Source organism: Anastrepha obliqua, chromosome 1 (assembly GCF_027943255.1).
Source record: "Anastrepha obliqua isolate idAnaObli1 chromosome 1, idAnaObli1_1.0, whole genome shotgun sequence".
In the NCBI taxonomy this organism is placed as follows: domain Eukaryota; kingdom Metazoa; phylum Arthropoda; class Insecta; order Diptera; family Tephritidae; genus Anastrepha; species Anastrepha obliqua.
In genome coordinates, this window is record NC_072892.1 from 106,842,423 (window position 1) to 107,130,780 (window position 288,358).

The 288,358-nt window shown below is 37.6% G+C and overlaps 8 protein-coding genes across 10 annotated transcripts; 6 read left to right on the forward strand and 2 right to left on the reverse strand.

Annotated features, from left to right (window-relative positions):
• The first annotated feature begins 57,605 nt into the window (after nucleotides 1-57,605).
• On the forward strand, nucleotides 57,606-58,592 carry LOC129250170 (uncharacterized). The gene has a single exon (XM_054889806.1). The coding sequence runs from the start codon at nucleotides 57,642-57,644 to the stop codon at nucleotides 58,452-58,454; it is 813 nt and encodes a 270-aa protein (XP_054745781.1). The 5' UTR covers nucleotides 57,606-57,641; the 3' UTR covers nucleotides 58,455-58,592.
• A 3,337-nt stretch (nucleotides 58,593-61,929) lies between these two features.
• On the forward strand, nucleotides 61,930-114,261 carry LOC129235395 (dynein beta chain, ciliary). Its single transcript, XM_054869210.1, has 25 exons — nucleotides 61,930-62,106; nucleotides 63,312-63,485; nucleotides 63,548-63,807; nucleotides 65,604-65,943; nucleotides 66,014-66,276; nucleotides 66,356-66,926; nucleotides 67,969-68,081; nucleotides 68,148-68,439; nucleotides 70,804-70,957; nucleotides 71,036-71,463; nucleotides 71,558-71,930; nucleotides 78,533-78,807; nucleotides 79,060-79,236; nucleotides 79,300-79,509; nucleotides 80,223-80,387; nucleotides 80,456-82,555; nucleotides 82,625-82,957; nucleotides 88,255-89,927; nucleotides 89,995-90,214; nucleotides 90,280-92,318; nucleotides 92,385-92,523; nucleotides 92,580-92,746; nucleotides 94,462-97,224; nucleotides 97,285-97,479; nucleotides 113,892-114,261. Exons 1-25 carry the CDS (start codon nucleotides 61,972-61,974, stop codon nucleotides 113,989-113,991), a joined length of 13,659 nt encoding a protein of 4,552 aa, XP_054725185.1. The 5' UTR covers nucleotides 61,930-61,971; the 3' UTR covers nucleotides 113,992-114,261.
• Nucleotides 114,262-118,731: 4,470 nt separating this feature from the next.
• On the forward strand, nucleotides 118,732-238,752 carry LOC129236423 (dynein beta chain, ciliary). Its single transcript, XM_054870813.1, is given in 36 exon segments — nucleotides 118,732-118,902; nucleotides 126,131-126,302; nucleotides 126,441-126,790; nucleotides 130,306-130,394; nucleotides 149,678-150,319; nucleotides 150,384-150,687; nucleotides 151,545-151,760; nucleotides 151,855-152,135; nucleotides 155,101-156,146; nucleotides 156,691-157,007; nucleotides 157,075-157,178; nucleotides 163,676-164,655; nucleotides 169,015-169,235; nucleotides 181,839-182,015; nucleotides 182,089-182,463; nucleotides 184,953-185,126; nucleotides 186,892-187,164; nucleotides 204,332-205,780; nucleotides 208,716-208,982; nucleotides 209,053-209,415; nucleotides 209,477-210,159; nucleotides 210,236-210,428; nucleotides 211,888-212,220; nucleotides 212,306-212,766; nucleotides 212,831-213,598; nucleotides 213,666-214,257; nucleotides 214,369-214,531; nucleotides 214,534-214,616; nucleotides 217,057-217,533; nucleotides 217,592-217,956; nucleotides 222,279-222,417; nucleotides 222,537-222,703; nucleotides 227,966-229,156; nucleotides 229,278-230,867; nucleotides 233,675-233,869; nucleotides 238,653-238,752. Coding segments are annotated over 36 exon segments (15,471 nt in total).
• Nucleotides 238,753-250,593: 11,841 nt separating this feature from the next.
• On the forward strand, nucleotides 250,594-251,277 carry LOC129235399 (uncharacterized). The gene has a single exon (XM_054869219.1). The coding sequence runs from the start codon at nucleotides 250,594-250,596 to the stop codon at nucleotides 250,870-250,872; it is 279 nt and encodes a 92-aa protein (XP_054725194.1). The 3' UTR covers nucleotides 250,873-251,277.
• LOC129235398 (adipocyte plasma membrane-associated protein Hemomucin) lies at nucleotides 251,242-255,316 on the reverse strand. The gene is made up of 4 exons (XM_054869218.1): nucleotides 255,058-255,316; nucleotides 254,787-254,992; nucleotides 254,422-254,722; nucleotides 251,242-253,324 (listed from the first exon to the last, which is right to left on the reverse strand). Exons 1-4 carry the CDS (start codon nucleotides 255,171-255,173, stop codon nucleotides 252,193-252,195), a joined length of 1,755 nt encoding a protein of 584 aa, XP_054725193.1. The 5' UTR covers nucleotides 255,174-255,316; the 3' UTR covers nucleotides 251,242-252,192.
• A 2,557-nt stretch (nucleotides 255,317-257,873) lies between these two features.
• Nucleotides 257,874-260,138, forward strand: LOC129235401 (max-like protein X). 2 transcript variants are annotated; one of them, XM_054869221.1, is made up of 4 exons: nucleotides 257,874-258,028; nucleotides 258,080-258,199; nucleotides 258,267-258,673; nucleotides 259,408-260,138. In XM_054869221.1, exons 1-4 carry the CDS (start codon nucleotides 257,992-257,994, stop codon nucleotides 259,618-259,620), a joined length of 777 nt encoding a protein of 258 aa, XP_054725196.1. In that variant the 5' UTR covers nucleotides 257,874-257,991; the 3' UTR covers nucleotides 259,621-260,138. The 2 variants fall into 2 exon arrangements, with proteins under 2 accessions (XP_054725196.1, XP_054725197.1); XM_054869222.1 differs by having other exon boundaries at nucleotides 257,890-258,023.
• An 80-nt stretch (nucleotides 260,139-260,218) lies between these two features.
• LOC129235400 (uncharacterized) lies at nucleotides 260,219-264,724 on the reverse strand. The gene is made up of 4 exons (XM_054869220.1): nucleotides 264,517-264,724; nucleotides 262,349-264,445; nucleotides 262,106-262,268; nucleotides 260,219-262,048 (listed from the first exon to the last, which is right to left on the reverse strand). The coding sequence occupies exons 1-4, from the start codon at nucleotides 264,601-264,603 to the stop codon at nucleotides 260,913-260,915; spliced, it is 3,483 nt and encodes a 1,160-aa protein (XP_054725195.1). The 5' UTR covers nucleotides 264,604-264,724; the 3' UTR covers nucleotides 260,219-260,912.
• Nucleotides 264,725-266,261: 1,537 nt separating this feature from the next.
• Nucleotides 266,262-272,694, forward strand: LOC129235402 (RING finger protein unkempt). Of its 2 annotated transcripts, none has more exons than XM_054869223.1 (9): nucleotides 266,262-266,355; nucleotides 266,463-266,672; nucleotides 267,571-267,990; nucleotides 268,071-268,273; nucleotides 270,057-270,185; nucleotides 270,256-270,493; nucleotides 270,551-270,767; nucleotides 271,037-271,177; nucleotides 271,245-272,694. In XM_054869223.1, the coding sequence occupies exons 1-9, from the start codon at nucleotides 266,294-266,296 to the stop codon at nucleotides 271,440-271,442; spliced, it is 1,818 nt and encodes a 605-aa protein (XP_054725198.1). In that variant the 5' UTR covers nucleotides 266,262-266,293; the 3' UTR covers nucleotides 271,443-272,694. The 2 variants fall into 2 exon arrangements, with proteins under 2 accessions (XP_054725198.1, XP_054725199.1); XM_054869224.1 differs by having other exon boundaries at nucleotides 270,057-270,179.
• Nucleotides 272,695-288,358: the final 15,664 nt, after the last annotated feature.

Consider the following 288,358-nt stretch of genomic DNA (forward strand, 5'->3'; position numbering starts at 1 on the left):
TGAAGGCGCTACAGAATACCAATGCAGAACTCCTTTGCGGAGTACATCTGCGTTTGTAGTATTTTCTGTAATGGTAAGCACTTTTCGTGTTCAATAACCGGCTTCATCTTCTCTTCATGTTTTCAATTGCTGACAGTGCACCTGAGATTTTAAGAAAATTATTGAATTCAGTGAGAGGCGCATTCATTTAATAGCAAAGGAAGATGATTTTCGAATCTCTTAACTACCGCAACTAATTTTCCAGATTACTATTGTAAATCACTCCATAAAAAGGCAGCGTTGGTATTTGCTCGCCCTACGACACTATATGTGAATATGGTTCAAAATTCGATTTTATATCCGAAAACTCTAATGCTCTGGTCCGGTGCTGCTATGGGCTTGCGCCTTCCTTGAATCATATCGTCTTTATATGGCAAGGGCAAAGAAGAAGATACCACTCCATCTTGCAAATAAAAGGTTTTCCAATAACAGGTGCTATTTTGAATAGAATTGCACTATCGAGAGATGATTAACGATTTTTATGACCGGAATTGGATGGTATTGATCTGGACAACGTTTATTTTCAACAATACGACCACACATGCAACGAAACCATTGATCTTTTACGGGAAAAGTTTCCGCACCGTGTTATCTCTCAAAGAGGTGATCACAATTGGCCACCGATATCTTGTGATTTAACACCTTGCGACTTTTTTCTTTGGGGCCACGTGAAAGAGAAGATCTACGCCAACAGCCCAGGGTCGATTCAAAACCTCGAAAATGGAACTCGTGAGGCTATCGAGGACATAGAGCAGCCACTTTACAATTCGGTTATGGAAAACTTCATGAAAAGGATAATGTCCTGTAAGAGTGGTCGTGATGGTCATTTGCCTGATGTTATCTTCCACTATTAACGGCATACCTTCCTCTTTATAATGAAATAAACATCCGATCATTTATATTTAAAAATAGTATTTTTCTTTGAATATCAAAATAACACCTCTGTTTGGAAACCCCTATATATGAAATGTAAATGTGTGAATTATTATTAGTATTATTTAATTATACAGTTATAACAAGAGCCAGATAGCAGCACTTGCATAAGGTCGATGCTGCGCGAGCTAGCAGATGCCGATATCTCTTGGGATTTGGCAAAAACAACAGCACCGTGTACGATGGAAGAGTCTTGTCGAGACCCTACGCTCCAGAGAGAAGTGAACAAGGAGAAAAAAAACAAGAGCTTTACATTTTTTGTTGACTTCTCGCCATATAATCGAAATTCTAAAACTTTTGTACAAATGTACAACAAACCATATTTGGGTGCAAGAAGAACTCTCTCCCTCACTTTTTGTAAATCAAGGAGTTAGACAAGGTTGTCTGTTAAGTTCGATCTCGTTTTCCTTGTATCATACTTATAAGTAAATGACTCAGACTCAAATGACTACCGGGTGGAATGAATGTGGCTAATCGTTGCATTAAGCTTCTTACGCTGACGACTTAGTGCTCTTTGCCGAGTATTTGACTGCCCTAAAAGATACGGTCGATGCAATACGAGATTATTAGAATTACATGATCGATAATATTTAATATTCTTAGAGCTCATCTGTATTCGGTTTTGCACTGTTTTTCTCTGCCCAAACGACAAACTTTCACATATCCTTGCCAAAAAGACTGTGCGCCTTGGTGGACACTGGTTTAAAAAATGGAAACATTTATCACAATCTTTGAGCATGGAGCCCCTAAAGGTCTTTTCTTCTACTTCCTTGAGGGCATATATTCTGCAGTTCATAGAAAAACTAAGCGGCAAAGAATTTTTGGTATTTTTAAGCATCAGCATCTCACGATTTCTATCCTGGTCTATCACTTACAAACATCAACTATTTCAGTGACGACTTGTCTGCTTATGCTATAAATTTGATCTCTCGTGGAAGGATAGGGCTCCCTAATCTAAATGCAAGGCCTAACTTCTACCGCTGTCCAGATTGTAACTTGGATGTTCCAGAAAATATTCAGTCATTAGTACCTATCCTGTCTATACAAATTTTCGTTGGTGAAAGGAAATAGGATCTTTTGAATATAAAAAATTTTATAGCAGGTGGCGACTACAATGCGAAACATCCTCAATGGGGCTCACGCTTAAAAACTCCAAGAGGGCGCGAACTTCTCAGAGCAATGCAGGCCAATAAATTGTTCCACGTCTCGACAGGACAACGCACTTACTGACCTAGTGACCTAAATAAAACACCGGATCTTTTAGATTTTTGCATAAGCAAAGGCGTTTCTAAAAATCAGGTCTCTATAGACAAATGTCTAGATCGCTAATCAGACCACTCGCCTTTACTGTTAGCAATAAACTCTTGTTTTCAAAAAAAGGAAATGGCACCAAAGCTGCACAATAAAATGACAAATTGGGAATACTTTAAAGAATTTGTCGAGGATTCACTGGGCCTAAATATTCCACTAAAATCCAAATCTGATCTGGACACGGCCGTTTAGCTGCGTGGACCGCTACGCCGGAATAAAAGCACACTCACGCTGAAGCACACATTAATGATCGCGTCAAAATATTAATATCAGAAAAACGCAATCTTCGGCGCATATGGCAAAGCACCAGAAACAAAAACGACAAAAAAAGCTAAATAAGCTCACAAAACAATTAAGAAACACTATAAGAAACGCAAAAAACCCAGAACTGCTACTGACTACTCACTCTGGAAAGCAATGAAAAAGATGTCACAACCAACGCAGCGATAAAAACGTGTAATGGAGATTAGGTAAAAACTGATAAACAAAAAGCAATAGAGTTTGCCAAACATCTATCAAATGTTGTCCAACCATTTCCGAGTCAAAGTGCGGAGGTAAACTCAGAAGTTAACGAATTTCTCTCAGTTCCGTTTCAAATGGATTCACCAGGAAAGAAATTAAATACGCAGCAACCAAAACTCCGATCTAATACTAGTTAGGTTTTAAAAGAACTGCCCATATGTGGATACAAATTCCTCAGCATTATATTTAACGCAATGATCAGATAAGAGCATTTCTCAACTCAGTGGAAAGTTACTGAATCCTTATACAAAACCCAGGGAAGACTCCGAGCGCGGTCGCCAATTACAGCTGCTTTAAAATAGGGTAAATCCAATAATTGCGCAAAGGAATCTCATACCAGCCCATCAATTTGGTTTTCGTAAGTATCACTCCTCCATAGAGCAAGTTAATTCTGTGTATGATTTCGCTAGACAAGCACTTGAGAGGAGGCAATACTGTAAAGCGGCATTTTTGGATATAACGCAAGCCTTCGAAAAAGCCTGGCATGAAGGCCTGCTATACAAGCTATAGCAGGGCTTACCGCACAATTGTTATATGCTTATAAAATCATACTTGCAAAATGAACATTTTCTTGGTAAAGTAAACAACGAAACCACTAACCTTCACCCAATTAGAGCAGGTGTACCACAAGGAAGTGTTCTAGGTCCCGTTTTGTACACTTTGTTCACGGCAGACCTGCCACTATCAAAGAATACATATACAGCCACGTATGCAGATGCTACTGTCGTCATGGCCAAGAGCACCCTTCCCTCAATTGCTTCTGATTACCTGCAAGAAAACCTTAACAGTGTTAGCGATTGGGTGAAAAAATGGCGCATAAAAGCTAACGCAAGCAATTCGGCGCAGATAACATTCACACTTCGAAATGGCGCATGTCCTGCCGTATCTCTTAACCGCGTTCCAATACCTCAAACAGAAAATGCCAAATATTTAGGTATTCTGTTAGACCGGCGCCTTACTTGGCGATCGCATATATTTTTAAAGCGAAAGCAACTTGGACTGCAATTGCGATCACTACACTGGTTAATCGGCTACAATTCAGCACTTACATTAGAAAATAAGGTGCATCCGAATACCTGAGCAAATAACCTTTCCAAGATAAGCTACTCTTCAAGATTAAAAAAATGTCAACCTAACGATTTAATGCAAAGATTTAAAACGTAATATACGTAAATGCAAAAGTTATAAAATTATATAATATATATTATATGTTATATGATGTTCATTATTAAGTAACGAGTTCCACTGGGATTTCTTATTCTAAGTTATTCTTTTTTAAATTGTAGGTAGTATTGTTATTGTTATGACAGATTGTATGAAATAAATGGAGATCTAAAAAAACAAAAAAAAATTCTTATCTTTCAGCCTCAGATGCAGAGAGCTTATTCTTAATGAATTCTTGTAATCTGCTTGTTATTTGTTGTGTACTGACAAATTTGTATTTTCATTTTAGGATCCGTTTTTGAATATGTAATGTTGAAGACCAAAAAAAAAAATTAAACGAAAAATATAATTAACAATGTGCCAAGGCAATCGTTTTATTTATTATACTCCCGACTTATACCTTATGTTATAGTCGTATGTTCTATTATTTATTATTATGCGATTGTAATTATTTGAATTAAATATGAAATAACCAAAAAAAAAACACGATTTTCAGCTTAAAATTCAATGGACTAAAACCGGCATACTCAAAATGTTTTCTTAAGATTCTGATTAAAAACTTTGAATTTAGATGAAAATGGTTTTTTTTTTAATTTGCCCAAAACTTGAAACATTGACAACTGATTCTTCAGTTTAGGTCATAACTTAAACAAGTGGGTCAGTGTAATGAAGTTGGGTGTCAGAGTTAGCAGAATGGCGTCAAACTTTTTACTGAAAATATCTTTTTCGCACTCCCATCCTCGGGTGAATGAATTTTTTATTATTATGTATGCGCAAAGCGCAGATAGACGAAATTCCATAATAAAAGATTTAACAGCGGAAACTAAACGGCCTCAATTAGTAATATAATATTTTCCCTATTTCGTTTAAATTTTGTTAAATATTGGTATTATATACAAGTACATAGTTATATTATATAAAAAGAGGGAGACAAAGATAGGCTGAAAATCTAATAATTTCTCAATATTCTTAAACAATATTTTCCGAAAATATTTTTATTGCAAGTATGAAACTAGGAAAAAAACTAGAAAAAAAACAATACTAATAGAGCAAAACTCTGCGGTGGATAGAATAAAGAATTTTAACTTTTAAGCCTTCACGATTTAGGCAGAAAATGCAAAAGCGAAGCTGCAGAATAACAAAATATCCGGGCTCCACTGTAGTGCAGTCGTTGTTAAAGAAATGGCGTGTAAAATTGAAAAGTTCCGAATTCATCCAAATGAATATATTTTTAAGAAAAAGAACTCATTAGCGAATATATTTATAACGACGCATGTAACTTATGCAAAGAAGAACGGGTACTTCAGAATACCTCCTTTGCCACTGCCCTGCTCTAAAAAGAACTCATTACAACTACCCGGGATAGGTATACTTTTCATCTCCGAAGGATACTGCTGACAACAGTTTAAACAGTTTATTAAAACTCGCCAATACATTTACTACGAACACTAGTAACACTACGGATCCTTGTGATCTGTGTGAGATCTATTCAGATCAGCCAGATATACTTAACCTAACTTAAGCTATACGATCGCACTGCTGCCAGCGAGCAGTCTCGCATGCTTATAGGCTTACCAGCGGTGTTCTCATTTTGTTTTTGTTTGACCAACTGTAACGATAACGGCGGTCAAATGCCACTGAACAAAGTGTGATCAAATTATAACGAATTTGTGAGACAAAGTTGGCAAAGTAATTTAAAAAAAACTGCAGTCAAATTAATTTTTTTTTTTTGCAATCTGTTTTAAATTCAAGCATTAAGCAATTTATGTAATATAACTTAAAATGGGACGATATTGAAGAGCGCGAAATAGGTGAAGTCCAAGTGCACCTAACGAATTTGCTCACCACAGGCTCTTGATGGAATTAACTTAATGTGCATGAAGTGCGAGCCGTGACATTTTGAGGCTGATTTTATATATATATTTTTTTTTTGTTTTTATGTTTTATGTTTTATATGGTTTGAAGAGATGCAACCCGTTCGAGGCACGGTACGTAGGTGTTTGGCTTAACGTTAAACTCATTCATTTAAGAAAATACCAGCTATAGCCAAAATTTACTCACAAGAAACTTCCTATAGCACCCACACAGTTGGGAGGGGCGACTAGAAATTTTGTGTAGACACTTTTAGAAAATATCTAATACGATTACGAGTGAAAAAAGATTTTGAAATTAAAGCTAACAACGGTGAAGTCGAAAGAGCTATACTCCACTGAACAGGAGCAATACAACCACAATGCACATGAGCACATAAATTTGCACAATAAAATACACTTATTTTCGTTTAGTCCTCTTTGAACAAGTTTGTGTGTGTGTGTGGGTGTGTGTACATATGTATGTGACAGCATTAAAGATTGAAAAATACAAAAAATTAAGCTTTTTTTCAATCACCATAAACTCTTAGCAAACTTTTTCAAACGCACTGAAGTTGACGCAATCGCCAACGCCCGCCACGCGTCGACCCCGCCCGTTCTCCCATCACGACACACTACACACAACTCTTTCAACCGAATATTGCAACGACTCTGCTGTCCACGAATATTCTATTGCAGTTTTACGCATTTCTTGTGTCACTTTGGCAAATCATCGAACCGCGACGCACAGCAGTTTGTTTTGATATTTATTGTTTTTTTTTCAATGGTGCACTTTTTATACTTTATATTTATTTCTCAACAAACAACTAGGCATTTGCTGCGCCACAGCTGTTGTGTTGTGTTGTTGAGAAAAAAATCCGACAACAGCAGCAACAACAAACAGAAGATATACAACATAAAATCACGCAGCACACTGCCCGCCCGCCACACTCACAGCGGGCACGCAGCAACAGCTGCTGCAAACCAACACATTTTCAAGTGAAATTTGCAATCTTTTATTGATGTCGCTTTCACCGACACCACCGCGCCGCCACCGCTTCCAGTTCGAGAGAAATGTAAAAACGTAGTAAAAATTCCTGTTTTGTGCTCGAAATATTTCTTTCAACTATTCGTTTAGCTGCAGAGAATTTCTACTACTACCACCAACATCAAAAGCCCACAACACAAAAGCCACAACAACAGCGAAAATTGTCTGCATGTATGCATGTGTTTGTGTACACAAGTCTCTATGTGCATGTCGACTTGCCGACTTGCCCCAACAACATTTGCAGGCAAACACTTCTTCGTACTTAGCTAGTTGCAATCAATGGCTCTGTGAGTTTATGGCTTTCAAATGGGTGTTAGAGTGCGCTTGTGTGCAAGTTCATGTAGGTATTATTGTAGTGGCCCATCGTAGCCATGACAATCAGTATGTGGTGTCCACGCACAAAGCTCCACACTATGCGCCCAATGCCCGCCAATATGAATCAACGCTCAGCATTTGACACCACCGAACCATGAGGCCGCCAACCCTAACACTCAGACCATCGCCACCACCGTCACCATATGGCTCACGGTCAGCGAGTAATGAGGAAATGAGTTAGCCAGTACCCATATTAGAGTGAATAGCTTTGTTGGCAGTTAGGAGGAAATTATTTTCCAGTGTGGAGTTTGGGCTTAACTTTTCGGTGGAATTAGTAATGAGGAAATGCTGCAGTTCATTTTATTAATACAATGAAAAACGAAAAAAAGCTGTACTGTGAGTAAACTGATTTTCTTAGCTGTCAAGTTCATAGACGCAGAAAGAATTCTTATCACAAAATCGATTTCTGAGAAATCATAACCTCACCATTCAATTATACAACCACTTGTGCATGCTTAACATACATACCGGTATTAGTAAATGCTTTCAAAAATACAGTAAATAATTTAATAATTATATATAAGTGTAGATATATATACATGGCGCTTACACCTTTTGTTTGGCTGGGTCGCTCCTACAATTTGTGTTGTGCGTTTTGATGTTGTTCCACAAGTGGAGGGGCCTACAGTTTACAGTTCTTTTTTATAAGAAGCTTTTCATGGTAGTAACATATTCGGGGGCTTGCCATGGGCTGCCGAGGGGTCACCTCAATTAGAAATATCATTTTGCGTTCACAGCGGATTTCGAACTCGAGCACTACCGAGTGAAAGTCACAGACCACTAAGAACACTGGCTTTCTGTAAGATAACCACTTAAGTGCAAATGTGCAAGTGTGACACAAAATCCTCCTCTTCGTTGTTGAGATTGTGAATGGCTTGATGCAACTGATAGTCAGCAGGTATTAACTTATGCACCGTCTGTACTTTGTATATTACATACAGGAACATGTAAAAGGCTTCCACTAAAATTAGCTGTCGAGTCCATCTGGTGATGCCTAACTGCGTGGCTCGTCGTCTGGTTGATGTTTCTTCATTCCCACCGGCATTGAGAGATACAGCCGTGACATTCTCAACACCAGGCCGGTGGCAACCGCGCCCTCCAAGTCCCATTGTTTCCAGTATATTCGCGTCGAGTAGCTAAGCGTCAGACTACTTGCGTAGTAGCGACACGATTAGGAAATCAACGTCAACATTCACGCTGCGCCAACACCACCAACCGATTATTGGTCTAAAAAATCGACACAATTATTCCACAACCTTACCGAGTGTAGCACTTCATTGCTTGTCTCTTTGTACTATAGTTCACAAGTTTAGCTGCCTAGTCCACAAGTATCAAATATGATTAACGTACGACGCCATTTGCAAAAATTCTGACATTCGATACGCTTTTTAGCTTTGCGCCACTTTATAGTACTCAGCGCACGTACGACATTCGTGTTTTCTATATGAAAGTAATAGATGCCGTTAGATAAGTTGCCCAGATGAGCTGTTGCCGATTGGCCTACAACTTCAGAAAATCTTACAATAAAAAGTTAGCGGGGTCAAATAACAGGATTTTGTTGACCTATTCCTTTAACCTGTGCGAGAGATAAACACACCCGCAAATCGTTTTTAATAAAATTTTATCATTTGTACCTGCTGCAGAAACGTGTAACTATGTAATCATTAACCGATTAAGAAACAATAGATTTAATAGATGCTGCCAAAACAACGCGACCGCCACAACCCGGCAACAATAACCTATCCCCATGAGAAAAGCCTACTTATGGCTCGCTGCTGTTAACGTCTGAGAAAGCAACCCTTGGAGTATTGGGAATAGAGCACCACAGAGAACTTTAGAGGCTTTAGAAAGGTCTCGGTTGAAAGTATTCAGCTTTTGGGTTGTGAAGTGGACGTATCCTCTGGACTGCTGAAGAACCTGCTAGCTCGAGTACGAAAATATGATTTAACGAGCATTTTTCTATTTTGCGTCTTCATATTCGGCATTTGGAATAGAATTGGTTCTTAGCTTTGGCGGAAAAATATCAAGCAACAGATAGTAGTGGAGTTTCATGAAACTTCCTGAGACACTACTGAAAATTCAAACAAAATTCATACAAACCTGTAAGTGACAAAAATAACAACAACTTCTACAAAACAATTTAGTTTATTCATGGAAAAAATAGCACAAAATTAATTATCCTCAATATCTTACATCTCAAAATTGTAAATATAGTAGGAAAAATTTTATGTTTATCCATAATTAAAGAGTTATTAAAAGGATGTGTCCTTTGCGTAAATTACACTTTTAAGTCGAATTTCCTCAGAAAACCCCAACTTTTTGTTTCATGTGAAGAAATATTTCGTTATTCTTCTTCAAGAATAGGCCTCAATTACTCCCTATTTATAGTTCAGTGTTTTCTGATTTTTTTCCTAAAACATTCCGCAAATGGTCGATAGGATTAATAAGATCCGGAGACTGAGATCCCCCACTTTTGGGGCACAGATCGACAATTGTAAAGCAAGTAAATTCGTATGAGCTCAGAATTAAATTTTTAGTCATCGTGTCGCACCTCCTTAAAATCCGACCCGAGACCCAATTTTTCGGTGCTTGGTTTTAAATTAGCTTTTAAAGTGGATAAATATTGAAATCTACCCATTGTATTTCCCTGATTTCCTACTCCGTTGTGTCTCAAACCATTATACTGCGCAGTATTCGCTTTTCTCTATACAAATCTTTTCCCATCTGATCCAAATATATTATATTTACTCTTATCCATAAATATCGCATCTTTCCAAAAGTCATCCGGCTTATCAACGTAGGTTTTCGCGTACTACAATCGCTTTGCTGCATTCTTGCCTGATATAAATGGCTCCTTCGTGAAATACATCCGTTGTATCCTCTTGATTTAGCTAATTTCTGATGGTTGTCGGGTTAAAAATTGCTTGTCCAGTTTCGTCAAGGCTTAAGTGCAGCAAGGATATAGAGAAAACTTTAGAGCATCTTCTGTGTTTTTGTCCAGCATTATCAAAAACGCCTTCGAAACGCCTTGGAGCCCCACAGTTTGAGGGTCTGGAGGGTATCTCAAAAATAGATACTCCTGCTAAAAGCGTGGACATCCTAGGTAATTTCTACTTTAAATCTTAATAAAGGTCAACCTCCATCTGGTATCGCTAGGGACCAAGAGGTCTATGCGTAGCTTAATGCCCCCTAACCTAACCTAAGCTTCCTCAAGGTTTGCTGCATTCTTCGGTGCTGCGATTTTTGGATCAGCTCTAACCAGTCCTTCGAATATTCCTCTCATTCATATATTTTTTTTTGTCCTCTACTTTTTGCCATTTGAAATGTTTCAATGCGTTTCATAAGTTTTCACGTGATTGTCTGTCAAAAACTGAAGATATTTCATTGTAACTCTTTCCTAATTAAACCTTTCCGTTTATAACCGTCGCCTTTATTCCTAGCCGCCTAACTTTCCATATCAAGGTCTTCACCTTTGAAAAGTAAAAAATGATATAAATAACAACGATGGGCACTTCAAACAAGTGTACGCCTGTCGCAATAATACCTATATGCCGTTATTCACCGAAACCAGCATTGAATGATTTCTGCGGAATATATTTGCTGTATGTAACGGGTGACCAATTTAGAGGTGTCGGATTTTCAATTCAAATAAAATAACGAAAGTTCAAATTGATTTGGCAATCTTTATTATTTTTGTGTAGAACCAATCATAAATATTATTTTTTATTTTTCAAATGTTGGCCGCAACTGCGCCGTAATTCGGCTATCCTTAGACACTAAATTTTACTGACACCAATTTTCGGCTTCTAATGCCTCAATCGAAGTGGATTTATCCACAAAATATTTGCACTCTATATACCTCCAGAAATGAAAGTTCAAAGGTGTGATATCACACAATCTCGATGCCAATCCGCTGGCCCGAAACAAGCGATAAATTGCTCACCGAAACGACGACACAGTAAATCCATTATTTCACAGGCTGTATGGCAAGTAGCGCCGTCTAGTTGGAACCAAGTCTTATGGATATCACGGGCTTCAATTTTCGGTATCAAAAAGTTGTTTATCATGGCGCAATATCGTTCATCATTCACTGTCACAGTGGCGCCAGCTTCGTCTTGGCAGAAATATGAACCGCTTATTCCTCCTACCCATAAACCGCACCAAACGGTTTTTTTCAATGGCTCTAATGGCTGTTCTTGAATGGCATCGGGTTTGCTTTTCAGCAATTTTGCTTATTGACATAGCCATTGACCCAAAAATGGGCCTCATTACTGAGCGCGCAATGAACACTTTTCACATAAAGTCGATATTCGTTACACAATTGTATGATTTGTAAACGTTGTTGAGGCGTTAGTCTTTCAATTAATACTAAAAAAATTATGTAATATATTAAGTTTGACAGTAGTCACTAGTAATTTGTCAAAAACCCCCTATTGGATAAAGTACCTCCAATCTGATCGCCCATTACAATTATTTGAGATTTATTTTAACCTAAGAAAAGTTTCACTCAAATGAAAAAGAAAACTGTTACAAAGCATCAAAGAATTGTTTTTTTTTTGCCATTTCATCCTGAAAGAATGGCTATTAATTGTGAAAAATTATTCTCGCTTGTATCCATTAATACCACTTTTAGCATACCTTCTATTCTGACGCAGGTACTGTTTTTATAATATTGTATACAGTTTATGTGAACTGACGCTCTAAGTATAGTACATAAGTATATATACAGTAAGATTTTTAGCTAAAACGAAAGACGTCATATCCAAACAAATTGTTTTTAGGTCGGCCATAAGCTCAGCGTCTCTCAATGTGAGCAAGTTTTTAATGGCAGCCTTTTTTTCTATAAAACCTATTTTATCCCAAAAAAGAGTTTAAATACTGGCATGTAAAGTGCACTCGCTACAAAGAACTGCATCTCCAGCTCCCTGGCCGAACTTCTGGCAGAGTTTACCACTTTTATGCTGTTAAGTGATTTTTGAAATTTCTCAAAGTGGACATCATTCAGAAACAGCATATTGTGTCCAATTTTTTGTTGTCGTTTCGATTTTTCCTGTGCCTCTGGCTTCGACAAAGCACCACCAACACACTTGGTCACTTGGCGAAAGTGGTATGCTTGCCGTAATAACAGCAACAGCAACAGCAACAGCAACAGCAACAGCATCAACACCAACCCTTCCTCCCGGTTGCCCCGTCGTCCGGCTGTCCGCTCAGCACTGGCTCTTCTATGATTACTGCTGTTGAACATGAATGTATTTGCATTGTGAAACTTGCAAGCCCTGCCAAACAAAGAGAGCGATGGCAGCAACTACAACAAATACAACAACAATAGCAATATCAGCAACTCACATTAACAGAACCATCAAAATGAACAAGTAGAAACACATTTTTCGGTTTTATGTGTTATTTAGCCTTGTTTGTTGCTGTCAAAATGTCAGCTCTAGTAGTAGACAGCAGTCAGTGTGCGGTTGTAAGGCGTTGTGTATATGTTGTTTGTATGTATGTGCGTGTTGCACTAGTTATATGGCAATGTGGCAGCAGACAAAGGCATACCTATAGCAGAGTAAAACCTGACATAGCGAGAGGTAAAAGCGGCTTCTCTTTTTAAATGCTCTGACAAGTGCACTTAGTGCAAGCTGCGCACACATCCACACCCACACCCATAACCATATCCAAATCCACACCCCTACCCATAGCCATACCCATACCCACACCTACAAACCCTGCTCACAAACGCAAACAAAGAGCAGCATAACGCCCGTCAACTGAGGGAAATTTTTGCTGAGTTCAACTTGACAGGCAAAATTGTTTATACGTGCAGTTTATTATTTTACGAGGCGTATGAGTGATACTTCGAAACTTAACTCTCCGCTCTTCTCTCTGCCACACGTTAGATAGTGGTCACACCTGCATACATACAGAGGACTTTTACTTATACGGGAATTCCACAAAGCAAAGTTTGCTTTTGACTACTACAAAGTAGCGAATTACGCATATCGCTCATCCTTGAGGCCTTCACTTGGGTAGATTCAGCATTAGAGGAGTATGTGCGTTAGACTTTGTTGCAAGAAACGAGCAAAACCCAGGTTGAATGCTGGCTTTTGACTGCGCACCAAATTTGATGATGACCCCCGACGAAGTATTAAAGCGATACACAACTAAGCTGTTGGACATACAAGAAATACTTTAGCTACAAAAAATATGAGAAAGTTCACTGCCAAGTCTTGGCACTCACTACAAAGGCAGGATGTACGGTTGACTTAAAGGTAGTAACAGTTTTTTAAACATAAAAAAAAAATACCAGTCTAACGGTTAGACGCGATAGAAGTGAAACCTTCCATAAAACAAACTGAGAGAGAATGAGACGAAAGCAGCATTAGGAGCGGGATAATTATAGGTTAATTATAATATTGCTATAAAGTTCATATTTTATTTTCTTCATTTTATTATTATTCATCCTCAATGTTTTCAATTTCAACAAATGGTACGAGTGGCTTATGATAGCTAAAATATGATACAAATGCTTTGGTTTCGATGTTGTCAACATATCTTTGAAATATCGCGTCAATTGTTGTTTTTGATCGTGTTGTCGATTCAGTGCGATTGCTACACATTTTTAAATTGAATGTTGTATTGAGAAAGTCAATTAAAGAAACCGCTGTGTGCAATGCAAAATTTACGTTAAAATCGCCACTTAAAATCATTGGAACTTTATCGTAATCTTTTCTAAGTATCCGCAATACTTCTGGTGTATACTTTATTAAATTTTCGTGAATGAATTCCGTGATGCTATTTATTGATTTTTTTTTGTGTCGATATTCACGACACTTTTCTGCATTATTTTTCGGCATAATTGCGGTAAATATTTAAAAATGAAAATATTTACGAATATAAAAATACGGACGCAATACAGCACACGCGGTTGATATTATGAGCGTCGTAACGCGTATATTACACAGACGTACTAACATATACACAAACATTCCTAGGACGCTTGGTCTAAGCAAGTATTAGGTAGTGTAGTATAGGTATACATAATGCCTTCTCGCTCACCGTGGCTCCGTAATACGCAGGCGCGCACACATACGTACTAGCATACATACAAACATACGTACGTATTACGCTTGAACTAAACACCGAAGCAAGTAAAAGGCAGTGTAGTATACATACCACAATACTCACTATACTAGCGTGGCTCAGCAGTATGCAGCCATACACATATACGTATATCAACATATAACGCTTCGTAGCCAAGAGTGTCGCTTTTTCGTTTCATCGAGTCTCAAATCACTCCTAACGATTCTAAAGAAGTTTTCACTTCAAAAAGTTCGATAGAAGTATTTCTTAAATTTTATTTCATATTTATGTTTATTATATTCTACCAAATTACCATACGAAAACTTACAGGGCACTTCACCTATTCATAGTGATGCGCAAAATAATCCACCTGAGCAGCTTATACGCAGTGAAAGGGATCAATTATAGCCAATATTGCGTATACTATGCGTACTGTAAGAAGCCTTTGCGGCTGTGGAAGCAAACACAAGCGAAGATCCCAAATTGCAAAACTGACGTCTTTACCATTAACTCGACCTAGCCCACTTAGTGAAAGATTTTGAGTAAAGATCTTCGCTTGCACTCATTTAAGATCCAGATGGTACAAAAAGTGAGATCATTGAACCAACGTTAGCATCGTAGGTACGCGGAATGATAAGAAAATAAACTATGAGCTTTAACTTGAAGTAATCATTAATCATTATCCGCTATTCTGGCCATAGTGCTAAGCAAAACTGTAGCGACCATTGCCGGTTGTCTGGTTTCTTTACCGATGTGTCCAAAAATGAAATAGGGTCTGGAGCCGTATGGTACTCAAACGATAGCAATAAGTATCACTATGCTATGGGAGAAACAGCACCTGTTTTCCAAACGGAAGTTTTTGTTCCTGAAAGTTGTTCCTGAGCTCACTTTTTAAAATAGTTATATACACTCTGTATAATGAGGATGGTAAGATAATTGACTTCGCTACGTTCGACAAATACCACAAAATTATGACGGATGCTCGTTTTTATTTCTTATTTCTTCTGGCTGTGCTGCGAATACATAAAGTTTTTAACAAAAACAAAAACTATTTATTAGTTAAACACACACCTGAAACTTTTTCGCCAAACTCATTTTAACTTCCTCCAAAGGCAGCTAAACGATTTAGTTTCTAGTCTTATAGCTTGGCTCAGTGAGACTCCATCAAGTTTTTTAATATCTTTCTTACAAACTAAACTATACTCGTATATGTAAGTATATTCATTCTTTAGAGTATGAGGATATGTGAAATGCGTGAATGTATCCACCTACATATGTGTGCGTATATGTATATGAACGCGGCGTTGCACACATTTGCAATCAAAAAAGTTGATACGTGTATTAGTATAGCAGTTTCAACTTTTGAATAGGGAGCGACACAAAGTGGAAATTTCAGCTGAACTCAGCAGAAATTGAACTAAATTAAACTGCATGTGGTGTTGCGCTACTACTGCGACTGTTACTGTTGCTGCTGCTGCAACTGACTGGCAATGCATTGAGGCATACAGCATACGGCGTACAGCGCAGTAGTAGCTGCACGCACCGAATGTGTTAAGCTGAAGTTCGATATAATGAAAACAACTTGGCATAGAAAAGCTTAAATAAAACTTTTTCCTTTGCTCTTTGCTACCGTCACTATGTGTTGCCCATGCGCTGCCAACGGCGAAAGAAAATTTCTTAAAAAGAAATGAAATTGAGCATGAAATAGAGAAAGTCTTTCTAATAGAAGTAGAGATGTAGAGTAAGAGATTCAAGAAACTTTTAAATAAATTAATTTATTGGCAGAAAGTGAAAAGTACACCTAGTTAACGGATGGTAACGGAAAGCTCTTTGCGTACTCGAACAAATGAAGCATTAGCCTTGAGGACACGAACATCCTTGACTCATTTCTACTTAAATACTGGTACTGGCGTATTTGTTTAATTGAAAGAGTACAAACTACTCTCTGGCCTAAATAAACTCAGTCAGGCATATAATTTCAACTTCCATCAAGATTTTGACCTCATTACACGATTTTGTATAGTGAGCATCAAAAGTTTTTGAATCCTGTACGAACTTATAACATCGCAGAGCCACAATTAATCTCTTTGAAGCAGAGAAAGCTGCATATTTCCGTCGCTATTGCTTTAATTAGTAGTGCTGTCCCGATGCGAATAAATATTTTTTACTTTATTAGGGTATTGAGTACTTTTTGTGCAAGTACTCAGGTGAATGCTCCCTCGGGGGAACCTGTTATCCCTAGGGTAATGCCTCTCAGGTATGGGTTGGAAGGAGAGACATGGAATATCTCCCGAGGATCACAGAGGTCAGAGATGTAAAATTCTTCATCATGTGAGATGCGGTCGAAAGTGAGAGTCTGTACTGGGAGCAATAAAAATTTGATATGATGGGCAGAACTGGAGGTCTCAAGATGTATTCACTAGTGCTTTCCCAACTGAAGTACGTGGGGTTATGCAACGTTGGTAGCCCAGTCGTAAAATCAAAACATCTAAGAAACGGAGAATCCGCCCTATATTCCGACTAGCAACGGTACTAAATTGTCAAGTAGAATAGACTATACGGCTAATGTATTACCTTACATTTTTCCACGCATTATTAATTTGAAAATATATAAACCATGCTCTTTGGGCTTGGCAATACTCGATCATCGGAGTTTGAGAAACGTTTCGACTAAGTAGAGTTCCTTATTCAGCTTCAAATAACCACAACTATGGGTTCTACCTTGAAACGTAATCACTTCAGCGACCCCGTTGCTTATTCAAAAGCAGACTAAAAGATTTAACGGTTTGTTAAGGCTGAAGCCCTCAATGTTTCAAGCTGTGGTTGGTCTAAAAATGGCACGGCGATGCATTAAAAAGAATCAATCAGAAGAAAGGGTAGAGCTTAAAGAAAAATTGTCAATCCTGTACAAAATGTTCATGTTGTTCCACAAATATTGGAATCTGCAGAAGAGCAGATGGTTTTGGATGGAAAAAGCTCATATTTCCCGGCAACGGCTCCCTAACCGAATAGATTGGTACGTTCCATTAGGGATTGCAGAAGTTTGAATCTCCGGCCATGAAATATAAAATGGCAAAGTTTGTCATTAAAACCATTTTCCGTTCGGAGGTGCGATAAAACTGTAGATCACCGCATTTGTGAAAGAACATTAAGACGCACACCACAAATAGGAGGATCTTGGCTAAACACTCAATATTGGGTATAAGTGTCTATTATTTAAGTATATACATATCTATGCATGCCAAAGATACATAAGTATGGTGAGAAATGTGTAGAATTAATTTATACTTCATACAGTTTGATGTAGAACCTCGCCGTGGATGACCTGAACTGTTGAGCCTCTCGGGCTAGATTAGATTCAAAATCAGCTCGTTCAATCTCAGATAACAATAAAATCTTCCAACATTGATACATTTTTTTTTATATTCTTTAATGCGATTTTTAAACGAATTTCTGGGTATGATTGATTTTCTGTGGTAGTTTTAGTATTGAATGGATTTAGAAATACTTAGTCCAACTAACTTCTCTTTGAAGGTTTAACAGAATATTATCGAACTAATGCGTGCAATATTCGAACCATATCCACTATTCATAGCCATCATAGCCAGCCAAATACAAGTATTGTGTATGGTAAGTTTCCGTCCTTTTTTAGCCAAATTTACAACTCATTTAAACAATTAAATAATACATGAAACTATTTGAAGTATGTGCCATTGGAAGCTACGTCTTTACTCCACCTTTCAGGCAGCATACGGCCCCCTGACGAAAAATTCGAGTTCTTTTAACTTGATCCGCTCATTGAGCCAGTTTGCGATGCTCTCGTAAAAAGTGAACCGCTCTCCAGCAAAGGCTGACTTCATTGTTCGGAACAGATGGTAATCCGAAGATGCATTATCTGGGGAATACGGCGGGTGGAGCAAGATTTTCCAATTCAGTCCCCTTAAATATTTCTGTACCGATTTAGCAACATGTAATCTGGCGTTGTCATGCAGCAAAATCAGTTTGTCATGTCTGCCGCCCCATTCCGGCCACTTTTCTTTGAGAGCTTGATTCAATCGCATTACCTGCGGGCGGTAAAGATCGCCAGTGATGGTTTCAACAGGTTTAAGGGTGACATAATAGATGACACCCTTCTGATCCCACCCAATGTACAACATAACCTTTGAAGTATGAATATTTTTTTCGCCGTTGATCACCTGCCAGGTTCATCTGACAGGCTTCAACATTTTCGACGCTTAGGGTTATCATAATAGATCCATTTTTCATCGCCAGTGACGATACGATGCAGAAAACCTTTTCTTTTCTGCCGTGCAAGAAGCATCTCACACGACACCAAACGTCTGTCGATATTTCTCTCCTTCAATTGATGTGGCTCCCAATTACCTGCTTTCTGGACCATTCCCATCGCGTATGGCCATTTACCGGCGGTTATCTGTCCACATCCAAATCTTTAGACATATACCTGTGGGCAAAAAGTAAGGTGAATTTGGTTGTAAAATGAAAAATCTTTATTTATTCTTGTAAATCAACTTCATCCCCTTCCAAATTATCCCCTCTCGATGAAATACACTTATGCCAACGATTTTTTCAATCCCCGAAACATGCCAAATAGTCCATTTCCGGTATAGCCATCAGCACCTTCTTCGATTCAGCTTTTATCTCCTCAATCGACTCGAAACGCGTTCCCCGGAGTGGTCTCTTGAGTTTTGGGAATAGCCAGAAGTCACACGGAGCCAAATCAGGCGAATACGGTGGTTGCGGAACGATATGCGTGGAATTTTTGGCGAAATGGTCACGAAGAACGAGTGCAGTGTGAGACGGTGCATTATCGTGATGCAAAAACCAAGAGTTGTTGGCCCATAATTCTGGTCTTTTTAGACGAATTGCTTCACGTAAACGACGCATAACGCTCAAATAATATTCCTTATTAACAGTTTGGCCAGGTGGAAGGAATTCATAGTGCACCACACCACGAAAATCGAAAAAAACTGTCAACCTGATCTTTATTTTTGAACTACTTTGACGTGCTCTTTTCGGTCTGGCCTCGCCTTTAGCACGATATTCGCTTAATTGGTCGGTTGTTTCAGGGTCGTAAGCATAAAGCCAAGTCTTATCTCCCGTAATGATGCATTTGAGCTTGTCCTGATAGTCTGAAAGCATTGTTTCACACACATCAACTCGACGACTTTTTTCCAAGAAATTGAGAGTTTTCGGTACTGAACGAGATTTGACTTTTCGTAGGCCCAAATGGTCTTTCAAAATAGTTTTCACAGATCCTTCTGATATTCCGATCATATCAGTAAGGTCTTTAACAGTCAACTGACGATTTTTGAGCACTAACTCCTTCACTTTATTGACGTGTTGGTCATCTGTTGACGTCGATGGTCGTCCGGAGCGCTCCAAGTCCTCAACACGTTCTCGACCCTCTTTCAAGTCTTTGTACCACTTATAAACATTTTTCTGCGACATGGTCGAATCACCAAATGCCTTCTGTAACATGCTAAACGTTTCCGCAGCCGAAATTTCATTCCGCAAACAAAATTTGGTAGCACTTCTCCGCTCAATCAAATCAGACATTGTAAAAATCGAAAAATGCAATCTTGGTCGTTTGGTAAACACAAGCGTAAATATATTACTGATTATGACATTCACATGAAAGTTGGCCCAGATGTTATTAACAGTGCTGACAACTCACGGAAAAAATAACTAGAGCGAAATTTTAATCCCGCGAAGTTTGACAAATAAATTCAACTTACTTTTTGCCCACATGCATCTTCTTCCAATAATTGTTATAGTTGAGTATCTTCGAATTTTTTTGCGTGCCTCTTCGCAATCCTTATCACTCACGTGGAAAGTGCCACTTTGGAAGCGTCGAAACCACTCTTTACCCGTTGTATTTGCTGAAGCGGGGTTGCCGTAAATGTTGATCAATATAAGACACATTTCAGCTGCACTTTTCTTTAGAAGGTTATAATGAAGCATGACTTTTAACCTTTTCAGGTTGCACCCCTCCAACAAGCTTCTTTCCTGACGTTATTTTCTTGTCGGGCACCAGTGTAGTTACTTAATTTAATTTTCTTCCTAGTCTCTCTTTGACTATATTTAGGTTCAACGCAAAGACTGCCGCTGCTCCCGTTAATGTTAATGCAGCGGTAAATTGAACTAGTCTAAATGCTTCTAACTTCACTTAAGGACCCAAAAGATGTAAATTTATATTTTACACTTCGTATATTATACAATTTTGCACACTCTCTTGATCGCCACACATTAAGTTCTAAAAAATAGATTATAATAGATAGAATAGACTATTTCGGACATACCAAATTCCACCGCTGACTACCGATGACCTGAAAGGCTCATATACAAGTGAAATGAACACAAGTGTTAGGTATAGATGTAAATGTATGTACGTAAATATTTGTACTGTTGCTAACATTAAATTATTTCACAACTGTTAACCAAATTGCACGCGCAGCAATACATTTAGCAACATATGGTAGGTATACTTATATGTGAACATACATACATATGTACACAAATTTCTATAATTCCTCAGCACACATTCAAACTCGTATAATTCAATTGACAATAATTCAATTTTGACAATTTATTTTGTTTCACATTTCATTTAAATAATTTTTTTATGAAAATATAAAGGGTGTTTTTTTAGAGGTTAGGTTTTCAAGATGAAATAAAACGTATATAATTTAATGTTATGGCCAGGAATTTAGCTTTATTATAAAGATAAGGGTTTGTCATTATGTTTTAAAAATGATTTCGGGCAAGTGGCCGCCGCGGCTGGCTCGAATAAATTCCAGCCGAGAGGCCCAATTTTCGACCACTTTTTGCAGCAATTGGGGCCGTATGTCAGCAATAACGCGCCGAATATTCTCTTCCAAGACGTCAATCGTCTCGAGCTTATCTGCGTAGACAAGCGACTTCACATAGCCCCACAAGAAATAGTTCAGCGGTGTTATATCGCACGATCTTGGAGGCCACGCCACAGGTCCACGGCGCGAGATAATGCGCTCACCAAAAGTTTCCTTCAATAAATCGATTGTTGCGTTGGCTGTATGGCATGTAGCGCCGTCTTGTTGGAACCAAAGGTCGTCCACGTCAACATCGTCCAATTCAGGCACGAAAAAGTCATTAATCATGGCTCTATAGCGCTCTCCATTGACTGTAACATTATGGCCGGCTTCATTTTTAAAGAAATATGGACCAATGATTCCCTCTGCCCATAGAGCACACCAAACAGTGACTTTTTGAGGATGTAACGGCGTCTCAGCAATGGCTTGTGGATTATGTTCACTCCAAATGCGACAATTTTGCTTATTGACATACCCATTCAACCAAAAGTGAGCTTCATCGCTGAACAAAATTTTCTTGTGATGCGTCGCGCGAACCGAACCATTATTTTCGTAATACATTTGCACGATTTGCAAACGTTGTTCAGGTGTAAGTCTATTCATTATGAAATGGCAAACCAAACTGAGCATAAATCAAGTGACAGCTGTCAAAAAGACCATCTACGAAAAAAGTAGTGCCAACTTGAAAACCTAACCTCTAAAAAAAAACACCCTTTAGTTCATTCTCCAACAAACATGTCAAGAGCTTTTTTTTTTAATTTCACACTTTTTAATCAGAATTTCAAGAAACATTCATGCATCTTTACAGCCCATTGAATATTGGTATAATAAAGTGCAACTTTCAAATGGCTGAAAGATCGCGTTTTTTGCTAACTGTGTTGCTTCCATTAAAAATACCTTTTTGGATAGTTAAAAGACATATTAGTTTTTAAAAATAATTTGGAGAATAGTGTGCATACAAAATTCGGTTTCTTATTGATAAGTATAAATTCTAAACTTTATCAAGCAGCCATTTTTAGTTGTCATCGCTTATATTAGTGAATTTGTGTACCCTTTAACTAAAAACATAAAAAAATGGGATTCGTGAACTAGCATTTAAAAAAAAGTGGGCGTAGAAGCACAAAACCATATATTGTATATGTACTTTTTTTAAGAATCTTTAAAAGCCAATATCTCGAAAACTGTTAAGTCTTGAACATTATTTTGAACATAAATTGTATACCATACATAACAGAGTAATCAGACATTATCTAAAGAATAATGCCCGTAAATGTCTCAAACGAGACACTTCAATTTGAAAATTATGTCAAATTGACACAAAACGCTTAAAAAATCGCCCATTGCTCTGTGAAAATCATATTCTAGGGATCAAAATAAGAAACTTTGCCGAAGGAACCATACCTCTAAAACGAATTCTGATGTCCCCCAATTTGGATCGAACTTTTAGTGTCTTTTGTGGGGAGGCAAAAAAATCGCCCATTGCTCTGTGAAAATCATATTCTAGGGATCAAAATAAGAAACTTTGCCGAAGGAACCATACCTCTAAAATGAATTCTGATGTCCTCCAATTTGGGTCGAACTTTTTAGTTTCTTTTCTCATGTAAAGGCCAAAAATGGTGATATTTTGAAATGATTGTGTGGGGAACCCCCCAGGGGAGTTCCAGGGGGAGTGCCACTGGCATGGCATGGCCGTCCAAAGTTAGTGGGGGTCGGTCATACATTTGGACTCGATTGGAGCAATCTAAATGAGTCAAAGTGGGATTTTTCGTTCGACCCAAATTGGGGGACATCAGAATTCGTTTTAGAGGTATGGTTCCTTCGGCAAAGTTTCTTATTTTGATCCCTAGAATACGATTTTCACAGAGCAATGAGCGATTTTTAAATCGACCCGGCCTTATATTCATAGTATTTGTTATCGCTATTAATTTAGCGTATTCCCTTTTTGTAACCTTTACGTATTGTTCAAAATGTATTCAGTTAAGTGAGAGCTTCCAGAGAAAATTGTGCACGAAAAGCAAGTAAATAGTCATTTGTCGCGTTATGCCAAAACTTTGATTTGCCCGAAAGTACGACAACTTAAGGGGTCCCTATGGTCTAGAGCTCGAAGAAATGGTGCTGAAGTTGACCCTCCCGAAAAATTGAACCTCGACGGTGTTGGCTGAAACACAAAAATCCCAAAAAATTATTAATCAGTTTGACTGTAGCTATATATTTCCCGTACTAGAATAAAAAAAAAAAATTTGACAAAATGACGCGGTTTTGAATTTGACTCTCTAAAAATCGAGTTTTTTTGATGTGGTGAACAACACATTAAGATTTAAGAGGATTCGGTTGAGTAGTTTTTCTTTTTTTTGACAGCACCAGGTCGAAAAAAGTCGTTTCGAGATAAATTAGTTCAAAGTTTGAGCTACAGGAGCGCGGACCGCTCTCCACAAAGTAGGCTGTAGAAGCTATAATATTGGGAATTTACGTACGAAAATTTCACAGTATATTTTTAAGATACTATACTTTCGAAATATCGAAAAAACAAAAAATCGATTTTTTGAAATTTCTATACCTGCGGGTCCCCTTAAATGTTAAAAAAATTGAATGAAACCTTGTCGGTTGAACGAAGGCCAGGCAGTGGAAGAAAAAAATGATTTGCGACCAAATAATGGTACCACTATTTCGAAGAAAGCTGACCTTTCTCTTCGAGATGCTAAAAAACAGCCCGAATGTCGGAAAGATACGTCTAAGAAATGTGTAAAAGTGAAGGCTTACGGTTATGTAAAAATATTGTAATACCCAATCAAAATGATAAACCAAATAAGAGTGATGAAACGCGGCGCGAAATTTATACAGCCTGGGTATTCTTAGTTATGACTGGGTGGCTATGGACGATGACACATACGTCAAGGCAGACCTTAAACAGATTCCGAATACTGAGTTTTATACTGCAACGAGCAGAAAAACATCTTGGGAATGAAATTGAAGAAATACTAAAATTTATTGAAGAAGTTGAGATCAGAGAAATATTCTGAATTCATGAAGAGGGAAAAATAGATTTGGTCGCAGTACTAAATGCCTACATAAGCGTTTTTTTTGCCTCCCCACAAATCGACCCGGCCTAATGAATATGTATGTATACTGTAAGGTTTCTTTTTACGCGGATTATTTTTATGCGATTTTGAAGTTGTGCGGTTTATATTTCAACCAAAAAATTCTTTCAAACACATATATAACCTTGTTTAGGAAGCCCATGTGACAGGCTCCAAAATTCGTGGAATGCTCAAAAGTCACATCCTTTTTTTCCAGTGACATATAAAGTTTATGGTTGTAAAGGAAAGTTAGATCTACCTTAACTCTTCACATCCAGATGTCAGTTATTTGTTCTTAGAGTGAGCTTTTGCGATTCGGGGAGTCCCCCTCATTACAAAACTATTTCGAGAAGGTCTTCAACTTGGCAGTAAATTAGAAAATTATTTTCTTATTAATTACCACAATTCTAAACGAACCTTTAAATTCGTACGTGAGAGTTGGATATCTGGATATAGTGAGCTACATAAGAAATAAGTAAATAGAATCAACATCGCAAAGTTTAATTACTGATTACAGTGTCAGAAAAGAAAAGAAAGAGCTACACAGAACGAGAATAAGATTTTTGAAAACCCATCGCCTTTACCGCAAACATCTATTGGAGAGACAGACTCTTCTGATGATAAAGCTGATTTGGAACCACTTCGCAAACGGTGCATACCATTACCAAATAGCGAAAATGATTAAAAAATCAACTAGCAAGAAAAAGTTCGGCACTAGACATAACAGAGGCGGAAGTGGTTGCTACCCCTTTTAACACAATAAAAACATATTATTTCACTCTACTATGCTTTAGCCGAAAGAAGTTGGAGGAAAATAAATACGTGAGGTGGTACAAGAAAAACATGGCCGTCGTAAAACATCCAGAGGACGAATTATCTGTTAGGATGCTCTCGGCCAAACATTTCACGTATAACTGCAACTCTTACAGGTCACTGAAAAGTAGGAAATCACGCCGCCAGACTTAACCTCCTTTTCAATCTCATCTGCGGAAGCTGTGAAGCGGAATTGGTGAAAGAAAGTATCTTCCACTATCTGTACGAAAGTCCACGCAAGACTTCGCTATTTCGGCAAGCCCTTCTTAATTAATGAAATCTCACACGTAGAGATAAAAAGTTTGCTGTTATACCTAGATCTAACGAAATGGATCTGACTTAAAACTTAAAAACTTAAACTTAACTTGACTAAATAAAAAAAACACAAGACATCATCACACGAGACCACGAATATTTCAGCAGGAATAAACCACTACAACAATAACCACAACTTTTCAATAAAATAAAATGAACTAAGTTTGAATGCAAGTTTATTTTAAGATTTTATATTTGAAAGCCGCGGCTGCTGCCTGTCTATCAATAAGGATTGCTTTGCATCTATTGTTGTAGTTACGCTTAAATGTTAATAGAAGCATATTTGTTTTGCATCGCACTCTAGTTGATTATATTGCAACTGGTACAGTTCTAGTCACTCTCTAACCAGTGTAACTTCGCGCATCAAATGCCAGTTCATGAACTAGAATTTTCGCTGAGTTTAGCTTTACACTGCAGAGTGCTTTCCTGCATAAAATGCTTATGTAACTTACGATGCACAAAATGCAGAGGTGTGGCGAACATCAGACCGTTAACCGGCTCTTAGCGATTTTGAATGAAACAGCTGATTTACTGACGTAGCCGGGGTTATAGTTAACATGAAATATAGCAATAAACTATGTTTTTAAGCGGTATGTTAAGTAGTATTATGCACCGTTATGTCCTGTTATGCAAAAAGAGACACACTGAGCCCTCAATTTCTTATATTATATGCACATGTGTTCCTCCATAGCAGCATGACCTGATTCAGCAACTCGGCGTTTATTTTCATGTCAAACAAATGCTTTAAGCTTGCCCCAAAATGGGCTCTCGCTATATAGTAACAAGTGGCGCTAAAGTAATCCTCCTATCAGAAAATGCTATAAATTTTGCGATTGGCCCCTAATGTCAGTTCTGTTTTGACAATGTGTAGTAAATACATGCGAAATACACGTTAATAAACAATGTTACGATACACTGCTCCAGAACGCGGAGTATTGCTGACTATTCATTTGACCAATAATCGGTCCGTGACTTTGGCACGACGTGAATTTCGTCGCAGATTTACTCGCCGTCCAACGCCTACTGGTGAAACACTGCGACGTTTAGCCGCTCGTCTCGAAGAGATTGGCACAACACGAGATACTGCCAGGCGTGGCAGACCCCGGAGTATCCGTTCTGCAGAGAATATTGCTCCTGTAGCCGAGGATGTCATGGAAGCGCCGTCGGCATCGACCAGACGACGTGCCACGCAAATGGGTATCACTCGATGGTCTTTACAGCGAATTTTGGTACAAGATTTGAAGATGTTTCCGTACAAAGTTCAGACGGTGCATCAGCTGTTAGCTGCTGACCGCCAATCGCGTCTAACATACGCTCAAGCCATCCTTAATCACCACCAAGAAGAAGATGATTTTTCATCAAAAATAATCATGTGTGGTGAGGCCCATTTCCATCTTAGCGGGTACGTAAATAAGCAAAATTTACGCTTCTGGGGCACTGGAAATCCTCGTGTAACCCACGAAGAGCCATTACACCCGCTCAAAGTCACTGTATGGTGTGCTGTTTTCGCTGGAGGAGTCATCGGACCTTTTTTCTTCGAAGAAGTCGCGGGCCAAACGGTTACTGTGAATGGTGAGCGCTACAGAGCAATGATCAACGAGTTCTTTTTGCCGCAACTTGATGAATTGGGATTGGAAAACATGTGGTTCCAACAGGACGGTGCAACGGCACACACTGCACGTGCCACAACCGATATGCTGAAGGATGTATTTCCTGGGCGCCTAATCTCTCGTTTTGGCGATTTGCTCTGGCCAGCAAGATCGCCTGATTTGACCGCTCCAGACTTCTTTTTGTGGGGCTTTTTGAAGTCGCGGGTTTATGTCAACAAGCCTCAGACTCTTGCAGCTCTTAAAGACAATATCCGTGAAGAATGTGAGGACCTATCGCCAAAAGTTTTGGCCAAAGTAATGGAAAATGCCATAAAAAGGGCTCAAATGGCAATCAACTGTGGCGGCGGCCATTTACATGACATCATATTCTCGACTTGATGTAAAAAAAATTAAATGACCAAATAAAAATAATCCACAAGAAGAGTCAAAGTTTTTCATTTTTTTTTTTTAAATTACAGCCAAAAAACATCGCACGGTTACTTTTGCGCCACCTTGTGTATCTATGTATTTACGCCCATTCTGTACGCTTATCTGAACGATAATTACAATGCGCTTTCAAAAGTTTTCTCCACATGTGTACTAAATACAACCAAACAAATAAAGAAGAAGCAACACCGTCAATCTGAAGCAAATGCCTTGATTAAATTGCTACCCCTTGAATTGACAACGCTAGCGCTGTGGGACCTTCAAGACCAATTAACATTTTAATTTTCCGACTTTTCCATACACTTCTTATTCGTTTCATTCCATTTGTGGAGAAAAATCAGAGAACGACTGAAGATAGTTCCTGCAATCAGCTCAGCTCAGCACTATTGCAATTATCGCCTTAATGCATTGAGGATAATTGATGGAAAGTGACTTAAATGGCGGATGGCGGATGGACAATGGCAGTTGAGTAAATCGGAGGAAGCTTGTGTTTTTATGTAAGTGCTCGAAAGAGGAATATGTACAACCGAGTTGCATTTAATATAAAAGCGTATATCCACACATGCAAAACCACGCATGCATATATGTGTGTATTATTAGTGTGGCAGTCACTTTTCCGTAGACAGAAATTATCAATATCAAAATTATAAAATTGCTTAAATAACACAGGCCGACAGCATCTTAGACCCAGAAACCAGACTATATATTTCCGAAGGTTTATGATGCGCTGAATCCAAATCTGGCCTCAGAATTACTCTATCAGCTCTAGTTTTCGAGATATCCTAACCTAAAAGTGCAAAAAACACCGTTGTTGCCCATATCTGACGTTATATAGCCTTGCAGTTGTTTTCTTTCACCAAAATTAAAGGATGGCATCTTTAAATACAAGCCTTCTTTTTTCAAATGGCGTTGAGCCTGATAGAGCAATTCTGAGGCCAGATTTGGATTCAGCGCATTATAAACCTTCGGAAATATATAGTCTGGTTTCTGGATCTGAATGTTGGTTAAATTTTGTCGGCCTGTGAAATTAAAAATCAAATTATTATTTTTTTTACAGCACCAGCACTCGTTCCATACTTTTTCAATTTGTTAATTTAATAATATATATTACACATATTCGCTTTTTTTAATATAAATTATGTTAGTTCAGCTCATTTTGCTGTCAGAGCTTTTTGCTCTACTTTGTAAACAGTCGAAATCGTTGTGGTTATAGCGATTTCACGCATAATATTTTTCATTGAATTATTATTTATATTTAATTATTACTAGATGTTACTGCCGGGTCCTTCCACAAAGATGTTTCCTTTCCATAACACAACCGGAGCCAAGTTTTTTTCGACCCAACAAAAAAACTTTATTCTGAGGGAGATAAGACATTTCCCGCATATGAATTAAATCCCATCTTAGGTACCCCCACAGAAAAAAGTACATAGAGATAAGATCGCGCGATCTGGGTGGCCAGAATTTGCCACCAAAACGGCTTATCAGTTTGTTAGGGAAGAAATCACGCAGTATCGCCACGTTCTCTCTGGACGTGTGCGGCATGGCGCCATCTTGCTGAAATCATTATTGGCAGAAAATAATCGTTGCGCCGATAACAGACGCAGACCACAAAAATTGCTTGCCCTCGAAGGTTTTCAAAACAATGTGGTCCTATTATTCCGCAGCCTGATAATGCACACCAAACCGTCCCTTTGGGACTATGAAGTGACTATTTATATTTCAATAGTTGGTTCTGTCCTTTATGTGACCAATAACGGAAATTTTGCTCTTTGCTGAAAATGGGCTTCGACACTCCAAATATGGTATTTACCGTACGAAATCACTACAGCATTGCCTCGCAGAAATTTTTACGCAAATTGTAATCGCTAGGGTTAAACGCTTCCATGATTTGAATTTTGAAGAGGTGAAGTCTTATATTCTTCCTCAATATTTCAGGTACAAAAGTTTTTGGCGGTGCCAAGGCAATCGCTCTCTTGCGCACAGATTTACGCGGATTATCGTGCACATTTGTAGTGACGAGTTCAATATTTTCTTTGCTCTGATGGCTCGGATGGGTTCCAGTCATGGGCTCCGATCTGATTGCCCGGAACCTTCGCAACAATGAACCAATCAAATTTTTACTTGGGACTTCACGTAAACGTCGAATATTGTAGCGTGAGGACGAACTCTACGACGAGCAGCTACACACGAATCATTGGCTCTAAAATACATACATTTCGATTGCGAATGCATGTCGTTCACCCATCTACAGTGACATCGTGACTAGGGCAAAACTCTGCTCATACGCTAGGGAAAAACTTGAAATTTAAAAACCAATTTTGCTACCGGACACCCTATACATCAGAAGCCATTAAAAAATAAAATTTAAACAATGATATCCAAGCAACGCAAATTTTCTTGAATATGATGTCATCAGTGTAGTAAGAAATCAACATTATCACCCACAGGGTTGTCACCTTAATAGCAGTATGTGCATATGTATGTGTGACAATTCACAAAGGATGCATAAAAATTGTATTTTAATAATTATCACAGGAAGAGGCTGATAGAAAGGATTTATTATTTTTTGACCGAAAATAATAATTAAATGAAAACGAAGCTGATGCATGTGCACATTCATTTTTCTTTTTCTTTTTCCAAAAATTATCATAGAAAAGCTATAGCTCATCTTACGATGACACCGAGAAGATGACACTTGCTCTTATAGGCTGAGAACCTGCGCAGAAAAGTGGCCACCGTCTCACTTCAGTCATACAGCTTCTATAGAAATATTGCAATTGTGGCGCATTTCCTGCTGGGCGGTCACACTCGCAATATCTTCAGCAAAAATTTAGTAAATTAATGAGGTCACATTCGGATTTCACAAATTTAGCTAATCAGTAGTTTATAGACATCAAATTGGCTGTTTGTTAAAAGTGGTAAAATTACATTTCCCGTATCACTTTCTCACTTGGGGCCTTCAAATAACGCACCTTAACTAATTCATTGGAGACCTCAATACCGAGAATGTGCTAATGTTCAACAACCCAGAATAAATCTTTCAATAGAATGTTGAACGTGTCATTTCATTGATTTGGCCGCTGAAGGTGCAACAGCGGCTTAACAGCAATCAACAATCTTTAAAAATAGGAGGAGGCTTAATTGTAAAAGCCTATTCTGGCTCTGAAGTAGAATGAGAAATATCTCCACAGTCCAGTTTAAAACTGCTAATGTTCGAATACAAGAAGAAGTTCATAACTTATAAAACTCAGATCATTTGAAGTTAAGGATCTGTGAAGTTGTATTTTCTATATACTTTCAGGTTTCTACTTCTCATTTTCAGAGCTCTAGGCAGGCACTGTTGTATGCAAGCCTTCATTGTCTACAAGGCTTCAATACGCACCTTTCTTATTAGTTACCTTTTCTACATCTATCTTCCAAATCAGCTAACAATTGAAAACGACAAATGCATTGTGTACGTAAATTGTTATAGAGCTCGACCATTTAACTTTGGTCTTTTCGCTGAAATTTCAATCTGTTAAGTTTTGTGTGGGTGTGGACTAAGAGTCAAAGCAAAATGATTGATGCAGTAGTTTAAAACTTCTACTCAATATGGGCAAAACATTAAATCTATCTGCGAAAATACTATGCCATTTTGGCCAATTTCAACTATTCTTTGTTTTCTTATTTCTAATTTTTTATTTAATATTTATATTTTTTAATTAGGATTTCCAGAAATATATTTGGAATGTAGTTTCATAGCTCATTATATTGTAGTACAATTAATAGTAAATTTGAAGCTGTTAAAAATACAGTATATTTTTTATAATTTTTGTCTTAAACGGTGTTGCACATTTTTATCATTTAACATATGAATGAGGATTTTTTTATCTGAGGAAAATACCCGACACCATCAGGAAAAGTTATCAAAATCAAAGAGAATTTTCGGTCACTTGAAACTTGAACTTTATTATACTATAATTTAATGAGCCGTTACACTGCGCACCTTCATTTTATGTAAATTCCGAATAAAAAATTTTAAATTTTATTTAAAGTTGGCTGAAATTCTGTAAATCTTATACACAGTTCGAGAGTATTGTTATCGAATTAACTGTGTTTTTATAAAAAACAAAGTGATGAAAATATTATTATTGGGGATGCCAGTCTGGTACTTCACACATTTCATTTTTATATATATAAAAAAAATTAATGAAATGGATAAATAAATTGTCAAAATTTGTAGGAATGCTGAGATGCTAGAGTCTTTTCGCGAGTCAGTTCGAGAGTATTGTTATCGAATTAACTGTGTTTTTATAAAAAACAAAGTGATGAAAATATTATTATTGGGGATGCCAGTCTGGTACTTCACACATTTCATTTTTATATATATAAAAAAAATTAATGAAATGGATAAATAAATTGCCAAAATTTGTAGGAATGCTGAGATGCTAGAGTCTTTTCGCGATTTGTATGTAAATACTCACATATACTTTTGTGTTATACTTTTGTGACTCAAAGACAACAAGGGTATCATTATTTAAAAAAAAAGCATACCTATGTAAATATATATGTGCACTATCTAGATCATCCGATGAAGGACCCCTAAAATATAAATATCGATTAATATAAAAGCTGATCAGATTGAAGGTTTCATTCCAATAGTTTTTTTTTTTTTTTGACAGATCACGCGTGACTACTGTCGAACTAAATACATCATTTTTTTAGTATTCATCGACATTTCATCATGGAAAGATTTACACCTCAACCGTTTACAAGTTATACAATTGTGTAACGAAAATCGATGCTCTGTGAACAATGTTCCTCACGCGCTCAAGCCAACTTATGGTGTATGACGATGAGGCCCATTTTTTGCTGAATGGATATGTCAATAAGCAAAATTGTCATATTAGAGCTGAAAACCAACCCGAAGCTATTGAAGAACAGCACTACATACACTAAAAACAAACGTTTGGTGCGGCTTATGGGCTGGAGGAATCATCGGCTCATACGTCTCCAACGACGAGGCAATGTAAGAATGAATGAAGTGAGAGCAGCGCCATGATAAACGACTTTTTGATGCTGAAGATTAAATCTCATGATCTCCCTAACATTTGATTCGTTTCGGTGAGCAATTCATCTCTCGTCTTGGGCCAACACGTTGGCCACCAAGATCGTGTGATATCACAACTTTGGACTTTTATTTGGAGGGTTACGTAAAGTCCAAATGCTTAGTGGAGAAACCACCTTAATCTGAGACATTTCAAGCCCACATTACTATAGTTATTCGCGAGATACCGCCCGAAGTCCTATAGCAAGTCATTTAAAATTGGTGGCCAAATTATGGCGCACTTGCGGCCAACATTTGAAAGAAGTTATCTTTCAAAAATAAATATCAACAATAGTTCACACAAAAATACTAAAAATTGCCCAATTAAATTGAGTTTCCGTTGTTTAATTTCAATTTAAAATCCGATACCTCAATTTAGAGGTATACATACATACACCTTTATACATATTTCGTTTTTTCTCTATATGAATATTGTTTCAAACAAAATTTATTAATACACTCCTGAATTCTTACAAGCAGAATTTTCATTTGGAAATATTCTTTTATCCAATATCTTACCATTACGTAGCAGGTGGGTCTGGTTATTCACCGAATACGCCCATTTGCAATAATAAACTATCTTAGTCAAAGAGTAATATGTGTACCAAGTTCCATTGAAATATATTAATTTTTGTACGGGTTATCGTGCACATGAATGGCATGCCTAAGCCGAATCATCTCAGCATTTGAAGTATTTTGGAGTGTATATTCATGTATCTATGCTTTACTAATATATATGACTTGTATGCTGTTAGATAAAACCGTTATACTTGTGTGAACAAAATTATAATACTGCATTTACATTGATAGAAGCTATCGAAAAGGAAATGTAGTTGCACCAAATGCACATACATACAATTTTTAATTTAAGGTACTTGACCACCTTATATATTAAGTTTCAAAAAATTAAATTTTTTTTTTTACATTTTTTCAATCCTTATACTTTTAAAAATCATCACCTGAAACTGTTTTTTTAAATTCGAATTCTAACAAAGTGAAATCAGTGAAAATGTGCAGGCGCATCCTGCACTCATTACTTGCTGACTCAGCGGAAAGAAAATAGCAAGTTTTAACTTTAAACGCGTTTTTCCAGAAATTACTTTTTTTCGAATGGCGGACACTTTATCTCCGAAACTGCTTAGCCGATTTTAATGATTTTGGTCTTGTTTTATTTGTTAAGATGTTTTGTATGCCAATTTACCACATTTTGCAAAAAAAAAGTTAATAAAGTATTGCTTTTTAAGCATAACATTGTGAAAAACAGGGGTGGTTTCTTAACTTTTTTTCAAACATCCGCCATTTTTTTATTATTTTTTTTTTGTCAGTTTGTGGTAAATTCTCACGCAAGGAACCTTCCTTTTGAAAATTTTGTTTCTCTCTTTTGTTTTAGAATTACCATTTCTAAGATTAACTGTCCGCCGCAAGACATGATTTTCTTCAGGCCTCGACTTTGGCGCCTCCTGGATATATGTTAAAAAAAGAAATTTTAATAAATCAATTTTTTTTTGTATTATATAAGCTCTAAATAAAAATTTAAAAAAAATTTATTTTAATATATTATACAGAACATGAAAAAAAAATTATTGAATATGTTGTACTTTTTAGCTTTCCAAGGTGGTCAAGTACCTTAATTCCATCCCTAATTCAAATTTTGCCAGCATTTTATATTAAAGCGAAGCTATGCGCAACTATAGCATTCCGAAAGTGCAATAATTAGCCATTGCAAATGCAGAAAAACCAACAAAGTTTCTGCATTAGCAGTGCTTACATACTGAAGAGAGTAACTTAGTTTTCCACCTTAGCATCCACTAATATTTTCATCAGCTTTGGCACTGAATACAATCAATTTTTTCACTGTTTACCACAGGCCCGTGCGCAGAAAATTTCCGAGGGGGTGGTTTTAACTCAAGTTACGTAATCAATGAAAAAAGAAAAAAAATTTTTTAGAGTACAGAAATTTTATTGTCAAAAGTAATAATTAGCTACATTTAGGTATGTAATAAATCAACTCTTCGAGGTTTTTTTTTTTACTGAAAAAAACTCTTTCAAAATTATTTGCGGATCGATTTTGACATCGCGATGTACATTGAGTGAGGCGATCTTCAGACATTGTTGATCTCAAATATGTTTTCAGTCGTCGCTGTTGTCACAGGCAAAACTGCCATCACGCGAAGCATCTGGTTAACATTTGGAAATGCATCTTCATTACAAATATCGAGTGCTTCAAGTGAGTTTTTTATTTCCTTTCCGGCAATGAGCTTCCGCCAAAGTTGTACTTCGTTCACCCAGATTTCACGGGAATCGTCGCGCAAAATTGAACAGTATGGTTGGAATAGTTGAGCGCAGGACTCTTCCTCGAAAATTTGCATTTTGTTGGAAAAAAGGCAAGCGAAATTTGAAAAAATATTGCGGTGATTTAAGAATCGAGATTGCAATTGTACCAAAAACGAATCAATATACGGTATGTAGATTGTTATGCGGAAATAATCTTCAGCTGAATCAGTTTGTACGTTGGAACGTTGGGTCTGTTTCGACGCAATCCTTGGCTCTCGCAATTCAATTTCATATTGTTCGCTAATTTCGCTCACGCTTTTGAATATTTGTCTAAACTCACCCTCAGCGTTTTCTCTTCTTTCCATCAAAATTTGTTTCGCTGCATCAGCCAAGCTTTCAATTCGGTTATTTAAGTGTGCGAAAGCGAGAGGAAATGCCTCATTGCGGTTTAGTTATAAGTAATAAGGCAAATTTAAACCGCTTTGCACTTACAAGTGAGTGCACGAACGTAAATGACAATTTGAATACATACACCCACCAAAAAATTCGATCCGCATCTAAGGCTGTAAAGAGTATCAGATGGAATGGAATTTGGCTATTTGAAATATAAATGTTTGCTGAAATCTCCCCCCTTGCGCACGGGCCTGGTTTACCATAAAAAAGGCAATTTAAAAGGTTAATATATTTTTGCCTATATCAAGAATAAATTATTTTAGAGAAGCAAATTTACTTTGTTTACATAATTTAAATCTTATCACATTTATGTCTTTATATAAACAAACAGGCAATGGAGCACCTAAAGTTAAAAAAAAGATGGCCATACACAAAATATATATATTTTTTTTTTTAATAAAAAAATTATTCAACTACAAAAGTGGTTGACTAACTTTGGGCCACCTTGTAAAACTACGTGCCTTTAACTTTATTGACTTTCGCATCTTTTGGCATACTTGACACTAAATTTCGTGCATAGGCATTTATGTATTTATATTTGTCCAATTCGCACTTATTTCCCCACTTGAGAAATTAGAAGCCTCTAATATATTCAAGCATGAATAAAGTAATGATTAACCCCACGCGCCTAAATCGAAAACAACGTCAAACTGCTCTATATTTGGCCTTTACATGATTCAATTACTTAAAAGCATTATTTTTCTCATTCTTTTTGTGCTTTTTGTTGACTTTCACTTGGGTAAGTTTGAATTGAATTCACCTTAGTTTTGGTTATTTGTTTTTTTACCATAACAAAAGTGATAAAACTGCCGGAACTGTCAAATGGCAAGAAAAGATATGAATGGCAATTCCCGATGGGCTTATGAATCTAATGACTGGCTTGTTGTACGCTTTTTATTCATGCGCACCTGGCCTCAGAATGGCAAGAAGAACAATTTTTCAAATTGAGGAATTCATAAACCCCCAAACCGATACGGTTTATTTGATTGACTGTTCATACGAGAATTTGAGTCATCGAATGGCCACCAGGAGGCAACACTCGCCACAGGTGATGGTTTGGGCCACTGTAACCGTAGATGAGGGCTCCCAAATCGTTTTCAGCGTGCCTGGCGTTAAGGTAAATGCGAAATATTATCGAGAAAGTATTCTGGAAGTGGCTTTGAAGCCGAGGGGGGACAAAGATTTCGGTGGCAGACCATGTGTGCAGCAAGTGCAGCACTCAGACATTAATTAAGTCCATTGTACTATACTTGGATTCCCTTTTAATTTTCTTTAAATCTACCCGATCTCCGAAGAAATCTGAGTAGATCTTGTGGTGCCAAGGAGCCAAGATGGTCGCTTCTTAACACATCAGTGCCAAAGACCTCAAACCTGATTCGAGCGAAGGCGGGGCAGACGCACAGAAAGTGGTCCGCCGTCTCATCCTCCTCTTCACAAGCTGGGCAGAGTACACTGTCTGAGACGCCCAACCTTTCCTTTTCGCCCACAAAAAGTGGCCCGTCATCAGTCCAACCAGCCGTCTGCACTCCCCTCTGCTTAATGACAGAAAGGTTTGCGACAGTCGATCGGACATGACAGGTCACATCAGTTTAGTCCATCTGCAGCCTCTCTCAGCCTGCCAAGCTCGTTTGTGGGTGGTAGTTACCCATTTGCTAACCGTGGCTGTGATGGCCGCAGAGGGGAGTGGCAAAACGGGCTCTGGGCCAAAGAAGTTGGCCTCAGACCCCATCATAGCTAAGGAGTCAGAGGTCTCGTTACCCGCGATACCCACGTGTCCCGGGACCCATGTATGCATCAGGCTATCATGTCTACCGACATAGTTCAGCGTGGATTTACAGGACTTGACTACCCCTGATGTGATTGGAGGGCTGTCTAAGGCCATAAGCACAGCTTGGCTGTCGCTGCAGACACATGCCTCTTCATCGCTTTTCCACAACAAAGTTCATCGCTTCTTGAACTGCATACACCTCCGCTTGAAACACAGATGCATGCATTCCAAGAGCAAAGTGCAGTTTTGTCTCGCTGGACTCCACGTAGACCCCAGAGCCATCCGTAAAAATGCGAAAACAGTGTTTGCCGGGCTCATTTTCTGAGTCTTCCCACAACTGAGCCTCTGGTAACACTACACTGTATCTCTTTTCAAGTACGACTCTTGATGGCATAAAGTCAAGGCGCATTGAGAGAATCGTTGGATCGACGTCCATGCCTTCTCTGTGTGCCAATGCCAGACAGGGGCCGTACCAGTTCCCATTGTGTTTCAACCTGCAGATGGCCTTCAAGGCCTCTCCTTGGATAAAAGCATCAAGTGGTGGTAAACCAAGAGTATCTAATACCGGGCCTGAAGTAGTCGGAAAAGCTCCGGTGCAACAGATGACCATAGTCAAGGCAAAAGGTGGTCATATTTGTAAATTTATTCTTAATTGTGGCCTTAAATTGAAAACTGGTACGCATATTACATTACTTACTTGCTTAATTCACAGGTCGAAATGGAAAATTCTATGAAGCAACAGGATTTTCGATCGTACGTCAAAAACGTCATTGGCGTTATTTTATGCTTTTCGATTCTTTTTTCTAACACTTTTTAGCTACACTCGATAGCATAAAAATTGTGTGACCGCGGTGGATTTCTAAGGTGGTTACAGTGTTAGTAGGGGTCAATAAGCAATTTTAATACGAAGTACGAGGAGTATTCCGGGCCACTAAACTATGAAACCACAAATTGTACAGCATCTAGACCAAATTTTGTCTACATTCAATATTTTTTTTAAATATTCGAATATAAATATATACAAAAATTTGTATGTCAATAAAAATCTTCTAATTTCCAAATAAATTTTAAACGGAACTAATTTTTACTCTAATCTTTATTTCTTTTCCGCCACACTTTTGTAGCGCCGTTTGTCTGAAAACATTTAATTTTTATTTATTGTACCACTGTAAGATAAATTTTTTTAATAATTTGGTACTCTTTTTTGCTTTGCTTCTTTTGTTATTATTATTACCGGAAATAAGGGGTATGCCCCCAGATTTATACAGCAATTAAGGGATGATTAAACAAATTATTGTATGACTTAACATGGAATTGTGGAGGAAATGTTTCGATTTTGACTATTGAGGTTACGAGGTTGCGTTATTCACACTGATTTTATACTTTTGGTATTCTGGTTTTCTGATGATTCGCTGCCAACTGATATTTCAATAATAGCTGTAAGACCCCGCGATTAGTGCATTTGGATACGTTTATTATTATTATGAGAAGATTTAGCACTGCACCTTGAAAAATCTATTGTGGAGACACAGTATGGTTCGAGCATTTCTTTCGCAGCTTCCTCAATAAATTTTAGCAGACCGTGGTTAAGATACTTTGAAACGATGGGAAAACATATATCCATCTATCAGGCAGATAAATATATAATAGGAATATGAGAATTCTAAATCGGCCGCAACTACTGGGACCAAAACATAGGATTCACCCTCATAAGTGGTGATGAAGTACTTTAGTAAATTAAATTTCTAAATTCTAAGCCAAATTCTACACTTGCCTTCATCTGGCACTTGGGTCAGATTTTACTGATCTTTGTACGCTAAAGTTACTATTTACCTCGCTTATAAGATCTAAGTTGGAATATGCTGTCCTATATGTCTATATCAATAGACATGAACAAATTCAAGGGAGGTTTTTTCGTTTCGCTCTCAAATCGCTTAATTTTTTTGATCAATTTCCTTTGTATGGTGCTTCAATAGATTTTAAGTTAAAACAACAAACCCTGCCTTTGCAGTTACCTCATCGAACGGGAGTATCATCACAGGTGATACGCTCCCTCCACACGCATCTGTATTTACGGCCTATGCTTTTACTATCCACAGTGCACTAGAATACGTCATTCATCAAAAGGGCAAATTCATTATATGTTCCGATAGTTTTTCTTGTTTAAACGCAGTTCGGCACATACGCAACAGCTCAACAATAATAGTAAGAATCCGTGACCTTTACATTAAATACAGGAAAAAATTGCTTTGCTCTGGGCACCTGACCGCATCGGCATTCCTACTAATGAACAAGCAGATAATGCAGCGAAATACTTTGGATTACAACCTACATTTCAATATGAGACACATGATTATAACGACACTCCCAACAAAAGAGACGCACAGAATGGAAAAATTACCAGTATCGATATTCCAACCTTAACCCGATTAGCGATCTACCTCAGCAATATCACTCCTCTACAAGCAACCACACGTTTAAAGATCGGGCTTCCGCAAATAACTCTTCTCACCAAAAGCATTTAGCTAAGAACACTATTATATTAAGTTGGGGAACAAGTTCTTAGCGTCTTTATATATTCTTTAATTTTAGAACTATTTGTTTACTGTTTGGCAAAGGGTAAGTATTCATTCGATAGAACTCTTTCTGGTCTACAAAACTATGTGAATTGAGTTTTTGAGTTATTTGATTTCTTATTAGTTTTGAGGCTTAAAAATGGAATACCTAGGAGGCAAAAATCAACACTTTCGACACCTGTGCTTCTTTGCTTCTCATCGACATGAAAAAGCTACTGAAGCAGCCCGGGACATTTGTGACCTATGGTATCATAGGCGACTCTAAAGCACGGAAATAGTTAGCAAAGTTCAAAATGGCAACTTTGACGTCGATGACACGTCCCACAGCGGAAAGCTTTCTGAATTCGATAAAGAACATCTCAAATCACATTTGAAGGAGAGCGGTCGTAAGTTGGCGAAAAAAATGAACTGCGATCATAAAACGATTCTCAATCACCTTCATTTAATGGGACTTACCAAAGAATTGGGAGTCTGGGTGCCTCACAAGCTCAACGAAAATAAACAAAGAAAGTCGCCTTCAAATTGCTTCTCAGCATCTCGCGCGCCATCGAGCAACACGCGGTCATAAACAGCGGTTTTTGTAGCGAATCATCACAGGAGATGAGAAATGGTGCCTATACATCAATATGAAGCAAAGAAAGGAGTGGGTGGCTCCAGAAGATACCTCTTGAATGATGCTATTCGACTAAAAAGAGCTGATCGATATGTTCAAAGCAGCCAAGAGCTCGAATGGAAGGTCATTCAGCATTCTTCGTATTCTTCGGACCTTGCATCTACCGATTACCATCTCTCCCACTCCCTGTCAAACCATACGAAGGGTCTTGCCTTCGATAACAAAGAGGTCCATAAAAACTGACTCAACAACTTCTTTGACATCAGACCAGACGATTTTTGGCGGAACGGCATCAAGAAATTTGCCGATAGGTGGGAAAAAGTTGTAAACAGCAACGGCGGATATATGATTGGTTAACTTATTAATATAATTATTGTTTTTTGTTTAAATAAAAGGATTCGATAAAAATGCTGCGAACTTATTCCCCAAACTAATATATAAATATTTTGAGAATTTATAATTTTTGCGTAACAAAATATAAAGTTTTAGTGTTATGAACTTATATTCGGAGTCGATGGCTAGCACACCTCTATGCAATTAGGTTTAATATCTATATATTTTTCCTAATAAATAATGTTAATAAAATTTGAAGTCCGTACAAAATACAAAAATTAGAAGGAGTAAATCGTAACTCTTCTTTCTCTTTGATATCACCAGTGGTGAGATTGACTGCCCTCTTCATTTAGAGCGCATTTATTTTTACATTCTATAAAAAACGCTGCGGTGTAATGATTTATTCTTTCTAGACCGGATTAGAATGGTTTTTGCCTCTTACACTTCGATACGTTGAAAGAATTTAACTTCAAGTCCAATAACATTACGAAATCACGTATTTCTAGATTTACTAATATAAAAAAGATTAAAAAAATAAATGCGTATGGCATAACTATATTAATAAAGTTTGAATTCTCCTGGTAGTGAGCACTGAAGCAAGTGGACTTAATGACAAGCTTTCAAAGAAGAGGCATGTATGGAAAGCAGCCAATGATGCAACCATTTCTCAATTTTTTCCTTTTTAGCACATAAAATTTATTGTAGATTTCCTCTTCAATCTATTCCAGGAAATGGGAGTGCTGTAATTGCTGTAATGAATTGGCTGCGATTGAAGTCTTATATTGTGCGATTCATGCTTTTTGATTTCTTCAGCTATTGTGGCAATTTCGAGATCATAGTGAGTTGAAGCATTTGTGATCATTCTGAGAGTTGTCAATTAAAAGATTTGGAGTATGACCCCAATTTGGGTCGAACGAAAAATCCCATCCCACTTTGACCCATTTAGAGTGCTCCAATCGAGTCCAAATGTATGGCCGACCCCCACTAACTTTGGACGGCCGATCCACCCATGCCAGTGGCACACCCCCTGGAACTCCCCTGGGGGGTTCCACATACAATAGTTTCAAAATATCACCATTTTTGGCCTTTACATGAGAAAAGAAACTAAAAAGTTCGACCCAAATTGGGGAACATCAGAATTCGTTTTAGAGGTATGGTTCCTTCGGCAAAGTTTCTTATTTTGATCCCTAGAATATGATTTTCACCGAGCAATGGGCGATTTTTTTGCCTCCCCACAAATCGACCCGGCCTAATGTCCATACTGGTTTTAAGGTAGCTGAGTACAGTGAGAGCTTATTTTCGTGGGAAATATGGGAATTGAGTTTTAACAGCCAATGAAGACTCCGAAGTTGGATTCCTAGTGCCTTGCCTTGCCTTGCCTTAATAAACGTATAAATATGGGTTTCCCATGTAAGAAAATCTTCCGATTCTGCGGGGCAGAGAAGAAAACTGCAGGTTATATAATTCAGCTTTACTCTGCAGTGATGCACAAATGCAAAAGATTTCTGGGTGTTTATCTAATAATCGACAACGAAATAAATTTGAAGGCTTTAAGGTCCTTTCTTTGAAGTGATTAGAATATATGTATCTTAAGATCACAATTCTCCGTTCCGAACAATATCAATAATAATAAAACACTCCGCACAGTGGTATGCGATCTGCCAATTGCTTTACAGATATCGCTAAGACTCTTGTTTGCGAAGTGTAGTTCAATGATCAACTTAGGCATGGCCAAAGTAACTCCGTCCTATCCACTTTGCTGTATTCAAACGCAAGACAACGCGCAACTGAAGTCATATCGATGATAAATCCTAAGTGAAAGCAACTCCAACTCTTTTTCAAATAACTTAGTCAAAATACAAACTCGATTGCTCTTAGGTTTACAACAACATCATAACCCATCAATATGAGTAATCTGAGTTCTCTCTATGGAACATTTGTGTGCCATTATTTCTACTTTTTTCTGATGTTTTGTTTTTTGGTGTTTGGGCAGCTCATACTGTTAAGCTAAAATAAATTGAAGTGAAGAGTTAAGCTAAAATAAATTGAAGTGATATCCAATTCTTGGAGTATAATTGCGATTAGTAGTAGTATAGTATAGGGTGTACGAATAAATTACGTAATCATTATACATTAATTAAAAAATTTCAATATTTCGGTTTTTCAGAACTCACCTTTCGTATGGCTTACAGTTTTATGCGAATCTTCCGACGCCGTTGACACACAAATTCCGCTGTTGAAATTAATGAAGAAAATATGTAGTAATTATGTTAGACACAAAACAGTGCTAATAACTTTCGGTAATATTTAATATTTTTATAAAATTTAATATTTTATTATGTCTATTACAAAATTTAGCTAAGCACACTCAGCCAAGAAACATTTAGCGCCTGCAAATCAAGACTAACCGAACCGCACAAAAGGCCTAAACTCAATGCCGTCACCGTATCACCGCAAACGTTTCGATAACACTCGCAATGTGGTGAAAGTCAAATCCAAAAAAAAAAACAGCAACAATACCCAACCTATTGCAGCCAGCGGCGAGTAGTCAAATAGCCAAAATTGCAAGTTGCGCGGACCACGCGGCGTATACGTAACGTGTCACACAAACTCCGCTGACAGACTGACCGCAAATCGTTCACACTTTCTAGCCGCAAAACGCGCTGCTAAAGCAAGGCTAAATGCTAAGTCAAAAGGTTCAAGCTGATTGCGGTCGAGCAAGTCAGTGGTAATATGAAATCAAACCAGCACAAAAATAACAACAACAAGTCGCTTAGCAAGACCAACAAGAAAGTAGGGTTATGCTAAATGGCTAACTTGAAGATTTATTGAAAAGGCGACGAGTGCACTAGCACACACTCACACACCCATCTTTATGCGTGTGTATGTGTTGACATATGTACATATATACCCCGTAGTCAAAACTACTACTTCTGAGGTACCTTACTACCAGTTTGCTTTACAGCTAAAATACATAACTCGTTAGATTTTGCATGGAAATTTCTTACGAAATGTCAGTTGCTAGCCTATGGATCAGCATTATACTAGTTAATGGACTAGTTCATAATGGACAAAAAAATATTTACTTTTGGTACGAAAATCACTAGTTTTCGACTAGTTTAAAAAATAAATAAAAATTATTACTGAAAGTTTGGGAAATATTTGAATATGAATTAAATCGTTACCGAAACTTGTTTATTTTCTCTAAATTTATTGTTCGCTTTAATCACTTTAGTTTTTCCAATTACACTATTCGAAATTTGTATAAAAAAAAAGATTAATATTGTAGTTAAAGTAGCTAAAGTATCATAGTTCATCTTCCATCTTTTTTACACCAGCTAATAAGCTGATTCATAATAATTAAAAAAAAAATTAGTCCACTTTTGAAACGAAAATCACTAGTTTTGGACTAGATGAAAAAGTAAATAAAAGTAATAAATGATAATTTCAATAATATTTGAATATGAATTAAATTTACAAATTGTTTCCTAATTTTTTGAAATAATTTTATTTTAAAAAATTACATATTTCGAAATTTATTCCACAAAACAAAATGTTTATTAGATATTGCAGTCAAACTTGCCACTACGGAACTACCTTACTACCAGGCGTAGCTCGTTTTCTATCTTTTTTATATCAGATAATGAACTGGTGCATACTAGACCAAAAAATCTAGGCCACATGTGGGACGAAAATCTCTAGTTTCAGATTAGTTGAAAAATTAAATGGTAAATGAAAGTCTCAAAAATATTTGAATATGAATTAAATTATTACCCAAAATAGTTTCTTATAACTACATTTTTTATTCGATTCGATATGATTTTATTTTTAAAAAGTACACATTTCGAAATTTGTTCTACTGAACTACCTCATTGTCAAGTTTCTTTACAGCTAAATTCGTTCGTCCTCCATCGTTTTTATGTATACCAGCTATTGAACTGGTTTATAATAGACAAAAAGTACCAACTCCACTTTTGGGACACAAATCACTAGTTTTGGACTAGTTGGAAAAATTAGTTATACGAGTTCAGGAATTAGAATCCTGGCTGAGTTCAATGGGTTTTAATACTTGATACTAATAAAACGTATATGTGTAAAGTTAATTTTATTTGCTGTCACTACATACTTCGTTTGCTCTGCTTTGATTTACTTTAAGCGCACTTTACCAAACTCACTTCTAGAAGTTGTTGCTGTTGCTTGCACACTTGGCGACCACAAAAGCACAAACAAACCCAAACACACACGCACACACAAGCAAGCATACGCTTGCAAAAACCACACAGAGTATCAGCTGGTCCCCAATGACCAAATCCGACCGCATTGACTCGCATACAGCCAGAAGCACCTTTGACCCCCGCCACACTTAGCGGTTAGGGTATGGCTAACGGCACTAACACCAATGGAAAATATTAAGTATGGCTTGAAGCCAAACTAAAAATAAAAAAAGGGAGAAAAAAACTAAACATAACAAAAATAGTTCTGTACAAAGACGAATTGGTTACGCCACTTTGGTTTGTTGGCCCAAGAGCTGCGAGCTGCGACTGCGGCTGCGGCTGCGGCTACGGCTCGAATTCGACGCAAACCGTCTTCACACAGCCAACACACACTAGAATGAGTACGAAACCGTCGCACCGCCTCAACAGGCATCCTAACAACACAGGCGAAGTGGAAGAAAAAGAATTAAATGAATGTAAATTTGACCTGCTTCAGTGTACTCAATTCTGGCCATTTCAATATGTGTTATAGTTAGGTGCATATGTAAATGCACATATACATACATATATATGTATATGTATATATGTGAGTGCCATCATGTAACCACAATCACTCGAGCGCTCCGTTGACTTACCTTTCCACCATCCGCTGCGCCTTCCCGAAATGTTTCCGTTTCCCGTCTTGGGCTGTTCCACATTTTGGCTCTGCACTTTTACTTTCTTTCCCTGTTTATTATTTTCACCTGCTGCTCACAACTAAGCAAGCGCTTAGCTTGCGTGTTAATGCCGATGCACCAAGTAAAAGGGGTTTGAGGTCAGTTGTGAAGGGTAAATGATATTGAAATTTCAGCAAAAGTGGACAAAAACAAATTCCAGCTACGCGTCGGCAACAAACGTATCAACAGAAAAGTTGTAAAAGTATGGCAAAACTTTTACTTTCGTTTCGACTTTTTTCTTTTTTAATATATACATGAAACGAAAATTTGTTCGCCACCAGCATTTTCTCTCTCTCTCTCTCCCTCTCTCACGCTTCTGCCTAGCTAAAGTCCTGCAGCCTCGGTTGAAAAGGTTCGGTCGAATTTCCTCACATTTTTTTCTCTGCTCTGTACTTTTCTCAAAGTATTTTCAATTTTCCAAGTGAATTTTTTTACACCTGTATTGAAGGCAAATTATGTGTTTGTGCCTGTGTGTGTTTATGATTGCATGCAAAAATATTACAAGCAGCTATAAAAAGGATAACTGTGCAAAAGCGTGCATTTTCTATAAACCAGCTATGTAAGGCAAGTTGTTACTAAGTTAGCCAGCATACTTTACTTTATGTGTCGAAGAAAATGAACATTATAGATTTAAACCAATTTGGAAGCTCTATCGTAAAATTGGTTTGCTCTTACTTGAATATCCTGGTTTAAAGCGAGTATGGAAAAATTTGATTTGCTTAGTTTGTTAAGATCGATGAGCTCAATATTATTGTTGGTGTTGTCGACTTAAATCAATTTCCTGCTAACTTCATTCTGTGTGCTATGTTTAGACATAGTTTGTACGTATATTTTCAGCTCAAGTAAGGACGACGATCCACGTGTGCACTTGTTTGTTTGTATGAGTGTTTTTGTTATATGTACAAATTGAAAGTTTCTCCGGTTATACCTGCTGCTTATACCGTGTATCCGATTGCAGTGAAAGCTTTAGCAGTTTGTGCAAGCTTTCAAACGTTTATGAAAGCTTTATTTGGATCCGCAAGATGGCACTGGAGCATATCTTCATATCTGTGATTTATATTTCCTAAGGCAGCCGTCGTGGGTGACTAACATTCTGTAGGGCCCGGGTTCAAAACTCACTGTGAACATGAATCATAAAACGATAGGAATGATTTTTTTATTTTTTTTTTGACACTATTATTTGCAGTCGGCCCATTTTTGAAGTGGAATGCAATAAAAAGTAATTCATAGAGGAAAATAACAGCCCAATGAAAAAGGACGTTGTCAAATCGGTGGAGATTTAACCGAATTGTCCACCAAGTTCGGGAGAACAGCCTCGAATGTTTCGCTGTGTACTTCGTATTAGGTGGCATTGACAGCAAATCATTCACTATGAGTTGCTTCCAACGGGTAATAATGAAAATTCAACCCGAGCCTCAACTGACAACAACTGACCAGATTGAAGGCGATCAATTAGAATTGGCGAATAAGCAGGGGTTTAAGTTTCATCGGAACAACGTCAAGAAATGCCAAAAGATCCGAAAGCATGAACGAGAAGTTATATCGCATCCGCTGTGTAGTCTAAACCATGCCCAACTGATTACTTTCTCAATAATTTTCTTCTTCCTGACCTCAATAGGGTTTTGTCAAATGAGGCTTAGATGTGAGAAAAAGATTAGTTTAAATGTCTTTAAATGCCGATTGGGTTGGTTTCTGCTAGGTCAAGATTGATAGAATACCAGGTTGCGCCATCCAAACTCGCTGTGTCGCCAGAGTCCATGAATAAACGAGCAAAAGGAAGCGGAATTACTTGTTTGTGAAGATAAACAATCGCATAAAAACACAAAAAAATTGCATTTGGCTGCATTCCGGCTTTCACAATTTAACGCGCGGCACTTCGTTTTTATTAGTTTGTTTAGTTAAAATGTCGCAAATAGAAATATTACCAAGCCATTCACTGAATATTCAAAAACATGTTCTTTCTACTTCTTTTGTTTGTTTTGTATTGCTACGGAACTTCAAGTGAGGCTCGTCAAAATCGCGAAAAAAGTAACCGTTTTGGAAAGACGTCACCTATGTATTAAATTCGCCTTGCTGCTAAGTCACAAAAGAACGCATGGTCCAAAGGTCACTCCAAATATCTGGCATAAAAGTACAAGTACAGTTGATGCTAGCTTCCTTTCGATTATTAATTGGGAAGTTTTTTTAGTTTTTTTTTTAATTCAAACTTAAAGTTCAGTTATAAAAAAATTAAGATAGGCTTATCTTTTTCGCAATACGCACTGTACAATTTGTTGATTTGGTGAGAAATTTAGAGACCGTAGATTGTTTTTACAGAATGAGCACGGCGTATGAAAAACGATTTGAAGCAGCTTCCTATGTACACACCCTAAACATTTAAAAATTTCACGTAGGTATATCTGCAGCAAAATATTCAAGATGTTCATAAATATAACGGTATACCGACATTAAATACCTTGATGACTTCCCCAGACGAAGCCCAAAAGAAATACCTCTCCAAAGCAAGGTCAAAAATCATTGACTTGCTTGTGACACAACCGCTTGCTTGTGACACAACTCAACGTTGCGTGAAGTTGGAGCAGTTTTAAGAAAAAATGGTGTTAATTTATGCGGGTGATAAAATAATAGACAATTTGTTTTAATCAATTGTTAAATCACATTAATCATTGGCAATCGAATTTTTGTTTGATTTATTATATTAATTTCTTACTTTAATTTTTTATCTTCCTTTAATCAGTTCAAATTATAACTTTATAACTACAATTGAGGGTAAAAAAAAACCGCACATCAACAGAACTTATTTATTTCAAAAGGAGGAAGGAGACGCCGTTATCGTCAAAGATCCTCAGTATAGAGTAATGTTAACCAACTTTCCAAAAGCTCAGCAACATCGATATATCCGAGCTGTGGTAGCAACGCAACAGCTCTGTAGGCCTTACAAGCGATACAATGCACTAAATTGTGAAGGGCAAATTTGATCAGTGGGCAATTACATGACGAGTCTTCATCATGGGACTTGACATCCATGCTCAAGGCCAACATTCAAGATGTGAATACTGAAATAACGTATCATACTCATATGGAACCGAATCACCGAAAATTGTATTCTGCCCAAATGGCACTTGATTGATGCGCTATTCCATTCATAATGGCATAAATGGGTTTAAACATAAAGCCAGATTCAGTTTGTTAAATCACACTGTTCTTATTTTATTCTTATCGATTCCTCTCCTTTCCTTTCCCCTTTAATATTTAAATTCTTTTTCCAGTATTTCCTTTCATTTTTATTTAAAGTTATTTTCCTTTCCTTTCATTGTTTTATTTAAATCTTTTTGTCTTTCCTTTGCTTTCTTTTTTATTTAATTTTTTTCCTTCCCTTTCTTTTCGATTTTTATTTACGTTTTCTTTTCTATCATTCTCTCAGTTTACCCAAAAAGAAATAAACGATGCCAGATACGCATGAACTATCCGGGACTAAAAGGTAGTTCGCTACCTCGCCGGTCGCGTTTACGTTATTATAGCGACAGGGATTAATATGCGGATAAGTACTGTTATCTAGGCAGTATTTCCGAAAAATACATATATAGTAATTGTTTATGCTATTACAAAATGAGCCAGAACGAACATCGAAATAACTCTAGTACCCAATAATCCAAGACCTGGAAAAAGGTAGATGAGCTATAAAGATTTTTTTTTTGCTCTTATTACAACCATGCCGAAACCTCGAACCACCAGAGCGAGCGCGTTAATAAAAAATAAAATGTTTAAAAAACCTCTGCACCACTTTAACGCCTTCATCGCGTTTTACTATTGCAGCTACTCTTTTCTTTCACTTATCGTCCATTTATTCGCTTTCAACTTGAACGCTCTCTAAGTCACTCAGTCCTTCACTCACCACCTACATATGTATGTACGTATGTTTTAATGCCAGCGAAGGCAGCGATGTGTTATCGCTTTGCGGCGGAGAAAATAATGAGTTTCTTTTGTAGGTCAGGCGGCAACAAATCAATGTGGGCCACCAAGCCGACAGGTTATCCTCAATGCATACATACACACAAACACATGCGCTGGCACATTGATGTGGTCAAGTAATGAAGCAGATAGTTGCATACATACATACACACATACATGCATTTGCTGCTCGAAAACAACTGCAGACATGAAAGTCAAGTAGCTTCTAACTTCTTGTCGAATTTCTAGTGAATAATTGACTCATCTAAAGGTTTATTTGATAGCTTTAAGACTTAGCTTCAACCTACTTTTCTGATTTTTTAATAAAAGCATTTGTTTTTACTGTTAGGTGCGCTAATGGTAAGACAAGTAGATGCCACTCAGCCAGCGCTGCTGATATTTCCAAATTGCTGAGCACAGACCGGAGTTTTCCTCGCATTATTGTGATTATATTTACATGTAAAGGTGTTTACCATGTCAAGGTTTTTGTGGAGAAGATGGTGAAAAAGTGAAAAAAACGAAACCTGTTTTTGTGTCTATCACATCTTTATATATTGTGTGTATATTCAGATGTAGTACGAGTGCAAGAAAATTTTTCTGTCCTGAATCTGACTAAAAATTACGTAAGGATGGGCTCTTAGGCGTGAAATTCTTTGTGAGTACTAATTTTGGAATTACAAGCCACACCTCAATGAAATTTTATATGAGGAGACCACTAAGTTAACTATACACAGTAGATGGTATGCGGATGAGTATAACCAAAGAGGCGTGGCACGGCTTCAATCACTCCAAATTGATATTTGATGTAGAAACATTACTTTGGTACATAAAAATAAAGTAAATAATTCGCACGCACACTTCAGTTAGGGGTTTGGCCCAGCTCATCCTCCTATTTGTGGTGTGTGTCTTGATGTTATTCTACAAATGGATGGACCTACTGTTTTAAGCGGACTCCAAACGACAAACGATTTTCATAAGGAGCTTTTTCAAAGCAGAAATACACTAGGAGATTTTCCATTGCCTGCAGAGGGACGACCGCTATTAGAAAAAACTTTTTCTAGTATTTGATGCTCGTGCACGGAAATTGGAACCTACGCACTTCCGAAAGGTAGTCACGCACCAACCCATTCAGAAACGGCGGCCGCTTTGGTGAGTGATTATAAGGTAAATGGAGACAAGTTTATACTTGTGTGAGCATATAGGATTTGATACTTTCAATGTGCTTTACGTACTTTAGAAGTATAAGCCACATCCCACTTTAATTCGGTTTTAGCAAATTAATCGATCTCACGTCGAGAATTGTAAAAAAACCATCGGATAAAAATATTCATCATTTAATACCATTTTTTTTTCGAGATTATTTTCAGATACACTGTAGACAACGCGGCTGCCGCAGCTGAATGCGTTGTCGGTGAAACACCACCATTAAGGAAAAGTATTTTCTAATAGCGGTCGCCCATTGGCAGGCAATGGCAACCCTCTGAGTGTATTTCTGACATGAAAAAGTTCCTCTTAAAAAATATTTACTATTCGGAGTCGGCTTAAAACTGTAGGTCCCTCCATTTGTCGAACAATATCAAGACGCACGCAATAAATAGGACAAGGAGCTCGTCCAAACACCCAAACATGGTGTACGCGCCAATTATATATATATTTACGCAATACGCGACAAGGGTCAACCCCCAGTCCATCCATCTTAAGTTGAATAAAGGAACTGGGTCGGGATGAGATACTGTGATGAGTAAAGCAACGCTAATATGGCTCACACATTAAAACGTTCTGAGTGTGTTCATGGTAAACTATGTTAAACTTTTTAATAAAAACTTCAGATGGCACCTGGCAGAGCTAGAAAGAGTCAGTTTATTTCTGCCTTCAAGAACGTATCTCAATACTCCTCCCCTTCAATTGATGTGGCACCCAGTTACCTGCTTTCTGCACCATTCCCATCACGTGCAAGCGTTTATCGACGGTTGATCTGTCACCATCCAACTCTTTAGCCACATCATCAAGGGTTCGACATGCCTCTTCATCCAATAATTGTTGTAGAAGAGTATCACCGCTCATCACTTTGGTTCATCCACTTTGGATCGTCGAAACCACTCTTTACAAGATGTATTTGATGAGGCGTAATTACCGCACATATTAATCAGTATAGGACACATTTCAGCTATATTTTTCTTTAAAAGGTAATAGTGAAGCATAACTTCCCGCAAAGACTGTTTTATTAGGACGAACGAAGTCATTTTTCAGATAAAAAAGGCTTCAAGAAAATGTCAACTACTACGATCGAGACCTCACACATACACCTTTAAATCACCAGTATATTACTAGAGCGAGCACAAAAAGAGTATCAGCAGCGGCACCTCTTTCACGAGGGCGGAAACTTTTTCCATACCCAATATTATTAGCACAAGGCTACACTTTTACTACTTCAAAAGAACTTCAGATCATTACAGGCACTCCTCAAGGTAGTTATGCCGAGAGGCGGGTTATGAAAATAATCGAACAATCATTGCGTTATCCGCTTTGAGCGGCTCCTCAGGTGGGCAATATATGAACCTGCTATATATCCTGAGGCGAAGGTTAGGTGATGATTTTACCTCATCCTCCAAACAGCTATTGGGAAAAGGACTCAAATTAATGACCGAGTTCATGCCCAATGGATAGTTTTCGGTAAGGATATACGCAAAATTCTAGAGCTAAAGCTTGATTAGTCTTTAAAGTTCCCTTGAACGGCTTCGCTTCATCCGTGGCCAGATCCTTCTGATTACAAGTTTGCGCTCTTATCCAATGTTCGCTGAGTTGACACGAAGCCCACTTGAGTAGTCAAGAGAGAGTAGTCAAGGCAGCCTCTCTCCCCTCATTACCACAAAAGATCACCTCTTTACCTAACTTATTTCTTGCAATGTATCTGTGGCTGGGTATCATATCAATTTAATTTCAACGTATTCCCATGGTGCTAAAAGAGAAATTAGACATTCACCGACTAGTTTCAGAATAAATGTTTACTTTCCTGACAGTTTTATCGCAAGTGATTTGATTACAGCTACCGCCGGTTAGAACACACAAATTTCGAGCCATTAGTGCCACCTCTGTAGTTAGCTTTACAAAGCAATTGTTGCCAGCCTAATAATCCGTTCATCCATCCACACGTTAGTTTTTGACAGAACAAGAAAAGGTACTCCACCGTAAATATCGTATACAGATCGTATGGATAATACCTTTTTTTTTTTGGCCACTCATTTAAATGTAACCAAAATTATTTATTTAACTACTAATTTCTGGAACTCAGAAGATCATTTATTACTAATTTCTATCTGCAACGAAACACGGTTGGAGGAGTCTCCGTTAATTGTCACATTTGAAACTCCCATTAACGCCTCTTCATTGCTCAATTATAAATAATTCACCAATGACATTTTCATTTTCAGGTGTGAATAAACAAGTAAAAGTAATAACTAGATTATGACATATGTGTTTATTTGTAGGTAAACATTCATACATGCAATTTAGCATATGGATGTGTACTCACTAATTTCACCGATACGGGCTAAGCCTATACAGAAACAGTGCCACTGAGTCATATTTGTATGAGTGCAAAATACTCATGAGGCATTTTTATTACTTAAAAAGCACTTACACCATATTTCTTTATTTATTTTTTCAATATTTAAAATCATGCAATTTTGTCACGCTACCGAAGGCGCGCCGTGCATACATGCATATATGTATGTATATGTGTGTGCACACCTGTGAACCTGTACTTATACCATAGATGTATGCAAACTTGAACTTGAACTTTGATGTAGAGGAATGGGGCATAGAACAAGTTATTTGCGGAATAAAGAATTTTAATTCAAATATTGCGATCAAGTTAAAAAATAAAAATTGTGTTTAATCAAAAATAAATTTTTAATTAAGAGAAACTGAAACATGGTATACAAAAGTAATCTACACGGTTTGATTGAAAAGTAATGAGCCTTCCCGAGCGGAGCGTCTGCCAAGCGATCAACCGAATGTTCGTTGGGCATTCCCCTTCCACTAGAAACTGGTCCCAGTTCGCTAGCTGCAGCGGTGCAGTCAACATCGCTCCACGCGTAAAAGCTGTTTTAAAAATGTGTTGGAATTTTGCAGTGGCGAAAATGCAGCGATCGTTGGAGCAACGTTACTAAATCAAATTTTGCGTAATACTAAACAAAACGAGTACCGAAACCATTGGGCTACTCAAGGAGGCTTACGGGGACCAATCTCTGTCCAGTGCCCAGGTAAAACGGTGGCACAAGTCGTTCAAGGAAGGCCGGGAGGACGTCGAAGACGAACAGCGATCTGGAAAGCCGTCGGCGATGCAAAGAGACGAAGATGTGAACCGGGTTCGTGAATTTTTGAACATTGATCGGCATTTTACAAAGAAGTGCTCCTTCGGCTGAAAAACCGCGTCGCCCGGGTTCGGCCCGACCTCGTCAACAATTGGACCCGTCATCATGACAATGCGCCGGCGCACACCGCCTTCCTCTGCACCTCTGCATTGGCCAAGATGGGGGTTCCGGTGCTTCCCCACCCTCCCTACAGCCCAGACCTGTCCCCTCTGGACTTCTTCTTATTCCCGCGCCTGGAAAGAAAGCTGAAGGGAAGGCGTTTCGACTCCATCGAGGCGATCCAAAAAACTGTGACAGCCGAATTGAAAGCGATTCCGGCGGATGAGTTTAAAAAACGATTCCTGCAGTGGAAGGACTGCTACCAGCAATGTATTGACGCTCAAGGGTCCTGTTTTGAAGAATATTAGTTGTATAAGCCAAAAGGTGTAATAAAACTGCTTAAAAAAAATAAGGCTCATTACTTTTCAATCAAACCCTGTACTGTGATAATTTACTCGTATTTTCAGGATTATAAATACGCTTTTGATTTGATATGAAATTCTGATGTAGTATTGAAAGGCACCTTCCTTTTCTGTGGCCTTTCTCTTCACATGCATGCATTCATAGATATTTTATGAGCTTTTTTCACAGGTACAAAAAAATGTCTGTGTTGACTAGTATAGTTTACCGAAAAGAAGGTGAATTTTCTAAAACCGGAGGTGACATACTCTCCTAAGTTAGCCTATAGGCAAGCTTAGTTCATTTCATGAAAACATATTTTTTTGTTGACTAGTGTAATTTATCAAAAAAGATTAATTTTTTTTCGAACGGGTTTAATATTTTCGTCCTAAGATAATTCATAAGTAGGCTAAGTTCATTAGTAAAAAAAAAAATGTTTGTTAACTAGTGTAGCTTACCAAAAAAAATTTGATTTTTTAAAACGATGAGATATCTTTCTCCTAATTCAGTTTATAGGTAAGCTTAGTTTATTTTATGAAAAAAAGTATTTGTTGACTAGTTAAATTTATCAAAAACAGTAATTTTTTAAAACGAAAGTCTCCTCGTACACCTGGATGAATATTTTCTAAGCTTAGCAAAAATGTATTTGTTTTTCAATAAGTGTAGTTTAACAAATGGAAGACGGATTTTTTAATGTATTTGATTTTTCTCCCCTAACTTAGCATTTCCCAAAAAAATATTTTTTTGTTAACCAAAAAAGGGTAGATTTTTTTAAAGCATGTGGTCTTTCTTCTCAGGTACCTTCATAGATATTTGTTCCTCTCATATGGTATGTAGCTAAAAAAATTTGTTAATGACTAGTCAATTTATCAAAAGGGAAGGTAATTTTTTTAAAAAGCATGTCATGCCGCCCTTCTACATTTGTTTAAATCAGTTCACAATGAAAAATATGGTTTACAGACTTCGCTTCGGCATCGAGTTATGTGGTATCCTCAGGCTGCCGCAGGAATGCTTATAGCATGATGAAAATTGCAAAGGGATTTCAAGACATAAAAATTAAATAGGCAGGTGTGAGTATGTATACATACATACACATATGTTGGTTATGGCACCAATCGAGCGAATTCCTGAATAATTTGTATATGAAACCTTTTTTTCTCTTTATACGCCAAAGTATGCCTCACAATTGATTTAATTGCTCATTACTTTATTTTGCATATACGAGTAATCAGTTCCAAACATTGACCTAAATTCTTTTCCAGTAAAGGTCAACCATGGCTAAAACTCTAATTTCTCCTCAAGTATATGGTGAAAGAATAAAGGGGAATATTTAAATATATAGGTATGCATTAATAAATACTTAATCACTTACGGCCGAACAAACTAATTGCGAGAATTAAGTTTCCGCGAAGGTAATCACTGCCTAATCGGTAATAAATATTACGAAATAAATGAGGTCAGCGTTTTTCTGACGCATAGTAGAATAAATTTTCATAGCAATTCAATCGCTTTTGTGAGGGTTAGTTGATAAATTTCCTTAATGAAGGTAGATTTTCACATTTATACATATTTATGTTAAGATACATAAGCCAGATTCCTAACGCCTTAAAAAATTCAGTGTGCATCGCTCTAAGGTAATCGACTTTCACTTAATCTTAATTTTTGAACGACTTTGAAGGGGTTTTGAGTTGCATCTTTTTTTTGGAGAGTAATTTTAAGATGCCTTTGGGGAGCTCGTATCTTTTGCGACATTTATTTAATGCTCAAATTGGAATGAATATTTGGTCCCAGACGGTATAGGCTATCTGGGTACCACATACCATCCCTTTACCATGTTAAATCTTATTACTATGATTTTTTTAAGGCTCTTATTAAGTAGGTATGATCAGATTAAATGCGTGCCCTTAAAATAAATGTTGAAATATATTTAAAATAGAATAAGCAAACATGTAATAATTTAATAGCAACAAACATACCTGCTTTAGTAGCATCAAGCATACGTGTGTATGCAGCATTAAGAATATGAATTATGTAAATAAAGCGAAGCTTGATCATTGCCAATGTAGACTTCAAACAAGAAAGACGTATCAATTTTTTTTCACTGTGAATACTTAGCAAGCAATAGCTTTTTATTAATAAATTTACCCTCTGGGACGATACATTTTTTGTATCTCCACACCTCCTATTGGAATTGTTACGTAAGCATCCAATAAGTTCGGAGGAGCTTATTAGCTTAGAGTTGATTTACCAATTCCTGCCTCAAATCCTTTAATTTTCACTTTCCTCGTTTCTGGGCACACCACTAGGTCTGGGATTTAGTATGGATTAGCGCTGTAAGACTGTAAGTGTCTTCGATATTCTTAGACACACTTCGAGTTAGCCTCTACCGACCTAAGGAAATTTATCGCAGCTGCACTATATACAGCGCAGGCAAATTTTGTAGAAGCGAGATATATTTAACACGTTTACCATCTTTACCGCCATGTCAATTGGCTGCAATAGTACGAACTTTTGTAAAATCTTAATAAAAATAAGAATTTTTGACAAAAAATGACAGATCCTACTCTAACGAGCATTGTAATCGTGTGTAGACTCTGATCCCGTTACTTAAAATGATATCCGACTCTCAGTCACTTCTAACCAAAGTCAATTTCCTTAATCCTTAATAGTCAGGGTGTTTATGTTCACCGCGGTTTAGACCGCGGCATGACGGACAAATCGTTTGCAGCTTATTAGTTTCCCTACGACACAGAGAACTATTGACACCAAAAGATTGTTGCTAATTCCGACAATTTTAGTTATGTATGATGATTTGGATACTGCCGGCCGCCGAGCCGAATGGGTGGGTTCGGGACTACCATTTGGTAGTACTCGGGCTCGACACTTCCAATACTGAAATTGTTTTCTCCAAAGCTGTCGCCTCTCGGAAAGCAATGGGTATTTCTGCCATGAAAAAACTCCTCGTAACAAACCATCTGCCATTCGGTGATGGCATGTAGCTGCAGGTCCCTCTGTTTGCGGAAAACAGTAAGACGCACACCCAATAAAAGGACGATCCCAGTCAAGTGACCCAACAAAGGATGTAGGCGCCAATTATTATTAGTATTATTTTTTTCTGATACTTTTTACATCGACACAATTAGAAAACCAAAGCACTGTTTAAGTTAAGTAAGCTGAGAAACTCATGAAACTAAGTCATTCATGGACTTATGGAAATATGACTCTCACTGCGGGGTATGAGTTTAATTTAAAGAACTTTCAGCTAGGTGTAATATCCTTTTTGTAACTACTTCATTTAAATGAATATATTTTAAAAGAATACCTCCAGCAAAAACGAATCCGATTCAGCTTTAAAACTCAAAATTGTCAGTAAACAATTAAAATTTTCGTAAAATTTTCATAATTGACATTAAAATGATTGAAAAAAATGCAAAAATTTCAGTACTACGAACTATGATCGGCTTAGGCGAAGAAATCGAGCCACATTTCATCGTACCGCAGAACTCCGTCTCAAATATACGCAAAAAAATGGGCCTCAGCGAGCAACAAAGTAGTAAACAAATGCCAGCACTTATACCGCTAGAAAACTCATTGCGAAGCACGCAACCAGCAACCGTAAAGTGTGCACATTGCGAAAATATGGCCAAGAATTTCCTCTATCTCGAGAGCCTCATACGCAACAACTACAATCCGAAGTCAAAGTGTGGCCTTTGCTACTCATCGCTCAAGTACCTGCAATATGTGAACAAGAGTATTATGCAAGTCTTCGGCAATTTTGAAACCATCGTGCAAGCCGGAAGGGCTTTCAACAGCGGCAAAGCGCGCTTATCCACATTTAATACTACTAATACACGCGCGCTTCTTGCCAAGTCACCAAACAAATCTAACAGCAAGAAAAACGTAGCCAGAAAGCGATTGAAAGGTGGCAAAGTCACGCGTCCGGTGATGCAAAAAACCGGAAAGAGTGTAAGTAATGTTCGCTTGGTCGGCGGTGGAAAATTAATCAAATCACGCAGCCGCCATGAGAAGATCAAGAGCAAGAATAAAAAAGCACCCATTGCACGCTTGACAGCCGGAGTCGCGGGCAAGCGAAAGAAGCCGGTGAATATAAAGCTAAATGGTGTCAAGCAAAAGAATGTGAAATCGAAACGTAAAAGGATGAGCGCAGTTCGGACTATCCATTATTGCGGAATCAGGCATGGGGAGGACAATGAAAGGAAGGACTAGAATATGAAACGGTTATGATTACTTAAGTTGGGACTAAATAGATGAGCAAAATTTTTTGTGATTTACGAATTTAAGGATATTTGGAGATCAAAACAAAATATGAAGTAGTATAATAAAGGAATTTTATGAAATTTAAAATGATGGTAGTTTTTTACATACCTCATACCAAGGCGAATCTATTAAAAGTGGTATCGGTGGACTAGCTGATTTGTTTTTTCTTGCCCCGCGTACATCCGGATGCCACAATAAAATGAAATAAAGAAAAGTCTTGTCATTCGCGCTATTGGCGAATGCTTCTACTTTATGACGGCTGTGCAACATAGGTCCTCTTTTCATTTTCTTTTCTATTTTCTATTGGTCGTTACATTTCTATGTAAGAAACGTTGTTGTTGGTCTAGAGCCACCACCTTTAATGAATGCTCCTTGCATTATATTTCAGACGGGTCTCTGGGTCAGGCGGGTGACCTTTTATCTGTATTTTTTTTTTTCATTTATGACACCTGCTTTGCTTCTATGAAAAGAAAAATTGGACTTATTCAAATCGAGCTTTCAGCAGAATCGGTCTTACTACATCATAGTCGAACCCATGAATCATGAGTCGAGCCATGCCGGGAAAAATCAAAAGCAACAGAATTATGGATAATAAAAGCTGTTTTCTTAGTTCATAGAAAATTCTTTATACCAAAATTTAACATGATTGGAAGACAAACCAAAGGAAGCAGTGAAATTTTTAGCTTATTCGCAGTACCTTTAAGAACTCATTCAAGAAGCGCCAAAACTTATTCGAAAAGTTGTTGAAACAAAGCCAGAAAAAAAGTAAATAATATCAAGTTAGAAATATTTTAAAGATAGAAAAAAAGTTCTCTCAAACAACTTCAAACGGACAATCTACAGTGGAGGTAAAACAAAATAAAAGTGATGAAAAAAATAATATATTTATTGCGCGCCTTAGAATTGTTTTGATATCTTTTTTTAACTATTTTATATTTTATTACATTATTTTAATAAATTACAATCGAAGGAAAACGTGCTAGTAACTGTAACATAATTCCCAATACAAATTTTTGAACTGGGAAAATGTCACACCAGACATACTAATATCAAAAAAAAATTAGTAAAGTATCAACAGCTGAAGGCGGATACATCCAAGCCTACAAAAATCTACAAAGACAGCTGGTTGTCATGCGAGAAAAGCGTCAACATCACATAACCCAAAATGAGAGCACTCATCGAGTTTCGAGTAAGGAAGCAGCCTCTCAAAAGACAGAGGCCTCCTCTGAGAGTTCCAAGGAGGTTCAGAACCAACCTCGTAAAACACAAAGTTTACAGAGATAGTGAAGAGCGTATAAGTATATCGCGGTACCAATAATTCTTGCAAATCTGGTATTAGAAGTAATGAAGGAGAATACCGGTACACCTTCCTTCTCTTTTGGTGTAGAATGACAACAGGGTAACATCAACTCACTACACGTCTTAAGAGGATTGGTGAAGGTACAAAACTAGAGGTATTTGAAGCTCGTGTACCCATTTCGCTACCCTGCGCCTGGCTACTTCCTGAGTTTTGCACTTATCTTATGATCTTATGTGACTCCAACTAATGTGTGAACTTAAAATATACAAATGTTGTAGCACTTTCCATAATAGGTTGTTTTTTTGGTATTTCAATATGATTGCAAAACAAAGTAATTGCGAAAAAAAACTTTATTGAATTTTTTTATTTTGCACTACACTTTTGAAGCAGCTAATTCCGAAAACTTAATAATATGTTTTGGTGCTGAAGGACCCCCAAACTTACAGTTATATCATTGCACTCATCTGACGCCGAGCCCAAGCGAAGAAAGCGCACGATTTAGTTTAATTGGATCTAAGGTTGTTCTGGCGCTTAAAGCAATGAATATCGTAAGCAAAACTGAAATTCCACGAGCCGCAGTCAGACTGAGAGGCACTTCATTATTCCTGGAAACTTTGAGTTCATCCCCCTGGTTGTTGATCATTTGGAGACAAGGCTTGGTAAGAAACAAACGGTTCGAAGTCGGACAGAAGGGTTAGTGGAGGAGTATTCTGCGAGGAGTTCATATCAAGCTCAAATTCAGCCTACCGGGCCACTATAGTACCAGTTGCGTACCTTTGCGATTATTGTACTAACTAAAGTTGTGTACCTTTGCGATTATTGGACTAACCAAGTAGCTGATGAGTTGGCCAGGTAGGAGACCCTCGAGGCACCGCTAAATGAGAGGATTGGGGTCCCCTTGAGAAGCTATGGTGTTTACCTGGAAAGGGGGCAGACGTGCAAAGTTGCGATATCGTTCTGGGCGCGGATGAATCGCAGCCGCCCCAGGGAACTTCTAAAGTTAAGCTTTAAAATTTAGTGGGTATCCTTGCCTTGTCTATTAGGTATCCCTGCGATAAGACTTGAGATTGATTCAGAAGCTTTCTGCAGGAGCTGTCTGGATGATGAGGCGGAATCTCAGCAATTTCCCCTCAGCTTCCTTGCTCTCGTCGCGCTAAGATTTAGTTGTTTGGGCTCTCAATTTTTTGTAACACCTGCGGATATAGCAGGTTTAACATTACACACCTGAATTTCATCAGTAGCTTGAGGCGGTTAACAAAATGTAATAAGTCGTTTGGTCGTAAACCTTCAATCCAAAGCTTCTGCTCCCTCCCTGTTCGGTTTTTATTTTATGTTCCCCCTTTTTTTTCTCTGTATGGCATCACAATGAACAATTTTGAATTTTTGTCCAAATCGGCCCCCGCTTAGGCAGCCGTTTATCCTAACCATAAAGCCTCAACTCTCACTTTTTTTCTACTCATCAGATAGATATATGTAGATTAGATATTACTCGGCTGATGAGTTCTCTCATTTGTCATTAACACAACCGTAAGAAGTCGTTTGGTTTAGTCTTTGGTTTGGACAATATGTTTTCAGCTTAGAGCTTATAGCTTTCGAAAAAGTGAAGACTTAAAATTTCTAACGCTTACAACGTAAAGTTTCTTTCATATAAGACCCTCATTGTTATAATAATAAAATTTCCTTCGAATTTAGTCTTTACCTGATACATTTTTTTCATAATCTGTGTAAAAAAAATAATCTTATTTGACTCATCATGACGAAAAACTTACTTAAACCGAATATTATTTCCTTTCACAAAATGCACCGTTTACAATAGAGCCGAATTTGACAAAACTTGAACAAACGCCAAAAAAAATCTGAACGAAAATTTTCAAACTGAAAAATTATTTCAAAAAGAACGGACGCAGATTTGCTCTATAAAAAAATATTTAAAAAATATTAAGACAATTCGCAAATAAGAAGAAAACACAAATACCACACAAAAGGTGGTAAATAACTTAACATTACCCGATAATCGTCCAGCGAGAAGAGGAAAATCAAAAGGGAGAATAAAGGCAACATTTATCGCAATTCCGCGGGCCCAAAAGAAAAAAGAGCAGAGCCAGCAAAGTCTCATTTAAGAGCAACTGATTCAAGGGGTGGTAAGCAGTTGAACAGCGAAGCAGGATGGCGGGGCCAGAAGAAAAAGAGAAAAAGGAGAAAATCGATGAGCGCTTCGAATATTTTAATAATTACGTAATGAAAACTTTACGACTAAAAAACGAAAAATGGGCCAAGCTAATGGGTATGCCTGAATCGAAGGTAAATGACAGAAATACATAAGGGATTGATTACAAAAAGTATGACAATATTTTAGGACTTGCCAAAACATTATTATTTCTTAAATATGGACTCATGACAGGCTTGGGGAAAATTTTTGTATGGCTTACTTTTGTATGCGATTTGTGGTCTTTCGAAGCTGAATAATCTGTGCTTCAAAAGCATTGGACGACTACGATATTAACTCAATACTCAATTAGCAACTAAGATAAATTTTACATATTATATTACCCTAGCTGGTTAGGTGGTGAGCCTCATCACCTCAGGCTAAAACTTTCCCTACATGTAGGCAAACTGTTTTCGTCATATTACTAACTGTTATCAACGATCCTTCCTTGGCTCTCGTTTTTAATGAATTTGAGTTGCAGGCGCTGTTAAATGTCAAGGATGTGAATTCAGGAATATCAGGCCATGAGGTCGGTTTTGTCTATAGAATCCAAGATCTAGCAAGTGATTGGAAAGACACCACTCTTGTGTTGAGTTGAGTAAATCTGATCTGTGTTTTTAGTTTCTTCGCCCTAGAAACACAAATTTCGGCCGTTATGATACTATTGAGAGAATAAAAGGAAAAAGATAGAAAAGAAAGTATAGAGGAGAGTGGCTTATGTTTGAGGGTTGTAGATAAGACTGAAACATATGTCAATTGATGATTTCGTTAACCGCTTCAAACTACTAAAATTTACCCAGTGTGTTATATCTGAGCCTGTTACTTCAGCAGGTGTAGCAAAAAAGTGAGGACCAAGGTGATTCCCATCTCACCCAGCAGACAGCTGCTGCCGAAAGAATACGAAGCAATATCAAGGTCACACCGCATGAATATCTAACGCGCAATGTTCGGAAAGGACACCTAAAAAATTCGTAAGCCCAGGTTTTGTTACCTCAGAAGTTCTCTAGAGTGCCTTCGCTCTACCCGAGGCCGAAGGGATCTCGCGACTTTGCATGCTTGTCGAACTCTCACTTGATTGCTATCTTTAGTTCAATAAGAATGGGGCTGACGTAGTTTTTTATGGAAAAATTACGACTTTATGAAATCTCCATTCGGCATTAATAAACTCTTATTGAAAACTTTATAGCCGAGCTATCGAATTTACTTCACAACTTATACACCGTTTCTCCGCTATTTGCTAGAAAGATTTTAATTTTATATCTCACTCGAATCCCTCTCTGCTTTTCTACATTTTAACTAGGAAATTATCCAAACTTTTCTAAACAATCCCAGTCAGCCGCGTTTGATTTTCTACCTGAATGTTGCCTCGTTGTTAACGCCCTCCTTTGACTTTCCTGCTAAGGCACGCAGTAAAATGGTTTACTTCATGCGCACCGAAATGCCATCCGACCTTACGTTGGAGGATATGGATAGTGTAAGTAGAACCCATAGTCTATTGCTTAACATTTCAATAAATACTGGTCAATAAACAAACAGAAACTAATGGTCGGTGATGTACTGCCAAATGCTTTGGAAAATCTGTCTACGCTCTGTGATGATGTCATTTTCCCCATGGTCACCAATCCAGCCAATCAAGATGGATGGACAGCAGTTATAGTTAATGATATGAAAACGGAATCTCAGGACTTGCGCACTGGCATAGCACTAATGAAAGGAAAGGTTATTAATCGCACAATTCTACCCTTGCCCATATGTATTGATGAAGTGATGGAAATCGCGCCACAAATTGCTGTCGGGTAAGAATTTATTTAACCCAAATATGAGTTCGAAATTCGCAATATAAGAAATATGGAGTTTTATTGGAGTAATTATGATCATGTGGTGTATGTGGTTGAGGTGAAGAATGTGATCTGTTAAAAGAGCACCGTAGCCATAATTGATTCTAGAAATTTAGTTATGATATTTATAACGAACTATAGGTATATCAGAGAATGTTAGAAGAGCAGCTTATTTGCATACCGTTATTGCAAACATTTTCAGTAAAAGCTTTTAGATAGGCATTTCTTTCTCGTGAATGCAGGCGGGGAATAAAGTACAATTGGTAAAAGATAGCTTGCAAAGCAATTCTACGGCAAGAATGATAGATTACAAGGTTTGACCAACGGAAATAAAATTGTGAGAGTACCTCCGGCCGTCACAACATCGGGGATTCGGCAATAAAATTCAGCCCGCTCATTTCACACGTATTCACACACTCGTCCCATCAGTCATTGTTCAGACGGCAAAGAAGCAACTTGAGCAGAGACTGCATTGATTGTTTCGTATATCATGAACATAGTCTCAATTTTTTCGTAAACAAACAGCCGTCATGACTCATGAGATGGCAGCCAATCAGCTAATTATTTCAAATTCGCTAAGAGCCTTTTAACGGACTGATATTGGTCACACCTCTGAAATCTTTTCACCTTGCATATTTGGCATATTAAAAAATACACACGCCCAGTAATATGAATAACTCTTTCACAAATCTGCACTGTAGTTAATATCATCCTCTGTGGAATGAATGGCTTCTATTTTCACGGCTTCGAAATTTTTTTGGGGTCAAGAAGAAACTAATTAGCGCCAACACTTTTTCCATCTCGGTGTACTTTACAGTCCATATATACTTGTATATAAGTATATATTTTTTCGGAACTAAAAGGTAGCCCACAAATACCTATTTTGAGACCGAAGCGGAGTGTTAAGAATCTTCACATTTAAAAGTAAAGAAAAAGTTCTGTGCAACGAAATTTTCTAAAGGTGTTGAGGAAAAATCAGAAACGACGCTTCACCTATACCAATATTTGTTGCTGTTATAGGAACAAGAACATTCCGCATCAATTTGTGGAAAATCCTGTTGCAGTGGCAATCCTTGGCCGTATTTAAGTCTGGGGCATTACAATAATGTAGAACCGACTACCGTGGGAGCATTGATATCGATGTAGAAATGTCTTGACAAATTTCGCACATAAAAACATCTGGATGGCTTGCTTTTGTAGGAGCCAACTTCAATTTTATTCCAAGAGCACCATTCATGGCAGTCATAACTGCCTTTGGGTCTGTCGGAGAACAAGTAGCCAAAACGGGCATCCCTCACAACACGCACTGTCACAGTTTTAAACAACCAGAGTAAAAAACAAGATTTTCCATTTCTTCTGTGAATGTCCAGCCTTATAGAAAGAGAGCATGTCAACCCTTGGCAAACCACTGTGAAAGGTCATAGAATAACTTTCTAGCTTAGACGTCAACAACCTAATAAGATATAGTCATGCAGTAATTACCCGTTAATCAAATTGGTAGCGAGGATGTGACAGCAAAATGATACGGAAGCGTTATTTGGATTCTGGCTGAATCACCACTTCAACCAATTAATCTCTCCTCACTCTACCTTCAATTGTTCTCATTTCAGTTGGCCCTCTATCCAACCAACACATGTATGTCTGCTAGAAAGCTTCTTATTCGTTTATTTCTCTGGAATTCGTCTAGTACCTTTACACTTTTTGTCGAGCATACAGCAGTTCTTTTTCCTTTTCACTCCATCTTTCTTATCCAGAGACCTCAGTAAATTCAACCACCTTCACAAGCCGGCCCTAGAAAATATGGTGGTAAAATGGCTCGACGCGATAGATGACATAATTAAGGTGAAACCACGTGATCACGTATATGAAAAAGAGACACATCCGAAACCCGATTTGCTCTTCAGCTTCTGGGAAACCCGCTTGGAGAACCTAGAAAATGTAGCCGATCAGTTAGGTGATAAACGTAATAAAACCATCGTTTTTGTTCTCGAAAAAATAGACTCCCAATTCGACGCCACTTTTCGAAAGGTCATGAGATTGCTGCTGCAGTCATTGGCAGAAACGCGTGATATTACGAAATTTTTGTCACCATTGGTAAGGAATTGAGAAAATAATTTCGAATACAATACGTTTTCAATTATTTATTCATTACAAAATTATTTAGCGCAAAATGGTGGACCAATTCGAGGCCAATCGAATGGATGAAAATCGGGCCCAACTGCGTCCGCTGCTCTTAACCGTGGGCCTAGTTTGGGGGCATTCAAAATATTTCCATACTTTGGACAACATGGTGCTACTCTTCGAACTGTTGCATAATTCAATTATTGAGAATGTCATCCTAACCATCGAACCAGAGAGCTGCTTTGGTGATGTTGACGAGGCCTACAAACGAGTTGTGACGAATATCGATCACTTAGAGTACTATAAGTGAGTGGGATTCAGGGGGCGGGGATGACGTGAAGCGCTTAGTCTGGTACACTTTAATTACGTTAACTTTTTATTGCAGGAAATCATATGAAAATTGTCGCGGCAGCCTAAAAAAATTCAAAATTGGCACAGAATTTAACTCACAAGACTGGACATGGCAGCCGAAGACAATCTTCGATCGTTTGGATCGTTTTATGGAACGGCTGCATGTGATGAAAATCATCTTCGATACGGGACGCGATTTTCTTAAACTCGAAAAAGTTGTCGTTGGTGGTTTGAAGGGGCGTCAAATATCAGCTGCTCTTAACAAAATTCTAGAGGAATTCAACAATAAATATCGCGACTGGATAGCCGGCATCGCATACAATATGCTCGATCCTGACGAATCGGTTGAACAATTTAAAAGCGACGTTGCAAAATTTCATGATTTCGCCGAGCAACTAGAGCGACGTATGGCATTTCAATTCGAATTGGCGCTGCTGGACTCGCATGATTTGATGCTCTGCGGCAGTCTGTTGCTGCGACCGATCGTTAAGAAACAGCTGGATCCGCATATGCACATACTCGTGGACGATTTAGTCGATGAGATACATGCAGTCAAGAGAGATTTCAATGATTTCGAAGCTATTTACAAGGAAAAGGGCGTGCAGGTGAGAATGCTTGTATAGGGTAGGTCATCAGTTGGTTTCTTTTTCAAAATGCTATAAGAAAACATCGCTCAACATTTTTAAAAGATTTTGGAAACAGTAAAATTTGCGACTAATTGTGAAAGATAGCCTCATTCGAATGGCTGTCACGGCGGGCCTATATTGTTGACCCAGTCTTTCTACCGTCTTTCTACCCAATCACGCTAGAAGAACATCTAAGTGTATCCAAGCAAGCTTGCTTCACTAGCGCGGTGACTTGAATGGCACGCACTACAACCAGAGCCAAATTCTTCAATGTGCAGCCAAAAAACAATGGTTGGCATGCTTCCGTAATGCTCTCTGTTGATCGTTAAATTGTTATACTTTTAATTTTCATAGGAAAATATACTGATAAATGTCACCACTACAAAAAGCAGACCAGGCAAGCACGAGCTAACGACTGTGTGTGGGTTGCTTGAGCCTAAAATACGTCAATCTTACTTTTTGACGTGGCCACCGAGATGAAAATGAGCCCCATTTGAAAAGATTTCTTAGATTTCGTAGAATCATTTTCTTGCAATTTCGTTCTGCATCAAAATCTATGCAGAGAAGCGACTTCGGAGCGGATGATTTATTGCCTTCAGTTTTTTAACAAACCAAGGTTTTTAATCGGAAGTCTCTCAAAGTTAACATTGAATAACTCAGAGTGGAGGCAATTTCTACAACATAGCCACACTGCATACCGTCTGGATAGTAGCTCTCTCTAGGAAATTTTTATTAGCAATGCCAATAAAACGCAGTGACCGAGTTACATAGTTGAAAACCATCAGATATTGCTATAGGAATACAATAATCTTTGATAGGGCCCGGCCGGTAGACAAAGGGTTCAGCGTTAGGTAATGCGTTTCGTACCGCGGAGGTGTTATACTAAGTTTTTTGGAAACTTTTTGGCGCAAAAAGCTCTGTATGCCAAAAACACATGTAATTTAAAAAGAAGCCAGCCAATGTTGCACCCTTTATTATTTTATTGACAAAAGTAATACACTACTTGCTCTTGACAATGCAGGCTCTGCCAACCGATGAGTGTTTCCCAAAAGTTTCTGGCGCTATTTCTTGGCTACTCAAATTACGGCATCGTATCACTTGGATCAAGTCGGATTATGAGCTCTACGAATTCCCGTAATAAATTACGAATTATATAATATAGTAGATTGAGAATAGCGATTTGAATTTTCACTTTCATAGTCTCTTCGATAATGAAATTGGCGAGCATACGCTGAGCATCTATCATCAAATGCTGGCGCAGATTGACGAACTGAAGCACGCTATACTGGAGGAGTGGTATACCACTGTACGCGAACACATCAATAATGGCATGGCGCAAATGCTATTGAAAAAGGATGAAAACGGAGTACTCTCTGTGAATTTTACGCAAGAACTGGTGGATGCTTTGAAGGATATCAAAGTTTTGCGCATCATGGAATGCGAAGTGCCTGAGGCGCTTATAGAGTTCTACCAGCGTGATGAGGCATTATGGGTATTTATTAACAAAATCATCAATTTTTTTTAAATCCAACGCATAAATGCAAACCGCGAAGTATTTTAGTTGAAAGGAAATCAGGTTTCTCTTGTAAATGATGAAGCTCTTATATCCATATTAAATTCACGCCGAAGCAAGCAGCCTTCATCTGGGCCACTCCAAATGCCATTATTTTGGCGGAACAACTAGACAAATCGCATTCTTCGATTCGAAGCTATATACATTTATTAGTGGATGCCATATATGGTAGCTCAGTAGCTCTAGTTTGGTCAAAAATTTAAGAGACTTTCTTATGATCATAGCCTTCCCAGCCGAACCAAATACAATAAGAGTGTAACGCATGCAAACTTGATAGGTATTTAGGGTATCCCAAACAAAAGCTTTTCATTATCGGCCTGCCATAGGTATAACGGTTGTTTTTTTGAACTCGAAGCCTTTTTTCGACGCACTCATACACCGTCATGTCGAACTCAGTATAATTCCAGTTCGTCTATATTTGAAGAAGCTGAAATGAGTGGTTTAAAAGACAAAGTATAGCGGTGTATAGATTTATTTTCGCTCCAAACTATCAGTTTGATGCTGCTGAACTCTATGAAGGGCGACTAAAGTTATGGCTATTGCCGGAGTTAAGGTAATCACGGTAATCGGAATGTTACCAGCCGCGATTGCTTTAAACTAGTTAGAGGTAATAGAAAAAAAGATTTTTTCAATATCGCAGCCCATACTACTGGCCAAGGTCTTAAATGTAAGGACCTAGAGGGATCCATAAATCCTCCGCAGAATCTCTCTCGCGAACACTCCAAAGTCTGTAGCATCAGATGTTGTCACCGTTCAAACTTCTGCGCCATATAAAAGGACGGGCATGATGAGGGACTTATATATAAAGTGTGATTTTTGTTCAACGAAGAAGGACTTTACTATTCAATTGCCTGCTTAACCCAAAGTAATACTACTTGACAAGAGATATTCTCCGTTGGATTCCCAGGTCGATAGTATTATCGATGTTGATGCAGGTTCCCAAATAGACGAAGTCCTTTCCAAATTTATAACTGCCAACATTAACGGGCTTGCTAAAGCGCGAATGCGTTGGCTTTTTGTGTGATAACAGGAGGTGCTTTGTTTTACCTTCGCTCACTTCCAGACCCACGGATCTCGCTTCTTTATCCGGGTTGGAAAGGCAGAATTAACAGCGTCGTTGTTAAGGCCACTGATGTTGATATCATTGACAAATGCCTGTAATTGTGCGCTTTGGTAAAAGGTTATGCCAGCTCAGTTTAGTTCTGCAGCTCGTTATATCTTCTCTAGCATTAGATTAAAGAAATCGTGCGACACAGAATCGTCCTGTTGCTCAACTTCATTTTGAATAGCCGTATTAATTTTGCACCAAATCCGTTCATCGCAGCCTGTAGGCAGCTCCCTTTAATGTTAACGAAGGCAGCTTTGAAATCGACAAAGAAATGGTTTATGTCGAGTCTCCTCTCGCAAGTATTTTCCAATATTTGGAGTACTGTGAATATTTCGTCATTGGTTGATTTACCAGGTCTGACACATACTGATGAGCTACAATCATTTCGTTGACGATGAGCTTTAGTATTTCACGCAATACGCTCGATAGAACCTTACACGCGATATTAAATTGTCGCATAATGCAGAATCACCCTTTTCGTTAATTTAAATGAGTAAAGGCGTGCATTCATATCACTAAATACTGCAAATCAGCAGGTGCATTCACTTTATCAAGTCTACGCCGCCTGAATAGCTCAACTGGTAGCCATCATAATATCGCTACTTGCACATCGCTAAGGTCGTTGTCTACGATGATGGATTCGGGTTTCTCATCTTCTCCGCAGTTATTTCCGCGGTTACTATTCAGTAATGCGTAGAAGTTGTCCCTCCATATCCTAAGAGTATTCGGGATATCGGTTATCCGTTCGTCGTCTTCGTTCTGATAGGAATTCGCCCCGCTCTTGAAACCTGTACACAAATCCGTAATTTATTTTATTGAAAATACATTCAATAAACTCTTTTGCTTGTCCCTTTTTTCGTTATATAAAAATAATCGATAACACAGAGTTGCACAGGAGAAGTTGCATAATTTAGGGTTTCTTAATCCCGGATTATCGAGGGTGAACATTTTTTTTTTTTGGTTTTGACTAATCCTCATTTTTAATAACGAATTAGCCATAATGAATTGAAAATGGAGATAAGCTCTAGTATGCGAACATTTACTTCTCTTTATATGCCTAAGTGGCTCTTTCTAGAATTGCCCCTATTACCTAACTTATGCGTCGGGTTTAAAAAGTTCTATTGCAGCCGAACGGAATTTGCTCGAACATACTATATAATCTCATATTATCACAGCAAGCGCGCCTCAAACTGCGGCGCATAGCTGACTGGTACAATGACGTGATCGCGCGGTCGCAGCCGAGTGAACTGAAGCTAATACGAGCAGAGTTGAGTGGAATTGAGCTTTTTATGGAACCGTTAATTACTGATATAGTCTGGATGTCGATTGGTGAGTATGGCGTATTTCCATTGTTAAAACGTCACATATACAAATGTGCTCCACTCATTTCCCTCCATTCACTTTCAGACCAAAAATTCATCACCAAAGTATTTTCAAAAATAAGTCATTTGCAAAAGCGTATTGAGAAATGTCAAGCAAATTTGGAAGCCATTAAAAAGAGCATAAACGAATGGGGAAAGGTACCGCTGTTCCAACGTAAGGATCTCAATCCGAAAGCGTTCCTGGATGTCGAACCACGTGCGGTCATTATTGAAAAACGGTTTAGACAGGCATCGGCCACTAAAGAACTCATTGACAAATTAATGTTCGAAAACGTTAAGCTATTTTTTGACATACCACATCGCTATGAAGTCGATGAGGAGAGTGTCGAAGATGTTGAAGAGGAGGAGGAGAATATAGCCACTAATAGGCGGGGTACAGCAACGACTGGCCATACATCTATAATTCCGCAGAACATAAATGAGATTGGAGAAGAATCATCATCGGAGGAAGAGGTACACACCCACACTTACATACCTAGAATACACTTTGTATACAATTTTAGTGAGCGATTTGTATTTAAATATAATATTTCACGTAATTTTCCAGTTGATAACGCCTCAGCATCGTTACGACTTGCTGCAGACACTCAGTGAGGAAGAGCGTGAACAATTTCGTGAGTATGAAAAGTATGTTGATGAACAAATAGCTTTGCAGCTATTGGACGCTGTCATTACAAGCATTACATATCTACGCATGGAAATTGAAAATCGTTATGAAAATGATGCGCCAATTTTTGAAATACTAATGGAACTGCAAGAGCCGCTTGTCGTGTACTTCCTAAATTTGGATCACAATTCAAAGAACGGCTTCACAATGCACATCGAATCTTTGATGGATGATATGTACGATATGATGAGGATGTTGCCGCGTGTGGCACAGGATCCCGTACCCCCAGATGTGGAACCTGCAAGTTTCATAGGTAGGTATTATAAGTAAATTCGGAGTTACATTTGACTAAAGGAAAAATTTCTTTATTGTTAACACCAATTTCACACTTTCCCATTGCTTACCTATAATTCTCAGCGTGCCTATAATTTTTTTGATATATCATAAAAAAAAGTTGTCGAATGACCAGCGAGAGGTGATCCCTTTGCGCTTGCAAAGAACGCACTGAAGAAAGTCGCACTCAAACTGATATACCCTTAGATCAAAAAGTACCGGAAATGTTTAATTTAAACGAACCGCGCACGTGGGAACCGGTCCATATTTTTATTTTTATATTAGTAGGACAGTCCCTTTTCAGTGCCATCGGATCATTAGTGTCTGCCTGCCCAACCGGAAATGTGGGCAAACAATTCTGGGATTTTGCATTATGATAACGCACCATCGCACCGAGCCCAAATTGTGCTGGATTATTTGACCAAAGACCGAGTAAATACCATCGTGCAAGCACTGTATTCACCTGATATGGCCCCGTGCAACCCTTTTTTGTTTACCAAGTTAAAGTTACCACTTCGTGGAAGGAGATTTCAGTCGATAGAGGAGATCAAAGATAATGTGACGAAGGAGCTGAAGGCCATCCCTGGCCTTAGTTAGGGTTGCCAGTAGAAATCTAATATTATTAAAATGAACAGTTCCAAATTTTGTAAGCTAATATTCAGCTATTCATAGGACACAGAAGAGGACAGAGAGTACTCCCTTAAGCTTCCGGCTTATAAGTGGCAGTACTCTAAGCCTTAAATAGGTTTACGTTCAATTCAAAAGTCCTTATAAATGTAGAAATGCACTCAACAAACTAGTAACTCTCAATCAGGTTTCCCTGATTTGGGTACCAGGACATAAGGGACACGAAGGAATTGTATGGCGAAAAAGGGGCGGAAAAGCCATTTATTAGACCAACATCATTTTTCGGCTTTAACAAAAAGCTACCCAGAGGATACTTGGGCTAATCCTGGAAGTTGTGAGCTGCTTGCGCTATATGTAGAAGAATCGTCCTGGCCACGCCCAAGTGAATGACGATTAGTAACTTTCCCCACTTACGTGGACTTCTACATATGGAACCATCCTCCCCAGAAGAGTCTATGGAACACTTAATCACCAACACAAAATTTTGGGCTCGTACCTACTAGAGGAGGAAGAAGTACAATTTTTCCCTCCTAAGGGGCTGGTTCGATTCCTCGGTATACCAAATAATTATAATTAATTACTTAGAGGTGCACAATAGATCAATCAGGTTGCAGTGGATAAAAGCCTCAGCCTAACCAAATACCAATAAGTGACCACCTCATAAGACATACAACTCTTGTAAGAACACTTCAAATGTTATGACCGGCTTATCCTCAATTCAATTTTATGTTTGGCTGTTGCGAAGCACTTGTTTCGTTGATCAAGGAACTTCTCCAAAAATTAAACTTTGGAATATATCTTTTTTTATCATGAAGACAAATAATTAATGGTATTGTAAAATGTCTAAATTTCACCCTGTGTCAGCCATCTTGAGCTACTTAATAAATCCGTGATGTCCTCTTGGAAAAGCTACATTTTATTTTAGAACAAATTCCAATGAAAAAGTACTTAAAAGCATAGGAATGAAAACTTTTGCTAAAAAAGTTCGCAGACTATACTCTTTTTATTGTGCCACAAAATATGGACAAAATATGGTGATAAGTTTGTCCATGTCTCAAAAGACAAAATGAAAAAAAAAGATGGGATAAGAACATGTGGCACTTCTTGGAAACCAGGCGAAAAAGTTTGCGTGCATCACTTTTCGGCACAGATTTCAAGATCGGACCAGATCGGACGAAGGCGAAGGTAGTGATGCTCTTTAAATGCATACCCCAATTTTGCATTGCTGGAATGAGCGCGAGATGGAACATCCTTCGGAATGACGTTTCTACGTAAACATAAAAAAAGGATTTACTTTTTATTTAAAAAGTTTAGTTTTATTTAAACGTATTTGGATATAGATTATAGTTATATAATATTTACCTGGAAAAAGAATTAGGCCTATCTTAAGGAACGAGACTCGTGAAACAGGATTAGTTCAAATCCAACGTCAGTCAAATACTTTCTGAGGGTAGATCAAAAAGTTGGGAGACCCAAGCAAAACAATTCATTGGGCTTGGAACGGTGTGCCACAGGCAAAATCCAAAATTTATACGTGGATTGGCATACATTGGTATTCAGAGAATGAAAACAAAATCTCTTTTGTGTGGGAAACTTATAGTTTTTAAGTATAGGTTGTCACAGCTTTTGTGAAACGCACCGAAAGTTGCAGAATTTGTTAAAATAGATGCTAACCACAAATACACGAGAATGTTTAAGCTAAAAATATAAATAATTAAGTACTATTCATAAAATAGATAGCATAAAATTATTGGTTTATTATGATTTACATCGACCTTCTTCCCTTTTCAGAAAGGGAATAAACTTATGCTACCTTTTCCCTTACTTCCAAATCACGTCAAAGGATTAAGTAGCAGCCAAAGTCAGTTATTAACCTTTATATAATATATATACCTATATATAATTGGTATATAATTGGCGCGTACACCCTTTTTGGTTGTTTGGCCGAGCTCCTCCTCCTATATTTGATGTGCGTTTTGATGTTGTTCCAAAAATGGCGGGACCTATAGTTTTAAGCCGGCAGATATTTTTTTTATGAGGAGCTTTTTCATGGCAGAAATACCCTCGGAGGTTTGCCATTGCGTGCCGAGGGGCGGCCGCTATTAGCAAAAAATATTTTCTTTTTTTGGTCTTTCACCGAGATTCGAACCTATGTTCTCTCTCTGAATTCCGAATGGTAGTCACGCACCAACCCATTCGGCTCGGGGGCCTAAAGGCTGTTAACCTTTACACATTCCTTAATTATTGAATCATGTCTTCTCATACCATTTTTACGTATTATCCAAAAATATGCGTTGATAAGCATACCGGCAAAAGTCAGCTCAGCAAAATTACGCCTAGGTGTCAGTAGTGAATAATTGCTAGGCGGTATTTTTTATGCCATCTTTGCTATTTGTCAAGAACACAAATGTACATACAGTTTCACACGATGGAACAACGGATGAAACTTATTTTGAAACTGGTCGATCTTTAAGAACAACATATCGCAAAATTTGTACTTTTTTTTGTTGAAAATAATAGTTCAAATGAGCCGACAATTCAAAAATTAGTGAAAAAATTTCAAGAAACTGGTTCTGGTAGAAAAGGATGGCCAGACGAAACGCTGAACGTTCAGTTCGTGTCAGATTTGACAACGCCTATTCATCATTGCAAAAAGCACGCGCGGGGGTACCTCAAGGAAGCATCCTAGGCCCTCTCTTGTACCTCTTGTATACGCATGACTTACCGGTTCACGAGCAACACGTTACCGCAACCTTTGCAGATGACACGGCTATCCTAGCAGTTGGAGAAATGATCGAGACTACAACGACCAAATTGCAATCAGCGGTGAGTTCTATTGCAACATGGGCAAAAAAATGGCGTATCAAATTAAATAATTCCAAATCAGTTCACATTGTATTCGGCCTGAAAAAAACAATCTACAAGCCAGTCTACATAAACAGCATAAATATACCGTACGTCAACGAGGCAAAATATCTTGGTATAACCCTTGATGCTAAACTGCGTTGGAAGGCGCACGTCAAGAAAAAGCGTGAAGAGCTGGAATTAAAAACAAAAAACCTTCTTTATCTTATTGGCAGACAATCTATTCTGTCAACGAACAACAAACTACTGCTATATAATCAAATACTCAAACCGGTCTGGACGTATGGCATTCAGATATGGGGATGCTCAACCGAATCTTGCATGACTATTATCCAACGATTCCAAAATAAAGTGTTGCGCAACATCGTCAATGCTCCATACTATGTGAGAAATGTCGACCTCCATCGTGATCTTGGTATCTTACCCATCACTGACGTGGCGAAAAAGTACGCCATGGCTCACAGACAACGTTTAAGTACACATGTCAACGCTGAAGCATTGGCTTTGCTTCAGTCAAATACTCATCGTCGGCGGCTCAAGCGTAAAACAGTTTTAGACCAGATGGGCACCCAGTAGCAGATGTACCTTATATATTTATACATTCATAATGAATTTATGAATATTGAGGCATCTTAGTTTTTTCCTTTTTTAATATATAAGTTCAATAAAAATTGCTCGTTAGTATCTTTATTTCGTTATACTAGTTGTAATTTCTAAACGTTATTCTGCTTATACTTTAAGATGCGTTAATAAAAAATAAAAAAAAAAGTTGAGAGTATACTGGTGTAGACCAAAGTGTTACTGAACATCATTCAACATCGATAGCTCGACTGTTTGGCGAATATCACAGAAGAATTTGAATTTGCTCCTTACAAGATTCAGTTAACACAAGAATTGAAGCCAACAGACCATTATCAAGGCAGAAATGGATGGGGTCGGCGTATTTCAAAATCTCAGTTTAGGATAATTTCGATTTGTTGATAGTTATTTCTGTGTCCATTTATATTCCATTGCAGAATTGACAACATTACAGTTTAGCAGTGAATTTTATGTATTGTAGATTCTTAATGTCTGTTTAGGTACTTAGTTATGTTATAGCTTTTGTTCATGTTAGGTAAGGGTGTTTTTGTAACGTTCGGGTGTGATCCGAATATATAGATCGAGCTATTTGGAAATTACATCAAGATATTGACTCGATGTCACTAATTGTGGGGGAGTCCGAAGAACTCGCTCTGCTGAAGAATTGATATTTGACGATGAAAGCGCTGCATTGGTCTTACGCGAAAGTTTTGGTGAGGAAGTAGTTGATCTGGAGTTACGTTTGGACGCTGATACTGTTTGGCTAACTTTTGTGGTTCTTTTACTACTTTCACATCACTTTTGAAGGACCCTTCATGTACACATATACATACATCTGTGTTCACTATAACTGCAATGTGACAAGGTATTATTTAATTTTTATACTAAAACAAAAACCACAGAATTTAACTTTGTACCCAGCTTAAAAAAACTCTAAAAATTTTCATCAAAATTTAGACATTCGTAATGAGAATTTTTTTTTAAATTTCGGCCATATTTATGCCTGTTGACTTTTTGCATAAAGTACAAGTTGAAGTTGCTAAAAAATCTCCTTGTATGTTGCCTATTTTCTCCATATAAAAAAATCGTGCATTTGCTATTTATATGGCGAAAATTAAAGAGAAAAAATATATAAAAAATCAACGAGATTTTCTAGCAACTTCAACCTTTACTTTATCAGAATACAATTTAACAAACTATAAGACGGTATACTAAAAATCTTGCAAAAATTTCGAATAAAAAAACGTGGAATTGAAATAGAAATGTTTCTAATTTTTGCATAAAATTGGAAATTGGATCTTTATGGGTTTTATGAGATAATGAGCTATATCGAAGATTAGGTAGTGTTGGCTAATCTGTAAAAAAAAGATCTCACTTAGAGCTCTAGGGCTCATTGTGTTACCAGTCCTATGTATTTGGAGTCGAATTATTATTATTTTATGTAATTCTTAATGCACTTATTGGTGAGTTTTAACAAGCCGTTTAGCCTTTTGTCTGCAATATTCTTCAAGGACGAAAACTATGTTGACCCTGGGCACAAAAAGAAAAAAAGTAAAAAAGTGTATTGATCCTGGGCACACTTTTTAAAATAACTGTCATCCATCATCCAAATTTAACTTTGGAATTACGTAGTCTGAACTTCTGTTTGAATCGAGAATGTTGTTTTTAACTGAAAGCTTCTGATAGAATTGTACTGACGTCTTCAATCTAAGAGCAGATCTTTTGGCTGAGTTTCTTACTACTAATTTGACTGTATGCTAGTTGAGAATTGTTTCCATTGGCGCTGTTGGAGTTGTGATTACAGCCCCGGTTCCACATATTCCTGCATTTCTTTGCACGCTTTCCAATCTTTTAACGTAAGTCACTTTATCGCACACCGCCCACCATACTAGTAAACCATAGAACATTATTGGTCTAATAACCGCAGTGTATATCCATTGTGTGGTCGAGTATATAAGCCCCAAGTCTTACCGAGCGTTCTCCTGCATGCGCATAAGGCACTAGGGGTTTTCTTTGCTCTTTCTATCACATTTAATCTCCATGACAATTTGCTGTCCACAACAATACCTAGGTAACACATGGGCTGAAAAATCCCGGGCATAAGAAAACATATTTTTTTTTTGTTCAGAATTAGCTTTGATTGACTTGTGGCACGGTGTTTTTGGCCAACAGTGAGCAAACGTGGCAAGTAACATATCGACTATAATTTGTTTAACACATCCTCAACATTACAAAAACTGCCCGTCAGTTTCCGACTAACTCATGACTCCGCCTCTCTTATGGCTCGTTTAACTCATTAATCCTTATTGCTCTACTCGCTCCTCCTTCTCCTGGCCGATTCCGGCAATTTGCATATTTGATACTTTTCTTTAATAGCTGGAATTTTCTTAAAAAGCAGGAACTTTCATGCAGAGTGAGAATAACTACAGCTGCTAGGGGTACAGATTCCATTAAAATATATCAAGCACCGCAAACATCTCAGTAAAAACTTTTTTCCATATTAATCCTTAGACGAATTAACTGATAAACCCGACCTTCAAAAGCAACGCCATGATATATCGGTTAAGGTAATATTTGCACTACAACAGATAAGATCCTACTCAAAGGCTTTTATGGACTACTCACATTTGTGGCTCTCTAACAAACAACAATATCTTGCCGATGTTAAGAAATATGGACGACCGTTGACGGTCGCCGAGCGCGATGCCGAACTTGAGGGTGAAGGCGAATCAGGTATAAAGCCATTGAAGGAAGACTATCCACCTTTAAGTGTCTACAAAGAACAGGTACGATTAATCAAATTTATCCAAGAAGAATGATTACTACATTTCAATGCCTACACTATCAGACTTTTTGACTAGAAAATTCAGAATCATTTAATTCAATTGCACTTGAAAAAGCGTAAGTTTTATGCTCAGCTCGAGCATAAATTTGTTTTCAAATAAGGATTACTTTTGGGCGAGGGCAAAAAACTTGCTCGCCGCTTTTCAGCTCCTGAGCTAATTTTTTCATATAACTTGCAATATTTTATATTTCAGTTGGACAAATTTATTGCAATGCAAGATGAAATCTCACAATGGGAAACCTACCATGACATTCATATCTGGTTGCGCTTAAATATGAAAGGTTTTAAAAACGCTGTGCTCAATCTAGTAGGCAAGTGGATAAGTCTCTTTAAGCAGGATCTCATCGATAGAGTAAAGAACTCATTACAGGTGATGTGGATTAAATTAAATGCAATAGTATGTTTTTAATATATTTCTCTTCATAACAAACAGGAACTCGAGGATTTCGTTGAAGAAGCAAATGAGGCACTTAAAATCGAACTCAACAAAGACGACTTTGAGGGTCTACTCAAAATTCTCTCTGTGCTCAGCACAATCAATGAGAAGCAATTCATCTACGATTACATGTTTGATCCATTGCGTGAGGTTGTGGATTTGCTGAAGCAGTACAATTACGACTTTAAGGATAGCGTATTGGCGCAGGTAAAATGTTCTGGGGAGAATCCAAATCGTCGGATTTAACACATAATTTTGGACGTCCAAACGCTTTGTTATACAGCGCTATTGGGCCTCTTTCTATTGCATGTTCTGCAGGTTGTCGCCGCTCCTGGCTAATCGCCAGGATCGGTCAGGCCAGGGCTCGGTCTGAAATTATTATTATTTTTTTAATAGTCTCACGTAACGGTCTAGAATACGTGTTTTTAGTTGTTCCGCAAATTATTGCTTATTCCATGCACCCACAATATATCAAATGCCAGGCAGTTGCTTGTGTTAGATTACTCTCTCCGTGAACTAAACTACAATACATACTCAACTAGACCACGAAGGAAGTTATTCACCACACAACACGACTGCTCCGGATGAAGCTAATGCACAAAGCTTCACAAAAACTCCACCCTTTCAAAACTTCTATAACACTCAAAATCTTTTGCATAACCTTCAACCAGCTTACAAAATCTAACAATACGTAAAATGTCCAATGTTCTTTAGGCAATCATAAACTTGAGTTCAAGCAGAAACATCGTCAGCATCGTCGCCAGCTTTTGGACTCTAAACAGCACGCTGGGTAACTGAGCAACCCCTAATGCAAATGAAGAGCTCTTGTCATCAGCTCATTACATCCGACAGCAGTTTATAGACTAATCGATATACACGGGCACAACAAAAACTAATTTCCCCTTTCTAATATTTTTTAGTTAAACGAATTACCCGATAAATGGATGAAAGTGAAAAAGAATGCTGCCGTCGTTAAACAAACTATTGCGCCCATACAGTCCTACCAAGTGGATCTGATTGAAAAACGAATCATACTTTGTGACACTATGGCTAGTCAATACCGTAAACGCTTCCTGCGCAAAAGGGTACACACCAATTTCTCATTCTAATGGCATATAGCTTATTGACATCACGTTTATATTTTTCCTATCAGTTCTTTTACGTTCCTTGCGATAATCCGTATGAGTTGATCGACGAAGCTGATTTGGAGATTAGCGCTTTGGAGGAGCGTCTGAAATCGCTCACGGAATCTGCTGTGCTTTTCGAACTGCAAGGCCCAGAGCCAAGCAAAATTGAACTCTGCCGACATGAACTACAGCTACAAAAGGTAATGTGGGACTTTGCAATAACGATTCAAACCACAATCGATGAATGGAAGAAGACTCCTTGGAAGAAAATCGACATTGAATCGATGGATCAAGAATGCAAGAAATTTGGCAAGGAGTTGCGTGGTTTGGGCAAAGATATGCGTTCATGGGAACCCTATATATATACTGAGAATCAAATAAAGAATCTAATGACTTCGCTACGCGCTGTAACTGAACTGCAAAACCCAGCGATTCGTGATCGTCACTGGGTTGAGTTGATGACAACAACAGGAGTCAAGTTCAGCATGGATGACTCAACTACGCTGAAGAACCTGATTGATTTGAACCTGCACGAATATGAGGAGGAAGTAAAAGGTATTGTGGACAAATCTGTCAAGGAACAAGCCATGGAAAAGATGCTGAAAGATCTTACTAACACGTGGGCTAACATGGAGTTCCAGAATGAAATACACGAACGCACTGGCCTCAAGCTACTCAAGGCTTCAGAAGAGATGATCGAAACCTTAGAGGACAACCAAGTACAATTGCAAAATATGGCTTCATCCAAATATGTTGGCTACTTTCAGCATGAAGTCACTGCTTGGCAACATAAATTATCCAATGCTGATCAAATAATCGGTTCATGGTTCGAGGTGCAACGCAAATGGCAATATCTCGAAAGTATTTTCATCGGTTCCGAAGATATTAGATCGCAACTGCCAGAAGACTCCAAACGTTTCGATTACATTGACCGTGAATTCAAGGCATTGTTAAATCAAATGAATCTCGATCGCAATGTGGTGCGCTCAACTAACAGACCTAACAGTAAACTCTACGACACACTCGAATCACTACTCAAACAACTCACGTTGTGCGAAAAAGCGCTTAATGACTATCTGGAGACGAAGCGACTTGCATATCCACGCTTCTACTTTGTATCGTCCGCCGACTTATTGGACATTCTATCCACCGGCAATAATCCCAAAATGGTTTGTCGCCATTTAACAAAACTCTACGACTCCATGGGTCTTCTAAATCTAATCGCAGGCACAAAGTTGGCCACTGGTATGATTGCTAAGGAACATGAAGAGTTTGTGCCGTTCTTAGAGAACTGCGACTGCAGCGGCAAAGTCGAAGGTTGGCTTAATCGTGTTACGGACAAAATGCGTGAAACACTGCGTGATCACTTTCGGCGCGCAGTTATCGCTTACGAAGACAAGCCGCGACATATATGGATTTTCGAATGGCCCGCTCAACCGGCTCTGGTGACCACACAAATCTGGTGGACAACCGAAACAAATGACGCCTTCACGAAAGTACAGCAGCGCTACGAGAACGCTATCAAGGACTACAATAAGAAGCAGGTGGCGCAACTTAACAATTTAATTAATATTTTGTTGACCGATCTAACGCCATCTGATCGTCAAAAAATCATGACCGTCTGCACCATAGACGTTCACAGTCGTGATGTTGTGGCGAAAATTATTGCGGCTAAAGTCGAGTTGGCAACAGCCTTTCAATGGCAGAGCCAGCTACGTCATCGTTGGGACTTGAAGTACGACGACTGCTTTGCGAATATCTGCGATGCACAATTTAAATACGACTATGAATATCTGGGCAATACGCCACGCTTGGTGATCACGCCGTTGACCGATCGCTGCTACATAACTCTAACGCAGTCGCTGCATTTGGTGATGGGAGGCGCACCTGCGGGACCGGCTGGCACGGGCAAGACAGAAACCACCAAAGATCTTGGACGTGCGCTAGGCATGATGGTGTACGTATTCAATTGCTCCGAGCAAATGGATTACAAATCTTGCGGCAATATACATAAGGGCTTGGCACAAACGGGCGCTTGGGGCTGTTTCGATGAATTCAATCGTATTTCTGTGGAAGTGCTCTCTGTGGTCGCTGTACAAGTAAAATGCATACAGGACGCCATTAAGGTGAGTACCTAATAGGTGCAAACTGCGTAGCTGCGTAAGACTAACTCGTTTTTTCCTTTCCAATTCAAGGCTAAGAAGGTAATGTTTAACTTTCTGGGCGAAATTATATCGCTACGTCCCACAGTCGGCATGTTTATCACTATGAATCCAGGTTATGCAGGGCGCGCCGAATTGCCCGAAAACTTGAAAGCGCTTTATCGTCCCTGCGCCATGGTCGTGCCGGACTTTGCGCTCATCAGCGAAATTATGATGGTGGCGGAAGGCTTCCAAGAAGCACGTCCGTTGGCGCAAAAATTCATCACACTCTATACGCTATGCAAAGAGCTGTTGTCAAAGCAGGATCACTACGATTGGGGCTTGCGTGCCATCAAGTCGGTGTTGGTTGTTGCCGGTTCACTGCGTGTAAGTGTGCATATTTCATTTTAATTACCACTAGCACACTAACAACTGCACAAATGACAGCGTATCCTTAGGGCCACAAATTTGTCAAACTTATCCAGAAGCTTAATCGCCTTTGGCACACAGCGCAAGAAGCACGGGCATCCGTTGTACATTGCCTCGCAAAAGGATATTTAGGCTACTAAATTTTAGAACTTTCTGTCACATTTTCCAACACGCAGCATACATACATTGCAGCGAATTGTATTGCTTTTGTAGCAGCAAAATTTCGAAACTGTCATTTGCCGCTCTGGTACATTTAAGACGATTTGCCGGTGTCATATCATGTTTTAGTTTATGGAGTTTGGTATTGTTATCTACACTTTTGTGTGTCCTTGATTGTTAGCGTCAGCACCTTTATGTCGGTTGCCACTTTATCGCCAAGTCCGCCAATTGAGTCCAACAATTCTCAATGCCATCTAATGTTATTAACAGTTGCCAAAGTTTCAGATGCACGTTGCGCTGATGTTGCGTAGTGCAAATATCTGTATGTATGCATGTCGAAGTGCAGCGTTTTAATTAAAAGTTTCGAGCGCACGGTAATGTGAAATGCACATTCGCTAAATTAGACCATCGCGCCATTGACAACATTCGACTCAGACTAAGTGTCATTAAGAGAAAGAGCGCTAATTTAGTTTCCCATAATATATGGGCTCTGAATAAAATAAGGCAATGGATTTCTGGGGAGGTGCGAGAAGTAGTAAGCAACACTTGATTGGGGGGAAACCAACACAAACACTAACTAGGCATGTTGGCCAATTTTACGGCACATTTTATGACTGAGCAATAGTCGAAGAAATAGTGCACCTGCCTATGTTGTGAGAGGTGAATCAAAGAAAAAATGTTTTTCAATAGGAGTAAAAGTTCTTAATTGCGGAAAGAGGAACCACTTGCTTATTTAACTTTTTTCCTATTTTTATTAATTCTTTTTTTAATTCTTTAGTCAAGTGAACTAGTTGTTCTTTATTGTTGTTCTTATTGACTATTTTACAAAGGTTTCTTTCAAACTTCTTCCTTTTCTTGATCGGCGCGATAACCGCTTATGCGATTTTGGCCGAGTTTAACAAAGCGCGCCAGTCGTGTCGTTCTCGTACTAACCGGTGCCAGTTGGACACACCGGGTGAAGCTAAGTCCTTCTCCACCTAATCTTTCCAACGCTGAGGTGGCCTTCCTCTTCCTCTGTTATCACCAGCTGGTACCCCATCTAATACCTTTTGATCCGTAGCGTTTGTATCCATTCGGAGCCAACAAAGCCGTTGCAATTTATTGCAGATCGTGTGAGTGACTTTCCATGTCTCTGAGCATACAGAAAAACTAATTTGATTCTTGTGTTGAATATCCTTAGTTACCTGTTTCGGGATATAAAATTGGAGTCACCGATTTTTTTGAGCTTGAACAGGGATGCGCGAGCTTTTTTAATGCGTGAGTCCACGTCCGTATCTGCTTCGTCATCCTGTACTATCACACTGCCCAGATAAGCGAACGGTTCAACATCATCAATTAGTTACTATAGTATCGGCTCCAATACGTAATAGCCTTCCTAAACGAGTTCGGCAGCCATACGAATCTCGAGAGAAATCGAACTACAACTCCTATGACGATTCCATATTAAGTGATTTGGAATTGGAGATTATTGTGGAGATTGTCGTAAATTTTTCTTAAAGTTTATTTATTTGTAGGCCAGAGAATAATAAAAGCAATGTGAATGAAACAACGTGTGTTAAGTACTGGATTGATTAAGTTAGAACGAATTTGTCGAAAGCTTGTAGACATTACCACAACCGATAAGCGGTTCAATAAAAATCTAACAAACTTTTAAGACATAATTTTTAATTTTCGTAGAGTGTTTGGCCGAGCTCCTCTTCCAATTTGTGCTCTGCATCTTGTCTTTTTCCCCAGAAATGGAGGGACCTAGAGTTTTAAGCCGCCCCCGAAAAGCAGACTGAGCATTTGCATGGCAGAAATACACTCGGAGGTTTGCCGTTGTCTGCCTTAGGGCGACCGCTTTTAGAAGAAACTTTTTTTATCAATTGATATTTCTTACCCAAGTTTTCGAATCTGGGCACTTTCGTATAGTACTCAGGCACCAGCCCATTCGGCTTCAATGACCTACAAGCAAATTGACCATCAAAGAAACCAAAGAAAAGATTTCTTAATGATAAGAAACAACAAAACAACAAAACAACCAGACTTAGTTACGTACTTAGGTAACAACTATAACCGATGGCCGGTCTTGGCCGCTACCAAACTGTTGTGCCAACCGCCTCTGCACTGTACGCATTGACCCGTGTTAGAAGCACTAGAAACACGATTAATTCGTCGTCGTAGATAAGGACGTCCGTTTTTGCAAGTTCCACCAGTATATTTCGAAAAGAGCGAGTATTGTCGCGTTGTTGTCCATTCGCTCAACGTGACCTAACCTAGTTGATATCGGCGTATAACTCGTAGTTTCACCTTTTTCGGTATGCAGAATTCACGCAAATTAGACCATTGATCTGGCGAAGAATTTTTCTTTCTAATGCTCCTAGTAACCGTACATCGGTGTTCGTCAATGTTCAGAACTCGTAAGACCATTCAGTAAGACCAGGAGAATGAGTGATTAATAGAGCGTTTTTCCCCTGCGCCGAGAGAAAGATGTGCTTTTCTATTGCAACCGAGCCCAAAGTGGCATCTTTTGGCAAAATTCATTTTTCGCTGGATCTCTGGAATGACGTTGTTGTTGGTGTTAATGCTGGATCCTGGGCAGACAAACTCCTTAACTACAACCTCCTATCCATAGCAAGACTAGACTCCTAAGCGACTCCAGCTGGAACATACAACAATCACCTCCCTCCACATCCTCCAAATCTTTCGAAGATACTCCTTCCGGAAAAACCAAACCTTTGATAATCTAAACCTAGAAGCGTTTTATCTAAGCCTGGTGAGATTTGATCCCTACGCAAACTTTATTCCCCCAAAGCCAAATTTCTAAAATGCACCAACTTATAGCACCAGATATAGTCCAAAAAAATTTGTTTATCCAAAGCCTTAAGTACCTAATAGTCTCTCGTAAAATATTATTTTATAAGAAAATCAACAAAAAAGAGATATACCCAAATATGCTCAAATAGCCTGAATGATTTATCTATGGTACCTTACGTCTTTCGTTATAAATGCCCTAGCCGCCCTGCCGACCTGATGAAAGTGAAATAGGGTTTTTATGTAATATTCTTTCTTGATTTCAATGTAGGTCATGTTACGCGATCTTCTTATTATTACGAGGGATTTAGTCATAGGTGGGCACTTTGCAGTAACAAATGCAGTAAATATAATATTTTACTGATATTGCAATTTAATTTTTATTACCAGTAAACTTTTACTGATTACTGAAAAAAATTTGCAGTAAAAATATGTTTTTACTGATTACTGAAAAAATTTGCAGTAAAACTATTTTTTTACTGATTACTGAAAAAAATTGCAGTAAAAATATTTTTTTACTGTTTACTGAAAAAAAATTTCAGTAAAAATATTTTTTTACTGATTACTGAAAAAAATTGCAGTAAAAATATTTTTTTACTGCTTACTGAAAAAAATTGCAGTAAAAATACTGTTAATATAATTTGAATTGCTATTAGCTATTAGCCTTTCTTAACACAAGCATTTCAAAATTTGCATCGCTGAGTTTTTGCCTTCTGGACCTTTTACAGGTGCAGATGACGGTAATGGGGTATTATATTTTAAAAATACGTTTTTAATAGTCTGATATTTATTTAGGCAACTTGTTGTTTCTTCTCGTTCGGCCAGGTATAAGAGCGTTTCTTGAAGATAATTTTCCGAGTCAATGGAACGACATTGTATGCTAATATCTATTTAAGTAAATATATGCGTAAAACAAATATTTAATTGAAAACCACGTGTAAAAAGTTTACCATTACTTCATCCCCGAAGTCAAACAATGTTTTTTGAGGGGGTTGAGGTAGAATACGAGTTTTGGCACAGGCTACTTTTCCATACTTGACCACATAAGTGTTCAACATTTTTTTAACTTCCTGTTTGCGTTTTAGCTGTTTCTAAAAGAGCTTTCACAAATCGCAACTTAATGTCAGGGACAGAAATAGCGGCATTAACAGCATCCCAAGCGTCAGGCTGAATCAGGAAGTACTTTTCAAATCTTTTAAGCAAAGCTTCATGCATACTTTTAGGCTCCAAACGACGCATTTTTATTCTTAAGGTCACTATAGTGGGTATGAAATAACCAAAATACATGGTCTTTTCACCCTGAAGGAAGTCGATTGCTTCTGCAATAGGTTTCATAAGCTTTACGTATTCCTCTAAGTACTCAAGCTCACCACTGAGAATGGTAGGAATTTTTAAACGGAAACACAATTCCGCTAAATTGGTTTTGTGCTCCAGTAACTTATTTACGGAATCATAAAGCGAGTTCCACCTTGTTATGCATGGAGTTATTAAATTCGCATTTATCACTCCATTAACTACTTCTGCAGATTTCGGTCTATTGCATTTATTCCAAAGTTGTGTGCATCTGTGCAGTAAGAAAATATGTAAATATAAAAAATTTCAATTAAATTGAAGGATTTTTTACTTTTGGAAAGAAAGAAACTTCATTATCAGTAAAATTTTACTGATTACTGCTATTTGTAATGCAGTAAGTTTATAATGCAGTGTGCCCACCTATGGATTTAGTACTGCAACCTGAAAGATCTACTGCGCCCCCTTTATGGATTCAGAGTATTTCTCTGGGCCCAACTTTCTCAATATATTTTAGTATTTGTCCAATGTTATTTGGTTGTAAATCTTAAGTCAATCGGCTTTATTTAACTTTAGTGACAGGATGAGGGAACTGCTAACCGAAACATTTCTTGCGAATAGCAAGCTTTCAGAAAAACAGCAAGAAGTAAGCCCATACGAAGAATTGAGGAGACACAGAAATTATGAACGTATGTGGCGCCAAAAGTAGGGCCACAAACCCAAAACGTTTTATGCACATTATAAGATCCCTAAAAAGCGAATAGTTCAAAACAAAACAAACAAAAAATAACAATTGTATTGTGGTTTGTATGAGTATTCATTTCATTTCGTGCATGGGAGGAGCAACAAACACGGCGCGTTTTATGTATGTCCTTACTAAGTACTATAAAACACTTAAAAGCCACCAGCACAAACAGCGATAGTAGTGTAAACACGGTGTTATGAAGTAAAGAGACCAGTAGTTCTGCCTGAAATCCTCACTCTACTAATTATTTATCGCGTTTCACTTTCAGCGTGATGACCGCTATCGTCCCGAAGATCAAGTACTCATGCGTGCCTTACGTGATTTCAATATACCAAAAATCGTCACCGACGATGTGGCTGTTTTCATGGGCCTCATTGGCGACTTATTCCCCAATCTGGACGTACCACGAAAGCGATCATTGGACTTTGAAGCTATCATTAAGAAATCAGCAGTTGACCTTAAGCTGCAGCCCGAAGACGGTTTCATTTTGAAAGTAGTACAACTCGAGGAGCTATTTGCTGTCAGACACTCGGTATTCATAATTGGCTTTGCTGGCACTGGCAAATCTGAAGTTTGGAAAACATTGAACAAAACATATCAAAATCAGAAACGCAAGCCACACTACAATGATCTCAATCCCAAGGCCGTTACCAACGATGAGCTTTTCGGCATTGTCAATCCGGCTACGCGTGAATGGAAAGATGGCCTATTCTCTATTATTATGCGCGATCAGGCAAATTTAGGTGGTACCGGTCCAAAATGGATAGTATTAGATGGCGATATTGATCCGATGTGGATTGAAAGTCTGAATACTGTCATGGATGATAATAAAGTATTGACATTGGCCAGCAACGAACGCATTGCGTTGACCAAAGAGATGCGACTGCTTTTCGAAATCGCCAATCTAAAAACTGCAACACCAGCCACCGTATCGCGCGCCGGTATACTTTATATTAATCCGCAAGATTTGGGCTGGAGTCCATTCATACAGTCATGGCTTAGTACACGCCCCAACCAAACAGAAGTGGCCACACTCAATGTACTTTTCGACAAATACGTACCACCCATGTTGGATGTTTTCCACAAGCGTTTAAAGCGCATTACTCCCATTTCGGACATTGCCATGTTGCAAATGACCTGCTTCCTGCTGAATTGCATGTTAACGCAGCAAAATGTGCCCAACGACTGTCCGAAAGACTGGTATGAGATATACTTTGTCTTCTGCATAATTTGGGGTTTCGGCTCCACGCTCTTTCAGGATCAAATTATTGACTGGCGTAACGAATTTCATAAGTGGTTCATTAATGAGTTCAAGGCGGTTAAATTTCCACCAGGCAATAATGTATTTGCCTATTATGTGGACCACGAAACCAAGAATTTTTTGCCTTGGACCAAACTGGTGCCCTCATTTGAGCTTGATCCGGATGTGCCGCTGCAAGCCAATTTGGTGCACACTTCCGAGACGACACGTTTGCGTTATTTCATGGACGTGCTGGTGGCCGATAATCATCCTGTAATGCTTATCGGCGCTGCTGGCTCTGGCAAAACGATAATAATGGGTTCAAAACTGAATTCGCTCCCCACCGAAAAGTATGCCGTGCAAAATGTGCCATTCAACTTTTATACCACATCGGAGATGTTGCAGCGTGTGCTGGAGAAACCTTTGGAGAAGAAAGCTGGACGAAACTATGGCCCGCAGGGAAACAAGAACATGCTTTACTTTGTGGATGATATGAACATGCCGGAAGTGGACAATTATGGCACCGTGCAGCCACACACACTCATACGTCAATTTATGGACTATCGTCATTGGTATGATCGTATCAAGATGACACTACGCGATATACACAATTGCCAGTTTGTGTCCTGCATGAACCCATCGGCCGGCTCGTTCACCATAAATCCACGCCTACAACGCCACTTCTGTTCGTTTGCCGTCAAGTAGGTGCCGTTTTTTAATGCTATTCAATCAACGGTATACATTTTATTTAGGCTTCTTTCATTGCAGTGCACCAGCGGCCGATGCGCTCTTCCACATCCTACACTCGATTCTCTCACAACATTTGGCCACACCACATCTAAAGTTCGATAAAGCCGTAATAAATTTGGGTGAACCTTTAGTGCAAACAGCCATTTCATTACACCAAAAGGTCGCCTCAACATTCTTGCCTACCGCCATCAAGTTCCATTATAATTTTAACCTGCGTGACATAGCTAACATTTTTACGGTAAGTTTGGCAAAATGTCTCAACTGATTCTACTTAACCTAACCCCACCTGCCTCGCTCGATCAGGGTGTGCTATATGCGAATTTCGAAACATGTCCCAATCCAAACCAGCTGCTGCGGCTCTGGGTACACGAATGCAATCGAGTCTATGGTGACAAGCTAGTCGATCAAATAGACATAGTCAACTTTCAAAAACTAATAGGCGAAATGGTGCGGAAGGGCATTGAGACCTTCACGGAGGATATCGTCTTTGCGAAGCCACACATTTACTGTCACTTTGCCAAGGGACTTTCCGATATTAAGTATATGCCTATACCCGACTGGGAACGTCTCAATCGGCTATTAACGGAGGCACAAGAGCGTTACAATGACTTTGTCGGCGCGCTAAATTTAGTGCTCTTCGAAGACGCCATGGCACATGTTTGCCGCATCAGTCGTATACTGGAATCTTCGCGTGGCTATGCGCTCCTCATTGGTGTTGGCGGCTCTGGCAAACAATCGTTGACACGGCTGGCTTGCTTTATCTCCTCGTTGGACGTATTCCAAATACAACTAACTAAAGACTACAGTAACAATGACTTAAAGGCAAACTTGTCTACGCTATACATGAAAGCGGGCGTAAAGTCGACACCCTGTTGTTTTCTCATGACCGACTCGGAAGTTGCTAGGGAACAATTTTTGGTACTGGTCAATGATTTGCTCGCTTCGGGTGACATACATGAACTGTTCCCAGATGATGAGGTTGAAAATATTATCGGTGTCATGCGCAACGAAGTGAAGCAACTGGGAATTATGGATACACGCGAAAACTGCTGGAAATATTTCATTGACAAGGTGCGTAGCTTGCTTAAGGTGGTGCTCTGCTTTTCGCCAGTCGGCGCTACGCTACGTGTACGTGCTCGCAAGTTTCCGGCACTTGTTAGTTGCACAACAATCGATTGGTTCCACGAATGGCCGCAAGAGGCACTCGAATCGGTATCGGGACGTTTTCTAAACGAAATTGACGTGTTACCGAAAAGTTTGGCCGATCCAGTATCCAAATTTATGGCTTATGTGCACAAAACCGTCAACGACATATCCGCAGTTTATTTGGCCAACGATAAACGTTACAACTATACCACACCCAAATCTTTCCTAGAACTAATTAATCTGTATGCCAAACTACTGCAGGAGAAGGTGAAAGCCAACCAAGATCGACGTGTGCGCTTGGAGAATGGTCTAATCAAGCTGGCCAGTTGCACGAAAGAAGTCGATGCCCTACAGGATGTACTTAAAGTGCAAGAGGTCGAACTGAAAGCGAAGAACGAAGAAGCCGATCATCTGATCAAAGTTGTAGGCGCCGAAAACGAAAAAGTATCAAAAGAACGAGCTTTTGCTACCAAAGAGGAGAAAAATGTGCGCCAAATAGAGGAAGATGTAACGGCGAAGGCTAAGTTGTGCGAAGAGGACTTCCGTAAGGCACAGCCAGCGCTTATAGCCGCCCAAGAGGCACTTAATACACTAAACAAAAATAATCTCACCGAATTGAAATCTTTTGGTTCACCACCGGAAGCAGTGGTCAGCGTCTGTGCCGCTGTATTGGTATTATTCGCTTCCAAAGGTAAAATACCAAAGGATCGCAGCTGGAAGGCTTGCCGTCAGCTCATGGGCAACGTCGATAAATTTCTTGGCGATCTGGTAAACTACGATAAGAAGCATATACATCCAGATATTATCAAGGCACTGCAGCCATATATTAATGATCCCGAATTTAATCCAGAAAAAATTCTATCAAAATCAGCAGCTGCTGCTGGACTTTGTTCATGGGTCATAAATATAAACCGTTTCTACGATGTCTACCTGATAGTAGAACCAAAAGAGCGCGCGCTCAGCGAAGCTGAGCAAGAGCTAAAAGATGCACGAGACAAGCTACAAGCGCTGAACGATCGTCTTAATGAACTGGAGCAACAATTGAACGCCTTGCAGATGGAATATGATGAAGCGTTGGCTAAGAAGCAAAAGTGTCAGGATGAGGCCGACAAGACCGCCTTTACCATCGATTTGGCTAATCGTTTGATTGGTGGTTTAGCCTCAGAAAAAATACGTTGGTCGGAGTCAGTGATGAGGTAGATGTGATTTTTGTTTTTCTTATTTGTATAGCAAAATATTAAAAGCTATTAATACCTTTATAGCCTCAAAGAAGGGCAAATTACATTGCCGGGAGATATGCTGCTCATTTCATGCTTCATTTCGTATGTGGGCTGTTTCACACGTCCCTATCGTAATGAACTGCAGCAAAAAATGTGGCTGCCAACTTTTAAAGCCAGTAATGTAAGAATTTGGAACCCTACATATACTGAAAAAAAATTATGTTAACTTAATTTCAGCCAAAAATACCCGCCACTGAAGACAGCGATCCCTTCGAAATGATTTGCGACGATGCACAAATAGCTGAGTGGAACAACCAAGGATTGCCAAGTGATCGAATGTCTTCGGAGAATGCTGCCATTTTAGTGCACTCCGATCGCTATCCACTAATGATCGATCCACAATTGTAAGTTAGATAATTTGGTCGAAAAGTTTGAGCCTTAGTACAAAATATCAGCCGACGGTTCCTGAAACCTACTACTGGTAATGCGTTTAGAGACACAGAGAAGACAAATTTGCATTATTTGAACCTAAGTCTATAAGCACTCATGAATTATACAATTTTTCGAGCTAAATTGTTGGCATTCAGAGGGAGCGTACGCTCTTACCCGCGGGATTTCTTTTCAATTTTTGAATCTATTTTTTTATTATTTTATCTACTCAGTGCACCAGGAATACCATAACGAAATTTCAAGTGAAATATTGAATTGTTGCCAAGATATGGTGGCTCACAATTTTGAGTATTTTTCTTTTTCTCATCCTTTTTTTATTTTCCCTTGTCTCAGGTATTTTTTCTTTGAATTATAGGCCAATTTATAGATACATAAAGGCCGATGGTCTAGTCTAGAACGGTGCAGAACTGCAAAGTGTTTTGTGGCAAGCCCAAACAGAAAACTGTCGTACTTTCTTCTAAAACTTGGAAGAAAACACGTTCGGTTGATGGTCGGTATTATTACAGGGCATAACCCATGGCGTCAGCGTATAACCACCATTGGAATTATTAAAGTTCCGATTGGCCTGTCTTGCTTAGAGAAAGCGGATAGCACAGAGCTTTTTTTCTGTGAGTGTCTTGCCTTTGCTAGAGCAAGGCTGCGAAATTTGGGCTTCGCTGTCGAGAAGTTGAGTAATACTCGTTCTGGAGGATATTTTCCAAAGAATTTGGAAAATTCCCATAAGACTAGCAATCTCTGTCTCTGTCCCTGTCTCTGTCTCTATTCTATCCTATCTTTTTTCTTCTGTTACTTCTCTCCTTTCTTCCCTGACTATCTATCTACCCCTTTCATTTCCAGAGCTTTGAATACAATGGACTTTTTGGCCTGAGTGGTTTAAGAGTTACCAATCTCTCGGTGCTTCTTGGCTGGCATGAAGTTTTTACTCAGTTTCACTTGACGAAATTTACCCCATATATGCTTACTTAAGCACCTGGGCGGATTTGGTTACTGTAGTCAACAAAAGAATATCAAAGTTGGTTCATGTCTTTCACGTCCTTTACATTAAACTATTTTGGTAACTGCTTTCATGACTTAGAAACGCTCATTTGGTAACCAGAAGGCTCACGGTCTAAAAATGCTTCAATTGAATTTATGGAATGCCATATTCCGATTTCACGTAATAAAATGGCTTTTCAGTTGATCTCTGTCTAAACCGATTGTGTTTGCTGGAAAAACGTTCTGCCGAACTCAGATTCAATAAATGTAAACATTTTTATCGCATAAATCTTGTTTAAGACCTGATTCGGCTCTAAAATCCCAAACCAATAATGATCGCTTTGATTGCGAGTAAGGCATAATTGAAGTACGACAGTTCTCAGTCCAAAAATCTATTTAGACAACATTCCCAATCCAAGAATTTCTATATCAGGTGGTATTAAGATCTCAGAGTGATGAAATTAGAAAAAGGCTGCTGTTGAAGTGGCTACCTGTGAGGCGAGTCACAGGTCAAAGAGTTATATAAACGTCAAAAGAAGTTATATAAACGTATCTTTCGATGTTTCTCCTCCAAATCAACAACAGTTACACTATTCATTACCATATTCTTTTTGGACCTGTTACGGAAATTTTGATAATAAAATTATATAATATTTTCGAGCTAACATTCATGCAGGTTTTTATTTTTTTACAGACAAGGCATCAAGTGGGTAAAACAAAAATATCAGAACAATTTAATGGTTGTCCGTTTGACAATGAAAGGCTATCTGGACATGGTGGAAAAAGCCGTCAGCAACGGCAATGTTTTACTGCTCGAGAATATTAGCGAGAATGTGGATGCCGTACTTAATCCCCTACTCGGCCGTATGTTAATTAAGAAGGGCACCTGCCTCAAAATGGGTGATCGAGAAATCGACTTTAATCCAAAATTCCGTCTAATCTTACATACAAAATTGGCCAATCCACATTACAAGCCCGAAATGCAAGCACAAACTACACTAATCAATTTTACTGTAACACGTGACGGCCTCGAGGATCAGCTACTGGCAGAAGTTGTGAAAGTCGAGCGCCCGGATCTAGAGGTTATGCGCACACGCTTGACGCAGCAACAGAACCATTTCAAAATTACGCTGAAATTCCTGGAAGACGACTTATTGCAACGCTTATCTTCGGCTGGCGAAAATGTACTAGAGGATGTAACGCTCGTTATGAATTTGGAAAAGACTAAAAAGACCGCAGACGAAATTGAAATTAAAGTGGCCGAGGCGAAAATTACTGCCGTGCAAATAGATACAGCACGTGAAGCTTATCGTCCCGCCTCGGAACGTGCATCGATCATTTACTTTATACTGAACGATCTTTTCAAAATCAATCCGATATATCAATTTTCGTTAAAAGCATTTACAGTTGTCTTCTCGAATGCTATGCAACGAGCCGTTGAGGCAGAGAAGCTAAAAGACCGCGTGGAGAATCTTATCGATTCCATTACGTATTGTAGTTTCCTGTACACGTCGCGCGGTCTTTTCGAAGCCGATAAACTCATTTTTCTTACGCAAATGTGTTTGCAGATACTTATCAGTGCTGGCGAGGTTGAGCATTCCGAATTAGACTTTCTATTACGCTTCCCCTATATGCCGAATCAGACCTCGCAGTTGTCCTTCCTCACCAATGTTGGTTGGGGTGGTATACGTGCACTTAGCAATTTGCCAGCGTTCAGAAATCTTGACAAAGATATTGAAGGTTCCCATAAGCGCTGGAAGAAGTTCGTTGACTCAGAATGTCCGGAGCGTGAGAAGTTTCCTGGTGAATGGAAGACGAAATCCGCAATCCAACGCTTGTGCATCATGCGTTGCATTCGACCAGATCGCATGTCATACGCCATGCAAGTATTCATTGAAGAGAAACTTGGCTCCAAGTACATAGATGCAAGGTCAATGGAATTTTCCAAAACTTTCGAAGAGACCAGCCCCGAGACCCATGTTTTCTTTGTGCTCTCGCCAGGCGTTGATCCGCTTAAGGATGTCGAGAAGTTAGGAAAAGTTATGGGCTACCACGGCGATAATGAGAACTTCCACAGTGTTTCGCTGGGTCAAGGACAAGAAATAGTGGCCGAAAATGCTATAGATACAGCATCACGGGAGGGTCACTGGGTTATACTGCAGAACATACACTTGGTAGCACGTTGGCTGCCGACGTTGGAAAAGAAAATGGAAGCATCTCTTATCGACGTGAACGCGAATTATCGTTTATTTTTGAGTGCTGAACCAGCGGGAGATCCCGCTTACCACATACTACCGCAAGGTATTCTCGAATCGGCTATTAAAATAACAAACGAACCACCAACCGGTATGCAAGCCAACATACACAAGGCGCTGGATAACTTCAATGAGGAAACACTTGAAATGTGCTCAAAAGAGACCGAGTTCAAGGGAGTGCTATTCGCTCTCTGCTATTTCCATGCGGTGGTAGCTGAAAGGCGAAAGTTCGGTCCACAAGGCTGGAATCGTGTATATCCCTTCAATGTGGGCGATTTAACTATATCGGTATATGTGCTTTACAACTACCTTGAAGCCAACACACGTGTACCCTGGGAGGATCTGCGCTATCTGTTTGGCGAAATAATGTATGGCGGACATATAACTGATGATTGGGATCGTCGCCTGTGTCGTACCTACTTGCAAGAGTTCATGGAGCCTGAGCTGATCGACGGCGATCTTGAGTTCTGTCCTGGCTTTCCAGCGCCAGGTATACTTAAATACCAGGGCTATCATGACTACATTGATGAAAATTTGCCAACAGAGAGTCCAACGCTCTATGGGCTGCATCTAAATTCGGAAATTGGTTTCCTAACAACAGTTTCAGAGCGCCTATTTCGCATTGTTTTCGAGCTGCAACCGCGCGTTGCTGGTGCTGATTCAGGTGCTGGTGAGGGTCAATCCCAGGAAGATGTGGTCAAAAGCATGATTGAGGACTTGCTCGATAAAGTACCTTCTCCTTTTAATATTCCCGAATTGATGGCACGTGTCGAAGATCGCAATCCTTACATCATAGTCGCCTTCCAAGAATGTGAGCGCATGAATATACTAATGAATGAATTGAAACGATCACTACATGAACTGGAGCTGGGTTTGAAGGGTGAGCTAACTATTTCCTCAATAATGGAAGCGCTCATGCAATCATTATTTATGGACCAAGTGCCCGAGTCGTGGACAAAGCTTGCATATCCCAGCTTGCTGGGTTTGCAATCGTGGTTTGCCGATTTACAGTTGCGTTTGCATGAGCTGGAAGGCTGGGTTGCTGACTTCCGAATGCCATCGTCTATTTGGCTCGGTGGTTTCTTCAATCCACAAAGCTTGCTTACCGCCATTATGCAGCAGACAGCGCGAAAAAACTCCTGGGCATTGGATCGTATGTGCCTCAATTGCGATGTGACAAAAAAAACCAAAGATGAAGTCAAGTAAGATATCAATTGTGATACATTCTGGTGGTATTGAAATATTTTTTTATTTGTATTCAGCGCACCTCCCAAGGAAGGCGCCTATGTGAACGGCTTGTTTATGGAGGGTGCACGCTGGGACATGAAATTGGGTACCATTGCTGATGCTTTCCTGAAAGAGCTTTTCCCTGCCATGCCAGTAATTTTCATCAAGGCAGTATTGCTAGACAAGCAAGATACGAAAAATGTTTATGAATGTCCTGTCTACAAAATACGGCAAGTACAAAATAGTTTTTTTAATCAGAATGTTGCGTAAGATCTCTACTTGTGTGGCAAGTTTTCGAAACAAGATAGATAGATGCCCTTGTACTTAATGTGCACCACTCTGTCGTATTGGATTGGTTTTGGAGCATTGTCTCGGAGGCACTAAGGGAATACCTTTACCTCCTTTTTTCATGGCAGAAATACGGAAGTTTACCATTGTCTGCCGAGGAGCGACCACTATTAGAAAAAACTGTTCCTATCATGGCCGACATGTCAACGATACATGAAAAAAATTTCAGCCGGTATAAAATGAGTTGGCAGAAATTTTTTTTCGACACGTTTCGTACCCTCCCACAATCACACCCACCGCGGGTGCGCGAGCTGACGTTCACCTTCGTTATTCACGAAAGTTACTATACATCACAAGTATAGTCAAGAATTTTACGGTATAAAAACGCAGTCCAAAATCGACCCCTAACTCCCGGACTATAAGACTCTCAATTTGTCTGATGCTACCACATCCACCCCATGACGTTGCACCCCAGATCGTAATGTTAACGTCACTGTGTTTCCCTATAGGACGAGTATATTTTCAGTTACACGCTTTCAATGAGGTCAACAAACTTAAGAGTTCCTTCGCGGCGAACGTTTTCGCTCTTTTGTCAGTGGTAAAATTTCCTTGCATTGTTTATTTTTATTTTTCTGTGAGCAGAGCCATTTTCCGAAAAACCTTCTATACAGTCCTTTTTCGCAAAAACACATCATCCTAGTTTCCATAGCCAGTAAGTCACTGATTTCTGTAGTAACACAAACTCGGGTTTGATGCACGTCTTCTCGCAAGAGTTTTTTTGGATTAAAGCACTATTAATCCGCGCATCAAAGGGCATATTACTCATATTTTCTTCTGAAGTATTTTACAGGTACTTTTAGTTGTTGTTGAAATTCCGTACAGTATTGAAAACCATCCATCTTGAGGCATTTAACAATTTTACTTTTTAGCGTTAGTCCTATGTCAGAATGTACAAATGCATTGAAAAACTTTCGCATACTGGACATATTGGGTTGTCCGGAACGAAATTGTCGATTTTTGTTTCGACATTTGTATTAAAACTTAGAATGAACTTTAATCAATTATATATTTTCCTTTTTTTTCGGTAACCTTTTGTCATCTTTCCGGCAAATTCATTATTCCGTGCTCATAGAACTTCTGGCCTTTATTTGCAAAAAACTGAACCAAGAGCGATTTTATAGCCTCGTCATTGCCGAAAGTTTTACCATTTAAGGAGTTCTGCAAAGATCGAAACAAATAGTAGTCTCACGGTGCAAGGTCAGGGCTATATGGTGGATGCATCAAAAGTTTCCAGCTTAGCTTTTCAGTTTTTGGCGAATGACCAAAGATGTATGCGGTCTAGCGTCGTCCTGATCAAATATGACACCTTTACGATTAATCAATTATGGTCGCTGCTCGTTGATGGCTGTATTCAATTTGTCCAATTGTTGGCAGTAGACATCCGAATTAATCGTTCGGTTCGTCTGAAGCAGCTCAAAATATACCACACCCTTCCAGTGCCACCAAACTTACAGCATAATCTTCTTTTGGTGAATATCAGCCTTTGAAGTGGTTTGTGGCGCTTCATCACGCTTGGACCATGATCGTTTTCGATTGACGTTATTGTAAACAATCCATTTTTCATAACCACAGATAATCCGCTTCAAACACGGATCGACTTCATTGCGTTTAAGACATCAAAGCTTTTTTACTAGTCCAAGACTCTTTATATGCTCATGAATGGTTGATTTTGGTATATTTAACTTCACTCCAATCTCACGCCATGATGATTCAATTCGATTAAAGCCTTGATAACATCTTCATCCACATCACTTGCCCGATCTGAACGTGGCTCATCTTTAAGTGAAAAATCTCCAGAACAGAATTTGATAAACCAATTTCGACACTGTCTTTCTTTTAAGGCATTATCACCATACAAATATCGCAACTTTTTAGCAACCTTCTCAGCGCTTTTTCTTTTATGGAAACAATAAAGTAAAATATGACGAAAATGCTCTTTTGTGGATTCCATATTAAAACTGACATCAAAAAAACAAATATAGACAAAATTACGCGCACTTTTTTCTAAAGCAAGATAAAATCGACAGCTAATATCTGTCAAAAAAACAATTATCAATGCTGTCCATATGTAAAATCGGCAATTACTTTCCGGACAACCCAATACATCTTTTTCTTCTTCTTAATTGGCGCGATAACCGCATACGCGATTTTGGCCGAGTTTAACAAAGCGCGCCAGTCGTTTCTTTCTCGTGCTAACCGGCGCCAATTGGACACACCAAGTGAAGCCAAGTCCCTCACCTGATCTTTCCAACGCAGAGGAGGCCTTCCTCCTCCTCTACTACCACCAGCTGGTACCGCATCGAATACTTTCAAAGCCAGAGCGTTTGTATCCATTCGGACGACATGACCCAGCCAACGTAGCCGCTGGATCTTTACCGGATCCACCACCGGAGTGAACGACAGTACTTGGCGACGAAGTCTCTCTCCCACAACAAATCCGACACCGAATTTGCGCTCCTTTACATGGCAGCTGTAGTAGACGTCACAAGGTCACAACCCAATACATACCCATATATAATTGGCGCATACACTCTTTTTGGTTGTTTGGCCGAGCTCCTCCTCCTATTTTTGGTGTGCGTCTTGATATTGTTCCACAAATGTAGTGACCTACAGTTTCAAGCCGACTCCGAACGGCAAATATATTTTTTTTATGAGGAGCTTTTTCATGGCAGAAATACGCTCGGAGACTTACCATTGCCTGCCGAGGGGCGACGCTATTAGAAAAAAAGTTTCTTCATTTTTGGTCTTACACCAAGATTCGAACCTACGTTCTCTCTGAACTCCGAATGGTAGTCACGCTACGGCGGCCGCGCTATACCCATATAGCCTCTCAATTATCATCCGCAAAATGGATTTGGCATTTCGAATTTTTCGAATCTCAAAGTTAAACTGGTCTTACTACTAAGCTCCAAGAAACTCTATTTTGCAGAAAATTCCCATAAAACTTTTTTAAAAGTAATTCAAATTGTTTTGCTCAAGAGATGGACCATCCAAATTCCTGGAAAAACTTGGTTGCTGAGTCCGAAAATCTACATAACAGAAAAAAAATTATGTGATTATGATAGTATCCAACGACCGAATTCACATAGGCATTGGCCCAGACCAGCCTATTTCCAGGTTTTTTTTTGGCTCTGAACTAGTGTAATCACTCTTCAACTGCCACTAAAAGCATGTCAACCTCTAATATGACTCTAGAGAGAATAATACACCATATCGTAGGATAAAATTTCATCAATACTGAAAGTTCGTCATCTGCAAAGCACTTTTGTGGAAAGTTGGAAAAGTTACAGACCAGGACGTTTCAGTGTTTTTTTTTTGCAGTGAATCAAAACACCCAAAGCTTGGTCTTAGAAATAATTATACAGGGTCTCCAGTGGCAAAATTAGGCTTTAAATTCAAAGTTTCGTATATGCCAGGAGGGACTTCGTTAGCTGCGTTATTCCTGCGGGTTATTTAGACACGATGTCACGGTGCAATATCGATGTCCGGGCAACAAGTTAGGTGGCAAGTAGCTCACGGCCGAGGAACAGCCGGACATCAAGAACAATATTGAACTCGTTGCAACAAGTTTAACAATACGTTCACAAGAGAACAGTTGCCTTGGGGCTACGGAAAACTATTGTGACTTCACTGTCTTTTGGAGTGATGAAGCCCATTTTCATTTAAAATCAAAATTACAATTATTGGTCAACTGAATTAAAGAACCCACTATTAAAACATCAACTATTTACTTTACAATACCAAAGTGGTGGTTTGGTGTGCATTGACAAGTAGTGAAATACCTGTTTTTTCAACATTGTCGAGGGCAAGCAATTTCTCCGGACTTTGTCTGTTATCGCCCCTTGCTAAACGATTATTTTCTACCAATAATGAGACATTATACTTCCTTCCGTACACACATACGGTTTCAGCAATATGGCGCCACGCCGCACACAGCCAGAGAGACCATGGCGATACTGCGTGATTTCTTCCCTAACAAAGTGATAAGCCGGTTCGGTGATATATCCTGGCAACCCAGGTCGTGCGATATTATGCCTAGGGACTCTTCTGTGGGGATATCTCAAAAGAAGAGTCTATCAAACAAATCCAGCGACCATCTCAGCACTGAAGGAAATTATGGTTCGCGAAGTTAATGGTATCTCGACATCGCTTCTCCAGCAAGTGGCACGAAGTACGGCGGCAGATTCCAGGAGGATATCCGACAGGAAACATTTAGAAGAAATAATTTCAAAAAAATAAAATCCGAACTTGTCTTTTTTGTAATAGTTATTGAAGTAAACTTTTATTAGCATTTTTTTTTAATTTAATTCCTAGTTCTGCCACTGGACACCCTGTATTAAGCGTAAAAAGTTTTGAAATCAATATCTGTTAGAAATATTATTGTCAACATTCTATAGCAGAATTTCGAGAGTATCACTTTTGGGGGACATTTTAGACTTTTAGTTTCCGTTTTTTCATTTCACTTTTCTGCTCTAAAATGCCCCAACTAATTAATTAAAATTTCTAAAATATAAAAATTAAACAACGATCCTCAAATTTTTGTATATTTCTGGCAGCAAATCAAAAATTATTCTGCCGATTGGTGGTTTATTTCTACTATGAATCTTTGAAAAGTTTATTTTCATTCTGCAAAAATCAAATTTTTAAATTATTTCTTTACTATTCAAATTGTGAAAACAAAAAAAGAAGCATTTTATTGAAAAACTGCTGTTTGTGTGTGTGTTTGCTTTATGCCAACCTCCACTAAGCGGGAATAAGCAGGCAATGCAAAGGTGAAAAATATCTGCTCTCTGATTTCAAATCTGCGCATTTATTATTATGTTGTTCACTACTAAATACAGTGAAACCTTCCTTGGGCGGACATTCACCGTCAGTCAACTTTTGTCCAGCCAAGATAGGTGTCCGCTCAAGGGAAGAGTGGCTTATTTTAGAGCTTTTTAATTTTTAAATCATTGAATACGATTTCATTTTTGAATAGAAGATATTAATATCAAATTATTCAAACTAAAATTTGTATTTATTTTTTCAAAAGTGCATATTTCATTTATGTGCATAAGTGCATAGAAAGTAATAACGAAAATAAAAATAACTATTATATTACATTTCAGTCAATAAACTGCATAAAACTCGATACATTAGATTGGGTTTGGTTTTCCATTTTTTTAACAATTTAACAAAGGCAGTAAAGTCATCGCTGCAAAATTACTTCATGTTTGAGACTGCATTCAAAGTCATTTCGTTGAGAAAATTTCATTGGATTATTTGGCAATACTAGCAGTGTCAGTAATATTAACGTCAGTAGTTTTCATATATTCCTCAGTAACAAAACTTGAATTCAGTTGACTCATTCCTATTTTTGTCATACTCTGCCTTTTGGAAACAGTTTTTTATGGTTTCTGTTTGAACCTTTGCCCAGACTTCTTTTACGAAATGTATTGTCTCTAAGGGATTTATATTTTTTTAGTCGAGCCAGTGTCTAAGCTTACCAAGATATTCTTAACTTGATGGTTTCAATAATAAATTTTCAAATTTCGAAGCACGCCTTGATCTAAAGGCTGGCTGGCAAAATGAGGTCATATTACTTTAAGTAGGTATATTTAATTATATTGCTATCTCCGAGTGTGAGATGCTGCTGCTATAACTGAACACAAATTAATGCGCAAACTCAACTAAATGTGTGCGTGAAATAACATCGCACTTTATCCGAGAAGCCTTCGGTTTTCCATTTTTTATATTTTGTCCGCCTGTGAGGAGTCCACGTCCACTCAACAGAGGATCTCGTTTGATTTCTTATTCAAATAAATCTTAATGTCTTTTGATAAGAGGTTCGCATCCACTCAGTAGAGGTTTTTCTGAAAGGTTTTATGAAAAATAACTCTGCGTGTCCGGCCAAGAGAGTGTCCCCTTAAGAGAGAGGAATTTCTTCCGAAATTTATACTTTAAACTTGGTGTAGGGAAAAATTGTCCGTTGAAGGGAGACATGTTCGTCTAATAGATGTGTTCGTTAGAAGAGTTTTCACTGTACCGCCAGAGCAGCGCATAACGGCTATTTGCTCGTGTATCTATATGCAAATAAATAAGTAGTTTCTAAATATGAATTCTCTTCAAATGGGGTATTAGTTAATTGCATAACTGTATTCCGGTTAATAGAAATGATTGCCTGCATGCCGCTGTTAATTAGTTGAGCGTAAATACACACCTATTTAAGCACACACAGATATGCGCGATGCCAATTGTTATTTTTGCAGAGATGCTCAAAAATTTGTAGGTTACCCGAATGAATGAGTTCTCTAATTGTTTGTAACATATGCGGTTTGTGGCTCACTATGATTTACATACACACACAAATGCAAATATAAATTCTAAAGTAGATGCCGCACAGTGAAGCAGCATCAGTGAATATTTAATCATGCATAAGTTCATATCACTAGATTTTATTGAATTTACTGGGTTACCCCATTAATTACTAAATTTATTGTTTTAAAAAGTGAAGTAATGGTCGTTTATTAATAAATTAGCACAAATAAAAGGAGTTAGTGAGAAAAATATTAATATTTAGTAGGTCGGCCCTTTGCTTTGGTAATTCGACTGCGCTTATACTGCTCCACTCGTGAATTAAAGCATTTTATGGGACTGTTTGCGGTGTTATGCTGTGTCCCTTATCTTACATTTTAAAATAGCCCACATGTGCTCTATGGGGTTTAGATCTGGAGTTCTTACCATAAGAGCCCCGGAGCCGCAATAATGAATTTTAAATGAAATAAACAAATGAGCTCACACCGAAAAGCAAATGTGGGGAAGATTTATAATATAGGTATGTAAGTCAGTAGCGGCTGTGAATTCTACAAAAACTAATATGAAATTAATGGCGGCTCTTCACATCGATTTGCCTGCGAAGTGAATGGCATGGAAAGCATAACCAAAGTAAAGACTATCTATCGTCTTATCTGGAAAACCTGACTTCAGCTCGTTACAGACCGTGAAAATTGGACAGCCGAAGATGAAACAATACCAAAAAATTAATGTTAAGGGTTTTCCAATAACAGGTGTTATTTTGAATAGCCTGCTATTTTGGTAGATGTCACTTTTGAAGCTGTCAAAACACTCTTAAACAACGCATTGAAATTATTAAAATTCACTATAAAAATGGTGAAAGTTTGGCGGAGATGGTTCGTAAAACTCGAACATTTTTGGGTCATCGTGAAGCATCTTGTCGGACCGCAATACAGAAATTGGTGAAAATATTCGAGCTGTTGGTGCAAGTTAGTGATGTGAAGAATGAAAGCCGTGCACGTCGCTCAAGAACAGCCGAAAATATTGCTGTTATAGCCGAAAGTGTTGAAGAAAACCCAGCTTTGTCCATTTCTCGTCGTTCTTTGGAATTAGGCAAACGTCATTACACCGTATTTTGCATAAAGATTTGGGTCATAAAGCTTATAAAGTCCAGTTAACACAAGATCTCAAGCCGACCGATAATCAACAACGTCGTGTTGATTGGGTCGTTGAAATGCGTGAAAAGGATCGGGAATTCCCTCGAAAAATCATCTTGAGTGATGACGCCCATTTTCACCTCGATGTCTTCGTCAGGAAGCAAAATTGTCGGCTCTGGGGCTCAGAAAATCCAAGAGTTATTGTTGAAAAGCCTCTCTATCCTGAACGTGTGACTGTTTGGTGCGGTTTATGGTCCGGCGGAGTCATTGGACCTTACTTTTTCGAAAAGGAAGCTGGAGCAACAGTTACGGTGAATGGATTGCGCTATCGAGAGATGATTAACGACTTTTTATGGCCGGAATTGGATGGTAGAAGGCGCTACGTGCCACACAAGCAACGAAAATATTGATCTTTTACGGGAACACCTCTTATTGGAAATCCCTTTATTAACTCGTATATATGAGAGTTGCCTTTTATATGTTGCATCCAATAGTAAAAACACAATATACTTGTTGGAAATCAAAACACTTCTGCATTCGATTGAACCAGTTTTCGAAGTACTTTTGCCACTCAGAAGCGGACACCTCCAAACTGAGCTGTTTAAAGGCTTTCGCAGCATCTTCAAACGTTGAAAAACGTTGACCTCGCATTTTATTTTTGATGTTCGGGAACAAAAAGAAATCATTAGGGCCAAATCAGGGCTGTAAGGCGGTTGACCCAAAAACTCTTTTGTGTGAACCAAAACAGGTGCGAGCTCGCATTGTCTTGATGAAGGATGATTCGTCTTCGGCGGTAGCTTTTCCTAAATACCCCGAAAACTTCTGGTAAAAAAATGGTTGTGTACCACTCAGAATTATCTTACTTAAGTTTTTCTAATGGTACAGTGCAACATGAACAGATTTTCCGAAAAAACAGGCGACCATTTGCATTGAGGTGCTTCTTCCGCGAACAAATTTTGTTCGATTAAGCTCGTCTTGAAACATCCATACTGTTGATTACTGATTGTGTTGATTCCGGCTCATATGCACAGATCCTAGACTCGTCACCCGTTACTCGGACGATGTCATTGACCTGATTTGAACCATCATTTTTTTACATCAATCGACACGAGTACGTTCTTGGGCAATTGTCAAATTCTGCGATATCAAACCAAAACAAATATTCTTGTATTGATGACACCGGGACTCACAAATAGCGTTGTCTGTATAGGTGAATGTTAGACCAAAAAATTGTAATGTTTAAGGACAAGACCAGAGGTCCCTAAACATCACAAATTGTTTTATTAAGTCGATCAACATTATTTGAAAAATTTCGTATAAAATTACATTTACCATTAATATTGCTTTTAAGATTTTACAATAAAATTGAATGGCGCATATTTTTGTTGAATTTTTTAGCCCAATATTTCTTACCGTGCGGTTAGTTTTGACCTTTATTTTTAAAAACCTTGAAAATATTAAGATTGTAGGGTCGATGGTGGATTAAAATATTCCGCAAAAGTATTGCCCGAAAAATTTCAGTAGCGGTCTTCAATAACTGTATACCATAACGGACAAAACTGTTTCGTAAAAGTAGTTTTATAATTTTTTTTCAAATAATTAAAATCAACTTGAGACCAAATTAGGAAAATTTAAGTACTCTTAAAAAATTGTTGGGTTGAGGGATAAAACGGCATGTGATCCAATATTACACAGATATTCCTTTTTCATAATTGATATACCGAATTTTTGCTTTTTCTGCACAGTGTAATTAAAACCAATTACCTTTAGTTATGGTATGAGTTTTTCGCATCAGATGAAATGATTGTGTGTCAAAGCTACCGCCACCGGCCATAATAGCAAAATAAGCGGCATAAAGCGATTTTTCTTGATTGCAATGAATCATCGCAGAAGCAAAGCGTGCCACGTAATGATAGAAATCATCACTTTTAGCTGCATCTGATTACATACGAACATAAATGCATAAGTACATGCACATTTTCATCGACAGGGCATGCATTGGCAGAAAATACTTGCCTTCATAAGCGAATGTAGAAAAAGAGATTCAATAAAAGGTTTGAGTCAAAAGACGACCAAGTTTTCCGCTTTGACATTAACAAATTACTTGAAAGGAGAAAGAAATTTGTAATTAGTAGCAGCCAGTCATTAATTTGAAGAAACAAGTCTCTAAAATGGAGTATTTTTTAATAAATATGTTTCTTTAAAACAATACACCTGCCCAAGGTGCACGTTGCAGCAGTAGAGCAGATGATTTGATTGTTTCTATTTATTTTGTCTCTAAACATCTTACGCTGTCGTCGGAAGTCGAAAATCTTGGTGCAATACTTGACCCCAAGCTTCATTGGAAGCTGCACATCGAAAATCGAGTTAAGAAGGCCCGTATAGCTCCTATAAATCTATGTTCGGCAAAAAATGTGGTCTCAAGCCACGTGTCATACTCTGGATGAACAACTTAGTGGTTCAGCCAATTTTCACCACTAAATTAAAGAGAGTACTGGGGACTGTATGTATTGCCATCACTATGGCGTGTAGAACATGCTCCACTGCCGCCCTTAACGCCATTCTGCACTTACTTCCCTTTGACATTCACGCTTAATCCATTGCCGCTCAGAGCGCTCTTAGGTTGGCCTCTGAAGACAATCTCCTGTAGGACATGGTAGCATTTTGAAGCAGATTTCTTCTTCCTTCTCTGTACTTCATACAGATCTCCCCATGTGCAAACTGGGTTTCGAGGGTTGTCCTAGAGCTATCTTTCCAAGCAAGCTGGAGTGAAAGGAGAGGAGACTCTGCATTGGCATAGGTACCTCTGTTTTTACCGATGGATCGAAGATGGAATCTGGAGTTGAAGCGAGCGTTTTCTTTAGATCACTCAATATTTCAGTAAACTGGCGAAAACGAGTAATGTTTTTCAAGCAGAGGTCTTCGCGATCCTGCAGGCATGCAAAATGTTTAGGGATTGCTGTTGGGAAGGACCAAAGCCCTGTCGTCGCCATATTGCAGCTCTTTTCAGGTCAACCCCTGCATGGAGGAGATCAAACGTATCGTATGTGCAGGAAACATTTCTCTTTTCTGGGTTCCAGAGCATGAGAACATAGAGTGGAATGAAATCGGCGAAGCGCTTGCCAGAAAAGGGTCGACAATTACGGTTTCTGTTGTAACCATCTCAGACATCAGCGTCGTCTTGACCATTGCATAATTTTGTTTGTCTAAAAAGCGCAAGACAGATTTAATTCTATCTTATCGTGTGCTATATTAAAAACATTTTGGCGTCCGTACGACAGAAGTATGGATCCCGCGGCATTCAATTTCCGAACTTATAGCGGTGGTCATCGATCACTGGGTGATCGAAACTCATACGGAGAACATTGGACTCCCGTACAACTCCCAATCCAGAAGTTGTGTGGATCCACCAGAGAAAGAGACTATTGAACACTTTCTTTGCAATTGTCCGGTTTTAGCGGTAAGGCGCTTAAGGTGTGCCTTTCGGGGATAGCCTGAAGCATCTCTCCAGCCTAGATCCCGTTTCTCTCTTTTTGTGAAATTTTTCGCAGGTAATGGTTAACATTATGGTGTCAAAACGGCACTCTAGGTCTACGTGGTGTACCTGTGGTACTCTTGCCATCTAAACTACCTTCCTACCTTGTCTCTAATTCGCCAAATTATTTAAATTACTCTAAAGTTTCAATCTTTGTTTTAAAATTTAGCCATTCTAGGAACCACAAGCAAAGGGCCAAAAGAGTTGTTCTTGAAGTCTTATACGAGAACCACTGTGCGCTGCTTTGGCTTAGAATCATAAAGCATGCCCTAATAGTTATACAAATCTGCAAATACCTCAGCCACATATAAGTATGTATATATGTATGCATATGTCTCTATACATGTGATTTTTGCTGTTTTTTGGCATTTTTGTAAGTGTACTAAATGGCCAATTCATGTCCATTGCAATTCCCCCCCTTTCCACTATTTTTTTGCGACTTTTCATTACCTCCGCTCATTGCTTTGGCACGTTTTTACATTTCAATTTAGCAAAGTGCCAACAGGCTTTACACTACTGTCGATCCCTTATCGTTCACCTACTTCTTATCTAACTAGCGTTCTTGCCCTGCATGAAATGGATACCGTTGACCGCCTGAAAGCACGTTATGCCTATGATAGAGGGGATAGTCCAGTACAGCCCTGGCTTCAAATTTCTCGCTGAGCTTCACACTTCATACACAAACAGAACTTCCAAGAAAGAATCGTCATTTAAACACACAAACACACATACGTCATTTAGGTGTGTATATACACACATACATATTTAAGTTTGAAGTAACATAACGCATTAGTTAGATGCTGGCTTGCACATATTTTATGGTAGCACTTCGAGAAGAAAAAAATTCAGTATGTCAATGAGCTGGAGCTCTAATGCTCCATTTGAGAGTAATTTAAGGTTTAAATAGCCAAGAAAAATAGCCACAACTAAATGTACAGACACGCAGACATTTCAGTAGCTTCACAGTGGCAGGCATGCGGAGAAGGCCGCTAGTGTCGAACTGGTTCGCTTCTAATGAATTTAGCGCTATGACTAGTTGACTTTACTTATCTTTTTCTGTTTAGCAACTGATGAATTTTACACTGCGATACCCTCGGAAGTGTCAATTATTTCTCACTGCATAATTTTTCGATTGAATTCTGCAGTTGAGACCTGTTATGCTCTGCAGCCATTTTCCGATAGTTCCGACCCAATTTTAAACTCAGCGAATTATATCAGCGAATTATATCTCTTCTAACTCAGGCTACTGCTGACACACAGGCCGAAGACGTAAACTTCGTTAAAAAGAACCTCCCTCAACCCAAGGTGGGTTTTGCAACCGAGGCATAAAATTAGGCTGTCTCCTAACGGAGCCCTCCTGATATCAGGCCGCCTCAGGTTGCAACGATGGCCTTACCATTGTATGGGGCGCTGCCATCGCGGACCGGTTATTCCCCCAATATCCTCCTTGGTGACCACATTGGGTGATATGTGTAGGCTCCTAGAGGGGCTGGTGACCGTAAAAACCACATAAAACGAACAATCAAATAATCGGATAGCGCTAACACAGGGACAGATAGGAAGACGAACAAACGGACTCACATAAAGGTAAAACGGACAAACAGCCCGACGGACAAACAGACGAACCTAATAGCAAAACGGACGAACAAATGAACCAAGCGGAAAGACGCTAACGAACTAAAGTTGGGAACTCCCTCAGAGTATGAGCTCTTGGCCTCTAGTCAAGGAACAGTTGTTAGCGTACTGTGGCCCACAGCTTTGCTAACAAGTTGGCTTCCTCCGAGGCTTCCTCAAACAATCCGATGTGGCGACTGAAATCCGCAGAAGGTAATGGCAATGCACCGGCCACACCTTAGGAAGAGTGACGACAACATCACCAAACAGGCGCTGCTATGAAACCCTTTCCAACAGATAGGAAGTAATGTAGGCAGACCACGAACGACCTGGCGCTGTTCAACGAAGGTTGAATTGATGTATTTTAATAAGACTTGGAATGAACTTGAAGACCTTGCACAAAGCCGTGTTCGATGGCAAAATGGAGTTGTCGACGCTCTAGCCTCCAGCTAGGAATTAGAGAATCCTATATATAATTTCTATTGAAGTATTTGTGAATTGCTGCCTAAGGCGCATTCTACGAATTTGGTGGCTAGGCCATTGAGTATCCAACGCCGAATGGCATAGACCTATTACAGAAGACATCAGAGAAAGCAAATGGAAGGGGATTGGCCATACCTTGCTAAACGGCGGCACTGAAATCAGCAGACAAGCACTGGACTAGAACTCTCAAGGAAAGCACAGAAGAGGCAACTGGAGGAACTTATCAACGCTGCATAGACGAAGAATTTATAACTGTGGAAAAACCCCTTATTTGGCAGCCAGTAAAACCAGAAACCGTACAGAACGGAAAATTTTTACTTTGGCCCTATGCTCCGAAGCGAAAATCAAGAACTGATGATCAACTTACCCGCTTTGTATCTGAAAACATCACATTGTAGACAAGCTCGCCATGCAGTAAGAACTTAATGCGGCAGAAGCCATAGTCAATGCACAATGCCTAGACTCTGAGGACAGATTCGCTACTCGCAACTTCAGTTACGAAATGGTTCAAAATTGGTGTGGAATCGTTACTAGTACTAGGCCAGAAATTTGTTTCACTAGTTCAAGTTTTCGCTGTAGGGTTTTGCTCTACCAATACATCCCTAAGTGCATGTACATACTTATGTATATGATAAATATGTATGCATGTACGAGTTTGTTCCAGGCACCAAAAAGTCTGCAGCTCTATTTACTTTTTGCCCTCTTCTCACAACTGACTTTTTCTCTCAGATTGAATTTTTTTCCTAGTTTTTGTTGGTAGCACTTTTTGATTATTTTGCTTTTGCTGTCGCCGACATTTGACGTTGATGATTTGTGCGGCAGCTCATAATGAAATTCATCATCGGCCATCACCAGCACCAACGACAGCACAAGAAGCAGTAATAGTCGCAGCAGCAGCAGCAGCATCAGCAGCGATGGCACCAATAAGAGCAATCACGCAAAGTGTGTCCAGTGAATAGGGAAAAATCACAACGAAAATTCCACTTTCCTGCTGAAGCATATATAATTGCAGGTCCCTCTGCGACAGCAGCACGGCCAAAGCCATCACTTTGCTCAACAGCAGGAAATGGATTGCCAAATTTCGTATACCAAATATATTCTAAAATCGATTTGACAGCATTTTTAACCACTTACTTATTTAGGTTTTAATATGATTTCATATTTTATATTTCCTTTATTCGCAAGTGCGCTCAAATATACCCACACAGGCACGCACGTGCATGGCAGTATTTTGCTGTGTCCTTGCGCGTATTAACTTACTATTGTTAGAAAACGCAGAGTGCTCTTATTGAAAAATAGATGGAAGTGGTAGTCCCAGGCTTCAGTACGAAAGCAGAAAGATTTTAGTAAAAACTACGGATCGAAAATAAACAATATTTTCAGATTTTCAGCGAAAATTTTGTAAAGCTTTCAAAAATCGTTGAATAATTTCGAATACATAAGTATGTATATAAAGGGCGGCGCAAAATTAATCATCCAATTTATGCAATCACCCAAATTATTATTATTATTTTTTTCATCTAAAACAAGACTCAGTTTTCGGGCGTCATTTTTTCGCTTTCAAATAATGATTCTTTTGAGAACTTTGTTTTGTACCATATAATACATATTTTCTGTGAGTTAAAAAAAATATAATTTCTTTTGATAAAAAATAATCTTTTTCTTGTTTTTGAGAGTTAAATATAAGAAAGCTGCAATTATTTTTTTGGTCAGAAATAATCTTTTTTCATGTATCTTTTTTTTATTCTTATAATTTGTATAAAAAATTATGATTATTTTTCTTAGTTTTATTGTTTTTGATCTAAAATAACTTTATTTTTCCGCCCATATCGGGCGGTATATCAAAAATAATTTTTTTTGTGAGTTTTATATATTTCATTAGACATACTGATTTCGTGGGCTTTATTTTTTTTTTATATATTAACAAATAATTTTTTTCTTGTTTTCGGGTTTTATGTTTCTTCACAGCTTTCTTTTTTGGTCAGAAATAATATTTTTTCATATACCTATATATAAATATATATATTTTTTTTTAGTTTTATATTTTTATAACAAATAAATATTATTTTTTGGGACGTTATTTTTTCGTCCGATATATACATACATATATCAAAAATAGTTTGTTTTGTGAGTATATTTTATAAGAAATACTGATTTCTTCTGTGAGTTTCATTTTTTTGTTTTTTGATAACAGGTACTTTTTTTTCTTGTTTTAGAGTTTTATATTTCTTCATAGCTTTATGTTTTTGGTCAGAAATAATCTTTTTTTATATAATGTTTTTTTTTTGTTTTAGTTTTATATTTTTACTAGCTTTAACCCGCGGCCCCGCTCGCGTAGGAGTAGTTTGGAGGGACTTAGGATATGTATATAAAAGAATTACAAACAATAATTACATAGAATTAGTGACGAATGAGAGTGGTGGCGCGGCCTGGGGGCTGTGGGAAGGGAGTTCCATCATAAAAACATGCCTATAACCTTCATTGGGTGAAAATATGAATGTATCTACTATATAAAAATTTTTACGTCATTTGGTGTTGTGGTTTCGTAGTGATGCGCGGACAACGTACAGACATTCACCTTTATAGTATAGATAATAATTATTTTTTATAAAATATGTAAAACTAAAATAATTGTTATTGTTTTTGATCTAAAATAAAAAAATTATTTTTCGGACGTTATTTTTCCGCCCAATATATATACCAAAAATAATTTTTTTTGTGAGTTTTATATATTTTATAAGAAATAATGAGTTTTTTTAGTTTTATTTTATTTATTTTTTTTTTTATAAAAAATCATTTGTTTCTTGATTTTGAGTTTTATATTTCTTCACAGTTTTATTTTTTTGTTTTTGTCAGAAATAATCTTTTTTCATATAGTGTCTTTTCTTTTTTTTTTTTTGAGTTTTATATTTTTTATAAAAATAGAGATTATTTTTGGAATTTTTTATTTTTTATAGATGAGATTTATTATCTCGTTCTTCGAGCGTTATTTTTCCGCTATGAAATAATAATTATTTTTGTAACTTTATTTTTATTTTATTATTTTTTTTGTTTTCTTTTTGGTCAGAAATAATCTTTTTCGCATATCTTTTTTATCGAAAATAAAACTTACTTTATAAGCGTTATTTTTTTTATAGAAATTGAAATTGCAGTCCTCAAACAAACCTCTTTTGATTCCATTCAATTATAAGATATGAATGTACGTACTTATGTATATTGTCTATGCTTTCAGCATGCGCGGTCCAACCTTCGTGTGGACTTTCAATTTGAAGACCAAAGAAAAGGCTGCCAAATGGACGTTGGCCGGTGTTTGCTTGCTACTGCAAATCTAAAATGTATTTACACAGAAGAACAGAAGAAGTACAATGGGATAACAACTTTAATGGCATTGGAAGTGCGTGCGTTTGCTTGGATCAACGAGAGTGCCCCATCTAACGACGTCCTCATGACTAAACGAAAACATTTATTTGTATTTTATATATTTTACATTATTGTGCAAATATTAGGAAGACATGCTAGAGACTACGATTTCAATTCGTTCAATACACGCACATACACTCTTCTTATATTTTGCAAATATATTACAATAAATGATATAATTTTTTGTTTTACATGTCCGTATGTTGGATGAAAATCAGTCATTATGAGCAGAAATTTTTGTATTATTATTTAGGTACGCTGGTTGTACATAGATGAACTCCAAGAAAGACTTAATCGATTAATTGCTTATGGTTATAAAAATAGCCTGGTCATCTACTATATTGTCGGCTGGCAGGATGACACCATTTGCGTAAGACTGCAATCGGCACAAAATCTCACTGAACTTTTATTAACTGAAATGGGATTGTTGATAAACTCATATAAGTCTATCGTCTCCCCGCTCCCCCTTAACCATAGTAATACAGACCTGTCTGACCAAATCTGCCTTAGGAGAGATGAATGTTGAGCGTTCAAATGAGGTTAAATATCTAGGCGTGACTCTTTACGGAATATTCAGCAGGAACTCCTCACTCAGTTATCATCAATGCCATTAAGATGTTTTATGTTTGTCAAAGGCTTCTTGTTAAAATTTGAAAAATAGCACTCAAACTGATATATCGGCCATTTAACACGATGATAAGCTAAACAAGTAGGCTACTCACAGGAGATAAGGTCATCACGGCTGGAGTAATGCGCACCTGTCTAGTTGATGCTCTTGACGTCATCACGTGCATTCCACTGCTTGGTAGCTTTGCGCTTACCTACTTATTAAATATAGCATAAATAGTTGTGACTTGTGGAACTATATGGAATCCCCAAACACTTTTTCAATTATCTCGTTATAAAATGCTCGGATACTAGACTAATAAAGTTATTTATATCATCTCTCGATGATCTCGGATCACAAATTATGTTTCCTGTTAGATCAATACTGGAAAATGTCGTAGGAGTACCGGATAAACAATATTTGAACCAAGATGCCACAAAAGCCCTATTCTAAGTGAAGAATCATCTCACACAGAATCATTAAAAAAAAATTTAAATTCATTTGTTAAAATAGATGTTAATCGAGGTCTCCCTGGGAAGAGTTTTTTTTTGATTTGTAAATTTATCGTAGCACTTAGAATCGATCGAAAATCGATTTTCGCTAAAAAATTATCGGCTAATTTGTTAGTATAAAACTTATAATACTGTCCAAAAGAGATCCTACAATACGAACAAGCGCTGAGTTATGAAAAAGGATGTTTGCCAGCACAACTTTGCCAAAGAGAGTACTAGTCCAGATAGTTTCGGTTTTATTTTACGAAATATTAAAGTCTTTAATTCTTAGACGAAAATCCAAATTATTTATCGAAAATGTAATGAACAAAACTACTTCAAACAACATTTCTGTCCTCAAACTTCTGCAGTAGCATTTAACGGCATGTTTTTTTTTTTTTTTTTGTAGTAGATTTTAACCCTCTAACTTCTACTCTATTGGGCGTTTTCAACCCGTTCTCAGTACAGCTATAATGAAAGTCCTTAAAAAGAAATTAGAGGGTTTAAATGTTTCATGAAATTTTTAAGCAACTAATTTTAGGGGGTTGTCGAAAATTAAAATCTCGTACGGGTTAAAATAAGTGCATAAGAAAGCTTAGTTCAACCTAATGCTTACACATTTCGCGTAAATACATTGCGAACACCTTCACTTATAAGTACTATTTTTTTTTTATTTTTTTTTTGTTTAGAACCAAACATAAAACTTATTTTTTAAAGATAACCCCTTTCAAATGTTGGCTGTACCTGCGCCGTAATTTAGCCATCCCTAAATACCAATTTTGAAGGACTCGCTGGAGGTCTTCTGTCGGACCCTTTGCGGACCGAACGCTCTTTACCGTTTCGTTCCAGCAGGACCGAGCTGGATTCGTAAGTGCGTACCATGTGAATTAGTGAGGTTAATTATATATATATAGTGGCGCGTACACCCACTTTGGGTGTTTGGCCGAGCTCCTCCTCCTATTTGTGGTGTGCGTCTTGATGTCGTTCCACAAATAGAGGGACCTACAGTTTCAAGCCGACTCCGAACGGCAGATATTTATTATGAGGAGCCTTTTCATGGCAGAAATACACTCGGAGGTTTGTCATTGCCTACCGAGGGGCGACCGCTATTAGAAAAAACGTTTTCTTAATTTTGATCTTTCACCGAGATTCGAACCGATGTTCTCTCTCTGAATTCCGAATGGTAGTCACGCACCAACTCATTCGGCCACGGCGGCCGCCGTGAGGTGAATTAGTGGGTATATAAAATAAAATTATAAAACTTTTAAGCACGAACGCTGAGAGAGATTTATATAAGATTGATTGAGATGATTCCGCTGATAACTAAAACCGCTGCTTCTGATACTGTTCTGTATGAAGAAGCCACTCTGAGACCGCAAATGCTTTGCACAGATTGTAAAGTTGTTCACCGGCCTTTCACTCTTCATCCGTATAGAAGAGGCGAGTTAGTCGACCCCATTAAATGATTTCGCTGGCTCTGAGTTGTACTTCCAAAGTTTTCCATGCGCTTACTTTGGCAGCTCTTGTGGCAGCATGATTTATATGCGCCCAGCAAGTTAGCCTCGTGCCTAATTGCACTCCTAGGTATTTGACAACTCTTTTTGTCGATAAAATGGCACCAAGTAATATCTATTTCTAATGGGACACTTCTGTTGCTTAGAAGGATTAGCTCTGTTTCCAATTTTCAATTTTTACTCCGTGGTCTTCTAGCCAAGTCTCTGCTCGGATTATCAACTGGTTAAACTACCTTTCGGCTTCTAAACTACTACTAAAATACACCACTTTTAGATAATTTGCGTGTGCTTGATTAAAAACGAAGGAAACATCGGTCCCTCTTGTTGTCCTATTCAACTTTTAATTGCCAGGGAAAATGTACTGAACCTGATAATTAATGCACTTTTTCCTCAAAACCCATTTTATTACATTAAAAATTGCAAATTTGCTGGCGCACCTGCATTTAAAATCATTTCAGTTTTCGATTTTATTTTCATACTTATTTATTTAAAACCCCTACCACACGTTCCTCGCGCTCGATTAACTGAAACTCTCTGGCAGTCGTCCGCCATTGCTGGGCAGATTTTTTGATCAAGTGTTGCCAACATATCACATGAATTTGATAAGCGCTCCATCGCCTAGGCGTCACATGCCACTGACAACTGTGACGGAGAGTTTCTGATGTACTCAGCGGTCGGCTGACATAGTTGTAGTGAGACCAGTTAACATTGCCAACTCGTAACACATTGTCAACCACAAATTAAAGCATTTGTGGCTGAACTCAGCAGTGACCCGCGGCATGCACGGCATACCAGTTAATATCAAAGCCAAAAAAATAAGAATAAATAAATGAAAAAAGAGTCTTATAGCCCATATCTCAGCAAATGGGAAACTGCGCTTACGTCATCGTACTGCTGCGGCTGCTGCATTTGAGGGCTTGGATGCTACACCACCATTCCACTCCCAGGCATTCGACACCAACAACCTCCACGCTGCCGTCACTGCTGGCGGCGTCTACTCAAGTGAATAATTTATATGCATACAACACATTTATAGCCGACGCGGTATTGCATTTGTGGCGCGGAGTTCATTTGTGTGAGCGCGCACAAAACTGTCGGTGGCATTTATTGTTGATGTTTGCCGCTGAAGTTTATGAGGCTGTTGTGGGTAGGATCCAGCGCAGCTAGGTTGCCTTTTTGCGCGCTTTGAACTTAACTTTAATTTGCGACCATTTCTCATCATACGCGATTTAAGAGCCGCTCACTTGTGGCACGTAAAAAGGAGTGAAGCAATGCGCTTTGAAGCCGCACGCAGTTACTCATTCAACAGAAAAAAACAAATACTTTTCGCTTGTTTTTGGCGTTTTCTAAGCCAGCAACCTAACTCCCGTCACTTCCGGCTTCCGCTAAGTGACGGGGGTTAGCCGGAAATTGCTTCAAACTCTACGCGCGAACACACATGCATACATTCACATGTACATGTACCTCCATGTATATGCATATATTAGGGAGAGAGAATAGCGCACATATTTGCTCCAATTACCTTGGAGGCCTCATTTCGTAAGTGCGGCATTAAAATTCTAAAATTCTAGTTCATGCTTTAACTCGAACGCTCGCATCTGATTAGCTATTGTCCGCTGCTCCCCACTAACGCTTCATGTGCGAGTGCATTCCACACAGTTGAATTTTCAAATTAAAAATTGAAGTTTGATCGATACTATTGAGCAGCGCTAATAGACGCGCCACTACCACTACCAACAGCACAGTCGCCAATTGTAGTGGTTACGTCCATCAACCAACTCCAACCAATCCCTTTTGCACGCCCTTGGTCATGTGGCCTAGCGTTTGGTCTGTCTACACTTACACCTCAGGGGTACCTGCAACTCGAAAGCGCATTTACGAGTCGTTGACGCTACCACAATTGGCATTAACGGTCACTTTACAGTTTACAGCTCACAAGGAAAGTGCAGCACTCGAGGTGCGGATAGTGTTGCATTGTGGAAAAAAATATATCCATATTAAGCTTGTATGTGTGTGTGCGAGTGTGAGTAAAGATCTTCAATGTCCACCACCAATGAATTGGAGTCGGGAACGGTGGAGTGCCCAACGAGAGCGATGTTGTCTTTGCCGGCTAACGATCCGCGCCTGGACTTTATCAGCTCGTTCACATTGAGTTCGCTGCGGCTGAAGCAGGACAAATGGCATCGAATGATGGCCACCGAGTCTTTTCGTGTAAGTATTTGAACGTAAAATGCAAAAAATTTTAAACTTCTTTAATTTACGTTGTTTCCGCAAAGAACAATTCAATGAAATAAAAAAAATGTTTGCAGAAATATGTTTTTTGTGAAAATGTTCCGGATTTTTAGTGAAATGTACAAAGAAAGTTCAGTTTTTAATTCTTCAAATACAAAAGTTTTTAATTTTTATAGCGCACAACAACAAGTTTACATTTTTTATAGTTAGAACAGTAGCAATTGGCCCAAAACAAAGGTTTTATTCTTCATGTTTTTTCTCCTAAGTTTTTTCTGTGACCAAAAAAATTGGACCCCTTATTTTTTTATTTTTAATAATTATTACCGCCAACGTTTTGCCAACGCTTTGAAAATTACCATTCAGTTTGCATTGAAAAAATGTCCTTTTTTTCGTCATAGGAGAGGGTCCCACATGTGGAAATTTGTGAAAAGAATTAAAAGAGGAGAATGTATAATATCAATCAGTAAGATCTTTATATCAAATTTACGGAAAAGTGTATTTCTACCAAAAGAATTCAAGGGTAATTTACAAAGCTTTGGCGGCGAGGGTAAATATTAAATAAAAAACACACGAAAAAACCAAAAATAGGCGCCTAATTTGTTTTACCATAGAAAAAATTTAGAAAGTATCAGGAAGAAAAAAATTAATTTTTCAAAAAATATGTCCTTACACTTTATTGGAAGATTTTTAATTTTTGCAAATGGTGGTATACGTCAATCATTTGACACTTTTAAACTAGACAGCTGCAGGATACAAGCGAATAAGCAATGAGCGGATAAAGGTCAATATAAAGAATTACATCATTCAAAATATTTTTTTTATTTATTAAAAAAGTTATTCAAAAACAAAAATGGCATATTTATTTTGTGCTACCTTGCATATAAATTTGTATTTAGTAGAATATTTCTAGCATTTACAAGCAAACGCTTATATTACGGCTTTGGGCCTTCGCTAACCCACTGTGCCATTTTCTGGCCTATTCTGTTTTCATAGAACTTTTTAGTCTTGAAATTTCCTGCCTAAAAGGATTTTATGAACTTTCTTGACAAAACTAGTAAAATTGACACTTAAAATTATGCTTGTGAAGTTCTACTAAAAAAGATTGAATAAGTTATATCATAAATCGGATATAACAATTTTTACAAGTAATACAAGGATTTCTATGGCCAAAATTTGGAAGTCGATTCACTGTTCAAAAAAACTGTGGGTTTAGGGACCAATACTTTGTCTACTTTTGGAGTACTTTTAGGATTATATCGTTCTAAAAATGCTCTCCACGTTGTTGTTGAATAGTCATTATTCATCCTGTCATAAGCCCAGGCCATGCGATAAAAAATTTCAAATTATTTTTTGTACAAACACATTAATAGGCGCTTTAACCCTTTTTGGGTGTTTGGCCGAGTTCCTTTTCCGACTCCGATTGATAGATATTTTTTATGAAGACCTTTTTCATGACATAAATACGCTCGGAGGTTCGGCATTGCTTGCACAAGAGGCGACCGCTATTATATTAGAAAAAACTTCTACTATTACAATAATTTGGTGCCTCATGCTGTTTCAAATCATTGATATAAAACTAAATATATGTGTGTAAAACACACTTACAAATTCTTTTTGAGATCATTAAAATAGGAAACATTAAATAAGAAATTAATATAATGAAAGATTAACAGTTTTTGCTCCCTTTCTGATATCCTTTTTGGGCATAACAGCCCACTCAAAAAGCTCTTATCTGCCTTGGGTACGAAAGCAAGTTTCACAACCCTCCAAGATGTGGATATATAGACTCTATCTATGCAGCTCAAGCGGCAGTATACCTCCACAGATTTCTGCAATTGAGCAGGTATAAGACAAACGAGACCAGAAGTATTTAAAAAAAGAGTCAATCAGCTATGCCAGGTGCCGCTTATCCAGCAAATAGCTATGGGTGCGGGAAAAGTTTATCACGCTACCTCAACTGGTATTGTTCGAGGTCGGATTTGCCGGAAAATAGGTGTCTAGAAGCAACTTGTATAATTTCTCTTTTTCTACTTTTTCTTGCGGTGCTTCCGGAAAAATATTCTGCAGTCTCTACTTCTAATGTTCTTGCAGGAGGATTTATTCCATCTGGTTCCATTTAGAGCGGACTGAATATCCGCTAAACACCCTCCAATCAGAGATTCGGTACATCAAAGAGAAAGAGGCATCACCTCTCTGACCGCAGTAATCAAAGTGGGCTCCTTATCCCTATTACAAAAAATCAATTTTTCACTTAGAATAAAATCAAAAAGTGACTAATCTCTTGTATTGATGTCCGTACTTTCCCAACAAGTGTGATGGGAAGTCGGTGTCTGTACCTGGTATGATGTCGGGTTCCCTTCGTATCACCTCAGCCAGGGCCTCCTTTAGCAACATGCAACCTCACAACCTTCACCTCGACATCGTGCGGAATATAGGCTGAGATTAGCCAAAGTTTTACTGTAGTGCTCCCCAAACTTGTGGAAGCAATGTCTTCATTACTGAAATTATGAAAAACAAATGGTTTTAGTTCTTTTGTGATGCTATGACCGATAGGCACCACCAGGAATACCGCGACTGCTCATAAAATTAGTGAAATTAAAAATAATTTGCATGATATTAGTCCACAAAATTTAAAGACAAAAACATTTAGCTTGTTTTATTTAATTTGAAAGGCGTTATAATATTTTTGAATTTTTTAAAATTGATATTCGGTACTTTCGTTATCACTTTCATTGTCACTGCTTTCGTCGTCCTTAGAAGTTTTAAATTTTTTGGATGGTTGAACAAACTCAGATGTCAGATATGTAGATGTAGATTTTGCAATGTCAATGTATTTCAGCAGAACATTGCCTAAGAAATGAAAAGATAGAATAAATTCGAAGAAATGCCATTTTTTTTGTTACTTTGAAGCCAGTAAAATGTAAAACTCTCAACGCGTGAACGCAAGATGGTTGTGAAAGTTTTTTTCCTTACTTTCAATAGTTAAATTTTTGGATTTTATTGCCTACAAAATTCGCTTTATACGAGGGGTGCCTTTTAATATATATTTCGGGATTTGGCAACCCTGGTGTTGCAATCTGGCAACTGGCAACTGACAGCTGTATCGCAAAGTTTGACATTTTTTGGCTTTTACGTACTCAGAACGTTTTGAAATACCAGCGCTATTTGTGTTGTTTACAGTGACTTAAAAGATTCATCTCGGTGCAAAAATGGAATTAAATCGTGAACATTTTCGTGCGATAATTTTTTACAACTTTCGACGTGGATTAACTCCGCAACATTGCATGGATGAACTTAATTCATTTTTTGGCGATGAAGCTCCATCAAGGACCAGTGTTTATCGATGGTATGGTGAATTCAATCGTGGTCGTAGTTCACTCCAAGACGAATTTCGTGAAGGTCGTCCAAAATCAGTTGTTGTTCCGAAAACCATTGATGCTGTGCGCGAACTGATATTGCAAGATCGTCATGTGACCTATCGTGAGATTGAGACAATCTTAGGCATTAGTGGGACCAGCATACATTCAATATTGCATAAACATTTGACTGTCAAAAAAATTTGTTCGCGTTGGATCCCACACAATTTGTCAATCGCTCAAAAAAAGGCTCGTGTCGATTGGTCGAAGGAAATGCTCAAAAAATACGATCGCGGGGCTTCGAAACACGTCTATGACATCGTGACAGGTGATGAATCATGGATTTACGCGTATGAGTCCGAAAGTAAACAGCAGTCGACTGTATAGGTGTTTCAAAATGAGCCAAATCCAACAAAAGTTTTTCGCGCACGAAGCACTTCCAAGCAAATGGTCGAATGTTTTTTCGGAAAACTGGACATGTCGCAACCGTACCACTAGAACAACGCAGAACAGTAAATTCTGAGTGGTACACAACCATTTGTTTGCCAGTTGTCTTCCAAGAAATTAGGAAAACCAATCGCCAAAGACGGATCACTCTTCACCAGGACAATGCGAGCTCTCACACATCGGCTCAAACAACTGCATTTTTGAGCACCCAAAACATTGAATTAATGGGTCATCCGCCGTATAGTCCGGACTTGGCACCGAATGACTTCTTTTTATTCCCGTACGTAAAAAACAAACGGAGAGGTCAACGTTTTTCGACACCTGAAGAAGCGGTTACGGCATTCAGAAGTGCATGTTTTGGAGGTACCTCATGCAGCGTGGCAAAAGTGCTTCGACAATTGGTTCAAACGTATGGCTAAGTGTATATATCTTCATGGAGAGTATTTTGAAAAACAATAAAGTGATTTTCGATGATTAAAATTTGTTTATGTTCTCTAATCCCGACATATAAAAGGCACCCCTCGTAATAACCAGACTCAGTTAATTTTTTTCACATCTGCCAAAAAATCATTTAAAATATCAAAATCAAAATTTGGACTTTGTCTTTTATTACGTATTTGTTATTATTATTAAGTGCATTGGATTATCCATCTTCACTTTTCGAAAAACTGTCGACAGCGTTTTCAAAACCATCTCTGTGTGTCTCTCTTAGCCTTTACCATTTTATTTTCTTAGTCGCTACAAATGGCAACCTTGGCGATATTAAATGTTCCGCGATAAGATCGAGAAGTGGCAAGTGGCTCGGTTCTTCGAGATATACAAAACCGCTGTGGGCACTTTCATTTTCTTGCCATTGGAAAAACAATGTTTCTCTAAGAATCTAATTTTATTTGTATTAAACTGTCCAAAATAATAGTTTCAGGTGTCCACCACAACCCATCGCAAATAAAATTTAAAGTATTTTTATAGAATTTGCTGTTTATAAATGTTTTTATCCAATCTTTCTATGTTTTGATTAAATTTCTCGCGACATATTTTACTTCAGATAGCAGTAGATGTCATACTATCGGATCGTGTACTATTCTTTTTTACAGTTTCACGATATTTTTTACATCGCTCGACATTTGTTTTAATTGCTTCCTTTCTTCCTCTATATTTTTTGGCGCGCTCAGCGCCCGATAAGGCACATGCAGATTCTCCAACATGGATTTCTATACTAAATAATCTTATAATATTGCGATAGAATTTTCGCAATATTCTGTCACATTTAATTATTCAAACTGTAAAATACTAAAAATTTAACTATTTTTGTCACTCATGTGGAAATCGATATAAGCGCGAAACGAGAGCTCGAATATTTATAATAAGTTTGCGTATTTCTGGAAATTCTTAACAGAATAAATCTAATCGTTTTCTAATCCATGCCTTAACGCATCAATAAAAGGGGTTCTGTATTGGAGGTATTAACTGCAAGTGCCCATTGAGTAACTTAGAATCCAATAGTGAAGATGCGTCATTTTTCATGAGAGCATTAACACGCGTCAGTCCCTGGCAAAAATATGTCAATTTGGCGCAACATTAAAGAATCAAATTTAAGCAATAAACAACGGAAAATTAAGAGAGTTTGGAAAATTCATACAAATTGATTCCTTGACAAATTTTACAATGTATATGACGAGAAGAAATATGCAGAAAAGAGCTTCGCTATTTTTGCTTTTGTTCGTATGCATTGTCAACTCAAAAATTATACTCAATTTCGTGGCAAATTTCGCTTATTAACAATGCTCAGGAGTATCGCATGGCAGTGATTGTATTACAAAAGTATGGCAAAAGTGCAGATGAAATTTACGAATTGCTGGATAAACTTAATATTTCGAGAATATTTGTTTTCCGCACGATCAATAATTTTTCCCAAATGTCTGAAGTGGCAGACAGAAAAGGATAGGGTCAGCCTCGCGTGGTTCGAACCAGTGCAGCCGTAAAATCCGTTCGAGAAAGAATTCGTAGAAATCCCCTTAGAAAGCAGAAAATCACGTCCAAGGGAAGACTAATTAGAGATGACCTCCACATGAAAGCCTTCCCTCGCTTAACTACTCATCACTTGACAATACGCTTGAAGAAAATTAGTCTCGACAGATACAAGCAGCTTCTTCGGTGGCACGCGGTCAATGGCCTTGAAAATATTCTTTTCACATATGAGACCATTTTCACTCTTGAAGAAGTTTTTAATAAGCAAAATGTCAAAATCTATGTATGCTAAAACTTCTAAAGACGCAAAAAATATAGGTCCAACGTTTCAGCGTAAATATGTAAATATGTTACATCTCTTCATTTCAGGGAAAAAGGGCTTAAGACCGGAGCAAAAGTGTCTTAGAAGGCGTGGTGAAGTAGTTGAGTTGTACTCTCTTCAATGGAGAGCGTTGGATCTTCCAGCAAGATTCCGCTCCCGCCCATAGGGCAAAAACCACCCACCAGTGACTAAAAAACAATATTCTTGAGTTCATAGCCGCAGAGGATTGGCCATCTGGAAGTCCAGATCCGTATCCATTGGACTACAGTTTGTGGCCAGAATTGGAGAACTTGGCCTGTTAAAGACCTTACAGACATTTGAAAAGTCTGAAACAATCTTTGGTTCGAGCAGCGATGTCAATATCCAAGGAATCCGTGCGTGCTGCAATAACTGAATGGTCTAGTCGTTTGAAAGCTTGTGTAGAAGCAAATGGTGACCTTTTCGAATGAAAATTAATTTTTTTTTTTAATATTTACATGATTAAATAAAACTAAGTTGATTAAAAAAGTATTAGAATTTGATATTTATAACAGGCTTAACTTATGGCAAGACTAAGTATATTGAACGATATACACAAAATAAAAAAAAATATTCATTGTGCTTCACATTTTCCAATTTGTAGTAAAGTTGACAAAACGTTTACGGCTTATGGTTAGGGTTTTTGGCTTAACTTCTAGGTTTACTATTTTGCTTGGCTACATTTTCTTACTATTTCATCTATTTTCCCAACCTTTCAACTACTTTTACATAGTCCAATATAATAGACGCCCTGCACCATCTACTTCCACGCCAATAGCATTTGAGCTAACTCCCATTACTGAACTATAGCCTTAACAAATGGCTGTATCTATATTAAGTTTCTCAGCACCTACAACTGTTCTCTCGTAACAAAAAAAAGAAGAAAAAACACAGAAACATTTTAATTAGAAAATCATCACATGCGGAAGATGTCTATTTTCCAAGCAGTAGATATAAATTACATTTACTAAAGTTATTCACACGCTCATGCACACAAGACGGGTCATTTATCATAGACATTCTCAACTTATAAAACTCAATTTACCAAAATTTTCTCATCTAACGCCTCTAAGCCGGTGCCTTCACAATTTTCCAGGTCATTATGTTTGATTGGCTGCATGGCGCGCAGCAGCGCCTCCTGGTTATGACGCTCAATCATAGCGGATATTTGGTACCGAAAATTGGGCTCACTGAGTTGCACCACAATTATGCACTGCAGTCATCCCTAAGCTCAACAACAACAGCATCAGCAGCTATCACTGATCCATGCGTAGCGATAGTCAACAACCCACATCAAGCGAGGTCGAACGTAATGAACAACGCTACAACAGCAACAGCAACACCAGTACCAGTGGCAAATTCTAATGATGTGGGGCAGATAACAACTACCACGACTAACACGACAGGTTCAACTGCCGTTGTGGCATCTGCAGCTGCAGTTGCAGCAGCTGCTGTGTTGATGCTGCCAATGCCACCACCTTCCAGCAGCTTCTCGACGCTCGATGGTGTGCCGCGTGGCAAATGCGTTTACTTTGTGCGTCGAAGCGCGGACATACCGCTGACCGCGGCTAATTTCCGTACGCAAATACTTTGCGGCGATTTGCCAGTGCACAGCAAAATAGAGACCCTGTCGCTGCTTTTCGATGAAATATTTCAGCCGCTGCTCGAATGTCCACTCAATCGGAAATCATGGCCGAAGCCGGTGCAGAAGGATTTGCAAATACGCACCAAGGAAGTGCGCAACACGCTAGTTGAGGTAAGTTCAAATTGGAAGGGAGATGCACTCCCTTACAAACGTGCACAGGCAATAAGGTGAACCCAGAGGTTTGATAAGTGCGCGCTGATGTAGTAGGGTATTATAACTTTGTCACGAAAAAGTGGTGCGTAACAGCATAACGGAAACGAGATAGACTCAGGTGGGAATATTTGCATACTGTAATTTTTTTAAATTTTAAAAATATGTTGGTTTTTCGTTTGTTAGTGATGAAAAATTTTAGAATTTGGATAAGAGTTTAATAAAAGTTGAACTGAATAATAAAAATTAAACAAGCTTTCTTATGGCCTGCCAAGGGGTAGCCGCTATTAGAAAAATCACTCTTCTGTTACTTAATGTTTTGCTTCTACAATGGAACCGGAAGCCATGGCCAAACGAATTGCAGTCACACACAAATTTTTTTGCTTTCTGCCGCAATTTTTTAATTTAACTTTACCTGCATGCCTAGCCCTGCAATGCCACGTCGGATATAAATTATTATAGAATTTCAATCGCACACGTCAGTTAAAAAGATATCCTCTCTTGGATGGCAGAATCAATCCCATTCCCCGAAATACACACAGATGCATAAATATTTGACTTTACGACAAACAGTATCGAATATATACCTTTCTTAGCCTGATGAAATGGTATGCAGAAAATCCAGGTAAAAGTAACAACTATGGAAACTAAATTTCTAAGAATACAAAATTGTTTGAGCCATTAGACAGGCCAATAACTTCCACAAACCTAAAATTACTTACAGTACATACTTGCATACTTAATGCGGCCGGTGTAGACGAATAAGCTTATGTGTGACTACCACTCTAAGGCCCAGATTCCAGACTCAAATGATAGTATAAAACCTTTTTTAAACTTTATTCAATGGCGGTCGCTCCTTGGCAGGCAATGCCAAATCCCCGATTGTATTTCTGCCATTTCATCAAAAGCCATTTTCGTATTGTTGAATTTCTTTAATCAAAAATTGGATTAGACTATGTACATACATATGTATGCCATGTATAGACCTAAGAATTAGTTACACACAGCCACATATTCACCCAGGCACACACATTTGACATTAAACTCATGCACGCATAGAACCTTCCCAATCACAACGACCATTTGCCAAAGGGGCGAATAGCAGGTAAAAATAACCATTCACCTTATTATGTAAGTTTGTTACAGACACACATATATATATACATATATATATATATATATATATATGTATGTATGTATGTACAGGGCCCGCCATCTATCGCTACGGATTTGAACTAGGTATTATTTGAAGAATGGTAACACTTAGCTGTCATCTGATTTGACAGAAAATTAGTTTTATTCTTCCGCTGAACGAAAATGGTTGTGCAAACCGACCACCCAATGCGCTTTCGCTTCGCTTCATGGGCTTGGGATCGACTTGAAGAAGATGAAGACTTTTACCGAAAAATTATCTTTTCGGATGAAGCTCATTTCCATCTCGGCGGGTATGTTAACAAGCAAAATTGCCGCATTTGAGGCTCAGAAAACCCGCACGCACGCGAAGAAAAGCCGATGCATTCACAACGAGTCACTGTTTTGTGCGGATTTTGGTCGAGAGGCATCATTGGTCCATTTTTCTTCGAAAATGAGCGAGGAGTGGCCGTAACCGTCAATGGAGAGCCTTACCGGGCCATGTTGAACGAATTTTTGTTCCGGGAAATTGAAGAGGAGGATATTAGTGGCATTTGATTCCAACAAGATGGCGCTACTTGCCACACAGCGAATGCTACGATCAATCTTTTGCGCACTGTCTTCTAAGATCGCATTATCAGCCGAAATTCTGATATCGTTTGGCCGCCTCGGAGCTGCGATTTGACGCCGTTGGATTATTATCTTTGGGGTGCCGTCAAAGACCAGTGTTATGCCAAAAAACCAGCAACAATTAATGCATTGAAGACCAACATACGCGATGTCATAGCTGAAATACAGCCGCATACAATCGAAAATGTGTTGAAAAATTGGACCGATCGTATGGGATGGTGCATGGCTAGCCGAGGCAGCCATATGAATGAAGTTGTGTTCCATCATTAACCGGAAGGATTGTAAAGCGTTTTTCAATAGGTGCGCTTCAACTTTTTTCCGATAGGGAGGGTGAACGACGCAATATTTTTTATTTTTCGCTTGTCATTTGTAAACTTCATTAGTATACATTTCATCATGGAACGCTACACATTTGAGCAACGATTGCAAATCGTGCAAATTTTTTATGTAAATAATCGTGCAAATTTTTTATGAAAATTTATAAATTTTCCAAAAAATCATCTTCAGTGATGAAGCTCACTTTTGGCTCAATGGCTTTGTCAACAAGCAAAATATGCGTTACGGGGCAGAAAGCAATCCACACGTGATTCATGAGGCACCGTTGCATCCGGAAAAAATCACTGTTTGGTGCGGTTTACATGCCGGCGGCGTAATTGGCTCATATTTTTTCGTTGACGAGAACGATCGCCACGTTACTGTGAATGGAAATCGATACCGCGACATGATAAACGATTATTGAATGGTATGGACTTAGACGACATGTGATTTCAACAGGACGGGGCCACAAGCCACACAGCGCACGCTACAATTGATGTGTTGAAGAGTAAGTTCGATGAGCGCATTATTTCCAGAAATGGATCGGTCGAATGGCCGCCACGCTCGTGTGATTTGACGCCTCTAGACTATTTTCTTTGGGGTTATGTGAAGTCATTGGTCTACAGTAACAAGCCGGCGACGATTTGTGAGCTCAGAGCCAATATTGAATGCGAAATTGTTGGAATTTCGGCCGATTTATGCAAAAGAGTGGTCGAAAATTGGGTTCAACGATTGGGCTTCGTAAAACGTGCACGCGGTGGTCATGCAAAAGAAATCGAATTTCATACTTAAATGTATATATTCAAACTCGATAATAAAAAAAAATTAGTTAAAAAAGTCAAACCGTTTGTGTTTTATTCAAAAAAAAGTTGAAGCGCTCTTACTGAAAAACGCTTTACTTCAAAATAAAAAAAACAGTTTGGAAAAATATTGAGTAGTTTCTTTTTTATAGCATTTTTAATTCCGTAAAGTTGTATGGCGGACCCTGTATATATATTAACATTTACGTTAATCTAATTGAGAATATTACAAACGATAATGCAGAGTAAGAGCAGTGAGAAATCAGGCGGACGTGTGCGTGCTCATTTTTGCTAATTGGCAAAACTTTTCATGTCTGACTTTTATTCATGGAATTGTTGTTTTTTTGTGTTTTTGTTGCTAACGCACGTTGGCTGTAAGCAGTTATCTATGCGGATGTAAAACAATTGAGCCAACATATGGGTCGGTGGACGTCAACCGTTACTAATACAGCCCTCTCTTATTTTATATTTATGGCCCCAATACTGCTGCTGAAACGAATCAAGTTGGCCTTCACGCACACGTGCCAACATATGATATGACGTGAAGGGGCATACTAGCTTGTATTACTAATTATATTTCTTTTTTCGGTATCTCCACAGATCAAGGGGAAAACTAACAATCGCACAATTTTATCATTGCTAGTTGGACCAACCACCATCGAAGAAGTAGCAACAGATGTTAATCAGGGGTAAGTGAAACTTTCAAGCGCACACAGAGTGTTCAGTTACTTTAATAAACTTTGAATAATTGTTATATAATCAATATTTTTATATAATAAAATATAAAAAAATGAATTTTGGATTAATAACTGAAATAAAAAATAAGGAAGCTGGAAATATATTTTCGAGGTGTTCCATGAACAGTATGGGTTAAACAGTATGGATTATAAAACTGCAACATTAATTATATAAGCAAACTTATTAGATTAGCAATCAGAAATACGAGTATGTCTGGCCTATTATAGTCTCTTGTTACATTCGTTAAAAAAGTTATGTCGTAATACAGGAAGAAGTTGTTCTCTTTTTGCACAGATTGTGGGATATATCTGAAATAATTATAATATTTTGCTCTGGTTAAAGTTACAAATTTTTGCTAGTTCCTGATGAATTATTTGTGCAATGTCGTTGTGGCGCTTCGGGTACACTAAGTTTGTTAGCATCGGGCATATTTTTATGTTGATGTGGTGTTGCTGATTTCATAGGGTTAACAGCCCAAGACAGCTCTGACGTTTAAGATTAGTTTATCATAGAGCGATCCAATATCAATCTCTCCGCTACCCTTCACTTTCCTAGGTAGCATCATTCCATCATTGTTCCAGCTCATAAGTTTGACTTTCAAGAGAAACACTGCACAATTGAGCAAGTTAATCGCATCAGCTCCGAAATAAGGAATGCTTTTGAACGACGGGAATAGTGCTCAGCCATATTTCTTGATGTAACTCAAGCGTTCGAAAGAGTATGGCACGAAGGACTTGTCTACAAAATCCAACGCACACTACCACAAAGCTCACACAAAATATTAGAATCTTATCTTACAAATCGGGTGTTTATGGTAGGATATAAAAACTACCTAACTGATGAAGTCGATATTAACGTCGGCGTACCACAAGGCAGTGTACTGCGTCCGATCTTAATATGTAATAAACCCGGATGACCTTCCAACAAACCCGCAAATATTTACATTCACGTTTGCTGACGACACTGCAATCCTTTTTCGCTCCGAGTGTCCAATAAGAGCGCCGGGTGAACTTAACAGTCGTCTGAAACACATAATAATGTGGTTGGCAGACTGGCGCATCAAAGTGAATTAGCAAAAGTGTAATCATGTAACTCTCACGCTAAATAGAAGCGACAGCTCGAAAGTATACTTAAACTCCAAACTCATACCTTATTCTAAAGAAGTTACATACCGTGGTGTTCGTATGGACAGGCGTCTGACATGGAAAAGGCACATTGAGGCCAAAAGTGGACACATGAAGCTAAAAACGAAAGATCTTCATTGGCTAATCGATTCCCGTTCCGGGCCTAGCCTTGATCACAGAATCCTTCTCTACAATATAATCATGGACGGATTCGTCACAACTGTGGGGTAATGCAAGTGCCACCAATACTGCAATTATACAACGAAGGCAATTTAAAATATTAAGGATGGTTACTGGAGTGCCGTGGTACATAACCAATGAAAATATCCATCGAGACCGAAATGTTCCATTAGTGGCAGCAGAAATAGCAGTAATCCAACAAAACTATATACTACCAACATTTTACGATACCACCGGAATGACAAATTAATTTACAGCGTGCATTTGGTTTTTGCCATTTATTTGGGTTTTACATACAGCATGAAGCGGCCTTTTAAATTCTGCTAACAGGTTTTTCCTAATTTGCATTGTATCTATGCTGTTGCTTTGCATAACTCCAACATACTTGCATACCTTTGCCGGTTCCAATTCTGTTGAGGCCACCAATTTTCGCAAAGGCAACTCGAGGAACCTCTTTTCCTTTTAGTATTGAGATCTTTCGACACTTGTCAAGTCCAATGGGCATTTTAATATCTTTAGAGAAGATTGCGACACATTTGAAAAGGTTTTCTAGATGGTTGGGTTTATTGGCATAAAGCTTCAAATCGTCTACGTAGAAAAGGTAACTCAGCCGGCATCTTCCATAGTATCCATGCTTTAGCACAAATCCATAACCCGTCTCATTCAAGATGTGGCTTAGGGGATTCATACTGAGTACAAACCAGAGTGGATAAGTTATTATACAATATATTAAAAATAATTCAACAAATTCCAATTGGAAGATGCCATTTCGAATACTGATTTCACTTGTATATTCAAAGTTTTCAGAGACATGCATTTTTATTCTTGTCCTCCAATACTACATAATTTTTTGTATAAAATTTATGATATTGGGGTTGAAGTTATAAAGATGAAGCACTTCTATAAGCTAGAAATGTGGAACTGAATCAAATGTTTTCATCCAGTCAATATAAGCCGCATAGACGTATCTGTTATGCGTTTTAGATTGGCCAGGGACTACTTGATCTATGAGCAATTGCTCTTTACATCTTTGTGATGCATGTATGCATCTGCTCTCCTGCAATAAGACTTTGCGTTTCGATATGCTCATAAAAGATGTTAGATATGCACGAAGTGAGAATTTTATAAATAGCAGGCAAACAGTTGGTTAGTCTGAATTTTGAAGGAAACATTTTTTGGGAGCATGTATGTTGTGCCAAGTATTGCAAAATCTGGCATTTCTTCTTCGCCGTCTATGATCTTGGTGAAGAGCTCGGCAAGTTTATTATGTGGACACGTAAGCTTTTTAACCCAGTATCCATGTAAATTGTCACATACCGGAGTCCAATAGTGAAGCCCTCGCTACCTCTTCAGTGGTGGCTCAGTCTCAAGACCAATTAGAGGCATGCTTGCCACTTTTTAGCTAAATGATCAACCATTTCATTTCTTCATATCCAGGAACCCAGCCTGATAATACCCATGATGGAAAGAATAATGAGGTAGCGAATATCATGGTACCGTTACTTTGCTTTCGGCAAATTTGACAATGACTGATGTCGTATTAGCACCAGTATGGTCAGATTACCGTTTTCGTAACTTGTTTTAGCTTTTTTTTTGTTATTTAGTGTCAAAGTTTTAGTTCTTTTTTCATGACATTTTTCTAGCCTGTTTTAATTAAAATGTTATATTTATAATTGTTGTAAAATAAACATTTTTTTAAAAATTAGTTGAATAATTCACTCAATTTTATTTAGCGTAACTTTTTTTTAACATCTGGTCGCATTGCCCGCGATTGCTGTTATTGTTGGTGTTCTTTTTCTTTCAGCAGTCAAATCTCTCTTTCGCTGCTGCAGTGTTGCCTAGCTTGGGTTATAAAAAGGCACTAAAATGCCCATTTAAAGAAAATAAAAAACCAAATTTTTATTGAATTACTTAAAGAACTTTGAATGCGTGACAAATTGTTTTAAAATGTGCATTTTTTAATAAATATATTATGGTATGGTACAATTTAATTTATGAGTTTTTTGCTAGGAGAAACATTTGTTAAGAGAACTATTTAACTGCTATATTTCAGGTTATGTAACAAGATAAGGTACTCTTTTTGTAAAAATGTTGTTATGGTTTCTTCAGTATTTTCTGATATTTTGTTGCTTATTCTTACTATGAATAGACTTCTCAATGCCCTATGTCCCACTAAGGAGTAAAAAGGTTTTCAACGTAAAGAACAGTTGAGAGAAGAAGATTTAATATTCTAACATAATCTTAAAAGGAACAAAAAATTAAGTTTTCACTTTCAAAATAATATATTAAATTCTATAAGAACCAACAAATTTTCATTAACACTAAAATCTTCCCAGAGTGACTTTTTTTAACATTCTTGTGTTTAATAATACAGTTTCTTTACTTACAGTTTCGGCAGCTTTAAATTAAAAAAAAAAAGAAACAAACACCAAACTTAAAAATTTTCTCGTTTTGGGTATAAACAAGCCCTAAATTTATTGCGAAGAGTAAATGGTTGGCAAAACTGATGGGCGCAATCTTGCTTCTATCATTTTTTGAATAATACCGTGTTGAAGTTTCCTAACTAGAAGGTTCAAGCAATCAATAATCATTTTTGAGGTGATTACAGTTGATAGAAGGGCTTTCGCAGCTGCCTGACTATCTGAAAGTATGTAAATGTGGGCTCCTCTCATCTTCCTAAGGAGACATTCCCTCACAGATATCTCAATGGCATGTGTTTCAGCCTGGAAGATTGTTAAGTGAAAATCCATTGGAATCGATTTTTTGAATTAAGACCCTTCCACCTTCTTCTAATCAATTTTCTAATTTCGACAGATCTGTAGACCATATCTGGGAGCCAGGTTTGAAGATGATATTCCCCAGGCTGTACGTTCATTAATGAGAATTTAAACGTTCCTGAAGAGAAAAGGATTGAGTGATAATGTTTCAACCCTATAAAGAAAAAGAGTATGTTAAAAGTCTTCTAAGATCTCTAAATGTGCTTTCTTATCCGCACTTTTTAGATCAGAGATGCCTTTTAATCTTAATGCGCTCAAACGAGCTTTTTTTCAATTAAAATCAGAAGTGGTGGTATGCATAAGAGCACACCTACTATAATTCGTCAGTTGGGAATATTTTCATTGCTCCCGTTGTACTGACACTGACGAGACGCTTTTCGTTGCTTAACTTTAGGCCACCATGCAAAAAAAGCATAAGTAACAAAAGTTTAACTACCGTAGTAAATGTCCATGTTTTTCCAAAAAGTCTTGTATAGGCAAAGAATACGCCTATGGTTTTTGCAATAACTTTATTATGATGGCAGTTCCAAAAGAGCGTTTTATCAAGATTTTTTTTATTTAGTAAAAAGGTTTTTCACAAAAAAACTCGACCGCTTTAAACTGGGAATTGTAAAATGTAATATGAGTTTGTAAAGAAGCTGCTTTTTAGGTGAAAAATTTGTATATTTTATGGCTTACATCCACCAAACGCTTAACTGCAGTAAAGAGCTTGGTTGAATTTTAATGTTGAAGTGACTCAAACGGCCGATTTTAGTTTTCATTTAAAATTTAAGCAAAACTCCATACCTAGCGTTCTAAGAGGTTTAGGTTTTCAGTGCTGAATACCAGATCGCCAGGAACGCTAGGTATGGAGTTCTAATATAATTGGCAATGAATGTTGGCCAGCGCTGTCTATGTTTATATGTAAATAGCGCCCTTGACCAGTTTCATATTTTTGATTTACTTTTCAGCATTAGTTATTTCCAAATAATGGGAGTATTTACTTCACTTATTACAGAAAATATACATTTATGCTCAAAATAAGGCAAAAAGTAATTTTATGTAACCCACGTAATCTTCACCTACCTGTAAATCCTATTTCGTTTCCTTAAGTGTACTGAGCAATATTGCCTGAGTACTTGGAAAACATTTTTCCACCCATCCACAATTCCATTCCATTCATTTCCACTTTCTGCGTAAAAATTCTGCCACACAAAATTTAATCAACGATTCCTCTATTTTTGTATAATAACAGCTTAAGCGGCGTCTACATTTTTATACGGCTAGCTTATCATTTTTTGAAAGGCAGTAAAGTTGAGTTAACTTTGTACTGGAATAGAGCTTTGTTACAACAATAATTTCTTTAGAATTGGCTTTAAATGAGATGTCTAATTTTAACTTAAAGGATAACTGAAGTTAAGCCTCGGTGAAAAGAAGCTCTTACACTTTGGTTTCAAAATAAAATGTTGGATTAAGAAAAGTTAAATAAGTTAATTACAATTATGCAGTCACTGTGCGACATTTATTTATTTATTTTAATAATCTACAGTACAAATTACTTTAGAGACTAGACAAAAATGTAGCAAAAAAGCAAGCCAAATTTGGCAACTAAACTATTAGCAATCAATATAAATACAATAGTAAGCAACTATATTAATTTAAAATTTTTACAAAATTACATCTAGATAAAGCAAAATCAAGCAGGCTGGAAATGGATAATGAATTGTAGTCTCGAAGTGCGCGAGCAATAGGTGCATTACTCCTAAATTTAGTATTAAAGTACCATCATTATCCGTGAATTTTTAACGAAGAACGAAACGAATACCATCCACAGCTATCGAATTCATTTATTATGGCTCCCTGCGATTTTTTTCTGTTTGACCGAGTCAAAAAACCACTACGGGGAACACGTTTTAACAGCCGAAAGAAAGGAATAAAATATCGAAAAACTAGAAAAGCTTCGAGAGCTGAATCAAACGCTGGAATAAGTGCATAACAGTTGATGAGAAGTACTCTGAAGGCGATAATATCACTTTTGAGGAATAAATTTGTATTTGCAATTTTCTGAATATAGTAGGTATATTTCGGGAACTTTTTGATCACGATGGTATACTGAGTACAAATTGAGTACTCTGTTTCACATCGCATTGATTTTTAATACAAGAAAGTGCAAATTTAAAGTAGCTCAATATTATTTTTGATTTAGCAATTTTTTCTCATGATGGCTTCGCCAATTTTCTGCATACACAAAAAAAGTCGGAATGAAAATTCTAAAACTTTCATGAAAATTTGTGGAATTTTTGTTGGATAAATGGCTGCCCATGCGAGCCTATTTTTGTAGATTTTCTAGAAAATTTTGATTTTTTTTTTGTCGGGACAACTACCAAGTACAGCAGTCAGACACAATTAAGTCCATTGTACTGCACTCGGATTCCATTTTAATTTTCTTTAAATCGACCCGACCTCCGAAAAAATCTCAGTAGATCTTGTGATGCCAAGGAGCCAAGGTGGCCGCTTCTTAAGACATCAGTGCCAATGACCATGTGCTTCGCCCACAGAAAGTGGCCCGTCATCAGTCCAACCAGCCGTCTGCACTCCCCTCTGCTTAATGACAGAAGGGTTCGCGACAGTCGATCGGACATGACAGGTAACATCAGTTTAGTCCATCTGCAGTCCTGCCGTTTAGTCATCTCCGCCTGCCTAGCTCGTTTGTGGGTTGTAGTAAACCATTTACTAACTTTGGCTTTGATGGCTGCAGAAGGGATGGCAAAACGGGTTCCGGGCCAAGCTAACGGGCTCCTCAGAGCTAATGAGTCAGAGGTCTCGAGCCAGATCCGTGCTCGGCCCTGGAGCCATCCGTAAAAATGCGAAATCAGTGTTTGCCGAGCAGAGTTTGGCCACAATTGAGCCTCCAGCAGCACCACACTCTTGATGGCATGGAGTCAAGAGGCATGGAGAGAATCGTTGGATTAAAGTCCATGCCTTCTCTGTTTTCTAATGCAGGGCAGGAACCGCACCAATTCCCATTGTGTTTCTGCCTGCAGATGGCCTTCAAAGCCTCTCCTTGGATGAAAGCAACAAGTGGTGGTAGACCAACCAGAGCATCTAATGCCGGGCCTGAAGTAGTCGGAAAAGCTCCGGTGCAACAGATGTCCACAATGCGTTGTAGTGTTGATAAAATCCTCCAACGAGAGAGAGTCGGCTCATCCAGACCACTGATGTATAGGTGATAATAGGTCTTATCATAGCCGTGTAGATCCATAGGATCTTGCTAGGAGAACCATCCACGTTTTCCCAAAGACACCTTCGCACCGCCAGAAAGCTGTCAGTGTTTTGGATGTCTTTGTTTCAACGTTACTATCGAGGATTACTCCAAGATATTTGATTTCTTTGGATAGCTGGATTGTGACTCCTTTTAGCTTAGGCAAAACGAGTCCATCAAGCTTCCTCCTTCTGGTAAAGAGGACAACACCAATTTTGGTGGGGTTTCCCGATAGCCCATTAGAGTCAAGAGTTTTCTTTAAAGGGGAAAGTCGTTCTTATTTCAAGTAGTCTGAAAATGAATGCCGCTTCTACCAGTCTGAAAATTAATCACTTTCAGAATTCCTTAAATATCTTTATTTATTTATTTATTCCGAAATCAATAATTACTGACTACTTTAGTAGATATGTGCGATTTTGTATTCTACCAGAGGCAAACATAGTCCTAAGAAATACTTTAAATTGCATATCGCTGTACAAATTAATCAAAGTTTTCCTAAATACTTAGAATAGTGTAATAATTATGCCATAATCATTTGACTATATTCACAAGAATATTATAATTAAAACCCCAGAATTAATTATTTTCATCATAAAGCTTCGTTTTAAACATGAACATAATTATAAATTATATTTCGAATTATTTTTCTTTGCTACTCATAATATTTACTCGGTTATGTTAGTGCAGTGCCTGACCTGAAGTGATTTTCTTCAGGATAAAAGGAAGAAAATACTTATATAATTTCACTGCTTAAGCCAGACTAAATTTGGATGCCAGAAATATACATACATAAATTAATTATAAATGGATTATTTGAGAAGGCCAACGAAGAGAAATTCAAAGTTAAAAGAACAACAAACTTTGAAGCTGAATTTAAATATGTACATTGCAGATATGCACAGTATGGCGTTTTGATGCGATGAAAAAAGAAAAAAATCCGTTCTCTGACATTGGCATTTAGCTGACCTGCTATCAGATTAAAAAATATATATATACTTATATATAGATATTAGGCGATACTAAATAGTTACGTAAACTAACTCAGCAAAAGGGACACAAAAACCATTTTTCTATTTCATTGAAATAATATGAGAGTACTGATATAGAATAATATATTCTGATCCTGAATCCGACGGAAACTTTGCCAGTATATTGACTTTTTCCCATAATCGAACAAGTGAAAAGATCAGCCCTTGGATTCTAAATAAAATATTATTAACTTAATCAGCCACATCCACAAGGCTTTAAAACGCTGAATTTGATGTCTTAGTACCTACATACATGAACATCTTGGTCCCCATTCCAAAGGTTTATTAAAGGAGTAAAAGTAAGTCTGCCTCAAAAGGCATGTTTGTAAGTACAATATTATTTACGCGATACAGATAGTGTCAGGTTATTTAAACAATAATGAATTGTTTGAACAATATCTTCCTAAATGTTCATTGCAAATATGAAAAATTGAGCGAGTGATAGGAGATTCACTACGGCGAGGCGCCCGGAAAAAACGTTGTTTTGCGGCGCATATCAAAACTATCAACAGAATCTGAATCATAAAATCAAAATTCTTTTTTTAAAGGAGATGCTGCTCCAGTTAATCTTGGGGGAAAAAAATCTCCCAGGAATCCCCCCCGATAAATTATATATATATAATGTAGCATGTGAACAAATACTGTGAAAATCTTCAAAACGACTGATTTGAAATTGGTAGATTTTTGTAGATGTAGTTACAATTGTTCAAAAATAACAAAACCGCTCACAAAAAAATTAAAGTTTAAATACCTTGATTTTACATTACGATTCCTATTCCTATTGATATTTAAAAATTTTTTGTTGACGGCTTCACGAATTTTCTCCATGCACAAAAAAAATCGGATTAAAAATTTTGAAACTTTGATGAAATTTGTGGAACTTTTGTAGGATAAATGGCTGTCAATATAAACTAAATAATAAAAACTTGTATAAATGTTTTTTTTTTCCTTGTTCCCTCCTCTCGGGAGCATAGGGCCTCGACAATACTCTTCCATTGTACACAATTCAGTCTGTTGTTTTGTACCGTCCCATGAGATGTCGGCATCTGCTAGTTTGCGCAGCATCGACCTTCTCTAAGTGTTTTTTGGTCGACCGCGACCTCTGCATCCTTGCGGGTTCCAGTCCCGTGCCATTCTCGTGATGCTATCTGGTGGTTTTCTCAATGTGTGACCTATCCATCGCCACTTTCTGCATTTGATTTACCTAAGGATGGGTTCCTCGTTCGTTAATCTCCACAGTGCGTCGTTGCTGATGGTGTTTGGCCAGAATATTCTGCAGATGATGCGGAGGCATTTGTTGATGAAGAATACAACAATACTGCCTTTACGCATGAGCCGAATAATCGTAGTTTAGTGTGCCTGGAGATTTGCGAACTCCCCCATACTGTATGCATTCGCCCGAATGCCACCCTTGTTTTGTTTAGCCTGCAGTTGACATCTTCATCTGCTCCTCCATCTGCCGTGATGAAGCAGCCGAGGCTTTCAACGAACTCCACCGGGTTCGTTATTGTGGTTAACTCTATGGCCTTGGTCTTGACGATGTTGACCTTCAGTCCGGCGTAGTGAATGGATCGCTGATATCGCCTTTGTGAAGCACTGCCAGTTCGGAGTTCTCGTAGAAGGATTTGATGAGGCGGATTATCTTGGAGGAAACTCCCTTTCTACTCAGTGCCAGCCATATTGCGTCTCTTCTTAAAGTCTACGAACAGCATGTAGAGCGGGGAGCGCCACTCAACTGATTGTTCTACTATAATCCGAATAGTGTTGGCTTGGTCAACACAGCTTCGGTGAGGGCGAAAACTACCTTGCTCGTCTCTTAAGGAGCGTTCTATATCTTTGAGCCTGCTTTGTATGATTATGGCTAAAATTTTGTAGATGGTGCCGCAATCACACAGGTCGCCTTTCTTGAGCAGCTTCACTAAGATGCCTTTTGTCCAGGATGGAGGCAGCTTTTCATTGCTCCAGACGGCGGTGATGTGGGGATGAAGAACTTCCGTTGGTGGTGGTTGCTCTATAATTTCACCACTGTTTTCTTAATGGAGAGTTCACTTAAAGGCTATTAACGACTTTAAAAAATGCGTTTACTAACTTTTTTCCAATTTGAAACAGTTTTGTTAATGGAGAGTTCACTCCAAGGCTCCTCTCCCACTTTTACCTTAACTTTATAAAAAAAAATATTTATTTTTTTCTCATTGGGTTGAGAAATTCGATACATGTTCCGAATTTTTGGATGTCGAATAGATGTTATCTATGACATATGTTTCTCGAATAAGGACCCCTTGTGAGAAATATATATATTATATATATATAATTGGCGCGTACACCCTTTTTGGGTGTTTGGCCGAGCTCCTCCTCTTATTTGTAATGTGCGTCTTGATGTTGTTCCACAAATGGAGGGACCCTACAGTTTTAAGCCGACTCCGAACGGCACATATTTTTATGAGGAGCTTTTTCATGGCAAAAATACACTCGGAGGTTTGCCATTGCCTGCCAAGGGGCGACCGCTATTAGAAAAATGTTTTCTGTTTTCTTTACAATAATTTTGGTGTTTCACCGAGACTTGAACCTAGAATCCCTCAGTGAATTCCGAATGGTAGTCACGCACCAACCCATTCGGCTACGGCGGCCGAGAAATATATAAGTAGATATTTTAACTATGTTTTAACTTACTTAGATAAATACTGATTTTGAAGAATTTCATTGATAATTTTTTCTGAAATAAGATTAAGTCGTTGTTTTGCTTATATTCCCAAAGTAGTATATGCGGATGCGGATGCAAAGCCAAAATTAGAAATAATAACTTTTCTTGGCTTCACACCTTTCATGCGCTATGCCATATCTCGTAAACCTTACCGTGAATCTTAGTATCAGTGACAACGTAAATCTTACCGCTATTTCGCGCACAAACCTATAACTTTTGTTCTGTTCTCATTTTCTTATCTACATAGATATAAAATGGATGTGTTTCCGTTTCCTACTTAAAATTATTTCGATTACTCCAAATTCCACCTTCATATGAACACTGTACGGAATGTAAACTTTGCCATTCACAACTATGCTGCTGCCACTTCACTACAGCACAGAGCAACAGCAGCAATCAGTTTCGCCTCTGATAAACTTTTAACAATAACACAAAAGCACTCAGCTTCAGCTTTCCTCTCCATGCTAATCCCTGTCCAAATATTTCTTTTTTACTTTATTGATTCGCTTCAAATTTAAATTTTAGTTGCCGCCGGGGCAACAAAGGCCGAGGCAGTACAGCTTGATGACAGTCGTCTAACCATTTAGGCGATTAGTCAAATTCTCGATTGACGACTACCGGATTCACGGCGACGAAGCATAGCAGCATAGCCAAACGTGCCAGAGTGTGTTGTTCAAAATACAAATCAATCAAATGAAATAGCAACAGCTTAGATACCAAATTCCCACCCATTCAGAGTATTCCACCCCTTGCTTACACTCAGTGTCCACAGGCGGCGGTAATGCTCCTGGTCAATGTGAACGAATAATAAACAACTTAAATAGGTCAGTGAACACTTTGACTGTGGGTAACGAAACGCGGATTGACAAGCAGTTGTACGAGTATGCAAAGGGGATAAGAGCAAGGGGTACCTTATACTCCTACTGTAGTATAAACAGAACGGAGAAATCAAAGCATTTTAGAAGTAGCAGAGTCATCGCTAAAGTCACTGAACAAAGCCGAAAAATCGAAATACAACATTTTGTCGATTAACTCCCCACAAAAATGAAGCAGAATTTGTTATAGTTTGGTCAGACAAAAAGCAATCAATGCAAATTTATAGAAGATGGCTGACAGTAATGTAACAGAGATGCTTGAAGGGTTTAGTTCCCGTGAAAGTTCAACGTCGTAATAGCTGAGCTAAAATGTCAAAGAAAGATTGAATGGAGTTCCAAACTTTGAATATTTTAAGTAGCATCAAAATTGAAAAATGTTTGTTGTTCTATCCAAATATATATACACACTTTTGGAAGCATACATACAGTGGGTTTCACAAAACAGATACGCCTGTAAGGTTAAAATGAAAAATGTGCAAAAGTTTTACTACTTGCTTTTTGTTACATATGCGGGCACCACATATTGTTAAATTTTGATTTTTTCCATATTTATTTTCTAGTTTCAGTAATTTTTTTTACATGCAAAAGAATAGTTTATTCTATAGTAAATATCACAATAATCCATGTTTCAACCTTTATTTAAGATATATAATATAAAAATTTTATAAATTTTTATGAAAATTTTTAACCGAAATTAAAAAAAAATTTGGATACGCAATTCTATAGACCATTAAATTTTAGTATAACAAAGTGCGAGTTGGAAATCGCTCAAAATGTTCATTGATTTTTTATAATTTTTTCCTCCTGAGGATGTTGGCATTTGCTCCACATTGGCGGTTGTCGTAACTAAATGGGTTGATGCGTCACTACCATTAGGAAGTACACAGTTTTGAAAACCTGAGCACAAAAAACCAATTAATAGAGGAAAATTTTTTTATAAGTAGTCGCTCCGCAGGAGATAATGGCAAATCTCCGAGTGTATTTAGCCATGCAAAAATGCTCGTAAAAAACCCTCACTATGTACCTCCATTTGTGGGAAAATATGAAAACGCATACCATAAATAGGAGGAGGAGCTTGGCCAAATACCCAAAACAAGGGGTATGAGGGTCAATTTTATATTATATTTAACTGATGTATAACTTTTTTTACACTATATGCATGCTTTCGATTTCAGTGTCTTCTTGAAGAATGCAACCATTTGCATTCGGGTCATACAAAATCGACCGCTGACTGAAATCGACCGCCGACTTTAACAAACATTTTTATTAAATTTTGGTTTTCGTTTGAAAAGTCCGTGTGAAGTCAATAAGATGGAACTACTGGCGCATATCGAGGTTATGATTAATTTGCAGCATCCTTCGGAATAACACACACCAAATTTCAGTGTGAACGGTATACTTCTTTGTGTTTAGCATTAGTTTGAATCGAAGAAGTTGAATGACTCGGACTACTATTTGTTCCCCAATTTGACGAAAAGTCTGGCGAAAAAAATATTTTATTCAAACGGGGTGGTGATTTCAAAAACGAATGGTTATTTTTGAGAATATGACAATCCTAATATCCGGCAGGGATGAACAAACTAGAACAGCGTTGGTCGTAGTGTATAAGCCCAAAAGGACACTGTGTCGCTTGTTTAACAGACCACTAAATAAATTTTGTGCCATTACCAACCCAAGGAAAGCCGATTCTTTTTCAAATATTGCTTTATTCCGATCGCCGTACACATTTTCCTTTGCTCATACTCTCGTGTTTGAAGTGTGCATCGATTTTTGATGTTAGATTTTTCATTCTCCATCTGCTTGGCGTTCGCCGTAGCCGAATAAGTCGGTGCGCGATCATCATTCGCAATTTACAGAGAGAACGTTGGTTCGAATCTCGGTGAAACACCAAAATTAAGAAAAACATTTTTCTAATAGCGGCCGCCCCTCGGCAGGCAATGGCAAACCTCCGAGTGTATTTCTACCATGAAAAAGCTCCTCATAAAAATATCTGCCGTTCAGAGTCGGCTTAAAACTGTAGGTCCCTCCATTTGTGGAACAACATCAAAGACGCACGCCACAAATAGGAGGAAGAGCTCGGCCAAATACCCAAAAAGGGTGTACGCGCCAATTATATATATGTAGGTATATCTGTTTTTATAAATGAAAACGACTTCCTTGGACTAAAAATAGGATTTCTTTGTTTGCAACTGAAATTTGACATTTGGGCTCCGAATTCCACAAGAAAAGTTTTTCTAAAGAAAAATATGTTAGTGTAAACCGTGGTAATAGTTAGTAGTGATCAGTGTGTTTTACTGACCTTAATCCCAAAGCAAGTTGCAGATCTTTGAATTTCTCCACTGAATCAGCTCCAGCTAATGTATCTGCTGTTTTTGTTACCTTAGCATTTATATGTTAGTGTAACGGTATTGTACCAGCCACACTTGTCGTTGTTGTAGTAGTAACTTTGCCCTGTCAGTGTAGTGTAATAACCGGTCATCTTCGTCTAGCTCATCTAACGGTAGGCCCAGGAAACTTGCTGTTTCGACAGGTTGGGTCCAGAAGGAGAGGTGGGTTAGATGAGTAGGTACCGCTCATTGCCATGACAGCCGGTTGTACGTTATCGGAATGTCTCGGGTTTTTCCCGACCAAGGGCTGCCGCCCCAGTAAACTAGCCCTGTCTAATGTACCGTACCAGGCACGCTCGTTCAGTCTGCTTTGTCTCTACGACCGAGCAGGCATCAATAACAGCCTGGCTTATCTTTCGTTTGCCTCTTTGTAGCAGCTCTGAAGCAGGAAAGGAAGTAATGTTACTCGAAGGAGAAACAAGTTTGGACGTTACGCCTCGAATAAGATTCCAGAACCAGAGCTGAATTCCATTGAAAACGCGAATGTATACCGAATGAAAACACTCCGCTATTATCAGAGTGTCACTCTGTCTGGTGAGGTCATCAGCACCTTTTCCTGTTTCTGGTGGTAGGCTGCTAATATCCTTCCACTATTCCCACTGGCCCCAGCCCCGAGTGCTGGGTGCCTCGTGAGCAACGCATCAAATTAGTATGTGGGGTACTGAAAAAACGAGCCTATGAAATTGTGAACATCCACTTTTAGCCGTTTATTAGCATTTTCAGTATTCGGAACGATCGAACTGAAGAACGAATTTGGTGAAAAAATTTCATCTCGTCTTACGAAATACATTTTGATCCCAAGCATGAATCAAGCATGAGATCTAGAAATAAAGGGCTACCATCTTCTTTCAGACTGAAATTAAAGGCAATCTTTGATTTGAGCACATCGACGTTCCAAGTCGCAAAAAAGCTCAATTAACAGAACATATCTCATATGTATGCTAAGCTCGGTATTCCGTTTGGCAGCAATTTGACCGTACTAGAGTTCTTTCGGGCCAAAAGTAATGTACTACTGTGGGCAAAAAGTAAGGGAATTTATTTGGTAAACTTGGCGGGATTAAAATTTCGCTCTAGTTATTTTTTTCATGAGTTGGCAGCACTGTTAATAACATCTGGGCCAACTTTCATGTGAATGTCATTATCAGTAATATATTTACGTTTGTGTTTCCAAACGACCAAGAGTGCACTTTTCGATTTTTACAATGTCTGATTTGATTGAGCAAAGAAGTGCCATCAAATTTTGTTTGCGGAATGAAATTTCGGCTGCGGAAACGTTTAGCATGTTGCAGAAGGCATTTCGTGATTCGACCATGTCGCCGAAAAATGTTTATAAGTGGTACAAAGACTTCAAAAGTCGAGAACGTGTTGATGACTTGGAGCGCTCCGGACGACCATCGACGTCAACAGATGACCAACACGTCAATAAAGTGAAGGAGTTAGTGCTCAAAAATCGTCGGATGACTATTAAAGACCTTACTGATATGATCGGAATATCAGAAGGATCTGTGAAAACCATTTGAAAGACCATTTGGGCCTACGAAAAGTCAAATCTCGTTTGGTACCGAAAACTCTCAATTCCTTGGAAAAAAGTCGTCGCGTTGATGTGTGTGAAACAATGCTTTCAGACTATCAGGACAAGCTCAAATGCATCATTACGAGAGATGAGACTTGGATTTATGCTTACGACCCTGAAACAACCGACCAATCAATCGAATATCGTGCTAAAGGCGAGGCCAGACCGAAAAGAGCACGGCAAAGCCGTTCAAAAATAATGGTCATGATGACAGTTTTTTTCGATTTTCGTGGTGTGGTGCACTATGAATTCCTTCCACCTGGCCAAACTGTTAATAAGGAATATTATTTGAGCGTTATGCGTCGTTTACGTGAAGCAATTCGTCTAAAAATACCAGAATTATGGGCCAACAACTCTTGGTTTTTGCATCACGATAATGCACCGTCTCACACTGCACTCGTTCTTCGTGACCATTTCGCCAAAAATTCCACGCATATCGTTCCGCAACCACCGTATTCGCCTGATTTGGCTATTCCCAAAACTCAAGAGACCACTCCGGGGATCGCGTTTCGAGTCGATTGAGGAGATAACAGCTGAATCGAAGAAGGTGCTGATGGCTATACCGGAAATGGACTATTTGGCATGTTTCGGGATAGGAAAAATCGTTGGCATAAGTGTATTTCATCGAGAAGGGATTATTTTGAAGGGGATGAAATTGATTTACAAGAATAAATAAAGATTTTTCATTTTACAACCAAATTCACCTTACTTTTTGCCCACAGTAGTATATCTATAATTATTTATATAAAAAATCGTTTTATATGTACGAGGAGTGTTCAAAACAACAAAAGCTGAAGGTTTCAAATTTCGCGACTGCGTACATTCGACTTTCCATTGTTATTTTTTCATGTTGCTACACTCGTCTCGAAGATACAATCACGGTCTTAGCAATATAGCGTGTTTAGCTTGTTTCTGAGAGGCATAAATAAAACAAGTGTTTTGCGTGTTCGGCGATTTTCTGCTATCGAAAAAAATGGATCAAAGAAGTTGCATAAAATTTTGTGGAAAAAATGGAATTAAGTGCTCAGAAGCACTTGAAATATTGACAGTGGTATACAATATACCGTGGATTACTAAAACCGTGAACATATCTTCGAGACGAATGTACCAACATACAGAAAAAAGAATAATTGAAAGTCGAATGTACGTAGCCCGCGAAATTTGAAAATTATCCTTATTTTTTAAACACAACTCGTAAACTGTCTTCTGCGCATAACGTTTTATTTATACCGGAGATCCTCATGGACAACTCGACGGGTAAGATCTTGAGAAACATTACGCTCCCACGCAAGTAAGCTCATGGATTTTGAAAGGTACTCGCCAATCGTCGCTTGCACTTGTTGAATAAATTCTGCAATTCGGAAGTGTCAGAACGTTCCTAGTGTTTTTTGGGTTTTGCAGCAGATTCTGCATCACCACCTGATGCTTTGAATTCCCGGCGAACCCTTAGAACGAAGAAACGAGCGCACTTGGGAAAATTAGAAGTTTCTAAATCGGTTCGAATTGCACATCTAGCGGCGATAGCTGCATTCACTCTTCATTTCTTGAGTTAAGTTGTAGTCCTAGACATTTTATCTGGTTTCGGGAAGTTAAAGCCACACATATGCATGTGCTCGAGTACCTTATGCATCCTGTATATGAATGTATACATTGTTATTATTATTGATTGGCTGTTTGTGTACTTGACCTGAATAGATCTATTGTGCAGCCCAGTAGCCTAATCGAACAGTTTTGGGCTATTAATAAATTCTAAAACTGCTGTAGGCTTAATTTCTACCACGAGGTTTGCATTTATAGCCCCGTTTCCCAGGCAATTTAGTCTGCGTCGTGCCACTGCTGGGCGGCCGCATATAACTCATTCTGCCGTTTCTTGTGCCTCTTTGCAAAGTCTACAAGAATCGTTTTCTATCGCACCTATCTTTTTCATGTGATAATTAAGTATACCGTGTCCTGTTAGTAGTTCAGTGTAAAGTTTTATGTCATTTCTGCTTAGGTTAAGGATTGCTTCTGCTTTTATCCGTTCTGGATCGATTAGGCCTCGTTGCCCCTGCTCACATAGAGAGGCACTTTTTATGCTGTTATTTACCTCGCAGAAAAGTTCAGGACCTACAAAGAGAGTGTTTGCCCCCTTTTTCGCTAAAGTTTCCGCAATTTCATTCCTTTCCTGCCCCTCATGTCCCGGAAATCACATCAAGGTAACAAAGTTTCTTGATGCTAGGATGTTGAGGATTTTAAAACATTCCCAGACCAACCTTGATTGGAATCAGAAGCTATCCAGCGATTTTAAAGTTGCTTGACTGTCAGAGAGAATGTTTATATTGGCACCACGTGCCTCTAAGGTGTGGACCTCCGCCTGGAAAATGGAAGTGGTTTTCCCCATTGCAATTGCTTTTTTGAAATGTGGCCCGACAATTTCAGCCTCGGCACTACCGGCTTCCATTTTGGACCCATCAGTAAACTAGACTTGTGCGCCCTGTTTTAAGAATATTTCATTGTTTCTCCCCACTGAGCGGTCACTAATAACCACCTTAAATTTCTTGGGGAATTCTAGTTTCCTTTCCATCTTGTCGTGAACTGTCAAGCATGGAGAGTTCAGGATTGAACCCAGAATCCTTACATGTACTGTAAGATTGCCTTCTTTGAGATGGAATGGATTAGGAAGTCGTAGAGTTGCACTGGTTGTCATCTCTTTGGCTATAAGATATAGTGGTATGAGTCCAGTGACCATTCCTATAGCCGCTGTGGGGCATATTCGCATTGCTCCCGTAACGCTCAGACAGGCTATTCTATATACCTTGTTAAGTGTTATCTGAGTCTTAGTTTGGTCTACTTTTGGCCACCATACTATTATTGTCTTATAAGACCATGCCATCATCTTTGACCGCAGACCCCATGTTTTACCGTAAAGCCTTTGGCATACGTATATTGCTCTCAATGCTTTGTTTGTGATGTACGATAAGTGATTTTTCCAGGTCAAGGTTTTATCAAGGATTACTCCCAGATATTTCATGTCACCAGATAGAGTTAAGTCGGCGTCCCCTAGTTTAAGGATCCCTAGACTTAATTTCCTTCTTCGGGTGAAGGGTACCACACAAGTTTTGTTCTAATTTAACGAAAGTTCTTTCTCCCGACACCAGTTTTGCGTAATGTCGTATATATAATTAGGTATAAATGAGTTTATTACAACTCAAAGTACTTACTTTTAAAAAGATATTTGAATTTAGAACGCACTTTACTCGGTCTTAGTTCCCATATCCAATAAATAAACACTCATTCATGTTCCACCATATTTAACTTTTAACTTATTTTCAAAATAATTTCGTTTTTGCACAAACTCACCTTTTACAGCAATTTGGCATCGGCTATCGAACCAAAGTTCCGTGCAGCGCTCGAGGAGATGTACATTAACTGGACAACACAGATACATGAAATACTCATCGAGCGTTCGAAATGCACCGCCAGCATGCAAACAAGGTGTACCCTCGAACAAAATAAAGGTTTAGTGCCTGTAGCACTACCTGCACACGAAATCACCTACTGGACTAACCGCAAGCAAAATTTGCAAAATATTTACGAGCAATTGCGCACACCAACGCACAAAACACTCACACACATTCTCAAAAGCATCGATTCAGCGTACTATGAACCGTTTGTACAGGTATTCAAACGTTTGGTATGCGCCTGGCATGAAGCCGAGGACAACACACTATGGCTGACGCCGCTACTACGGCAAACAGCTGCATTCAACGCTGTCAATTTTCATGCAGCCGCCGAGCTGGTGAATCCTTTAGTGCATATATTACATCTTATTTGGACGCATGCACGCTACTATCGCAGCACACAACGCATGACGGTGCTACTGCGGTGCATTTGTCAGCTGTTGGTGCGACGTGCCAGCGAGGATCTGGAATTTCCATTACTGTTTCAGGGCGACGCCGATGAGGGCTTGACCAAAATAACTAAGTCAATTGAAGTTATGGAGCAATTTAAGTAAGTAAATTTCGGTGAACACAAATTATGTTAGTGGTCGAGCTATTTTCTTGCCCAATTTCAGATGCAAATTGTTGGAGTATAAAGAAAAGTATTCTAGCAATCAGCCACTGCTGCCAGCTCTGCCAAGCACATCACGAGCGGCGGCAGTGGCGATAGCATCTACAGAATCGAACGCTAACAATAGCACAGCGCATGAGCTCTGGCGTTTTTCACCCGTAGATGTATTTGGTTATACACTTAACGGATTTTTGGCGCAACTAAACGATATGCGGAAACTATTTGAAGCAGCAGTATCGTTTCAGAATCTTGAGAAAATTGAATTTGGTGGCATGCGCGGCAAGCAGTTGAACGAGCGCGTTCGACAGGTAAATTCTTAGCATTCAATTTATAGATGTGGGAATTTTTTAAAAATAGCGGCGCTCTTAGACCCAAAATGGAAAGCCTCTCGAATATAGTTATTTACATCATCAGCCTTAACAACCGCGCTGTTAGTTCTACCTTTTCCAAACTGGATAAAGAAGCAAAGTGAATGGGTCTGGTGATGGACGAAGACAAAACGAAGTACCTCCAATCATCAAACAAACAATCGGCACACTCGCGTGTCAGCCTTGAAATCCAAAAGAGAATCTCTCTTGCCAACAAGTGCTACTTTAGGCGAAGTAGGCAATTGAGTCGTAAAGTCCTCTATTGATGAAGAAAACTAACACCTTATAAAGCTCTTACCATGCCCGTCCTAACGAATGGCGCAGAAGCTTGGACAATGACACCATCCGATGAGGCTGGTTGAGAGAAATATTCTGCGAACCTGATGATATTCTTTGAACCTTTACACGTTGGCGTCACACAATAAGCTGTGTGAACTTTCCGAACTAGTGAAAATATCTGGCAAAACATTGGAAAAATCATTTTCATAAAATCATTTCCTCAGTCTGTGGGCTCACGCTCGGTAATCGAAGCTTATTCTTCTACTAGATATTCTTGTTAGCAGCTCGTCATCTTTAAAGAAGAAACCTTAATTTCTTCTATAACTTCCGCACAAGGCATTAACCTTCGCGCGACATAAAATTAATGCAAAAATAACTCGACTTTACTTTGCTCAAATATGTAGAGGCCGTTTCCAGCAGGCTTTACAGCATCGCATCGCTACCATAACTGCAAATTAAAGTTGATTCGGTTTTCTCATTCACTCATTTAAGAATTAAATGCTTTACATTTTCCACAGGTGCACACACAATTCAAGGAGCTCTTTGAACAATGGACTTTAACAGAATTTGTTGCACCACACCTGGATGCCCAACAGCCAAACAACAACAAATGGGCGCATTTCAAACGACAATTACGCAACTTTTTCGAGCAAATACACGCGCTGGAGCAGAAACTGGCTACGATATTCGTGCAGGGCTACAAGGACTGCCAAAACTGGGAGCAATTAACTAAGGTGCGACTGACTTTAATATTCACTTTCTTCCTATCATTTCTATGCGCTACTATATTTTTATATGTGTATGTATGTATGTACACCTATAATACAGCTGACGATAATGCTTGGCAGTGGCATTCTACAACGCCGCACTATTCTGCCGAAACTGTGTGTCATTGATTCACATCTCCTTCATATCTACGGCGAGGAGTTACAGCAGCTGGAAGATTCGGTGCATGAAGTGCTGTTGGAATTCGAATTTCGCGGTGTGTCTGCCGTACCCATTCAACGGGGATTCCCACCCACCGCCGGTGCTCTAATGTGGCTGGAACAGCATATGCAACGCACAGACGCTCTGGCATGTCGTGAATTGCATAAATTTTTGATAAAAATGTAAGTACCTTGTGGACGGTCATGTATAGTGAGTGCACCTTCCTCAATAAGTAGTCATGAAACTGATGAAATCGATTCGAATTTGACCTCATTCACACCCACTCAATTCGCAACAAACTTGGCAGCATTAGTTTCATTTTACAGCAGTGCGTATAAATGGAACTCACAATTTCCACTTGAAAGGTTTTAACTGTAAATGGCAAAAGTCTATATCAATGGACTGAATGCTTTAGACATAAACAGAAAGTGTGGCTATTAGAAAAAATATTGACCCTGTCACGGAGAACTAGACGTGCGCCAAACACCAGCTGCTGGCAGAAAGCCTTCCCGCTCCAAGACGGAGACTCTTTTATCTGCAAACAAATAGTCTTTGTTGGCATTACAATTTTTTTTTCTTTCTTAAGATAGGATTACACTTAAACAATAAAGCAACGAATTGTTCTCAATGGATATACAATTTTTGAATGAGATATGAAACTTGGAAAAACCATTACTGATGCCTAACACTTACACTCTTCGGTATTTGACCGAACTCCTCCTTGTATATATGTTGTGCGTCTAGATGTTGTTCCACAAATGGAGGGACCTACAGTTGTATGCCGCCTCCCAACGGCAGATGGTTTTTTATAAGGAACATTTTCATGGTAGAAATACACTCCGAGGTTTGACATTGTCTGCCGAGGAACGACGGTAAGGTTGGATTAGATTTTTGTCGCAGTCGATTTACAGCAGCCAACTCACTTCGGCCGTGAACTCACCTCACTTCCGCCATGACCACTATGTAACACGGGAATCTCAGTGTACATTCATCATGGTACCATTTAGCTGCTCTTATGAAGCGTAGGGTAGCTTTTTTGCCAACACTGGATAGCTCCGTAAGAGAGTCAAAAGAGTGTTTTCCAAACAACCTTGCTCTACTCATTCCTACCTAAGGCTGGACAATCAGAGAGGAAGTGCTCTTCTGTTTCTTCCTCTTCCTCGTGTTTACAACTTCTGCGGTATACATGTAAAAATACTCTTAGTATAGAAGAGTGCCTACGTAACAGCCAATGACGAGTAACACAAATCACGACCTTCGTGATTTCTCTCTCTAGATGTTGAGTAATTTTTCCTACCTTTTCTTATCTATTTGCGGCCATAGAGATTCCAATATTGCCTCTTAGAACCCTTTCTGGCTAGCTCATCGACCTAGGAATTATTTTCAATATCTCTGTCTGTCTGTCCCGGAACTCATATAAGACTGGCCTTGAAGACGGTGCTAATATCATTTAGAGCTGTCAGGCATTCCTGTATAACCTTAGATCTAAGTATAACTGTTTCCATTTATTTTATGGTCACCTGGCAATTCGAGATCATATTATCGTAGGTGCCCAGTTACCTCCTTTATGGCTAAGACTTGTGCCTCGTAGACGCTACAGTAGTCGGGAGGTCGGACTTGACTTAATTCTTAATTCTTTTGAAAAAACTCCACAGTCAACTTTACTATTTAGCTTGGATCCATCCGTGTACAAATTTATTTCCCCTGTTCTCTATGGTTTCAGCTTGCCACTCTCTTCTTGGCGGGATGTAAGTCTTAAAGAGCCTGCCGAAGGTGGGTTTAGGCAAAGAGTAGTCCATTTCTTGATTATAACTACTCATAGCATGTTATATAGAAGCGTGGACAAACCAGCGGGTATTCCATAGCACCATACCTTTAAGTCTCAGCGCTGAAGCGGCGACCACGTGTTTTCCTACCAGATTTAGAGCAAGCAAGTTGACTAGCTCCCCGGGCGTTTTATTTGGGGTAGTCATTAAGGCGTCGGTGATGCATGTGATGCATAAAAACGCAGTTTTTTGGGCCTTGTTCAGCAATTTCAAGTAAACTTGCCGTTTGAGTTGATAGCCACCACACAAGTATTCCATATAACAAAATAAGCCGAACTACCGAAGTATAAACCCAATGTAAACACGAGGTGTTAGTCCCCCATTGATTCCGACCGCTTTTTTGTATGTGTGCAATACAATGTTGAACTCTATTCCTGTATTATTTTTCAAAGGAATCTCCACACCCTTGAAAATTAGCAGTATGTTTCCTTGTAAAGATAATTAGTTCAGATTTATCGGGTTTATTCCGAGTCCCCTGCTCTCTGTCCAGTTACTATGCGCGGTCATGTTAGAGCGCAGAATATCCATGAACGTGTTGCCTTTAATCGCGTTTGCCAAGTCGTCAGCGTAAGCAGTTACGTGGCAACCCCCTCTCTCTAGGGTCAGCATCAAAGAGTTCATTGCCGAAATCCAGAGGAGAGGGGATAGGACCCTCCCAGAGGAGTACCTCTGCTTATTGTTGTGTTAAAGAGCAACCGTTACAAAGTTTCTTATCAATTAGTATTTCGTGCACGGAATTTCGAATTGGTTCTCTTCCGAATGGTAGTCACGCACCAACACATTTGGCTACTTGAGGCTCTTTGAAATTTCTCAAATTTACTGATTCTTAATCTGGAAGTCACTTTTACATATTCCACTTTTGACAAATTCAGCGAATTCTCCTTAAGCTCCTCTGCGGAATTCTCTCTCCGCGCTCAGCAACACCATGGATCTTTGACCAAGAGTAACGAAGAATAGGAAAGTCTTGCATTAACCAGGGGAGACACTGTTAATCCACAGAGCTTCTTCCTTATTTCCGTACTCGAATTGCGTTGGGAACATTTTAACGCACCAGCCAATCTGACCCTCAGCACTTATCGCTTAACAGAATATTCTGGCCCTGTTTTAAGAAAGTGCCTACATAGTTAACATATCAGGAAAAGACAGATTCTAAAATGAATTGATAGGAACACTGCCATGTTTTTTTATATGTAGCCTTTCAACGCATACTTGGCGGTATTCCATAGAAAATCGAAAACCATTTCAAACTTCTTTACGAATTGCGCCGCAATGCCTCTTTTAATGTTAATGCACAATCAATTTAAATTGAAATTTTTCTTAGGCTCCGTAGCGCTGACAGCGATAGCGTGAGGAGCGAAGCAATTAGTAATGCTGCTAGCGGGAATAACACCGCCGTCAACACAGAATACTTCAATGAGTTTTGGAATCGAGGTGTGGCCACAGAGGGGACCGCCAACACAGTAGACGCCTATAAACGCCTAAATACACGACGCGATATTTTGACAACAAAGCTTACCAATTTGCAGTTGAAAATCTGGCACAATTGGCAGCAAACAATAGACAAAAGGATTACCAAAGGACTTGACGCACGTGTGATGTCCCTGGGCGGCAATACCAGCAGCATGAGTGGCAACAACAGCAGCAAAGAACATTCAACCGGCACAAGAGCAAATTACACCTTTGGCGTGAATTTCCGAAGCGCAATCACCGCAGCGCTGGCGGAATCGCGCAAAGCCAATAGCAATGAAAACAACAACCACAATGCAAACAACAGCGATTGCCAACAAAGCCACACCAACAATATCAAAGACGAACTAATGTCGTCATCAAAAGCAAAATCATTGCAAATGAAGTTCTCGCCAGATTTATTTGGACTTTTGCAAGAAGCTAAGTATTTGCTGGCAATGCAGCAGACAAACAGCGTGCGGCGAGGTAGCAACAGCAGTAGCAACGACATTAGCATCAACAATATATCACTGAACGAGGCTGCCGGCGCCATGGAGACCACACAAGCTCAACATGAATTAGAAAACCAATCGTCAGTTGAAGCAGCAGAAGTAGGAGCAACGGTATGCCCGTCGGCGTGTACATATGTGTCGATGGCACAGCAACAACAACAAAGACTTTACGCATTGGAGAGCATTTTACTGAATTTGTACGCTGGAAGAGACGAGTTTTGGCAACGCAAAGTGAAACTCATCAAAATTCGTGAATTTTACAATGGCATTCGTGGTCTTGCTGCGGATGATGGTTGCGATGGGGGCATCATTGGCAGCGCTGCAGAGTTGCAATTGATTCGCCACGAAGTGGACACAATTGACAAGCGCGTGAGGGAGGCCTGTGCCAAACTCACTTGGCGCGCGTATGGTAAGTGAGGGTCGGAGTAAAAGGTTATCTACATAATTAGACAACATAGCATAAAGTCATTTCTATTATCATTTGCTTGATGATCTGTATACTTGCGTCGAGCAAACGAGTACAGTGTCAGAATGAGCTAATCCTCTCATGGGTCTACATATGTAGTTTGGGGCCTAACTCTTTTTTGATAGTTTTTCCCCTACCACAAAATCAGATAATTTTAATGGAAATCTTTCTCATGATGAAAAACGTGCATGAAAGTTTATTGTGGTCTACTGCGGACGATTTCTAATGCCGCCAGAAGCGAATTCGTAAGAATGTCCTAGGAAGATGCATAATTCAACGGTCCGGCGTTTAAAACAAGTCGAGTATGGCTACATGGCATGCCTGCGAGCCTATTTTCACTGAACCGCCTTAGTTTTACGTTTAAGTACAGTAAAAATTGCATTTAAATATGTAGTAAAGAAACTATTTTAAAATATTACTCCTTCTTTTCTTTTGCCCTACACTGTATGTTAAAATGTCACACCCGTCCAATTTGTGCCTTACACAGATACCGCTTTGATGAATGAAATCTATGAATGTTCAGAGCAACTCTACAATCGCTTAAAACAAACACAACGCAACCTATTGTCCATTGTTCAAAGCATACGGCGCTGGAGTCGTGAACCCCTCTACCAACGCAGTGCCTATGGGCGAAATCTATTGGACGTACAACAACAACAAGAACGTTTGCGTCAACGACGCATGCAATGTGATGAAACACGGCGGCTATTGAATCGGCTGTTGATTGCCAATTTTTGTTTATTTTTCGATTATGATCAGCAACGTTGTGAAATTGAAGGACACGACGGCCAATGCATTCAAGAAGTGAGTAATAATGGTATTCATGTGATGGTATATACATTTGTATGTATGTGAGTTCTTGTTTTTGCAGTTTTTACGCAAATTTCCTACTATCCAAAGACGCAGCTATAACAAATACTTGGCCGAAGTTGACGCATTAATCAATCGAGAAGTGCGAGTGGCTATAAAAGTCAGGTGACCAATTTCACTCGCCTCACATCACCACTTTGCATCTACATTAAATCGCATGTCATCATATCTCTGCATAACCAAATATTATCTCATCATCATCATCATCTCAAGATGATATTAATACAAAAATATGAACACATGATAATTTTACTACATAGCATATCAACATGAAATCACATGACATCATTTCTTTTCATAAGCTACCCATATCACATCATCATCATTTCAAGTTGGTTTAATATAAAAATAGAATCAGAGGATAATTTTACCACCACCACATCATCTCATATCAAATCATATTAATATTAATACGGAAATATGTCCATATGATAATTTTTCCATCAAATCGCATGACATCATATTTCTTCCTTGAATACTCACATGACATCCTCATCATCTCAAGTTGATTTAATGCAAGAATAGGTATGATCAGATGATATTTTTCCAGAATTACCTGATCTCATATCAACATATGTAAAAGCACATGAGATCATCCATGATCATCAAGTTAATTTAATACAAATATATATATGATCGCATGATAATTTTACTAGCATCACGTCAACTCTTACAAAATCATACCACATCATATTGCATGAAATCAAATATCTTGCTAAGCTACTCACATCACATCAACTTGAGATAATGATGATAAAAATAAAACTATATATCAGATAATAATTTTAACAACACCAATTCATCTCATATCAACATCAAATCACATGGCATCATATCTCTGCATAAGCAAATCATATGAACTAATTTTATTGGCACCACTTAAACTCATATCAAATCATATCAAAATCAAATCGCATGATATCATATCCCTGTCTAAGCTACTCATATCACATCATCATCATCTCAAATTAATTTAAGGGGGTATTCTGGTCTAGAGCCCTACTTTTTGGGTATTTTTCAAACTAGGATAAAAGAAAAATTAAAAACATTTTTACTATCCATTTTTTTATATAATATTTATTGATGTTTAAGGTATATAAAAAAAATTAAAAAAACAAAAAGTCAAAAATTCATCCAGTGACAGGTCGGTGAAGTAGCGGTTGCTAGTCAAACAGTGCTCCCTGGTTGACATGATTCCAACCCTTGTAGTGATCTAAATCGAACAAATAAAGAAAATTCTTAATTAGTAAAGATGTCGCTACATCTTGAGCCTCGGCCGAAAAAAAAAAATAAAAATTCACAAAATGGCGCCTACTTGAAAAAAAAAAATTTTTTTACCCCTGTTTTTTGACCTTTACGAATTTTTTAAAAATACTTCAAATTAAAATTTTTCAAAATCCAATGCTCCAGTGATAAAGAGATGTATGAAAAAGATTCTCACCAAATTTCAAAGGGATCGGTCAGATAGAACTTCAGATATCGTGTCAACCACCTCAGCAAAAGGAGTTTTGAGAAAAACGCGTTTGAATTTCGCCGTCCGCTCAAACCAGTCTAGCTGTCGCGTCACTAAAATAGTTGTAATTTCGAAAATAATTCGAATTTTGCAAAATCCTTTTAGGGAGATATTTTTGAATACCTAGACTATCCAATTTTGAAAAAAAAAAATTTTCGATTTTTTCAAATTTCTAGACTAGAATACCCCCTTAATACAAAAATGTGATAAGAGGATAATTTTCCCAGCATCACTTCTTCTCATATCAACATCATATCGCATCACATCAAATCTCTTCCTAACCTACTCATATCACATCATCATTATCTCAAGTTAATATATCAGATAATAATTTTAACAGCATCAATTCATCTCATATCAACATCAAATCACATGTTAACATCTCTCTTTCTAAGCTTCGTCACAATCTCAAATTGATTTAGTACAAAAATATGATAAGAGAATAATTTTACCAGCACCATTCCATCTCAAGCCAAATCATACCAGCATCAAATCGCATGACATCATATCTTTGCATAAGCAAATCTTATTTCATCATAATCATCTCAAGATGATATTAAGGCGAAAATATGGGCACATGATAGTTTTTGCAGCATCATAGTCCAGTCAATTTTATTATAATAAAGCGAAAGTTTCGAGTTGATCAATAAACGTATTGATTTTTACGATTTTTTTTTTTAATACGATGTTGAGAATTATCTTCCATATAAAACATACATCTGTTCGGAAGTTTTTATCTGGAAGAAAATGCTCAAAACATGAGCACAAAAAATTGTTAAAAATCAACGCGATTTTTGAGTGACTTGAAACTTCCAGGTATAGCTGTTTTTTTTTTTTTTGTTTTTATTGATTATATGGTTTTTGGCATAGAATGCACTATACTTTAATAAAAACATAAACAAATTTTAATACAAAAAAAAAAATTAGTAAAAAACATGGTAGTTCGTTGCGCTGCTATTATTTTGAAGATAGGCAGGATTGGTAGACTGGAAGCATAAACAAGTGAGTCGGAAAACCGGGACAAATTTCTCTGAAAGTAGGACGATAGCTTTGAAGCATACTTAATTGATCACATGTATGCTAAATGGCGCTGCAAACTCTAGAGAAGCAAAAAACCAGATTGATTCAACATAAAACTATTCTACAGAGCAAACTTTGTGAGAAGTCAGGGAACAAATTATAATATAAGGTTGTCAAAAAATCTTGCGGTATTTCCGCAAGCTTGTCTTTGCAAGCGCGTAGTACTAGTTGTATTCGTCGCATCGGTTCACGCTAGAGCTTTTTGGAAAGCTCTTTTCACGTGCTAACACGTGTTTGATTAATTGTTGTTTGCTTTTAGTCGTTCGTGAGTTATAGCGTCGCAAACATGGAGCAAAATAAAGAGAAAATACGGCATATTTTACAGCACTACTACGATAAAGGCATAAATGCATCTCATGCTGCCAATAAAATTTGTGCAGTTTATGGACCCGATACAGTTTCCATTTCCACCGCACAACGATGGTTTCAACGTTTTCGTTCTGGTGCAGAGGTGATCGAAGATGCACCACGGTCCGGAAGGCCTGTCGTCGAAAATTCCGATAAAATCGCTGAATTGATCGAAAGAGACCGGCATAGTAGCAGCCGTAGCATCGGCCAAGAGCTGGGCATGAGTCATCAAACCGTTATAAACCATTTGAAGAAGCTTGGATTCAAAAAGAAGCTCGATGTATGGGTGACACACGACTTGACGCAAAAAAACATTTTTGCCCGTATGGATGCATGCGAATCGCTTCTGAACCGCAACAAAGTCGACCCGTTTTTGAAGCGGATGGTGACTGGCGATGAAAAGTGAGTCACTTACGACAACGTGAAGCGCAAACGGTCGTGGTCGAAAAGCGGTGAAGCTGCCCAGACGGTGGTCAAGCCTGGATTGACGGCCAGGAATGTTCTTCTGTGTGTTTGGTGGGATTGGCAGGGAATCATTCACTATGAGCTGCTCCCCTATGGCCAAACGCTCAATTCGGACCTGTACTGCCAACAACTGGACCGCTTGAATGCAGCACTCATGCAAAAGAGGCCATCTTTGATCAACAGAGGCCGAATTGTCTTCCATCAGGACAACGCCAGGCCACACACATCTTTGGTGACGCGCCAGAAGCTCCGGGAGCTCGGATGGGAGGTTCTTTTGCATCCACCGTATAGTCCGGATCTCGCACCAAGTGATTACCACCTATTTCTGTCCATGGCGAACGAGCTTGGTAGTCGGAAGTTGTCCTCAAGAGAGTCCTGTGAAAATTGGCTCTTCGAGTTTTTTGACAATAGGGAAGCGAGCTTCTATAAGAGGGGCATTATAAAGTTGGCATCTCGTTGGGAACTCGTCATCGAACAAAACGGCGCATATTTGACTTAAATCGCATTATTATAACAAATTTTATGAACAATTGAAAATTCAATAAAAATACCGCAAGACTTTTTTGACAACCATGACAGTCATAAACTTATACTAACCAGGCGGCAAAAGCAAAACAAATATAATATTTAAGCTATTAGGCAAGTAATAAGGCATAGGCCGTGAGATAAAAATATTCTAAAAATTTACATAAGATCTTAGATACTCATTTTGAATAGCTTCTGTTAAGTATAATTCTTATACTTCTAATTCTTACATCGACATCAAAGCAATAAATTTATTTGGAATGAAATATATCAGAAATACGAAGAGGTCATATGTTAAGATCAAATAATGAAGTCATGCGATGACATCACGTGACAAGATCGTGTGATGCGATTTAGTCTTCATTTCAAGCCAACTTCAACTTGCACATTTGAGCCAAATCGAGCCAATTACGACTTATCATAATTCTAATAATATTATGGAAAAAGCAATAAAAAATAGGGCGGTGTGAGATAGAGGTAGAGGCAGAATTTCGCATTTTTAAACTAGCACTGCGTGACCTTTATGTGGATGAATGACAAACCGTACATAACAAAGCTGTAGCTGCTAGATTTTCTGACTTTACTACATAAAAACTGCATTCATTGTAATTTTTGCTTTCCATTTTGCGTTTGGTCTTTTGAATTTCTCCAATCTCACTATAGATTAGAAATCAGCGTCCTCTAAAAACTGACTTTATGAAATAGTACAGAAAATATGCTTACGTTATGGTTTGCATATAGTTTTAGAGCTATTAAGGACTTTTATGCCCATAATTATAAAAATAGTATAAACCAAAACTAAAAAAAATAGTTTATCAGTTATTTCACACCCCTTTATTTTAAACTAAATTTATTGAATGTAATTTTTACGATATCATCACAAATGAACCATTAGATGGTGGTTCAACATATCATGAAATTCATTTAGTATTAATTATGAAAGTGGTTTAAGTGAAAAATTTGAAGAAATTATACAAACATAACATGAAAAAAGAGGAAATTCGGACCATGCAATAATGAAGCAGAAACATTTCAGAGAAAGTCATGATATACATTTACAAAATGCTAAAAAAAAGAAATACCAGGAAATATGATGGATTCTCATTTGACTTGCAAAATGCACTTCTATATCTTAAAATTTCTGTTTAGTTATTCTAATATATATAAGCGAAATATGAGTTTATACAACTTGGGTTTCCATAATTTCTATGATGGTAACGTCAATGTATTGGATGAAAACGACAGCTTCAAGAGGTGTACAAGAAGTAGCACCATACATACTTAAAAGTAGGATAAAAATTGCTCATATTGAAATAATAAACCACAAATTTTTGGTACCTGGTCGCTACTTTCCACCGATTGACCGTAATTGTGGGTTCATAGAAATGAAAATAAAAAAGACAAATTACTTCTACTCGTACAACCCTGGGCATTGTTATGAATTGATAGAAAAGTGTAGAAGAAGAAATACATTTTCGATAGAACGAATGCCGCAGCCGGATTTTATTTCAACGAAATCACTTGAAGAATCAAAAGCGAGAACAGTAAAAAATAACGCGGGTGAATCTATCTCTTGGCTGCGAAAAAACAAATGAGATTCTGGAAAAATTATCCTTGCAAAATGTTCTGTAAAACTTCTTTGGATGATTCTAAACTCCATGTTTTTGATCTTTCACCTAAGAGAGGAAGACCAAAAATATATGGAAATATTAAGCTACTTCGATTTTCCACCACCACCAGACCAATAACGGAAGAAAACTATAAAGACATTAACTACCATATATCCCTCCAGTTTTTCAGGAATATTTTAAGAAATGCTAAAAATGTATTATTCTCCCAGCGGAAGAACATTAATCAAAGTTTCATTAAACCAGTCAGAAATATATATCACCATGAATAACGACTAACTTTGCCGATTTTTGCTGAAGCGTCTATATCATACACAGAAATCGCAAATAATTTTTTTAGAACCTGACTAACCAGAAAAATATGATAAGAAAAATTTTAAATCTCCTTCATTTGGAATTTTTACATTAAGGAAGCACTGAATACCGCCTCCGAATGACGGATATTTTTATGGGAAGATTTTTCATTTCGAAAATTCGTTCGTAACCTTTCCATTGCAAGCCTTTCTAAAAAAACTTTTTCTATTATTTGATATTTCAATACATAGCCCGGACGATAGTCACGCACAAACTCTTTAGGCAACCACAAAGGAGGCAGTGAAAAATCCCTTCAATTACCATTTACATTATTGCAGTCCTTTATGGCATTACAGTTTTTCGTAGTCTCAAATTTAACACTTTCAACAAAAACTTGCAAATATCCCTGCATAAAGGCCGGCATACAAATTCGTTAACCGCGAAAACCAAATGTGTGGCTGTCAGACAAGCGCAACAACATTCAAGTATGCTTATATGTACATCCACCCCGCTGCTGTCCTGGCAGGCATTCATACTCCTTACTTTATTCTATCTTGGCACACTTTAATGTTTTCACATTTCTCGCCGCAAGTTTTTTGAAAACATGCCACACACCGCTACACACTACTACATTCGCTATTTACTTGCTACGACGCTTGCGTGTAACTCACTCAACATGCACTCAATTTAATTTGCACATCACTCATACGCTCCGTCGCACACGGCGGTCGCCTTTTCCTCCCACACAGTTTAGCGTATTTTCACAACCAAATGGCAAGCGCAAACGAAACTCAAGCAACGCTGTTGACAACGACAACAACAAAAACAACACCAAACACTATAGCGAATACGTGGACCAGCACACCTACGAATGATGATGACACAGTCACGGGGGTGCATACAATCAATTCACCTCATAATCAAGCAGAGGCGGCAGCAGGTAGCGCACAACAGTTGTTGTTACTACGCCCACAAACACCAACGGCGATGAAACTGGCACCACCTACAACAACAACTAATAGAGTAGGATCTGCAATGAGCAGCAGTACCATTACAACGGCCCACCATCACCACCAACTAAACAGACAAACAGTAATGTCTGCGGCAACCGCAATGCCTCTTTTTGAGGTGAAATTAGAGTTGCTGCCAGCCGAAACGTTGGCAGACGCGATGACTGCAACGGATGCGTTATATACAAATACGGAAATACGTTTCGTGCCATCATTCAAAGTGAGTGTAGAAAATAATTTTCAACAAATTGTCGAGCAGCTGCTGGAGGACATACAACAGACTAGCCACGACTGCATGCCACGACGAATTGTTGACGACAAGGCGTTGTCTGATGAAAACGAAGACAACGACGAAGATGAAAGTAGTGGCAACAAAAGCAAAAACACCAACGATAATAGTGACGGTGTTGGTGATGGTGACGACAATACCGACGATGACGGTGATAACGGTGGGGTAGACGCAGCTAAATGTAATAATAATGAATATGTTACGCAAGGTAAAAACCTTGAAAGGTATGCGCGGTTGCAGCACAAACGGGGCAAAGTAGAAAGACAGCGGCAACAGACACTACCCACGGCTATGACATCGTTGTATGAGGTGGCAGCGGCAAAGCGTCAGCAGCTGCATCAACAAGCGTACAGACTGGGTAGATGTCGCGTCTCACAGAGGGGCAGCGAAGGCGCATCGACGGAGGGCGCAACATCGGCAACTGACACAGGTAAAAAAGCTAACATTTTTACACCTTTGACTGAAATGAAATGATGTACCTATTATATCGTAGTGAATCACTGAGCATACCACAATTGAAAGCAAACTAAACTCTTAACTTTACTGTTATCGGATTAAAAATATAATTCTTTATAAAAATTATGGTTTCTTCATTTCCACCTTAACGTGTTTTTCAAAGTAAATGTGAGATTTTCTTTGTTCGATGTTAATTTTCTTAACGATAACATAAACTCACTGGCACTTAACGGACAATAGCTCAGCTTCAATTGGTCTAAATTTTATCGTAATGTTGAATGGAGATTCTATCAATCCGAGAAGTGTACATAGTTTCCAGAAGATCTCACAAAAAACTTTTGTCTACTTTAGAAAGCAGAAAAGTACACTGTGATTCATACTAACCTCCCGCACATAAAACGCTGCAACAAAATCTGCAAAACACTAAGCCAGTACCTGAGCGAAAGAAGAGACATGTTTGCTTTTATAGTTCATTGTACTCATAAATTTAAAAGCAATTGATTTGGAACACAATCGATTTGAACGGCAATCGCATTGGTAATCTTTGCTTAAAATTTCCCATTTTATTTCCAAAGAATTTATTTCCTTTGACCATCACTCATAAGTATTGAGCTTTTCGAAGATGGCTATAATAAATAATTTCATATATTTAATACATATGTATGTATGTACTAATTGTCGAAAATTACTATTTTTCTTCAATAAAATAAACTGACGTCTTCTCCCATTGCAGAGCCGTTTTATTTTCTACTATTTGAAAAGCAAAAACACAAAAGGTAAAATGCAAACCACAAGCAGGGATTCAATCGAATGAATCGTATTGCACGATGAACAGAGCAATAAGGTGGCACCTATCGTGGTACCGCTACTTTGCTCTCTCTTTTGACAATATCGTGACATCACCTGATACAATTGGTGATCAGTGTGACCAGATTACCATTTTCGGAACTTGATTTCGCTTTTTTTTTTGTTCTCTAGCCTCGGAGTTTTAGTTGTTTTTTCCTGACATTTTTCTAGCCCCATTTAATTAAAATGTGATGTTTACAATTATGTGAAATATAATTTTTTTTTCAAATTAGTTAATAATTCACTCAGTCCTATTTAGCTTCACTTTTTATCATCTGGTCATATTGTCGGCGATTGCGATTATTATTCCTGTTGGTGATTCTTCATGTATGATTGGGTGCGATTGCTGGAGAGCCCAATCGGGCATGCGGCAATCGAAAAGACTCATAGATCCAGAACGGATAAAAGCAGAAGCAATCCTTAACCTAAGCAGAAATAACATAAAACTTTACACTGAACTACTAACAGGACACGGTAACTTAATTATCACATGAAAAAGATAGGTGCGATAGAAAACGATTCTTGTAGACTTTGCAAAGACGCACAAGAAACGGCAGAATGAGTTATATGCGGCGGCCCAGCAGTGGCATGACGCAGACTAAATCACCTGAGAAATGGGTCTATAGATCCGAACCTCCTGGTAGAAATTAAACCTACAGCAGTTTTAGGATTTATTAAGAGCCAAAACTATTTGAGTAAGCTACATGGCTGCACAATAGATCTCTTCAGGTCGCAGTGCACAAACAGCCAATCATAATATTAGTAATAATAATTGTGTGTGACATTTCTTCGCTCTACTTGCATTTTTTCTAAGTTTGTTTTTCGTCTTCTCCTTCGAACAGTCAAATCTCTCTCTTGCAAGTGCAGTGTTGTCTAGTTTTGGATATAAAAAAGCACTAAAATGCCCATTCAAAGAAAAGAAAATACCAAATTTTCATTGCATTACTTAAAGAACCTTATAGGCGTGACAAATCGCCTTCACTGTGTGCGTTATTTTACATAAATGTGTTATGGTTATGAACTGTATGAATAAAACAGAGTTTTAAAAATCTATCCTTTTATTTAAAACGTATGTTAAGAGAATTTCTTTAAAAAGCAGGCTGCAAAACACTTTTTTGCTACATTTGAGGTTATGTAACAAGATAAATTACTGCTTTTTCAAAAAGTTCATTACGGTTGATTCAGTATTATCTGGTTTTTTTAATAAGGTTTTTACTATGAAATCACCTCTATGGCTTTAATTCGTATTCAGTAAATTCAAGGGATTTTTAAAATTAATAAAAAGGTTTTAAATGTTAAGAAAAGTTCAGAGAAGAAGATAAAATATTCTTGCCTAACCTCAAAGCAGTAAAAAATGACATTTGCACTTTCAAAACAACAAATTTAATAAGAGTCAACAAATTTTCAAAAGCACTAAAATCTTCTCAGCATAAGCTTTAAATGAAATAGTGGCCTCTATTAGCCTTTTTTTTAAATTATACACATTTTTTTCAACTTCTAAGAAGAATAAAGCGTTGGCAACCCTGCACAACTGCACCAATTTGATGTCGCGCACTCTTTGATGGGCGCAATCTTATGGCTTTTTCTCGTGTTGTAACTGTTTCCTCACTCTGTACTTGAAAGGCAATGAAAATAGTTGTAAGACCTGCCGTTCATGCTTTAGAAGAGAAGAATGAACTTCATTGCGTCTCAATCCTCGCTAATATTTGTTGTCGAGGGAATGTTTAATGCTGCTAAACCAAATAAAAGCTAACATCAGAAATCACCCTGAGTCGCATAGGGAGCAAAGTAAAAGGAATAAATTTTTGTAGGAGTTTAATTAATAAGTTTTGATGGAGAGGATTCAGTAACATCATTAACCGTAGTGATTGAGTAACCTTTTTCCTATTAGAGTCTGATCTCCCTAAGTTTCTGCCAAGCACAGAGGTAGCTGACATACAACTGGCGTATGTATGCAGCGGGCGTTCAGTGTTGTTGTTAAATGCGAGGCTATTTCATTTAAAGAACTTTGGAAAACGTTTACCAAGGTAACAATGGAAGGCATTCAATAAAAAATTTTGCTAAAGCTATGTGTTTGCTGAAGGTTTTCAAGTCGATGTACTTTTCAAAAGCAATTGATGGAGTTTCTCATACAATTCTATTACGTAAGTTGCCCCGCTTGGTTTTCATTCTGTTTTCTTTCAATGACTGAAATCTTATCTATACGATCGACTATATGCGGTAATGATTGAGTGGGAATGTTCGGAACTTTACATTGCATCCTCAGGTGTGTTACAAGGCAATATTTTAGAGTCTCTTCTCTTTGTTCTATTTATTAATGATATTAGTACCTGTTTTTCGTTTGTAAATTCTCTTCTGTATTCTGATGATTTGAAAATATTTTCTGTGATTAGTAAAATTAAGAATACTCGTATATTGGAATCGGAAATTAATACGCTCGTTCGCTCGTGCAGCAACTCTGGTGTCTCTCGAAATATCAAGAAATGATTTTATGTTACTTGCAGCAAAACTCAAAAAGTTTTCCAGTCGCCTGACTGGATTGGTAATACTTTACTTTAATCTGTTCACAAATTCAAAGATTTGGGTGTGATCTTGACTCCCATTTTTCACTCAATAGCCACATTAACTTTGTTATATCCACTTCTTACTCAGCGTAACAGCTCCAAGTTCTCGGACACTTACACTCTCAAATTACTTTTTACTTCCTTCGTTCGCTCTAGATTTGAGTACACAACATTTATCTGAAGACCTTTTCACCAATTTGCAATTAATGAGATAATTACACGTGTACGAAAGATGTTCCTTAAATATGCGGTCAGGTCGTTAAAATTCTCAAATCCTATCCCTTCCTATGGTTACCGTTTGATTTTAAATAACTTAAAGTCTGTACTCTCACTGCTTTTTGTTTTTAGTGTAATGAAAGAAATGAAATTGCTTGTTTCTCCCTATTGCGGAACATTCACTTTCTAATAGGGATATACTCTACGCAACAATTACCCATTACATTTTAAATTGCTTAACAAGAATTATGCTATTCTTACCCGCGCTCAATGAGATCTCGTCTTCTATTCCGCTTGACTTTTCAGTATCAAAGAAAAAATTTTATAAATTTCGAAACCCTATTTTTAAATTTATTTATTTAACTATCTGGACAACTTTGAGCCCATATTAGCTCTAAGTGGTCTGTAGAAAGTATAATTATGTTTTAGACTTGGAATAAACGAGAACAAAAACGAAAACCTTCGGTGCAGCCGAATGCAGTGATGGGCTTAACTATTTGTTCTCACTTGTTTTGGATTTTGTTACGCATTTCTTTGCAAGTTTTGCCATTGGCTGGCATATGTACTCAGGTAAAAGGATACATATACATATTTATGAATACTTATATATGTGTAAGCGCTATGCATTCGAACATGTTTAAATTACTCTCCCGAGCCCATCCAGACACACTTTTAAGCCTCTATAGTTTCTTTCTCCGCTTCTGTAGACATCTCCTCCGATGAACTACGCCAGCTAAATGCTGACATACGAACGGCACTTACAACAACTATTCACGATGCGGAACGTTTTGCCGCCCAATTCAATTCGTACACTTTTCTATGGGAGCAACAACGTGAACAGATGTTACAGACTACTTTGCAAGTCGCGCGCGAAAAGGAAGCTGTTACTGGAAAGGGATATGCCATCATGGAAGCATTCAAAATGCAGGTAAGTCACCAAGTGCATAAGTAAGAGTGCATACATATGTATAAGTACATAGACAAATATATATAAACGAGTGATAAGAAAAATAAGAAGGGTTGTCTACGTGAAGATTGGCGTAAAAATAATTTTCTCTCTGCTTCATCGCTGGTGTAATGCACACAAATGTTCGGAAGTAAGTTTGTACTTTCGCACAATGGCCTGTCAACAATGTAAATTAACTTTTTCTATTCAAAACTTACACTATTTAAAGCAAGTAACATAACAGACACAGAAAGGTTCCTTTTCGGCAGCTGCTGAAGCCGTTCGTTCAGAATCAAATCCCAGTCGTAGTCAAATGGGTTTGAGTGTGAGTAATATTTGGTAGTCCACGCTGTGGGCATCTTCACTAAATGATAGAAAAAGTTGAAACAGCGCTCGCCTATCGGCAGGAATTAACAAATCTCTGAGCGCATTTCTGTCATCTGCTGTTCTGAGGCGACATAAAACATAAAACTGTAGGTCTCGCCATTTCGAGGCTCGTACGAATATGTGCCGCATTATGAATTTTGATAATATTTTAGTAGCAAGCGTGAACCGATACATGAGGAAAAGGCAAATCTTATTCAATATATTGGCAGCTTGATGTCATTGGTAACTATGACAGCTGCAAAAATATAACAATTAGAAAAACTAGCATTTCTATTAGATGTGTTCTATATATAATATACAGAGTAGTCCAAATACCAGCACTGTTAGCACTGCGTCCTGAAATGTCTATTGTGCCCCCTTCATCGAATCACAGTATTCCTCAATTCCTCAATAAATTGTGGTATTTGGCATATTTTTATGAGTTTTATTTCCTTCTATGGTAGAATATGTTTAGGCTACAATACTGGGCATGATGACAGCGCATATATTGGCGTTCTCATCTTCCTCTCTACAGAACCTACAAATTCCATTGGAGTATATTCCCATGCTAGTATTCTGATAGTATTCAATCTACAATTCACTGCTGGATTTTCTGTGATAATTCTCAAACTATTCTTATTAAATTTCATACAATTGTTAAATTGGTTTTGGTTATGGCTACCTATCATTGATTTTTATTGCGATTAACTCAGTAATATTGCATCTGTATGCTCTCTCTTGAGGCGAGCGCTTGAAGTATTTACAGATATGCTTATAAATCTGAAAATCTTAAGTAACTCTCCATTGTACAACTGGATTGGAGAGAGAGAGAAAGAGCATATCAAACATAGAATTGCCAGTCGACTGGTATAAGCAAGTAAAAAACACTCAAATAGTGAATGTTGATTTAAGATTAAAGTATTTTTAAGCACCTTGCATAGTTTCCATATTGAGTCTCATTGATTAGAATTCGTCAAGTCAATCTATAGGGTGGGCCATGTAAAATTTGCTTTTTGAATCGGCTATAAAAAAAAACTAATCAATATTTTTTCAAACTTTTTTTTTTTTTGAAGATTGAACATTGTCATTTATGAATGAAAAATAATATCGTTCAAATGACTGGCACGAGTGGCTTTACAGTAGGTCATTCGATCAACCCAATTTTTAAGCACATTTTCGATTGTTTGGGCTCCAATTTCATGATTGGCAACTTAGATTTCGTGTTTTAAAGCATCAATCGTCTCTGGATGGTTCACATAGCATGTGTCCTTAACAGCTCCCCACAAAAAATAGTCCAGCGGGCTTAAATCACAGCTCCGAGGCGGACAATTGATATCGGTATTTCGGCTGATTATTCGGTTTTCAAAAATGGTAGCCAAAAGTTCGAGTGTAACTTTGGCAGTGTGACAAGTTGCACCGTTGAAACCAAATGTCGTCCATGTCATCCTCTTCAATTTTTGGAAACATCTCGTTGAGCATGTCACGGTAACGCTCGCCATTTACTGTAACCGCGGCTCCTCGCTCATTTTCAAAAAAAATGGCCCGATGATGCCACCAGATCAAAAACCGCACCAAACAGTGACTCGTTGTGGATGCATTTGCTTCTCTACAGTAACGTGTGGATTTTCTGAGCCCCAAATCCGACAATTTTGCTTATTGACGTAGCCACCGATGTGAAAATCAGAAAAGAAGAAGAAGACTCACCACTTTGGAAATAGGTTTTCAATATTTCCCAATTTGGTTCAAGCGTATAGCGTCCCATTTCGTAAATGTCAAACCTTTAAGTAAATTATGAACACACTTGACTTGTCATTTGTGTTAATATACCATTCTCAAAAAAATAGGTGGTTCAAAAAGCAAACGCTATATGGTCCACCCTGTATGATGACACATTACATTTGAAAAATGCTGGGCAATTGTTAATAATTGGCCACTAGGCTGCAAGTCAAATCCCATTTCGTATATATGAATTGTATATAAGTAGTGTTATATGTATAATATAAAGGATGTAAGCAGAAAACGAAACTAAGGAATGCCATAAGCAGAGTATGAATGATGTCTTGCGGTTATGAAAGTTTATTGATGCTTTCTTGGCAAAAACCCTCATTCCTAAGCAACACGATATGTGTGTAGATAAATAAATTTTAAAAATAATTGGAAAATTGACCAACATCACTCTTGGTTCATTATGCTGATGTGTTGAACATAATCGCTTCAGTTGTTTTAGGCAGGAAATGTGGGCGGCTAAAATTAATATTTCTTTGGAATATGTGTGAAGATTTACATGTGTGTAGATAATATGACACACAGTGAATATCTGTGTATTTTGCAAGTTAAATATTTGATTTGACTATCTTAGAGTTTGCTAAATTTAATATGAATCTTTGAGAATTAAGATATGTCCAAGCAATTGAAGAAAATGTTACATTTTGATTTTAGCCTTGTCATGTACGGTTTGAGACGCATGTTTTCATGAATATATGTCAAATTCATCAAAGCGCAAAGGTTAAGGAGTATTGGGCATGTTTTAAGAATGGACGGCACGCGAGCTCAGAAACTAATAATGCAGCACAAACTTATGATAACGAGAAGAAGTCGGTGTAGGCGGCTAATGGACTGCATAGAAGAAGACCTACGAACGCTCGTAGTAACCAACTGGACATATCTAGCAAAAAAGAGAGAGGCCTGGAGGAATAACGTAGAGAAGGTTAAAACCCACCCCGCGTTTTAAAGCTAAATAACGATGATGATTACTTTCTCTTGTACGCGGCAGCGCTTACGTGTAAAATGAAATGGGAAGGTTAGGTTAGCCTGGTTGGCAACCGACCTCTATGAATACTGAAAAGGAGACATCATGTAGGATGTCAGCGCTTTTGACGAATCTAAGCAGAGCTGGGAGATCCGCTTTCGAGACGTCCTTCAGACCCTCAAACAATGGGGCTCCCAGGCATTTTAAACGCGTTTCCTCAACATCCTCTCTGCATTTCTTGCATTTGTCCGTGTTAGCAATCCCTATCTCGTACGCATGTGCAGCCAATAGATTATGACCTGTTAACATACCTATGATAGTTCTGCAGTCTTTTCGCGAGAGCATAAGTACGAATTGAGTCAGTTTTTTGTCGTTAGTTCTACACATAACTTTTGCTGTTCTGCATGTGGTCAAATTAGTGCACCTAGCTTCTACTAATTTTTTCGTTGTATATAGTATTCATCGGTTTTGGTATGTCGTTCTCTTATTCAAATGGTAATCTAACAGCACTTTTTGCTATCTCATCTACTATTTCGTTTCCCATAATACCTTTGTGACCAGGTACCCAATAGATGCAGCCTACTCTTTGCGGCTCCTTGCTCCGTTGAACATTTTTGGACTTAATACAATATGAGCTTATTGCTTTTATTGCTGCTTGACTGTCCGCGTATATATAATATTAATTGTTGAGTTCTTTCTTGTTCTTGTGTAGGTTAGCTCCGCAGCTTTTCCCACAGCAAAAACTTCCGCTTGGAAAATACTGCTGTGGTCTGGGAGCTTGATAGGCTGCCTTATCCCTAGTTATGAGTAGTAAATGCCCGCTCTCACTCCGTCTGAATTTTTAGAGCCGTCTGTATAGATGTGAAAAGTCCTATGGTCAGGCTTAATGCCATTGTGCCATCCCTCCTCCTCAATTGTAGTACGTAACTTTCTCTCCCAATTAAAATACGGAGTCATGTAGTCTGTGCAACCTGAGCTCCACTTTCCTCTTGAGCTGTGTCCGAAAGTTCTACAGGTGAATACTCCAGTAGTCACTAACCTCCTCGCGGATTTCCCAAGTAACGCCCAGCATTCTTTTACATGCGTACAACGTATTACTGGCCTTTTTCACCCTTTCCTCAACATTGTGCTTCCACAGCAATTTACTGTCTAGTATTACTCCGAGGTACCTCGCATAGTCTTTGAGAAGTAGTTTGTTGTTGCCTAACTTCGAGAGGTTCCACGCCGACCCTTGTATGTACATACTGGTAAAATGTACTATGTCCGTACCATGTAAAATGAAATACTTTAAAGAAAATATTTGAGTGCCACCATTAGATTTTTGAAAGGGGCAGGCAAACTATTTCTGTTTTTATTTATTGGGCACAATATTTCTAGTTTTATTCTCTGTAGCGCAAATATATAAATTGTTTGGACAACTTACTCTAAAAGCTTTGCCCATTTTGACGTGATAACGTCTTATAATTCGATTTAACAGGCTGCACGCACGAAAAAATGTGTCGTTACCTTGCTCATTACTGTTCATATGTAGTTACCTTGCTCATTACTGTTCATATGTAGTTACCTTGCTCATTGCCGTTACCTTGCTCATATTAGTGTTACCTTGCTCATTACTGTTCATATGTAGTTACCTTGCTCATATTAGTGTTACCTTGCTCATTAGTGTTACCTTGCTCATATTAGTGTTACCTTGCTCATTGCCGTTACCTTGCTCATTGCATTGAATGAACTGCAAGCGAAAGGGCGGAACGAACGACAAAGCAAACGAACGGCAACGTTCGATATCTTGCTCTCTCCTACTTAAGTGAGCGTATATATGTATGTATGTATATGCGCAAATGTACATATATAAATTCACGTATTTGTATTTGCATATGCCTTCTTATTGATTATTATTAATTTGATTCACTTGAAGAATTTAAAATAAAACCAAGTTTGTTAATAATACCTGTTGTTTTAATGTTATAATTATTAATTTTTTTATTATATATGAAGGAAAAAATGTATGGTAATATTTACCATATACCTTATAAGATATGTTGTCTATACTAATATTATAAAGAGGAAAACTTTGTTTGTTTGTAATGAATAGGCTCAAAACTACTGGACCGATTTTAAAAATTCTTTCACCATTCGAAAGCTACATCATCCACGAGTAACATGGATTATATTTTATTTTGGAAATAGGGCTCGAGATATAGGTCAAAACGTGGACCCGGGTAACCTTCGGATGTGTATGTACAATATGGGTATCAAATGGAAGCTGTTGGTGAATGCTTTAGTCCAGAGTATGTTTCATGCTGCTCCGTGACTAGGGTCTCGAGATAGAGACCAAAACGTGGACCCTAGAATGTGTTTATACAATATGGATATCAAATTGAAGCTGTTGGTGAATGCTTTAGTACAGAGTATTTTTCATGCCGCTCCGTGACTGGGGTCTCGAGATATAGGTCAAAACGTGGACCCGGGTAACCTTTGGTTGTGTATGTACAATATGGGTATCAAATGAAAGCTGTTGATAAGTGCTTTAATACGGGGTAGTTTTCATACCTATTGATGACTAGGGTCTCGAAATATATGCCAAAACGTGGACCCGCCGTGTCTTTGAACCGAATTAAACCAAACTTACACACATTGTTAAGTAGGTATTGAAGATGACTTCCGTATAGTTTGAATACCTATTGGTAGATGGGGTCTCAAGATATAGGTGAAAACGTGGACCCGGGTAACCTTCGGACGTGTATGTACAATATGGGTATCAAATGAAAGCTGTTGGTGAATGCTTTAGTACAGAGTATTTTTCATGCCGCTCCGTGACTGGGGTCTCGAGATATAGGTCAAAACGTGGACCCGGGTAACCTTTGGTTGTGTATGTACAATATGGGTATCAAATGAAAGCTGTTGATAAGTGCTTTAATACGGGGTAATTTGTTATGTTATGTAATGTAATGTAATGTTATGTTATGGTATGTTATGTTATGTTATGTTATGTTATGTTATGTTATGTTATGTTATGTTATGTTATGTTATGTTATGTTATGTTATGTTATGTTATGTTATGTTATGTTATGTTATGTTATGTTATGTTATGTTATGTTATGTTATGTTATGTTATGTTATGTTATGTTATGTTATGTTATGTTATGTTATGTTATGTTATGTTATGTTATGTTATGTTATGTTATGTTATGTTATGTTATGTTATGTTATGTTATGTTATGTTATGTTATGTTATGTTATGTTATGTTATGTTATGTTATGTTATGTTATGTTATGTTATGTTATGTTATGTTATGTTATGTTATGTTATGTTATGTTATGTTATGTTATGTTATGTTATGTTATGTTATGTTATGTTATGTTATGTTATGTTATGTTATGTTATGTTATGTTATGTTATGTTATGTTATGTTATGTTATGTTATGTTATGTTATGTTATGTTATGTTATGTTATGTTATGTTATGTTATGTTATGTTATGTTATGTTATGTTATGTTATGTTATGTTATGTTATGTTATGTTATGTTATGTTATGTTATGTTATGTTATGTTATGTTATGTTATGTTATGTTATGTTATGTTATGTTATGTTATGTTATGTTATGTTATGTTATGTTATGTTATGTTATGTTATGTTATGTTATGTTATGTTATGTTATGTTATGTTATGTTATGTTATGTTATGTTATGTTATGTTATGTTATGTTATGTTATGTTATGTTATGTTATGTTATGTTATGTTATGTTATGTTATGTTATGTTATGTTATGTTATGTTATGTTATGTTATGTTATGTTGTGTTGTGTTGTGTTGTGTTGTGTTATGTTATGTTATGTTATGTTAAAGTATATTATGTTATGTTAATGTTAACTCATTCTCTATATCCATACAAAATATCTATCAAACAAATAAAATTAAAATTTTCTTTTGAAAATGCAACCATTCAATCAGTATTTTCTTATGACGTTATCACGTTAAACTATCGTCAGTAAACCGACTTTACAGACAACCTCTTTTTTTTTAACACATTTTGTTAATACAATTTTTTAATTCAAACTAGTTATTAATTAATTTTCTTTCAATAAGGTGGAAACGCTATTTTATATCATTGAATTGGGGCTATCATTGAATTGGGGGCTATACCATACATATCAATGTGCATATATTTCTTTTCAATTAATATATTTTTATTCAATCAGTCTCTTAATTATCAATCAATTTCTTAATTTAAAAGAATAGATGGCAACACCAACTAAAAATATGTTTTATTAAAGCTTATTTAAACACTTTTCATCTTATATCCATAGTTTTGTATTCAAGTGGAATGTACTGTAAGTTGTTATTTTCGCAATAAGATTCATGTGGAAATGCTACAAAAAATTGTGCTTGATATAAATTTTTATGAAAAATGAAATGTTGTATTATCATATTATTATTACTATTATTGGCCCATAATGCACTACGACTTCAAATGGGTACGTGATTGTGAACTTGTAATTAGAGGCTTCTAATAGTTTGGTACTACCCTAAGCTTTTTTCCCATATTACCAATGAATTTAGAGTCACCGGACCAAGTTGAAGGCGTCTTCTTCTTGCAAGAGCCGCACATTCGCAGAGGAAGTGCTATGGTGTTTCGTTACGCACCTCACAAAAACGACAAACGCTTGTTTCTACTGCAATGCGCCATAAAATATCCAGTGAGAGTTCGTAATTTCTTTTTATGCAGGCTTAGGAGACCACTTAACGCTATTTTAGAATAAGGGATACATTATTTTACCTGCCTCTGTCCTGTATTTTCCACCCAGTGTCGTATAAGTTCTGTGTCTTTCCAGTTGTGATAACTTCCTTTATGTGGATTTTTGGTAAACTCACAAAAGGGTTATGATTCACGGAATTTCGAAATAGCGCCAAATTTGGATAAGCAGTCTGTCTGTTCCTTACTGGCATGACCATCATTTTCTGAGCCATTACCCAGCCCCTCAAAACGGTGTTTCTTATCCCCAGGATATTGCATTCCTCACCAAGTTTAAATGTTTGTATGTGAGACTGCAGATCACAAAAAGCGAACAGTTTTCTGAAAAAATACAGTTGCCCTTCCAGGTGGTACCTATTCGAAGGCATTCTCGCCACGAACTTCTATGACATAGATCTCTGCTCGGCTGACTGTAGGATAAGCACCCATTGGTATTGATATTTTAACGATCGGGCCAAAGACACCGGTACCAGTCCTACCATCCGCAAGCTTTGACTCATCTGTGTATCAGATTTCCGAATCAAATTGAATGCATAAATTATGCGCGATCTAAAGTATGTAGATATCTTGAAGATTCAAGAACTATTCAACGCAAGAATTATTACAACAACCAAACTCCAAATTTGTTTACAAGCATTTTAACCTCAAAGTAAAAAAAATTACAATTTCTTTAATATTTTTATTTTTTTACCATACAAAAGTTAAAATGATGCCTTACTACAGGGTCCAGCACTCGAAGTGTAACCAATTAAAAATGCCATAAATTTAGTTTGGAAAATTACATTTATTCAATTCAAAGTAAAAAATGTGTGAAAATTATATAATACAAAACTAAGAATCAATTTAATTTTGCTCGATATGAACACCTTTTGCCTTGACTATGGTCTGGAGGCGGTCCAGAAGCGAATCGCAAGCTGCCCGAATGTGACATAGAGTTATTTTTGCCCACTCGCATACAATGGCTTTTTTCAGCACCTTGAAAATGGTGAATCTTTTGAAGCCAGGCTCAATAAAAACGATTGGAAAGCGCCCATCTACGGTTACAGCGGCCCAAACTATTAGCTAATGATGCAATAAACATCAACTTTATTTACTTTAAGGTGCTCGAGCTCACGAACAATTGCCGGTTGTGATTTTCCAGCCAAATATAATGCAATCACACTATTGCGTTTGAAACCCATTACTGAGTTCCTTGTTTACGTTTACTCTCGGCAAAATGCCTCCGCGCGCTTGTAAACAATACTCTGGACTGTATTTAGCCAATTAACAGACAGCTTATGCCCATGCTACAGCTGCGCGAGTGGTCTGAAGTTAGTTGCACTTCGAGTGCCGGACCTTGTAATTATTTAATTGCCATCTTGAAACATCTTGAAGTAAAATAAAATAAATAATTCAATGGAAACTCTTTGTTCGGGTGTTTATTTTTAACTCACGCCTACTTACGAGAGAAGGTTGTAGTTTTCCTAACGCCTGGTTTGATATCATCAAATTAAATGAGAAGTCATCTTTTTTTATAGGAAGCTCAACAGCTCATGTGACTTTGTCGTTCGTGCAGCTACAGTACTTCGCCATAATCGGTCCTTAAGACATTAATTCCCTCATTTAGATTTGAGGTTGCGGATTCCTAAAAACCTCCATTATTTACCCTATTTTCATTTTCAACTTAGTTTTGAAATGAGCCTTCCGAAATTCTCTAACTCCGGATCACTAGATCGCTGTTCTTATGATTGGAAGATATTATGTACAAAAATTTCGAAGCGATTAATGAAAATAGAATAGCAATCGGCCAATAAGTGCATGCCGTTTGTTGCCTCAAAAGCCGCATAAATCTTCCTGTTTGTACAAAAATTGTACGTATGTATGATTGTCTGTAATAATTTGCAATACAAAACAAAAAGCCTCTGGTGCCATCGCTGGTTTGATGGGCACCACAACAGGCTATCACAATGACCATGCGCTACAATGCCAACTGCTAACTCTTTTATTTATGAGTGGCAATTGGTATTGCCTCAGCTGTTCATAACGCATGGAATTTTAGTTGGCTAATTTCTCAAGAAGTGATGAGTTGGCCAATTTCCAGCTTCTGCTCAAGCTTGCTGCTTTCCCAACAGCAGCTAAGCCAAAACAACATTAATATTCCCCCAAAAATGGCCAGCGATTACCAGAAGCCATTTCGATTTGCGAAAAACACATACACACGCGAACAAATAAACAAGCATGCATACTTTCCACACCCGGAACTAACTTTACTAATTTATTTGCTAGGCTTAGTTATTGCGCTCATATCTACATATCTAAAGGGTGGCCTAAATACAAGCTTCATTTTAAAAATAAAATAAAATAAAATAAAATAAAATGCGTTATTAGAACGACGAAATTATCGGCACAATCTTATTTGAAGGTACATCCCTTTAATGGCTAAATTATATTGGGTATGGGAATAAGTTTCCGTTCTTTTTTAGCCAAAGTTACGAATTACTTAAACAATTAAATAATACGTAATATTATTAGGCACATCCATTGGAAGCTACAACTTTACTTCATCTTTCAGGCAGCATACGGATTCCTCTGACGAAAAATTCGAGTTCTTTTAACTTGATCCATTCATTGAGCCAGTTTTCGATGCTCTCGTAAGAAGTTAACAGCGCTCCAATAAGGGCTGACTGCATTGATCGGGTTAGATGGTAATCCGAAAGTGCAATATCTGGGGAGTACGGTGGGTGGGACAAGATTTCTCAATTCATTTCATCTAAATATTTCTGGACCAATTAGCAACGCGTGCCCTGGCGTTGTCATGCAGCAAAATCAGTTTGTCATATCTGCCGTCCCATTCCGGCCGCTTTTCTTTGAAAGCTCGATTCAAACGCATTAGCTGCAGTCGGTAAAGATCGGCAATGATGGTTTCAGATGGTTTAAGGAGTTCATAATAGATGACGCCCTTCTGATCTCACCAGATGCACAACATAACCTTTGAAGCATGAATATTTTTTTTCGCCGTTGATCACCAGCCTAATTCATCTGGCAGGCGCCAACATTTTCGAAGCTTAGAGTTATCATAATAGAGCCATTTTTCATCGCCAGTTACGATACGATGCAGAAAACCTTTTCTGTTCTGCCGTTCAAGAAGCATCTCACACGTAACCAAACGTCTCTCGATATCCTTCTCCTTCAATTAATGTGGCACCCAGTTGCCTGCTTTCTGAACCACTACCATAGCGTGCAAACGTTTACCAACTCTTTAGACATATCATCAAGGGTTTGACATGCGTCTTCATCCAATAATTTTTGTAGTTGAGTATCTTCGAACTTTTTCGGTGCTCCTTCGTGATCTTTATCACTCACGTCGAAATTGCCACTTTGGAAGCGTCGATAGCACTCTTTACAAGTTGTATTTGATGGAGCAAAAATATTACCGAAAATATAGATTAATATGTGACACACTTCAGTTGCACTTTTCTTTAAAAGGTAATAATGAAGCATGACTTCCCGCAAATACTATTTTTTCGGGACGAACGTAGACATTTTTGACTTGAGATAAAAACGGATCTTTACGCTTCAAATGAATGTCAACTAGTGCAGTCGAGACCTCACATATACACCTTCAAATCACCAGTATTTTACAACAGCGAACACAAAAGTAGTATCAGCAGCGACACCTCTTTTACGAGGGCGGAAACTTATTCCCATACCCAATATTTCTAATGTATATACATACATATATAATTAGCCCTTACTTCCTTCGTAGGGTGTTTGATGAGCGTCTTGATATTTTTCCACGAATGGAGGGACCTACAGGCTTACGACGCCTCCGAACGGCAGATGGATTTTTATAAGAAGTTTTTTTCTTTTTCACTCGGAGATTTGTCATTGCCTGCCGAGGGGCGACTATTATTAGAAAAAACTGTTTCTATTATTTGGTGTTTCATGCCGCATTCAATATATACCAGCACTATTTGGGCAACTGGACAAACGAACACAGATTTTGAAAATAAGTTTGCGTTTTTCAGGTGTGGAGTGACTCATTTAGTTTGTCGCTGATGTGTAATATTTCCGACAATAAAGAGTTGCCGATGGTTAAAATATAATATAATAAAAAAGAAGCTCGCTTTTATACCACCCTTTTGCTTCTCGTTTATAATCAATGCCCACTGCCGTCATTGTAGATGAGTGTGTGATTTGCAAAATGTATTGGCTGCGTGTGCGCATTAAATTAAAATACCCAAATTAAGCGTCCATCTCTCATACACACAGCCGTGCACATGTATGTGTGTATGTTTAATACTTATGTATCGGCACAATATGTGGCTATGTGCAAAGTCCATTCGAACTAGTAAAGCATGCATTTTATTGCTTCACTGAATTGGTCAGCACCAAAGCACCTGCGTCACTCCATACAAATGTGCGAGTGTGAGTTGCATGCGGGCTAAGGATTGACCAACAATGCACAGATTTACAATTTCATATTGTTATATGAATATTTTTATAGCATTTTACTTGGCTAAATTGTGGTTAACGCGTTCGCAGCTGTGCCGAGTTGGCCATGGGTAAAGCAGCAATAACTTCCAATTTCTTTATATTACTTACTTTTGCCCCAGTGTATCTTTTGTCGAACAAAAATACATGCATACCTACATACATATGCACACATTTATGTGAGTTCGTTTTTTTTCTTGATTTTGAATTTTTGTTTCGTTTCTATTTTAATCCATTTAACAGATTGATCGCTACAATGAGCACCATGAATCCATCGAACAACTGGCCGGCCAACAGCGCATAAATGGCTGGTTGAGCATTGACTTGAATCCGCTGAAGTATGCGTTACTTAACCATGTCTGCAAATGGGCGCACCTACACAAACGCTGGCTCTTACACTACGTGGAGCGTACTCTAAATGTAAGTTATCATGTTGCAACAACCGAATATAAGAAAATTTTTATGAGCTCTTTGTTTTTATTTCGTTTCCAAGGAGCTCACCAATTTCATTAGCCATGGCCTGGCAATTCTTCAATTGCCCGTAGGCACGAAGAACTTCCAACGCCTCCTTCGCGTGCTGGCTGTTATGGCACAAATTCGTAAGCACGCCGTCTATGCAGATAATATGTTTAAGCCTCTAAGGGATATTATTGCCTTGTTGAAAACATATAACGTTGAATTTGATCAGCAACTTTTGCGTGACATCGATCATTTACCACTACAATGGAAGCATCTGAAGGATGTTGCTGCCGCACGATCGGAGGCGCTGGAGAGTGCTCAATGCTACCAGAAAGAGCGGGTTAATGCCATGGTCGTCATATATATGTGTCGCTTACAGAATTACGCTAAGCAGTTTCCTCGCTTGCCAGTGAGTATGAGGTGGGGAAGATATAATTTGCGGTGTTTCAAATTCATTGCAATTCAAATTAGGCTACTTGCGAGGTGTGGCAATCAAATTCTGCAAAATTAGTTTAGACTGGAAAGAGATGTGAAGTAGATAGCGCGGCTTGTTTGCTTTGTTTGGTGCATGACTACCATTCGGATGTGCGCAGGTTCAAGTCACCAGGCATAAAAACTCAAATGATAAAAAAAAGTTTTTTTTAATGCATGTCGGCCCTCGGCAGGGTTGTCAAAAAAGTCTTGTAGTATTTTTATTGAATTTTCAATTGTTCGTAAAATTTTTTATAATAATGCGATTTAAGTCAAATATGCGCCGTTTTGTTCGATGACGAGTTCCCAAAGAGATGCCAACTTCATAATGCCCCTCTTATAGAAGCTCGCTTCCCTATTGTCAAAAAACTCGGAGAGCCAATTTTCACAGAACTCTCTTGTGGACAACTTTCGACTACCAAGCTCGTTCGCCATGGACAGAAATAGGTGGTAATCACTTGGTGCGAGATCCGGGCTGTACGGTGGATGCAAAAGAACCTCCCATCCGAGCTCCCGGAGCTTCTGGCGCGTCACCAACGATGTGTGTGGGCTGGCGTTGTCCTGATGGAAGACAATTCGGCCTCTGTTGATCAAAGATGGCCTCTTCTGCATGAGTGCTGCATTCAAACGGTCCAGTTGTTGGCAGTACAGGTCCGAATTGAGCGTTTGGCCATAGGGGAGCAGCTCATAGTGGATGATTCCCTGCCAATCCCACCAAACACACAGAAGAACTTTCCTGGCCGTCAATCCAGGCTTGGCCACTGTCTGGGCAGCTTCACCGCTTTTCGACCACGACCGTTTGCGCTTCACGTTGTCGTAAGTGACCCACTTTTCATAGCCAGTCACCATCCGCTTCAAAAACGGGTCGATTTTGTTGCGATTCAGAAGCGATTCGCATGCATCCATACGGGCAAAAATGTTTTCTTGCGTCAAGTCGTGTGGCACCCATACATCGAGCTTCTTTTTGAATCCAAGCTTCTTCAAATGGTTTATAACGGTTTGATGACTCATGCCCAGCTCTTGGCCGATGCTACGGCTGCTACTATGCCGGTCTCTTTCGATCAATTCAGCGATTTTATCCCAATTTTTGACGACCAGCCTTCCGGACCGTGGCGCATCTTCGATCACCTCTGCACCAGAACGAAAAGGTTGAAACCATCGTTGTGCGGTGGAAATGGAAACTGTATCGGGTCCATAAACTGCACAAATTTTATTGGCAGCATGAGATGCATTTTTGCCCTTATCGTAGTAGTACTGTAAAATATGCCGTATTTTCTCTTTATTTTGCTCCATGTTTGCGACGCTATAACTCACGAACGACTAAAAGCAAACAACAATTAATCAAACACGTGTTAGCACGTGAAAAGAGCTTTCCAAAAAGCTCTAGCGTGAACCGATGCGACGAATACAACTAGAACTACGCGCTTGCAAAGACAAGCTTCCGGAAATACCGCAAGACTTTTTTGACAACCTTTATTATATTTATATGACCTTATATTTACGAAGACCTTTTTCATTTTACCACTGCCTGCCGTGGGGGGTTTCAAGCCCGTGCATTTTCGAATAGTGATGTCGACTATTTTTCGGCTTTAATTCACCAAGAGGGTTCCACAACCTCGACTGACAATTAGCCTTTAGTATATTGTAATGGATTCACGCTTTGCTTACGGTTACGAAACAGCGCGAAAACTCGAAAAACGATTGCGTCGATGACATTGTCGATTTTCTCGACCATTTCTGGTAGGCAGCCAGCATATTTGGCGTCACTTGTACGAGTATGACCACATCAATTAAGTAAGAGTAAGTCCGTGCAGCTTGATTCCCGTTATTACTTACGAGTTCCCATAATAGTAAATGGTAAAAATAGTGTTTAATAAGCACCTATAATTTACTTTTTTATATCGTTTTTACGGAATTTTTTTGTTTGAAATAAAATATCACTGCAAAACATTTTCCGGGTTCATATAGAAAATTATGGTGAGTCAAGGCACATTGAACCGGTAGTAGCAGTATAGCAGCTGATTTGATTTTTACCATTTATCTGTTCTAAATAGTGAAAATTTCCCTAAACTACCTAAAGACTGGCACTGTAGTCTTTATTTATAGACTATGGCATTGTAAGTACCAAAAGAAAGAATAAAATCGATTGCTCTTGTTTTTTGTTTCTGTTTTTTTTTTTTTGTTGCTCTACTGCTACTACGTGTTCAATCTATCTCAGGCTAAGTAATATTGACAAAGGTTCAAATTTTCAGTGAATTATGGATTCCGCCCTCGTAAGTTCCACTTTAACCAGAATTACGTATAAATTAGAAAAAAACTCGTGGACAACTAATTTATTTAAATTTCTGAATCGTAGTTTTCAAACTTTTTTCTTTACAAATACACAGCTAAACATTTACATTCATTTCACTCGTCTTCTTTTTCCAGTTCTTCTCTGTTCCTTGCCCTAATGTGTATGACCACTGTGACAAAGTTTGTGCGCGCTTGGATTACTTTGCTTCCCTTCATCGCCGCTACCTACGCTATGCTACGCTGCTAGGCATTGATGCAGCGGATTCAACAATTTTGCAGTCATGTGCTGCCGAAGTGAAACGCATTAAGGTGAGTGCGTACAAATAGGCATACATATTTACAAGCAGTCACACCCAGGAGGAAATTTGTTTACTTAGCCGAAGGACTGAATTGTAAATAGCGTCAAACTTCTAGTGTTTTTTATACCTATTTTAAAAGTTATTTACTTAGCTCTGCTAAGGTTGGAAAATACTATAGTGTACCTAAAAAATTAAACTCACAAGAATATTTTACATGGGAATCAGTAAAAACACTACCGATCATATAAGCCTTGAGATTATGAGCAAACTTACTACTTGTTAACTGATGTTTAGTGGCCGATGTAGCCGACAACATTCCTGTCTATAGGATCAACTGTTAACCTCAGCACCAGAATGAAATGCGGTACGCTAATCACCTATCCATCTTGAATTTTCCATATTACTGAGACCGCAATGATTTTCGTGGCCCTATGTTGTAGTTGATACGGATTGGAAGCCCACATGAAACATTCAGTTATAAGAAGACTCCTAAAACACACCGTGCATTAGCACATGTGGACTGGGTCTTTCCAGTTCAAGTTTATTTTTTAAATGCAAATTAAAAATCAAACTTTAATTAAATGAAATCCTCCAAAAACTTTCTAATATCAAATTAAGAAGTCGCACGAAGAGAGTCGCCTTGACTAAAATCTCAATTACTTTCAAAAGGCTCCTCCAATCCTTGGTAATTTGGACTGGGCCAAGGTCACCGCGGCCGCCGCAGCCGAATGGGATGGTGCGTGACTATCATTCGGAATTTAGAGAGATCGTAGGTTCAAATCTCAGCAAAACTCCAAAATAAAAAAAACAGTTTTTTTTCTAATAGCGGTCGGCCCTCGGTAGGCAATGGCAAACCTCCGAGAGTATTTCTGCCATGAAAAAAGCTCCTCATAAAAAATATTCGCCGTTCGGAGCCGGCTTGAAAATGTAGGTCCATACATTTGTGGAACAACATCAAGACGCACACCACACATAAGAGGAGGAGCAAAAAGGCGAAACATATATAAAGGGTGTAAGAGCCAATTATATATATATATATATATATATATGTATGTTAACACCGATAACGATATCAGTCTTTAACTCAAACGGAAAATCCCTCTTGTTAACAAAATCTGCTTTGGACTAAGTAGGCAATTGAGTAATAAAGTCCTCTCATTATGAACAAAACTAAGGCTCTCATCATCCCCGTCCTAACGTATGGCGCAGAAGCTTGGACGATGACAATATCCGATAACCCGTTCCTGCGAGTGTTTAAAAGAAAGATTCTGCGAAAGATTTTTGGACGATGGCGCTTATTGTAGGCTATGAAACAATGAGCTGTATGAGTTTTACGACAACATAGACAAAGCGCAGCGAATAAAGATCCAGCGGCTACGTTGGATGATTCATGCCGTCCTGAAAGTATTCAATGCGGTACCAGCTGGTGGTAGCGGAGGAAGAGGAAAGATCAGGTGGAGAATGACTTGGCTTCGCTTGGTGTGTCCAGCTGGCGCTGGTTAGCAGGGCAAAGAAACGACTGACGCGCTTTGTTTAACTCATCCAAAATCGCTTAAGCGATTATCGTGCCAATCAAGAAGAAGATGAATGCTCATATTGAAAATTACTATATTAATTTTGCAACGATATCAAATATTTTATTCACACGATTGTACGTTCATGTGGCCTTACACATAACCACCATTATATCATACATATGTGCCACACTTGTCTTCTTATATATACATATATACCCATGCATACATACCTATACTCAATTGTGCCTTTCTTTGCAGCAACTGTGGGACTATGTCTACGTCATTGAATCGTGTATAGTGGAGTGGCATGCCACACCGTGGTATAGCATCGACACGGATGAGTTGGAAACTGAATGCAAAAAGTTTACACGCGATCTACGCACTCTCGACAAATGCATTCGCGATTGGGCGCCCTATGCTTACATTGTAGATATCCTGAAGGAGTTGATGGCATCATTGCGCGCCATTACAGAGTTACAAAATCCAGCTATCAGCGAACGGCATTGGCTTGAGTTAATGCAAGCAACCAAGGTAATTTGGATGTACGAGTATGGCGACACTACGGTGCACTCTCATACATACACACAAAAACATGCCTGTATTCCATCACTTACCTAAAACACAGCACATTTGAGGTAGCGACTGTTTTTGAACGAAATTAGCTTCGATGAGGGGGTTAAATGCGAGCCATGACCTTGAGAGTAATATTTCAAGTCATGAAAGTGGTCGGAAGATATCAACTGATGAATGCTCGAAATGTACACTTGCGCTTACATAACTTACGTACCTTATTACGTTATAATATTTGCAATATTCCTCATGCTAAATTTTGTTTGTAAACTTTTTATAAAAATATGATTAATTATAAAACAGAAAACTCTCAAAGTTTTTGCACGAAATTCACAAATATTTATTAAATTTCAAAAAATTTGTATCAGGATTTTCAACTTTTCAATCAGTATATTTAAAAACCTGGCGGCCACCCTAGCCGAATGGGTTGGTGAGTGACTACCAGTCGGATGTGCGTAGGTTCGAATCTCCGTGCATGAAGCAATCAACTGAGAAAAAAAAGTTGTTTCTAATAACGGTCAACCCTCGGCAGACAATGGCAAACCACCAATTGAATATCTGCCATGAAAAATCTCCTCATAAAAAAATCATTTGCCGTGTTGGTTTAAAATTGAAGGACCCTGTACTTATGGAATAACATTAAGACGCACACCATAAATAGAAGGAGGAGCTCGGCCAACACTCAAAAAGGGTATAAACGCCAACTATTATACATATATATAAATTTAAAAAAAACTTCTGAGTATGCAGCTTTACAGCCCATTCAATTTCAGTATAATGAAGTAAATTTGAATCCACTCAAATATAGCGTTGATTTTAAACAATTTTTAATTTTTTTTTGTGGCTACAATGTTGAAAATTTTCTTCCATATAAAGCATAGTTCAGAAGTCTTTTGACGAACTATATGAACTATTATATATTTTTATGAAAAATGTACAAAAAAATCAGGCATGTAATAGGACTATGAATAAGCTCGTGCGGTTTTTTTCAAAATTTGAAACTTTATTGACGTAAAATGGTTACAAATTTAATATTCAAAGTATTGTCCATCGCTTACTACTACTTTTTCCCATCTTTCTGGCAATTCACGGATTCCCTTTGTGAAAAATTCGGTCGGTTTTGCCGCAATCCACGAATCGATCCATTTTTTGACTTCATCGTAATTACGGAAGTGCTGGTCAGCCAGGCCATGTTGCATCGATCGGAAGAGATAGTAATCGGATGGCGCAAGGTCTGGACTATACGGCGGGTGGGGTAGGACATCCCATTTGAGCGTTTCTAAGTATGTTTTGACCACTTGTGCAACATGTGGCCGAGCATTGTCATGTTGCAAAATAACTTTGTCGTGTCTATCGGCGTATTGCGGCCGTTTTTCTCGCAGTGCTCGGCTCCAACGCATCAATTGTCGTCGGTAGACATCCCCCGTAATCGTTTCATTCGGTTTCAGTAGCTCATAATACACAACACCCAGCTGGTCCCACCAGATACACAGCATAACCTTCAGGCCATGAATATTCTGCGCCGACGTCGATGTTGAAGCATGGCCAGGGTATCCATACGTTGCCCGACGTTTTGGATTGTCGTAATGGACCCACTTTTCATCGCCAGTCACAATTCGATGCAAAAAACCCTTTCTTTTGTGCCGTTGAAGCAGTTGTTCGCATGCCATAAAACGGCGTTCAACGTCTCTTGGCTTCAATTCATACGGCACCCAATGGCCTACCTTTCGGATCATTCCCATGGCTTTTAAACGTTTGGAAATGGTTGATTGATCAACTCCCAAAGTTTTTGCAACCTCTTCTTGCGTTTGAGCCGGATCTTGATCGAGCAATTCCTCCAATTCGGTATCCATGAACTTTGGCGGCGCACCCTCGCGTTCTTCGTCTTCCAAGCCAAAATCACCACTTTTAAAGCGTGCAAACCACTTCTGGCACGTTCGCTCAGCTAGAGCATGCTCACCATAAACTTCCACCAAGATACGATGACTTTCGGCTGCTTTTTTCTTCATATTAAAAAATTCCCCGCAAAAACACATTATTTGGCACGAAATTCGACATTTTCAAGTGTGGTAAAAATATTGTTGTTTGCGCTTCAAATAAAAAACTTATACTGACGTTTGTGCCTTACGACAGTAGCTCTCCAATGAATGTTTGGAAATGTGGATCGATGGAATAATAATCAAGTTACGCCATCTGTTGTAAAACCGCACGAACTTATTCATAGTCCTATTAATATATTACAAATATTGTATAAAGATGTACGAGTATTCACTTCAATATGTAACCTCAAATATATATTCTCAACTTGCTTCAAATTTCTTTCGTTCTCATTAGGCGTTGTGAAGCTCGTTAGGTTAAATGACTGCCCTTGCGTGGAGCCCGCTTGTACAAAAATTTAAAATTTGTCCGTTGTGAAACCATACAGGGAGAAGGGAGGGGAAAAGGAGAGGAGGAGGTTGCAGACAGGTGGAAAAAATTAAGAAGGGGCTTGGATTAGAGGATGATGACCAACAGCGGGAATTTACGTTTGTATTAACCGTTTTAAGCTACAGATGAATTTCACCAGATGTGAAATATTTAAACCCACAATATCCGCCGGTGTAGCAAAAAGTGAGAGCTCAGATGCTTTAACCTTTGCCCGACGAGAGCGGGACAGCTGAACAAAGTGCTGAGATAATTTCACCTCATCCTCCAGACAGATTTTGCAGAAAGGACTTGCAGGAATCCCAAGCCTCACTGCATGGACACATAACGGATAGTGTCCGGTAAGGATACCTACCAAATTCGATAGCTGCGGCTTTGTTAGTTTTAGAAGTTCTCTTGTGCGCCCACGGTCTACCCGCGGCCAGAAAGATCATATTTGCGCACCAGCCCAGCGCTCGCTGAGCTGACGCGAGGCCTATCTTCCCAGCAGGAGACCACAGATTCTCAAGGGAGCTCCAATTCCCTCATATTGTGATGAAGCCATCTCTAGGACCCCATGTCTGGCTACCTCATTAGCCCAGCAGTTTTCTGCTATACCACTGTGATCAGGAACCCAAATGACCCTAAGATCTTGTGTGAAGAGCAACCGTACTCAAAAATTCGTGGTGTACAGTATCGTCGTTAATAATTCATAAAAACCGTAGACATCTTTTTTAATTGAAAACAAAGTGGTATTCTTGGTATTGGTTCATCCGGAGCTTTCCATTCACTCGCTCTATGTCTAGATTGCGTATCGTCGTCTCCAGTAATGAATACAACCTTGAAAATCATGTATTTGGCGAAATATCTTTTTTGCATTAAATTCAGGTCCCTTGAGACTAATTTTGGAGCAACACGGTGCAAATACAAATCATTAACTATTATAAAATGTCCTGAACGGATCCATAATGCTTGATTTGTGGTTATTGATCAACTTTTCTTTCACTTTATTGATGTTTTCATCAGTTTTCAGTCAGTTCGACGGCCTGCCACTACCTCGATGGACTCACGAGCTCTTCTGAATCGTTCACGTTACGCGTAAATGTGTTCTTTATAATATCACTACCTTAACAATTTCCCAACATTTCTAAGGTTTTCACACTATTGAATCCGTTTTTAACGCTAAATTTAATACAAACTCGTTGTAAATTCAAATCCATTTTTACAACTGTTTAAACTCGAAAAAACCTGCAGAGGTAGATTTACTCAAGACTGCGTAACCTTCACAAATGTCAAGCAATGGCGTTAAAATGTTTTTAGGAATGTTAGTCACAGATATAGCAGCCCAACAAAAAACACACAACTCAAATCAGTTGGCTTAGAGCGTCACCTGGCGATTGTTCTGGGAACTTTTTGATCAAGGTGGTATAAGAAATACAACACTTTTAATAATAAAATAAAATTTCTTACTATGAAGCAGACTCGTAGGATCTTTACACTTTATATTATTATAGTATAATTTATATAACTTTTTTCTTCCACCTGCATCGTGGGCGTCTGCTTAAAACAGTTAAGCCAACATCACTCCGTTGAGTATTTGGTGAGTTTTTATAATGAAAATTATTTTCTAACTTAACTTTTCGTTGCATTGAATTTTATTCATATTATTATGTATTATATTATTATTAAGCATATAAAGAACCACTTACACATTATACAGGGTCCGCCATATAACTTTACGGAATTAAAAATGCTATAAAAAAGAAACTACTCAATATTTTTCCAAACTTTTTTTTTTTCTTTTGAAGTACAATCCTTCCGGTTAATGATGGAACACAACTTCATTCATATGGCTGCCTCAGCGAACCAATTGGACTTTGTACGGCGTCATACCAAGGTCTTTACGCAAAATTCGTCTCAATGATGTCTCCGAAATGTCCAATTGTTGAGAACGACGGTGAACTGATGTTCCTGGTGATTCACGAACACTCTCGGCCACAGCAGCAATATTTTCGGGTGTACGCACGGTTTTTGGTCGGTCACGCGTTGGGTTGTCAATAAGCAACCCAGTTTCTCTTACTTTTTTCGCAAAGTAACGCACATATGCTTCATTCGGTGCTTTTCTGCTTCCCATTGCCGTATGTAATTTTCGTACAACATTACCATGATTTTCAAAGTAATGTCGCAATATTTCCCAGCGTTCTTTGAGCATATACACAACCATTTTCGTTCAGCGGAAGAATAAAACTAATTTTCTGTCAAATCAGATGACAGCTATGTGTTACCATTCTTCAAATACGAGGGGTGCCTTTTATATTTCGTGATTTGGCAACTCTGGTGTTGCAATCTGGCAACTGGCAACTGACAGCTGTATCGCAAAGTTTGACATTTTTTGGCTTTTACGTACTCAGAACGTTTTGAAATACCAGCGCTATTTGTGTTGTTTACAGTAACTTAAAAGATTCATCTCGGTCCAAAAATGGAATTAAATCGTGAAAATTTTCGTGCGATTATTTTATACAACTTTCGACGTGGATTAACTCAGCAACATTGCATGGATGAACTTAATTCATTATTTGGCGATGAAGCTCCATCAAGGACCAGTGTTTATCGATGGTATGGTGAATTCAATCGTGGTCGTAGTTCACTCCAAGACGAATTTCGTGAAGGTCGTTCAAAATCAGTTGTTGTTCCGAAAACCATTGATGCTGTGCGCGAACTGATATTGCAAGATCGTCATGTGACCTATCGTGAGATTGAGACAATCTTAGGCATTAGTGGAACCAGCATACATTCAATATTGCATAAACATTTGACTGTCAAAAAAATTTGTTCGCGTTGGATCCCACACAATTTTTCAGTCGCTCAAAAAAAGGCTCGTGTCGATTGGTCGAAGGAAATGCTCAAAAAATACGATCGCGGAGCTTCGAAACACGTCTATGACATCGTGACAGGTGATGAATCATGGATTTACGCGTATGAGCCCGAAAGTAAACAGCAGTCGACTGTATGGGTGTTTCAAGATGAGCCAAATCCAACAAAAGTTGTTCGCGCACGAAGCACTTCCAAGCAAATGGTCGCTTGTTTTTTCGGAAAAACTGGACATGTAGCAACCGTACCACTAGAACAACGCAGAATAGTAAATTCTGAGTGGTACACAACCATTTGTTTGCCAGTTGTCTTCCAAGAAATTAGGAAAACCAATCGCCAAAGACGGATCACTCTTCACCAGGACAATGCGAGCTCTCACACATCGGCTCAAACAACTGCATGGGTCATCCGCCGTATAATCCGGACTTGGCACCGAATGACTTTTTTTTATTCCCGTACGTAAAAAACGAACTGAGAGGTCAACGTTTTTCGACACCTGAAGAAACGGTTGCGGCATTCAGAATGCATGTTTTTTGCAAGAGTGGCAAGAGTTCTTCGACAATTGGTTCAAACGCATGAAAAAGTGTATAGATCTTCATGGAGAATATTTTGAAAAACAATAAAGTAATTTTCGATGATGAAAATTTGTTTTTGTTCTCTAATCCCGACATATAAAAGGCACCCCTCGTAATACCTAGTTCAAATCCGTAACGATAGATGGCGGGCCCTATATATATAAAGGTGAATGTCTGTACGTTGTCCGCGCATCACTACGAAACGACAACACCAAATGACGTAAAAATTTGTATACATTCATATTTTCACCCAATGAAGGTTATAGACATGTTTTTATGATGGAACTCCCTTCCCACAGCCCCCAAGTCGCGCCACCACTCTCATTCGTCACTAATAATCGAATATTTGCTTAAATGTAATCTAAAAAATCTTAGTTTTTCCTATTTTCCACTATTTAGAGCACACTCTAGACTTCATAATCCGCATAAGTTGTTCAACTATGACCCAAATGCAAAGTTCAAAAACGGTTTGAGATAGAAAATTAATAAAAATAATTTTGCTTGATATTTTTCTGATTGGTTGTTTTGATTTTATTCAACGAGGCATAGCAACGAATGCCGGGTATTGTAATATTATGGTTATTAATAAAAAATTATTTTCTATGAAATTATTGTTTGTAATTCTTTTCTATACATATTCTAAATCCCTCAAAACTACTCCTACGCGAGCGGGGCCGCGGGTTAAATCTAGTTATATATAAAAGTAGAGTGATGTTCTGTAAATCATCTTCGGCCAATATTTTCGAGTTTCCCGTTTTAAACCACATGAGACATTCTGTATATGGTTCCGTTTCTGTTACTTCGAGCATCGACAAGTGCTATTTTTCTTTTCATTCTTCTTTGCCTGCAATACAGTAAAAACATAAACGCATTAACTATAAATTTTAATGGTGGCCGTCGTAGCCGAATGGGTTGGTGCGTGACTACCATTCGGAATTCAGAGAACGTAGGTTCGAATCTGCGTGAAACACCAAAATGAAAAAAATTTCAGCAGAATTGCGCCCGATCATTTCCCACGTATTCTTACACTCATCCGATCAGTCGTTGCTCAAAAAGCAATGTAGTAACATGAGCAATATATATAATTTTGATCTTTCACCGAGATTCGAACCCACGTTCTCTCTGTGAATTCCGAATGGCAGTCACGTACCAATCCATTCGGCTACGGCGCCCGCCATGAGCAAAAGGTGAGCTAATTTTTTCTTATACAACCAACAAACCGCCGTCACATCTCCTGTTACGTCAGCAAGTTGGCCGATTCCTTCAAATTCACTGAGAACCGGTTAAGGGTCTGATGTTGACCACAGCTTCTAAATTGTTTTCACCATGGTTGCTGGGCAGTTACTTCATTTTCTGTGAAGTGATTTTGTTTTTCTTTGCCTTCCATTCGACTCCTGTCTTTCCTACGAAAAGAAACTAAAAGTGACTGTCCCAGGACAGACGAAATGTAATGCAGGGAGGGCATTAGACTGCTGGCATGTAGTTTGCTATCTACAATGTAATGATGCGGTATTTCACTGGACTGCGTATTTAACGGCGATTGACAGCAGTAAGTGCTAAATTCAATTTACGAAGAGCTAATCGCTACCCGCCAACTGGAGGAAAGCCACCCAGACATGGCGGCGGGCACCAGCTACTAAAATGCTTTCTAAAATGTCTCATATAAATAAATTAACCTTTTTTTTAAGCATCATAAATGTAAATTAGCTTTCGGAAATACCCACAACAGAAGAATTGAAACTCTCTGCTCTTTCTACCTACAGAAATATATGTGCAAGTTACAACGTCTCAATGGAGGATATACAATTAATTTCACCAAAAATGCAATACGTAGAATACTACAAATTCTACACACACACACATTCGCATGGTTATATGTGATCATATGGGTGTTTATTTCTAGATTAGAGTGAGTAACAAGTTTACATGTGTATGTTTGTGTATGCGTTATCACTCATCCGCCGGTACAAGCATTTAAAATGTTATATAATGCATGTAAATAGTTCGCAAATCTCTCTATGTGGCATCCAGCTGAGGAAGAGCTCCGACATTAGCAAATAATACACAAGTTAGAATTACATTTTCAATTAAAGACAAATTCTCAAACCAAAATCACGTAAGCAGAGCCTCATACTACTCGTTCACATTGCAGTAAATTGTAGATAGATTGCCTCCTTGTAGATAATTCAGCAGCTGCCCAAAATTATTCAGACGATTTATCTACATGTCAAATTAACCAACCGTATCATTTACTTGATTGCAACTGTTCTGCTCACAAATGCATAAACTGCCTCATAAGGCAGAGTGAATCTACGCATGTGCATGTATGTATGTACTATTTACATATGTATGTGTAGTTAGTGCACACTAATTAATTTAGAAGTTTTTGGCCATGTATGTACGTAATTTGGATTTTCAATTGATTGGAGGAGCAGAAAATGGTTAGAAAGATAGTATTGTCTATATTCTTATCGGAATTATAATAAAAACGTCCTCTAATCTAAAGTTAATCAAAAAAGAAAATGTAAATCGATACCTGTTTTATAATGGAAAAATGGAGTTAAGTGTTCAAAAACTCTTGCAATGTTGACAGTGACATACGGTGAGAGTACTCTAAGTAAAAAACAATTATACAAGTCGTACAAACTTTTCACAGAGCAAGAAGCGTGTGGCAGCGAAGTTGATCCAGATTTGCTTAAAAGGGTCATTACTGGTGACGAATTATGAGTATATGGTTATGACATCAAAACCAGAGCCCAATCGTTCCAATGGAAAAGTCCAGGAGAGCCAAGAGTCGCTAGCAGAAAAACGCCGAACACGCAAAACACTTGTCTTATGTATGTATGCCTCTCACAAACAAACTAAACACGCTTTATTGCTAAGACCGTGAACGTATCTTCGGGACGAGTGTACCAACATAAACAAATTTTACTCGAAAGTCGAATGTACGTATCATGCGAAATTTGAAACATTCACTTTATTTTTTTAATACACCTCGTATGTCAATAGCCGTTATTAAATGCAAATTATTCAAAGTATATATTTTCCGCTAACTCCTTGAAAACTATTTCATTTATTTTCTTATCCGTAATTTTCAAGGTCTTGATCACGATGGAGAGAATAAGACGATGGTGTTAGTTTTCAACAATATCAGTTGATTTTCGTGTCGTCACATTGGTGCAATTGCTGATCAGTGTGACCAGATTACCGTTTTCATAACTTGATATAGTATTTCTTTGTTTTCTAGCCTACAAGTTTGGTTCATTCCTCCTGGCATTTTTCTAACCTCTTTTAATTAAACTTTGATATTTATAATGATATAAAATACACATTTTCTTTAAATTAGTTCAATGATTCACAAATTGTTTTTTAACTTACAGTTTTAGTTTAGTAAAAAAAAGAAACAAACATCAAACTCAAAAATTTTCGCATTTTGGATATAAAAAAGCACTAAATTTATTGCGACGAGAAAAGGGTTGGCAACACTGCACAACTACACCGATGTGGCATCACGCGCTCTCTGGTGGGCGCAATCTTGTTTCACTGATTATTTGGCCTTGATATGAATATTTTCAAATGAATTCGAAGTGTACAAAGATAACGAGTGAGTAAGTCCCTGAAAATTGGAATGGCTGGCTCTGCCATCTCAAGTTCAACATTTTTCTTCGCGAAAGGCAAAAAGAATTCCCACCTATAGAAGGTCAGTGTGAAGAAGATCAATGTGACTCTACCGGCCAATACGGATATGGTGAGCGCTTTTTTCTCGCAGTGTTACTTGCAACATATCAAAATACCTTAAAAAGTACTATGCAAAGCTGTTGAATCATTTCAAGGTCAATTCAAAGCAAATATGGCCTTATTAGTTTCATGACCTTTTATAATTTTTGCAAATGGTGTCGTATGTCAATGATTTTTGACTATGTACACAGTTGAGATATACAAATATGCAAGCAATGGAATGCTTAAGGGTCAAAACAAAAATTTCCATTACTCAAAAGAATTGTATTTTTAATAAGTAAAAAAGCGCCCGCGCTAACCGAAGGTTGGTACGTGACTAACATTCGGAATTCACAGAGAGAACGTAGGTTCGAATTTCGGTGAAACACCAAAATTAAGAAAAACATTTTTCTAATAGCGGTCGCCTCTCGGCAGTCAATGGCAAACCTCCGAGTGTATTTCTGCCATGAAAAAACTCCTCATATCTGCCGTTCGGAGTCGGCTTAAAACTGTAGGTCCCTCCATTTGTGAAACACCATCAAGACGCACACTACAAATATGAGGAGGAGCTCGGCCAAATACCCAAAAAGGGTGTACGCGCCAAAAAACAAAAAAAAGGTATTCAAAAACAAGGTTTAATTATGGTAATGGTTAATTTGGTCCATTATCCAGCATATTTCCTTTTTATAAATATAAAAAAATTACTTGAAGGCAAAAAGTATTTGTTTCATACATTATATACTAACAACCACTCCATATGCCCCCAGTCCAAGGTAGCTGGAATCGATTTTTTTATATTTTTGTCCAAGTTTTCAGGGTTTGTGCTCCATCATACGGTAATTTCGCGACAAATTGCTGATAGCTTATCGGGAAATCAAGCAAAAATTAAAGAGTTCTAAAAACAAAACCAGATACAGTAAGGATACATTAACATGATAGCTATTATAACTTATGCAGAGCTGGTAATAAAAGGGATCACCAACGAGTTTACAGATCTGCCCGGTAGTGCCCAATCTACTGCCTAGATAGATGCCTTCGGTCACAAATAAATTTACTTTGAAGCCTGAGCGCTAAATACCAATAAACCAACGCAAAGGCATAACATACAACACATAAATTCATTTGACCTTCCTCGCAATCCTTGTCGGTCCAGTCGGTCCTCTAATTAAATTAAATAAACCAAATTTTATTAAAAACATTACTTTTTACATACTTACATAAATGCAAATACACCTTAATTCATGGCTTATAGCTACTGTATGAACACCGATGTATGTGGATTTATATGTAGGTCGTCAGCTGAATGTCAGTGCGTATGAGTGATATTAATAAAAGCTTCTAATGATGAATTTGAGTTAATGCATCAAACAAGCCACTCAACAAGCTTACCTGTATACCTGTGTGTTGTATATAACTTTACTTGACATTTCTCATTAAGTAAAAATTAATTTCCCAAATTGTGCTGCAAATGTTCGCTCATTACCAAAGAATATTTGCATTTACGCTCAGTTTTGCGAGTGTATTTTATTAATGCAGTAAGAGCCCTTATATGTAGCTATAAAATTCGTACAAGTATTAGCTGCTGCAAGTATTTTCAAGACATATTACGAATAATTTGTGGTAAATAGAATATTTAGCTAGAAGCAGTGAGAAAGTTAAAGACCGCTTAAGATACATACTTACATATGCGCAGGCGCGCAACCCGAATTTTTTTTCGGGGGGAGTGCGTTGGCCTCTCATAAATTTTAATATATGTATAATATACATATATATTTATGAGTTCTAAGATCTCCAACTGGCAGGTAACTATAGCCAACGGAGAAGGTTGATGAGATTTAATCGCCTAGCCGCCAAGCTCGAACATTTACAGCCCGGATTCAACAGTCTCCTCTCTCAGCTTCTGCAATGGGAATTAAATGGTAAACTGAGCTTTTCTGCATGTGTGCCGATTGTCCAATGAACGTTAAACACAGCTAAGAGTTTGGAAATGGAATAGCGTTGAGTCAGCAGGACTTTCTGCGTCCTGCTTCTATTGGATAACCTCTGAGAGGTTTTCTTATAAAAAGTGAGGAAAACCTGGAAATATGCACACATATTCAGGTACATAAACGCCCATGTGCACTAGACCAACCCGAAAAATAAGCTTACCGCATAGCCGTGAGTTTAAGGTAGCTTTGCAAGCTAACTTTGGAAAAACAAATTTTTGGTCGGCATTTTTTTTTTCTTTTTCAAAATTCACAGACTTCATTCTCAGTTTCTAACATTATAATGTACTACCCTAATATCAGTAAATTAAAGCTCGCTTTTGCTAATGAAGTATTTTGATTATTGCAGTACAACTATGTTTAGCAATTTTTTATTGCCGAAAGTAGGGATGGGGTATTTACATTACTCGTTGTATCATTTAAGGAAGAGGTACTTGAGGCAGATGAGCTATCAAACAAACAAATAAGAAGCCTCAATAACACACTCTAAGATCCGACTAAATGCCGATGATATGTAAAGAGGCGACACCTACGTTCGGCCAATCAAAATAAAAATTTTCAAGGCTGCCTTGTAAAAATATTGAAGCTAAGCGAACTTGTTTTTCTTGTAAGGTAGTATAGTTCAATATGCGCTTTAATGGAAATAAAAATTAAGTTCTATATTTTAAAAACAAAATAATAATGAATCACATTTTAAATTTTTTTTTATGAAGGCAAATTAAATCCAAAGTCAATAGAACAAATAAAACAAATTATATCTTTTTGAAACAAAAAAAATATTCTATTTCTGCTCGCCGCTTGTTTTCTGTAAATTTTTCTAAAATTGAATCGGCAAAGTAACGAAAATGATCTTTAATTCTCCCAAATTATTATGAAAAGATCTGCTAGAATAATTGGTTTGCACTCCAAAAACCCCCCTTGGTTGTGCGTAGGCGTATGTTAGTGAACTCTGCAGCAGAACTAAATAAATTTTAATTGAGTGCGGCATTGCAAACAACAAAGAACATCAAAAATAGTAAATTATTTTCACAACCTTGCTAGATTTTATTGTTTATTTGATTAGTAACCTATACTCAGATTAAATTCCCTCCAAATTAATCACTAAGGGCAAAAGGACATTTATGAATAGTAAATAATGGTGGTTTTTATTCCAATAATAATATGCAAAATGTGTGACATTTAGTATTAATAAATAATTTTGAGACTACACGTTGTCGTTGTCCGAAGAGAGTTGATGCAAATATGTACTACGTCTTCCTGTATAAAAATATACATATTTCGATAGTAAAATCTCCAATATTTTGAGAATATCATTATTATAATTGTTTAATTATTGGAAAAATGTGGCCAAATTTCTCCGACATGCAAGCTATATAAAGGGTTGCAAACTTTTAAGGGTTCACCTGCTTATAAGCTAACACCCGGCAAGTCGCTGCCGCAAAAAACAACTTATTTTATTGAAAGCGTTATTTTGTTCAGCTATAACATAAATGTTGCTGGTTCATATGATTTCAGTACTTCAATAATAAAAAATCGGTTTATATAGGGAGTGGCGCCCACTTTTCTGAATTGTTAAGGTATTAATTTTATATGTCTTTGTACCAAATTTCAATATTCAGGCACGAATAGTTCCGAAAAAATGTAATATCAAAAAATTGGTTTATATTGTATTTTCAATTAATTTTACTATGCCTATATCCTTCCACAAATTTCCAGCAATAAGTTGACGAAGTTTCATTGCAAACCGATGCTTGGTTTAGTAGCTTTTACAATACGTACAAACAAACAAATATTCATTTTTATATATAAGAAGGTTATTAGACATTAGATTAGATTAAAAGACATATGTAATGCAATTTTTAAAATTAAGTCCTCTACGCACATGGATGTAGATGGATTTTCCGCAACTCTAGTCTAAAACTCACCACTTTGTTGGTGTTTGCACCTTGCGTAACACCTATCTTTGAAAGCGGCAATAAAACTATTTATTTCCAATATTTGCGAAAATTTTGAATACGCATTTTTCTATTATTAGCACATATCAGCTTAGTTTTGTTGTTGGGAGATCTACATTTTTAAACTTGCTATAAAGTATTTAGTGAATATTTCGGTCATCGTAGCCAAGCGAGTTAGTGCATGCCTACCATTCGGAAAAGCGCAGGTTCAAATCTCCGTGCATGAAACACCAAGCAATGAAAAATGTTTTTTCTAACAGCGGTCGCCCCTCGGTAGGCAATGGCAAGCTTCCAAGTGTATTTCTGTCATGAAAAAACTTCTCATAAAAAATATCTGCCGTTCGGAGTCCGCTTAAAACATTTGTGACACAACATCGAAACGCCCACCACAAGTAGGAGGAGGAGCTCGGCCAAACCACTTAAAAGAAGTGTACGCGCCTATTATTTATTTATTTTAAATTTATATAAATAAAGAAATAAATATTTTTAATACTATTTCAGTCTACAGCAAATGTTCTTAATGACTACTTTACTTAATTAAATATGATAAGCAGATCATCAAGATCATATTTCTCAAGCTTACATTCAACAACATTTTCATTGAAGTTAATGACGTTATAATAATTGTTATACAATCGTGATGATCGCACAAGAGGTTCAGTAAATGCATAATTAGTAATAATGGGTGATTTTTTAAGAGCTATAGGAAAGTTTTTCAAAAAAACACACGTAAAATTCAGAAAAATGCATGGAATTTTTATTTAAATCGATAGTACAGTCCATATAATTTAATGTTTGAAGATTATTTAATGCAAATGTTGACCGCGACTGCTCACATATAAATGCTTTAATGTTGTCTTCCAATGCGTTAATTGAAGCAGGCTTGTCTGAATAGACATGAGCTTTAACATAGCCCCAGAAAAAATAATCTTAAGGCGGGTGGCCAATTGACAGGTCCCGAACGTGAAATAAAATGTTCACCGAACGCGCATCTCAACAAGTCCATTGTTACGCGTGCTGTGTGGCATGTGGCACCGTCTTGCTGAAACCACATGTCTTGCAAGTTAAGCTCTCGCATTTTGGGCAAAAAAAAGTTGGATATCATTTCACGGTAGCGCTCACCATTCACAGTTACGTTAGGATTCGCAGCATCTTTGAAGAAGTACGGTCGAATGATACCTCCAGCCCATAAACCGCACCAAACTGTGACCTTTTCTGGATACATTGGTAGCTCTTGCAATTCTTCTGGCTGATCTTCACTCCAAAATCGACAATTCTGCTTAATTACGTACCCATTGATCCAAAAATGAGCTTTCCAAGAGCCCATTCACCAAAAACTGGTGAAATGGCCGATACAGCTGCGATATTTTCTTCAGTTCGCACTCTCCGTAAGCGTGTTGCTGGTTTGATGTTCAATAATGTAAATTTGGTTCTAAATTTAGTCACAATAGCTCGAATAGCCGCTTCGGTGGGTCGATTAAACTGACCATAAAATGGAAGAAGCGCGCGATAAACTGTCTTAACAGAACACGCATTTTTGTAATAAAATTCAATGATTTGCAAACGTTGTTCGTTTGTAAGACGATTCATGGTTAAATTATAGACCAAACTGAAGATGTTTGACAATGAAACAAAACACGAAACGTGCGTCAGCTGTTTAAACAAACTGTTTAAAAAGATAATAGCTAAAAAATCACCTGTTATTATTAGAAAGTTTAAATAAACGATTAATCCTTAGAGTATAAAAAGTATGGCTTTAAAAGTGGTTTAATAACTCCTTGTAATCGATAAAACCCACATCAAAAGTCCTATACGAGCCGTTGTAATATTTTATCTTTCACGAATTATTAATAATAACATGTTTCGATTGAGATCTGCTAGATCTGCATATGTCAACAAAAATCCTTATATAGGGCCCGCCATCTATCGTTACGGATTTGAACTAGGTATTATTTGAAGAATGGTAACACTTAGCTGTCATCTGATTTGACAGAAAATTAGTTTTATTCTTCCGCTGAACGAAAATGGTTGTGTAAACGCTCAAAGAACGCTGGGAAATATTGCGACATTACTTTGAAAATCATGTAAATGTTGCAGAATGTGTACGAAAATTACATACGGCAATGGGAAGAAGAAAAGCACCGAATGAAGCATATGTGCGTTACTTTGCGAAAAAAGTAAGATAAACTGGGTGCTTATTGACAAACCAACGCGTGGCCGACCAAAAACCGTGCGTACACCCGAAAATATTGCTGCTGTGGCCGAGAGCGTTCGTGAATCACCAGGAACATCAGTTCACCGTCGTTCTCAACAATTGGACATTTCGGAGACATTATTGAGACGAATTTTGCGTAAAGACCTTTGTATGACGCCGTACAAAGTCCAAGCCAAGAGCCATATGAATGAAGTTGTGTTATATCATTAACCGGAAGGACTGTACTTCAAAATAAAAAAAACAGTTTGGAAAAATATTGAGTAGTTTCTTTTTTATAGCATTTTTAATTCCGTAAAGTTATATGGCGGAGCCTTTATGAATGGAGATATGCTATTCTACGGGACACTTGAGGGCAATTCCTAACGCAACCGCCTTATAGCCCAGACGATTATCCAAAACTTTCTTCAATGTAGGTACAGTTTAAGATGAAAATGATTTAGTCAAGTTTTTACCAAAAGAGCGAAGGACGTCTTCAATCGTCAAATTATGAAGTTGCTTTCAAAATAAACAAAAGTTACCGAACAAATCGACGTGTATAGTCAAAATAGAGCGAAAAAAAATTTCAAAATTTTTTACTTCGAAGGTTTTATGGAAAAGTGAGCTGTACTGTAAGAAATTTATGCTAGTGATGAAGAGCGTCTTGCAATAAGAAGACAATGAAATATGCAATCCTATTTTTGCTAAGTATGCTGACTAACTACAAAATCTTACATGGTTGTAAAAATTATAAAGCCAAATTCCTTGTTTTCAGTTAGTGGCATAAAAATCAGGAGAAATCCGCTTACACTCTTTTTGGGTGTTTGGCCTCCCATTTGTGGTATTCCTCTTGCTGTTTTCCACAGATGGAGGGACCTACAGTTTTATACGGCCTCCGAACGGTTGTTAGGCTTTTTATTAGGAGGTTTTTCATACTGGAAATACACTCAGATACTCGTACTTGCCATTGCTGACCGAGGAACGAACGTTTTACAACCACACTTTTTCTATCATTTGATCTTTCTTGCCCAGGATTTCAAATCTGTGCACTTCCGAATAGTAGTCACGCACCAACATATTCAGCTAGTTTGGTCAGCTGGACAGACAATCTCATAGAAGCAAAATGTATATCTAACGATATTACCGGTTCTTTTGCTATGGTGAGCAATGCAAAGTGTCATTTACCTAAGGCCCACGAGGAAAAGGAAAAAGATCTACTCAAATAATTTCTTCTGAACAAGTAAATCGTTTTCGAGTAGTATCAAGAATAAGCAATTAAAGTTTGGAAAATACAAATTTTATATGCCAAACTAAAAGTTGAAATGTTGAAACTTAAAATTGTTTCAAATCGACGACTTCCATCCAAAATATGTACTTTGATTCACTTCACTTTGGTCCATAAAAAAACTTTAATTTATTTTTTACACTTAGCTGTCTTTTAAATGCAATAACAACACCTCCCTGGAGCAACTACTTCAACTGAAACTTCATTTGCATGAGGAGGAAATAAAAAACACCGTCGATCGCGCAGTCAAAGAAATGACAGTCACCAAAGTGCTAGATGAAATCAAGATCACCTGGACGCGCATGCGCTTCGAAACAGAAAAACACCAGCGGCGTACGGAAGTGCATTTACTTAAAGTTTCTGAAGATCTAATGGAAACGCTAGATGATAACCAAATGCAATTGCAGAATATCGCCACATCCAAGAATATTGAATATCTACTCGATAAGCTTATCTACTGGCAACGTGTTCTAACTGACATCGATACACTGATCGCCAGCTGGTTTGATGTGCAACGTAAATGGGTTTACTTGGAGGCGATTTTCATCGGCACTGCCGATATACGCGCTCAATTGCCGTCGGACGCTGCACGCTTCGAGATAATCGACAGCGAGTTCACACAGCTGCTTGCCGAAGTGATACACATTGGAATCGCTATGAAAATCGTATTGCAGTGCGATCAAATTTTCAAAACATTAACTACGCTGCAACAACGCTTGGCTGTATGCGAGAAGGCTTTAAACGATTATCTGGAAACAAAACGTATGGTTTTTCCACGCTTCTACTTCATATCCGCAGTCGATCTGCTCGATATACTCTCAAATGGCAACTCGCCACGCATAATTGATCGCCATTTGATCAAGCTTTTCGATTCTATACTACGACTTCAATACATTTCGTGCACTGAAAGCGGTCCTTACAGGGCGATCGGTATGTATTCGAAAGAGAATGACGAGTATGTACGTTTTGCAGCAGCTCACATGGCCGAACCTTATGTGGAATGTGCAGAGCGTGTAGAGGTGTGGTTAAATGGTGTAATATTGCAGATGCGTAATACGTTGCATGAACTCTTTCGGCGCGCACTGCATGCACACGTGAATAAACCGCGCGAATTGTGGCTGCACGAGTGGCCTGCACAGGTCGCGTTATGTTGCAGTCAAATTGCTTGGGCAGCAGATGTGAATCGTGCATTTGCATGGATGGATGAGGGTTATGAGGCGGCCATGAAGGATCTCCACAAGCGCCAGATGACGCAACTGAATTCACTCATCAACTTGCTGTTGGGCGAACTCACACCCGGCGATCGTCAAAAGGTAATGACTGTTTGCACGATCGATGTGCATTCGCGCGATGTGGTCGGCAAGATTATACAAGCTAAAGTCGATAGTGCGCTGGCATTTCAGTGGCAAAGTCAGTTACGACATCGCTGGGATGATGCTATGCTCGAAGCGGAGCGCCGACCAGCAGCAGCTGACGAGGACTGTTTTGCGAACATCTGCGATGCGGAATTCCGTTATGCCTACGAATATCTTGGTAATACTTCGCGACTGGTTATTACACCGCTGACGGATCGGTGCTACATTACACTGACGCAGGTAAGTAAAAATAATAATAATGATTTAAAATGAGGAATAACTAAGAAACTACTATAACTAAGTTAGGGTAGGTTGTGTGGTAGCCCGTGAGAGGGTCCACTTGGACGAGAAATCAAATCTGTTTCAGCTGCAACTATTGCAATAGAAAAAGGGGAGTGAGAATAAGAAAGAGAAGACATCCCCCTGAATTAAAAAAAAATAGAGTTACGAAAAGCAAGCAAAAAAACCCATCGATGACACCTAACGACCGAATCATGAAACTGATCAGATGGTTAATATATAAGACGAGGCGGTAGAGTTTGTTAAGTTCATTTACCGCCTTTTCTTGATTAACTTCAAATTCTCATGCTAGGGATGTGTAAGTGGCTATGGATTCAACTATAGTAAATGTCCAGTATTTTATTCTGTACTTCAGCGCCCATGTTTTTCCAAAAAACCTTGTGCAGGCAAAGAGAGTTCTTGCGGCTTTTGCAGTAACTTTCTCATGATGAGAGTTCCAATGAAATGTTTTATTAAGATTGATGCCAAGATAGTTGAAGTTTCTTTCCTAGTAAACTGCACTAGAGCAGCTTTCGTTGGGTTAATATAGTAGATATCCCTTTCTCGGTGCACAATTTATTTATTATACTAGGTGTTGTTGGATGCTGTTAGAAATGGTTTCCTCATGCCAGCCTTGTATGTATACTACGTGGTCATCAGCATAACCTTGAATGTGGAAACCTTAATAGTTCAATTTGTGGAGAAGTTCATCTATTACTAGTGTTCGTAGAAAAGGAAATATGTAAACTTTGGACATAAATACAAAGCGAGTAAAATAATAAACAAATAGAATAAGTCGGGGAATGCTTAACTTCTCTTTTGGGCGCACCGGAGTACTTCGCTGTAAAACCAAGTATCCATTGCAGAAATCGACATGACTGGCTGACTAATTAGGAAACCCGTGAGGCGGTTCCTATATACAAAGTTCTCTTTGCTACTCGTCGTCTGCTCTTGTAAAGGGGTTTTTCTAGACCTGTGTAGTCCGTAAACGCTCCATAACACTTCTAAGGCTAAAAACGAAGCAACTTTTGATAGCGGCAGATGCCTCCACCCGACATCTTACGAAAGGTATATGGATATGCGGTGAGACTCAAAATAACTTCAAGACCAGTTTGCACCAGCTATTTGGAAGATGAAAATGTGGAATCAGCTCAGCATCTACTCTTCAGCTGTTCGTGTTTGTTGGTGAAAACATGTCCTTATACTTTCAAAATGATATATTTAAAATATTTTTGGGTGGAAAATGTTTAAGGTTGTTCAATAAGTTTGGTGGTTCGATAAGAAGAACACAATTTTATGGTTATTCTGTATAGTCTCCCTCAACATCAACGAGATTCCAATTTATGAATTCCATTTCTGAATTGAGACTTTGGAAAGGCAGCAAGATATGCATTTATTAGGTCTGGAAACAGATGAAAGTCGCTAGGGGGCAAACCTGGTAAATACGTTGGATACTCCTACAATTCGAACGTTAATTCAAGGATTTTAGCCATTATCAAAATGTTCTTGTGATTGTGAAAAAAAAGATTTTCTGTTTCCCAAACTGTGTCTTTTTTCACGAATTTTTTCCTTCCAGTTTGCAAGTAATCGACAAACTAAATTGCTTTCGCATCCCAAAAAACTGATGCCAACAACTTCTTGGCCGATTTCTAGACACGAACTCGATTCGGATCCGAAGAACCAGAGTCACCTCACTCATTGTTTTGATTTGGGATCATCGTAATAGACACGAGTCTAATCTCATCCATATCAAAGAGACCACGCACAAAATCCATTTTACGCTTTTGAAAACGCTTTAAATGTTGCTGAGAAAGTCGGATTCGAATGTGTTTTTGCTTCATTGTTAACGAATGCGGCACCCATTGTGCACACAGCTTTCTGAAACCCAATACTTCAGTCAAAATATTGCGCAAAGAGATGCCTAGGGCTTCTACTAAATCTGTTGCAGTCACTTGACGAGTTTCTAATATTTTTTCTACGATTTCTGTTGTTGTTGATATTTTGGAAGTCCTTGACGTGGATCGTCTTCAAAGTTTGTACAACCACATTTAAATTCAGCACCCCATTTTTCTACTGTACTAATTGATGGAAAAAAGACCTTATACACTTTGAAAGTTCGTTCACAAATTTTCTTTGTTTTTTTCCATTGTAGAAAATACTGTGACACATCGATACTAGATGCAAACGAAGAATGAATTGACAGATTGAAATGAAACTTCACATGCGTTGATACGAAGAGTGTACCAACATAACAAAAAAAATTTAGGCTAGTATCAATGCTCCCTGTTATCGAACCGCAAAACTTCTATGACGTGTTGTCATACAAATATTTAAAATAAAATGAATGCTTGTTTGTAGGTTGACGGTGGAGGTCTGAAGCAATCGATCCTCGCCGATAGACTTTTGTATACCACTGATAAACTGTCTATAGAGGAAAAAAATTTCTTCATAGACGTCCTCAAAGAGTCGAAACAGTATGCTAAATAAATATTTAGCGACGTTCAACTTAGCAACAGAATAACCTTAAAAAATTTCTGAAGGAAATACAGCGCTGCCCAATTTTGCTGAAGATTATTTTAATCCAGCACGTCTAAGTTGTTGGCTATCTGCATTCAAAGGTTTAGAGGATCATATGGTTAATAATCATGCCGAGAAGAAGCTTCAAAGTTTGAACGAAAGTTGTTACTTATAAAATGGTAAACACTTCGCACCTACACCATGGCTTGCCATGATCGCTCATATACCATAGTGAGTATGCAAACAATGAAGATTCTCTCATTCCAACAAGAAAATTAGAAGGCAGGCAGGACAAGTTAGTTGGATAACGCAGCATACTTCTCAGCGATTATTACCTACTCTTCATTCCTAAAAAAAATGTATTATTTTTCAATTGCAGTCGTTGCATCTTGTAATGGGCGGTGCACCCGCTGGACCAGCTGGTACAGGCAAAACAGAAACCACAAAAGACTTGGGACGAGCACTCGGCATGATGGTCTATGTTTTTAATTGCTCTGAGCAAATGGACTATAAATCTTGTGGTAACATTTATAAAGGACTAGCACAAACCGGTGCATGGGGCTGTTTCGATGAATTCAATCGTATTGCAGTGGAGGTACTCTCGGTTGTAGCCGTGCAAGTGAAAACAATACAAGACGCCATTAAGGTATATCTATTTTCACAATAATTTCAATAATTTGGGTACTCTTTTTGATTTCTAAACTCACTTGACTTAGATGCATCGAAATCGCTTCACATTCATGGGCGAGTCTATCGCTCTGGTGCCATCTGTAGGCATATTCATTACGCTTAATCCCGGTTATGCTGGACGTACTGAATTGCCCGAAAATTTAAAGACACTCTTTCGCCCTTGCGCAATGGTTGTACCGGACTTTGCGCTAATCTGCGAAATCATGCTTATGGCTGAAGGCTTCCAAGATGCCCGTATGCTCGCACGCAAGTTTATAACACTTTACACACTGTGCAGAGAATTGTTGTCCAAACAAGATCATTACGATTGGGGTTTGCGTGCAATCAAGTCCGTGCTGGTGGTGGCGGGCACACTGAAGCGTGATGACCATAGTCGCCCGGAGGATCAGGTAGGTAATGGTGAGATAATTTTGCTATGAATGCTTGTTAAGTGGCGCCTTTATTCTCAAGGTACTCATGCGGGCTCTGCGCGACTTTAATATTCCGAAAATTGTTACCGAGGACGTTGCTATATTCATGGGTCTCATCGGCGATCTTTTCCCTACTTTGGATGTACCACGCAAGCGCATCTTTGACTTTGAAAAGACAATACGGCGTGCAGTTAACGAGAATAAATTACAACCTGAAGAAGGTTTTCTGATGAAAGTGGTGCAGTTGCAAGATCTTCTGGATGTGCGGCATTCGGTGTTTATTGTTGGCAATACTGGCACGGGTAAAACGAAGATTTGGCAAACACTACTTGAAACCTATCGCATACAGAAATTGAAACCTGTGTGCAGTGTACTCAACCCAAAAGCGCTATCCAATGATGAACTTTTTGGTGTCGTTAATCCAACAACACGCGAATGGAAAGATGGACTTTTCTCGTCGATAATGCGCGAGCAGACGAATTTGCCAGCTGGCAATCCTAAGTGGATTGTGCTTGACGGCGACATCGACCCCATGTGGATAGAGAGTTTGAATACCTTAATGGATGACAACAAAATATTAACACTCGCAAGCAACGAAAGGATCACCTTGAAGCGTGAAATGCGGTTACTTTTCGAGGTGGGACACCTCAAGGCAGCCACACCAGCAACAGTTTCCAGAGCCGGTATTTTATACATTAATCCTCAAGATATGGGCTGGGCTCCGTAAGTTGTGAAATAGATAAATTTTAATTAATTTGTATTAAGCTTTTGAACGTCGGAAACCGGATCTTTGTTCTAGGTATGTGCTGTCATGGATAGAAACGCGTAGTGACCCCATTGAAAGAGGAACACTCACTACCCTTTTTGAGAAGTACTTCCCCAGCCTTATGACTCGACAACGTACATTCCGGCGTACGACACCGATTAGCGAAATGGCCATGATACAAATGACTTGTCATTTGCTCGAGAGCCTACTGCACAACCTGAAGCAGGTAATTGCAAGTGTAGAAGTAAAGGCAAGAGGAAAATTATTAATCACTGAAAATAGTAATCGCTGCATGGGGATGAGCTTAGTTGAGTTTACACAGCCTTCATTATTTTACATAAGGGATCATTTTCAGCAGAACTTCAGTGGGGACTAAAAAGCCTGTATACTCGCTCCTTACTTAGAAGCTATAGCATTACAACTACTTAGGTAATACCCGCACCGCAACCCACGGGAATAACACCTGAACGAAGTATGCTAACCATCCGTGAGTGAGCCTTTGGGACACGATTAAAAATGAAGTATTTTAGAGAGGTCTACAGCACCTACTTGACATGAAGTGCGACAACGGAAGTAAACCACTCGCATCTGATCAAGCAAGAGCTCTATAATGAAAGTGCGTGCCCGATTTTATTCTCCGTACTTCAACCTTCGGACTCATAGTAAAAGCTGGTACAAAAAAGAATTTCCGGAACAAGATTAATTAAAAGCTGAGTCAATGGAAATCATTGAAACACTGCATCCATCAAATATGAACTCGATTTTTTTGTCTTCTATGATGAGAGGTTTATCTTATTTATTCTATCGTTGCAAATTGTTCGGAAATTGTAGGAAAAGAGCAGAATATGCAAGGTTATCGGGGGTTCCGATTTAGATACTTGAGAATATTATAATTTCGAACTTTGCTGATTAATTTGGTTAAACAAGCTGATGGAAATTTTTTCTAGATATTCGATTTTAAAGATTATTTAAAAAAATATTTTTTTCATACTTGTACCGCCCACTTTTTTTAAATATTAGTTCAAGAGTCCGATGATTTTCTGTTTTTGGTTAAAGAGTATTTCAGTTTATTTAAATCCTTCATATAATTGGAGCCAAGTCAGACAGTTAACAATGGCTGCTTGATACAGTTTTCAACTTACGATTTTTCCCTAAGTGTTTCCTACTTCACATCAGTAAAAACAAAACACTTTTGTATGGAAAATATTTTGCAAATTGTTTTAAAAACTAATGTGCCTTTTTATAAATAACTAGAAAACCCGGCCCGCTTCGCTGGGCAAAGACACGGTGGATCCACGTTTTGACATATATTTCGAGACCCTAGTCATCCATAAGTATGCAAATTACCCCGTATTAAAGCACTTATCAACAGCTTTCATTTGATACCCATATTGTACATACACAACCAAAGGTTACCCGGGTCTACGTTTTGACTTATATCTCGAGACCTTAAGTATTTAGGACGACTTTCCTGGTAACCCTGTATATGTACACAAATTATGTACTTCGATACACGTATGAGAACCAGTTTCTGCACAACCACGTAAATTCCATTACAGAGATGGTTTTTCTTAAGATCGTTTACTGTCCAAAATGAAGTTCAGTTTCCTATTGAATGAGTTTTCGACAGACAATTTTTGTCGGTAATTCTTTTAAAATGCAACACTTTCCCATTTTCTCTTTAGGTAAATCAGCTCGTGGAGATAACCGCTGACACGCACCATAGCCTTATGAATCATAGTGAAGCTGCAGCCAGTTCCTTGGATCTATCCATCGAATTAGTATTTATCTACGCAACAATGTGGGGATTCGGTTCGGCTTTGCACCAAGACCACATTATTGACTCGCGACGTGAATTTCATAAATGGTGGACAAGTGAATTTAAGGATGTCAAGTTGCCTGCCCAAGATTCAATTTTCGATTACCAACTGGATCTGCGGACAAATAAATTTCGACGCTGGTCAGAGTTGGCGTTGGAGCGAAAAATCGAGCCAATAGATACTGAAATACCAATACAGGTAGGTACTTGCTAGTTGCATACACTTGAAAAAAAAAAAATGTTTTGTCTCACATCTGAATACTCTTCCTCCACGCACACCACAGGCTTTGCTCGTGCCCACAGCGGAAACAGTGCGACTCACATACTTCTTGAAATTGCTTATCGAACGCAGGCACGCTTGTATGCTGGTCGGCACTTCTGGCTGTGGGAAAAGCGCAATTTTTCGTGAACTTTTCACTGCTTACGAGAACGAACAAGGTGTATGCGAAGCCGGTAGCGTAATACAAAGGCAGCCGCTGGACTTAAAACGCAGTAAACTTATATCAACTAGGCCACGAAGCATTACCGTGCAGACAACACATTTCAACTACTACACCACATCTGAGATGTTCCAGAAGATTCTCGAGCGGCCGCTGGAGAAGAAATCGGGCCGCTGTTATGCGCCAAGTGGCGCCAATCGCCATCTAATTTATTTCGTTAATGATCTAAATATGCCGGAAGTCGATGTGTATGGAACCGTACAGCCGCACACCATTATGCGACAATTCATGGACTACAGGCAATGGTGAGGTGGTGAAAATTTAATTTGAGTCTTTTGTTTGAAAAATTATCGCTTTATTACGTAACAGGTACGATCGTCAACGTTTACAATTGAAGGATATACGTCATTGCCAATTTGTGGCTTGCATGAATCCCACCGCTGGCTCCTTCACCATCGATCCCAGACTACAGCGGCATTTTTGTGTATTTTCCGTATCAACACCCACTGAGGATACGCTGCAATTCATCTTTGGCACCATTTTACGTAGCCACTTGGAAAATCCATATAACTCTTTCAGCAAAGAAATTAAAAACATGGGTGAGCTGCTAGTGCAGGTCGGCATCGCTTTGCATCGTCGTGTGGAATACGCTTTCCTACCGACTGCGGTTAAATTTCATTACGCATTCAATCTTCGTGATCTGACCAATATATATCAGGGGCTAATGTTTAGCTGTGGCACGCCGGCTGGTCAAGCAGACAACACTGTCAGTAGTGCGATTTTGGCTAACAATGGCACGATCTGTGCCAAGCCCGCCGACTTGATACGTTTATACGTGCACGAGGCATATCGTGTCTATCACGATCGCTTAGTGGATCAATATGATATCAAATCCTTCAAGGCGGCAATACGCGATATTTTCAAGAAGGATTTTGAAGACTTCGATGAGGATTTCGTGTTCGCTGAGCCACTTATATACAGCCACTTTGCGCAGTCGCTTGTGGATCAGAAATACATGCCACTGCGCAGTTGGGACAAGCTTCATCAATTGCTAATGGAAGCTCAAGCCAACTATAATGAGGTCGTAGGGTACATGAATTTGGTGATGTTTGAGGATGCAATGATTCATGTTTGTCGGTATGTTTTGAAGCTAGAAATATCATTTCGCACAGCATAAATATTATGTTTAACCCTTTCTCTACAGCATTAATCGCATACTGGAGAGTCCACGTGGCAATGCTCTACTGATTGGTGTCGGTGGCTCGGGTAAACAGACACTCGCGCGTCTCGCCTCGTTTATTTCATCATTAAGTGTATTCCAAATTCAATTAAAACGCGGTTTTGGTCTACAAAATCTAAAGGAGGAATTCGCCGCTTTGTACATGAAAGTGGGCCTGAAGAATGTCGCCTCGGTTTTTCTAATGTCCGATGCACAAATACCCGAAGAATCTTTGCTAATGCTCATCAATGATCTCCTGGCTTCAGGCGAGATACCGGAACTTTTTAACGAAGACCAACTGGAGACGATTGTCAATGGTATACGCAACGAAGTGAAGCAGAGTGGCACCCTCGACACCAAAGAGAACTGCTGGCGCTTTTTCATAGAGAAAATAAGGCGTCTTTTGAAAATCGTTCTTTGTTTTTCACCCGTGGGGCAGACTTTGCGTGTGCGTGCACGCAAATTCCCTGCAATACTTAGCCGCACCAGTATCGATTGGTTCCATGAATGGCCCAAAATAGCGCTTAAGTCTGTATCGCAGAAATTTCTCAGTGAAATTGATATGCAAATTTTGCCTGTAAGTACAGCACAAAGCTTCGATTTTTCATTCCTTCCCATTTTCTTTTTTCCTGTTAACTTTTATTGATTTTCCTTTACGTCTGTGGCATGTATGTACATCGCAATGCAGCGTGACATGGTCACACCTATCGGTTGCTTTATGGCCTACGTTCACCACACAGTCAATCAGATTTCGAAAATTTATTTGCAAAACGAAAAACGCTACAACTACACGACACCGAAAACGTTTCTCGAATATATTTTCCTCTATCGTAAATTGCTGGTGGAGAGGACGATGAACATACAGGACGAATTCAACGTTTGCAGAGCGGTATGGCTAAATTGGCCGAGTGTGCTTGTCAAGTGGACGCGCTGAAGGTACGAAATGCAAATTCACAATTTACACGCACACATACTCGCACACACACCCACGTCCAAGTCAATGCATACGCATACAGAAATTACAAAAACAGAAACAAATGCGTGTGAAGCTGTGCGCTTTGGACAGCCAGTTGAGTGGACAATCGACAGTCAGCTTTTCAATTAGTACTCGTAATTGAGTTGTCTACGCGGCTAAGTGCGCCGTGCAACGTTATTTTCAAATATTTTCCTATACATACGTGAAAGTCGATGCAAAGGAGAGATAAGCGAGTGTGTCAGGCGAAATTAAATGGTACTTTTTTTTCAATACTGTTTTGGGTTCAGTACGGAGTTGAAAGTAAGTAGTCACAAGCCAAATAACCTTTTCGACGGTTTTTCGACTCTTCTGCGACATTGAAAAGGATTGATTTACTTATCACCTGATTCTTTGGTAACCTAAAAATGTCCAATATTTTCGTTTGTGTTATAACACTAGAACCGAGCTTAAGTAAAAGAGCTATTGTGCCGAGTTACAGACCACCTAGATCAACAAGTTCATGGAAAATATTCAGAAAATTCAAATAGCAAGTTTATTCCTCAAAAACGATATCATCGCCTTTACTTCGCATCAATTGCAACGTAGTTATGCTAGCGTTTGATCCAAGCCTTTTTGGAAATCTATTTTCAGTGTAGCCATCAGAGCTGACTTTGGATTTTCCATTACTTCTTTTGTCTGTTGAAACGTGTTTCCCATAGTGGTTTTTTTAACTCGATCAAGCAAAAAAAGATCGCAGTAAACCACATCAGGTGAATTCGATGGCTTCTGGATGCTATTCGTTTCTGTCTTCACGGATAATGATGGCACTGTGCAACGGTGCGTTATCATAATAGTCCTTATTGACTGTCTGAACTTCTGGCAATAATTCGTGGCTAACAGTTCCGTTGTAATCCATACAACCCGTAAGCATCGTTTTCTCTTTGTCGGTGCTCTCCACTCACTCGCCTGATGTCTGATTGCGTGTCGTACCCAGCAAGGATGAATTGTTTGGTCGGCAACTACAGTCGTCACCCTCAAAGGAGTCCCTATCTCTTCGGAAGCATTCATGCAACCCGTAAACGGCTGTTTTCTTTATAGTATGACTACCGAAACAGTTTCCTAACATTTTTAAGGTGTTTTGAATAACATTAATAAAATTTTGGAATGAACCTAACAACAAACCAGAACTCAAATGAGTTGATTTAGGATGACACCTCGCGGTTGTTACACCGACCTAGTCGAACCCTTTTCCTTGATATTTACCACGACAGTCGTTTCTACTTTACCGAAACTACTCGGATTTATACTCGGCCAAGGAATGTCACTTCAGCAGCATCCCCCAAACATTTATGCGGAATTTTTATGCTGATACAAAAGAACAACAACTACTACTACTACTTTAATTACATTTAGCAACGGTATAGATAAATACGCTTTGAAATTAATGTAATACAATTGAGTTCGTGAGCTCAGTTGGTAACTCGGAGCGTATTTATTCTCTCCTTAAAGTGAAATGCAAAGAGAGTACTGAAGTGCTCCAACCAAGAAAACTCTCAAATATTCTATTCACATAGAAGTGACCCGTACTATATTACTATTGACCATTACCCATCATTTATGCCCAAAGCAGAACAACGGTTTATCGTCTTTAAGAAATGCACTGTAACTCACCCCATTTAGTACCATAATAGCTTAGTGCAAATCTCAGTACCTGGGATACTAGCAACCACCACACCTAAATTGTAGAGAATATTCTGGGAGGCTTAAATCTTTTGGGTGGGATATTTAATATTTGAAAGCGACTCCAACTACGAAGACTGACTTTTTTGTTAAAGATATGCGTGTGCACCAAATATTACTGATAGTCAGCCGTTTCGCTTACAGCCTTCTCTTACAAAAGCATTATCTCTCGCTTCCGTAAAGAAATCAGTACAGATATAGCCTTCGTTTGCATTAGAGTTGTTTTTTGTTTCATCCGAAAAAAATATCAATAGAGTGAGACAATGTGTCGACTTGTATTTTCTTCAAAGAATTTTCTAGCCCAGCACAGCATACCAGTGTTAGACCATTCGCCGAATCTGGAGTTGTGCAACATTCACCAGGTTTCTAAATAAATCTGCATTAAAAATAATGAAATTTGAGTTCATTGAAAGATCTAGCAGCAAAAGACTCCCAGTGCACTGTTTCAAACAATAGGAGACGGAGGTGAAGATTAAGTAGAGAGAGTAGGACAGACGTACTCGGCTACGACAGAATGAGACCATAAAAATTTGGGTACAATACACAGAAACTATTACACATTGACACATTAAAGATACCACGATTCACATAATATAGGCTAAATTAGTTTTGATTCCTTATTACGAGTATTATTTGATTGCTTTTATTAACTACTTTTCTTGCCCTCCGCTTTATCAACAGAACCAATTAGCCATCCAAGAAGTTCAACTAGCTGCAAAAAATGCCGCTGCAGACAAGCTGATCGTCATCGTCAGCGCTGAGAGTGAGAAGGTGAAACGCGAAAAATCAACTGCCTCTGAGGAGGAGAAGCGTGTGCGTATCATTGAAGAGGATGTTTGCATGAAAACGAAGTTGTGTGAGGAAGATTTGCGCAAAGCTGAGCCAGCACTTGTCGCCGCCCAGGCCGCTCTGAATACCTTGAACAAAAATAATCTCACCGAACTAAAGTCGTTCGGTTCACCACCCAAAGCTGTGGTAAATGTGTGTGCAGCTGTTATGGTTTTGTTTGCAAAAAATGGCAAAATACCACGTGATCGCAGTTGGAAGTCAGCCAAATTGATGATGGTGCGCGTCGATCAATTCCTCTTTGACTTGGTCAATTACAACAAAGACAATATACATCCAAATATTATTGAAGTGTTGCAGGAATATTTGAAGGTTAGTGAGTTTGAGTAAATAAAAAAATCTATCGAATAAATATATTTGAATTATTCAGGATCCTGAATTCAGTCCTGAGAAGGTTGTACAAAAGTCTGTAGCCGCGGCTGGCCTCTGCGCTTGGGTTATCAACTTGCACCGTTATCATCAAGTGTTTCTCATTGTCGGTCCCAAGCAACAAGCGTTGCAGGATTCGCAAAAAGAATTGCAGGAAGCACGCGAACGTCTGCAATATCTGAAAGTAAAAATTAATGAATTCGAAAGGAAGCTGGCAGAAATTCAAGCGGAGTTCGAGGAGGCTGTAGCTGCAAAACAAATGTGTCAACGTGAGGCGGACAAAACGGCATTCACAATAGACTTGGCACATCGCCTAATTAATGGACTGGCCAATGAGAATGTACGCTGGAGGGAATCAGTTCAGAGGTATGGCACGATCAACTTACTTAAAATTTATGATTTTTTACGGCATATCCATATAAACCAAGCTCCACATAAATCACTACCGCATAAAACTCTACTTCTATCAGGACTCAGAAGCTGTAGTCTGTATCATAATTTGCGTTCACAACTCACTCCACTGCAACATCTTGTCACAAAAAAGTAAGAATTTCAGAATACCAGTCGTGCCGGAAACGAAAAGCGAGTTTCGCCTCCAACGTAGTTGAGTTTTATTATATCGTCATTGAATGTACGTGGCAACGGCTGCAAAAGTTTAAAGAAAGGAATGAAATCGCGGCAAGTCCTAAAACGTTGCATTCGCCAAATTCGCTAAATTCTAGAAAATTATACATTTATTCTGCTGCTTAATCAAGAATACAGCTATAACAGTGCCTTAGGAGTCTCTAAATACAGCCCGAGCTCTTCGTCTGCTGTGACAGATTCGAAAATTCTCCAAGAGTTGTTGCACGTATTTGTTAACCTTGTTAATAAGCACCACATCACGCAGCCAAAATGGGATTAGTCCAGAGCGATGCGTGTAACACATTCAACGAAACGAATGCTAGGGGTACTTTGGAACACCTACTTTTCCAATGCCCTGATCTTTGTAGGACTCGACAAATGTGTCTCGGATCAATATATTTTTCAACTTTGAAGGAAATTCCTGAAAAAAGACTGAACGGCTTGTTAAAACTCGTAAAGACGTTCATTAAGAATTATAATACATAAAATAATAATTGGACTCCAAATATATAGCACTGGTAACACAATGGACCCTAGATCACAATTGACTCGCCGCTGAGATAATCAAAGAGATTTAAAAAAGCTACTCTTGAATGCGAAAAAATGAAAACAACGAAAAAACGGGAGCGTTACTGGCATACTTAGTTTTAAAGTTCTCCCCATAAAAGGGGTAGAGGTTCCTAAGAGATCGCTATGGAACATTAAATCGAATCCTTTCCAACAAGTCGGGACAATCAATGACTACAGTAAAAATATTATGAGTAAAAGACAGACACAGTATAGACCTATGAATTTCTAAGGACTTGAGATGGCGTGAGATCAGTAAAATTCAAAGACTGAAGGGCATATTTAAGAAATATTTTTTGCACACGCTATATTCTATTGATAGCTTGCTGACTACATGGTCTGCAAATAAAAGCAGCATATTATAAATGAGACCTAACAAATAATGTATAGAGTAACTTAATGGTATGGGGATCAGAGAACTTAGTGGCGTTACGTCTGCCGAAGCCCAACATCGAAAAAGATTTTGAAGTAATTCCTTGCGGTAGCAAAGGGAGTAGATGAAATACCATCAATTGCTACAACACAACGTCTATTGCTGAAATAAGAGTTTATCCTATTGCAGAAATGCAGAATGAAAGCAAAAACAAGATAATTTTTTAATTAAGATTCCATAATATCAACAAAGTTGAAGACTTTCGAAAAGTCAGTGTAAATGCGGTCGACCTGCAAACCAGTCGAGAAAGAATCAATGTAGTGTTCACTAAAAACAGCCAGATTAAATACTGTAGATCTGGTGGTAACAAACCCACGTTGATTTGGGCAAATTAACGATTTAACCGCAAAGCTCAGTTTTGCATTGATCGCGTGCTTAAAAATTTTGGAAACAGTCGATAGCTTTGAAATAGGCTTATAATTTCTAACGTCATTTGATTGCCACTCTTAAAGAAGGACATAATGGAAGGGAGAATCAGGGGATAGACCAAGACCGGACAATTTTTTTTCAAAACTGCTGAAAGTCCATCAGCGATTTAACAAAGCGCGCCGGTCGTTTATTTCGCATGCTAACCGGCGTCATTTGGACACACCAAGTAAAGTCATGTCTTTCTCTCATTCTCTGCCACCACCAGCTGGTACCGCATCGAATACTTTTAGAGCCGAAGCGTTTTTATCCATTCGGATGACATGACCCAGCCTACGAAGCCGCTGGATCGTTATTCGCTACGCCATGTTTATGCCATCGTAAACCTCATACTGCTCATTGTTCCATCGCCTACCGTATTCGCCGTCGACAACACGCAAAGGTGCAAAAATCTTCTGCAGAATCCTTAATTCTAACACTCCAAGGGGCGCCTCATCGGATGATGTTATCGTCCAAACTTCTGCACCATACGTTATGACGGGCATAATGAGCGACTTATAAAGTGTTCGTTTTGTTCGTCGAGAGAGGGTTTTATTACTCAATTGCCTACTTAAACCAAAGTAGGACTTGTTAACAAGAGAAATTCTCCATTGGATTTCAAAGCTGACATGGTTATCGGTGTTAATGCTGATTGCTAGATAAAAAACTATATCAACTGAAAAAATCAATTCCAACGTTGCTTACTCATCCTTGTTAATCCTCCGAAGTGAATCTCTTCAGTTCAGAAGTTGATCTGTACGTCGCCATGATGAGTTTCCTTGAGATGCGACCTCATCTTGGGAAAAAAAGAAGACACAGAGGCCGATATCGAAACTGCAGTGTGTAGCAACATTGAAAATCCTTTTTTCGCCAAAAACTTTACCACAAGAACTATAATAGGGGAGGAGCTAGAGCATTGTTGTGGTGCAAAGTCTTGTCATGTTCGACAAATTCGAGCCAAACACGCGAAAAGTAGTGGCCGCAGCCACTTCAGAATGTCATTATAGAACTGTCCATTCACGATCTGAGCGACATGAACTTATTGGCGATGAATACTGCGGCTGATATCGAAAAAAAATAAACATTGCTGTCAATTGGGACTTGGACATCCACGCACATTCCTTCTCCATTCACTGCTAACTTTGTTTACAGCTCTCGGAAGCATACACAAATATCCAGGCTTCATCCCTACTGACTAGTCAACTTATCTGAACTTTGTTGTCGCTCTGAATGACCAAAGTGAGTCACTCATTTTCATGACGTCACTAACCAAGTTACTTGCGAAAAATTCGCATAAAACACAAACGAAATAAACGGTTTTCCAATAACATGTGTTATGTATCGCTATCGAGAGATGATTAACGATTTTTTATGGCCGGAATTGAATGGTATTGATCTGGGCAACGTTTATTTTCAACAAAACGGCGCGGTGTGGCACATCAACGAAAACATTGATCTTTTGCGGAAAAAGTTTCCGGAGCGTGTTATCTCTCGAAGAGGTGATCACAATTGGACGTGAAAGAGAAGGTCTACGCCAACAGCCCAGGGTCGATTCAAGATTTCAAAGATGGAATTCCTGAGGCTATCGAGGACATAGGGGCCACAATGCAATTCGGTTATGGAAAATTTCATTAAAAGGATATTGTCCTGTAAGCGTGGTCGTGGTGGTCTTTTGCCTGATATTATTTTCCTCTATTTACGGCATACTTTCCTCTTTATAATGAAATAAACATCCGATCATTTATATGAAAAAATAGGATTGTTTTTGCATATCAAAATAATACCTCTTATTGGAAAACCCTTTATTTGCACGATTTCCAATTTTAACTGGAACCAAAGGAAAACCTTAAAACATAAACTTTCATTTGATTTTTTTTCTTTAATGAATGTGCAATAATCTCAACTCATTACTGATGCCCGGTCTGTATTCATTAAATTGCAGATGTTAAGATTTATATTAAAATTAAGCGCACGTCATATTATAATATTAGTAAAGTATTTAATTAAAATTGAATTTTACCATTTGCTTTGCTCATTCAAGTGCTAAAATTGCCCCTCTGCCAACATATCCAGACACACTCAACAGAAATTTAACGTTAAATTAGAGAAGCATGATTTCTTTGTGCATGTATATATTTGTATGTGTGTGTACGTGCTAATATAAATATGCAGAGTATTACATATAATTTAATATTAAGTTCACATTTGTGGAAAATGTTGATCAAAAGTTATGAAGCCGTAATCAAAGCTTTTATAATATTTGTTCTAATCAAAAATTCAATAACATGCAACAAATTAGTGATAGTCCTAAATAAATACATATAAGGACTTACATATACATAGCTACCTATACATACATGCACCATCATACGAAATATTAAAATGCAGCCGTGCATCCTTTCATCCTGGCATCCTTGAATGCGCTGGCCGCCATCGCGCATCATCCATTGCCCGTCGCTTGAGGTTGAGGTCATTATTTTTTCAATTTCCCCTTGCTTAAGAGCATTAACTTCGACTTCCGTCTCTACAGAGACTGCACTGCCCTTGGCTTTTTCCCATACATATTTATTAAAGTTTGATCTTTTATTTTTTCTTCTTTCAACTGCTGCTGCCGCTGCGGATGCTACTGATTTTGCTTGCTGTTGCCGACAATAAGCAGCTTACAAGAAAAAATTGGTACACTACCTGGCGATATCTTGCTAATTTCCTCCTTCTTGTCATATGTTGGCTGCTTTACAAGACGCTATCGGGAAGAGTTGCAGCAGAAGATGTGGATGACGAGCTTCGCTAAAATTGAGGTAAAAACGTGAATGCTTAAAAGCTATGTATGTGTGAGTATAGCGGACAAATTGTGTTGTAGAAAATTATCTATGACGTTCTTTTTAATTTGTGTATTTTTTATATTGTGCATGAATAGCCTCTTGTACCGTACACAATTGGTGTTGATCCTCTGACGCTTCTGACCGACGATGCACAAGTTGCGACATGGAATAATGAAGGATTACCCGTGGATCGCATGTCAACAGAAAATGCAACTATTTTAACGCACTCCACCCGCTGGCCACTGATGATTGACCCTCAGCTGTGAGATTTATTCATATTTAAGACACATGCACACTGTCGCACAGGTGGCGCAAAATTAATCATCCTCTATTTTGTTTTTGAATAACTTTTTTTATTTTTTTTTTATTTTGAGTCTTTATTTCGACCTTAATGCGCTCCATTGCCTGACTGTTTGTGTACCGCAGCTCACTAATGGCAAATATGATTGCCGTAAGACGCCATTTGCAAAAATTACAAATCTTCCGACAGGGTGATTAATTGTGTGCCACCTTGTATTTTTAACAATTTCTTTATTGCACTGGTATGTATTCTCACGATACTTGAAAGACACAGAGAAAAATAAGATACAGTCTGTCTAACAAAAGCGTGACCGGCGAAATTCAAACTTAAAGCTCAGTTATGAAAACAATTTAAATGCTATAAAATAGGTGTATTCTTTTCGCAATAAGAGTTGTGCAATTTATTACTTGTATGAGAAATTTGGAAAGCGTATATTGTTTTTATAAGATGAGTTCCGCGCATGAAGAACGACTTAAAGCAGTGTTCCTATGTACACAGCCTCTGGATCCAAAAATAACACCTGTATCTGCAGCAAAATATTTGAAGAAGTCGAAGACGTTCATAAATAAATGGACGCAACTCTATACCGAAGTTAAAAACCGTCTTCATCGAACGAGGTCGAGAAAATATACCTCTCCAAAGCAAGATCAGAATATCACTGATTTGTTTGTGACAAAGCCGAACTTATAATTGGGTAAAGCTGAAGCAGTTTTGTGGAAAAGTGGTGTAATGTATTGAAAGACACGATTCGAGGATATATACGTACAGAAGATCTCAAATTCCGGAGCACATAGAAAAACCCGCTACTCTCATTATCACACATTGAAAAAGGACTTGCATGGGCTTAATCAAATTCAGAACGGAATTGGACAAAAATAATATTAATCTGAATCTTTTTTTTGGGCGAATAGTTGCATACGATGATCCTGGGGTTCTGCTGATAATCGACAAATTCAACGAACTGGTAAACATCAAGTTAAGGTTAATGTTTGGGTCCGGTTTTCTGAAAAAGGATTTGACCGTTTGTTTCTGTTTACCGTCAATTTTAATGCAGTTTTGATGAATAAAATTTACCAAAAAGCATCATTGCCAGGAAGAGAAGATATTTGAAAGAACTAGATAACCTTTGATTTTATAAGAGGACAACGATCCCAGATATCGAAGCCGGAGAGTGTACAAATTTAAGCAAAAGTTAAGCCAAAAAACAAATATGAACGCTCAAACTGTTATCAAGGCAAATTCGGATGAATTGAGCCGATTAACACAAACTATGGCTCAAAGATGTGCAGCCATTATAGCTAATGGTGGTGACTATATATTTTATTGAATATATTGTGTATAATAAATATTTTAAGTCTATGTAATGCAATTTGTTTAAATCGAAATGGTCGAATAGTTTCCAAGTTACGGTGGTCGCGCTTATTTAAACAGACTGTAAATAAATAAGATGACGTTGAATTTTCAGGACATATTTTTGAAAGTTTTTTCTCTTTTGCTGACGGTGTGAGGTGCTTTCTTTCACATAAAAAATGTTCAGCATTCGTGATATAGAGAAACTACAAAAGACCAAAATTGAGTTAACTATAAAACCGCATACCTAAAATTTTTCTAAAAATTCTGACTAAAAAGCTGGAAATTTCGAAGGAAATTTGTTAAATTTTTTTTATTTGTGTAAAGTTTGAAACTTGGATTTGTATGGTTTTTTGTACGAGAATGAATTAAATTTTCATACAAAATGTATTCAAATTAAAAAAGAAGCAAAGAAATCGTGAATAAGTCCCAGTGCTATAGTTTTTTAACGCAATACAGCCAAATTAGTTAGCTTTGTGAGTTTGTCCCCTATTGGTCGTTGTGATATATATTTTTCCTCATCCCAATTCGAAAAGCCAAGTGGAAGCAAATTCTCCTACATTTTGATTTTCGAACGCAGCGGAGAGTCAGCCTTCCCCTACCACCACTAAGTGAGTATACCTATATAGCATGTAATGCCTTCAAAGCTGAAATGCTGATGAGACCTCGAGAGTGTGCTCTTCATGCAGCGCGAAAACGGATTGTGCAGCATTTATTAGTAGAGTGGTGCTCTATTGAAATTCTAAAGTAACATTTTTATGAGTTCTAGAAAGCACTAACTGTTTTCTTGATGGCCAGAGTTGCTTCAATTTGTCTTCGTTGGAATTCACTCATTCGCCTATGTAACCAACATCGTTCGATAAAACAAATAAATGATCTATCTATCTTCAGGTCTATGTGCTCAAATCATCGTTCGCTGATCGCTTGGCATACTCTTCATAAAGTTGGTGGCCTAGTCTGAAACGCCTGTCGCATGATCCTAAAAACTGATCAGTTAAATTTGCCTCATATAAGGGAAAGAATTAGAGACGCACTATTTACCTTGTATTGTTACAGGGGACCCTAGGTAAGAGGTAGCGCCAATCGCCTTTTATTGCACCAGAATAAAACCAATGCTCTTGTATAAAACTCTTTGGAGAATCAATAGTTAAACAGCTCCGGCAAGTGCAAATAATTGCACTTTCGTGCCACCCTTGCTCTAGAGCTTATCGTTGTGTCCCATAGACATTAGAGGGAGAATTACTTCTAAAGAGGTGTAGCAGGAATCGAAATCTAGTGAACTTATTTGCGAACGAGTCGAAGTTGGACAGCGGAATTGGTAGCCATCTGTTTTGTAGCGTAGGAGTACTTAGTGTCTTCGTCTAAGTACCATCCAGATCCACTACCATCGCTGGTTTTGGATCCGTCGGTGTAGAAAATGTGCTGAAATCCCCTGAACCTATTAATCTGGACTTAACCATTGCCCTCTATCTGGGAACAAAACGGCATACTTCCCCGAAGCTAATGTAAGGCACCCGATTGTCCGCTGGCATCGAGAACAGTGCGCACCGCTCCGACAACTTGTGGCAGATCTGACAGTGGCCAGTGTTTTCTTCGTTTCCTCAGACTCCGTTTGACTTGCGTCTGTACGTCGTCTTCATTGCGTCCTTCTGGATTTGAAAATCTAGAGTTTGCAAGTTCAGGATGGCATTAAAGGCATCGCCAGATGTCGTACTCATAGCACCCGTGATACCCAAGCGCACACTTCTCTGTCGCCTGTTTAGAGGTTTTAGGTTGGAATTAATCATAGTAGCTTTCCACCAGACTACAGAGGCGTATTTGATAATGGATCTAATCAGTCTGATGTACAACCAGTGTACTATCGCCGGTCTTAGACCCCATGTCTTGCTAACGGTTCTCTTACACTGCCAAAAGACCTTTAGTGTTCGAGAGACCTTCTGCTCGACGTGCGTCTTCAAGGTCAACTTACATTCAAGCATTACCCCTAAGTATTTGACCTCAGCAGACAGTTGCAGTGTTACTCCTTTCAAATTGGGTAGTAACAAGCCTGGTGAAAATTAGCAAGGTACTTTCTATAGGATTCACAGAGAGACCATGCAATTCGCACCAATGATCAATCTTGTTTAGGGCTGCCTGCATTTTGTTGCATATAGCTACTAGGGATGGTCCTGAGATTAGTACGCACACATCATCCGCATAAGCTTGGACGTGTCCAATTTCCTGCAGATTGTTAAGAAGAGAGTTCACAACAAAGCACCAAAATAGGGGGAGAGTACACCATCCTGTGGGCAACCCTTTTTAACCTCCACCTTGACTCCTCCATCGCTTCCTCCATATACGATAAGCAGTCTCTTGGATAGTATAGAGTGAATCCATCTGACAATGATTTCTTATACCCTATGCCTTCTGATAGAAAGGCACATATATATATCATATACTATGTAGAAAAGAAACAACAACCCTGAGGGTCTATCTGGGATGAATTTCAACTGCCTGAGAAACTATCTCATCAGCAGGCAGAGTCTTTTGCTCAAATCCATATTATTATATTGCTCAAACTAGCATTCTATGAGGATCTTGTCATGTCCGTCGTAACGTATAGCGCAGAACCTTGGACGATGGCAATATACGATGGGGCGCCCCTTGTAGTGTTTGAGAGAAAGATTCTGCGGAAGATTTTTGGACCTGGAGCTGGTGGTAGCAGAGGAAATTGAAGTTGAAGAAATTGAAATTCTCTGCGTTGGAAAGGTGGCGAAAAACTTGGCTTCACATGGTGTGTCCAACTGGCACCAGCTAGCACGAGAAAGAAACGACTAGTGCACCTTGTTAAACTCGGCCAGAGTCGCTTAAGCGATTATCGCGCCAATAAACAAGAAGAAGAATATTGTTCAAAGTTTCACTATCTCTTTCTTTTTGACTGCTTTTTTCCTAGTTCTCTTCTGGTAGTACCGCAATGTCAATTATTCGTAACTATTCAAAGCTTTATTTAAGCTTTCTATGAGGCGTGTCCCTGTGCTCTACAGGGACGTATACATTACTAAATTTTCCTATAATATAGTCTCTAGTGTTTCTTTATCAATAACACTGTGTGACAAAAAACAAAAAATTAAATATACTTTTATGGAGACCTAGCACAACTTATGGCCATAGAAAAACTAAACAAAATGGTATAGGAGAAATTTCCAATACACCCCCAAAATCTCATTTTATGGCCATAAAACCGTTTTTCAGTAGGTTGATGTGAAGAATCACTCTTAACTTCGCCAATTTCCATCCGATTTCGAATTTGTTTTTTTAGTTCGAAAGAACAAATACAAGCCTTTTTGACAGTGTGTTGACAATTTTTCTGAAATGACAACTGACGAGACTGTAGACAGAAGTATTTGGATTTTTTTTATTTTTTCTCTATTTTTTCAACTTTGACATAATTTTTTCAATATTATCCGATATTGAGGATTTTTTTTAGCACACTACTGTTATAGTAAATTTAATTTTGCGTCGAATGAGCTATATTTGACTGTAATTGAATTAAAATTAAAAGAGTTGTGTGAGTTTTAAGATTTTTTTTTTGCTAATTTGGTATGTAGGTATAACTTAGGCTAAATGGGAATAAGGGTGTTTTGATGCGTTATTATAGACAAAAAACAAATTCGAAATAGGATGGAAATTGGCGAAGTTAGGAGTGATTCTTCACATCAACCTACTGAAAAACGGTTTTATGGCCATAAAACGAGATTTTGGGGGTGTATTGGAAATTTCTCCTATACCATATTTCTTAGTTTTACTATACCTACAAGTTATACTAGGTCTCCATAAAAGTATAAAATCACTGTCGCACAGTGTAATGTATATTCTTAATGTACTCCTTTGCAGCCAAGGCATAAAATGGATCAAAAATCGATACGGAGATGAGCTCGTTATTATACGTCTTACTCAAAAGGGCTTCTTAGATGTGTTAGAAAAATCAATGGCTAATGGCAATCCTGTGCTGATTGAGCAAATTGGTGAATCGATAGACACTGTACTGGAACCACTACTCAGTCGAGCTTTAATCAAAAAAGGACGTTATATACGCATCGGTGGCAAGGAAATGGACTTTAATAACAATTTTCGACTGCTTTTGCATACCAAATTACCGAACCCACACTACAAGCCTGAAATTCAAGCACAAACGACACTCATCAACTTTACAGTCACTCCGGATGGGCTAGAAGAACAGTTACTCGCTGAAGTTGTGAAAATCGAGCGGCCTGATTTGGAGCAAATGAAGATTGACGTAACAGTGCAACAAAATAAATTCAAAATTTCACTGAAAGCCTTGGAGGATGAGCTACTTGTGCGTTTAGCCTCAGCCAGCACGAATGTGTTGGACGATCATGCGCTTGTCATCAATCTAGAGGCGACCAAGCACACAGTAGATGAGATTGAGCTGAAGGTGAGAGAAGCGCTCATAACGAGCGCACAAATTGACGAAGCGCGAAATATGTATCGTGCGGCAGCAAAGCGCGCAGCCATACTTTACTTTGTATTAACCGATCTCAGTCGTATAAATCCGATCTACAAATTCTCACTCAAGTCCTTTATGAATGTTTTCAAGAATGCAATTGCCAATGCACCAAAGAGCAAAAATCACGAGCGTCGTGTAAATCATCTGGTGGCGTCCATCACGCTGCAAACATTTATCTATACAATGCGTGGACTCTTCGAAGCCGACAAACTGACGTTCACATCACATATGATCCTGCGTATTCAAAACGCAGCTGGACAGATTTCCAAAGATGAATTTGATTTCTTGCTGCGCTTTCCACATGACCCGAATTCACTCTCTCCTCTGGAATTTGTTAGTCGTAAGGCTTGGGGAGGCATAAAGTCACTGGGCGCTATCGAACATTTTTATGGCATTGACAAGGACTTGGAAAACTATCCGAAAAGATGGAATAAATTCCTTGCCAGTGCAGCACCAGAACGAGAGCAATTTCCGGGCGAGTGGAAGTATCGTACGCCCCTGCAGAAACTGTGTATTATACGGGCCTTACGTCCGGACAGAATGTTGTATGCCATGAGGTGAGTGAATGATACAGACCAGTCTAATTGAAGAACAACCAATTTGGAATGAGTAATTTTTTAAATGACATGATTTATTATATGCTGATATAGATAAATACTCGTGTATGTACCTTTTCAGACAATTTGTGGAACTTACGATGGGCAAGGAATACACAAAAACGCATACACCAAATTTTGCAGAAATTTTCAAAGAAATTAACGCCAATACGCCGGTTTTGTTTATTCTCTCACCCGGCGTCAATCCCATACGCGATGTGGAGCAACTTGGTCAGCAGTTGGGCTTTCGCGTGGACTGCGACTCACTTATTAATATTTCTTTGGGACAAGGCCAAGAGCAGCTAGCGGAAGAGGCCATTATAAATGCCTTGGTCAATAAGAAGCAATGGATCGTACTGCAGAATATTCATTTAGTTGTTAACTGGCTTCCTTCTCTAGAGAAATTAATCGAACGCATTGCCGCCGAATCTGAGGTCAATGATGACAACACCAATTCTAATTTTCGCTTATTTATCAGTGCCGAACCAGCACCAGATCCAGAATACCACGTCATACCGCAAGGCATACTTGAATCCTCGCTAAAAATAGTCAATGAACCACCGTCAGGAATGGCTGCCAATTTACACAAGGCTTGGGACAACTTTTCACAGGAATCTTTGGAAACTTGCACACAAGAGGCCGAGTTCAAAGCCATACTCTTTGCGCTTTGCTACTTTCATGCTGTGTCGGGGGAGCGCTGTAAATTTGGTCCACAAGGCTGGAATAAGGCATATCCCTTCAACGTTAGCGATCTCATCATTTCGGCCAACGTGTTGCATAATTATTTGGAAGGCAGCAGTCGCATACCGTGGGAGGATCTCCGCTACCTTTTCGGTGAAATCATGTATGGTGGCCATATTACGGACGACTGGGATCGTCGCCTCTGTCGCACATATCTCGAAGAGTTATTGCAACAAGAGCTAATTGACGGCGATTTGGAATTGTGTCCGGGTTTTGTCGCACCTCCTAATCTTGACTATCAAGGTTATCATAATTATATTGACGAAATGTTGCCGGCCGAATCACCTGTGCTCTATGGACTGCATGCAAATGCAGAAATAGGCTTCCTTACCAGTGCTTCCGAACAACTACTTAAAACCATATTCGAACTACAGCCACGCGAATCTGAACTTTGCACAAATTGTAGTGCACCACGAGAGGAGCTTGTGAAAATCATGAGCGAAGACTTTCTCGATAAAATGCAGGATGAGTTCAATTTACAGGCCTTGCTGAACCGCGTGGAGCGTAAAACGCCATTCGTCGTGGTGGCGCTGCAGGAGTGCGAACGCATGAATGCGCTGATACGTGAAATCAAGCGATCGTTGCGCGAGTTACTGTTAGGCTTAAAGGGTGAACTCACCATAACTCCCGATATGGAACGTCTGGATCATGCTATTTTCTATGATAGCGTGCCGATAACTTGGGCTCTGTTGGCTTATCCCAGCACGCTGGGATTACAAAGTTGGTATGGAGATTTGTTGCATCGTATAAAAGAATTATCGAGTTGGCTTAATGATTTTAAGCTACCCTGTACCATTTGGCTTGGGGGATTGTTCAATCCCCAAAGTTTCCTCACGGCCATTATGCAAGAGAGTGCACGAAAGCATGATTTGCCTTTAGACCGAATGTGTCTTAGTTGCGAGGTCACGAAAAAGGAGAAAGACGATATTACGTAAGTATAAACCATTTCTTAATGTAGAACTATTGGTTTAGTGAATACTACTGTAAGCTCTCTTCGACACATTAGATACAGACACCATACTTCATCTACTACAATTTGGCCAAAGACAGTTGGTTCGCCGGTATCCATAGAAAAAATTTGTGAAATTCAAATTGAATAATAATTCAATGTGTCATTATGCGATGTGATACGATAGTAGGCCGACGATATTCCGTATTCCTTTCACGTAAAATCTTCCGATACCAGTCATCAAGGGTGGGATCGCTTTCTTTATGCCCGTCTATGTTTAAAGTGTTGGCGTGTAGCAAAAATTTAGATGAGGTACACCCTTTTAGCTCTTACGCGCAGCATCCTTTTTTTATACAGAACAGAAGTAGAAAATTGCTGGAACGGCCTATTTGGTATGAAGTCTAAATTATCTCTATGTACATGATCCTGTACCATAGGCTATATTTATGTAGGAGGTCAGAAATTTGCTGTGTATGTACTTATATAGTAAATTTTACCAACCAGATGAGAGTTGTAAGCGAATTAGGGCGGCGAATAAAATTGTAAGCAAGCATGTTTGTACGATATGTGTCAGGCGTGAGCAATGGAAGATTTCACCCTAGGATTTCAATATAACCGAAGAGTCCATATTACCCGCATAGTCCATATTACCGAACTTTACATAAAAAATATCATACAAAAAATCATATCAAAACATCAAATATCATATATGTCCATATAATTGTCCAGTACATCCTCGATTCGGTGTTTGGCCGAGATTTCGCTGCAACTTTGCAAGGCGCCTTGTGCACTTGCATTACTGTATGAATTATGCGGTATTCGGAAAATATTGCTTAAAAAAACCAGAGGATAGACCATCTAGCGTTTGAAATTGGAGATATGTATAAATTTTGTAACTTTGACAGCTGGTGCATCAGAAACTTAGTTCATGGTTAGACATTTCCTTTGAACAAAGTACGCCAATATTAAAAACATATATCCGAACTGAATATTTTTGGTCCACAAATTATTCTTTCATATGAAGCTTATTTTTACCCCGGCGGTTGTGTAAATAAAAGAATTGTCACATTTGGTGGTCGAGAAATCTACACGTCCTAATGAAAAAGGACTGTGCAACGAGTGATTGTGCGGATTTTGGAGTGACTGATTCGATTTTTTTTATTTTAATTTATTTTCGAAAATGGTCTAGAAGTCGCCGTTACAGTCAATGCGAGCGTTACAGCGCCATGTTAACCATTTCTTTATTTCCTCAAATTAAATAGAATGACATAGGCATCATTTGGTTCTAACAAAATGGCATTACGTGTCGCACAGCCAACACTACATTCGATCCCTTATAAACTGTATGCGAAAATCGAATAATCAGCAATTGCCCACCTAAAAGGTGCGTTTAGACTTGGCGTAGACTCATTGGACATACAGGCACTGGAGTCATTTAAGAATAAATATTACACTAATCTTCTAGAGCATCATGTTTGAAGGCGTCTAAAACATCATGCGAGTATCGTAGGCTAGGGAACAATCAGTAGTAAGAGCTTTACGACGTCATAGACATAGTGCAGCGAATGAAAATCCAGCGTCTTTGTTGGCTGGGTCATATCGTCTGAATGGACGCAAATTCTCCAGCTCTGAAAGTATTCGATGCGATACCAGCCGGTGGTAACAGAGGAAGAAGAAATCCTCCTCTGCGTTGGAAGGATCAGGTGGCGATGGACTTGGCTTCACTTGGGGTGTCCAACTGGCGCCGATTAACACGAGAAAGAAACGTTTAGCGCACTTTGTTAAAGCCGGCAAAAATCGTGGAAGCGGTTTCCGCGCCAATCAAAAAGAAGAACAATTTTCTAGAGACGATTTAAAAATTCGAATATGAAAGCAAAGTTGCCAGTGGTGGGATAAATGCCGAAACTCACGAAAATATATCGAAAAATTCGGGGGACAGAATGGGCCACTATAAAGACAGCCGTGGAAGTATTTAAATAAACCAGTTTTCCATGGAAAAATATTCATGTCTCATCCTACACTTGTAAAGTATTCCGAAGATCAAATTGTGACTTTGCCAAGCTCGGTCTGAGAACGTCTTTTATATGTAGTTTTTAGGTATTTTCTATTCGGCAAGCAAGTGGCATATGTTGGTAGCATGCAAGACCATCATGCAGAACAACATTTGTTGCTCCGTGCTCTGCCAATACCCTTTGTATTCCCGTTCTGCTCAATGTTGTTGTTGACTGTAGACTAAAAACTAACGATTGCAACGTGTGTGAACACGACGGAAGCATCTCTCTTAAAAAATTTGAAATTTGGAAATGCGTACATCATTCGGAAAATTGTAGCAAGAAAAGTCCCCTGCATGAACTTTTTCGTCCAGTTTGCAAAGCCCAAGCGTAGCGAGTAGAGAAGTGGCCCATTATATCTTTATGAAAACGGAGCGATTTCACGATTCGTGGTTCAATTCCATGCTGCTTAACAATTTACTACGGGGGTTTTCAAGCTGAGTTCGGTAGGAATACCATTCTGTATCGGATAAATTTTCTAAAAATAAAAACAAACAAAAAAATAATAAATATGCCAGAATAAACAGTTTCAAGGAACAAATAACTTTACCAGACTAGTCACCACAGTAACTCGATATCTGAATATCCCTTACGAAATGAAATGTAAAATAAATAATTGCTAAAAGTTTTCCATAATTATGTATTTCCTGAAATTTTAGCTCTGATTACTGCATACTTTACTCGAGTAGTCTACTTTTTATATCAGTTTGTATGCGCATATTTTCTTCTCCCACACAGATTGCCACCCGCTGAAGGCGCACTCGTGCATGCTCTCTACTTGGATGGAGCCAGTTGGAATTGTCAGCTTAATTCTATTGTACCATTGCCACCCAAGGAACTGTTTTGCGCTATGCCGGTGATTTATATAAAATCTATTGTGCAGGAGAAACAGGAGTCGCAACGTAGCTATGAGTGTCCCCTATACAAGACAAGGTAAGGCTCAATTTATGTCCATACTATAGGTGCACAGTGGCACAGACAAATACAAATAGGCACACATTTTTTCTAGGAAGACTTCCATTTAAAATATACTAGTGTCTCGTCGGCATCAATATGATAGTATTTCGAAAATTATTATTAATTTTTAAATTGTGAGGAGTTGTTGAAAAATACCGTCAAATCGGCAAGAATAGAAATTTCTCCGTAAAGAATCAATTCGTGGCAAAACTTGTCAGGAAAACTAGTTAGAGAGTGAATCGATCTAGCCATTCTAGCCATAAAATAATAAAAGCAACGATAAGGATTGCGAGTTTTTTTTTAATATCTTCTATTACACTACCCAGCAAATTTCGAACTTTATCCGAGGCCGCACTATGTAATTACTATTCCTTGGTATTGATGACGTAAATAAAAGTTTTCTACCCCATCTGAGCCTCCAGATAAAAAGTCAAATCTCGGTTTTCTTACAAACTAAAGTACTCAGGTCTAACTTCAATTGACGTTTTTATTGAGACGGCAATGTTCTCTTAGAGCAGCTGGCTTACGTTCCCGTCTAATAGTGCTCACACTCACCAACGTAAACGTACGTTTCGTGTCAGCTACGAATAAACTAATGAGAGCCCCATGTAAATGAAAAATTACCACCGTTCCGTTAAGTAGTATCGTAGAGCGTGTTCGTGGGTAAATGAAAGAAAAAACAGTTTTGCCAAACTTAGAACAAATGTAATTTATGAGAAAATAACTTAAAAAAACATGTTGAATAAGGTTAATTCTAGATAAATGAACAATGAAAAACTCTAACTAATAACGCGAAGTGTGTAAACGTGTGTATGCAAAAATATCAATGGCAAGATTGTGTCGATACAACCAAACACAAACTCACACAAATCGACAAATTGAGTTCATATGTAACCAAAGCAGTTGTTTTCTACGGGCTCAAGTTTTGCTCAATTTTGTGTATCTCACGAGCAACAAACAGGTACTACGATAACGTCGGTGACTGTAGGCACCATAAATTGTATCATACTCAAAGGTATGTTTTTTTAAGCATCAACATTTTGTAACCTCGCAGAAAGGTTGCATTATAGGATTAAGTGTAGTCAGAGGTCCGAAAAAATTATGATTTTCAATCTTTTTTTTTGCTAGTCAATTGCTTTATTTTACAAAAATAAGAACATAGCATTAATTCATCAGGTTTCGACTTGACTTTAGCAAAATTTCAAAAAAAAAAATTGTAAAAGTTATCGCCCATTTCTCCAGAAGTCCCTTGCGATGATCATCACAAGTCCTTGGAGACTCATTTAAAATCAATCGGAGAAGAGAAATTAATTTTACTAATAGATAATCTTGTGCCTGGTCGAAGCTTTTTTTTCCAAATTAACAATATAGCGTCCTCAAGAAATATTTTTCAGGTTTTCGAGAAAAAAAAACAACGCCATTTAATTGTTTAAAAAAAATCGAAATTTTTGAAAAAAAAAAACAAATATCCTTCGATCAGGCACGAGTTTTTTATGTTTTTCAAAAGCAGTATACATTTTATTGAGATCTACCAAGCGGTTAGAAGTGATCACCAGTTTAATAAACATAGTTTTGAGAAAAACGCATTTAAAGTTTTGCTATCGAGTTCCGGAGCGCCCGAGCGCCTTTTGTTAATTGTTGAATAACTCGAAAAGTATTTATCGAATTCACTTCAAATTTTCACACAATATTTTTAAAATTATATACTTTAAGAAAATGCAAAAAATCCAATTTTTTGAAAATTTTGACTACCCCTAACCCCTTATGGCAACACCATTCAGATATTTTTATTTTATTGAGAACGTTCTCCGTATTTACGTTTGAACGCAATGACTGGTGAAAACAAACAAATCTAGGTAAAGAAATAATTATTTTAAATATTATAAAAAATATGTATTAGTAATTGGCAATTGAGTTAAACAATTACAATTTTTCAGAACAAAAAACGACAGGCACCTAATAATATATAGACTGAAGCGGAGCAACAAAATTTAATAGATTAATTTCAGTCCCATCAACATAACTAATACATCCGGGTAGCTCATGCAATGTCTTTGCTGCGATATCTTTCATCTCCGTTTCTAATGGTCAAAACAAAAATCTGTTTTAAATCAATTATCGTTTATATATTTTTTTTTTTATTATTAGTATTTTCATTGCAACTAGTATAACATTTCATATATAATATATACTAACGAGCAATTTTTGTGGAGTTTTGTTACAACAAATAATTTGAGTTAATCCTCAGCAAAATACAATTCATACTTTTAACTGATTTTTATTTATTAATTAGTTTAAATCTAGAGGTTTTTTACGTTTGAGCCTTCGCTTCCATTTTGTATTATCGTTAAGAATCAAGGTTTCATTGTTCACATGCTTGCTTAGTCGCTCTGCGTGCGACTTTGCAAATTTCTTTATGGTTGCCGTAACCGAATCAATATTGAGGTCACGTTCTAGATCTTGCGTCCTAATATACCATGGAGCACAAACTGCATGCTTGAGTGCCTTAGTCTGAAATCTTTGTATATGCGCTGTGTTACTATAGCTGGTGCAACCCCATAGCTGAATCCCATAGGTCCAGACAGGTTTGAGAATTTGTTTGTAAAGCAGTATCTTGTTGGGTGCGGATAACGCTGATTGCTTACCCATTAGCCAATGCATATTTTGGAATTTTAGGTCCAGTTCTTCTCTTTTCTTTTTCACGTGCGCACTCCACCTAAGTTTCGTGTCGAGCGTCATACCTAGATACTTTGCTGTATTAGAGTATGGTACTTTAATGCTGTTAATGTATATTGGCAGGTAGTTGATCTTTTTGTTTGTAAAGTTGATGTGTACAGACTTTGTTTCGTTCAGTTTAATGTGCCATTTATCTGTCCAATTGTATATTTTATTGATAGCAAGCTGCAGTTGTGTAGTAGACTCTATTTCTGTCTTTCCGACGGTTAATATTGCAGTATCATCAGCAAATGTTGCTATAAAGCAATTTCTGCTGTTTGGCAAGTCGTGAGTAAAAAGTAGATAGAGAAGAGGTCCAAGCACACTTCCTTGCGGCACACCAGCTTTTATTTCTTTCAGTTCAGAGAACTCATCTTCGTACCTGACGCGAAAATAGCGCTCAGACAGGTAGGTTTTTAGGATATTAAAACATTTTGTTGGCAATACATTCTTTATTTTCCACAGCAGGCCAGCATGACATACTTTATCGAAAGCCTTAGAGACATCGAGAAATACAGCCGAACAGACATTTTTTTCTTCAAATGTGTTCTCGATGATACGAGTTAATCTGTGAATTTGGTCAATAGTTGAGTGGCGCGCGCGAAATCCAAATTGGTGTGTTGGTATTATTTGTTTATTGTCTATGATATTGCTCAGGCGCTTTATCAAACATTTTTCCAACAGTTTTGACAAGATGGGCAACAGTGAAATTGGACGATATGATGCTACATCGTTTGGAGGCTTTCCTGGTTTTAGAATCATGATGACATCAGCTATTTTCCAATAGATTGGAAAGTATTGCAGCTTAAAGCAAGCATTCATTATGTTTGTTAGCTTAGTAATGATGTTTCGTGGAACTTGTTTGAGGACTTCGGCAGTTATTAAATCAAACCCGGGAGATTTCTTCGATTTCAACTTTTGTATCTCGGCGCACATCTCATCTTCAGTTATGGGTACTATATCGCCATAATTATCATTGGCTATGCCATCATTATTTAGTATTGGTGATGTGTCGCTATTGGGTGTAAAGATTTTTGCTAGATAATCTGAAAATATGTTTGCTTTTTCTATGTTGGTTTTCGCCCATCCATTATTGCCTACTTTGATTGGTGGATTATGGTTAGCTGGCTGTTTAAGCTTTTTGGTGCATTTCCATAGTGAGTAGTTTGTGTCTCTTTTATTATTTAATTGCTGTGCGTAGTTTGCAAATGATTGATTGAATTATCGTTTATATGACGCGATATGTTACAATATTTAATGTGCTACCATCTCCCACTCCATACAATGTTGCAATTTTTCACCACTTGAACCGTGTCTGAACATGGCAATCTGCAATTGCCGTTTTATATTTGTCGTCTTTGACGAGCGGTAGAATGTACCTGAATTCCTCGATTTCGACACGTAGCACCTGACGACATCTGCCCAAGCACACTTTGTGTTTTCGGAACATAGGTAAAAATGAGTTGCTCGCCGATTTGTAAGTGTATCCTCAACATTTATGTTAAACGTCAATATAAAGTCTTCCTCATTTTCATCATCACCTTTCAATGAGCACCATTAGTAACTATGTTTAGTATGAAAACAATACTTACTTGAATCATTCATTAATAACTCGAGTGCTCTTTGGAAGCACAGTTCATTTTACAGATATTCTTGTTCACATCGGCATATTATCAATGCCAAAGAATTAATGCCTGGCAACACCAGTAAAGTTTAGCGACAACTGCTAGAAAGGAGTGTCCACTGTGGGATGATAAGAATGTAGGCGACTTCATTTTCAGACACAATTCGAAACGAACTTTGAACACCCCAAATATCTTAATCGTAGGGTTGTACAATAATTTTCCTATTGTCCTCAAGCATTCATCTTTGCCGGCGCAAAAGAAAATTAACTTTTATTTTGAAATGATGTTAAGTTACTTAAACTTAAAAGGGATTCAATAACAAAATCTGAAGACAAGTATACAGTATACCCGACTTGTTCTTGTTTCATGCTTCACACAAAAAAAGAATATACATGAAAAAACTACTTTTTTCATTCCAGATTGCGCGGCAGCACCTACGTCTGGACCTTCAATTTGAGAACTCGTGAACGGCCAGCTAAATGGATTCTTGGCGGAGTGGCTTTATTGCTACAGTCATAAGTTTTTACAATAGAAAATTAGTAGGTATAATACAGTATGCATACCAATACACAAGTACGAGTATGGAGCAGTTTTGTGATTTGCTAAGATTTTTCTTCGAAAATGCGTATAAGCCTTTGCACCCCTAATAACATGTACGAGGTGTGTACAAAAAGTATCGCGAATTTTGAATTTATGCAGGTTACGTAGATTCGAAATTCGATTTTTTTGTGGCGATATGTTGGTACTCATGTCTCTCACTCATGCCGACGAGTTCGGCTATTTTGAATGTTCAGTTAATTGTTGACAGCTGCTTTGCTGGCACGTGTTGCGGCTCGTCTCCGATTTTTACCTATTCAAAAAGATGGATCAAAAAACATGTATCAAGTTTTGTGTGAAAAACGAAATTAAATGCGCGGATACATTCCGAATGTTGACTGTGTCGTACGGAGAAGCTACTCTGGACCAAAGCAACGTTTATCGGTGGTGCAAAATGTTCTCCGAAGGCCGAATAGTGGTGAACGACGAAAAGCGTGCCGGACACCCAAGCACTTCAACAACAGATGAAGAAAATGGTATTGACCAATCGTCGAGTCACCGTTGGAGAAGTTGGTGAGGACCTAAACATATCGATTTTCTCGTGCCAATGATTTGGGCATGAGGCGGGTCGCCGCAAAATTCGTACCAAAACTGCTCAATTTCGACCAAAAGCAACATCGCATGAACATTGTTAATGAGATGTTGGACTCTGTCCGCGACGACCCAAATTTGCTCCAGAGGGTAATAACTGGTGAGGAATCGTGGGTTTATGGTTATGACGTGGAAACCAAGCTTGAGATGATCTCACTGGAAGCTGCCGCACGCTGCCAAGACCGAAAAAAGACGGCCAAGTTCGGTCGAATGTAAAAGTTTTGCTTACCGTTTTCTTCGATTGCAGGGGCGTTGTGCATCATGAGTTCTTGCCAAAGGGTAAAACGGTCAATAAGGAATATTACCTGCAAGTTATGCGCGATTTGCGCGAAGCAATCCGCCAGAAACGGCCGGATTTGTCGAAGAACAAAAATTGGCTCTTGCATAACGATAACGCCCCTGCTCACACATCGTTGCTTTTACGCGACTTATGGGCCAAAAACAACTAAACACACTAATGATGCCACAGCCACCGTATTCCCCAGATCTGGCCCCCTGTGACTTTTTCTTGTTCCCGAAACTGAAGAAACCCATGAAAGGACGACGCTACGCTACGTTGGCGCAAAATAGATATTATTGAATAAATAAATAATTTTTGAAAAAAACACAAAATTCGCGATACTTTTTGAACACGCCTCGTACACAATATTTTAAGTACACATGTATACGTATAAGTATGAAAACACCTGCATGCATACACACACCTGGCACAAGCTACTCTACATACATATACTATATGTATGTCTATAAAAAATGTTAATTAATTAGTTGAAGAGTTAAAGAATATATTAAAATAAAGATATCAAATGATATTTAAAAATGTTGCCACCTCTTTTTTAATACGAAAATATTAATTAGCATACAAGCAAAACACCTTTTTGCATGGGTATGCTTGTCCTAAACCACTGTTAATTCGTAGCCCTACGATTTGTTCTCAGATACCCTCGTATAATTTTTACTAAAACAAGACCCGTACACCGCAAAGCTTCAAACTTTGTTTAAAATTTTTTTTTTTAAATTTCTTCAACACTTTCAACTTTTTAATCAGAATTTTTAAAATTTTTTTGGGTACCCAATTTTATAACCCATTAAATTTTATCGCTAAGCACAAAGCGCTAATTTCAAGTAAATTCCAACTACCGTCGATTATTAGCAATTTTTTTCATTGACGTTGCTTTTTCTTCCATACAAAAATTTGTGCATTCACTTTGTATGAGAGACAAGGCGTGAAGCGGGACGTATATGCGAAAAAATCGTGAGGGTGCGAATTAATAGTGATTAGGACAAGTAGTAGAAGGAAAGGAAGCTTTATACTTCTTTATACTTTACTCCGATATTCGTGATATAATAAAATTACGACATAGGCACAGTGCAGCAAATAAAGATCCAGCGGCTTCGCTGGCTGGCTCATGTCGTCGAAATGGATGCAAATACTCTGGCTCTGAAAGTATTCAATGCGGTACCGGTGGTAACAGAGGAAGAGGAAGACCTTCTCTGCGTTGGAAAGATCAGGCGGAGTAGGACTTGGCTTCACTTCGTCTGTATAACTGGCGCCGGTTAACGGAAAGAAACGACTGGCGCGCTTTGTTAAACTCGGGCAAAATCGCTTGAGCGACAATCGCGCCAATCATGAAGAAGCAGGAGAATAAAATGGTGAAATAAAGAACGCCATAGTGTTTAATTCCACTTTAAACCAGTTTTACGAATTTTGAGTGTTAATTGCATTCGACCTAAATTTGTCAACCAAATAAATTAATCATCATTTGAACTTGTAGAATAATACTTTTTGCACCCTGAAGTACGTTTGGTCATTTATAACTTATTATTTATTCTTAGTAAATTTAAAAATGCAAATACTATTATTTCTTACAGACTACAACAAAAATACGTATCTATATAATTCATTGAGTGACAATTTAAAAGTTTACTCAGGGAGGAAATATCAAAAGCCAGAGATTTTGAAGCTGTCTTAAATTCCTCCAATGTCTATACATCGGAGTGTAAGAGGCATAAACCGTTCTAACCCGATCCAGAAATAAAAAAAAACATTATTCCGCAGTTTTTTTTTTTGTGGAATGTAAAAATAAATGGGCACTGATGATATCAAAGATAAAGCAGAGTGCAAAAATACTCCCATTTTGCAAAGATTTACTTCTGCTCAAATATGAACGAGACGGTGTCAATAAAACGGTCCGCGGATGACATATGGCAAAAATAAATTTTTTGTTTTTTTGGTAGGACTGTTATAAGCTTACATGGCAAATTTCAGCGTGATATGTCACATAGTTTGTTTTCTGTGCTACTGTAAACAAGTCAAGCTCGAGCGTGTTCTTCGAATTTAACTATGAAAATTCAAAGAATTTGTTTGAAATTTTGTTATTCCAACAAAATTTCGGCTTCAGACGCCTTAAAAATGTTGCAGACAACCTATGGGGACTCTGCTCTATCGCGCGCACGTATTTTCCAGTGGTACAAATCGTTCAAAGAGGGCCGTACATCGGTTGAAAACTTGCCTCATGAACGTCGTCCAGCAACATCAGTAAACGACGAAAACATCGGAAAAGTATAGGAAATTGTGCTTGAAAATCGCACAAATCGCAAAATCGGTTAACGCTGAATATTATTTAGACGTTTTAAAGCGTTTGCGCGAGAACATTCGGAAAGGAAGGAAATTGTGGGACAACAAGTCATGGTTCTTGCATCACGATAATGCACCAGCTCACACATCACGTCTTGTTCGCGATTATTTGAACAAAAATAATGTTAATATCGTTCCGCAAGCACCGTATTCGCCTGATATGGCTCCATATGACTTTTTCCTGTTTCCCAAGCTCAAGTTGCCGCTCCGTGGAAAACATTTTGAGACAATTGAAGTCATAAAAGAGAATTCGAAGAACACACTCGAGCTTGGCTTGCTTACAGTAGCACAGAAAACAAACTATGTGACATATCACGCTGAAATTTGCCATGTAAGCTTATAACAGTCCTACCAAAAAACAAAAAATTTATTTTTGCCATATGTCATCCGCGGACCGTTTTATTGATACCGTCTCGTTCATATTTGAGCAGAAGTATTAAGGCACATCTTACGTCATACGAAGGAAACGGATCAACAAAATTAAGCGATCTAAAAGCGAAACGACGAAAATTCTTTTGAATTCGTGGAAGTCTATCAACATGGCAAAGGTGATGCGAACTCCATATAAAGACTGCATATTCCAACTTAAACAAGTGGCAAGTGATTATATGGATCAGTAAAGTCTAAACCAAAGCGCCGAATGAAGGCAAGTGTGGAATATAACTTCGAAATTATATAATTTAAAAGACTCAGGATTGCGTATTTTGGATTAAAAACTACACCCAGATTCGAAACTTCATTCATAAAACTTACTTACTGCTATCCTCTTCTCTCAGTGCAACATAGGGCCTTTGATAATGGGGAGCCCTTAATTAAATATGAGGCAGCAAATTACTGCCGCCGTAGTCGAATGCGTTGGTGCGTGACTACCATTCGGAATTCAGAGATAACGTGGGATCGAATCTCGGGGATAGACCGAAATGGAGAAAAAGTTTTTCCTAATAGCGATCGCTCCTCGGCAGGCAATGGTAAACCTACGAGTGAATTTCTCCCATAAAAAATATCTGCCGTTCGGAGTCGGCTTGAAACTGTAGGTCCCTCAAAACGCACTCCACAAATAGGAGGAGGAGCTCGGATAAATATCCAAAAAGGGTGTACGCGCCAATTATAATTATATTCACATAAATACAAATAACTGCCTAGACCTAGAAAACGATATCTGACAACAGTTCCTAAAATTTACGTGAACGCGATTTTCATCTCATCATAAAAAATCAAAAATTTAAAACACTCAGATATATCATCAATATGATAAATAATATGATATGATATGCTTGATAAAGTGTAATGGACCCAGAATACTGCCCCGAAGAGGCAACGAAAAAATGATAAAAAATATTATCAACTACACACTGGGAGTATTCTCCGAGGAACTCCACATCAAGCTCAACTTTAGGCTTCCGGTGGATTACTCCTACAACTACTGTAAGGAACGTAAATATAGTATCTACTCTGACAGCCGGGCGGCAATTAGAGCGCCGGGCTCATTATTTGTGCGTTCGAAATTAGTCGGAGAATGCCTGGTTTCTCTCTCAACTGCATCTGAATACTTCGATAGTAGACTCATTTGGGTTCCTGGTCACAGTGGTATAACAGGAAACTGCTGGGCTGATGAGCTAGTTAGACAGGGGACCCTGGAGACGGTTTCACCGCGAAATTAGAAGTTTGAGGCTCCCTTGAGAACTTGTGGACTACTCCTGAAAAGATGAGCTACGCGTCAACTCAGCGAGTGCTAGGTTAGTGCGCAAGCGTGCAAAGTAGCGAAATCCATCTGGCCGCGAGAAGCACTCGAGGGAGCTTCTAAGGTTAACCGAGCATGGATTGTAAGTTATCCATGCGGTTAGACTTGGAATTGCTGCAAATCCTTTCTGCAAAAGCTGTTTGGAGAATGAGGTGGGATTATCTCAGCACCTTCTTCTCAGCTACCCCGCTCTTGTCGGGCTAAGATTCAGACATATTATATAGTAACCCATTTATAATAACCTAACCTAACCTAACACCCTCACGACATAAAAGATAGGACTTTACCCATTTGAAAAAAATGGAGCCTGTCATTGAAAGCAGACACACAAAATTCTCTGAAGAAGTCAAGATTAGTGACGATTGACCTGACAGCAATTAAACCATGCTAGTTTTTGAAAATATATTCAAATTACTTTGATGTCGTTGATAGTTTGGAAATAGACCTGTAAAAAATCCCTCTAAATAGGCGTTTATTTCGTCATCAATCTCTGTTTCTTTACTAACTTGTCCATTACTCCGAGCTGCACCGGAGCAGTACAGTACAGTACCGGGAACAAAGCTACGAACTTGACAAAACATCTTATTTAGGATAGCCATGGTGTCTTCTGAAATCGCCCGGGCACAACCCACAGAGCGAAGCCATTCTGCTGCCTGTTAAGGCAATAATATGTGTAATACCCAATAGCAGTTTTTGTTGGGTTGTTATCGTAAGCACCATGTCAACAAACTCCAGCTGGAGGCTAGACACAACAAACGCGAGCTACATAAGTTAAAATAGAAGTTTCAACAATACGTATGGCAAGTACTGCACCCACCGAACTATCGACCGACAAATAATGAAATTCATTGACACTCGCCCTATGAATGACGCAAGTTGATGAGCTCGAGCTGCTTTGTGAGACCCGCGAAGCGCTGGCCCAATTTCCGTATCCACCATGTACGCAACGAACCTCTTCTTCAAATGTCCACTCAAATCAACTTGCCTGATATCACCAACCGTTGAAACGAAGCATTCCCTGAGCTCATGGTATCGATATTAGTGCAGTACCCTCTTAGACAGGCCTGGATAAGGCTACTACAACAAGAACAGCATACACAAAATACGCTAAGTATAAATTTGCTAGACTTAATGCGACACCCATCTACCCATGTATTCAAATTGATATGAAAAAGATACTTTTTTGATTCTTCTAAATTTCACGCAAATATTTCCATATGACCCCAATTTGTACTTAATATTTGGCATTTGTATATATGTATGTATGTTTGGATGTGTACAACAACATCGACAATACATATTTTCCTGTCTCATCTTTAGACGAAAAATATGTAAATTCAAGAGCACTAAGTCAGCGCACCTCTCTGGCCATCTGCCAATCATTTTTTTATGAATTCACACTTGTTAGAAAAAATAGCAAGATCATGAAGAAATTGTTGCGCGAATGATCACTGAATACATATACATAGGTACGTACATACATACATAATATATGTACCCAGGGGCAGGGAATGAAATGTATTATATTATAAAAATAACGTGACTCATGCAAACTTGAGGGGCTTAGGCCGAGCTTCTTCACGAAATTTGGGATAAGGCAATATAATGGGGGACCACTACAGTTCCATGCCGGCCCCGAGTGGCTGATATGTATGTATATGTACATAAAAAAATTTCAACATTTATCACTGATTATCGATAGGTGACCGATAGCGGAATATTCATATCCGGCCTTCACACTTTCAGCCAATATGATACGCACAGTCGGCTAAAGAGCCACTTGCTGCACAGTGTGTAGAAAAATTATTCGTACGCCTAACTGCTGTTTTTGAATAGTGTCTATTTGATAGAAATACTGTGGAACAGCAAATGACATTCCCCTACAAGCATAAGCGTTCAGTAAGTGACGATCAGATCATAACTTCATGCCTTCAACGATATCACGATATGTTTCTTGTAGCATCAAGTTTTATTAGGCAAAAAGTGGAACACGCAAAAAGTGAAGAGGGTATTTATGAGACCACTAGTTCATATATATATTAATAATATTATAATTATAATAGACTAATATATAATTTGTAAAATTGTAAGAGACTTCGTTTATCTAAGAACCAGCATTCACACCGATAACAATGTCAGGGCTAAAATCCAACGGGGAATCTCTCTTGCTAACAACTGCTACTTTAGACTAAGTAGGCGATTGAGTAGTAGACTCCTTTCCCAACGACCAGAAAACTAATACTTTATGAGGCTCACATCATGCCTGTCCTATCGTATGGCACAGACGATAGCAACATCCGATGAGACGTCCCTTTGAGTGCTTGAGAGAAGGATCGGCAAATGATTTTTGAACCTTTGCACGTTGGCAACGGCGAGTAGGATAATGAGTTGTATTATTATTAGCTTTACGACGACATAGACGTAATGCAGCGAATAAAGATCCAGCGCCTTCGTTGACTGGGTAATGTCGTCCGAATACCCTCCAGTACGCTGCGATACCAGCTGGTGGTAGCAGAGGAAGAGGAAGACCTTCACTGCGTTAGAAAGATCAGGTGGAGCACAACTTGATTTCACTTGGAGTGTCCAACTGGCGTCGGTTAACACGAAAAAGAAACGATTGGCGCTCTTTGTTACACTCGACCAAAATCGCGCCATCGGATATTGCGCCAAACAAGAAGATGTACATATATAGTTTTTGGAAAACTGATTAGGCCTAGCTTAATCTTCAATTTCTGAACCTCAACTTAAAATTGGCCCGTTTTTAAGCCACTTCCAAACGGTAGATGATTTGTGATGCACATAACGGTTTTTCTTTTCCAGGTGACAAGAAAAAAATAGTCATCTGACTTCGATTTACCACTAGAAGTCCACTGCTCAATAGTGACGAATCCATATTTTGGACACGTACACGAAACAGTGAAACAACTCGTTCGGATTGCGATTGAACATCGCTCAAAACTCAAAACCCGTTGATGTTGTTGTAGCAGAATAAACATACCCAAACATATAAGGAGAATGCTGCTGAAGTGACAGTCCATGGCCGGATATAAGCCCGGGTCGTTCGGGTTACGAAGAACCGACTGTTGTGGCAACGACTCGGAACCAATCATTCGGTTTGCCTTTTCATATCCAAATATTTAGGCAAAACTAGAATCATCTTTTCAAATTATCAGCCGATATCATTCCATCTGAGCATTTGACGCAATGTGTGCGGAGTAAAGATAGATCGTCCCAAACCAATATAAATTGCCTTCAGAATACTTTTCAAGCTTTTGTTTAATTTGGGTGAAAACGTCCTCGGACATAAATTGTGTTTGTGGTATTCTTGCTGAATTTGAGTTAACAACGCCAGCTGTTCTAACTCTCACAGACATATTGTTCCACCCTCGTACGCTGAATAAAATTTCAAATCAGTACAGTTTAAGAAATAATACGAGTAATAAAGAAGTTGCCTCTATACACAAGTGCCTATATATTACCCGAGAGCATGCGTCGTCGCGCCCATTTTTCAAGATTTTAAAACAAATCTTGAAATGTTGCTGTTACATTAATAATTTCTGAAATGTCGTTTTTACAGTGTAGAAAATTGCCGTTGTATCGGAAGTGCCCGCAAGTTGTGTAGATTAGAAATTTTTTACTAAATATTTGTAATTGAAGGCTCGCACGCTCGACGCACTCTTGCAGCGTGAGAAACAATGAGCAAAATATATAATATAATAGAAAATTTGTTTAACATGGTGTACTGCATATCAGTGTACTGCTCCGCTGTTGCCTGTGACGACATAAGACGGCAGCAAAATTTAAGTGTCAGAGTCTCACTCACCAACCAGACGTACATATGTATGTATGTATGCATATGTGTATATGTATGAAAAAAAATTTTGAATATTTTTTCATTATCAAGGTGTAGGAAATGTTCTTGGACGCACGCATTGTTTGCGTGTACCTTCTAACCCAAAGAGAAATTAAGTAACTGAAGTAACTGGGTGAACGTATTTACATACATACATATGAATGCATATATGTATGTATATAAAAGGTAACATATCTGATAAGCTATGAATATATTTGTATACATTGGGTTGAGGAAAAGGAAATCCATTATTTTTTGGGTAGATGGCTGTAGTGATCGATATCTCGTAAAGTATCGATCAAACAATTTAAAGCTTACGCTCGGTGTCAAGGTGACATTTCACACTAAAAAAAGCGTCCCCTTTTTGGTGTGCTCTATTCAGTTTTGAGTTACAGGGTGTTAACAATGGAAGTCAACAAAGGGAAAATTCGGTACATTTTAAAGTTTTTCTCTGATAAAGACGAGACTGCAGCAAGCCAGGCTGCTGAAATAGTGAATGGTGTGTCGATTCCGGCACCATTCAGGCATTTTTGAGGTTAAAGAAAATGTCGAAAATGCCGATAAAAGATATAGATATAATCGAAGTTGTCCGAAGTTGAAGATTAGTAGTCGTAGCATCGGCCAGGAGCTAAAGATCGGACATAACAAAAATTTTTTAAATAAAAAGTAAAAATTTTACGCAAAAATAATGGATTTGTATTTCTCCCAAACTACTATTTATAGCGATAATATACGTATGTGTGTATGTCGTGCATATTCATTCATTATCTTCATACAACTACATACACATTTGCTATGTATTCTATTATCTGCTAAGAGACATAAAAAAAATTTCCTACAGGCACACTCACTATGACTAGGTATGACTATTAAAAAAATTTCCATAACCACGCTGCAGCTGATACTGCCACCAACACTCACGTGCACATAAGCCGTATTGAGATTTCTCTCCAGTAAAATATGAAATATTTTGGAATTCAAATCACAACCCACTTCTTCATGTCATTTCTTGTGAACAAATTTCAATTTTGAAACATTAATTTCTTCTCTTTTTTTATGTTTTCGAAGATTAGGCAATCACAGAGATATAAATGAAATACTCGTACAACCACAATAAAAAAAAGAACTTGGTAACATGCTCAGGGTTAAATATAAAGGCAACGAGACAGTAGCTCACACAACAGCGCAACCACCTTCAGCGTTGTGAGCACTCAGTGCACTCGGTCGCACATTTTTCGAATATAATAAAATTTAGTATAATATAAAATTAATTAATATACAGTTAGAAAGTGGTGCATGTGTTGTAACAATAAAATTACTATATATATATGACAAAAAAAAATTGCACTTTCTTTGTGACAAGCAGTAAATATATTCGTATTAAAAAGAGGCGAAATTATATAAAGGAAGAAAGAAAATTGCAAGCGCATAAATATTTTCGAATTCTCAGCGCCAGCAATAGCTAAAATTTGAGCGGTTCATTTTAGTAGCGAACGAAATTTCAAGAAATCTTTTTGTGTCCCGGAGCAACAAATCAACAAAAATTAGCAACAACGTCGCAAGGTAAGAATTATGGCCAATAATGTGCCAAAGAAATTTAAAGAAACAAAGAAATCGTAATGAAATTATAGAATTTGGAAATTTTAATTAAAAGTAGACATTCGTTATATGAAAATTAAAGCGCATGGAGTGAAGACCCAAAAGAATTAAATGAAAAAAAGGAAAATAAAATGTATTTCATGAAAGAATTAAAAAATAAAATATAATGAAAAAAATGTACATATTATGTACGACAAAAAGGGGCAAAATGAAAATGAAATAAATAAATTTCAGTAAAACATAGAGAAAAAATTAATTAAAATAAAAGTAAAAAATCAAATGAACTACATTTAAAATAATGAAGTTCAGGATAATTTTGTTTATTTTAAAATACATATATTAGGAAATTTTAAATTGCCTTTGTTATATGTAAATTTTTTTTATTATAATTTTTTGCATCTATTCAAACCCTATTTGTATTGACAACAACAATACTTTAAAAGCAATGTGTTTGAATTCAGAACACGTTTTTTAAATGTTAACCCTTAACGGCCGAGAGTTTTTTTTTTGTAATTCTCGCCCATAAGACGCGGGAAAATTAGTTGAAATTCTAGAACGTTTATAAGGATGAAAACTTAAACTAAATATTTATTATAAAACTACAGCGATGATAAGTAAATGAAATTTAAACTGAATTCTTTTCATGTCCTCGAATTGGGGCCTTCCGTTTTCTATCGCATAAGTACTATGTCCCCTTAGGGGGACCCTTTCGGCCGTTAAGGGTAAAATAAAAATTTTAAATTGTCTTTATTATAATTTTTTTTTATTATACTAATTTTTGCCATTTATTTAAACACAATTTGTATTGAGCACTTTAAAACTAATGTGGTTGAACTCAGAAGATTTTTTTTTTTTATTTTCAAATAAAAAATTTAAATTGTCTTTATTATATTAAAATATTTTTACATCTATTTACATACTATTTGTATTTTGAAATTTGCAAAACCAGACATTTAACATTTGTTTGTTTGCACAGCAGCGTCTTTTATTACCTTTCTTTACATCTCTTACACATGCGACGCCGCAACCTCCTCACTGTAGTGGCGCACAATTCATTGACTTTATTTATATATAATTAAAAACCAAATTAACAAGAACAATATTCGCAATATATTTAAATTGCGATGAATCACTTCATTGGATGGAAACTATAATATTTAAACAGCAGTAACATTTCCATTTCAGCACACTACAGCAGCAGTTCAACAATAAGCCTCTAACACTCCGTGGGAAAACTTGGCACTAGAAAACAAACAAACGCTTGCAAGAATTAATTGCAATTATTAAAAATTGATTAGCATAAATACGTACTCTGTGTACCATATACCGTCCATCCATCCAATGGCATCGACAAAGCGATCAACACATGAACACGCTGGCGATTACGACGGCGAACCCGGCTGCCATACACTGCACGAGGTTAACGCCATGTTCCGGCACTACTGGGACCCTACAAAATATTGGACATGTGAGGCACAAGGACGTCCGGCAAAATTGAAACGTTGTCCACAATCTCATCTCTACATGGATTCGCAAAGCCAATGTGTTATGTATACCGAATGGCAATGGACGGATCCAGCCGATCCACCAAGCCGTCCGCAAAGCGCAAAAAGCACGTGAAGTTGAATGATATGGAGGTGGTTTCAAAGCAAAAACAACAAACTAATTAAATAAACGTGATTAGAGCAAGCACATGAATGCACGCATACATACACACACGCACATTGGTGCTCAACGTACAGCCCAAATTCGTGTACATACATACACACATTCATATACATACATCTTTGTAGATAAGTATGCCACAAAGTTTGTCGATGTGATTTAGCAGTTTAGCGGCAACTGAATATGTATTCGTACGTAAGGAAGATAATTTTAATGTCAATTATAAACATACATACGTATTTACTTTTAGACGATGACTGAAAATTTTGTTTAAGTAATACAACTGTGGCTATTATTAATTAAAAAATAAAAACTTCCAAGTACTTAGGTAGTTTATCGAAAAACGCTTTATGCTTTATTTAACTTTAAAGAAATATATTATAATTGTAAAAAATGAAAAGAAAAAGTTTAAGACAAACACTTACTAAATAAATGATCAATTTCAAAATCAGTACAAGAAGTTTATTTCATTAGATCGCCAGTCAGCATAAGTGCGTAAACTTATTAGACAGTTTAGATAGAATATTTACCGTGACCATAATGGAGCAAAGGACTTCGTAATCCATTTTATAAAATTCACTATTATAATTTTGTGCAAATATGCATACTCAATATACTTAATTAGTATAATCAATGCGAATAAGTACTAAGCAAACATAGTACTAGCGAAACGAGTTCATTTTTGCAGACAATTACAGATTTTTGTTCGAACAATAATTCAGAAATACATTTTTTTACAGAGATCCGACTTGGTTTTGATCTTATAACTACTTCTTTAGCCAAGGAAGTTGACTGAATAATTATAAATTTTTCATTTGATAGCGCTTTGTCTACTCCATTTACGCGGAATAAATAAATAAAGGTAAAATATCAGCTGCGTATTTGCTGTTACATATTTGAGTTGGAATGTTAATTGGAATGTATTCGTTTACATGCTACTTATGTTTGTTGTTATAACAGCCTAAAACAATTAAACAATTTTTTGAAAATTTTTCGTAGTAACAATCCTTGGCCGCATATAAAACCGATACGTTCCGGTAGCGTAGAACCGACTAACGTAGCTGGGCGCTTGCTTTTGAGTTCGCTGAATCGTTAGATATAACCTATTTACTAGATTTTTGCTACTTCCCTTTCTCACATTAAATGCAAATCCCTGTAAGCGCTAATGTTACATGCCTGCAAATGTGGGTGTTGTTATTGTATTATGCTTGATCGACACCTTTGGTGCCAGAGGAAGGTAATGATGCTATATAAAGTGAATGATTGTTAGTCGATTTAAAGTTCGATGTGTTCGCCAGTTTTGGTGATCACTTTAAGTTTGTCAAATTTGGGCGGTTTGGTGTCATTCGGTATTTCTTCCTTAATTGGTGCGGGTTGCTTGGGTGGCACCCTTTTTGGTGCAGAAGTAGTGGTGGGAGGTCGGGGAGTTGTGGTTGTTGGATTCACTTTTGGTGCAGCAGTTGTAGTCTTAGGAGCCGCTGTAGCTGGTTTTGGTGTGGTAGTAGTTTTTGGTTTAGGTGTCGTAGTTGTTGGTGTCGTAGTCGTTGCAGGTTTCCTAGTTGTTGTTGTGGTAGTCGTTGTTGTCGGTTTAGGTGTAGTCGTAGTTGGTCGTGACGTTGTCGTAGTCGGTCGCGGTGTAGTTGTGGTCGTTGTTGTTGTCGTTGGTAGCGAAGTCGTAGTTATTGGTTTAGTAGCGGCAGGCTTTGGCTTACTAGTAGTAGTTTGTGGCTTAACAGAAGCTTCCATTCCAACGCCCTCATACCTGACATTTTTTACTTTAACCTCAGGCTGCTTGCCGGCTCTCGGTGACTTAACACGCGCCAGAAACCGATTGAACGGTGAACCAAGATAGAGATGATCATTGAATTCCAAGACATGAGAAACAGCACCGACAGACTTATCGAATCCATGTAACGAACCAATAATATTACCATTCCAATCTACCCTCACGATAGTTGCACGCTTGGCTGCCAAGAAGGTTATACTCTCACCATGTCCAATGAAATGGATAAACTTTTGAGCCAACTTATTGGGGAATGCGTTGTTAATTAAACGGAACGGTAGCTCGAAGAGGTTAAGCAGACGTGAAAAGAATAATCGTATACTAGGAAATCTCGAGAACATATTGATGGCGGTGGGATGTTCACTATCGGCAGCCATTATGAGTGGCACCCAAATACCCTCGGCATCAGGAGTCAAATTATCGGGCAGACCAGGCAAACCTTCCACGAAAACTTCACTCTGGCCAGCTTTAGCGCCTTTCAAATAGTACTTCATCAAACGCATCGCTCCAGTTTCGGCGACAACAATGAAATCTTCATCCGGACTTAGAGCCAAACCGTTAGCAAAGAATAACTCATCCAGTAGTACAGTACTCACGTTGTTGGCACGATTGTATTTAAAGAGACTAGAGTATAAAAATATGTTGTTGTTTAATAGTTGTGAAATTAATGTAACTTGTTTAATAATTATTTGTATTTCTTAATTTGAAATCTGAGCATCTCTAGTAATCAATGGCATCAAATTATAAAACTTGTTGAATAATGGTGTTAGTTGTATGTATGATACATATATACATTAAAAATAAGAAAGTTAATTTCGATAATTTGGTCGTTGTTGGTACGATTAGTATTCCCCGTACCACCATTTCAATTTTGTGCAGAGCGGTGGTCTCTACAGCCTAAAGCTATGGTAGAATGAAATAACATTTATTCTTCGTGTTGTTGTAATTGAACAATATAAAATATTTTGCTTAAATCTTTTGGAATTGTTGTAGCCGTTGGTTGAATATATGCCGAGGTTACAATAGCGTAACCCGACTGTCTAAAGGTATCTTAACTATATCTCAATTAAAGTTTCCGCAACTCTCAATCACGGCAAATATTCTTTGAATGGAGAAATACGCTATCATTAGTTTCGAACTATACAGAAATTTCTTAATGGAGGGAAATTAAGCACATATTTGATTTAACGAAATTCAAAATGTTTTTAAAGAAAAAACCGAACAGTATATTTTTTAGTACCACTTGTTTCAATAACATTCATGTCTCGTGTTTGATCGTCATTTGCACACTTGTTTTAACATTTAAGCCCTCAACCAAATATTATATTTTTAAAACAAACCAAATTAACAAATATTATGTCTTCGCCATAGTTTAAAATATTAAGAATTATAGGCCGTTATGATTCACAGGTGAGGAATACTCAAATCTATACAGTGAGTTCATATGCAAAACTAAGGGAAGGCCTTCCAAAAATTAAATATTTCAGTGTAAAAATGACGTCGTCAGCAAGCTTGACGTGATGATTATTTAAGGAACAGTTTGTGCATACGTACTTGCTGGCATTAATCCAAAATAAAATAAAAAATAACAAAACACTACTACACGCAAACAAAAAACCAGTTTTGCTTATCGCATACACTATTTCTTCTCAATTTATGCATAGATTATAATAGAAACTTTCTTTCGGCATTAGGTCATTTAAAGTTCAAAATCGACTTACCGGCCAGAGGGATTTGCAAGCGAACTGAATACTAAATCGAGCAGTAAGAAATCTGAAGTTGAATCTGTCCAATATATATCACCCTTCTGATCCACAGCAACAGTGTTGAAAATTTTAGCTTTACGATTAATGTCTTTTCCGGGTAACTCTTGCTGAGGCGACACCAGCAATTTCTTTTGGTTGGTATTAAGATTCACCTCCCATATACCATAGTATGCGTCTGACACAATCAAATTATTACCTTTTGTATCAAAGGCAAGTCCCAAAGGTCGACCACAACGTGATTCTTCAAATATTTCTTCTAGCAATGGAAAAGACATATACATTTTTATAGTTTCATGAATTTCTCGTGTAAAAAAACATACCGCATGGTTGCCCAATTTTTACAACGTGTGTTACATGGTCTGCCGTCAATTTGATCACCTCACCACCATGGATGCCAGTATAAATTTCGTTTTTACGTGCTATAAGACACTCCGGTCCATAGACACGCCCTTCTAAAAGCCGTTCACCACCATCTAAGAGCAGATTAGGCTCCAAGGCGCCTTTTAAATCTTTAGCAGGTGCAACACTGTAAAAATTAGTAAATTTTTATAATTTTTCTCTAACGGAAGAAAGGTTAACCTTTAGACCTACTGAAATTCTTTGTAAGGGAAAGTGGTTCGCGGTGGCAGACCCGGAAGCAAAATGACGATCAGGAAAAATACCATAAAATTCATTATCCTAACACCAATGCCATATAACAGACCCATTTTGCTTATTTTTTGTTACACAATGGCAATTGTTGAAAATTTTTTTAAAATCTGACTAATTTGTACCAAGAGTTGTACAATAGCTAGCAACTAAATTAATATAACACTCACTCACTTTAATATAACCTACTATGCAAAATTAATCGGCCAGCGACACGAAGGCAATTTCACGAACAATGTTACCTTATCGCTTTAAACGGTAATAAGATTTTGACTTAATTAACACTGTGTATCATATCAATTATTCGGGAGATACACTGTCGTACTACAAGTTTTAATGCAAGGTGGATTTAATAAGGTGACAGCATTCACCCAGCTGAATTTTTCGCCGTAGTGATGGCTTACGTCAAAATGATATGCTTTGTTTGTATGTATTGGTATGTTTACATTCGTATGTTTACATTTGCTTGCTGATTTTGACATGATGCTTGCACCAAACGCAACAACAAATACATGTAGGGTTTTACTTATATGTGTTTGCTGTCACCTGTAATAAATTCGCCTTGTTTTAATGCTTATCTTTTCAATTCATATGAATCAATAAATAAACCATTAATTTTAATCTTCAAATCTCCCAGGTAGCCGCATTATTTATTTTGTTCCTATTACGAATGAATTCGGGAAACATACCATTAGTAGGCTCGAAGTTTTCATAGTTAGTGCTGTAAACCATTACAACTAAAATCATTGATAATTAATCGCACAGAAAGAATTATTTTAAAATGATAACTAAATAAAAAACATTATTTAAAATTAAAATGAATTCCAATACAGCAGCAGTTTTATTGGTAGAAGAGGAAGGTAGACGAAACAAATGTTTACGAGTAGAGCGCAAATAGATGCTTGCGGATTTATATTTGGACGACCAAATATTTTGCAATTTGGAACATTGCTTTTTGGAAATTTGTTCATGGTGTCGCATGTATTAAATGTACTTTTGTTCATAACCGGAATCGTAAGTTTGTTCTTATTGGATAATGTTGTAATTGTATTGACAGTTGCATTGTATTATTCAATGCATACTATCAGTCGAGAGGCTATGGAAAGTAATGGAATTCCATACATAACATTTTGGGCGATATCAGGTGAAATGCAGGACGCTAATAAGCATACCTAAGAGAGCAAAACTACAACAAATTCCACTAAATTTTAGAATTCTATTTTTTATATACTCTACTACCATTACTAGCTAGTATCAGAAAAAGTAGCAGAACTACGTTAAGGGATTTTCACACCAATAAAGTTGTATTCGTTATTCAGTAGTTCTGTAAACTCTTCTAAGTGTGAACACCACTTTGTTATTCTCTCTCTCTCTCTTTTAAATGAAAATTATTCTTCCTAAATCAACTTTTATATTTACAGAAGCAATAGTTGTGTCTAGTTAGTGTTTTGCTTAATACAGGAGGTAAAGTAGTATGTCACGAAAAAGTAAACAGTCTTAAATCTTTGAATATTTGATAACCAATGCAGCTGATAAAATATCAACATTTTTGAGCAGATAACAACTTACTATGCTTGCGAACAACTTACTATGCACTTACTTTGATAATGTTTTCTTTAGCGTTTATCAGAACTTTCACGAAAATTATAATATTTTAAAATAAACTCAAATACAGTTTACTTAATCCAATATTTCTACGCTTAAAGGCGATTAAGCACTTTATTTGTATGGCATTACAAATAAAATGGAGCATTAATAATTTCTTTGAGATATTTTCTACAACATTATAAGACAAAACTACCAAATCGCAAGAAAAATCATTATTTCACCTTGACCTAGATGTGAAATCTGCACAAAAATCAAATTCATACAGAATGGTGGCACTGGGGCAATAACAACATTTACATGTGTCTCGTTTTTGCAAGGTGGTATGTGGACTAACAAGTTTTCAAAAAGAATTTAAACAAAGAAACAAAAGAAACAGGTCATTTGACATTCGAGATATTGTATAGATATTAGGGGTGGGATTATTTCCGAATAATATTCGAATAAACATTATTCGAATAAAACGAATAATACTATTCGTTTCAAATAATTCGAATAGTTCATTATTCGAATACCTTACTATTCGAATACCTCACTATATATTCATTTACATCAGGGAGAAAATGCTTTTAAAAATATAAAAATTACATTGGCCCTTCTCATGGTGCATGCACTTGTACATAAACCGATTAGTAGTCCGCTAATCTAAATAAATATTTACCAAAAATATTCGAATAGTGAAGTATTCGAATAGTGATGTATTCGAATAGTAAGGTATTCGAATAGTAAGGTATTCGAATAGTGAGGTATTCGAATAGTGAGGTATTCGAATAGCATTATTCGAATAAACGAATAAAAAATTCGAATAAATATTATTCGAATTACGAATACCTCTCGAATAAAAGATTTTATTATTCGAATAGTCCCACCTCTAATAGATATGCATTACCCCTATAGATGTAGCCAAGGTGAATTTATAGCAGGTTGCAACAATATTTATATGTATTTGTTTTTGTAAATTGGTGAGTTGAATGCCAAAATTTCTATTTTCTATATAATTTATATTTTATATTACATTATTATATTAATATCGATACAAGCATTAGTAAAAAAAGTGTAAAAATTAGTTCCCATCGTCAAATTCTTGTAGGGATGCTTTATTGCTGTATTATTTATATTGATAAAAATCTTAGACAGTGGCAACATTTACACAAAATAAATTTGCTCATGCTCACTTGTTTTTGTGTATTTTCGCTTACGTGAATTCTTATTTTGGATTGTTGGTGATTATGCTTGCATTGCAAAGTAAAATTTGAGTGTGTTTTAACAAAAATGACGGAAAATCTTAGCTCCGCACAAAGCGAGTTTGGTAAATTTTTGTAGCTTGTAAATCTTACTCTTATACAAGAAATACCAACAGGTAATAATACGCGTCCACAAGAGGACTACTCTATGACAATGGACCACGATGCGGATCCAAATACGCAAGAGAGTCGAGAAGACAGCACACACACACCAAATTCGTCTGCTCATAACACAGGTTGGTCAAAACAAATTAAAATATTGTATAGGTAAATTTAAAATATTGCACGTTACATCTCCTTCAGATGAAGATGATGACAGCGGTGATGGCCGTAGTAGTTCGGCGCACGCTTCTTCAACTTTAAGCTACAAAGAGAGGCGTCGAGAAGCGCACACTCAAGCAGAGCAGAAAAGGCGTGATGCCATTAAGAAGGGTTATGATAGCCTTCAGGAGTTAGTGCCCACATGTCAACAAAATGACTCAGCGTCTGGATACAAGTTGAGCAAGGCGCTTATATTGCAAAAGTCCATCGATTACATTGGTTATCTCAATTTGCAAAAGAAAAAGCAAGAGGAAGAAAGTGGTGCACTGCAAAAGGAAGTGGCCGCTCTGCGTATAATACAACAAAGTTATGAGCATATGTTGCAGCATCAGCAAGCTAATCCTGGCCCTGAGGAAGCACGTCTAACTGATGAAGCGAAATTTCAAGTGGTACGTTTGAATGGGAAAAGTGATTTCTGTAAAGAAAAACGGGATTAGTGTAATTTGTTAGATAAACTTAGGAAGCAGGAGTTTATAGTATCACAGTATTCATAACATTATTATGCAGCATTACGCTGTTGCTACGGAGGCGAATCGCTGTTTGCGCTTGAGATTTTTATGGCTGCTGATAAATTTTTTCAAGGGTTGTTCTTGTTGTAACAGCAAAAACATTCTCCATACATGTACATGGAGTGCTGCTGGAGTGACAGTCCTTGGCCTGATATATAGTAAGTCCAGGTCGTTCCGGTAACGTAGAACCGACTGTCGGGAGAACGTGCGGAGGCCAACCGTTGTTTTCGCCTGGAAATTTTTATGGTTTGTGGTAAGATAAGTTTTTTAAAGGTTCTTTTTGTTGTTGTAGCAGAAGCATAAATATTCCCTATACATGTAACGTAGATCCGACAGTCGTGGAAACGACTGAAAATGATTGTTTCCGAATGTGGGCTTATTTAAAGAAGCCTTTCGAAAAAACTATACACATGGTTCATGTAAATATAATTTAAAGTGATACGTTGAAACAAAATAATTTAGCAAATACAAGGTTTTTACAGAGGACCAAATTAATAAATACTAAAACCTATACTGGGCTGAATTTGTTATTGCTTATTTATTAAATTAATACCAATTATAATTTGATACTTGAAGAAATCCCCAATATTTAAAAAAGTACGTATTTTTCTTAGTTTCAGGCAATTATGGACGAAATGTTCGATACATTCCAGCATATACCCATGGATAACTTTAAGCAGCTGACAACAGGTGTCATACCGTGGTTAGAGGAATACTGCAAGCCACATATTTTGCGCAGCATACTGAGTCACACCTTGCAACAAATGTCACAGTCGCAAGTGCATGAGAAGCAGAAACAACAGCAAGACAGTGAAGGATTCAGTTGATTTAGTAGCAGATGCCGCCAGAACAGCAATAAATAGCTAAATTTAATGCGGCAAATAATTATCCACACTTAATTTGTTTAAATTAGTGATATTTTACTCCGGGAATCATGTTAATAATTGTTTTATTTTAAAGAGCATTTGCCAAATAGTAAAATTTCCTCTTAATTAGTTTAGTCAAATTTTACGTTATACAAACTCTGTCGTTCACCCTGTATAATGAAAACTCAAGATCCATATATTTATGTGTGTCTCTTTTTAAATACCTTACATATCCGTTGCAAAATTATAGCACTACCACACATTCGGGCAGGCTCTGTAATTCACTTCCGAACGAGTTTCATTAAAATTATAAAACCAACCCATTGACAAGTTTTAACTGTTTTTTGTTTATCTATTAATTTCCAATATCTTTTTTCGTGAAAATAAAGTTCATTGTATAACAAAGGCCATGTTAATTCAAACTTGGCACAGGATTTTGAAAATTCGTGAATTTGTCATCATGTTTCAATATTTTTCAACCATACTAAAAAAAATGTCCACATTCAATTTTAGTAAAATAAATTATCCAAAATGCTCATTGATTTTTTTTCAGGTGATGTTGCACATTTTCTCCATAACACGAATATGGAACATTTTTCTCAACGGAGACCGCATTTATTAAAATAAATATTAAAAATTCGTCAATATGTGTTAGTGCTTTAATTTTACAACGGAGTATATAACATACATTATTCCTGTACATGTGTAGCATAGAAGTGCGTTTGGTTACATCGGTATTTATTCAATACTTTGTCTTACAGCTTCTAGGCAAATCTGACATTTTTGACTTAACATATTCTGCTCAACTAGAAATGATGCCTTAAATTGAAATTTTGTCTGATCCATTATTTTTCAACTTAGTCTTAATTACAGTCGAATTTTTATAATAAATATGTAAAACTAAAGCCTCTAAACTATTTAATTTTTAGTCTTAAATGCATAGATAGTATAATTATTTCGCCTTATTGTGGATTCCTTTGTCAGCATACATTTCACAAACTTCAGTACATTAGAGTAGACGAGAATTAGAACAACTCGTTGACACGTGGAGACATCTATTTGCTGCTACTTTGCTACTGACATCATTCAATTGCCAAATTCGCCAAAAAGTAAAGTAGCAGTTTTCGAAAAGAGCCACCTTTATTCGACGTCTACAATAGCAAAGTGATCAAATTTATTATTGTATTGTATTGCAATTTATGGGAATATTGCTCACTTGAAAAATCACAAGCTCGATTTTTTTTTATTTACGTTTAGCATATAAACTTTGCTACTCGTTCCTGATACACTTCATAGCCGATGGCGTCTTCTTCGACAGATATTTCCAATAATTTTTGCACAACCGTCATCTGACTGTCAAGACCCACCAGTACGAATACGTCTAGCAGTTTACATAACGAATAAGGTTTATAATGATGCGTTAGTTTCAAGTTGGCCAAGGACATGCGTAGCTGTTGCATGAATATTTTCTGTGCCCTATCATTGGTGTGCAGACTTTCATGTTTAATGCGCAATATGCCTTCAGCAAGCGTAAAAACTAGACCCAAAAAAAAATTCTCGTCGGCTATGTTTTCAAGTATGTTTGAAACACTTAGTAACGCATGCGGCAATTCGTGGCTGAAATCGTGAGCACGAGCAAAACACAACGCTGCCAATTTGCGCACGCTTTCGCAACGATGAGCCAATAAACGCCACATTAACTCGCGGATGTGTTGCAAAAATGAGAGTTGAATTGGCTCAGGTTGCTTAGGTAAGTGTTTTACTTTGGAAAGAAAGCCCAGAAACAGTACCATGGTCCGGGTGGTTATATCGCTATTGACTGTAAAGTAATTTAAAATGTAATCACAAGCTGTTGGCAGTTTTCGTATTATTTCATCGTATGTAACGTCATTGTTTTCATTTCCAGCTGCGTCGTCGAAGTCTTTTGCTGGGGTTTGACCAACAATTTTTGGTATTAGCGCACCAAAAAGCTGCAGCGCTGCATTGAATTCAGTCCATTCAGTGTGTTCAATGCGTTTCAAAGTAACCCATAGGATTTCATTATAGTAATGAGAAGTGGCATCTCGCAGCTCCGTATCTCGCACTAATACGCCAAGGTAGTGCAGTAGTAATGCCTCAAATCGATCGAAATTATCTGCATGTGATGCGTCGTTTACTCGACATTTATTAAGTAATCCAATACATTTTTCCACTACACGCTTTAACAAGGGTCTAGAGCGCTGCTGTTCACTTTTAACGATATGTAACATCATAAGAGAGTATCCAGCACCACGTCGTGTTACGCTCACCTGCTTGGTATTATCGAATAAAAGCTGCAAGCAGTTATCTAACAAAAGGTAAACTGCTGAAGTGGGTAATGAATTCGATGTTATACTTTTAGTAAGCTTGCCTAGTTAAAGAGAGGAAATTGTAATATGCTTCTACTTAGAAGTAGACATGTACCAACCAATGCTGACGCCAGCTGCTTCAATGGCGCCTTTGTGCCTGCAACGAGTCAGCACTGCTACATTTATATCTAAGCAACGCCCCAGAATCTTGAAACCTGTTTTATCGCACCCACCGTTTGTTACATACCGGACGCCGATTTCTGTTGCCAAATCACACGCAGCCTACAAAAGAGAGGGTACAAATATTTCAAATTACATAAATACATATGTATGTATGTACATAACTAAGTGATGATACCCACCTTTAATGTCAGCCAAAATGACATTAATAGAAATTTTCGAAATTCTCCGTCGTCTGTCATTTTATATGCACTTTTGCGCACCAATATTTCTAGGCTCTCGTCCATATCTTGGAAGCTTGCTGCATTAAGGGCGGCTTGCATTGGATCTGCTTTGCACACATTCAAAAAATCTAAAACTAAATTCAGTACTTTTTCCAATAGGTCAAGTATTTCACTTTGATTCTCCATTGACAAACAAATATTGCCTTGCACCACCTCTCCTATGATATTGATGTAACTAAATAAATGATTGCGTGTCTTGCAAACGAGCAGTGGATCTTCTTGAAATTCTGCGATTTCTTTTTTCAAGTGCCCTACTGCAAATTCAAGCAATTCCAAAAGCGGTTCGTCCTTTCCTGTGTTTTTACTGCAATGTAACACCACTCGTGCATAGAGTGTGGTTAGCACACACTCATCTACAGCACAACGTCGGCTAAACTCCTTGCACAAGCGCACACTTTCCGCAGCATCGTTGAAATGTATTTGCTGCAAGAGCACCAAAATCAAATCTAAAGCATCGTCGTAACCCAGTGGGTCGTCAAGTAGTTTGAAGAGCGCCGCAGTTACCTTAGCAGCTTCAAATACTTGTTGCTCGACCAAAAAGTAACCAAGTTTTTTATTTTGTGCTAAGCAACAATTTTTGGCATTCTTTTCCAAGTGCTCTGCATACAATGACTTTAGTAGAATGTCTAATAGGCGTAATGAAAATATTTTCGGTTGATACATTGTACTTCCAATGTCCGCTTCAATTAGGTGATGTAGTTGTTTGAAAAACGTCTGAATGCTAGTCTCAAGCGTAGTGGTACCCTCAGCATCATGCAATTTGCTAAAAGCTTTGGCGACATAATTAATTATAGCTGGTATTTTGCCTAAAATTTCATTTCGATACTGTGCGTTTTCTACACCCTTGTGCTTCTTTATAAATGCCAACGTAAATTCCAGACAATCTTCGATGGCAAAGCTGGCCAGGTTGTCCACAATGAATTTAAAAACCAACATTTGTGTTTCCATTTCAAATTGGAAGCAGTTCGTTATAAGTTCAGTACTGATTTTAAAAAAGTGCAGCTTAGATACTTCAAATATTTGTCGCGAAAACATACTAAATATTAGTGTTGAGCGAAAATAATTTTGATCGGCAGAGCCATCGATTGTATGTTCAAGGAAATTAGTTATTTCAGGCTGCTTTTGTAGAAATTCAAATAATCTATCCTTTTGTTCTATGCGTCCAAACCAATGAGCATTGAAATTCTTGATTTCTTTTAATGAACCACGTGTTAGTATCTCGGCAGACATATGCAACAGTTCATCAGAGTTTTGGGCGCTAAGCGCTTTTACTAAATGTTGACTAGCAGCTAGAACACTTTTATGACTCAAACTTATGCGTACCCCCGCATAAAACTCATCCGTACAGCGTTGTGCGCTATTCAGGAAATCCTTCAGATTATGAATTTTCAATATACAACTAAGTAAGTAAAATTTGTAGCGATTTGACCATGGCCAAAACTCTAAAATTGTTTGAAAATTTTCAAATGCGAATGTTGTTGACCGGCAACAATTCGTAAAAAGATTCATCGACTCCTCACGCATGCCGAATTGATTACTTTGCAAGCAATGATAGATTTGCTGCAATGGAATGTTCGCTTGCAGCGAAGGAAATTTCGCCAACAATAAATTTAACACTCTGAGAATGTGTAAAAGGCTCCCGCAGTCTTCATTAACTGCATCACCTAGGGCTTTGCTGGATTCAGCCACTAGTTTCTCTGGATCAATTGTCTTGGCTTTCTGATCAGTCAATAACATGGCGTATAGCAGCTGAAAACCACATTCTTCGAAATACAATAAATTTGGCTTAGGCAAAGTATTCAATTGTGCATCTGTTAGTGCGTGTTGCTGTAAAAGCTGGTAGTATGCGCGATATGCCGTATTTAAGACGACCTGATTGGTTGCGCCCGTTTCGCCAGTTCTTGATTTTGCAGAACATTCGAATTCTATTACAGCCACAATGTGTTGCAGCACAGAGTCTACTTCTTCCTTAGTTTTCGCTTTTGTGGCAATTGACTGTCAATATAAAGATTGTATTTAAAATTAAACTTGCATAGTTTGCATACATATTAAAACTTGCTACTCACAGGCAAATATTTTATGTATCCTCCAGAATTAGAAATGTCTTTTACACATCTCGGTAACTGTCCGATTTCAGGGAATTCACTGGCCATGACGTTAAAATTCTCTCGTCATTAACGTATAATTTATTACTATACAACCGGGCTTATTCAATAATTAAATACTAACACATATCCTTAAAATTACAAGAAAAATTTCACGACCTGTTTCCGGTCATCGTATTTCAACAGCTGTTTTCATCACCCACCCGAAACAGTATTAATCGAATATATGAACCAATCTTTTGTATGCCTACCATATGATTCCAAATACTTTTCATGCAAATATATATTGCGAAACAATGAGTTTGAAAAACTTTAGACACTATACTATATACAGTATTATTATTTTTAATAAAATAACATTCAATTTTTGGTTGGGGGTGGGCAGGATTGCAAGAGTCAAAGGACGTGTTTTCGCATTTGTGCATTTAAAGCTAACTAGAACTGAAACATCCTTCAATATGAAATAACATGGAGCGCTCGTAAATTTCTAAAACAAGTTTATATATGTTTGCTAATCTACAACTTATTGTTGAATCAAAAAGTTTAGACTTCAAGACAAACAAAAAAAAATTTTAATGAGGTAAAAGTACATATCAGGTTTTCTACGTCCCCCACATATCAAATCAAAATAGCGAAATTTTATATTCATGTCTGACTGTTTGTTCATAGGTCTGAATGTCGAATTAGTGAAATCACGGAAATTTCCGTTTTTTTTAAGGAAAAAAATGATAAAAGAAAAGTTTCGGAGCATGCTCATATCTCGCCTACTCTCCAGTTTGGCTAAAACCATTTCCAAAAACGCTGTGCAGTGTAGTACACGCATTACATTTGGACTCGCTATGCTCAATTTTCTTAAAAAAAAATGCCCCCTCATTGCATCCCGTCCTTGTGAAAATAGAACGAATTGAATCTTTAATTTATTTTATATAATTTATTTAATTTATATATATACGTTGCATGTAATGCAATAGAACGATTTAGTTGAATTTTGATATGAACTAAAGTTTTCATCCAACTATTTTTGGGACTTTGTGAACACAGGTAAACTAAGCTCAGCTGATTAACGCTTTTTCTCGCTTTTTGTACGGGTAGAAAATGCTACAGTTTAAGTAAAGACTACTTTACCCTATGAATATGCTGAGAAAAGATAACGAAGATTTAAGACAAAGCGGAATGAATGCGATATTATTGCGAGAAGAGAAAACACATAACGCATACCACCTCATAAGGCAACAATTTCGTTTTCAGTTCATCCAAAGCGCACCTACTGCTAATCGTACGTTACGTATTTTACGAACATTGAATTTTCCACCTTTTGACGCATTTGAAACGTAGTTGATAGCGATTTGAAAGCGTCATAGTGAAAGTGTGAAAACATTACATTAAAAAAAAAAACAAATGTTTGATGTCGAAAAACTAATAGCAAATAGTTGTCACAGTCCCATTTTATAAGATAAAATAATAACAAATATAAAAAGTGTTAATTGAAATTGTGAATTCAGCGCAGGAAAATTGCGAATTCGCGCCGTCAGAATAGAACCGATTATTTGCTTAATTTATTTTATTATATACCCCAAACATGAATCTCCTTTACGTCTCTACGTTGCTTCAAAAAATTTCCGAAAGAGTACAAATGTTCGAAAACTGTGGCAGCATTAATCGAATTGCCATATTTATGGCGATTTTTGCTCCGCTTCAATTTTGTCTTCTACGCTTTGCGCATTTTAAAAGTGACAAAATGGCGAATGAAGCAGGCAAATTGCAGCTTTCTACACAACAAGAAAAACCAAATCATTACACGTAAATAAAACATAATTAGAAAAATTGTGATTTTTAGTGAACAGTAATATAGCGAGATGTTTTATTAAATGTTTACTTAATGGTTGGTGTGTTGTGGTGTCTTCTAGGTACTTAAAGGAATTTCGTGTCGAACAGTGTCAGTCTTTTCTTCAGCACAAATGTAACCAACATAGGCCATTCGTATGTTTTAATTGGCATTTTCAAAATCAACGCCGTCGTCGTCCTGTCCGCAAACGTGACGGTACTTTTAATTATAGTGCAGACAATTATTGCACTAAATATGATGAAACTACAGGGATATGTCCTGATGGTGACGAGTGAGTATTTTTTTTTCTTTTACTTTGGTGTATTGCGAATGTAAACGAGGGTCTGCAACCAGTGACAAACAACAGAAATAACATACGTTGTTATCCTTCTCCTCCACCTATTCATTGAAAAAGAAATTGCGTTTCCATTATATCCCAACACCTTAGTAGATATCCCTAACATTTGCTTTGCTTTCGTCATTATCGGCAATTGCTTATATGTTTGTTTTTCTTTGTTTTATTTTTGTTGTGTTTTACCTCAATTTTGTGTTTTCAATGCAAATTTGTTTATGTTTTCTTCTATTTCATTGGTTTTGTATCACACATACACTCTTTTGGTCTTTGTCTCACTTATTCGCACTTATGTTTATTACGGGAATTTCGGTGTTTTCCACCCCATTGCGGCTACCGGAGAAGCGAACCCGATACAGTTTTCAAATGTAAATAAATATAGGCATAGGCGTGCGCGTGGGAGGGATGTGATAGTAGGATGTCAATAAACAATGAAATTCGAAATATACATATGTATGTACTTCCAATAAATATAAAATAATATTTGTTTTGCGTTAATAAAATTCAAGCTTTAAAATGCATTTTGAGGTTTCACCCAAAGTTAACATTTTTTTAAGTCACTTAAAAATTAAGTTATATTGTTTATATATAGAGATAATTTACAAGCAGCAAACAATTTATGTATCACGTTTTAAGCCGACTCCGAACGGCAAATTTTTAATGTTTATGAGGAGCTTTTTCATGGCAGAAAAACACTCGGAGGTTTGTCATTGCCTGCCGAGGGGCGACCGCTACTAGAAAGCGGGCTAAAATATATACTGTTACGAATATAAAGCGTTCTTAAGTTAACCTGTCTATATTAGCATCTTTAATAAAATATTTAATTTTCCTTATATAGCTGCCCATTTCTTCATCGCACCGCTGGTGATACTGAGCGTCGTTATCATTTACGTTACTATAAAACATGTATGTGTGTACACGACACGGATAGTCGTGGATATTGCGTTAAAAATGGGCATCATTGTGCTTTTGCACATGGCATTCAGGATCAACGTCCGCCAGTCTATGATATTAAAGAATTGGAATCATTGCAGAATGCAGAGCTGGCGCTCGACGGTACGAATGCACAAAATGCTTTGGATAAGGAACGCAATTTAATGAATGAAGATCCAAAATGGCAGGATACTAATTATGTTTTGACAAATTACAAAACTGAGCCATGTAAACGTCCACCTCGTCTTTGCCGACAAGGTTACGCATGTCCACAATATCACAATAGCAAGGATAAACGACGAAGTCCACGTAAATTTAAATATAGGTAAGACTTGTTGAAGGAATAGTGAGTAGTTTAATATGGTTGTATAGCAATTAGCTTTTAATCATTAATTTTATATGCAGATCCACTCCGTGCCCAAATGTCAAGCACGGCGAAGAATGGGGTGAGCCTGGCAACTGTGAGGCCGGTGACAATTGTCAATATTGTCACACACGTACCGAGCAACAATTTCATCCGGAAATCTACAAGTCAACTAAATGTAATGACGTACAACAAGCTGGTTACTGTCCACGCAGCGTTTTTTGCGCCTTCGCACATGTGGAGCGTAAGTTCATTGATTGAAATTTTACCTTCGATATAATGCTGTGAATTATTTACGACGAGTTGTGCCGTTGCATATATAGTATTTTGCAATTATTGCATATTAATTTCATGCCATGTTGTAGCAGTGCACTTGGCCCTGCCAGTGCGGCGTAGTCACCGATCGTCATCGTCTCAACTCATCTAACGGCAGACGGCAGGCCCAGGAAATGTGCTGTTTCGATAGGTTAGGTCCAGGGGGAGAGGGTTGTTAGGTGAGCGGGTTTAAGAGGGCATGTGAAAAGGTGGTTAGTATTGTGCGGTGTACCTTCACATGCCGGATAAATATTGAATATGTCGGAGTCGATTCTGGATAAGTAGGAGCCAAAGTTACGCGGGTCTCACGATGCAGCTCACACTCTTCGCTGGTTGGCCTCCGATAACGATGGAACAGTGAGCTGTATGAGCTTTTCGATGACATAGACATAGTACAGCGAATAAAGATCCAGCGGCTTCGTTGGCTGGGTCATGTAGTCCGCATGAACGCAAACGCTACGGCTCTGAAAGTATTCGATGCGGTACCAGCTATCACTGGTGCCAGGTGACCAGACGGGCTAAATTCAGTACCGGCCGGCCAATTGCTTTAAATGGCGGCAGCAACATTTTCTTTTCTTTTCCAAGTGCAAGGCTCTTGCTGCTGTTTTGGACCTTAGTGCCAATTGCGATGGTTTGCGCTAAAAAGGTGAACAAACTGTCAAAATGTTGAGCTTGTTAATAGTCGGTCATCGACTTTCAACTTTAGCTGTATTTTGACATTCGTCCAGTTAGTGAAGAGGGTCACCGTGGATTTAGTGGGGGAAAGATTGAAACACAAGTCATCGGAGTTTTAAAGGATGCTCAAATTTTAGATTCTGATTAAAAAGTTTGAAATTTTGAAAAAAAAAATGTGTCGAATTTTTATAAATCTTATACAAAGATTGAAACAGATTTATACGATATTTGGTTTAGAGTGAACTATATTTTTTTTAATAAAACAAAACAAAAGAAACGTAGTCACGTCAAAGTATATCGTTTCTAATTACCTGTAAACGGGTGTATTTGTATAATCTTCAACATTTAATTTTTTTAAATTTGATTTTAACTAATTTTCAGTAAAAATATAGCTCATTCTTAAAAGTCTAAGTTCTAAACTTTGTACGAAATCAGAAAGATCCTTAAACATTTTCTTTTTTAAGGGTTTTTTTTTTAGAAAACTTGTGCATGCAGTTTTATAGCTAATCTATTTTTAGTATTATGAAGAGAAAGTTTGATGTGTTTCAAAAATAGGTAAATTTTTCGTTCTGGTGTTGACCTTTCTCTCCATATGAAAAATATGTTTTATACATAGAATATGCACGATCTCATCCACAAAAATGTATATAAACACATAGGTTAGGTTATACTGGCTGGCCGAAGCCACGCAGAGACCATTTTGGTTCAAGGCGATTCCAGATCAGAGTCCTATTTCGCGAAAATATGCATCACTCAAGATGCGCGTACTGTTCGCGACTTTTAGGAGTCGCTCGAGCTCCAGTTCAGATATAGATTCTAGCCTTTCAGCATCCAGGTAGCATAGTCTAGTTTTCGAGAGAGCCGGACAGTAGCATAAAAGATGCTCCAAGGTTTCTTTTGCCTAACTTAAATACATAAATGTATTTCAATAATTTAAATATCTAAATAAATACTTGAGTATATAATCAATAGCTAATTTTGTTTTCGATTCCATGTTTTACTCCCAATTCACAACGTTTCTGATTTGTTTGGTGCAGCTTGTCCTATTGATGAATTGCGCGAAAACGCGCTCTCAGCTAGTTTGGCCAACACAAGTTTATTATCACGTTCCTCGGCGCCAATTAACATTCCTAATTCCACATTGAATAACTCAATGAACGGTGAGTGTAAGTTTTTCGCAAATTAATGTTTTTGATGTGATGCAAAACTTAAATAAATTTCGTATGTTTTTTACAGATTTTAATTCTGCCGGCTTTTCCGTCAACATTCCAAGCAACTCGCTCACGTACAGCCCAACCAGTCACAGTAATTTATTCAGCGTGTCCGATGCATTTAACTATAGCGGTTCCAATACAAATAAATTAAGTAATTCTCTCTCAGCGGCCACTCAAAATGATAGTAGCAGCTTGTTCTTTCCATCACGAATCATATCTCCAGGTTTTGCAGATGGTTTATCAATAAGCCCCTCCGTTAGGTAAGCTAACAATTCTACTAAATTGAAGTTAACTTAAATTTTCACTTTATGTTATAGAATATCTGAATTAAACTCAATACGTGATGACATCAACAGCAGTTCTGTTGGAAATATTTTATTTGACAACACTTTGACTACCACTAAAAATGCATTTTCATTGCAATCATTACAAAATCAAAACAATTCGGATGTTAATCGTTTATCGACCGAATTAATGACAAAAAATTCACAAATCCTAAAGCTGACAAATCGAATTGATGAGACCGCTAGAAAGGTACGGTTACTAATGTATACAAGTAGTGGGATTTTTAAAATCATTTTTGCTAATATTTATGGGATAATTAGTTAAAGAAGCGACACTGAATGCAAAGAGACACTGAATGTGCGAATAACATTCATTTGACCCTTTTTTTTGGGTTAACAACTTTAAGAGACATTGCATATCAGGCTAAGCATTCTTGTCATTTCACTACGAAATTTACACTAATTTATCCACTAGAATTACATGTATATATTGATTATCACTTACATATATGCTTTTAGTTAAACTTAACCGAGTTACAACGTGACAAAGCTAAGCAAGAGGCATTGGAATGGAAAGAGCGTTACGATTTGGCACAAACACAGCTTCATTTGTCCACCGAACTACGCAATTTATCAATTCAAAAGCTAAAGCAACTGCAGGTAATATCTTATTGCAACCATAAGCGTCCTATTTTTCGTCTTAAATAATTTATTATTTTATTTTCAGTCTAAATTGCGTACAGATTTAGAAGATGTAGAAAAAGTATTATATTTGGAAAATGCAAAAAAATGCATGAAATGTGAAGAGAACAATCGTACGGTCACCTTAGAGCCATGCAATCATTTTATACTTTGCGACACATGCGCCTGCTCGGTGACAGAGTGCCCATATTGTCAAGTGTCGGTAGTTACAACACACACTTAAATGAGATTATTTGATACAAAAGCAAAACAAAGAACCATACGGATTCAGTATAAAAAAACTTAGTTATATTTGCTTCAATCAAATTATTTATTAAAAGTGTATAAATAGGTTTTCAAATAACCAAGTATTGGACGGATGTGAAATATGAAGGAAGGCGAAAAAAAAACCTTATTAAACAATCGAATTGAAATCAACTTATAAGTAACAAATACCATAAAAAAATGTGTTGTTCGTACAACTAGCGAATAAGTTTAGGTGACAAAAATCAGTGAAATTAGATCTAGTTAATTTCAGTAAAATTAAAAAAATAGTGCAAAACTTCCAAAAGCAAACAAAACAAAGCAATTCATCAAGAAGCAATAAGAATACGTTTTCTTTCCATTATTTTGCACTTACTATAAAAAAAATTTCATATATATTCATATCTATCACACTGCTCTATTTTTACCGTTTTTTTTAGCATTTTTTAAAGATCCTTTTGCAACGCACTATATTTTTTTGTATTAACTGTAAGTTAAAATATGTTCGTATACTAATGAAGTAATATAATTTGATATTTACACCATTCAGTTTTAATACCTTTTTTATACATTAATATTTGTCATTTTTAGTTATGGACAATTTCAGTAACTTTTGAGAGAATAATTGTACAGTTAGTACATACGCTTGTGCTCATACTATTAAGCCTCCGTATCTTTTTACAATATGCCCAATATTTTCTAGGCTAAGGTTTTTTCGTTACTTTATAAATCAAAGTTGCAAGTGTTGTACAAAATTTAAAAAAAAAATGAACAAATTTCAAAAAATTTAATGCGCTTCTAAAACTGCTGATTAAAAATTTTAGTAGTCCATTAAAATTTTTTTGGAATTAGTTCAATTTTTCTAAATTTTGTGAAAAATTTGGAATTTTCATTTATAAACCTTACAAAGTTTGCATAAAAAATTAACCTAAAAATTTGAGTATAAAAAATATTGTAAAAAAATAAAGTGACTTAATTATGTGAGCACAAATGCATATACATATATCATGGAAGTTATAAAATGTTATTATTTATAATTAATTTACTTCAGCTTTTACCTAGAACAAACCAATAACATTAGTATTCTTTTTATGCTGGCATAGTATTAAATTTAGACTTGGCGTTATCAGTGCATCCTTAAAACTAACTATATTAATTGCCCTATAGGTTATGAATATACGAAAATTTTTCTAACTTAGTACTGCAGTTTTAAATGTTCTAATATAGTGAATTTTCATGATCATGAAACTAATATAATATTTCGAATTATTCAAAAAATTTATAAATGTGTATGAGTATTTTAGTAAGATATAACGAAACTACGGGAAAATGTGTTAGGAAGATATGTTGATTTCTGGAAATTCGTTCGGTTGTAACAAAAAAAGTTGTAACAGTTAGCAAGTGAGTATTTAGAGTTTGTAGCTAGCGATCTAATTTGGGTTTTTATCGCTAATTTGTACTTCACTTGCAACTTGCAGTTAGCGCCTGCTGTTCATAAGAAATTTAACCTTACAAGATATTACAGTTAGTTTATTCAACTTTTGTTCAAACCTTGCTTTAAATGATTTCGAAATGCTGTTAATTTTAACCGAAGATTTGGTGAAGTTTTTATTACAAATTACATCTAAGTGAGCCGGTTGCATACTTTTAGGTATTTCATGCAGTTAAAGTTTATTATGCAAAGTAGAAAATGTGACCAAAAGTCTGTGTTGCATATTGTTAGGCTCATTTAATCGTTTAGAGACTTAAGGTTAAATTGGAGGTGCCATAGCCATAACCACATAAATCTGCTGATCGAATCAACTTATGGTCAACATAGTAATCGATTAGAGGACATACCATAACGTCATAGTCATAACCGTAATTGTATAGACCAGTTGAATTTTGGTTTTTCACCGTAATCATAAACAGCTGATTGTTGATTTCCTCGTCACTGCTCATCTTTTCTTTAATTATTGCATTTTCGAAATGAACAAATAAATGAAAATTTATGTAAACATCAGCTGTTTTTGGCTATGACACCAATAATAGATGACAGTAAATATCGTTATGGTTATTACCGCATTATTGGCATTATGCTATGGCACCTCTAATTTAACATTTAGCAATTAGCGACATAGTCGCTGGATCACCGTTTTCTCAATTTTTCTTAAATAAAAATTTGTTTTGATTTTTTTTTTTTGGAAATTTTGTTTTAAATTGTTATTTTTTTAATTTTGTTTTAAATTTTTATTTTTTTATTATATAAAATTTTTTTTTAATTAAATTTTTGTTCTTTTGTAATTGTTTGATTATTTGTAATTTTTTGTGTAATTTTGTTTTATTTTTGTATATTTTTTTAATTTAGGTAAATTTTTAATTTTTTTTTCCTTTTAGTGATTTTTTATATATTTTATTTTTGTAATTTTTTTTTTATTTTTGTATTATAATTTTTTGTTTTTTTTTGTTTGTTTTGTAAGTTTTTTTTTGTAATTGTTTTGTTTTTTTGTAATTGTTTTTTTTTTGTAATTGTGTTTTTTTTTTTTTTGTAATTGTTTTTGTTTGTAATTTTTGGACTGGCTGTTCTTATGTTTCTCTAAATGTATGCGTAGTTTTCAGTGAACTATTTTTCTATAATACAGCCGAGATATTTTAATTCTTTGTAATTGTTTTTTTTTTCTGGGTACTTTTTTATTTTTGTATTTTTTTTCAAAATTTTTTAATTAAAACAGTTTGTTTTTTAATTTTTGTATTTAATTTAAAAAAAATATGTTTTTTAAATTTTTTTTTTAATTTTTTAATTTTTTTTTGTTTCTAATTTTTGATTGGCGGTTCTTGTGTTTCTATAAATGTATGCGCAGTTTGCGCTGAACTATTTTTCCATAGTACAGCAGAGAATTTTTAAAATTCTTAGAATCAAACGCCATTAATCCACAATTTTTATATCACAAATTGTAATTTGAAAATTTTTTAATATTGTTTGAATTTTTGTTTTATTTAAATTTTTTTTTTAGTAGTTTTTTAAAGTTTTTTTATTTTTTTGTAATTTTTGTATTTTTTGTTTGTTTTGTAATTTTGCGGTTCTTGTGTTTCTATAATCTATTATTTCTATAGTACAGCAGATATATTTTAAAATTCTTAGAATTAAACGCCAATAGCCTGCAATATTTATATATATCACAAATTGTAATGATTTATATATAAAAGTAAAATTTGATTGTACGCAGTTATTTAATGCAATATATGTGTACGAAATTTCCAATTGAAATATTATTAGAAAACTTTAAAATTAGCGATTTTTTTTATTTAACCCACTACTGCCTACTTATACGCGTACATCCCACCGCACAATTTATTATCAATATTACAAGCAAACTTATACAGGATATTCAAAGTATATTTGAAAAAAATTACTTCAGTAGCACATAACTAATTCCAAAAAAAAAAAAATAATGGAATTGAAAAAAAAATCTCTTGAAATTACTTCTATGGAATTGATAAAGTAATCAATTCTTCTATTGCGTCGCAGTTTATTATCGATTACAAACTTTTTCATTATGATTTGTAATTGAGAGTAATTTCATTCCAAAAGGAATTATTACGACCCAGCTCTGTTAGGTACTTTAACACTTAAAATCATGAAACTACCTAAATTTAATACTCAAATTACTAATTTAAGTTTACAAATTACTAAGTTTTAATGAATTTGTATATTCTTCTTCTTTTTTTTACACACATTCCGCTTTTGGTTATGAGAACAACCAATCGCTTTCGTTTTTTTTCAATATTAACTGTCTCATTTTTCTAGCAATGTAATAACCAAAAAACTTCAATGAAATTTACTCGGCAGTGAATTACAGAGCCTGCCCGTTTACGTCGTTTATGTATTTGACTAATTCTGAGATATTGCATTTATCGTAAACACTTCCATTTGTACATTTAATACACAATAGGCAGTATTGGGTTAAGAAGAACAGGATGTGGCGCAATTTCAGACGTTTCAATTTTGAAATTGACGACTTAAAGAAACTCAATAGGTTCGAGTTGCGAAATTTCACTGCAGAAATAAAAATTTAGAATAGCCACTCTATTTCTTCAAGCTACCTGAGTAGATGTACAAATTCTTATTACTTAAGGCTCAATCATTAAAGGTGGTGGCACTAGACCAACAACAATGTTCTGTATGTTTGATTGTCAAAGCAAAATACTGGGAAACTAAAATACAAATAATGAATTCGCCTTGTTTCACAGACATACAGCCACATGGCCACGGCGAGAGAAAAAAAATAAATCAGCTGATTTACCAACACCACCTTTAATAGATTCGCCTTGCTTAATACTCATTTAGTATTTTAAATTACTTCATATTAAATATATTTTACTGAATATTCAAATCCGTTTTCTTTTGGCGCAAACTAGCACTTGCGAAACGTAAAACAGTATTTCGAAATGATTTACGTGCATGCATAGATCCATATTAAGTTCATAGTGCCAAATAAAAATGATCGAAAACAAAAAAAAAAAAAATAACGTGTGTTTACACAATATTTGAAACAAGAAAGAGAAATGTTGACAAAATTTGTGTGATTAAACTAACAATAATTGACAACTCAAACATCGACAAAGGTGTAGCAATGGAAGAACGCTTGCGTCGCTTGAATGTGAAACCTAAGAAGAAAAAACAAAAGAAAAAAAATGTATTATACATTGGCATGCGGAAGGTATTTTAACGGTAATAAATTTTACATAACAGGGGAATTCTGATTTTGTTTACCACGAATAGTGCTACAGCAATTGTCAAAGCATAAAGCATACTTTTTAAAAAATAACGGTATTTTATGTTCCAATACATATCGCACCCTAAATACAAAAGGGTCACAACTCAAAATGTACTTCTGCTCAAATATGAACGAGACGTTATCAATAAAACGGTCCGCGGATGACATATGGCAAAAATAAATTTTTTGTTTTTTGGTAGGACTGTTATAAGCTTACATGGCAAATTTCAGCGTGATATGTCACATAGTTTGTTTTCTGTGCTACTGTAAACAAGTCAAGCTCGAGTGTGGAAAATTTTGAGTTGTGCCCCTTTTGTATTTAGGGTGCGATATATGTCTAACTATTAAAAAAAATCATATATCAAAGTCGATCCACGCTTATTTCTCTTAATTATCAATGAAAGGAAAGTTCGACACTGCTTCAACCATTTGAAATGAACTCTAGCTCATCTGTAGGGTATATGAAAAGATGCAAATGAAAATTGTGAAAAGCGAGGAATATAAATAAAGAATGATGAAATAATAACTGAGTGTTGGAAATGTGATTTTCTGTGTGAAAATTAATGATATTGATAAATGATACTCATAATAAAAAATGCAGAAGTGGTGTAGGCGATGAATACCAAAAAGATTTGAAAATATGAAAGAAATGGCATAGACGAATTTTACTTTGGGAGAAAAAAAAAACAATTGTAATGGTCAGGCAAAGCTATTTTATGTATAACTGTAAAGATTAATACGTGCGACATTGTCATCGTTTTATTTAAATAATAATTTTTTTTTTTGCAATAATTTTCAAAATTACTATTGTATCTAATATTATATTAAAGCCATTTGAATATAAATTAATTCATTTAAACGTATCTTTATGAAAGCTAAAACTTTTATATATTTTCGCGCCTAATTATACCTTAGCATTTCGCGAATCAATTCGGATTTTTCGCAGCTATTTGCCAGCTTTCGAGTTTCAAAAAGCATGAACAGTTGAAAAAAGCGTTTTACCTAAAGTGGTAAAGAACTAATTTTTTAAAATCAGAAAATTATATTTTTGTACAACAGTTGGTATTTCATAAAAGTAGAAAACAAACATATAATATTATGTATCAAGGCGTGTCGAAGGTGGTGTGATGAGAGTAGTTGATTTCTTCTTCTTCATTTCGTCTTTAGTTTAGAAATGCTAGTAAAGCTGAATGACGGAAATTTGTTGTTGAAAAACTAATTTTATCTATTTGCCATTCATTTCATTCTTCTATTATCTTTCCCTTGATAACTAAAAAATTTTTTTTTTGCTCGAATGCAGTCCACCACCTTGAATAGGACGTACGGTTATGAATTTTGGTTTAAAAGCATTGCGCTGAAAAAGGCACTCAAAGTTCAGAAAAAAAGCACTAAAAAGGCACTGGGCGCTAAACCATTTATTTTTGCGTTTTAAATTAAAAAAATCAGTAAATCTAGCAACTATGATTTTAAAGCAGCTTTATTTTGATCATAAAAAAGCATCTAAGTACATATGTATTTGTACATAAAGTTGTTGTAAGTAAATAAGCAGTAAAGAATTCTTTGCTAAATAAGCTATAATCTTGGATTCCTAAAACTTAAATGTGGAAGTTTGATTTACAAGAATTATCGAATGGAAAGTTCTCTATTGTCAGATCTACACCCAAATTATGCCACTTTAGTAATAAATTTGTATATCGACATCTTAAAATACACATATTAAACTATTTCAATACACTACCAGCTTGGAAAAGTTCGGGCCGATCATATTAACATGCGAACTTGACCAGGAAAAATTCTAAACTGATTTTCAAAATATACTTGAAATTGGTGCTTGGCTGGATATAAATCCGGGTAGCTCGGTATCGTACAACTGAATATCGTGCGAACGGTCGTGAGAACGTGTTGAATCGTGGTTCTTTGCGTGATTAAGTTTGACCCTCGGGAGAAATATGTACATCTTACAAGTATATAAAGGAGATTACCTAATTTTGGGGCGTGAATATTTAGCTAATGAAAAGGTCCCGAAAATGTAGTTTTCTAAAGACTTAGGGATAGAAATAAAATAATAAATTTTTGTTTAATATTGAAAGCTCTTCCAAGTATAGTATTCACATAAAAACGTTTCTAACAATCAGATATGCACATATGTACATATGTAAATGTATGAATGTATGATGTTTAAATATTAATATTTTAACTTTCTTAAATTTTTAAATTCCATCTGGTTTAGTGGTTAGTGCCGTCTTTACCGCGTCATGGCGAAAAAAAAGAAGACAACGTATCACTTTTCATCACATTTTGAAGTCGTTGGCGAGGTATTGTAGGAAACAGTTCGTTTTTTTTGGTTTTAATTTAATTTTTTTTTTACATTTTTGTTTTTATTTATTTATTGTTTTTTAATTTTTTTAAATTTTATTTTAGTTTTAATTTTTTTAATTGTTTTTTTTTATTTTTTTTTATTTAAATTTTTTTATGTTTATGTTATTTAAATTTTTTATTTTTATTTTTATTTTAATTTAATTTTTATTTTTTATTCTTTTTTTATTTTTAATTTTTTGTTTCTATTTTATTTTAGTTTTAATTTTTTTTGTTTTTTTTTTATTTTAATTTTTTTTGTTTTTTTTTTATCTTAATTTTTTTATTATTATGTTAGTGAAATTTTTTTATATTTTTATTTTATTTAAATTTTTTTATTGTAATTTGTTTTAATTTTCCTTCATATTACACATTCACATTTGCGCAAATATTACTTCCCCGTTCTTTAGTGACTCAAAAATACCCATTTACATGTGTAGGTAAATACTAGTTGTGTAAGCATATATGTATGTATAGTATTTGTATTTGTAAAAGCGGTTATCAATTAAACATTCGGGGAAAACTCACCGAACTGCTGCTTTTTATAGAATTTCCAATTTCAACATAAATAGAATTCAAATGCAAATTGAAAACAAACACAAAATATATATATACATATATATATATATATAGTTAGTGATTTGATAGTTAACAATATTACAAAAACGATAAAAACAAACAAATGAGAAGCACAATGGAAGAAGCCGTATGGAATGTATGGACATGTAACAATCTTAGAACAATAAAACAATCTCGCAGCAAAGCTATGCAAGTGTAAGGAAATGCAAAGATTTAGAATTTATATGATAACCATATGCATGAAATAAAATAAATAAAAAAGCAACAATAAAAACACAATGCAAAAAATTAGAAAATAAAAAATATAATATGATAGTTACTCGAAAAATAGTGGAAGAGTTTTGCAAAACTTCTTAGCCGTATACATATGTGTATGCATGTACATATAATCTAAAACAAAAACAACACAAATATGGTTGAAATCAATCTTCGCAACAGAATGTTTCAGGTTACTATTAAAACTAACTGAGAACACCGAACAGGAATTTTTATATTGGTACAAGTGTATTTTTAAGAAGCGGTACGTATAAAACCAAAACTAAGAAATCTATTAAAAATAATAAAAAAAGTTAAAAAAAAACAGAAAATATTAATTAACACAGCTTAGCGACCCATTGGCTAAGCAACAACTAACCGATACAAATCCACTGAGAGCATTTACCAAATTTTAGGTGAAACTAATTTCATTGCGAGGATAAAGAAAAAACAAACCACAACAAATTTAGAAGAGCGACGCAAAAAATTAACTACTACAATTGTAACAATAGCAAACAAAAACAAAAACAAGTATAAAATAGAACAATTTACGGGAAAATTAAAAAAACAAAAATCCTGGCTGGCACTTAGAAATGTAAAAATATTAGCGACTACAAAAAATTTAGATGACTTACCTACCACTAACTAATTAACTAACTAACTAATTGAATAATACTATTTACGAGTATTTGCCTGGCCGCAGACACGGGAAGCATACAAATTTACACCTTTTTATACTAATTTTTGAGTCGTTTTCGTTTTTAATACAGTATACATATGTATATATTTTAATATGTATGTGTGTATGTACATATACATACGTATAGAATGCTAGAATTGTGTTCTCGGTGAGTTGGGCAATTTCAAAGCAATTACAAAAGTGTTAGCTAAACTATAAAAATAAAAAAATTTAAAAAAATATTAATTAAATACAAATACAAAGATAATGAAATAGGAATGGATTTTTAATTTATACAATTTTAGATACACTAAAAAATTATAATAATATAATGAAAAATTTAAACAACAACTAATAAGTAGATATTTGTGAAAGTAATTAATAACTGATAATGAAAGGAAAGCGTTAAAGTTGACAAGTTGCAAAAAATTAAGTAAACCAAATAGAGATAAATTCCCAAAAATAATGCATTTGTGGTAGTTATTAAATTTTTGTGTATGTATGTAGTTACGAATATTAGTAGATATGGTAAAAATTAACACACAAAAAATTAAATAACATACATATACATGCATATGTATGTACGTATATGTGCGTGTATATAGTACATATATATGTATGTACGGGTATGTAACTTTTACAATCCAAGTTAATAAGGTAAATTTCAAATATACCTATACAAAAAAACAGCAATTATTAAAAAAGCAACAACAACCACAAAAGTAAAATTAGCGAAACTTTCCTCTAAAATTAAGACCCTTTTGTGTAATTGGCGTTATGAAAACTGGTTTATTGATTGATAAATCCAAATAAAAATAACAAATCAAAATAACCGCAAATTGGAAACCAATACTAGGTAATAATAAAAAAATTGACAAAAATTTAAAAAATAATAGTAAACAAATATTACCTATGTACAATAATAGCCAACATCGGAAAAAGTACGTTATTTCAATAAAATATGCAGAATGAAAGCGAGTTTTAAGAAAAGAGGCAACAAAAGTAAATAAATAAAACAACAAAATATACCATTATTAATCTTTAAACTAAAATAAATATATATATATATAATAAATATATATATATTAAATATTCTTTGCATTAACGAATTGGAGTATATAGGAAGAGTGAATAATTATATATATGTATATATGCATAGATATATGTATATATTAATACATATGAATATAAATTTAAAAAATAAAATTATTTAAGAAATGTGTTAAATGATTTGTTTTATTATTGATATTTGAAATTTTTGGTTCATTTTACTCGAGCGCACTAGTGTAAAAGGCGGGCGGCGTAGCCGAATGGGTTATGCGCTGCTACCATTCGGAAGTACACATTTTTGAAATACTGGGCACGAAACACCAATTGATAGTAACAGAAAAGTTGGCGGGTGCTTCTCGGCAGACAATGTCAAACCTCAGAATGTATTTGTGCCATGGAAAAAACATCTACCGTTCAGACACGGCGCAAAACTGGAGCACAGATCCCTCCGTTTGTGGAAAACATTATATAAGTATACCCTATGATCTGAAAGTACCGGGAATGTTTAAATAAAACAAAACACAGTTGAATTTCAGGCAAATTTATTTTATCTCCTTCAAAATATGATCCGTCTGAAGCAACACACATGTGCCAACGTTTAACCCGGTCCTCCATGCACCCCTGGTAGGCCGACGAAGGGCCTTCAGCTCCTTCGTCGCATTCTCTTTGATCTCCTCTATCGACTGAAATCTCCTTCCACGAAGTGTTAACTTAACCTTGGTAAACCTTGGGTCGAACTTTTAGTGTCCTTTGCGGGGAGGCAAAAAAATCGCCCATTGCTCTGAGAAAATCATATTCTAGGGATCAAAATAAGAAACTTTGCCGAAGGAACCTCTAAAACGAATTCTGATGTCCCCCAATTTGTGTCTAATTAAAAATTAGTTCCACATAAAAATAAGAATAATTTACATAAATAATAAAATATTATTTTAAAGTGCTGGCATACAAAAAATACTAATCCTTCGTCGAATAGCCTCTGTAGCATAGAGCCTATGAGATCCTTACAATATTTTAATGGGATTTCTTTCCATACCTCTTTTACTACCCCCATAAATCTGTAGAATTAGTTGAGTTTAAGATAGGGAGACTGAGCAGGCCAGCGCACAACCTCAACCCCGTTGATCAAACCTAAACCATTTCTTTGGGGTAATTATCCCGCTTATAAACCAATTTCGGTGGCATATTCCATGCGGCATATGGTAACATATCCTCGTCTAATATTTTCACATATTATATCTATGCACTTTGATGCATGATAGTTTTTATCAAATAAATTGTGCCTACTCCGCGACCTTGGCTTTAGTGCCGCCATATTTGACCGTTTTTGTGATGAATCGAGGATTATATTCCGTGTTGGGTGAGCGCTGGACATAGTTTATGGAGTCTTTACTACCAACCAATTCAATTTTGCTTTCACTCGGCCACAATATACAAGGTGAAGTCCAAAATAAACAGGACTGACGTCATAAAAATGTTCTTGATGGCGCCATTTTTCTAATGAATTAGTGCGTTGGAAGTTACATCCTAGCTGACTTCCACTGAAAAATTGGTGACATTCGGTTTAGTGGAAGTGAAGTTATTGCGTCTAAAGTGTCAATATGTTTGTGTCATCGGTACAAAAATCAGTTTCGAACAAAGAGCTAATATCAAATTTTGTTTTAAAATCGCTAGTTTATGGCGATGATTATCTATCTCGGGCCAGAGTTCATGGTGGTTTACACGTTTCAGGGATGGTTGTGACGACATAAATGACAATAAACATGCGGGCCGCCAAAAATTAGTAATCACCGAAAACTCCATAGAAATTTTTCAATGTAAAATTCATGGAATCGGAGTTGAATATCTCTAAAACATCGATTTATCGCTTTTTAACTGATCATTTGGGCTTACGAAAGGTCTGTGCACGTTTCATTCCGCACAATTTAACTGAGGACCAAAAATTGCTCAGAATTCAACATTCGAAAGGCCTCATGAAAGAGGCGAGAAAATACGAGAACTTCCTTTACGCGAAACGTGGTGGTTTCAAACATGAACCTGAAACTAAGCGTCAAAGTGCCGAATGGAAGACCCCAGACGAGACACCACCAAATTGCGACTTTTTTGCCACATAACATCGATGTTACGCGAACGATCCATTAACTTAAAGACGAGCACCGAGCAACTCCACACGTATTTGTTGTCTGTCTCCCATCGGAAACGTCCCCAAGTGGCGGATCGGGGAAGGCTCAGCATAACTCAGGGTAAGTGAGAAAGAGGGTAAGAGAGAGTAAGGACTCGTGGACCAAAACATACAAACGCTTGCTCGGAGAAGCGGATAGTTTGTCTATCACCAACCTGGGTGGGAAGACTAGCAACCTACATACCTAAAACTCAATATTCTAGGAAATCGTGGGACATCCGTGATCCAACTAGGAGTTAGAGGACCCCATCTATATACATATATATATATATATATATATGTATATATTCGTGAGATAGAGCCAGAAGTCGTCACCAAGGTCTTGAAAATCTGTGTTTTCAGGATGCGATGTTGCGAACCCAGCTGAGGCAGCCCCATGAATGAAATCGAATTCCGTGAATAATGGAAATGTGTTTTCTTTCGAATAAACCAATAATATACCGAAAAAATCAAGTTTAAATTAAAAAATCACCAGACTAACCTGTAGAAAGAGGTTTTGTGCTTAATGGTTCTCAATCTCTATAAACGTGACATACATACGTGGAGGGAAAAATTCAAGAGAAGAGGAGGGATATTTTTAGTGGAATCACCACACACGTAGTAGCGACGGTTACTATATGGTGCGAAGGCAGTTTTAACCCAACCTCACCGCCGAAAACAAAAACTCGAATCCTTAAATGAATGCTTTCTCATTTCCTTGGTAACAGCCTCTCGATGTCTAATGCATGGATGTGGAGTTTAGTGATACAATTACAACTAGTGAGCTTAAGAGAGCATTACCAGGCGTTCAAATAACTTGTTCGCATGTCGGTATTCGGTAGTGCCCGGCTTCGAATCTTCGAATATGAAACACCAAATTTTGGGAAAAGTAAAGAAAAAAGCTCTTCATAAAAACCATTTGCCGGTCGAAAGAAGCATAGAACTATAGGTCTCTCTATTTGTGGAACAACATTAAGACGCACACCACAAAGTAGAGGAGGAGCTCGGCCAAATACATTCGGTAAAGGGTGTAAGTGCCAATTACATGTTTCTAAGTAAATATTTAACATATTACATATTAAGAATGCAATTTGCCAATTTGCCAATTTTCCAATTTGCCAATTAGTTTTTCTTTTTTTTTTTAATAACTGATTAGTGTTAATACAATTTGCTTCACAATGGGTTACGCGCGATTCCGTTGAAGTAAGCGCCCTTCTGTGCGTACATACGTACCTCTGCTGGCTTGTGCTATTAAGAGCGTTTGAAAATCCAGTGATCACCTATGGTTGAATTACATAAATACACATACAAATTCATTTTCCCTATAAAGGCTTCCAGAGCTGCGAATGGCATCCACTTCATGTATAGAACTTAACCAAATGTGGCTAGTCAACATTTGTGCAGCTTCCTTCCGTGATTGTGGTAACGCATTAGCTACATAAATACATACACCGATTGATGCTTTGTTTTTGTTATTTCTTGACTCTCCTGGTCACTGACTATTTGCAATCAGTATACGTTATGTACGTACAACCTACCACAACCACAATCACTGCCGCATTTGCAGTCGTGTTCACAGCCATGGGAGCTTCCCATGACCGGTCTAACATTGAAAACCATTAAAACGAGCCAAACGATGTTTGGGAGCTGCCGCCGTTGGGGCAGAGGAGCACACTTTAAGTTGTGGTAATAAAAAATAAAAATTCAATAAAAACCGTGTTTAAATGTGGAGTCGAAGGGGCAGAAAAAAAAAATTAAGCGTAAACCACAACTAAAGCAAAGCGAAGCAACTCAGTACGGCACGGCACGGCACGTCAAGGCGTGCACAGTTAAGAAGTGCGTCACCCGGTTTTATTTGAGCAGAGTCGGGTTAGCACGCGCAGACACATCACATAGTTTGGGAACGAGGTTTCTGCATTTGGGAGTAAAACAAAGACAAAAAAAAGAAGAAATAAGCAGAGCCGCTCGCATTTCACCAAAATATTTAAAGGGGACCTAAGGACTCTTAGCCCCTCAGAATTTAATGCAATGCAGTTTGGAGTACATTGGAAACTACATCGGTTGAGCAACATTTCAGTTGCTTCTAATTAAGGGTAACGCGACCAACTATTGGAAAGATCAGCTAAGAGATAAACTCTTTGCAGCTAAGAGACAAACTATTATAGAAAAATTTGAAATTTAGTTCATATTGGCTATGCAAATTGGCGGCATATGTACATATTCGTTTGATATTATTGCTAAAAAAGCGCTTGCTGTGTAGCAAGCCCAGCACATATTACCACTTGCAACGTGCTTCTATTTTTCCTCTTCAAAGTGCTAGCTACAACAACCGAAATGTACTGGAGCCTTGGCATGAGCTACCGCTACTATTCGTATTGTTCAAAGCCAAAGCAAAAGCTTGCTGTTTGTTCTTCAAACCAATGCTTCTGCTGGCGCTGTCGCTATTTTCTTTTCAAAGCTAAAGCAAAGCCAAAAGTATTGCTGTAAAAAATATTCAACCAGTTTTAAACCCTGGAAAGTGAGATTCGCACAAATGAGTCGCATGCATTCCTTTCTGTGAGCAATAAACATAACCTCCTCTTACTCGCACTCGTTGAGAGAAATAAAAAAACTGAAAGAAAGAACAGTGAATAAGCAAACTTGCTTCAATAACTGATTTTAGAAAGCAGGACATGCGTAACGTGTTGAAAGTTTAAAGGGACAATATTAATAATAATTATAGTTAATTGATAGCTGCCTGATAATTCGGAGTATTTTCTAATCAGGCTGTTATGGGTACCAAGTTACAGCGACATTGCAGAAGCGTTCAACTGCTGGCTAGGCGATTTTACGCGTGATCGCCGTAGCCGAATGGGTTGATGCGTGGCCTCGATTCGGTAGTGCTCGAGTTCGAAACCTCGTGCATGAAACACCCAACGATAGAAAAAGTTTTTTCCAAGAGCAGTCGCCCTCGGCTGGCAATGGCAAATCACAAGGTGTATTTTTCTCTTGAAAAAGATTCTCATAAAAAAACATCTGAAAAACATCAAGACGCATGCCACAAATGTGAGGTGGAGCTCCACCAAACACGCAACAAAAAGGATATAACCGCCAATTACTTATGTATACATGTATTAGCTTGGGGAAAAAGAAATCCATTATTATCTCGTTCGATGGCTGTATTGATCGATATCTCGTAAAGTATCGATCAAACAGTTTAAAGCTTAAGCTGGATGTCAAGCTGACATTTCACAATAAAAAATTCTTTGCTGTTTTTTTGTTTGTCCCATTCAGTTGTGAGTTACAGGGCGTTAACAATGGAAGTTAACGAAGAAGAAAATTCGGTACATTTTAAAGTTTTCCTTTGATAAAGTCGAAAATACAAGCCGGGCCACTCAAATTACGTGCATTTTTGGTTTTGGTCGATTCCGTTCAGGCATTTTTGATGTTAAAGAAAATGTCGAAAATTCCGAGGAAACCACAGAAATCATCAAAGTTCGCCGGCATGTTTGTAGTCGTAGCATTGTCCAGTAACTAAAGATCGACCATAAAACAGTTTTAAGCTATTTGCGCAAAAATTTTACGCAAAAATAATACATTTAATTTTCACCAAACAAATATATATGGAATGTATAAATATAGTATTGGAATTCCTTCATCAACAGATATCTCAATTCTCACTTTATTAACCTGCTAAGTTAGTTCATCAGAAAGTGGCGATTTTCTTATAGACTTGAAATCATTTTCGTTCATAAACTGTTTGCTCTTTTCTTATTTTCCTTTATTTATTCTCTCTTCTTTCTACATCATTTCCAGTTGGATTTTAGAAAGTGTCAATTTCATTTAGACGAATCTACGCTTACGAAATCACTCAGAGCACAGAGCCCGTTGTACATTAAGTAGATTTTCCTTGACATAAATACACTCCGAGGTTTGCCATGCCATTGCCTGCAATGAGGTGACTACGTTTTGAGAAAACAAACAAGAAAACTATTGGTGTTTCAGGTACACATTTGGTTTCGAATCTGTGACCAATCGACGGGTAACCATACAAGTATCCATTCGTTCATGTCGATATATTTTGGGTTGTGAGTACAAACTGTTCGAAAAAGCTGTGAAACGGATCGCTCCTCGCCAGGATGCTCACGCACACCATGCACTGCAGAAGGAACTCAGCCTAAACTTGTCAAGCTTGTATGCACCATCTTGTTGGTATATTTGGGTCATGTTAATCTATTTCATTTGAGTAATGGCTTCTTAGAACTTATGCATGGGGCGTCTGAAATTGTAATACGAAGACAAAATCTGATACCTATAGATCACGGATTATGTAGGAATGAAGAATGTATTGTAACGAATATCATGGAAAGCGCACTCTAACAGCCTAGATAGGCCTCTAAGACTTCGTAAAGAATGAAATATGAAAAAAGGACAATTGTACAACCGTGCAATCGCGGCATTCATGCACAGCGGCATTTGAGTTAAGGAGGAAGGAAGTTAAGATAATTAATTTACGAAAGGCGGCACCTAGGCTCAGCGGCTTATAAAATAGTTCACATATTAGTAGCCTAATTTGTTAAATTGCCCATTGTAATTTTTAATTAGACGCCAATAATTACAATTACAATAATCACACAAACATTGTGGTAAACCCTCCACAAACCGGTGAACCTGCTCATTAGTGTTCGTGAAAGCATTAAAATGCGCTCAGATAAAAAGGAACAACGAAAGCAAGAGCTATAATGACAATAGCAATAACATGGACCTTAACAGCACCGTTCAGCCACTTCTGCTTCCATCGTTGGGAGTAGGCAAGTTGCATATCGACAAATATACACACACATACATATGTACATAAATATGTAAGTCTGTATGTACGTATGTTTATAAGCATGAAGTGCTGCTGTTGTCGCGGCGCAAAATGAAAAGGGTGCACCGCACCATCAACTTCAGGCCAAAGAAGGTCGGACTGACATGAAGGTTATAGTGTTGGACCGTAGCCGACCGAGCAAGCGAGCTCTTGCATTGATCGCTGGACCACACAAACACAGGCACGCGTTCGCTGACAGAATAAAAATTGTTGC

What these genes read in the sequence shown, in the direction of transcription:
- LOC129235402 (XM_054869223.1), top strand. Translation starts at nt 266,294, where the DNA reads ATGGCGAATGAAGCAGGCAAATTGCAGCTTTCTACACAACAAGAAAAA. An exon ending in CCACGTAAATTTAAATATAG is followed by an intron (nt 267,991 to 268,070) that starts GTAAGACTTGTT and finishes TTTTATATGCAG; the next exon opens with ATCCACTCCGTGCCCAAATG. An exon ending in TTGATGAGACCGCTAGAAAG is followed by an intron (nt 270,768 to 271,036) that starts GTACGGTTACTA and finishes ATATGCTTTTAG; the next exon opens with TTAAACTTAACCGAGTTACA.
- LOC129235401 (XM_054869221.1), top strand. Translation starts at nt 257,992, where the DNA reads ATGACGGAAAATCTTAGCTCCGCACAAAGCGAGTTTG. An exon ending in TTCGTCTGCTCATAACACAG is followed by an intron (nt 258,200 to 258,266) that starts GTTGGTCAAAAC and finishes CATCTCCTTCAG; the next exon opens with ATGAAGATGATGACAGCGGT. An exon ending in ATGAAGCGAAATTTCAAGTG is followed by an intron (nt 258,674 to 259,407) that starts GTACGTTTGAAT and finishes TATTTTTCTTAG; the next exon opens with TTTCAGGCAATTATGGACGA.
- LOC129235399 (XM_054869219.1), top strand. Translation starts at nt 250,594, where the DNA reads ATGGCATCGACAAAGCGATCAACACATGAACACGCTGGCGATTACGAC.
- LOC129235395 (XM_054869210.1), top strand. Translation starts at nt 61,972, where the DNA reads ATGGCGGGGCCAGAAGAAAAAGAGAAAAAGGAGAAAATCGATGAGCGC. An exon ending in GGAACCTGCAAGTTTCATAG is followed by an intron (nt 71,931 to 78,532) that starts GTAGGTATTATA and finishes ATTAATCCTTAG; the next exon opens with ACGAATTAACTGATAAACCC. An exon ending in AACGCTTCCTGCGCAAAAGG is followed by an intron (nt 80,388 to 80,455) that starts GTACACACCAAT and finishes TTTTCCTATCAG; the next exon opens with TTCTTTTACGTTCCTTGCGA.
- LOC129235398 (XM_054869218.1), bottom strand. Translation starts at nt 255,173, where the DNA reads ATGGGTCTGTTATATGGCATTGGTGTTAGGATAATGAATTTTATGGTA. An exon ending in AAAAATTGGGCAACCATGCG is followed by an intron (nt 254,723 to 254,786) that starts GTATGTTTTTTT and finishes TTCCATTGCTAG; the next exon opens with AAGAAATATTTGAAGAATCA. An exon ending in CTTGCAAATCCCTCTGGCCG is followed by an intron (nt 253,325 to 254,421) that starts GTAAGTCGATTT and finishes TTTATACTCTAG; the next exon opens with TCTCTTTAAATACAATCGTG.
- LOC129235400 (XM_054869220.1), bottom strand. Translation starts at nt 264,603, where the DNA reads ATGGCCAGTGAATTCCCTGAAATCGGACAGTTACCGAGATGTGTAAAA. An exon ending in GATACATAAAATATTTGCCT is followed by an intron (nt 264,446 to 264,516) that starts GTGAGTAGCAAG and finishes TTATATTGACAG; the next exon opens with TCAATTGCCACAAAAGCGAA. An exon ending in AGCAGCTGGCGTCAGCATTG is followed by an intron (nt 262,049 to 262,105) that starts GTTGGTACATGT and finishes CTCTTTAACTAG; the next exon opens with GCAAGCTTACTAAAAGTATA.
- LOC129250170 (XM_054889806.1), top strand. Translation starts at nt 57,642, where the DNA reads ATGATTGAAAAAAATGCAAAAATTTCAGTACTACGAACTATGATCGGC.